This window comes from Pinus tabuliformis, chromosome 1_2 (assembly GCF_031772625.1).
Source record: "Pinus tabuliformis cultivar Carrire ecotype Pingquan chromosome 1_2, CPIR1, whole genome shotgun sequence".
Classification (NCBI taxonomy): domain Eukaryota; kingdom Viridiplantae; phylum Streptophyta; class Pinopsida; order Pinales; family Pinaceae; genus Pinus; species Pinus tabuliformis.
The window spans coordinates 88,856,942-89,145,299 of record NC_142298.1 but is presented as its reverse complement, the minus strand read 5'-3'; the positions used below and the strand labels follow the sequence as shown (position 1 = coordinate 89,145,299).

At 39.4% G+C, this 288,358-nt stretch overlaps 2 protein-coding genes across 2 annotated transcripts; one reads left to right on the top strand and one right to left on the bottom strand.

Annotated features, from left to right (window-relative positions):
* Positions 1 to 101,323: 101,323 nt before the first annotated feature.
* On the bottom strand, positions 101,324 to 252,042 carry LOC149204581 (chloroplast protein FOR GROWTH AND FERTILITY 2-like). Its single transcript, XM_089394758.1, has 2 exons — positions 251,525 to 252,042; positions 101,324 to 102,467 (listed from the first exon to the last, which is right to left on the bottom strand). The coding sequence occupies exons 1-2, from the start codon at positions 251,888 to 251,890 to the stop codon at positions 101,616 to 101,618; spliced, it is 1,218 nt and encodes a 405-aa protein (XP_089250884.1). The 5' UTR covers positions 251,891 to 252,042; the 3' UTR covers positions 101,324 to 101,615.
* Positions 241,302 to 242,331, top strand: LOC149204582 (uncharacterized). Its single transcript, XM_089393318.1, has 3 exons — positions 241,302 to 241,418; positions 241,502 to 241,643; positions 241,748 to 242,331. Exons 1-3 carry the CDS (start codon positions 241,343 to 241,345, stop codon positions 242,229 to 242,231), a joined length of 702 nt encoding a protein of 233 aa, XP_089249444.1. The 5' UTR covers positions 241,302 to 241,342; the 3' UTR covers positions 242,232 to 242,331.
* Positions 252,043 to 288,358: the final 36,316 nt, after the last annotated feature.

Below are 288,358 nucleotides of genomic sequence, written 5' to 3'. Positions count from 1 at the left end.
TGGATATCCCCTCATTTTGGGAAGGCCTTGGTTAGCCACTGCAGATGCCTATATCAGTTGTCGTGCTGGAAATATGACCATCAAAAATGGTCCTATGTCCAAGCAACTTGTCCTATACCCTCCTGCCCAATCCTCTTTAGAGCATGACTTACCACTCTGGTTGGAAGAAGGAGAAGAAGACGAGGTGTATTCAGCACCTCTATGTACCATAGAAACCAATAGAAGAAATCCCCCAACCGAGGATGATTTGATCGAGAACTTGATCCAAAACCCACCTACCAGTGCACTACCTTTAGAAAAATTGGTGGAGGATGCCCAAGCCAGCACCTTAGTGGATCTTTGTACAACCAACCCTGTCACTCCCAGAGTTAAGAATGTGGAGTTCGGCCCTGAGAGAGCATTGAAGATCAGCTCCTCCCTATCTCCTTCCCAGGAGAAGGAGTTGTGTAGCCTATTGTCCAGCCACTTAGATGCCTTTGCTTGGAGCTATAAGGAGATGAAAGGAGTCCATCCCTCGGTCTGTACCCATCATATATACATCAAAGAGGATTGTAAACCAGTTAGGCAACCCCAGAGGAGAATGAATCCAGCCCTTAAGGACATTGTCAAGGAAGAATTGCAAAAACTGTTGGACGCCGGATTCATTTACCCCATCTCAGATAGTGAATGGGTGTCCCCTCTGGTGTTGGTTCCCAAGAAGAATGGGAAGTGGAGGATCTGTGTAGATTACCGGGAGCTGAACAAAGCTACCAAGAAGGACCATTTCCCTCTACCCTTCATAGATCAAGTGTTGGATGGACTAGCAGGAAAGAAGTTCTTCTCTTTCCTGGATGGGTTCAGCGGGTACAATCAAATCCAAATCAGCCCGGAAGACCAAGATAAGACCACCTTCACTTGTCCTTGGGGTACCTTTGCCTACCGAGTCCTTCCCTTTGGGCTATGCAATTCTCCTGCTACTTTTCAGAGAGCTGTCTTGAGCATCTTCTCGGAGTTGGTCCATGATGCAGTGGAAATCTACATGGATGACTTTACCCCTTATGGGGCCAACTTCCAGGAAGCATTGTCCAACTTGGGAAAGGTCCTAACCAAGTGCATCGAGATGAACTTGTCCCTTAGCCCTGAGAAATGTGAATTCCTAATGACTGAAGGGACAGTGCTAGGCCATACCATTTCTTCTCAAGGATTGCAGGTGGATCCTAACAAAATTGCTCTCATCAAGAGGGTTCCACCTCCTCAAAAAGTAAGGGATGTCCGGAGTTTCTTGGGATTAGCAGGATACTACCGGAGGTTCATTAAAGACTTCAGCAAGTTAGCCTCACCGTTGTTTGGTTTGTTGGCAAAAGATGTGGAGTTTAATTGGACTGACGATTGTCAGAAGAGTTTGAATGAATTAAAAGACAAGTTAGTGTCAGCTCCAATCCTAAGAGGTCCAAACTGGGCCCTACCTTTCCACATCCACACTGATGCCTCGAACAAAGCCATAGGTGCAGCCTTAGGACAAGTTGAGCAAAAACTTCCATATGCCATTTACTTCGTTAGCAAAAACTTGTCCAAAGCAGAGCTGAATTACACTGTAACCGAGAAGGAATTCTTAGCTGTGGTTCATGCACTGAACAAGTTCCGACATTACATTACTGGTTACCAGACTTTTGTACATACTGACCATGCTGCTATTAGATACTTGATGAATAAACCAGATGTGAATGCTCGTATTATTAGGTGGTTACTTTTATTGCAGCAGTTTGATCTAACCATTGTTGATAAACCAGGAAAAGAAAATGTTGTTGCTGACTTCTTGTCTAGATTGGATTTGTCTGCAGATGAAGATGGGACGGTGGATGACCAGATGCCTGATGAGCATCTGTTTGCTATCTCAGTACTCTCTCCATGGTTTGCTGACATAGCAAACTACCTTGTTTCAGCTCAGTTTCCTCCGCACCTCTCTTCAAAAGAGAAGAGCAAAATCATCAGAAAGAGTGCCTCATTTACATGGATTGGGGGCAACCTGTTCAAGCTTGGCCCCGATCAGATCTTAAGGCGTTGTGTAAGGGAGGAGGAAGTCTTTGACATTCTCCTCACCTGTCATGATGGGCCTTGTGGAGGACATTTTGCGGCAAAGAGAACTGCCTTCAAGATCCTGCAGGCAGGCTACTATTGGCCCACACTTCATCAAGATGTCAGAAGATATGTTAGCCAGTGTGACCAATGCCAAAGAATGGGGAAACCGACCCAAAGGGATGAGATGCCTCTCCAACCTCAAGTGACTCTCGAGCCATTTGAGAAGTGGGGCATGGACTTTGTGGGCCCAATCAATCCCTCTTCGAGGCAAAGATCCTACATCATAGTGTGTACTGACTACTTGACAAAGTGGGCAGAGACTAAAGCAATCAAAGCAGCAACTGAAGAAAAGGTGGTTGAGTTCTTAAGAGAGAACATCTTCTACAAGTTTGGCTACCCAAGAGAGCTGGTGACCGATCAAGGGAGCCAGTTCACCTCTAACTTGGTTGAAGATCTATTGGCTCATCACAAGATCAAGCATAGGACTTCCACCCCTTATCATCCTCAAGCCAATGGGCAGGTGGAAGTCACCAATAGAGCTCTAGAAGGGATCTTGACCAAAGTGGTAGACAGCAGCAGAAAAGACTGGGCAGATCGCCTAGTTGAAGCCACATGGGCTTACAACACCACTTGGAAGACCACCACCGGTTTCACACCTTATGAGCCGGTCTATGGGAAGAAAGCTTTGCTGTCCATTGAATTTGAGTATAACACTTTGAGGTTGGCAGCTCAGCTGGACCTAGATCTCAGCCATGCACAGCAAGAAAGGCTATTGCAGCTGAATGGACTGGATGAACACCGCATGCAGGCCCTCCTTCACTCAGAGGTGGTTCAACTTCAGAGGAAGGTGTGGCATGACCAACATCTCCATGACAAGCAATTTCAGCCGGGAGATTGGGCTTTGTTGTATGATTCCAGATTCAAAGATTTCAAGGGGAAGTTGAGAACCAGATGGCTAGGACCATATGTGGTGGAACAGTGCCATGACAATGGATCTGTCCTCATTCGAACCATTGATGAGGAATCCATTCCCATGCTTGTAAATGGGCACCGATTGAAGATCTATAGAAGACCTCTCTCAAGACAAGAGTTTATCAGCACTATGGAGAAATCTGTTTTGGTCATAGAGAAGGGTTCTGCATCCACTTTGGGCATACCCTGAAGGATCTAAAACACAAAAAAAAAAAAGGGGGAAAAAATAAAGATCCTTGGGTGAAAACCTCATTGAGGCGCTCCTATTGTCTTTCAAGAAAAAAAGAGGAAAATAAAGATCCTTGGGTGAAAACCTCTCTGAGGCACCCAAGGCAGGCAGTGGGGGTGAAAACCTCATCGAGGCGCTCCTATTGTCTTTCTAAAAAAAAAAAAAAAAGAGAAAAAAGAAAAAAAGAGAAAAAAAACAATCAACACAATAAAAAGGTTTGCATGCAGATGTTCTATGGAGGAGAAGAAGCCTCTCCACTCCAAGCCAGGGGCCTTCATCATGCTAGCAAAGGATGTCATCAGCACCTCCTCCAAGAACAGCAATGTTTTTAAGGTATGTGCAGTTATTATCATGCTTTGGATCTTCTACAGGAGGATACAGTTTTTCTACAGGAACAGACAGTCTTCCTACAGGAAGACGTGGATCTTCTACAGGAAAGTGCCAAATTTCTACAGGAAGCTCTGTGTTCTACAGGAAACTTCCTGTAGAAGGTTACGATGGCCGAAATGTGTTTCAAATGAAAATCTAGCGACTGAGGAGTGGATTGAATGCATGTATGTCAATGATGGCACCCCTGAACATTGCCATTATCGTCCTCCACCACCCTCGTCGCCATGCAACCCAGATCCCTGCAGCAGCACACCAAAGTAATCAGTTCTCGTGAGAAAGCACCTGTCAAAGAGAAACTAAGCACCGAGAACCATACCACATCCATGTTGATACATCAGAAGCGCTGGGATCATGATCGAGAAGCCAGAACCGCCAGCATGCAGCATACACCCGAGAAGAAAGAACGGTGACAAGACCCCTCGCGGGGATCCTGTAACAGTTCGACCTGCTCAAGTGAAGACCGTTCACAGCACCGCCATCTGAGATCAAACACGGGCGCATGAACGCAGATCCATCCACTCCATCGCCAGCATCCTGTAACCACGAGCCTACAGGAATGTGCAGCCATATGCGGCAGGTGGATCCATCGCTAAAAATTCTGGAAATCATGTGCAGCCGCGCGCAGGTAAGTGCTCTAATCCTTCTCTCCATCAAACTGCATGATTATTACTTCGATTTGTTTTGCATGGCATAAAGGTGAATGGTTGAGCGGCCTAAAGGCCAGTGATGGGCCACGTCGGTTAGTAAAGGGATAGTCAGAGGACGAGGTGGCAGCCACGACGAGAGACACACGCAGCAAGCATGTGAAGATCAGTCCCGTCAACCGAGAAGTGAAGTTTAACCGAAAAGGGCGGCGGCAGATCTGTGGGAATGAATGCGGCAACAAACGAATGTGCAGGCGGATGAGGGGTGACGTCACCCAACGGTCCGGCGGGGACAGCTCACCCCCGCGCCACGAGCTGCGCCGATTCAAAATCTAATCGGCTCGATTAAGCGTGTATCTCCATCAACCTCACTTCAAAACTCGAGTAGATCCTCTGCTTACCTCTGCATGTTGACACGCCGAGCTCTCGGCTACCTGAACGCTAGTAAAGCACCTCTCGACCGCCAGCCAGCTAAAAGCTCTTCCCGAAGCCTGCACACTGCTCCTACAGGAACAGTTTCTACAGGAACGCCGTCCTACAGGAAGCAGTTTCTACAGGCACGCGGCTCTACAGGAAGGTGAAGTCTTCACGTAAAAAAAGGTGGCAGAAAGGAGGTAACCCTGCAACTCCTTCCGCAATTGGTTTTTTGAAAGGTGGCAAGGCAATTAGTCACAGTGTGGTCATAAAAAAAAATTTGGTTTGCCGTGCCTATACTATCGCTCCTACAGGATAGCTGTATAATCACACTGTGGTCTGAAAATTCATTGCATGTTCTGTCTTTAAGACCGAATTTCCTGTGTATCCACCACCTCTGGTACAAACACTGTGTTCATCACGCCTGGCGGGTTTATCAGGCGAGAGCCCACTAATTCAAATGCATTAAGGAGAAACCCGGCAGTGGTTGAGCTCTTCACTAGAGCACAATGGATGCCTTTCTGTGATAAACTACAGGGCTACGATGAGGAGGTAGCCGAGGAATTTTTGCAGGCTTTGCAGCCTAAATCACAGACGTTGGCCACGGTAACCTTCAGAGGTCTCAGCCTCAAACTCACCCCCGAGCATATCAGTCGGATTACAGAGTTGCCCCTGGGTCTGCCGTGGGACAAAGAAGAGCGGAAGCAGAGCCAGCAAGCAAAGAAGGAGTTCTTCCCACCGGAAGAGTCATTCACCGAAGACAAAAATGGAGTCAAAAGGGCAAGCCTGTTGCCGCCATGGAACGAAGTCAGTCTACAAATTATGAAATATATCACCTGTGAGGGCCGATATAGCATTGTATATGCGTATCACTTCAGGCTGCTTAACGAACTAAGACACCAGATTGACCTCCCTGCAGCACAGAGGTTGAGCATTCCTTACTTTCTACTACAATCCTTAATGGAGTGTTCCACCAAGCTCAAGGACGGAATTCCGGACCAGATAGCCCACCATGGGCTAGTCAAGCTCCTCGTGGAGGATGCTCTCCGCTCATATAAAGTTCCCCTCGCTTGGGAATCATTTAGGAACTTATCAAGAACGGGGAACATAAAAATGTTGCTTGAAGAAGCGGAATCCTCTAACGGAGAAGAAGACGAGCCGGCAGCCGGGAGTAAGAAAGGAAAAAGCCAAAAAGTTCCGGCTCCAGCACAGAAAAAGGAACGAAAGAAGAAGGAGGAGGGAGAAGATGACAAAGTCAAAGAGGACACCCTCATCCTATCAGCAAGAGAACAGAGGTTGAAGAGCAGGGCAGTCAAAGCTGAGGTGGCCCCTGCCAGCCCAAGCACCTCGTCAGCTTCTGCAGTCAAAGCCAAACGCAAAAGCCACGCAACAAGGCAAGAGAAGGTGGTGAGAATTGCATCTGCAGGAACGCAATCACAGGCTTCTACAGGAAGCCCGAAAACGCAAACTCAGGCTTCTACAGGAAACCCGAAAACAAAGGCAAAGGTTTCTACAGGAAGCCCGAAGATCAGTAAGGAGCAGGCTTCTACAGGAAGCCCAAGAGCAACGACCAAGGCTTCTACAGGAAGCCCGAAAATTGCTGGGAAACAGGCTTCTACAGGAGGCCCAAAGATGGAGATAAAGGCTTCTACAGGAAGCCCGACAGTACAACCACAGGCTTCTACAGGAAGCCCGAAGACAGAGACAGGGGCTCCTACAAGAATCACTAGGCTGGAAAGAGGGGTTCCTACAAGAGGCCCGAAGGTCATTGAAAAACAGCCTCCTCTAGAGGGCCCGAAGACAAAGAAGGAATCTTCTACAGGAGGCCCGAAAGCGGGCAAAGCAGGGTCTTCCACAGGAAGCCTGAAATTTAAAAAGGAGGGACCCTCTACAAGGAGCTCCGAGAAAGCAAAACACAAGAAAGAGAAGGCTGACATCCTCGATAAGGAGGCAGCAGCGGCACTGGCTGTCCTCAGCACTCCTCCAAAACCGAAAGAGAAAAGGGAGAGGGAGACCCCTCTGCCACCTGAAGCCACGAGAAGCAAGAGGATGTCCCCAAGCAAGCCACAGCCTTCACCCAGTGGCCATACCACTTCAGGGGATGCACCTACTTCACCCATTGCAAGAACCCCCTCTAAACAATCAGCTACCCCCGAAAAAGGGAGCCCAAAAATAACTTCCTGGACACGAAAGATAGGCCAGTCGCCTTCTGAAGCCCGACTCAAGGAAATAGAAAAAGGGAAGGAAGCATCACCCTCATCACCATCAGGGGCAGAAAAGGCAGGACCATCAAAAGCAGAAAAGAAACAGCCTGTTCCGGTCCCGAGTCCTCGCCCAAGGACAAGGAGCAGGGGCAAGGTTGCTCAAGGATGAGCAAATGGTTCAGCTGGGGGGTGATGATGAGCCCCAATTTTGGTACAATTTGGGCTCATTTTTGGCCTATTTTGCTTGCTCAAACCATTCATTTTTATTGTTTATGCATACACTTCTTAGTTTATTCATGTTGTTTGTAGGAGAAAGGATAGGCACTTTATCCACGTAGCTAATGCATTGTGATTCCAGGTTTTGGCATTAAAAGGGAGCAAAAGACAACGAAAAGGTGGCAAGGAGACAACGAGTTGGCATTGCTGACATAAGGAGAGGTTGTCCACGGTTTTGGGGGACATTCCTCGTGATCCTCACCAAGAACTCCGAGCCCACTTCAGCCTCCCTCCGAGCTTAATACACGGCCAGCTGTTCTACAGGAACAGCAGTTCAAAACTGCTCTACAGGAAACAGCATTTATGACCATCCTACAGGATCAGCAGTTAAACTATAGATTGAACAGCCGAGCTCCTAGAATCATGGATATCTGTTGGAGCATCGTTTTGTATAAGTATAGAAGCCTTAGCCTTGGTTAGGTTGTTGAAACTCTCGTATTACTATTGTAATTTTGGAGCACAGCTCAAGTTTCGTTCTCTTTTGTAAGCCAATTTGGCATGATATCAGTTATGAATAAAGAAGACAGTTTGTGATCTAGTTCTGAGTTCCTTAAGGAGACTATAGCTCTCAGGTTAGGGCCCAACCTGAGAGCCATAGATCCCCTCTGTTGTAGTGTTATTTCCATTTCATTGCAGCATTGTGAGCTTTCCATTTACACATGCAATTCGAATTACAAGTTGATGAGTTGGTCTTTTTCATGAGTAGATAGGCTTTGCTTATGGTGAGTTTGTTTACAGTCATTTAGTGTAGTAGAGGATAGATAGAGTCCATTGGAGCTCCAACAAAAAGGCTGTTAGGACTCACTGCCATCTTTCGTGAAGATTGGGGTGCAGCCCAAAGCTAGCCACCAAAAACACGCATTTCTTCACTTGATGATTGCTGCGATACAGTCACTGTTACGTTAGATGCTTCCTTGTCATCCACTCATGCACTGCACTTCCTTACCACAGCTTCATGCACGTTCTCTTTCACATTTCGATTGCTGCTCATTGAATTTACAAGCACAAGTAGTTTAGGTTGATGCATTTTTGGTTAAGTAACAGTCATAATCATTTGTTTCACTTACACTGCTCTCCCTCTCTCTCTCGTTCCATCACTTTGTCCTCCATCTTGATCACGCATGCAGACATCTCTTTGACCCCTGCTCCGCTCTGTTACCTCATCAAGTCTTGCATTCCTCACGTGTCTCCATTCTCTCGCCTTTCGTTGACATAGCCCTTCACCTTCCATCCTCTTTCCTACACTCACCTCCCATCCTAATCTTTCGCTTCTAAGGCCATCACCAACCTCATCCCTACCTTCCACATCTCCCCCTACCATTTCACCATCCCTCCATCACTCCAAACATTCACAGTAGGTCATCCTGTAGCCATTTCTCGACATCCTGTAGAAAACAGAGTATCCTGTAGGATTCTCCACAGCCATCCTGTAGGAGGCCACTCTCTCGGTTGCTGAGCATCTGAATGCGAGGAACCTCTGTGGATGGGTGCTAAGGATCCCTAGGGACCTCTCCTAGCCTCCCCAACCTATCCCACGCTTTCCTTCCTTCTCCATCCCATCTGCACAACCAAACCCTAGTTAGCTCAAGATCACCATCATTCCACACACTTAAAGGAAAAACACAAAAACACATTTCTCATGATGCCAGTAGCTTAGACCCATGCATTCATACTTGTTAGAGGCAATGACAGCATTCATAAGAGTTGCACCCACATTCTTTGCATTATAGAGGATAGACTAGTTAAATTAGGGTTTCATAGATTTACATGCTTTAAGTTGCTTTTGATTCAGTTTGTCAAGTAGAGTAGCCTTTCTTTGAAGTTAACTTTCGTCCATCATTGATAAAGCTTCTTCTGTGAGCCTATAGAAGTTGGCTTAAGCCCTAGCGGACTTGTGCCAGCTGACCAAGTGACAGCTGCGACAAGGGCTAGTACTTGTGCATACAGCACCGTCGCTTCCAAGTTTGTACGAACTACCGGGTTGATAAAATTAAGAGACAGGAAGCCCCAGGAGTTGTAGCATTATTGCTACAATACTGGAGCTCACCACTATAACTAGGCATATATGTAAACAAAGTCTTTACCATCCAGAGAAGTTTTAAAATCCTTATTCAGATAATTCACAATAGTTTCTCCTTTTAGTACTATTGTCTTCTCATGGGTGTTGTCAATCTTACTTTTTGCTTCCAATAGCAGAGTCTCATATGATTCCCATGGAAGAAAATTTCCTTGTAAATCCCAGCAAGAGGGAAGCCCAGCTCTAACTCTTTTATCAAACAAAATATTGAACCTGGAAACTGCTTCTTTTATTTCATTCATCTTCTTCTCAATAGTTTTTATGTAGACATTTTTTATAAACATCTTATTGAAATTCATTGCACACAATGTTTTGTCCATAAGCTCATGTTATTTTAGCTCTACATCGGACTTAGAGTTAATAAAATCTATCATTCTTTTTGCAAACTTGGGTCTCTCTAACATTTTTTGTTTATCTTGCATAACCAAACTTTCCATGTCCCTGAAAATTGTTTTCTCAATAGACACAATGACAAGGAATTCCCAGATGTTCCTGATGACGTCGATAATTTCATCCCAAAGAATTTCCCTAGCCTGGATTAAAGATATATTACCTTTCATTCTCTCCTTTAACCTTTTAATCTCCTCTTCAGCCCTTTAGAAGTCTTCCCTGTATTTCTTAGCATTTTCCTTCTCCATTCTAGCTTCCTCTTCACTCAAGTTTAATAGTTTACAAACTGTCTCCATATCCCTCTGTGCTTTTTTCAAATCATGCGCCGACATCTTTAATTATGTACCCAACTGCATCACTTATGCCACTAGATCCTCTTTATTGGTTGGCATCTCTACTGTGCATACATGAGTGTCTACTTGTTTCTGTAGCTTGGCCAATGATTCCTTAAGCACAGAAACCTTTTCAGTCTTTTGCAAAACATCCTATAAAAGCTTCTCCTTTTCATTTTCAACTTTAGCTATCCTTGTAGCAATAGGGTGCTCACTTGTAGGGAGATTCAACTTCTTTCTCAAGATTCCAATTTCAGATTTAGCAGATTGCAATAACTTTTGTATTGCAGGCTGATCATCAAGATTGACTCCTATCCTCACAATAATCTTCTTTAACTCATCCACCTAAGCATTTAGAGCTCTGGAATTAGCTTTATCCAACTTCAATTGCTTGATCACTTTGTGTAACATTTTCTCTGCTTTAATAGCAGCTGCATTTGTTTTATGTAAATCATTGAAAATCAATTGTCCAGGCTGCATGTGCAAATTGATTTTGTCAAGCATGGGGACTTTTTGAGTATCAACTATCAAATTGAGAGTTTTAAAGTTACTAGAGGACCCAACTGACATCTTTGTGGGATGAGAGAGTGCAATTTTAAGTTGGCCCTTTTCTAAATCCATAGCATACAATAACTTGGTTTGCTTGGAAATGATTTGAGATTCAGCCTGAGCCTCCATATTCAACTTTATTTTCTAGTTTCTTTCAGCTATTTGGGTAAACATGCTCCGGATAAGAGGAACTTGCTCATGAACAAGCTCACTAGAGGATGGAGAAACCAGTGCACCCTTTGTTTCTCCTAATTGGATTACTAAACCAGGTTGTGTTGAAGACATTGCATCCAATAGTTTAGTCCTCTTTGTTGTTTTTGACTCTTCTTCATCAAGATCAACAATTTCCTCTTTGGCCCGTTTGGAACCCTTTTCTGAAATACCCGGGGTTTCAATCTCTACTCCTTTGGTGTTCTATGGACCTCCATTTGCCATTTTCTCAACCTCTGGCCTATTTTCATGTACAAAAGTCGAATATCCATTCTCTATCCTTTTTTAGAAACGATTTGATGAGGGTCATAACCCCACTCAACAGCCTGCAAAAGACACATATCACCCAATAATTTCTCAAACTCTTGGGCAACATGTCTTGTGTTCAAAATGAAAGGTCCCACTATTCTATGCAACTTAAATAGAGAACCCTTTTTCATTGGGACAAAATGAACCTAATCCACATTTAAGCTTTGTCCAATAAACTCAAGAGAAAAGAGTCGCATTGGAAAAAAAATTGGTAGTCTATATGGTTTGACTAAGGCCCCATAAAGCCTAATTTCTATGTGCTCTTCAAATATAAACCAGTCTCCACATCTTACATCTTTGCTCAATTGAAGAAATTCTTGAGATTTAGGAAGAAATGTTGGTGACAAGGTCCCATTCAAAATCTTGTAAGCCACTGGAAGAAATAAATAAGTAAACTCAAACAAGCCACTATCTTCTGGATCACCCCTCACCAGGTCTATCCAGAACACCACTGACTGTTTCTTTTTATTTACATCTACAATGTTTAGCCCCAAATTATCAAAATGCTCAACATTCTAGTACAAGAAAAAATAAGAGACAACTGAAGGAAATTTAAATGAACCAGTAAGTGACAGAGTCATGAATTGAGTATTAATGGTGTCCACCCAGAATGCTGGAATATCTAATATCACTTTTGGCTTCATCATCATAGTGAAAAATCCCAAAATTGCTTTATCAACCTGTCTGGAGTCTTCCCTTCCCAGAATTTTAGAAATCACTTGCAAAATTGGTCTTATATCTGCTGCAAAGATATCTAAAGAAAACAATTTTTCATCTAGGGAGAACTGTCAAGTTTGGGAGCTAAGAAGGATAAATCATAAGAGGACTCCTAGGAAGATAGGTTGTCATAATATCAGATTAAAGACTCTTCAGTAAAAGTGACATAGTTTCTAGAGACAAGGTAATTGAAATCTTGGTGAATTAACTTAGGGGTCACCTGGAAGACACTTTCTACTAACTGATTCATCACAAAACACTACTTAGGGTACAAAGACGAGGCTAACCACTGAATGAATTTTGGTAACAAGTGGATTTTTGGGACAAATGTTGCTAAAACGCCTGACCTAACCATTGCCATAAATATAGGGGACTTTTGGGATTCAAAATAATGTCTTGATATAGGGGGAGATGTTTAATTATGCAGAAGGTATCAGAAATATCATGTTCGACATCCATTAACGGGGTATGGATAATAGAGGATGAACTTACTTGTTTGGCCATCACGTCTGAAAATGATAGTTGCTGACTTGGAATCTTGAACTGGAGGTGAGAGTTTGTTTGTTGGAGCTGCTCGTAGCAAGAACGGGTGACTAATACAACATGGTTTATTTCCCTTTTTTTATTTATAAATGAAAGCAAAATGGGGGGAAAAGTAATGAATTAATGAAGTGACGGGGATGAGGTGACAAGGTACGGTGAGTGAGCTGGATAGAAATGAATGGGGGTGGAGGATGAAGTGGTGGATGTGAGGTGGAGCGGGACAATGAGGGGTGGCCTGCTGCGGGGGTAGGGGGTGTACGGGATGTTGATCAAGGTCGAACCCCCACAGTGATCACAGGCCGTTGATCTTCGTCAACCGTGTTGATGTCAGGGTCAACTGCGGGGGTTGAGCTATGAATTATAATCCACGTTAATTGTTCCCCCGCAGAGTGCTCAATTTATCTTCTTTGCCGATATTTGATCACGCTTTGTGGAAATGCTCGGGCTTTAGTAGATGGGTCGGGCCCACCTTCTTAATGCCTTCAATGCCGCCATTAGTGTCATTTAAAATAATATTTCAAATTTTGTAAAATTTCCTTTGTTTTTTCAAAACTTATACATGATATTTCATTTTTTTCGATTTTGAATAATATTAAAAACTAAAATGACAGAGTAAACTACAACAGTCTCCATTGTGTTGAGTTCCTCCATGAGATGAGGAAACTTCTCCTGAACTTGGTCCCTAGTGAGCCATTTTCCTTGGTGTAGGAGCCGGTCAGCTATGAAAACTCGATACAACTCGATCTTATGTTGACGAGTGTTCTTGATATGCATGTCCATGATCTGATCAGTTGATGCTTGTTCCATGCAGACTGGTAATGTGAGCATTGGTGCAGAGCAGAGGCGATGTTTCAACTCTGTGAATGCCTTTTGTTGAGGTTCAGACCAAAAGAATTTTTCTTTCACTCCTCCCTTGGTGACTTGACTCAAGGGCCAAGTGATATGAGAGAACCCCAACATGAACCTGTTGTAGAAATTGGCAAGACCCAGAAAGCTACTGAGCTCTGTCAGAGTGGTTGGGGTTGGCTGATCCCGAATGACTTCAATCTTGGTTGAATCCACATGCACCCCATTCATCAATAATGTATCCCAGATACTGAACCTGGGCCATGCCAAAAGTGCATTTCTCCAAATTGGCACATAACTTGTGTTGCCACAATGTTTGGAGAACCTGTCAGATGTGGTCGAAGTGCTCTTCCCAACTTTAGTTGAAGATCAAGATGTCATCCAAGTATACCACTACAAATGAGTTGGTGAATGGCTACAAGATGTCATCCATCAGCCTCATGAAGGTTTCAAGAACATTCGTCAACCCGAAAGGCATAACCAACCATTCGAAAAGGCCCTCCTTGGCTTTGAAGGTAGTCTTCCACACATCGAAGGGTTCAATTTGAACCTGGTGATATATGAACTTCAAGTTGATCTTGCTGAAATATTTTCCCCCCTTAAATTGGTACACAAGGTCATCAATCCATGGGATTGGGTACCTATTCTAGACTGTGATCTTGTTCAGCACCTGATAGTTAATACAAAGTCTCCAAGTCCCATCTTTATTCTGTACCAACATCATTGGGCTCCCATAGGGCGATGAACTCGACTGGATGTGACCTTTCTGCAACAGATCCTGAATCTTCCTCTTGATTTCATCGTTCTCCAGTACAGAGCGTCATTATATTGGTCCATTGGGCAATGGCACACCTAGGGTTAGATCGATGGAGTGCTTAACCTGACAGTGTAGAGGCACCCCTGCGGGGGAGGTGAAGATGTCCTCGTACTCCTCCATGACCTTGTCCATCTGTTGTTGTCGTGCGGAGGGGCCCTGTCTAGAGGCCTTGGCCACTGTCTTCTTCTTTCCCTAAGGGCATATCATCAGGAAAAAAAATTTCCTGGTTTTGGAAATGAGCGTACTGCATTGCTTTGCAGTAACTAGAGAGATGGCGGTAGGCAGTGCTACCTCTAGTATCCTATACAACTTATTTCTCGAGGTAACAATAACAATGCGAGGCCTTGAATTATACACATCATGTCGCTTCCACAAGCATGGTTGGCCTAATAATACATCAAAAACATCAAGGGGAGAAACGTCACATAATACCTCATCTGTGAATGGCTTGATGTTGTATGGAAGGTGGCACTGTTGGCTCATGTGAAGGTCTCGTCCTTGGTGAAGACACTCGATGGTGTATGGATGTGTGTGCGTTTTGGTCGATAAGCTTAGACACTCACGACCTCTACTACAATGAGGTTCTTTTAGCACTCGTTGTTGACAATGAACTGTAACAGATAATCCTTTACCCACATCTGGGAGTGTAAGAGTCGCTCCTCCTCCTCTGGATCTTCGGGTTCCTCCTTCTGGATATTTGTGGTGGCAATGGTGGCATTGGGCTCCACGTCGATAATTTGCTTCACTTTTTCATTCCCCTTGTCGAATCCTGACTCAAAGTCGAAACATGCATCTGATTCTGAAGCCTTCAGCTCGACCACTAATGATTTCTTGGCCCCAAACTCACTTGTGTTGTGAGTGGAGCTCTTATGAAACTCACGCCACTTTCCCGTGCCCTCCTTCAGCTTCACAGTGTTTTCCTTTGCGTGTGGCTTTGGCAAGTTGTCATCGATCGTCCCGCATTGGCTTTTTCCTTTGTTCTACAATTTGGGGCACCTTTCCATTACTTCGGATTCGTAGATCCAAAGTCTCGCTTCTTCTATTTAAACTTCTACTCAATCTTGACGATGTATCGGTATGTCATGCCAAGCGAGGAAATGTCCAAGAACTCCATCTCATCCTGGATGTATCTATGTAGGCAGTCGCGATACTTGAGTACCAAATGTTTCTTAGAATCCTTGATACCCAACTTCATGCGAAAGGTATGAAAATCATTGGTAAACTCTGGCACATCTTGGCCCCTTCCCTGTCGCAGCATAGCCCACTTTATGTATTTGTCCTCATAGCTCCCAATAGGGTAGTACTGCTCCTTGATGGCATCCCAGAATGAATACCAAGTGGGAGTGGCTGAAAATAGTGAGGTCGTACTTTCATCCTTCTGCTCACAGTAGGTTTCCCACTAGCCTTTGACCTGGGGGGCGGCATTGAGAAGAGAAAAAGTAATCTTTTCCTGGCTGGAAAAATCATAAACACAAAAATATCCTCCTAGCAAATTTAACCATTTATCTACGGAGTTTTCATATATTTGGCCCTCAAATATGGGAATGTCAAAGTTTACTTGTACCTTAAGAGGTGTGGAGCCCCGAGAGTGGTTGCTAGATGTGGATGCGCCACTGGTGGGCAACCATTGAAGGATATGAGAAAAGTTATGCATCATCACGTTCCTTTGTTTCTCAAGGGCCTCCTCAAGCAATATTTTGCTAGGATCTCCTGCTCCCTCGTCTTTCTTTTCTTCGCCCATGGGCAGTCGTCGAGGTTTGTGAGGCTGATCTTGCAAAAGGTTCAACCATATCGAACCCTAACTCCTTATATCCTCACCTCGTTGGGGACATGCAAAGAAAAACAGAGAAAGAGTATATCACTCTGATACCACTGATCCAGATTTAAACAAGAACACAACAAATTACAGATATAACCATAAATACAGAGATGCAAGCAGAAATAACACTTCATTTAATTAATATCGAATACTAAAATGTGCGTACAAACAGAATGAAAATAAGACTAGCTTGGGTGATGGTAGCTTATCTTTGAGAAGAAATGTGGCGGCTACATGCCTCTGAACTAAGTTACAATGAGGCTAAAGGGCCTTTTTATTATTGAACAATAAGAGAAAATCCTAAACAACCAAAACCCTAACTCGAGGAGATGTAACACCAAGAGTTTATGGGCCCCGTTGGGGTTAGTTGGGCAGCCAACTTCTCAGGGTCGTAACTTGGGCATATTATCTTTGTTTGATGCGTATGATACCTCATCAGAAAGATCTCTCTTAAGACTATAGTTGTTGATGTGATTTCACTTGAAATCAGGCATTTTGCCAAAAGAAACGTTGTTCAGGGCCTCAAAACGGTTCTGGAAGTTCAGAACCCAAAAACTGTCAAAAATAGTAAATTGTGTTACAATTAAAAAAAAAAAAACAAACAAACAAACAAACAAACAAACAAACAAACAAAAACAAACAAACAAAAAAACAAAAAACAAAAAACAAACAAAAACAAAAAAACAAAACAAAAACAAACAAACAAAAACACAAAACACAAAACAAAACAAAACAAAAAACAAAAAAACAAAACAAAACAAAAAAACAAAAACAAAAACAAAACAAAACAAACAAACAAACAAACAAAAACAAAAACAAAAAACAAAAAACAAAAAACAAAAAACAAAAAAACAAAAAAACAAAAACAAAAACAAAAAACAAAAAAAAACAACAACAATGATGGTGAGGGTCCAAGTGGAATAGGCAGGTGGCCACTAATATCCACCTAGATCACAAGAAGCAATAATTTTCTCCCATGTTAGGCGCAAGGAAAAATGTATGGAATATTTAATAGCCAATAAAGGGGTAGAAGAGCAAGCTCCTTGTGCTAACATGAATCTAAAATCCCCCCAAATCGCGACCTAGGCCTCCCAATGCTCTGACATAGAAAAGAGAGATATTAGTTCCCTGGATTTGGGTGCTTCATTAATATCTAGTGGAAATGATGACCCTCATGCCATTGTTCCTTAATACATTAAAGGTCAAGAAATGGTGGTGATCCACATCTTCCATTCTTGCAGGCTCCATTCAATGCATAGGACAAGGTGGAAAAATGTCGAGGACCTTGCATTAAATTATGACTTGGGTTATGGAGCTCAATTTTATTCCTTTGGTGGTTGTTCATTCCAACATTTGCAGAGCTCTGCAGATGGATGGTCACTCTAACATTTGCAAAGTTGCAGAGGATATAAATCTTGGAAGTGTCGACGATGGCAATTCTTACCTAACAAATATGATTCATGAACATGGTTGCACCAGTAGAGGAGGGAAAGGAATAGGTCCTCAACCTCCTCCTCCATGGCATGGCCAAGGAGATGACTAGTTCGATGAATACCTTCCTCAGTGGATCAGATGAATGATCACGGAAATGGAAGTAGAGGAGATAAGAAATACTGGTGATAGACACTAGGCGGTTAGGAATCTGCTCAGGTTGAACTTCAGGGACCAGGAACTGGTTATATGTGTTGTGGAGGGAATAATCATTGATCTAGACTTCCATCTGGTTCAATCTCGATTGGTTCTAAGTGTTTCAGCTCGAGCACCAGGAATTTCATTCCCTCCACCCCCACTTTTGGTTTCCTCCAACTCCCCAGACAAATCGGATCCCTTTTCTTCGAGCCCCTTAGACTCGATCTCTTAAGGTGTAAAGCTACTCATTCCAGTGAAGTTGGGGTGTCTCCAAAGGACAAAGAAGAAACATGAAAACCATGTACATCAAGCTATGAGGGGAAGAAGAAAGACATTATCAGCAAGGCATCCATGATAGAACATCCAATTGTTGAAATACTGCGGCAGGATGCCATTATCAGCACTAGAGGGACACCCATTAAATTGTAAATACCACCATGGCTACTGGAGGGACAGAACAATCCCTTCAAGTACTCCACAGCATGACTTGGTTCTCTATCATCTCCAGGAAAGGCCTTCCCAATTTCTATTACTTTGTTGATTTTCTTACACTCTAGTATGGTCTTTTGATGTTAAAAATTGGTCTCGTGACACTGAGGGAGACCATTTGATTTCCCACATAAGGGTAGATGGTCTCTCCCAAGCCCGATCTTAGTTAGAAAGGTTATTTTTGTTTCTTTAACATGCTCAATTTGGACATGGTCTACTAATGTTTTCACAAGATTGTACTGTATGTAAATTTTTGGTAATCTAATGAAATTTTACTTGTTTACCAAAAAAACTTCTGAACACAAAATAATTGCCACTAAAAAAAAATAATTGTGAACACTTGAAAAAAAATACACATTTTGCATATAGATATAATTAAAAAATACACATTTTCGGAACTTCTCGCTCAAACTCGCATGTCAAATGAATCATTTTATTGAAAATTTTGAAAAAGTATTAATGTTATGTCCAAAAATGAAAATGTTTGAATTTTTTTTGAAATAATGATTCACGTGAAATTTTAGGTAAAAATAATGAAATAAAACAATTGTTTAAAAAAAAAAAAAAAAATTGCTTTAACCCCCAAAAAAAACAAAATAACAAAAAAAATTAAAACAAACCAAAAAAAATTAAAACAAAATTCAAAAAAAAAAACAAAAATTAAAACAAAATTTTGAGGAAAAAAATAGTGAAAAAGAGGAGAAAAAAATAAATTAATTAATTAAAAAAAAAAAAAACCATTATAGACGAGTTAAAATCAAAGTTATTAAATAAAATAATTTAAAAAAAAAATAGAACAAGAAAATTATATATATATATATATATATATCCCCAAGAAAAATCGTAATTTTCATTAATAAGTTGAAAATTACATATTATAGATGCTTTGAGAAGCATATGCAGTAAAGTGTGATAGTCTACCTTTAGATGTTCTTATAAAAAAAACCTCGTAGGGAAGTCTAGTAATAATATACGTAATTACAAGTCAGATATAGATATGTACATAAATAAATTAATTAATTAAAAAACAAAAAAAAAATTGTACTAGAAGAAAAAGCATGTCTGTGAATCAAAAAACCATGAAATCAAGGCATGTCTACCCCCTGAATCCTCTGATCAATGTATGGACAATGGAAGTACTGGTAGAAGTATGATCCCCTCTGCTCCTGAATCAACCATAGAGCCCTTAGCTAGATCGAGGCCTCCTTGGATAATCAATCGAAAACCTGATTGCATTCCCTGTAGATGTGATGACAACAAATGGAATCAAAATGTGATTTTAAAAGTAAAACATCAATGAGAATATTCCTGAGTGTGTGCATATGATAGATAGATATGTTGATGAACCAGTTAATCATGATCTTAGAGTCGTCAAAAATATGTATATGCCTACACTCCTTCTCTAATGCAAAGTGTAAAAGGTGTCTGAGGGTGATCAGCTCAGCAAAATTATTTGTTTCGATGCCCAAACCCATCTAAATTTTGAAAAAATGATTATCAGATAGATGTAAAAGGACACCTCCACCACAACCATTCTCTTGGGAAGACCCATCAAAATAAGCCCATGGGAGACTCCTGTCAATGACTTCAGGGATAATAGTTCTCTGAGGTGTAGGTCGGTCATCGTCTGGAATGCTGGTGTATAAAGATATAATTTGTGTTGATGCATGTGACCAGAGAGGTTCAATACCCTTAAAAATATATTTGTTCTGAAGCAGCCAAATAGCCCAGAAAACCAGAAGAGGGAGGTTCCTAATTTTATAAGGTTGAGTATATGTCCACCACAATTTCCAGGCCTCAAGGATGGTGTGCCCCTTCCATCTTTAAGGTAATTGAGAGTGAAGATAGAACCTGAGTCTTGAAAGGTAAAATGGAGGGGCAATGAAGGAAAAGGTGATAAATCGACTCACATGCTTGTCAGCAAACGACGCACCAGGTAGGTCCATGGAAATAACGCCTATTTAATTTTTCTCCTTTAGGGGCTTTATATCAAAGTATAGTCCACATGAATAGTCTAGTACAAGGCAGGGCCTTCAGCTTCCACAATGCACTCCACCACCAGTCAATAACAGGGGGCTTATGAGCAGCATAGATGATTGTATACCCTTCCTTTGGAGTATATTTTCCATGCTGAGCATGAACCAATATGAGTTCATCCTCCCCATCAATAATCCTTACATGAGATTCAGCAAGAGCAATAATGTATTTGAGCTAGTCATGATGCCAAATGTCAGGAATCTCTAATTCTAAAGCAAATTTTCAAGCCTGAGAAAAAATGTTAGTGTTCTTTGGAACTGCCATATGAGTTGGATATGATATACCATCATTAGATAACAAAAAGTATGAGATCAGGAGGAATCTTATAAACATTACTATAGTCGAACCATGGATCTGTACCAATGCGAACTAAGGAGCCAGATATTATTCTCCATGCCAGTCCATCGCGGATGAATTTTATGGAATTTAAAACATCTCGCCAAATGGATAAGATATTGGAGCAGTTCCAAGTAGGAAGTCTGACCTAATCAAGGATGTGAAGAGGCCATATATATTTCTGATAAACCACCTTTTTCCATAAACGTTTTGCAGTGAGGACTTTCTAACCCATCTTGGCAACAAGCGCTTAAGAGAAGGAATCAATATTCTTCAGTCCCCAACCTCCCCATTTCTTGGGTAAAGTAATCAGGTCCCATCTGACCCACGCATAGATGTGGTCATCTTGTTCCCCTTTCCATAGAAATCTACAACACATTTGTTGTATTCTCGTCAAAATACCCTTAGGTATCCATGCCATGGAAATCCAATACACCGGAGTGGCTTCCAATATAGATTTGATTAGAACAAGTCGACTTGACCTGGAAAGATATCTGTGATGCCAAATACTCAATCTCCTTTCAATCTTGGCCACTAGCCAAGTCCAATCAGCAATTTTATAATGGAGGGGTTTGATCTAAAACCCAAGATACTTGAGCCCTTCATCAAAGGGTAGAAGTGCATATGGAAATCTCTAGTGAGCATAATGAATCTCATTTGGTGAGCATTCAGCGGATGAGATAATATAATTCCTATGATTACACTCCATACTAGTGGCTAGACTGAATAATTTCAATATAGAAAAAAATTTTGAAGAATCACTAATACCCCCATTAAGAAAGATTCAAACATCGTCGACAAAAAGGATATGTGAAATAATGAAATTATTGGTGATCTTAATTACTTGGAGATGACCAAGCCTTCATTCTTCATATATGAGCCGGCTCAGACCTTCCATGACAAGTAGAAATAGGAGGGGGGTAGGGGACATCCCTATTAGAGGCCATGCTCATAATGGATTCAGAAAGAGGAGGTCAATCAATTTATAAGAACATTGTATGAGACCTTGGTAATGCATAACATAATCCAGTTGATGAAATCGAGTGGGAAACCCAAATGAGTAAGGATCATTCTCAGATATAACCAACTGGTGCGATCAAAATCCTTTAATAAGTAAATCTTGAGGATCATTCCTTTGAGTCTCTTAATCTTAATGGAGTGTAAGACCTCTTGTAAAGTGCCAATAGCATCATGTGTCTGAGGGTTATTTAGAAAGGCAAATTGTTCAGGTGAAATATAAGTAGACATAATCAGTTTAAAACAATTAGCAATTATCTTGGAAATAATATTATAAATGCAGTTATAGAGGGAGATAGGTCAGAAATCATTGAAGGTATGATGGGAGTCAGTTTTAGGTATAAGAGCAATGAAAGTCGAGTTGAATGCATCATACATTCGACCATTGATTCAACAGTCCTCAATAACTTGTAATAGATCTTTCCCAATTAATTCGAAAAATTCCAAGTAGAATTCAACCGACCATCCATCTAGCCCAGGGCTCTTATCCTTTTTAAACCATTTTAATGTGCCCTCCAATTCCCCCATAGAAACAGGCTATTGATATCTTCGACTGTGTCATGATCAACAAAGCAAGGGAAGAGACCAACCACCCTGATAATCTCGGCTAGGGAGGCTTCCTGAGGGGCCTTGTAAAGCTGACTGAAATGTGATGAGCTGAGTGATGCAAGTTGATTGAAGGTTTGGACTCTCTGGCCTTCCTCATTAGTCATATGCCATATGGTATTGATAACCCGATGACCATTTGCAAATTGATGATAGAACTTCGTATTATCATCCCCTGCTTGTAACCAAATGGCTCGACTCCTGAGTCGCCAAGTTTCTTCTCTGTCTTTTAGAATCCTATTCCTTTCGGCCTCGAGCTCATTGAGGTGGGATTTAGCTTCAACAAATGAGTAACCTCTCCCATCAGCATCTTCCAGACTAGCGAGCTCAAGTTCAATATTGTGAAGTATGAGCTCATCCTTCTTTCTCTTGTCTTTAACCCAATCAGTGGTTAATCTCTTAAGTCTAAGAAGGTTATTGCCAAATCATTCAGTGATAGACCAACCAGAATCAAGGGGGTGATCTTTCCAAAAGTTTGAGACCAATTTGATGTAGTCCATGTCCTTTAACCAGGTAGCATTAAACTTAAAGGGGGCTTTAGGCTTGCGAGCATGACCAATGATCTCAAGGTATATGGGGGATTGGTCAGATAACTCACCTGATCCCACCCATTGTCTGTAGATAGATAGAGACCCAATAAGAGGTTATTTGATAAGAAAATGATCCAGTATTCGAGCCAACATGGCCTCTCCAGTTCTTATATTCCTCCGGTTAGGCTGAGGTTGAGCCATTGGGATGTCTATGAGTCGATGATTTTCCAAGAGTTGTTCCATAGAATCAAATAGGGGATCAATATGAGCATTGTGCCCCCAAGACTCAGCATGGCCAATAGAAAAATTGAGGTCACCTCCCAATATGATATTGTTTTCTTGCAAAAGAGATAAATTGAGGAAGTGGTCCCAAAAAGCAGCCCGATTGTGACAGGGACCATACAAATTGATCAATCTTAGTTCCTTCCCCAATTCTGATGAGAAGATGTATGCGCCAATGAAACCAACTCCTCCCCAAATATTAATAAGCCTGACAGACCGGGGATTGAACCCAAAAGCAATTCCCCCAGATCGCCCTCGAACATCTAGGGCTTGGAATTGCCAACCATGGATAAGGGATTCCAGAGCGGGGATAATTTGGTCAATAAGATCTAGAGTTTCTTGAAGGAATATAACATCCACCAATTCAGTTTCCAAGAGTCTTTTAAAGGCTAGCTTTTTGGCAGGGCTAGCCAGCCCACGACAATTTAGGGATAACCACTTCATTGGGGGGGGAGGGGGTGAAGATAGGGTGTTATGTGCTCTAAGAACCCTGTCAATAGAAAGTTGTATGCCCTCAACCACGTCTATACCAGCTTGATGGATGGCCTTAGAAATGGAGGAATGTCTGCCTCTAGAGATCTTGGTGGGCTTAGGAGGAGGGATGATGCCAATTCCACAGACATCCAAGGAAGAAGATTTGTCCAAGGAGCACAAATTGTAGGAGTGAGAAGGACATGAAGCATATGAAGCCTCAGTCGAAGGGACTGAAGGAGAAGGATCAGGGAAGGATGGAGGCATGTTGGAGAAAATGGGGGGAGGAATAACTGAGGGACAGGTCAGAGGGGGTGATGAGCATGCAGATGACATGTAACACTAAGTCAAGGAGGAAGACAGAAAAGATGTAAAAATAGAGAGAGATGAAACAAAAGTACAGAAGGAAGGGTTACCCGATGAGAGCATTTTTGCGGCCGTTGTAAGAGACTTGGTAAGAGGTAGTGAGGGAGGGAAAACCAGTTCAGTCGCATTCCTTTTCTCCCAGACTTTTTCCTTTGTCTGATTCCCAGGTGCTCTGGGCATCCGCTTGTCCTAAGAACTAGTCTAGTCTGCCAATCTAATGCTTTCTGGTGCATTCTCAAGGGAGGAGGATGATAGAACCTGCGGACATTACTTGTACAACATTTGCATCTAAAGGGCACCCCTTTATAGTCAAGTATCCGGATACGAGTAAAATTCTTCCAAACTAAATTAATTTGCTCCTCCAAACCCTCCCTAGTGTCCAGATGGACCAGAATACAGGCCAGCGACATATTGCTTGAAACAATATATGATTTGTTGTAATCCAAATAGGTACCGAGAGCATTTCCGATGTGGATGAAGATATCTTTAGACCAAAAGTGAAGCGTTAGGCCCAATAAGTGAACCCAGATGGGTCCAGCCCCCAATTGTTCATGTTCTGGGTCAAACATAGGACTCCACCGCTTGAGAAGGACAAGAGCCAATTCAATGTGCCAATATTTTGAGAGCACCCAAGATGTATAATCTGCATGCTAGAAGCGGAGAGCGAACCACCCATGCAAGAGAGTAGTGATCTATGGCAGTTCTGAGAGTACCTACCCCAAAATTTCAATGATCCACTGTCGTAATCTCGTTGTGGAGTAAGTGTGACCACAAACTCTCCCGACCAAAACCCTATCCGTAGTATCAATAACATCCCCCATCTGGAGCCCTTCCCCAAAGCAGAGAGAAATTCCCTTGTTCCTGGCTTTTACACACTTAGACTTCTTCGTGGACTTGGAGGAATTGTCTGCCTAAGGAGCAGAGGAGGGCTGAGGGGGGTATCCTGAACATCATCAACCCTAGGATCAAAACCGCATGTAGACAGGTCAATAAAAGGGCCTTTGAAACAACTAGAAGAGTGGGGACCAGTAACCTAATGGGAAGAGGGTGCATGATGAGATAGAGGAGGTTTGATAGGGGGAATAGAGGAAGGGGAAATATGACCCGACTCCAAAGGAGAGTTGAGAGAGAAGCCAAGAGAGGGTAAAGTAATGACATTTCCTAGAGGATAAGAGGGGGTAGTCGGGTCCAAACAAGTTTCCAAGAAATGTAGGGACGTTGGAGAAGGGGGAGGGTAATCAGAACTTGACTAGGGAATCGAGTTCGCAGGTGAGGAGATGACTGGTCGTGAGGAGCTAGGGCAGGTAAGTTAAGGCGAAAAGTCGGCCCTAGGCTTACCGTCAAAAGTAACTAGGAGAGAAGATGGTGACGCGACCGGCAGGGGAGAAGGAGTAGTCATCCAGATGGGCACAAAATCGTACAGGACTACGTATAGTTTATCGAGTCCTCCTCCATACTCGCCAAAAGAAAGTGATGGGCAGAAGAAAATAGAAACCGAACCCGACGCCAAGTGCCAAAAAAGAAAGCAATTGTGTCCCTGAGTCTCTCACAGAGCGAGGTAGGAGCACGGGTCCAAAGCCCCCTTCAGCAGCTGTAGGTGGAGAAAACCCTAGTCAAATTCCGTGTCTGCAGAGGGAGAGCAGGTGCACCATCCTATATATATATATATATATATATATAACAAAAAATAAACTATACATTTTAAACGCTTCAAAAAAAACTTTATTTAAAAATAAAAATAAAATTTAAATTTAACCAGAAAACAAATTGAAAAATAAATTAAACAAATTAGAAAAACAAAATTGAATATATATATATATATATATATATAAAGTATATTTAAATATAAAATTTTAAAATAATAATAATAAATTAAACAAATCATAAATGAAGTAAAAAAAATGTAAAAAAAACAGAGAAGGGGGTCGACTGTGTGCTGAGGGCTAGATCAATACCCCTACTCAACCTTTCAATTTTTTTCCATTTAAAAAAAAAAACGTTTTTCAAATAATTTTTTATTTTTAAAATTTGTAATATGTTGCCAAACAGGACACCTGTAGAACACATGTCCACAAAGAAAATATGTCAAAAAAGGAAAAGGGAAAAGGCTAAAAAATAAAAGGATGGCAACCTTTTGATCCCTATTTCTCTAAACGGAAGAAGAAGAAGCTACGAAGAACCCTACAAACCAAGAAAAAGAGGATGCTCAGGTTCAGAATGGCAATGCAACCAATGTACAAAAGGGCACCAAATCAAAAGAGATCAAAGCGCTAAAACAATGGAAAATGATGGCACACAACGAAAACGCGATGTGGGGTGCAAAGAGATTTCATGTTTCTCAGAGCTCAAACTCAAACAAAAATATCACACTAAAGACATCAGGAAGTGAATTGGCAATGGTTCCACACCCCAACATTAAGGGCTAGTGTGGCCCAGGCCGAGTGCAATCCTCAAGTGATTTCAACGAGGGTAGATGCCCTTGGATCACAATTTCTCAAGCCAAAAATTAAGCTTATAATCATCTCTAGATGACACAGACAACTTGAAAAACATATATATATAATTTATTCATTTTTTTAATCCATTTTTTCTTTATTTTTATTTTTTGAATTAAGTTTTTTTTTTTCTATTAAAATGTGTTTGTTTATTTTTTCTATTCTAATTTGTTTTATACGTTGTTTTCTAGCTAGATAATGTTTTGTTTTTCATTAGTTTTTTATATTTATTTTATTTTTAATTTGTTTCCTTTTTTTTCCTTTTTTATAATTTTTTATGATTGATTTTTTTTAATACTTATTTTTTTGGAGTTTAAAAATTTGTTGTGCTTGAATTTATTTTTATTTAATTATTTTTGTAGATTTTTTTTATATATGTTTTAATTTTTTCCACTTTTTACAATTAACTTTTTTTTTTCTGTTTTAGTTTTAATTTTTTTTATTTCTTCAAGTTTTAGTTTTGTTTTGTTTTTTCATTTTATTTATTTATTTATTTATTGTAGGGGGTGTGTCGATGTTCTACTAGAAAATTGACCCTAGTGCATCAATTTGATAGTTGACTTTTAAGTTTTTGTTACAATGGATCAAGTCTACCCCCACTGTGTGTCAAATTGATGGTCAATTTTTAAGTTTTCATTGCAATGGGTCATGCCTGCCCCCAATCTGTGCCAATTTGAAGGTTGATTTTAGACTTTTTGTTGCAATGTGTCAAGTTGTCTTAGGCTAAGATTTTAAAAGAGCTACACTTTTAGCATTAAAAAGAAATACTCTTGGTATAATGCCTCTTCGATTTAGGTATTCATTTTTAAAAAAAAAAAATTGTCATGATGTTTGGTCAATAATGCCATGATTGAAATATGTTGAAAATTTAAGGTTTTTTATACTCATAATATTTTGTTTTAATTCCATGGATGAAAATTGTCAAAATTTTAAGTTTTTTTAAATTGTGATGGTTTATCTTTAATGACATGGTTGAAAAATGTCAAAATTTTCAGGTTCTTCAAAGTCATGATATTTATGTTTAATACCATGGTTGAAAATTGTTGAAATTTTTAGGTTTTTTTGGAGTCCTTAAATTTTATTTTTAAAACTATTGAAAATTGAAGGCTTTTTGGAATCATGGTATTCTATTTTTAATGTCGTTCCTACAAAATGTTGGAATTCTATCAAAAAAAACGATGATGTAGCATCAACACTTTTCAACTTGGAATTTTTCATGTTTATTGCAAAAAAATGGTTTTTAATGCTATTGTTTAAAAAAAGAAAACAAAAATGGAATTTTAACTTGAAAGAGGAAACAAAAAATTGTTGATGCAACATTAATCATTTTTGTCTTCAGGTGTTTTTTCATGTTTATTTCCAAAAAAATGGTTTTTAATGTCGTTACTAAGAAAAAATTATAAATATAAAATTTATAAATTATAAAAAATAAAATAAATGTTGATGCAACATCAATACTTTTCATTTTCAGTGTTTTTCCATGTTTATTGCACAAAAAAATTGGTTTTTAATGTCATTGCTAAAAAATTTAGAATTTTAACTCAAGAAAAAACGTTGATGCATCATCAACACTTTTCATTTTTTTGGTTTTCTTTCATATTTTGTGCAAAAATAGGGATATTTTGGGCTAGAATTCTCGTTTTGAGGTTACAATTCTCATTAAGTTGGTAACCTTGTTACGTTTGAGGTAGTTGACTAGGCCCATATATTAGTAAAAAAATCACTACACCAAACAACTGCAGTTCTCTTACAAGCCTGTGTTTGGGTAATATTTCCCTCACCACTATTGATTAATAACACAAGCCCTCCAAACACCAGCAGTTGGTATATATTAGGTAATATTGATTTGTAAATATTTTTAGGTCATATATTTTCCCTAGTTTGAATTTTTTTTCATCATTTTTTGGTTAGTTTAGTACATGCAATCAGTACTACATACCAATGAATACCACCAACCCAAAAAATAGGAGTTAAATTGAGGCCCTAATCGGGTAGTATCTCCCTAGTTTTTAGGTGGAATTTTTCTTCCTGTCAACACGAGTGCACCTCACATCTAGATAATTTGGATATAATGAGTCAATAGTTAAATGTATACTAAACAGGTCAACATGGCATTGGACTCGTTGATTGGGCCAACCAATGGTGTCCCCAACTAACTGGAGTAGTGTGTGGGCTGAGAAAAAAAACAAGATATTTGGGCACACCTAAGGTAATCAAAATTGACTATGTATTTCTCAATCCTGGGAAGTTATTTATACATCGAGAAATATATAGAGAATCTCATGGCTTCGTCTATTAGGTAATCAAATGTGGTGGTACATGAAATTTTTTAGTTAATGTGTGTTATACATTATATGTTAAGCAATGCTCACTTGTGTTTTAGTGTTGTAAAATTTCTTTAGATACTGCCACTTATTAGACTATATAACTAATCACTACAATGCCTTAGCTCTCCAACAATGAATACATGTACTAACATGTTGGTTTTTTAGGGAGATAATATATCAAACAACCCAAAATGGGGAAAACATAATACTAAAGTAAAGAAAAAATAATCATTTTTATCCGACCCCATCACCATTGGGATCTGCAGTGTCTCAAACTATATTTTCTCATATGGAGCCCTGAGAACTTAAATTATATAGATTATTACCCGTCTCTTTTAAAGGTCGCTTCCCTCTAAAGAATATCATAAAACATTTCAAGTCACAAGGTGTGACTTGGCCTTATTACCATAAAAAATTCTTGTAAGTTGTTTATCGAGGAGCTATAAATTTTGATTAAGTTTTAGAATGAAGATAAGATGTTGAAAAATGATATAGATTGAAAATCTACTAGATGTTGTCCCAAAAGAGATGGATCTAGCTAGTTAAAAGGAAATGTTCCATTCTCGGTCAAGAACATGTTGTTGCATCTAATAAAGGAATAAACACATACAAAGATAATCAAAGTGTCCCAATACTCAATAGGGAACCACTCTAACAATAAGCAATGACAAACTAAGATAAACAACAATAAAAGATACAAAAGGTGGGATACCTACACATCCAAGATTAAAATGTAATTGTGATTCCTAATAAATGGAGGAATATATTTCCATGTTGTTAATACTTACGTAAGTAATAAGATTTGGTTTTATTATAATAAATTAGAGTAATGCAAGTGAAAGGGTACACCTCTTTTATAACAATAATGCTAAAAGATAAAGGGAAATTTTCCATTCTCGGTCAAGAACATGTTATTGCATCTAATAGAGTAAACACATACAAAGGTCATCAAAGTGTCCCAATACTCGAAATGGAACCACTCTAACAATAAGCAATGACAAACTAAGATAAACAACAATAAAAGAGACCAAGAGTCGGGGATACCTACACATCCAAGATTAAAATATAATTATGATTCCTAATAAATAGAAGAATATATCTCTATATTATTAATACTTAAGTAAATAATAAGATTTGATTTGATTATAATAAATTAGATTAATACAAGTGAGAGAGAACACCTCTTTTATAACAATAATGCTTATAATAATAATAATAATACAAAAAACAAACAACTTAACCAAACCTTAACTTGTGGTTATCTAAAGTAATTACACTATTCTTTCACTAGTTAATCACTCTTTAAACCACTAATTATATATTTGAGGCCTTATTTAACCCAAAAAAAATGTCATGTACACATATCAAAAGTCTGATCCTACATATAAAATAGCTCAAAAATATATATTTATTTGAATACATTTAGGGACACAGTAGTCAATATAGAAATATAAACTAGTGACCCAAGTAGCATCGAGAGTGAGTCATACAGTGAAGGTGGTTACAAGCCAAGAGCTGAACTTCATTATGTATTATGTCTTAATGCTTTGTGCTTATGCTTTTTAAATATAATTTTCTCTTTTGGATTTGAATATCCTAGTTAAACTCATTTAAAAATGCAAAATTCAATAACAAACTCAAAATTCATATTTAATAAGTAAATTTTTTTTATAGGTTTGATTAGTGAGACATGTCAGGGATTGAACTTTAGATCATTTGGATTCACAAGGGTTTGTCAATGTGCTTTTTTCAAATTGTGCTACTTGTTGTCACACAAAGTGTCTAGGCAGCACGACAATGCTCAAAGTAAGGGTTGTCACTCTAATCCTTACTCACTCTGTTTAGACTCTCTCCTAGACAAGTCAAGGGGGGTAGTCCCTAAGGTGAATGAATGAGAAAAACTTGTGGAATACAAGCTCTAGGACAACTGAAGATGGACAACCTGATGAATTTAGGACAAATCTTGGTCAACTTAGATGAATAGATTAAACACAATACGCGTCCACAGGATAGAAATGATTATAGACCAGTGCCTTCGTATTCGATTAACCATAAACTGAATAGAAACAAGATATCCAAAACGAATTTACGAATGTAATGAATAGTGACAATTATGAGCGATTAAATGTGAATGTTAGAAGTTTTATCATGCAAGAGTTTCTTGCAATTAAATCCCATGATGTTTAAATACTAAGCAATGGTACCAGATTTAAAACGACTTTCATTAATGGCGAGATCTAGAATTAATTAACTTTCTCCTATAGCCAATATAATTTTTAAAACATTAGCCGCACTTGACAATAGATAAATTACTACCACAAAATTTAAAATCTTAAACCTAACACAAAAGACACCAAGGAACTTTAGATTAGAATTTCAATTATCCCTTAGGTAAATTTCTAATGTGCTAAGCTCATGAGGCAATTTTAATGTGGCAAATAAAATAATTAAACTTCAATGTGACCAATAACAAAATCAAAAGGACTTTAATAAATTAAAATTTTTAATGGCCCATAGGCCACATTAAAAATTTTAATGTGAAAGTGCAAATCCTCTTTTAATTTAATTTTTTAGTAATCAAGGAACTTTAGATTAGAATTTTAATTATCCCTTAGGTAAATTTCTAATGTGCTAAGCTCATGAGGCAATTTTAATGTGGCAAATAAAATAATTAAACTTCAATGTGACCAATAACAAAATCAAAAGAACTTTAATAAATTAAAATTTTTAATGGCCCATAGGCCACATTAAAAATTTTAATGTGAAAGTGCAAATCCTCTTTTAATTTAATTTTTTAGTAATCTCAAGTCACAAAAATGAAAAAATTTTATTTATTTTCTTTAGATTTCAAGATTTTTTAATTTTTTAATTTTTAGATTTTTTAAATGTTTCTATTTTATGAGAAAAAAAAAACAAAAATCAAATCAAAAATAAAAAGAAAAAAGAAATAAAAATTAAAAATTAAAAAATCAATAAATCAAATTAAAACAAATCCAAATGAAAAATAAAAATCAAGACAAGGTCGAATTTCAAAAAATGAAGGATACATAAACCCAAACCCCTAACGCAATATACAAATTAAAAAAATGAAATGAAAAATGGACTAACTAACCTAAATAAAAATAATATCTAACCTAACCTAACGCATACATAAAAATAAAAATCGAATGTTTGTTTTGCTGTGTGCAGGTTTGGAGAACTTTGACGGTGACAAGGAGGTCGACAGACTTGTTTGTTTGATGTGAAGGTGGAGCGAAGGAGCAGAGGAAAGTGATGAAGGGAGCCCCAGATGGCAGGTCTAGAGGGAAAGGATGGATGCGGGAGGAGCGATGACGAAGCACAAGTTTGCAGGATCGTGACAGCGACGGAATAGACGTAGATTTGAGGGTTGCGGGCTGGACGAAAGGTTTGCAAACAACTATAGGTAGAGCAACGATAAGATAGAGCAATGGTGGATGGAGAGGAGCGTTGCAGATAAGTCGATGGGAGAAGAAGAGGGAGTTGTAGAGAGGGATGCAGGTTAGGAGAGCAGAACGCGTGGAGGAGGTCTAGATGCAGGAAGAAGGATGCTCAATGGACAGCAAGAATGGAGCTACACAGATTTGCAAATTAGTGACTCGAACAAACTTGTTGGTGAGTGGGGCAGTGAATGATTCAAAATTTTCAATGACAGAGAGAAGATTGCAGCAGAAAACGGAAAGCCCCAGGCAACAAAAATATTTCAAATTTTTTTTTAGAAACCCTCAAAATCCAGACAGTACAACAATTTCAAAATTTTCACAACAAAAATGGAGGATCAATACGACAGCAAACAGAAAAATGGTAGCAACAAATCTAAGAAAGTTTCTGAGAGATTTCTTCTTAAACTGATATATTCCTTTGCTTAAAATTTATCCGTGAAACCCTTGTGAAAACTTTCCAAAAGAAAAAAGAAAAAAATTCAAACCCTTAGACTGCAAAATCTCTGAACAATATCCCTGGAAAATTATGTTGATAAACCCCAGAGATCCAGATCTTACCCTCCAGGGCCTAGATCTGTATTCTGCACAATTTTTCTCTTCAGATTTGTAGCTGCACGACAATAAGAAAACACTCAAACAATATATACAATGATAAAAACTAAAACCCAGGAAAACCCACGTTAGAAAAATAATTACAAAATTTACAAATTGCACGCTTTAATCAACCAGATATGTCATTATACCACACAAAAAAAAAAATTTTTAAATTTATGGAGGTGCTAACTCGAAACCCTTCGTGCATTACCAACAAAAAATCTTACGATAAGCCTAGGATTAAATTTACTGGACTCCTCAGAAAATATGTATCGGGAGTTAGCTGGTCCACCTAAAAACTTCCCCTAACACCCGAGAATCTAACATCAATATTTCCCTGCAAAACTCAATCAAGCGATTAAAAATAGAGTGAAAAAACAATAATAAAACTCAGACAAATAGAGATACCTTCTATTACGTTTAGAATTTACATTATTATTCAAACCCCAGTGAATGAGCAAGATATCTGTACTCAAATCATTCTTCAGAAACTATCATCAATAGTTAAAAAGAAATGTATGCATGAAAACAACACAACTTACAGTATTCCCATGAAGAGTAACACTAGCAAAACTTAACCACACGACTCAAAAGTCAGATCGATCAACTGACAAATGACTTCCTATTTAAAGATAAATCCTTCAACGGTTAGTTCCAGTGATCCTCGTCAAAGAAATCCCGACCATTGATGAGGATTAAAATTTCTTTTAATCACATCTGTCAAAATATTAAATTCTTGAGTAAATTCAAATTTTTCAATTAAATGCATTTTAATTAACTCAAAAATAAAAAAGTAAAAATTGAGTTAATTTCCTCAAAAATTTGACTTTGACTTAACCCTCAAGGACCAAAGGCTTAAAATTTAGCAAAATAATTAATTTACTTTTGTCCCAGGACCTTTTAAAATTTGATTTTTAAGTACCGACAAATTTTGCCTTTGGAGAATTTAAATTTACCTAGGAACTATAATTAATTAAATTTCTAGCTTAGGATTTTACTTAATTTTTGGCCAGTAAATTTAATTAATTAACCTATGAGGGGATAAATTATTTTTCCAGCCCTCAGAGCACTTTACATCATGATTTTCATATTTTTTACACCATAAGGGGGAAACCCATTTGTAATAGACCTTCACAGACTACCCATTTTTGTGACACAAATATAATCCAGCAGATCAAGAAATTTGAAATAAAATAGCCTAACCAAATAGTTAGGATTATTCCAAAATCACTTTTACATAGACTCGATCTAGAACACCAAGACTCGCCTAACATCCCAGTGAAAAAATCTATTTTGGCTTTAGGGTAACACTAAAGGAAAACTTTTCCGATCATTCGAGAATGGATCGGTGAGACAAAAAACCTCTCGGAATGTAGGTTGTCACAGAAAAGTAGGTTTACCTAAATAATTACATACACGACACGGATCTGCTGAGAGTATTTACATTATACACATGCAGAAAGGGTTTACATAACATCTTGGAAGTGAAATTGATTATGATAGTAGTACGGCATGAACACATCGGTCAGGCGCTATCCCTTTTGCGAAAAAAAGGGGGTGTACTGTTATGGGTCATTGACATGTAGTGGTCAACATCCAGCTCTACTTTGGGAATGTGAGAATCTAGAATCTGCATCCAAGCAACACACAACATAATATAAGTAGCGTCCATCCAAAAATCTTCATATAATGTTAAGCACAAGAAAGACATAAGCTCTTCATTTATTAACTATCCTAATAACATGAAAAACATCTACCTACAAAATAAAATACTGAAATAAAACGGTGTAGGGTTAGGAATACAATACAAAGGATGTCCCATGGCATCAGATGCGTTCCATGTAGTGCATGCTAAGCATTTTCCTGCTTACAAGAAAATATGTTGGCTGCTTCTCAGATGTGCCATGACCAATCCTACATACGGTAGGACCTTTTCCTATCCAAAAATCAAGTTGCTCGCGGCCATCAGATGGATCAAATCGATTTCTCATTCTCTTTCTCTTGTGTTTTTTCTTTGTGACAGGTTGTGATGTTGATGATGATGCGGTCGGCGTACAACTTCCTTCTTGATCCAAAAAACACTTGTATGGAAAATTTGGAATGTTCAAGAATTCTGTGACCTACGCTTCTTTATGAACCTGATTTGTTATGATTGGTGGGTCAACCATTTGAGCATCAACGTGATTCTTATTAATTTTAATTTTATCCAGATCACCTTCAATTAGCCACTTTTCAATGGAACAAATGACATCTTCATAATAAGATGGATCTTGCTGCAGCAGACAGGGAGGCTTATGATCTCTTGTCGTTTCCTTGTTTCTTTCTTTCAACACCCGTATTGCTATGGAATCCATCTAGTTAGAGAATTCAACCTTCATAGTATTGATTTCCTTGGCATGGTTTTCCTCCATGGTCAATAACCTATTCTGAAGACATATTTGACCAACTTCCATGCCCTTTATAATTTTATCATTCTTTGCTTTCATGCCCATGAAGTAGTTTTGCATATAGTTTATCTCTTTCTTATGATTTGCTTGAATGGTAGCTAACTGATTATTATAATCGAATCTCATGATGGTCATTTCTTCATCCATAGTTGTCAATATGTTATGAATCGAACTTATTTCTTCTTGATAACTTGATTTCATGGCAGTTACTTGATTTGAATGGTTGAATTCCATGATCGTCATATTTTCCTCTAGGGATAATAACTTGCTTTGCATAGAACTAATTTCCCTGACATGATCAGTTGTTAATGTTGCTTGATTAAGTTCCATAATTTTAATAAGTTGAGCTTGATTAACTTCTGCATTCCTACTTTCTTGAGCTTGATTTAACTGTATGGTTTTAACCATTTGAATTAACTCCTTGAAATCATTTTCAACTTCTATAGTTTTCTTTACTTCAGCTTTTTCTTTGATTTTGTCTTTATCTCCATATTTATCTCCAAAGGCATCAATGATTGATTGTAGAGAATCAAAAGTTTTATTAGGAAAATTAACATACCAATCAAAATCATCTCCAGATAAGGTAAGAATGAAAATTTTCATCTTCACATCTTCATATTTAGAATAAAGGAGAAACGTGGTTATACAGAGGCTAACATTCTGAAGGTGAGTTTCGGTAGTAAAAGCATTGTCACCTTGAAAAGGAGGAAATTCATCGATGGTGTCACCAAAAAAAGGAGGATAGCCATGGGGAGCTCCCTGAATACTAGTAAAATCACAAGGAGAAAATAAGCCATAATCCATGATGACGAGAAAAAGACGGGGCAAATGGATATGAGAGAGAAAGATCCCCGCTCAAGAAAAACATCTACAAGAAGTGAGCTTCTAGCAGAAATTCTTGTAAGAAATGATAGAAGTGTAGTCACCACTTGAGCATGAATATCTCACAAATATTCCAAACGCGAAACTGGAAAGCTAGTGGATGGAGGTAGATGGATATCCAAGGAGGGCTCCTTGTCTGAGATTAAAGTGGAGTCGCCACCCAAACAGGAAACCAATTGGAATGTCCAAGTGTAGAAAGTGAAGATGAAAGGATTATATGAGAGAAATGATGAGAGACAAAGTGATGAAAAGATTAAATGATGCTAGGAAATGGTGTACCACTTGATGAGCAAATGAATGGTGGAAAAGATTAGATGATTAAAACAATGTCGAGGAAACCAAGGACAGAAAAAACTCTATTCCCAGAAATGGCGCCAAAAAATGTTGTCGCACAAAGTATATAATAAATGTGACAATGCTCAGAGTAAGGGTTGTCACTCTAATCCTTACTCACTCCGTTTAGACTCCCTTCTAAACAAGTCAAGGGGGGTATTCCCTAAGGTGAATGAATGAGAAAAACCTGTGGAACACAGACTCTAGGAGACCTAAAGATGGACAACCTGATGAATTTAGGACAAATCTTGGTCAACTGAGATGAATAGATTAAACACAAGATACGTCCACATGATAGAAATGATTATAGACCAGTGCCTTCGTATTTGATTAACAATAGACTGAACAAAAACAACATATACAAAGCAAATTTATGAATGTGATGAATAGTGACAATTATGAACGATTAAATGCAAATGATAGAAGTTTTGTCATGCAAGAGTTTCTAGTAATTAAATCCCATGATATTTAAATACTAGGTAATGATTTCAAATTTAAAATGATTTTCATTAATGACCCATATCTAAAATTAATTAACTTTCTCTTATAGCCAATATAATTTTTAAAACATTAGTTGCACTTGACAATAAAGAAATTACTACCACAAAATTTAAAATCTTAAGACTAACATAAAAAAACACCAAGGAACTTTAGATTAGCATTTTAATTATCCCTTAGGTAAATTTCTAATGTGTTAAGCTCATGAGGCAATTTTAAGGTGGCAAATGAAATAATTAAACTTTAATGTGACCAATAATAAAATCAAAAGGACTTTAATAAATTAAAAATTTTAATGGCCCATAGGCCACATTAAAAATTTTAATGTGAAAACGCAAATCCTCTTTTAATTTAATTTTTTTAGTAATCTCAAGTCACAAAAATGACATTTTTTATTTTTGTTTTTTAGATTTCAAGATTCTTAATTTTTTTTAGATTTTTTAATATTTTTGTTTTATGAAAGAAAAAAATCATAAGTTAAAAATCAAAAATAAAAAAAAGTAAAACAAAAATCAAATCAAAAATTAAAAAAAAAAAGGAAATAAAAATTAAAAATTAAAAATCAAGAAATCAAATTAAAACAAATCCAAATGAAAAATAAAAATCAAGACAAGGTCGAATTTCAAAAAATGAAGGATACAAAAACCCAAACCCCTAACGCAATATACAAATTAAAAAATGAAATGAAAAATGGACTAACTAAACTAAATAAAAATAAGACCTAACCTAACCTAACGCATACATAAAAATAAAAATTGAATGTTTGTTTTGTTGTGCGCAGGTTTGGAGAAGTTTGACAGAGGCAAGGAGGTCAACGGACTTGTTTGTTTGTTGTGCAGGTGGAGCGAAGGAGCAGAGGAAAGCGATAAAGGGAACCATGGATGGCAGGTCGAGAGGGAAAGGATGGTTGTGGGAGGAGCGATGAGGAAGCACGAGTTTGCAAGATGACAACAACGAGGGAATGGACGCAGATTTGAGGCCTGCAGGTTGGATGGAAGGTTTGCAGACAATTGCAAGTCGAGCAGGGAGAAGATAGAGCAATGGTGGATGGAGAGGAGAGTTGCATACAAGCCGACAGGAGAAGAGAGAGTTGCAGAGAGGGATGCGGGTTAGGAGAGAAGAACGCTTGAAGGAGAGCTGGATGCAAGAAGAAGGATGCTCGACGGACAACAAGAATGGAGCTACATCAATTTGCAGGTTAGGGACTCAAACAAACTTGTTGATGAGTGGGGCAATGAATGATTCGAAATTTGAATGGCAGAGAGAAGATTGCAGCAGAAAATGGAAAGCCCCAGGCAGCAAAAATATTTCGAAAAAAATTAGAAACCCTTAAAATGCAGACAGCATAACAATTTCGAAGTTTTCCGCAACAAAAGTGGAGGTTCAATACAGCAACAAACAGAAAAATGGTAGCCAAAAATCTAAGAAAGTTTCTCAGAGGTTTCTGCTTAAAATGATATATTCCTCTGCTTAAAATTTATCAGTGAAACCCTTGTGAAAAAATTATAGATTTAAAAAAAAATCAAACCCTTGGACTGCAAAATGTCTGAACAATATCCCTGGAAAATTATGTTGATAAACCCGAGAGATCGAGACCTTACCGTCCAGGGCCTAGATCTGGATTTTGCGCATTTTTTCTCCTCAGATCTGTAGTTGCACAACAACAAGAAAACACACAAAAGTTATATACAATGATAAAAACTAAAACCTAGAACACCCACAATAGAAAAATAATTACAAAATTTACAAACTTCAGGCTCTAATCATCCAGATCTGTCATTATACTGCACAAAAAATAAATTTTAAATTTTATGGAGGTGCTAACATGAAACCCTTCGTGCATCACCATATTGCATATGACAAATTCATGCACATGAATTATCCATTAAATAATGTTTTTATACACATGGATTTATGGATAAATAATGTTTTTTATACACATGGATTTATGGATAAATAAGGTTTTTTATATGTAATATGATTGTTATAAATAAAAATGAATGCAAGCTTATATTGTCACTAAGATGACAAATTCATATACATGAGTTTCTCTATTAATTAATATTTTCTATATGTAATTTGATTGTTATAATAAATCCCCCTAGCGTTGAAAAATGCAGTAAGAAATTCTCAATTTGATTGTGCCTTGATTAAATTGAAAAAATTTGAATTTCCACATCAGCAGACAACTTGGATGATGTTAACATGTATGACATGGTTTGTGTCACCCAGTTTACTCAGTAAATTCGAGTTGGAGAAGTTAGAGTTCAATTCAGCATGTATGATTCCTAATTTGTAGTAATCAAGGCCAATTATCTCAAGTTGTTTTCAGTTAAACTAGTTCCAACTTTTGGAGGAATGAATGGAAGGTCAGTTAAGCAGTGGGACTTCAGTCAAACTCATGCATCATCCAGTTAACTAATCAATCAACCCAAAATAGCTAGTGCATGCACAAAATTCAAGTTACCCAGTTGAGGTGGAGATTCCAAGGCAGTGTAACATCATTTGTAGACTAGTCTTGAGTGTACAGGTGTTGCATGTAGTCAGATGATCAACCTAAGTGTTATGTACCTAGGGGAGATAATATGGGGTACCAAGGGAGGTACCCAAGGTAATAATGTAATAATGGGATGGGCCATAGTAATTAATAAGGTGGTTAACCCATGTCATGTAAGGGACCACAAGTAGTTAATAATAATGTAATGGGCTCATGGTATTAGTTGATGGTATGAGGAAACCATGGTAATGATGCATGGTATTGTATGTATGAGGCCTATATAAAGGCTAGAGACTCCACATATGAAGAGGAATATGAAGAGAAGTATTCTTGTATGAGCAGGCATATGGCTTGTGGAGTGTTCTCCTTCCTTAAGGAGTGAATGTATGGTGTTGCCCTACCTTAAGGGTTTGATAATAAAGAAGCATTTCTATCTATTTCTATCTTGTTATTTCTTGGGTTTATTTCTATTCTCTTATACTTTTGGGTTAGATCTACAACAATTGGTATCAGAGCTACAACAAGTGGGATCAGAGCAACAACAAGTGGTATCAGAGCTACAACAAGTGGGATCAGAGCTACAACACTAAGGAATTGCGCAATTCAATTTGAGAAATTTCCTAAATAATAGGGGCCTAATTCCTCAAGGAATAACGCAAGTAAATAGGAGTTGAAGCAGAGGAAAATTTTGACTAAGTTTGGGTCAGAGACCTTCAGTGAGCAAAGAGATAGGTTATGCACTTGCAGGGTGTGCTCATTTGAGCAAAGCAATTGTAATACATCTCTATTCCTTTGATTAATGCAAGTAGGCATTGGGGTTTTTAGCAGATTTTTTCCCCATGTAAAAATACTTGTTGCATGCGTGTTATTTTTTCTTGTGTGTCTGAGATTTTTGTTCTAGATTGTGAATTATTTTCTATAGAGCAGTAGAGTAGGTTTGCATCTTGTGATTTTGATTAAAAATTCATGAGAAATTGCAAATATACAGCCTAATTTCTACATGGTATCAGAGTTGGATTCACATTAGAGCAAGAAATTCGAAGTTGTTTCTCAAAGGTTCGAATTCGAAGATCAATGTAGCAGGATTTCTTCAGAGCTGAGAAAATGGCCTTCAATGGACTAAGGCTAGAGTATGACTTATAAGACACCTCAAAATTTGTTGCATGGAAGGACTGCATGGAGGTAGTATTGGATGACAATGGAGTGCTTGAATATGTCAAAACATATATTCCAAGACCACCAACGGCTAATGTCCAAGACCTTGCGCAATGGAAGAAAGATGTAGCCAAGGCGAGGAGAATAATATTGGAGGGAGTACGGGATCATATTGTCTCGAATCTCCAAAAAAAAACAAATAAAACAAACAAACAAATAAGAAAAAAAAAAAAAAAACTTAATTCGCGATGTGGGAAGCACTGAAAGAATTGTTCAAGAATAGTAGTCACCACATGAAGCTAGCTCTCAAGGAAAAACTTCAAAGTATCAAGATGCAGAAGAATGACATTATACCACAGTATTTGAGTAGGTTCACACAATGTCGTGATGAACTGGGTGGGGTCGGTGTTATTGTCCCTAAAGATGAATTGGTAATCCTAGCCTTTCTAAGCCTTCCTAAGAGCTTGCATAGCTATCAAGATTCGGTGAACAAGAGGCAGAAACTACCAAATATGGAGTGCTTATGGTCTGATTTGGTACAAGAGGAAATAAGGCGGAATACTAGAGATGGGACTTCATCCAAGGACGAGCATGAAGAAAAATTTGCATTGGATGGAAAGGAAAAGAAGGTAAAAGGGAAGAAATGTCAATCCAAACTAGAATCCAGTCAAGGGGGAAAGAAGAAATATTTGTCAAAAATTAAATGCTTCCATTGTCATGAATTTGGGCATTATGCCACGAAGTGTCCACACAAGAAGACAAACAAGAAAAAATCAGGAGGAGAAGCAGGTGAAGCTTTGGCTTCATAGTTCGAGCTTGACTTTACCCTCATTGCATGCATGGCCAACACAGTGATGGGGAGTGTGTGGTACTTGGACTCAAATGCATCATTCCACATGACAGGGTGTAGATATTTTTTTAGTGACCTGGAATAAAAATATTTGTATATGCACATTGAGATGGGGGGCGATGGAAGGTATAGCGCGACCAAGATTGGTATAGTCACCTTTCATAGGGAGTCGGGCTCCCCCCTAAGGCTCAAGGATTTCATGATTGTTCTGGGCCTAAACAAAAATCTCGTCTCTGTTGCAATTTTCGAAGACCGTGGTTATGATGTGATCTTTAGCAAAGGAAAGACATTCCTGAGACACATAGCCATGGGATAGGTGAAGTAGATCGGGGTTCATGTGAAGAACATGCACAAACTAGATATGTAGGATTGTGCTGCACTGAGCACAAATGAGGAGAAGTTACAGAGATGCAATGTCAGTTAACTTCCACATAAAAGACTTGTTCATTTGCATCATGATGCTTTGAAGATCATGCAGCAGATAACCATAGGCATCCTCAAAGGAGAACTTGAGCATTACGATGTATGCAAAGGATGTACTTTGGGGAAGTACACAAAATCTACATTCCCTGATCGGGATAGTAAAGCACATGCAGTCTTGGAAAGGATCCACTTTGATGTTTATGGACCTTTCTCGACATCCTCCATTGTCAGGAAAAAATATTTTGTCACTTTTATTAATGACTTCTCACGAAAGTGTTGGATATTATTCAAGTGGAAGAAGGATGAGAAATTCTCTAAGTTTGTAGAATTCAAGGCATTGGTTGAGAAAGAAACAGGAAAGAAGGTAAACGCTTTCAAGAGCGATAATGGAGGTGAGTACGTGTTGAATGAATTTAAAAATGTATATTCAAAAGAAGGCATTCGACAAGAGTTGACAACCCACAACAGAATGGGGTGGCTGAGAGAAAGAATCATAGCATTGTGGGAGTAGCAAGGATGATGTTGCATGATCAAGCCCTACCTTTGCATTTTTGGGCTAATGCATGCAACACATCATTTTGATTCTGGGCATGATTACACCAAAGGAGGATTTCTCGGGGAGAAGGTTGGATGTGTCACACTTAATTATTTTTGGAGCTTTTGTTTATTGCCATGTCTCTGAAGAATCAAGGAAGAAGCTAGAGATGAAAGAAAAATTGGGGGTATTTGTGGGTTACACATAAACTCCCCACACCTACCGTGTGTACTTTCCATCCCTCAAAATGACAGTTGTAAGAATGGATGTAAAATTTGATGAGGAGAAAGTGATGCGGTGCTCTCTTGAGAGGGAGCTTTAGATCCCACCAGAAGAGGATATTTTAGTTCCAAAGGCAGAGCCTCAGGAAGTTGTGGAGAAGAGACAAATTGAGGAGTAGCCAGTCGATACAGTCACTCAAACAGAATCATACAAAGAAGGAAGGAAAAGGACCAAGGAAGCTAACAAACTTATGCAGGATCCGAGGGAGAATGTGGGTGCTCCGTCAAATCAGCACAGGCATAAAAGTGATAGAAAATGTAACTAGGTTCGGTCTTCATTTAATGTATTTGAGTCACCTTGTAATGTACTTTTCAAAAGAATAAAGAAAATAATTATTATTAATATTATTATTATGACATATTAAAGCATGGGTTTCAAGCTTGGGTCATCATGTTTTAGGTCAAAGTCCCCATTGAGTACTTCTAGGATTTATTATGAGTCAATAGAGTCATTGTACTTATAAAGAGACCCTTCTTGGGATTTTGAATCATGTAAAAAGGTTAAGTATTGAGTTAAAAATAAATTATGTTGTCTCCACACCAAACAGGCCTTAAGATGATCAATTTGGCCTTAGGTAGGCTATTTGACCTCACCAAAGGACTATAAAAGTAGTTCGAACTCCATTTGAAGCACTCTCTCTAACAAGCAAGCTCGATATCTCTTGAAGCTAGAAAAGTGTTAATTGGAAGAAAGAGGAAAAGGAAGTGTGAGTTTGGTTTAGGATAAGGAAAGGAATAAAAACAAAAATTTGGTACAACTATCTTTCTCTCTCGTGCCCTGGTTTCAGATCTTTGGTGAAGAAATAAGAAAAAGGCAATCTCAAGCACTTGATCAAGGAACCATTCAAAAAGGTTATTCAAAGGAAAAAGTCTATCATCTTCAAAGACAATGTCTAACACAATCAAGGGAGAGAACAAAATTGAAGGAGCCTCAAACTACAAGTCTTGGAAGAAGAGGATTGACCTCATCCCTGAAAAGAACAAGGTACTAGACTTGGTCAAAGGAAAAGTAAAGAAGCCTACATATGACTTCAGTGATGCTGACAAAGTAAAGTTCAAGGAAATAGAATTGGTGGCCATGACTCTAATGGTAGAAGGAATAAAGGACAACCTTGTCCCATTCATAGTGTGGTGAAGTAAAATTATAAGTGCGGACACGAACGAATTCCTCTATCCCGATAATGGGTCTAGCCACAACATATACATTATATGGAAGATTTCCTTAGGTTAGAATCATCCAAGAGGGCCTACCTTTTGGTCCGCTTATCCTACTTGATGATGCCGTTTCATGCTCGCTCCAACTATCTCTCGCTTCCTTCATCAAGTACCTAAAACAAGTAAACAAGAACAGACAACAAAAATGATAATAGACAAATTGCAATTCAACCTACTTAACAAGTCAAGAAACATTAATCCATGAATATGTAATATTACAAAACATGTAGGAAATCAATCGATAGTTGCATATATTAATATCAAAGAGAGATTACAACCATTTGTCTTGACGTTGCAGTCCTCCTTTGACACGACCATGTCCCACACACTTCTGCTAGCATTCCATGATGGCCTCAATCAACAATAGTTTTAAGACTCTTCCCTTTAGGCTTAACTCCAAACCAAATCACACTTCTCCCTCACACAACTAGATAGCTACAACTAGTAATAGCTTGTTGTCTACTCCAAACCAAAATAGCATAAGCACACCAACATCCACACTAGCTTGTGCTAGGGAAGAAGGGAGGTTTATATAAGAAAAATGGATGGGAGATGGATCCTCTTCTCATGGGAGAAGGGCTTATCTCTTGAGGTAGTTCTATCATTATAGGGGAAAGGAGCCCAAACTGACATCCTCAACTCAATCCAGCCAAACCATTTACCAGAATTCCATTACGAAACTTCTAGAGCTGGAAGCTTCGGCTCCTAATTAAAAAACTTTGCAAAACAGGACTGGCGTGACTGGAACATAGCTCAATCGCTCCGATCGGCGCGAGGAGTAGTGCTAATCTCTGCACATTAGCATGGGGGAGACAAAGGTCATTAGCGTCGGTCTTGTAAACTGGGCAAAACAGAAGTTTAAGGGGAAATTGTGCAAAAAGGAATTTATCTGCTCATGAAGAGGGACACAATGGGAGTTTCTTCATGAAGGCAAAGCATGTGGGGTTCACTGTAGAGGTCCTCCAGGATCAAGGAACGGGGAGTACAGGGACAGTGACAAAATGTTGTGTAACAAATGAGCCCTAAAGCGTGAAGGCCAAGCTGGAGTGAGGATGAAATGCTTTATAAATCAATGTGGGGAACGGTTTGCCATTGGAAAACTCGCGAGCAAGTACATATACATATACATAGACTGAGATCTTTGTCAAATGATACATGAATCGTGGCATGGACACATCCATCCAGAGAATGATCATGTAAATGGATCTAGGTATGGGCACGGCCATCCGTCAAAGAGGATAAGGAAACCACGGTATGGTCGCAACCATCCAACAAATGAGAAGGATCACATATGATAACTCATGGTCTGGTTGCAGCCAGCCATTTGATTGAGACATGCATATTATCAAAACCATGTCACACCACTTCGCAACCTGGACTTTTGTGATCTGAGTCCAAGGTCCTGTGCTCCAACACGACCCGGTCAAAGTACAAATTCTAGCATGTGAATAGATGTGTTGATATCGAACATGCTAGAAAGGCGCTTGATTACTAGTCAATGATGTAAACTGTTAACAAGCATGAAAGAAACCACCAATAATGACAATGGTCCTCAAGGTACTATCAGCACAATCCACGGAATGTGAATAGAGGAACTGAAGTCGAACACCCGTGAAATCACTCGATCGAAAGCCAATGATGTGAACTTGTCGTCGAGTGCGAAGAACTTTCCATTAGGGCATGCAATCTCTAAGGTACCGGAAAGGAGTCTCTCGGTCAACATCCCAGATAATGAGTTGAAGTCGATGGAAAGCGAGCGTGTCGAAGGAGGGCCATAATGAATCCCACATCATCAACGCGAGACGAGAGGATGCAAAATGATTTTGGGTGATACAAAAAATCAAAGGTAAGTGTAACTGTAGAAGGACAAGTCTTGAACATGTCGGCAACACAACTGGAAGTTTGGAAACTTTTGGATCCATAGGATCGGTGGTCATGATGATGTGGAAGAGATCAAATGGAAGGCAAAAATGAATGGCCCAAACCCAGAAAGGTCAATGATACAAAGGAGGATGTCCCATCCCGACACGAAGCAAAGAGTGTCATGTTCAAGAGTGATCTGCTGACACGACTGATAGATTTCAAAATTTCCGCCATCATGTCTAGCAGGTACCCCAATTATTTTGTAATCACAATCTTGAAGGGGATAACATATGCTTGCACTGTAAGTTCATCCTTCAGGAAAATCCAACCTAGTAAGTTTAACGAGCCCTAGGAATGAGAAGCTCATGTTCGTCATGGTGACGAATCCGATGTCATTTAATAGTTTAACAAGTCTGACAAATGTGTAACTTGGTATATTTTTCATTTAGAGAGTTTGAAAAAGACACGTAAAAGAAAACTCCACATGGTCCCTTTTCGTACATTTGTGTCTCTTGAGCCCGAAAAGGTAGAAAACAATACTTGAGAGAACCTCTTGACCATTTCAGTCAAGGAGTACCTTTTTTGTAAATAGTGCCCCCAACCTGAAAAAACGGGGTAAACTTCTACAAGGTTCACGACATTTCGCATATGTTAACGAGTTCGAAAAGACAAGGGCTCGGCTATCTTTTTGCTTTTAAAGGGTCAGAAAAGAGCTGAAAGCAGACCCCCCGTTTTTATTCTTTTTAACGAGTCAAAAAGGGAAAAAATACTCGGCATTCTTTTCATATGATTTTAACGAGTCGAGAAAAGAGCTGAAACGTGGCTCATCATCATCGTCGAAAATCCATCACCTGTCGATGTACAAGTAAGGTAAAGTGTATTATCGAGTTCTTGAGGTAAAATAGGGCAAAATATTTACAAAAACCTGATATTTTTATGAAAAAATGAATAAAAAGGGGAAAAGTAAATATATTTTTACCATTTACCATTTTACCTTTTTTGTGAAGAATTTTTACTCACTTTTGCCCTAATTTTTCCAGAGAAGATTGCGAGAGATCCGGGAGGTCAATCGACGAGCCGCCAATTCCAGGTAACAGTCGAAACCCTGAGCTCCATTTTCATGTTCTTTATTTTTGCTTTTAGCCACTTTTTTAGATTTTTGAGGATGTTTTTGAAAATATTTTTCGCCCTCGGTCGGCGTGATTTCTAGGCACGGAATTGCGCCAGTTGAGGGTGATTAACAAAGCCATCCATGCCGATTGGCACAACTATTTTTAAAACAGGTGCGTCGGCGCTGTGGATAGGGCAAAACCCTATTTTCTCAAAAACTAACCATTTAATTAAAATTTTATGTGCTAAAGATGATTATTGACTCAAATTAGTGAATTTTGCAGGAGATAATTGCTGAAAATGGTGGACTGGAAGGAACAAGAACATGAAGATGTTGACACCCAAACAATGAATGACCCAAATTGCCTGGAAGCTTTGAGGGCCTGCGGGCTCCTCAAATTCTTTCTTATGCTAGGGATGCGGGCCCAGACCGAGTTGCTTTGATACCTTATTAGTCTTTGGGACATTAATCGAGATATTTTTGTCATTTGCAACCAGGAGTTGGAGTTGGAAACTTCAGATATATACTTCATCACTTGACTGTCCCGCAGAGGGGAGCCGGTGAACTTGTATGGGTCACGTCCGATTGGGGCAAGTATATCTTCCTTGCTTGCCGAACACTGCCCTGAGGCCCTAAAATCCAAGAGTGGGAAGATAGAGATTTCCAATGTTCGGGATCTGACACTGAGGGTGCTTCTATTGAGTATCGACAGAGTGGCGAGGTCCCAGGCAGAACATGAGACTAATAAGTCGAAGTTCATTTATGATATTGAATTAATAGCTCCTACAATCTTCAACTAGGCAGAAGCCATGAAGATGAACATCAAGCACCAATTTTCCAAAGCCAAGGTGGGGAATATGAAGCAATTTTTCTTTGGATCTGTACTTGTGACCTTCTTCCTGGAACGAGTACCATTGTTCCAGTATCAACTGACTGAGGTAGATCCTCCTATGCCACGCGATCCGCGGATCGCCCGCTGGAGCCTTTTGATGCCTACGATTATTGGGCGTCAGCATATGTCATACCAACCTGCATTATTTTCATGGCTACGACAACAAAAAATCATCGTGGAGGACTGGCCATACAGTGGCACTGATTTCCGTGGAGATCCGGATATGCCCTTACCAGATGGAGAGGATTTTGACGATGAAAGTAAAAAATCAACTTTTTAATTTTTATATTTTTTAATTGTTTTTGGTATATATGTGCTTATAACATTTCTTTTGTTAATGCAGACGTTGGACCAAAGCGGCTAGCTGGGATGTCCCTGATAGCCAAGCGCGTCCCCTGCCTTATCAATGTTGTTGACCCTTATCAGGAAGGGAGTGACAACAAGGAGGAGATCGCAAGGAACCTTGAGGGGTTAACTTGTGGTATCTTGGAGTATGCTCGGGTAGGAGACATTCCCCGTCAGTACCAGAGACACACAGCGAGAGTCTCGGATTGAATCCATCGATTGCTGACTCGTGTTACATGAGTCGTATCATGCTACCATGATCACCATGTTGATTAGTTCCTAGGTCCAGCACTTACATATTTTTTGAAGCCTCGTGCCACAAATATATGAGGCCTGTGAGCCATCGATGTTATTTTAGACACACATTATTTTTTTGGGTTCTGATGTATCAAACATTCTCACCATATATGTGTGTGTGTGTGTGTGTGTGTGTGTGTTCTATTTTCTTGTCTATTATGGTACAAATAGTTTGTTTTATCTTTTACATGTTTCGTAAATGTCTATCCAACACATAATTAGCTAATGCATCTTTCAATATATTCATGTGTCTAGGAATATGATGATATGTAAAGTAATCAAAATGCCTTTCCAATAGATATATACATTCTCAATATTTGAGGGTTCCTGACATAATATTTCATTTTGAGTTGAAGGACGACAAGCTGTGAATCCAGGTTGACAACCAATTCTTTGATGCCCAGAGCGATGGCTTCTGACAACAGTTCGATGACCGCACTGTATTCAGCAATGTTGTTGGTTGTGCAACCTAGACAAATACCTTGAAGGTCAATCAACTCACCGTTAGGGTCATAAATAGCCCATGCTGTGCATGATAGGCTCCAGGTACTACGGCAAGCACCATTAGTAAAACCAACGTGGGGAGTCGCAAACATCTGCAAAGCAAGAAAATCATAGTAAACAGGAAAGTTGTTTGAAAACCATGAGACAAAACCACGCTGTACAAAAATGAATCACACACTAATGTACATAAGTAACCATGCAAGATGACCTAGGCATAGTACTTCTTGAGGTAGAGCCCGTTTTGGGGCTTATCGAGAGGATTTCCTTCATAATCAATAAGCTCATAGGCTCCTTTCTGCAAAATGCATTTCACGATGTAGGGCCCATGCCACATAGGTTCAAACTTGCCTACCCCCAGCTTATCATTAGCTTGGTCATATAATAAGACCAAATCACCCTCAGAGAATGCGCGAGGGGAGACCGACTGATCGAAATGGGATTTGACCCGTTTCTTTTGTGCTTCGATGACCAAGGTAGCGAGACAGCGAGTCTCGTCCAGTCGTTCTAAGTATAAGAGGTGTTCCTCTTGAGGTGACGTTTCGGGGAGGAGTTCAACTTGAGTGAAGGAATCTCGCATTTAATCAACAATGTTGCTTCTAGACCATAGACCAGCTGGAATGGTGTGAAACTAGTTGCGTCTTTGGTTGAGGTTCGTTAGGCCCATAGAGCTAAAAAAAGCATGAGATGCCAATTTGACTTGTGCATCCCAATAGTACATTGAAGCATTTTGACCAAGACCTTGTTCACGGCTTCAACTTGGTCGTTGACCTGAGGGTAATATGGGGTCGAGCCATCGTGGCGCAAGTCCAATGCAGATGTCAGCTCAACCATCATGTAATCTCTAAAATGGGAGCCATGGTCTATGACAATGGCTTAGGGTACATTGAACTTGGAAATAACATGGTTGAAAAGGAATTGAGTCATCGTCTTACCATCTGCAGAATATGTAGGCATCACTTCAACCCATTTAGTGAAATAATCCACAGCGACGATAATATAGCCATGCCCCCCGGCCGAACAAGGGTTACATGTCATATAATCGATGCCCCATTTGGCAAAGGGACCAACAGTAATGACAGCGTGTAGGTGAGCGAGTGGGGTGTGCATCTTGCGTTGGTAAACTTTGCATTCATGGCGCTTGCGAACAGCAAGAATGTAGTCCTTGAAGATAAACGGCCAGAAATAATCAGCGTGAAGGATTTTTTGAGTTGTAGCGTAACCAGACATATGACCACCACATGCCCCGGAGTGGCAATCATTCAAAACTCATTCAGCTTCCTCGATCGTAAGGCATCGGCGAAGAACTGAATTGACACCGACATGGTATAAAGTATCGCCAATAATACGGTAGGGTTGGGAGTGATGTTGAATCCTTCGGTGATCGTCCTTGGTCAACGCAGACCAAAACATGGATGTCTGGAGATACACGATGATATCAACATACCATGGATCAAGGGAGCTAATCAGGAAAATGTTCTCATCTAGAATTTGTTCATCTGCACCAGCAGGGAGAGCCTTGGAGGGAAGGGAATAAATCAATTCGGCGAAAACAAGTGACTTCTTAGATTTGGTTGTAGTGAAGACCAAATTGAATTCTTGCAGGATGACGATCCATTTAGAATACTTTCCCCCCAACAACTGACGATTCAGGATATAGGTCATAGGGTTGCATTCAGAAATCATTGTAGTCGTGCACGAAAGGATATAGTGTCGAAAGCGTTGAATAGCCTGAATGGAAGCCAAAGCCAACTTCTTGACATGTGCATACTGCATTTTAGTGTCGAGGAGATTCTGACTAAGGTAGTAGATTACATGTTCGTTTCCTTCATCGTTGTCTTGGACCAAGACCATAGCAATGGTGCTAGGGGCCACGGTTAGGTAAAGGAAGTAATCTCGATAATAGTCCGGCTGATGCAATAGAGGAGCATTAACGAGGACAGTCTTGAGATCATCAAAATATTTTTGGGCTACCTCGTCCCATAAAAAGGGCGTTCCTTGTTTGACGGGTATAAAATGACGGAGAAATTTGGCCTTTCCTTGCAGGATTTGGAGTTGGTGCAGTTAGGATGGAGGGGTTAAATTTACAATGGCCTCGAATTTTAGTTGATCCAGACAAATACAGTCCTTGAAAATGATGAAGCCGAGGAGTCATCCTGATTCTACGCAGAAAACACATTTGTACAGGTTTAACCGAATGTTATAGTGTCTGTAGCGTAGAAAAATCTGTCGAAAATGGTTTGGGTGATCTTGGTGCTTACGAGAATGAGTGGGAAGGTCATCCAAGTAAGGCTGGACAATGTTGCGAATATCATGAAACGCATAGGACATTTCTCGTTGAAACTGTTGATGTGGCGAATGTTCGCTATGCCAACAAGGGGAACTAACCCGATCACAGACCCCAATTAGATCCTCTTTCGTTTGGAGTAGCTAATTCCAACGGGTTTTAAAGGATCCCGTAAACTATTATAGGTGTTGAAATATTGCTTCTTGGAGGAAGACTTCAATTAAATCAACAAAAGAAATAGCTAACCTATGTGTATCAAATCCTATCTACACTAATTCTAACTACTTATGCTAGTCCTAACTATTCTAACCTATCCTGCAGCGGCATAACAAAAGGAGGTTAAACATCATATATAGATTCCAAGTCCTAATGAATCAATTACTGGTTCACAAATGAACAAGGTTGTATTAAATCTTAATTGCAACCTAATTACTTATACAGGAATACGCATTCTTTTCCATACAAATAAAACTTGCAACTGATGTTTAACAAGGTCTGGAATCAACAATCGATCATGAATTAACCATGGTTACAAATCATATTTGAATAACCAAGACTAGTCACGAACTGTCTGTTATCAATATGCACAAAAAAAATTCACATTTATATTTATGCCAACAACAACATCCTGATTCTAAACACATGAAAGAAGAGGAAAATGAATCTAAAAAAGCTCTTTCTTGACCAAACAGTCTTCTTTATTAGCACAATAAATCAAAAGTTGTTCTCTCCGAAAAAAAAAAGTCCTCCCTCCATCTCTGGAGGTAATACTTATGCAGGAAGAAACTGACTCTCTATCTCCCCCTGACCCTCCATCTTCCTGGCTTATTCAATATACAAATTAAACATACGAATGTAGAACGGTCCATCCAACTACTAACACCTTGAGGCTACAATTTTGCTGGGCGTTTTATTTTCTGGGGAAAATGAAAGGATGTTGATTAAGAGAGTGTGACTACGTGTCATCTCTCTGCACCTGTATGGAGTGGACGTTATTCCCTATCATTTCTTGAAGGAAACTAAAGACACTGTGCTCATCATCCCACATCTGGCATGTTTTAAGGTGTATCTGGAGGTAATGACATCTTGATGGATCAGCACTGTCATGAGTGCTTCCACTGAACATAGAGCGTGCCTCCATTATGCACTATGGCACTTCATATCCCTTTCTTGCAAAGTATGTTTTTGCAATATTGACATCGCGGTGCAGAGGTGTTGTATTGATATAAATCACCGTTACCGGTCCACTCAAATGCATCTCTTTTCTCTTGGTTCTCGCCTGCCGAAATAGTTCATATTATCTTATGATTAAGAGACATATGACAAGCATGCCTAAAAACACAAATCTTCCTCTCAATAACACTTTTATAAAATCAAAAGGAACAAGTGTGAAAGAATCAGCCCCTGGTTCAGCCAAGGTTGCGATGCAATCGAATCACAATCACACATCGCAGCGGGCAATCATAGGCAACATCCCTCGTCTCGCCAATTGTGATTTGCGATTGGCCGGACCCGAAAATGTACGTATTGCATTTAATAATCCCTGTGGGTCTGCCATATCACATTGCGTTGTGTATTAGAGGAACATCAATTTGCCTTTGAAATCTTTGAGTTTTAATAGATCTGGCGTGTTTCCTTTTATTTCTTAAGTTGTGTTAACAGTGGGTCAGCCCTGGGTTTTTAATTCATGCATTGATTAAGTCCCGCAAGCATAAATCTGATTTACATTGAAAATCGGCGCATAACACAGAACCGGATCTGAAATCCGGACTTGAAATATTATAGATAGGAACCCATACCCTATCGGGTCCGTGAAACACTATCGCATCACATCATTTTAATGGAGAGGAACCGGGCTTATTGAACTGTCGAACTCCGATATTGCGAAGGAAAAAGCAGACCCGAAATCATATTATGTTGCACTTAATAATCTCGACAGGTCCACTAGATCGCGGAGCACCTTATGTATGGGCATTGGGTTCCACCAATTACGATATGCGATAGGCTGGACCTGAAAAAATATATGCGTTGTGGTTAATAATGTCGTCAGGTCCGCCATATGGGATTTTCCTTTAAAAACCCGGACCATAAAATTTTATCGGAATACACGGGAAAACCCGTGGCCGAACCATAAGGCCGGACTTCAAATATTATGCACCCGGGTCTATAGTTATTGTCGGGTCCGCTAATCGCATCGCGCCTTATGTATAAGCCTCAGGCTCCGCCAATTGCGATATGCGACATGCCGCACCCGAAAATATATATGATGCATTTAATAGTTCCATTGGGTCCGCTAGATAGGGGTGCGCCTTATATATAAACCTTGGGTTCCGCTGATTGCAATATGCGATTGGGGAAGCAGACCAGAATATATATGTATTATGCTTGATAATCCTAGCGGGTCCGCCATTCGCAGAACATTGAAGCTTGGGCTTTGGGTCTTAGCAAAGTGCGATTGCGATTTGTGATTGGAGGCCTGATCGCATCGCATTTATTCATGAGAGATAGGCCTTTCCCTTTGATCAATGTGACCTGTGATATACAATAAGGGTATGCAGCGAGGATGTGCGGAGATGTTAAGTCATGTGTGCTTTGCAAAGCATTTCTATTATAAAAGAGTTATAATAGGAATAAAGATGTGATGGAAGGTTTTGAGCGATAAAGAGTGGGGGTGGTTATATGTGTGGGCATAGGGCACCGTGAAGGTTTATGAGGATTGAAAGAGTCCCAATGAAGGATATGAATGAAGGGCTAGACTGGGTTATAAATGAATCATACTGCAGAGATTTATTCAAGGGGGGTCTTAACCATTAAGAATTAAATATTTGACTCGGCACAGAGTTGAAATCCCTGAGATAAAAACAGATCATTCGGAGAAGTGAAAGATCAAACTTCTAGGGGACCCATTCAGATTTGCTACCAGAGCATATTTTAATAGGGTGTTGGTTGTGGCCACAACAAATGGCGAACCGTTGGGCGAACCAGTTATCTATGTTTCCAAATAAACCTTGGATAAATAGAACATCAGGGTGTTAAGATAAACTTGAAATGCAAACTGTATAGATGGACAGGCATGGGTTCCACTTCAACATTACTTACTTGAGGTGGGATAAAGACAAATAGCTTCTACTTACTGATAGGGTTTTGACAGGCATTCTCCAATGGTAGTATTATGGGATTTATTGACCCTCCTTTACCTGTTTTCTACTTTCAAAAACCCTTTCGAGGCCATTACTGGTCTGTCAATACCTGTTTAGGTGTGTACCTCAGCTCTTTATGACTCATCAAACTTGATGTAGATATGTTTATCTGCACTTTATGTAAAAATTTCAATGTTATATTTTTGTATGATTGAATGGGGTGCAGTCATGGATCATGCCATATTTTTAACTGCTTAAGCAAGGTTAAGCTTGTTGTGTCAACCGGTACTTTGAGCCCAACAATAGTCCCTACTCCAACCGACTTCCCAAACAACCTGTCCTTCCAGATTGACACAAGGACTTGACATTTCATTTTCTTTTAAATAATTCCTTCCAATTTCAGGCACAAGGACTAGATTTGCCACAGGGTATATGAAAATGAGCTTAGCCCATGAAAGGAGGTTTACTTGTAGATGACAGGTAGTGGAAAACTTAGTGTGGTGGACATGACTAATGGAGAATAACCGCAAACCTTACAGGTAAGTATAGGCTAGGTTTGAGTGGGATTTTAAAAATGCAGTGTTCCGCCATGCTAGTCCAGCTGTGATTACACATTTTTTCGTTTTATGAAGATGCCCCTACATGCTCCAGGTATCCGAGTTATCAATAGATCCTACTTAGTTCCCAACATATTCTAATGAGTGGCTTCGATTTGAATTCCACCGTTGATTTTCCAGTTCTCATAGGCTCATTGAAAGTTTGTTTGATTTGCAAGGTAACGATGAATTTAGGATCGGCAAACTCATCAGCAGGTTAATGAGGGAGGTAAAAGTTGAAGGTGGAGAATGAGGGCAATCTGAAGAGAGTTATAAAAGGTGAAAATGAGACTGGAGGACCGAAATCAGTTGGCTGAAAAGGACTGAAATTCAAAACATAAGGAAAATAAACTTTGCGGAAAAAAAAAAAAACCAAGAATGGAAGGGACGAAAATATAACTAAGCTAACAGAAAAATAAAATGAATTCTAACCTACTCAGGAGGTAACCACCATGTGGTGGCTACTGGAAGTATCTCTTAATATGTTGGCCATTAACAGGGATTTTTTCAGTTTCTCCCTATAAAGTTTTCAATCTGTAAGTTCCCTGACCAATTTTTTCCTCAACTTGGAACGGGCCCAACCATAAGTGTTGGAATTTCGTGTGTTTACCTTTTGGCTCATTCAGCTTGTCCCATTTCAGGACTAGCTCTCCTACTTGGTAATATTTATCTCCTGCCAGATGGTGATCAAACCATCTCTTCACAATCATTTGGTGATTTCTAAATTTATTTCTAGCTTTATCTCTCAATTCCTCCAACCTCACCAGTTGGTTGATCCTTTTTTGAAGTAAGGTTGAAGGGGTCCCTCTTGAAGCTTGGGAGATTGTAAAGAGAGAAGGGTAACATTGGGAGGCAGGATGGATTCCTGTCCATAGATGAGGAAGTATGGGGAATTTCCAAATGCTACTTTTTGGGTGACCCTATTGGCCCAAAGGGCGTTTGTTAGAGCATTGTGCCAATTCCTATGGTTGTCGGCGACAGATTTATGGATTATGCGGATGAGGTTTTCTTTAAGGACTCTGCAACTCCATTTCCCTGGGGGTAACAGTTTTATGCATACCTTATGTGAATTGATTTATCAATAGCAAATTCAATCAATTTCAGTGATGAAAAGTAAGAAGCATTGTCAAATATGAGAGCATCTGGGATGCCAAACCTACTGATAATAAATTTCTTAATAAATGATATTACCTCGTCTTCATTTACCTTCTGAAGCGGGATGGCTTCGGTCCATCTGGTGAAGTAGTCGGTCACCGTGAGTATATACTTATATTGTTGTGAAGAGTCCGAAGTGATCTCACCTATGACATCTAGGCCCCATTGCTAGAACGGGCGATAAATCATAACGGGCCTGAGGGGAACGGCTGGCTTTCTTTCTCGTCCTGCGGCAGTTTGACATACCTTGCATTTCCAAGCGTAGGCATGCGAGTCTCTAAACACTGTGGGCCAATAATATCCAGCTCTTAATATTTTGTGAGCAGTAGTCTCTCCGCCATAGTGACCACCTGTTGGGCCATCGTGCATTTATTTCAAGATATGATCGGCATCATCCTTTTCCAAACACCTCAGCCAAATTCCATCATAATTTTTTCTGTATAATGTGTCATTGGCCAAGTGATACTGATTAGATTTCAATCTGAGCGCTCTCCTTCATGATGCATCCATGTGTTCAAGACATGATCCTCGTGTTAGATAAAAGCGTATGTCGTAATACCATGACTCAGGATCCAAAAGGACTTCCGACATTTCGCACTTACACATCAGCGTTTCATTAATCCATAGGGGCTCCTCCCTGAATTCTACTTATGCATTCGGTATGCTTTGTGCTTCTGGTTCTTCGAATGCCCCTTCTTTATCCGCCAAAGCTTTTGCCACGAGCTCACACAATCCCTACCCTCGACCTATCTTCGCCAGCTTAATCTCGAGGTCATATTCCTGAAGGGTGGTTATCCAATTCCCTATCTGTTCACCCATTTCTTTCTGCACAAAGAGTATTCTTACAACAGAGTGGGGAACGATTACTTTAGTCCTAGCCTTTAATAAATAATAGCAGAAATGTTTTACGGGTTTAAAAACCACAAAACCTTGTTTCTCCACATCTGGGTAGTTCAGTTCTGCTCCCTGAAGATTAGAGCTCATATAAGAGATAGGGAGTTCATTGCCATCATCATTTTTTTGGGTGAGGATTGTGGCATATGAAACATCAAAAGCGAAAGTGTACAATAAGAATTCCTTGTCGAAATTGGGGCTGACCAACACAGGAGCTTCTGCGATGGCCTCCTTAATTCACTGAAACGATTTCTTAGCTTCATCGCTCCACCTATACACAACGTCTTTCTTCATCATTAGCTACATGGGACGCACTATTTCTGCGAAACCTGAAACGAATTTCCTAACGAAATTAATTTTCCTGAAGAAATATTGCATTTCCTTTTTATTTGTAGGGGGTTGTATTCTCATGATGGTCTCTATTCTTTTGGGATCAATAACAATCCCTTCTTTAGAGAGGATGTGACCTAGTAGTTTCCCTTCTGTAACTGCAAAAACGCTCTTCTTGGGATTCAACGATATTCCATACCTTTGGCATCTTTCGAAAATTTGTTTCAGGTGATAGATATGATCCCTTTTGTGATACGAATACACAGTAATGTCATCCATGTACACTACTAATGATCTATTAATCAATCCTTCGAAAGCTATGTCCATAGCTCTCTAGAATGTGGCGCCCACATTAATAAGTCCAGGAGGCATTTTACGATATGCATAAGTTCCCCATTAAGTGTTGAAGGTTGTCTTGAGCTGATCTCCATTCGCCACCAACACTTGATTATATCCCGAAAAACCATCAAATAGGGACAACATTTCAGACCCAGAAACGCACTAAAGAATGTGTTCCATAGAAGGGACAGGATATTTATATTTCTGCGATGCTTTGTTTAGGTTTTTGAAATAGATACATAACCTGATGTCTCCATTTTTCTTTCTTACTGCCATGAGATTGGCTACCCAAAAGTTGTTCCTGACAGGAAAAATGATTTTGGCATCCAGCATTTTGTTAATTATTTCTTCACCAACGGTTCTAGGCTTGGATGTATCTTGCGAAGCTTTTGTTGGTATGGCCTAACATCCTTCTCCAACGGAATCACATGTTGCATAACGCTGGTATCAAAGGTTTTTAAGTCACCATATGTCCATGCAAAGACATCCTTGTACTCTTTAAATAGCTTAACAAATGTAGCCCTTTCTTGTGGAGAGAATCCTAAGCCCAAATTAACAATTTTTGGGTCTTCTTTGGTTCCAAGGTTGACCGATTCATACTTCATGGATGAGCTATGCGTTTTGCAGTTAGTCAGCTTCTTGAATTTATCATGCAGGTCATACAAGTGCTCCATCTTGACAACTGACTTGGGAATTATATTGGACTGATCTTTTTCCTCATCTTCCCTCTCATTCATAAGCCTATCATGCTCTTTTTCATCAATGACTACATTTTTGAATGTATTCTCATAGTGTAGGAACTCAAGGATTTGCTCGTCATCTTCGAACACCTGCCAATTTGAGATGTTATCAGGCACGGATGGTCTGAAAATCAATTCAACATAATATTTATTCTTGTTTAATCTAAGATCAGGCAAAAATTTTTGAAGCCATACTAGCCATCAGATAGGCATGTTGGTTTTGTCCTCTAGATATGTATGTGATATTAAAAGAATCAAAATTTCCAATTAAGCTCCATACCTCATGTTGGTATCTTACCAGGTGTGGCGAATTGCAATGTATCCTTTTCCTTACCTGGTCAACAATTATTTGTGAGTCACCAAAAACTTTAAGATTTTTCACCTTCATATCAATGGCTTTCTTTAGGCCTTGCAGCAAGCCTTCATATTCTGTCATGTTGTTGGTGCACGCGAACTCCAACCGGTTGGCCATCAGATGTTGGTTCCCTTGCAGGTCAATGAGAATGCTCCCAGCACTTGCACCTTCAAGGCAATTAGAGCCATCAAAATAGAGTGTCCAAAATATAGAATCTAATGTTACATCAATTGCACTGCTTTCTATGAAATTAGTCCTATCATCTACTATAATACAGGATAATTCATTAGTTGGATTGCAAAGGAGAGCTTCCAACTGTGTTTTTGTCACATTTTCTTCAACTGTCTCTGCATGGAATTCTCCGAAACAGGTTTCGATGGCACAAACGTCGAAACTATAATTCCCAAGGATAGAGTTGGTAAACCTTATAGGTTCATTGGGACCATTTAATTCCGTCACCACATACTTCATGTATCTTTCTCGATCAACCCTCAGCATATCACCTTTTCCCTTCTGAGGCAGCAAGAGATGGGACCAATTAGTTGAGAGATATCCATTCAGTTTTGTTGACCAGTCCCTACTAAGCAACATTCCATAAGCCTCGGGTATGTTGACTACCACTGTTTCAGTGACTTGTGTGTACTATGGTTTGGTAGCCATCCGAAACAACACATCTTTCAATTCCCCAATTACTTTCACATTCGTTCTGTCCAATTGCATAATTCGAGTTCCAGTTTTCTTGGGTATCGCATGAAGTCTTTTAGCAATAGCGTAAGGCATAACAGTGGACGAGGCATCGAAATCTACCAAGAAATTGTGTACGTTCATGATGAAGATCTCAAATGTGATAAGGAAAGGTGGAGTCATGGATTTTGATTTCAATCCTATCATGGCCGCACTAACATATCGGGGGGTTCGATTCATTTTTGACAGAGTGGCTTCCATATTTGATGGTGTTTGGGCTATACTAGGGCTACTAACAGGTCTGGAAGCCGACTTCTTGGTTTGGCTGCTCGGAATGGTGGGAGATTTGCAATTCTGTTCATTCATATCTTTCAAAAGTAGATCTCTTTGCTGCATTAATTTTAGCAAATCGAAGTATGTGATATTAGCTCGAGATTTCTTAAGATTATCCACAATGTTGTAATCAATTTTATAAACAGGGTAGGGCAGAGTAGACATACCGGTTTTTCCATTCTTAGGTGGGAGTTTACCATTTTGAGTCGCCTTCGTTGCAGTCGGAGATGTATTATCTTTCTGTGGATAATTCACAACTGGGGTATTCTTGGAATCACCATTAGGTCTACCCTTCTCAACAGAAACTTTAGGAGTAGATGCCTTCAAAGGGCGAACATCTTTCTTTGTTTGGTCTACAGGCTTCATCACGCCTGCAAGTGGCCCCTTACTTCGTGTGTGGATTTCATTAGTGTGGATTTCTGTCATACTATCTCCTTCATCATCATCGTTCTCATTTGTATAGAAATCCCACAGTACATTGATTTGAGATTCTTCATCCAAGGGCTCTTCTACTTGGTATTTTTCCTCATTTTCTTGTTTTGGCTCCAGCTCCACTAGGAGTAGATGCCTTCAAAGGGCGAACATCTTTCTTTGTCTGGTCTACAGGCTTCATCGCGCCCGCAAGTGGCCCCTTACTTCGTGTGTGGATTTAATTAGTGGGATTGCTGTCGTACTATCTCCTTCATCGTCACCGTTCTCATTTGTATAGAAATCCCAGGGCTCTTCTACTTGGTATTCTTCGTCCAAGGGCTCTTCTACTTGGTATTCTTCCTCATTTTCTTGTTTTGGCTCCAGCTCCACTATAGGTTCTTCATTGTTAAGGAGCAATCCCATAAGAGCCAGCTCTTCCATATTTAAATTCCCTTCATTGGGTGGAGCAAGCAGTGCAAGTTGACCATGACCACCTTCTGTCTTCTTACGATAGAAAGGTTTGAAATATTTTATGTTGTTATAATCTCCTCCATTCCCACTTGTACTCTCTCCATAATTCCTTTTCATATTGATGACTGTGTTTGTCAATTTCTTAATGATATGATGCAAACCTTCCACATCTGTGGTATCCTTTTCTTTGATTTCAACCCCTTTGCTATCACTCCCATTATTATTCTTGGATGATTGAGAGGCTTTCTTTTCTTCGGTTGTATGATGACATGCTGTGAGATTGATCATTTCATTCTCGAATTTTAGTACTTCATCGATAGCACCCTGTAAGGTTTGTGCGTTACTACTTTTGACCACATCATAGTAGGGACAGGAAGAGCAGTGATGTAGAATTCCATGAGCACCTCCTTAGTAGGCCTAGCATTAGCCAGGATTCTGTTGAACAAAGTGTTGAACCAGATGTTAAAATCCTTGACCTTTTCTTTGGTTTCCATTTTCAAACGGGATAGTTCTAAAACTAAGGCCGCAAGTGTTTTGTCATCTCCAAACTTGTCTAAAAAGGCCTCTTGAAAGGCGACCCATGAGGTGATCGATCCTATTCTCAAGCTAAAGTATCATGTGGAGGCCGCACAAATCAGAGTAAAAGGGAATAAGCAACATACTACATCTTCATTGGCTACCCCCAACATGCACATGGCCAGGAAGAAAGAGTGAATATGGCTATCAGCAGTGTCTCCCCGCTCAGGGTTGAATTTAGGCAGTACTCTTTCTGCATTCTTGGGTAAGGGATGTTGCTGCCCAGGTACCACTACGGCATCCTGAGTGAGCCAGGGAGGGAGTGCTCCCAGAGGAGGTGGGGGTTGGTTCCCACCCGGTAGAAGTTGATTCCCACCTAGAAGAGGAACGTTAGCCATATTATGGATAGGGAGGTTCTGGTTGAAGGTTTCTTTGAGGCGTTCTTTATTAGGATTTCCCAAATTGGGCCAGGGATTACCTTCAGAGAGTGGATCCTCAGGAATTTCTTCCCAAGGAGTGTCGATACTTTGCAAGGACTCTAGCACAATATCTTCAAGAGAAGGGGCTACAGATGTCTCTTCGTTTATGGGACAGATCCTTGGCTTTCTTTTAGTTGTCGGAGGTAAAGAGTGAAATATGGGGAGTTGAGAGAGGGAACGAGCGTAAGCCCGAGTAAGTACTCTGACTGATTGTTCCTGAGTGACAAGATACTCCCACAGTCTCTCTTCTTTGGGTGACCGAAACACGGGACTTAGAGGGATCTCTGCTTCTTCGAAATGAGACTCTTCCAAATGAGCAGAATGATCTTTTCGACCTTTACGATCCATACATTAACCTTTTTGAATCCATGTATGAAATTTATAGATGAAATCATGAAAAGTTGTGGACGGAGGTTCAGGCCCTCCTTCTAGTGCTAATTTGTTGACGCGATGAATGTTCGCTATGCCAACAAGGGGAGCTAACCCGATCACAGACCCCAATTAGATCTGCTTTCGTTTGGAGTAGCTAATTCCAAAAGGTTTTAAAGGATCCTGTAAACTGTTATAGGTGTTGAAATATTGCTTCTTGGAGGAAGACTTCAATTAAATCAACAAAATAAATAGCTAACCTATGTGTATCAAATCCTATCTACACTAATTCTAACTACTTATGCTAGTCCTAACTATTCTAATCTATCCTATAGGAGCATAACAAAAGGAGGTTAAACATCATATATAGATTCCAAGTCCTAATGAATCAATTACTGGTTCATAGATGAACAAGGTTGTATTAAATTTTAATTGCAATCTAATTGCTTATACAAGAATACACATTCCTTTCCATACAAATAAAACTTGCAACTGATGTTTAACAAGCTCTCGAATCAGCAATCGCTCATGAATTAAGCATGGTAACAAATCATATTTTAATAACCAAGACTAGTCATGAACTATCTGTTGTCAATATGCACAAAAACAAATCACATTTATATTTATGCCAGCAACAACATCTTGATTCTAAACACATGAAAGAAGAGGCAAATGAATCTGAAAAAGGCTCTTTCTCGACCAAACAGTCTTCTTTATTAGCACAATAAATCAAAAGTTGTTCTCTCCAAAAAAAAGTCCTCCCTCCATCTCCGGAGGTAATACTTATGCAGGAAGAAACTGACTCTTTGTCTCCCCCTGACCCTCCATCTTCCCAGCTTATTCAATATACAAATTAAACATACGGATGTAAAACGGTCCATCCAACTGCCGACACCTTGAGGCTACATTTGCTAGGGCATTTTATTTTCTGGGGAAAATGAAAGGATGTCAATTAAGAAGTTGTGACTGCGTGTCATCTCTCTGCACTTGTACGGAGCGGACGTTATTCCTTATCATTTCCTGAAGGAAACTAAAGACAATGCGCTCATCATCCCACATCTGGCATGTTTTAAGGTGTATCTGGAGGTAATGACATCTTGATGGATCAATGCTGTCATGAGTGCTTCCACTGAACATAGAGTGTGCCTCCATTATGCACTATGGCACTTTGTATCCCTTTCTTGCAGAGTATGTTTTTGCAATATTGACATCGGTGGTGCAGAGGTGTCGTATTGATATAAATCGCATTCATCCGTTACCAGTCCACTCAAACGCGCCTCTCTTCTCTTGGTCCTCGCCTGCCGAAATAGTTCATATTAGCTTATGATTAAGAGAAATATGACAAGCATGCCTAAAAACACAAATCTTGCTCTCAATAACACTTTTATAAAATCAAAAGGAACAAGTGTGAAAGAATCGGCCCCTGGTTCAGCCAAGGTTGCGATGCGATCAAGTCGCAATCACACATCGCAGCGGGTAGTCATAGGCAACATCCCCCTCGTCCCGCTGATTGCGATTTGCGATTGGCCGGACCCGAAAATGTATGTATTGCATTTAGTAATCCCTGCGAGTCCGCCATATCGCATCGCACTGTGTATTAGAGGAACATCAGTTTGCCTTTGAAATATTTGAGTTTTAATAGATCTGGCGTTTTTCTATTTCTTAAGTCGTCTTAACAGTGGGTCGGCCCTGGGTTTTTAATTCATGCATTGATTAAGTCCCGCTAGCATAAATCCGACTTACATTGAAAATCAGTGCATAACACAGAACCGAATCCAAAATTGGAACTTGAAATATTATAGACGGGAACCCATACCCTATCGGGTCCGTGAAACACTATCACATCGCATCACTTCAGTGGAAAGGAACGGGGCTTATTGAACTGCCAAACTCCGATATTTCAATGGCGGAAGCGGACCCGAAATCATATTATGTTGTGCTTAATAATCTCGGTAGGTCCACCAAATCGTGGAGCGCCTTATGTATGGGCCTTGGGTTCCGCCGATTGCGATATGCGATAGGCCGGTCCCGAAAAAATATATGCGTGCGGTTAATAATGTCGGCAGGTCCACCATACGGGATTTTCCTTTAAAAACCCAGACCATAACATTTTATCAGAATACACGGGGAAACACAGGAAAACCCGCAGTCGGACCATAAGGCCGGACATCAAATATTATGCACCCAAGTATATAGTTATTGTTGGGTCCGCTAATCGCATCGCGCCTTATGTATAAGCCTCGGGCTCCGCCAATTGCGATATGTAATAGGCCGGACCCGAAAATATATATGTTGTGTTTAATAGTTATGGTGGGTCCACCAGATCGTAGTGCGCCTTATATATAAACCTTGGGTTCCGCCGATTGCGATATGCGATTGGGGAAGCGAAACAGAAAATATATGTATTATGCTTGATAATCCCGGCGGGTCTGCCATTCGCGGAATGTTGAAGCTTGGGCTTTGGGTCTTAGAAAAGTGTGATTGCGATTTGCGATTGGAGGCCTGATCGCATCGCATTTATTCATGAGAGATAGGCCTTGCCCTTTGATCATTGCGACCTACGATATACAATAAAGGTATGCAACAAGGATGTGCAAAGATGTTAAGTCATATGTGCTTTGCAAAGCATTTCTATTATAAAAGTGTTATAATAGGAATAAAGATGCGATGGAAGGTTTTGAGGGGTAAAGAGTGGGGGTGGTTATATGTGTGGGCATAGGGCACCATGAAGGTTTATCAAGATTGAAAGAGTCCCAATGAAGGATATGAATGAAGGGCTAGACTGGGTTATAAATGAATCATGCAACAGAGATTTATTCAAGGGGGGTCTTGACCATTAAGAATTGAAGATTTGACTCGGCACAGAGTTAAAATCCCTGAGATAAAAACAGATCATTTGGAGAAGTGAAAGATCAAACTTCTAGGGGACCCATTCAGATTTGCTACCAGAGCATGTTTTAATAGGGTGGTGGTTGTGGCCACAACAAAAACGTGGCTCCAGCATTTTTAAGGCCGAAAGGAATTTTCTTGTACACAAACGTACCCCATGGGCAGATAAAGGTTGTCTTTTCTTGATCGGCCGGTGCGATGTTGATCTGGTTATAACCAGAAAAACCATCCATAAATGAAAAAATCTCGCTCCCGGCATATTCATCAATGGTTTGATCAATGAAGGGAGTAGGATAGTTGTCTTTAGGAAAGGCACGATTGAGATCACAATAATACACACAAACGCAGATCGTGCCCTGTTTTTGAGTCACCGGAACAATATTGCTCACCCAGTCTGTAAAGGGGGATGGGATAGATGAAACCAGCTTTGAGAAGCTTTTCAAATTCACCCTTAATAGTGGCGGCCTTCCTAGGGTGCACCGGGCAAATCCGTTGGTGAACGGGCTTTGCATGCAGATATGTTGGTATTTCGTACACCACAATTCTAGGATCAATGCCAGGCATTTCTTCGTAGGACCATGCAAACACATCACAGAATTCCTGAAATAGACGAGTATATGTCTTGATCTCATCCGGAGAACAAGATACCCCAATATAAACGTGTTCAACAATACCGGGTTTGATAGAGATGTCAATCGGCATAATTTGGGTAGTATTACCCAGATTTCCTTCTGACCATACTTCATGAGTAATAATCAGTGGGGGAATTAAAGAAGAGGACTCTTCGAAAGTGGCAGACATGACCATCGGGCGAGGCAGGAACGAGGAGCGATGATGAGTATCAATCCATGGTGGTTCCTCGAGAGACATGATTTCCATGATACCTTCATCAGCAAGGAAGGGCTCGGCTAAGGGATCGGGCAATTCCAAAATGCCAATCCAAGGGGATTGAGAGTACGTATCGAGAGAGGTCTTTGACATATGAGAATCAAAGGATGTAGAGTTCAAAGCCGAAACAATCTCCACATAGTTGACTTTGGCGGGACTAAGCGGCATAACCTCGCCCCAAGTATCAACAAGATCTGGTGCAGGTATGACCCAAGGATCATATTTGACCGAGATCATGTTGACAGAGGCAACATGAGGAGGTGGGAGTGGAAAAATTCCCATTAAGGCAGAATCTTTGAAGAGACCTACCCCCACACTCTCATAGGGAGCACCAGTGTGCTTGACGTATGAAACATTTCCATCTGAGGAGGAAGAGGCAAAGAAAGACAGCTGGTCGATGGTGAAAATCTTCCCTTGATGGGGAAAACGGATCACGCGAAATAAAGAGGAGGCCATAGCATGCATGGCATGAGTCCAACTTCGGCCGAGTAGAATATTATAATTGAGATTGGCATCAACAATTTCTACTTTGACTTGCACTGTCTTGCCTTCTAGGGTGATGGCAAGGTTAGGTAAAACACTGAAAGTTCGCGAATCGCGCCCATTGAAAGCTTCCAAAGTGTTCAGAGATTGGTTCAGCCCAAGGGAACCAATAGCCTTCCAACATGTGGTTGACATGATGCAGGTGGAAGCACCTTCATCGATGAAAGTCCAGTGGATGGTATTCTCATTGATGATTACCTGAATAAGAAAAGAAATCTGATGAGGGAGGCATGGAACACAGTTATCTAGATCAAAACATATCAAATTGGAATTGGTGGGATCGATGCCCTCGATAGCTAACAGCAAAGATTTCTGCTGCGATGGGCAGCTTTGGAGTACCTCAAGAGCCGACATGGCCAATGGCACTTGAGCCAGATCCTCAACAATATTGTAGTGCTGAGCAGCTAGGGCGTTGGGATTATACGAGGATTTCCGCAGTACACCTCGAGAGGGTGGCCGCATAGCAGAATCAGGGTTAGGGCTCTCAATATGCAGAGGGCTAGAACTTGGGGTAGAAGAATAAGGTGTAGCTTCTCTCTCTTTCCCAGTTGCCGAAGCAGGATTTTGATAGCCTTTCGATATAGTAGACACATTAATAAGCGTATTCATCATGAACAATTGAGATCCGGAGGAAGCATATTGGGGTTGGTCTACCATTTGGGTCTGCTAAGACGGAAACGACTCTTTGAGGATAGTAGGGGTCCCTTTGAGCAAGCGACTAACTTCAGATCGTCGAGGATAATCTTTGGTGTAGTGATCTTCCTCGCAAATGAGGGAGGGATACTTAGGTTTCCATTGCGAAGATTCACCAACAGACGATTTGGGAGGACCCTATTTCAGGGCATCAACTTTAGCTTTGCATTTACCTTTCTTCTTTCCTTTCAAGGATTTGTCCGCTACAGTAGATTGGATAATGGGGACCTTTGAGGTTTTACCAGGGCCAAGTGGATTCTGTGATGAACTATTAAGTACAGCATTTGAGACCGACTTCTATTTGGAAGAAGTTTTAACAGGGGTCTGGGATGAACCAATAACTCCATCAAGGGGAGGAACAACTGGTGACTTTGATGTTGCAGGATCGAATGATGGTCGCGGAGCATTGGGTAATAACTCGTATAAAGTGCCATACTCATAGTAAACTAGATCCAAGTACTGGGCACGAGTGATGGCCTTCTCTTCAGTGACACATCCACCCATAGCTATATCGCGAGCAATTGGGGCCACGAATGGCTTGGTAAACCATTCAGTGAGCAACTGATCAGCAATCTAGAATTTGATTAGGCAACGCCTACGTCTCCATTCATGGATGTGATCGGAGATATGTGTTGCAGTATCTTTCTTAAGCGATGTGAGCAAATAGGTTCCAGTTTCGCAGCGAACCGACAACTGAAAATGTGTAAGGAAATCCATGGCTAAAGAGTTAAAGTAATGGTAAGTACTTCAAGGTAGTTTGGTGTACCATTTCGCCGCAACACCCGTGAGTGTTCGTTGGAAAAGATGGAGACGAATGGAATCATCCACGTATGAGTTCGACGAGCACCAGAGGTGATATGTCATCACATGGGCCTGAGGATCTTCTTTAGTTTTCCCATCGAACTTTGGGCAATCACTTGGTATTTTGGACGACACCGGACGCCAATACAGCGAATAAAGGATCGGATCATTCATAAGGCGCGATACATCTGGAAACTTGAGTGTAGCCAAGAAAGGTAATTGGGTGTTAAAAGGCATGGGGAGTCGATAAGTGGGCCCATAGGGAGGATCCCATCGCTGCTAGTAAGGATTTTGGCCCCATAGTGGGGGATTTTGGCCATATGGCATCTGAGGTTGCCCCCATTACGGATTACCTTGACCATAGAGAGGATTTTGACCTTGAATACCTTGGAAATGTCCAAAAATAGGTTGTTGATAAGCAACGTACAGGTTAAAGGGTTGTTGAGCCTGTTGACCTTAGACATATGGATATGGGACCTGTTGTCCTTGAACATACAGCTGATGAACCTATTGCCCCTGAACAAGAGGGTTTTGGACTTGCAGTCCTTGGGAATAAGGTTGATACACTTATTTCCCTTGGACGTAGGGGTTTTGTACCTGATGCCCTTGATCGACAGGATTCTGAACCTATTGACCTAGGACATGAGGATTTTGAGCCTGCTGCTACAGGACTTGACCTTGACCCTGCCCCTACAAGGGTTGACATTGTTGATATGTATACAAGGGTTGTTGCTGCCCTGGTTGGTTTTGTTGTTGCAAGGGTTGACCTTGTGGTTGCAAAACTTGTCCCTGGGGTTGTAGAGATTGGCCCTGCGAGGACATGGGTTGAGAGGTGTGCAAATCATATTGCATCTTCTGTTGCACGGCTTGCTACAATTGTTGTAAGGATTGACCTTGTGGTTGTCACAGTTAACCTTGTTGCGGGATAATTTTCCCTTGTTGTTGCGCGGAGAGCCCTTGCTGCAACAAAGGTTGCCCTTGTGGTAACAAAGTTTTCCGTTGTTGTTGTAGAGGTTGTCCTTGACATTGCAAGGGTACTTGAACAGTGCCCAGGAAATTACCGAACTGAATATGGCCATAGCCAGGCTGGATGCACTGCCCAAATTGGAGGGTGTAAGGTTGATTAACCATTCCTTGAGAACCATATGGAACGTAAGGATTTTGGTATTGGACCTGAGCCCCATAGGGCTGCTGATACTGAACATTGCTCAATCCAAACGGACCAACGGGATTCTGAACTTGTTGGTATTGGACATTGGTTGATCTAGTAGGATCAGCAGGGTTATAAATAATACCAGAGGAAGGCTATTTTATAACAAGCATGTAAGCCTGTGATCCGCTCACATTAGTGGCACCTGACACCATAGAGACATTTAAGTTTTGTCCCCCAGGTGCTGGCACAGCCTGGCCACTTACTAGAGGGATGGAGGAATTGACAGAGACAATCTTTGAAACTACCGGTTATGCCTAACAAGTAACTGGGATTAAGGATACAAGAGTATTCGGAATGGTGGGTTGCACCGAGACTAAGGTAATAGCCTGTTGGGAAGTCGTGTTCATAACGAATAGACCTGAAGTAGGCTTGGCACTTGACACCCAAACAGGATTATGGTAAAGTGATGAGGCACTAGGTGTACCTGAAACCAACTACGCCAAAGACGTGTAGTTGGGTGGAAAACTGGCGGGAATACCTTCTAAAAAGGGGAAACCCTCGAGAGGAAACTGCAATTCTTCCCCCTCAACAATGTGTGGAGTAGAAACTTCGGACTCATCCAGAGATGTGACTAGAGCATCGCCTTCGGGTTCCATGTCTGAAAACAAATGACGACGAATGGTCGAACGAGTATGAGGTTATAGTTCCAAAGGAACACCAGGCTGGTTGTACGGACTGTAAGGACGCTGCTTTGATATCACAACAGGGTCAAACAAAGGGTTCGGAGGGTGAATAACCAGTCCAAGTTGACCGTCAGTGGTCGGCGAGTTCTTTGGAGTTTGAACGGGGTTTTCTGAAGATTCCTGGCCAAGATCAGCAAATGACCCAGTATCGAAAGTAGATGGAGGAGAGGAAGAGGAATTGGGTGAACTAGGTGGTTTAGCCATGATTACCTTGTCTTAGTCGACAGAACAATTAACTTAAAGGCTTTAAAATGTTCTTTTAAGGGAAACTCACGATTTGGTCTCAGAAAAAGACTAACAGGGTGTTTTGGATCGTGGGAAATCAATTATTAATATGCATAAAAGACTGATGCTCTTTCATTTTTCAAGAGTCGAGAAAGAAACAAAGATGACTCTATTGCTTTTGATTGGAAATGAGCTCGAAAGGACAAGTGCTTGAATGATCTTTTAAATTTAATGAGTCAAAAAGATCAAATGACTGCTCTAGATGATCTAGGTAAACATGATTACCAGGCAACCGTGAACTGCAGAATACCTCCCGACGAACCAAGAAGTACGAGAAGGAAATCTCCCCGAATGTTGTGTTCGGTGTATCACATTTGCAAGGCAGCCGACTCGACTTCCTAAGGATAAAATGATTGCAACCTAGTGAGGTCTCCCGTTATATACTCGACGATACGAGGAGCACAAATCTGTACTAGCGTTGTCTAATGCCGAATCTAACGACAGCTGCTAGGTTTAAAGATGCCATAACGCGTCTCTAGCCTAGACCTTCTAGATATGATCGTTAATGTCAAATGCACCTTAGGTTAATTGAATTCATTTTGAAGTTGATCTTGAGTTATGTTTCAGTTTTTAGGTCTTAGCAATGCTACTCAAAATGACAATTGCAAGAAGGGATGTAAAATTTGATGAGGAGAAAGTGATACGGTGCTCTCTTGAGAGGGAGCTTCAGATCCCACCAGAAGAGGATATTTTAGTTCAAAGGCAAAGCCTTAGGAAGTTGTGGAGAAGACACAAATTGAGGAGCAGCCAGTGGATATAGTCACTCAAACAGAACCATCCAGAGAAGGAAGGAAAAGGACCAAGGAAGCTAACAAACTTACGCAGGATACAAGGGAGAATGTGGGTGCTCCTTCAAATCAACACAGGCATAGAAGTGATGGAAAATGTAACTAGGTTCGGTCTTCATTTAATGTATTTGAGTCAAAAGAATAAAGAAAATAATAATTATTATTATTATTATTATGACTTATTAAAGCATGGGTTTCATGCTTGGGTCATCATGTTTTAGGTCAAAGTCCCCATTGAGTACTTCTAGGATTTATTCTGAGTCAATAGAGTCATTGTACTTTTAAAGAGACCCTTTTTGGAATTTTGAATCATGTAAAAAGGTTAAGTATTGAGTCAAAAATAAATTATGTTGTCTCCACACCAAGTCGGCCTTAAGATGATCAAGTTGGCCTCAGGTAGGCTATTGGACCTCACCAAAGGACTATAAAAGAAGAAGTTTGAACTCCATTTGAAGCACTCTCTCTCACAAGTAAGTTCGATATCTCTTGAAGCTAGAAAAAGTGTGAATTGGAAGAAATAGGAAAAGGAAGTGCGAGTTTGGTCTGGGATAAGGAAAGGAAGAAAAACAAAAATTTGGTACAACTATCTCTCTCTCTCTCTCATTCCCTAGTTTCAGAGCTTTGGTGAAGAAAGAAGAAAAAGGCAAGCTCAAGCACTTGATCAAGGAACCATTCAAAAAGGTTATTCAAGGAAAAAAGTCTATCATCTTCAAAGACAATGTCTAACACAATCAAGGGAGAGAACAAAATTGAAGGAGCCTCAAACTACAGGTCTTGGAAGAAGAGGATTGACATCATCCTTAAAAAGAACAAGGTACTAGACTTGGTAAAAGGAAAAGTAAAGAAGCCTACATATGACTTCAGTGATGCTGACAAAGTAAAGTTCAAGGAATTAGAATTGGTGGCCATGATTCTAATGGTAGAAGGAATAAAGGACAACCTTGTCCCATTCATAGTGTGGTGAAGTAAAATCGTAAGTGCGGACATGAATGAATTCCTCTAGCCCGATAATGGGTCTAGCCACAACAGATACATTCTATGGAAGATTTCCTTAGGTTAGAATAAATCAAGAGGGCCTACCTCTTGGTCCGCTTATCCTACTTGATGATGTCCTTGCTTTCTCACTCCAGCTATCTCTCACTTCCTTCTTCAAGTACCTAAAACAAGTAAACAAGAACAGACAACAAACATGATAATAGACAAATTGCAATTCAACCTACTTAACAAGTCAAGAAACATTAAGCCATGAATATGTAATATTACAAAACATGTAGGAAATTAATCGATAGTTGCATATGTTAATACCAAAGAGAGATTACAACCATTCATCTTGACGTTGCAGTCCTCCTCTAACAAGACTAGGTTCCCACACACTTATACTAGCATTCCGTGATGGCCTCAATCAACAATAGTTTTAAGGCTCTTCCCTTTAGGCTTCACTTCAAACCAAATCACACAACTAGATAGCTACAACTAGTAATATCTTTTTGTCTACTCCAAATCAAAATAGCATAAGCACACCAACATCCACACTAGTTTGTGCTTGGGAAGAAGGGAGGTTTATATAGGAAAAATGGATGGGAGATGGATCATCTTCTCATGGGAGAAGGGATTATCCCTTGAGGTAGTTCCATCATTACAGGGGAAATGAGCCCAAACTGACATCCTCAACCCCATCCGGCCAAAGCATTTACCAGACTTCCATTATGAAGCTTCTGGAGCTGGAAGCTTCGGCTCCTAATTAAAAAATCTTTCCAAAACAGGACCGGCATGACTGGAATAGCTCAGTCGCTTCGGTCGGCGCAAGGAGTAGTGCTAATCTCTACACATTGGTGCAGGGAAGACAAACGTCATTAGCGTCGGTCTTGTAAACTGGGCAAAACAGAAGTTTCAAGGGAAATGGTGCAATAGGGAATTTATCTGCTCATGAAGAGGGACACAATGGGAGTTTCTTCATGAAGGAAAAGCATGCGGGGTTCACTATAGAGGTCCTCCAGGATCAAGGAACAGGGAGTATAGGGACAGTGACAAAATGTTGTGTAACACATAGCCAACATCAATCATGCTCAGGAAATGTATGAAGCCTTGTCAAAGTTATTCACTATTAAGAACATTGGTGAAGTATCATGTTTGAAGAATGAGCTAAAGACCACAAAGATGACTAAAGAAGACACGGTGGCCTCCTTCTTCGTGAAAATAGCAAGAATTAGGGATGATCTTTTGGCCATTGATGAAATTTTTCCAGGAAAAGAACTCTTGATCACTGCTCTATTAGGATTACCACCTACTTGGGGAGCATTTGCTGTAGGACTTAACAGTTGGAAGGAAGCTCCCACTTTTGAATAACTATGGACTTCCTGCAGACAAGAAGAATTAAGGATATCATTAGTTTCCAATCCTAAAGGAGATTAAAATGCCCACACTACTCAACACAAAGGAAAGAAATCAAAAGTACCAAGGAAGAAAGTAGACATGTCAAAGCTAGCATGTTATCAATGTCATAAAAAGGGTCACTACAGAAGTGACTGTCCCGACAATCCAAGAAATAAGAATAGAGAAATAGATCATGCTAACATTGTTGAAGAAGAAGATCCAAATAAAGCCAAACTTGAGGAATTTGACATAAAAGAATTACACTACTAAGTCCTTTGCTTTTAGTCTTAGATGTCCTATTTTATATTTTTGATGTTTTAGAATTTATAGATTTTAACACATTTTTTGGAAAATACATTCTCTTTTGTTTTTATATGTTTATAGGTATCTCTCAAGATTTGGAGGAAGCCCCCAACATCTCCCAAAGATAAGTATATATTTTCCTTTGAATCTTTGGTTTCATGTACTTATTTAAGCTTTGACTATATTAAATACTAATCATCATTCTCCCTCTGTTGTCTTGATTAGGAAAACATATGCTATATCCTCAAGTAGTTTGAAAAGAGCCACCTAAGATAAGGTTTGTCAAGAAACAAAAGTATGCCTTAAACTACAAAACATTGATTTCTTTATAATAATGTTTATTCATTTGACAATCCATTACTAACATTGTTATGTCTAGCTATATTGAATCATAGTGATTCTTGTTTTTGGTCATTCATCACTGAATAAATCTACCCCACTCATATTCTTAACTATTTTTATAGAACCCTAGACAAGTTCTATGGAAAACCCTAACCTAAGGGTATGCTAATGTGAATTACTGAAACCTTAAACTGCTTAGGGTTATTGAGAAATGCTATTTAAAGTTTTAATTGATGATGTCATGTTTGGGATTTTTGGTATGATCATGAAAACCTAACTTGTTAGGGTTGAATGATAAAGTCTAAAATCTCGAAACTTTGCAGTTCTGGTAATTTTGGGTTTGCTATGTTCTTATATTGAAACCCTAACTCATTAGGGTTTGGAAATGATTTCCTTGGAATGTGTGTTTGTCCAACCAAACCCTATCCCAATCAAGTTTGTTGTTTGTCTAACTCTTACTGATATTTGTGAAATTAGGTCTGACTAACACATGATATGAAATTCCTATGCATGATGTAAAGTCCTAGATGTATGAGTTGATCTGTTTATCGACGATCATGAATCCTAGGGTTTAAGCCCTAGTCAAAGTTTGTTTCTCTAGGATTATAGTATTTGTGAAATTCTAAGGTTTTGGAGTTAAAACTTAGTAGAAGTGAAAATATATGATGTATGATAATGTGATAATTTGAGGTTTGTGTAAGATTGTTAAAATCTGGTTTTCAGTTTGATTGAAAAATCTAGGGTTTGCAACTAACTCTGGTGGAAATTGATCATGTCGATGACTAAGTTGTGATTGATTTTGATTAAATTAACTCTCATGTATAAAATCTAGGATTTGTATGAAACCCTAGTGGAAAGTATAACATATGAATTCTGAAAGTTGTTAGATACCTTGTAGATCTATATGTGTTTGAATTGTTTCTAGGGTTCTTTATATGTTCTAGTAGGGTATGCCATACCTTTGGAAGAAACATTGAAACCCTAGATAAAAAGAAAGTTGTTATGAAGTAGTCTAGGGCTTATGACAAAGTCCCTAACAAGATGTTGAAGAGTATGTGTCTTTTGTTTCTAATTAAGTTTGGGTATCTATAAAGTTGAAATGCTTTCATAATGGCTAACTTCATGCTTCTATAAATTTGGTTGTAATTGTTATCTGAGTTGTGCACTTACACAATCTTCAATATGGTGAAGATGTTCGTTGATAATCATGATATTCATGACAATGATAACTCTGATGAAATGATTTGAAGCCACAAATAATTCTACAATGAATTTGATTTCCTTGGGTTAAGAGGGAGCCTGAGTAAGAAAGATCTCCCTAAGGTTAAGAGGGAGCCTTGATATAGAGAATCTCCCCAGTTGAGAGGGATGGTATAGAATATTTTTTAGTCCAAGATTCGGTTGATAGCCTTACTATGTTGAAAACAGGGAAAATTTTAAGAACCACCCTAAATTTATATGTATAATAAATGGGCTAATCCCCATGATACATAGGAAAAAAGGGAGGCGATTTTATCAATAATATAATATGTATATATAATTTTTTTGGCAAATCTCTCACCAAATTATATTATCTTGTATAGTGATGGAGAATCTTTCACTGAATTATAAAATCTTGTAAGATCTTGGCAAATCTTTTACTTAATAATAAAACATTGTGAAATCTTGGCGAATGTTTTGTTAAAGTATGAAACCATATATGATAATAAGAAAACATATTCATTAAACTGTAATATACTAACATACATGTTTGGAAAAAAGAAACATAATTTTCTCTTCCTACAAACAATGTTCCAAGTTTCAGTGGCCGTGTTTGTCAAGGTTCTTACAATACACTCTTTCATATCCTTCTGTTATTTTTTATAATATTCCACAACAAAGTTCTTGTAGGTGTTGATATTGACAACGAGTTTTGTCAAGGTAGGAGAGATTAATCTTTTCTCTACAACTTTTGTCAAGCTACCACTTTTTTCAAGTTATCAAATTTCTTTCTTATTCCATAGACTCCAACTGCGAGATAAAAATTTAAAAAAAAAAAAAAAAAAAACAAAACACACATCACGTTTGTTTACCCCAACACACCAACAAGTAGCAAGCCCCAACTATATTATATAAGAAATTATTAGGTATCCCAAAGGCTTGAAGGGGATCTAATTGAAAGAGATGACCATTGTGAGAATCCTTCCAATCAATATATGAATATATAAATGTAGATTTATTATTATTTTAATTGGAAATCTTCAATTAAATAATAAAATTTAATTACGTCTCTCCCAATATAAATTGCTTATTAGCATAATTCACTACCCTCATAGGTCTCACATTTTTTAACAGCGTTGTAACATGTAGATTAATTTCCTTTTTGGTGAACAATCTCCACCTTTTAGGAAAATATGGTGCAGTGGCTCCAACCCTTATAGATCATTAGGACAAACTAAGAATAGCACATAAGATGAAAGGTTGTACAAAACAGCGTAAACTAATCCAACATTAGTACCTAAACTTTTTCATGAAGATATCATATTGAGAATGTTTGAAAAATGGTGAGAAATCTTCTGCGAGGGTGATGCGGAAAGAGCGATAAGGTTTCATTGTTTTGATTTTTTTTGTTAAATCAGAAAAAGTTAAAAACCAATATTAATGGAGATATTGGTATTTTTTACTAAATTTTGTGAAGTGACTAAATGTATCTTTAACCATTCACCTTAAGATGTTTTTACAATATAATTTCCTAAGTCTATTTAATATCTTCATTATCATAAAAACCAACCTATATCCATCTTAACTCCACATCTACCACTCTTAGGGGGATGAAATCACCAACCTATATCCATCTTAACTCCACATCTACCACACTTAGGGGGATGAAATCTATATATCCCTCTGAGCACGAATTAAGATGGATCTAAGATGATAGAATTTCCCCTTTAAATAGTCTATGCTCACATGAATACCATGGTATTACCATGGGTCAATACCATGGGTTCTCATAAACCTGGAGCTTAAAAATTACTATTAGTAATTTATAAAAATTAATAATTAATTTTTATTTTATTTTTTATTTTAACAAAGTTAAAATGTTTAACTTACATTAAATTACAACATCCATTTATACTCTTGATCCAACAAGCTGAGAGGGATCAAATATTTTTTCACTGTATGCTAATTTGCATATCACGATATTTGATCCCTGTCGAGGCTTAGTAGATCCAGAGTAAAGATGGATCTATGATGGTTTACTTCCCCCATTTAAATAGGCTACATTCCACGTGAATACCATGGGTCAATACCATGTGCCATTTTTATTTTTATTAATACTAATATTAGGATTAATAATGTTTTTTTTGCATGGTATTAATAATAATCTAGCCCATGGTATTTGGCCCATAGTATTTTGCCCATAGGTTTCACCTAAATATAAGGCATTTTTTAAGTGTTCGTAAATATAAAGTGACTTATGGAGTAAATATAAAAAAATGCTTTATTTGTTTACCATACCTCTCGTTTATTTATATTTTTATTAATTTACCATACCTCTTTTACAAATATGGTATTTGGCCCATAGGATTCACTTAAATAAAACCTCTTTTTTGAGCCTTCATAAATAGAAAGAGGGTTATGGACTAAATATAAAAAGAGATTTTATTTATTTACCGTAAGTCTAGTTTATTTATATTTTTATTTATTTACCATACCTTTTGAGTAAGTATAAAAAGAGGTTTTATTTATTTACCATACCTCCACTTTATTTATATTTTTATTTGTTTACACCCTTGCATGTATATAAGGTGACTTATGGAGTAAATATAAAAAATGTTTTATTTATTTACCATACCTCTCATTTATTTATATTTTTATTAATTTACCATACCTCTTTTATAAATATGGTATTTGGCCCATAGGATTCACTTTAAAATAAAACCCATTCTTGAAAATTAGGGCAAATGGAAGGTTGTAACTCCAATTTCAAGGGCTAAATTTACCTTTTTTACCCTCTCCCTTAAAATAAGGTGTGATATTTGAGGCGATTTGTAAAAATGTACTATGATACAAAATATTCGCCCACTAAAAATTTAAAACCCCTTAATTTCGCCTAAGGGCGAAAATTCGCCCCTAAAATTTTCCATGGTTGAAAAGCAACATTTGTTGTCCGGAACACCCTGAAGGTTTGTATTTGATTATGTACATGTGAAAGTATATTATTGGTTGGGGTTGTGTTTGTACAGCTGAATCTCTCAAAGGATTGATAGCATGTTGGTTTCCAATCAATTTGATTGGGAGAGATTGGTTATCCTTGATTTGCTAGATCAAGGAGTGTTGAGGCTTTGTGAGTAAAGCATTGCCTAGGAGGACATATGGCTGGCACTTTGTGTTTATGTCTAGGTCCCGAAGTTGGAAAGGTGCTATTGGTTATAGAGATCTTTTTTTTTTGTACTCACCCGAATCCCTGAGTTGATGGTTAGCAAGTAAGCCTGATGGTACCTAGAGAGGCTGAAAGCTTGAGTCCATATTATTCCCACATGGATAGATTTCGCTGGTCAGGAATCTAGTCCATGGCATTGCGGTGCCTAACTGTTGAGAGACCAATGGATAGATTGCCCTCGTCAAGAATCTATTCCATGGCATTGTGGTGCCTAAAGTTCTTCATGGTTCATATAATTGAGATCATCCTTGTACTTGTATATGATGAATACCTCCCTAGTTAAAAGGGAGTGTTGAAAAATGTAACTAGGTTCGATCTTCATTTAATGTATTTGAGTCATATTGTAATGTACTTGTCAAAAGAATAAAGAAAATAATTATTATTATTATTATTATTATGACATATTAAATCATGGGTTTCATGCTTGGGTCATCATGTTTTGGGTCAAAGTCCCCATTGAGGACTTCTAGTATTTATTCTAATTCAATAGGGTCATTTTGATTTTAAAGAGACCCTTCTTGGGCTTTTGAATCATGTAAAAAGGTTAAGTATTGAGTTAAAATGAGTTATGTTGTCTTCACACCAAGTTGGCCTTAAGATGATCAAGTCAGCCTCAAGTAGGCTATTCGACCTCACCAAAGGACTATAAGAGAGGAAGTTTGAACTCCATTTGAAGCACTCTCTCTCACAAGCAAGTTCGATATCTCTTGAAGTTAGAAAAAGTGTGAATTGGAAGAAAGAGGAAAAGAAAGTGTGAGTTTGGTTTAGGAGAAGGAAAGGAAGAAAATCAAAACTTTGGTACAACTATATCTCTCTCTCATGCCTTGGTTTGTAAGATCGAATATCTCTTGTTGATGTTGTATCCAGTTGTTGTGTGATGTTGCTACCAGTATAGATCGAAGTATTCCAGTGAACATCGAAGTCTCCAAGGCAAGATAGAAGTTGTTGTGTTGAAGAAAGTGTTGCCACTACTGCTATTGTTGCTAGGTCAAGAAGAATCATTTGCAAGAGAAGAGGAAGGCCAACTTGGTGTGGAGGAAAGTTTGTGTCAAGGTCTAGAGTTGGGGAATATCTCCAGAAAACTACTAAAGGAATAATTACTGATTGGGTTTTCCCCTAGAGAGGGGCTTTTCCCTGACTATGAGCCTATATCTGGTGTCCATTGTTTTATGTGCTTTTGCTTTGTTAATTTCTTGATGAACTAAAAGAAAGAAGATATAAATAAACCTAATAATAAGTTAAGAACATCACACGTAATTATCAAGTATAAAAAAATATTTTTGCCTTTCTAATTTTCTAACAAGAAGGTCACTAGATCGGTACACTGGCTACATGGCTCTAATGACTGAGCTTGTAGAGACTGAGTCATTCTCTTTCGAGGAAGAAGTATAGAAACGTGTATGGGTTGATGCAATGGTGGAGGAATACAAATCCATTGTAAAGAACAGTGTTTGGGAATTGGTCCAGGACCAGCAGACAAATCAGTTGTAGGTTCGAGATGGATCTTCAAGGTAAAGCATGCAGCAGATGGAAACATAAGAAAGTACAAGGCCATATTTGTAGCCAAAGGGTACTCAAAAGTTGAGAGGATTGACTATGAGGAGGCCTTTGTTCTTGTAGCAAGGTACTCATCCATTAGATCAATTATTGCTCTAGCTACGCAGATGGGGTGGAAGATCCACCAAATGGATGTAAAAATAGCATTCCTCAATGGAGTTATTGAGAAGGAGGTGTATATCGAGTAACCATAAGAATTCGAGACTTTTGATCGGGAGTATCATGTGTGCAGAATCAAGTGAGCATTGTACGATATCAAGCAAGCACCTCGTGCTTGGTACACCATGATCGATAACTATCTCGCCAGATTGGGTTTCACCAAAAGTGAAGTAGATGCAAACCTCTATCATATCTTGCTAGAAGGTAAATTGTTGATTATTGTCTTATATGTTGATGATTTTATTTTAACTGGTGATGAGCAGTTGATCAGATCTTGCAAGGAGGACCTTGCAAGAGAGTTTGAAATGAAGGACATGGGTCTCATGCACTACTTCCTCGAATTGGAAATATGACAAGGTGATGGGGAATTGTTTGTCTCTCGGGGAAAGGATGCCAAAGAGGTACTTCAGAGGTTCCACATGCACAGTTGCAAACCCATGGAGACACCTTTACCACCCGACTAGAGGAAAAAGGATGCCACTTCAGGTGAGGAAGTGGAAGCTATTGTTTACAGGTAGTTAGCGAGTTCACTAATGTATCTTGTGAACACACAACCAGATATGTGTTATGCAGTCAACCAGCCGAGCAAAGCTATGGTTAGGCCAACCAAATTATTTTGGAATCCATCTAAGTATGGTCTACGGTACCTCAGAGGCACTACCCATTTTGTACTATAGTACACACTGGCAGAAGGATTGAATTTATGTGGCTTCACAGATGTAAATTGGGCAGGGAGTCCATCAGACCGAAAGAGTACATCAAGTGGAATTTTCAATGTTGGGTCCGCAACTGTTTCTTGGTACAGTAGGAAGAAAAGATTTGTGGCACTTGGCTCGACAGAAGAAAAATACATGGTTGTGAGTCAAGCATCATGTGAGGCGATCTGGATGAGAAAGATACTTGTTGGATTATTTGGTCAGATGATGGATCCAACTGTGATCTACTATGATAATCATAGTTGCATCAAGCTCTCTAAAAATCATGTTTTTCACGATTGATCCAAGCATATAGATATTTGATATCACCATTTAAGGGATTGTGTGTAGAGGCGGATAATGTTGTTAAAGTACATTCTGACAGAGGAACAAGATGTTGACATTTGACAAAGGCCTTGTCAAGAGGGAAGTTTGAGTTCCACAGGTGAAGGATAGGGGTGGTTGATAATCCTTTTCTTGCTAAGACATAGTGTTTAAAAATGCAGCAATAAATTGTCAATTTAATTTTTCCTTGATTAAATTGAGAAAATTCAAATTTCCACTTCAGCAGAAAACTTGGATGATGTTAACTTGTGTGACATGGCTTGTGTCACCCATTTTACTCAGTAAATTCGAGTTGGAGGAGTTAGAGTTCAGTTCAGCATGTGTGATTGTTAATTTGTAGCAATCAAGGTTGGTTATCTTAGGTTGTTTTCAATTATACTAGTTCCAACTTTTGGAGGAACTAGTGGAAGGTCAGTTAAGCAGTGGGACTTCAGTCAAACTCAGTGATCTTCCAATTAGTTGATCAATCAATGCAAAATATCTAGTGCATGCAAAGAATTCTAGTTACCCAGTTGAGGTGGAGATTCCAAGGCAGTGTAACATCAGTTGTAGACTAGTCTTGAGTGTACAGGTATTGCTTGAAGTCAGATGATCAGCCTAAGAAATTACGCAATTCAATTTGAGGAATTTCATAAATAATAGGGGCCTAATTCCTCAAGGAACAGTGCAAGGAAATAGGAGCTCAAGCAGAGGCAAAATTTGACTAAGTCTAGGTCAGAGGCCTTCAGTGAACAGAGAGATAGGTTACGCACTTACAGGACGTGCTCAGTTGAGCAAAGTAATTGTAATACATCTCTATTCATTTGATTAATGTAAGCAGGCATTGGCGTTTTTAGCAAATTTCTTTCCCCCAATAAAAATACTTGTTGCATGTGTGTTATTTCTTCTTGCATTTCTAATATTTTTGTTCTAGATTGTGAATTACTTTCCGCAAAGCAATAGAGTAGGTTTGTGTCTTGTGATTTTGATAAAAACTTCATGAGAAGTTACAAATCTACAGCCTAATTTCTACACCTAGGTGGGCAACTCAATTGGTGATCGTCGTGATATGAATTATTTGTAAAGTGTGTAGTTCAAGGTCTAAATCCCCTTGAAAGCCTTGTGACCTTTGCGTGGGGGCATACATGGGTTCACCTAGAGGCTTAGTGATAGCGTAATAATCAACCATGTGTCACGCGAGTACGAGCCCGACCCAGTTGTTGATTCCTCTAGACACATTAAAAATAATAATAATATAAAAAATAAAATCATTAAATAAAGATTAATGGAAACCTTTAGCATCTCATTATTACATATCTTTACCCTGTGTTTTCTATCTATGTGTTTATTTGTTTTTATTCCTTTCAATTAAGCAATAATGATATTGACAACTTTTATTTACTCGTAAATTGTGGGGAAATAGCTAGTATGTCAACCCCTCCCCTTCCCCAAAATATATGGATGAAGGGAAACACAACCACCAACCACAAAAAAGGTTAGTAACAGTGAGAGATTCAACCTTATTTAGAACAGTAACATATATTCCCCAATAAAAACACACCTTAAGCAAATGGTTTAACCAAATAAGCAAAATGATTAGGCTAATTTACACACTTATGTTTTTACTATCTATTATGAATGTAGTACTCATTTTACAAACTCTAATATAGCAACATAATATTGGTTGTGCACTCATAATGTCAATAACATTATCAATTCCAAAATAAGTTGTAATTAAATTTGAAGAAAAACAAATATTCCACAAAATTAATAATTAAATTCAATATAACAAAATAACAAAATATTTTATTTTAAGGGATCTTCAAGGTACCTTGCATCATGTTTTCTTTTTTCTTCATAAATCAATCCTAAGTATAGATACACCGCATTGATTTCATCCAAAATATCGAAATAAACATGGATGCAATATCTCTATAATATTCTATAAACAATTTTTTATAATTTATATTTCTAAATTAAATTTTTTTTTAAAAACAAAACAAAACAAAAAACATATTTTAATTTCAAATTTAATAAAAACATGGCATATTTGGACGAATATTTAATTTTGGATTTTCCCCATTGCAATTTTTTAAATTTTATTTAATATTTAAATTTTGTAAAAGAGTTTAAAAATTAAACTTTAATTTGATTTTTTTTTTTAAGGGAGGGGTTGGTTCGCAGAAAAAGAAAATTAAATCAAAATTTAATTTGATTTTATGTTTTCTTTTTCAAATTGTAAGTTATTTTTAATAGAAATTCAGTCAATATATATTTTAAAGTGATAAAAAAAATTATCATTTAAAAAAATATATATAAAATGAAAAAAAACAGTGCTTAAAATATCTTATATATAATTAAATTAAACCTTTAAGTTAAGAATATTTATAACAATTATTACCTATATAATCTCTTAACTTATAAAAACAATAAAAATATAAGAAATCTTGTTTTTAATTTTTCCCTACTAAAAACAAAATGTTGTTAAAATTTATTAATATATTTTATAACTTTTTAAGAATGTTGTTAAAATTTATTAATATATTTTATAACTTTTTAAGAGATATAATAAACCAAAATTAACCCATTATCATCCGCAATTAAAAATATAGGAAATCTTGTTTTATCTTGTTTTTAATCCACAATTAAAAAGATAGGAAACCTTGTTTTTTTTTTTCAATCATAAAATATAGAAAACTTGTTTTTAATTTTTTTTTATCATAAAAACAAAACAAAAATGTGGTGGAAGGTTATTAATATATCTTATAATTTTTTAAGAGATATAATAAACCAAAATTAACCCCATTATTTTTTTGCTAAGTAAATCTAATTTATTATTCACAGTAAAAGAGTACAATTACAACAAGCTGAGCATGGTGAACCAACTAGCCTGAGAGTAAGGCCATTTGAGCCAGACATTGTCCAAACCTGAGAAATTGGACGAAATTTCCCACGCAGGGGATCCAGAAGAGCACAAACAACATACACAACAGCAATAACAGACAGACACAATTGAAATTGGAAATTGATCTCGACACAGTAACAGAGACAGAATTTGACACATTGAGCCAAAAAACCTTTATAACTAGGCCGCAAAGACTGGTTGAGCAGCTACACCGCTGGATTACTCGTCAGGTGACTCCTCCACTACCCTGCACCAACCCCCTGCATTCAGGTCCTGGGCTTGGGCCGCTGCATTATCATTCAATTCTGGAGGAGCAGGAGCCGCATTGACCGCGCTGGTCGGCGGAACCATCCCCAGCTGTATACCATCAGTTGGCTTTCGAGTATTGGGATCACCCACATCCTGTTCATCCTCAGTGAGTGGCATTGGGGCATTGGTATCGCCCTCATCTTGGGCTTCCTCTAGAAAGAGGACAGAGACATGAGCCGTGATCCGAGGGCGATTGAGGGAGCAATTAAACGTGAAAATAGCAGAACCAAAGGAGGGTGAATTCGAAGAACCAGGGGAGCTTGGGTCGAGGAATTGACTGGGCCTCAGAATGCCCTCATTTCCACAGCGAGGACGAGGATCCTGATTAATGGCGTCAGACCCCGAGGATGGGCGAGAAGGGTTGCCCTATCCTGAGCCTCTGCGGCTGAGCATTCTCTGGCGAGGCCTCGGCATTGCAGAGGGAATACCACGAACAGTGGAGGGAATGCCACGAACAGCAGAGGGGATGCCACGAACTACAGAGGGAATACCACTAATAGCAGAGGGAGTGCCACGAATAGCAGAAGGAATACCACTACCAGCAGAGGGAATGCTACAGACAGCAGAGGGATTACCACACTCAGATAGCGTTTGTGAGCCTACCACCTGAGGTGCGGGCCACTTAAAAGAACCAAAGCTTGACCCCCACGAAACCCAAGTGCCTGCAGAACCCATAACCATCCAAAACAGCATGAAGCACAATAGCATATAGCCATGGCTGAGGCCGACTATTAAACAATTCCCACCTCCTCGATCCTCTCCCGCCATAACAATGGCATTCATGGGAGCCGAAGACTAATATCCAACTGCGCATGTGAATCGGGACGGCATATTAATTCCAGTCTCAAACATTCCATTGCCATTTATGACATCCACCTGCAAGCTCTTCGCCTCCCACATGGCCTCATGTCCGGTGAACCTGGCTGGCAGGTGGCTTCACCGCTTCGCCCACCCCAGTCCCATCACACTAATTGCTGCTCTAATCACCCGCATCCGGGGGTGCAGCCTCTGTTTGAACCAGCTGATTGCATTCCTGTTTTTGATCATGATTTGGTATTATGTCTAGAGTTCCTGTGAGTAAGGTGTGATTACTTTCTACCCCCACATTGGCTAGGAGGTCGGCAACCTTGTTGCCCTCCCTCTTAACGTGACTGAAGATTATTGCTCTGTTGTTGAGAAGCTCGTGTTCTATGGCTTCCAGTCTGGCCTCCAGTCTCCAACTCATAGCTATTTTCCTGGCATGGGATCCATTGAGGAGTAGCTTAGCCATATTGATAAGGAGCATAGAGTCGCCCTCGACCTCCAGGGGATGGTATTTGTGTTTCCATGCTATGAGGAGACCTTGCCATAAACCTTCCAGTTCCGCCGAGTTATTGGTATCCCAACCAATATTTCCAAAGTAAATCAGAAGTGGCATTCCTGTATGATTTCTGAAAATTCCACCATAGCCTGCTCTTCCCGGGTTGCCCTTTGAGGCTCCGTCAAAGTTGAGCTTGAAAGTGTGCTCTGGAGGAGCTGTCCAGGAGTCTCTTTTTGTATTGATGTTTCTTATAGGGGCATTGTTGAGAGTTTCCTGAGGGAGTTGCATGTTCCAGTTCGCCCATATGGCTTTCTCACTGTCGATAGTGGGAAGGTCCTCCCGAGTCCAAGCACGAAGCAGCAGGGTTTCTTTGAGATTTATACAGAATTTGCTCCAAATGACCTCTAAGGGAGAGCTTTGATCTTTGAATATGCGCTTGTTCCTTTCTTTCCAGATACCCCAGATGAGTAGTCCTGGGATTATCTTCCATATATGGTTAAGGATTTCACTCTTATAGGGTTTCTTTTGCCATTGACGCAGGGTATTTGTGATGTCCTCTGCCACTCTGCATCGTCTTTGACATCTGAAGCTCACTTTCTCCCATAAGTGATTAGCCAAAGTGCAAGAGTCCAGCAAGTGCTGAAGGGTTTCCTCCTGGGCTTTGCAGTTGACACATATTGAGGGGCCATGGTAGTTTCTTCGCCTTAACCTATCCCAGGTGAGGATTTTCTGATGTCCGACTAGCCAAAGGAAGAGAGACACTTTAGGCCAGATACCTGAATCCCAAATTTTCCCCCATATGAGATCGGGGGGAGAGGGGTCGGAACTTATTAATTTGTAAGCTTCTGAAGTAGTGAAGGTTCCTTTAGGCCTGTAACCCCATCTTAGGATATCCTTGCCTTCCGAGTGTCTTATGCGTCGATTTTGGAGCTCCCTTTCCATAACCTCCATGAATGGGCGATCCACATTCCTGATTAGCTCATCACCTTGCTTCCATTGCCTGTATCCCTGCGCAGTCTCCTGTGTCCAGTGCTGCCAAATCGTTTGCTGTTGTTGATCCTCCCCAACATAGTTTGGGAGCGGGTGGAGAATGCTACTGAGTTTTGGCAATTGGTTCCAGGCATCTGTCCAGAATCGGGTTGTTTCACCATTTCTTACTTCCCAAAAACTATGTTGTTGAATCAACAAGTAATGTTGCTTGGCCGCATTCCAAATGAGGGAACCCTTTGCATTGGGTATAAGTCTTATAAGCTCCTCCTGAGGTCTATGATTGGCATATTTGGCTGTCCATATGGCTGCCCATGGCTTGTCAGGGGATGAGAGCCACTGCCACCAGATTTTGGCGCACATTATCGCATTGCTTTGAAAGGGATCCCTCAGTCCTATGCCTCCCTTTTCTTTCGGCAAACAGACAGTAGTCCATTTAACCAGGGCCCATTTGCGGTTGGTTGCTGAGTTCCCCCATAAGAAGTTACGCTGAAGCTCCCTTATTCTTTTGATAACCCATTTGGGCGCTGCAAGGATAGAAAACAAGTAAAGCGGCATTGCCTGAAGCACAGCCTTTATGAGCACCATGCGACTTGCAATGTTTAGAGTTCGGTGCGTCCAAAGGTTGAGACGAGATTCCAGCTTCTCAATTAAGATGCGCCAGGAAGAGTGCTTGATGGCCGAGTCAATGAGGGGGGCTCCGAGATATTTAGAAGGGAGTGAATCAATGGGGAAGCCCAAAATGCGAGCTATTGCTCGCTGCACCACAGGGGAGGTGTGAAAGAAAAAGATCTGAGATTTGGCTTTGTTGACACTAGTGCCCGAAGCCTCAGAGAAGTCGTTGAGCAGAGATTTGAAGAGGGAGGCTTCTTGTACCGAGGGGTAGCCAAACAACATGTTATCATCAACAAACTGCTGATGAGTTATGGCTGGGGAATTGTGGATGGAGAGACCTTTGAGCTGCTGAGAGATGAGGGCATGTTTGATGTGTCTTCCCAAACCTTCAGCCATTAACACAAAAAGGAAGGGGGAGAGAGGGTCGCCCTGCCGAATTCCTCTGGAAGGACTGAAGGTTCGAGAGGGGATGCCATTCACAAGAATGGAGAAGAAGGATGAGGAGATAAGACTCATAATCCAACGCACCCACATGGGTGAGAACCCGAAAGCATTTAACATTTTTTGCATGTATGTCCAACTTAGTTTATCAAATGCTTTTGAGAGATCGAGCTTCAGTATCATACCTGCCTGTTTGTAGTGCTTGAGGGAGTGAATTACTTCATGCGTGAGGATTATGCCATCAAGGATCTGTCGCCCTTCCACATAGCCAGATTGTTCAGGCGAGATAAGCAGAGGCAGAAGAGGCTTTAACCTGTTGGCAATGACTTTGGAGATCACTTTGTAGATGACGTTGCATAAAGCTATAGGGCAGAATTTGTCCGGTGTATTGGAATTCTCTTCCTTTGGTATGAGCGCGATAAAGGTCGAGTTGAGGGAGGGTAAAAGCCAGTGAAGAGCTCTGGATTCCTCCACTACTTGCCACACCTCGTCTTTTATCAGCTCCCAGAATTTATGATAGAAGGTAGTTGAGAAACCATCCGGGCCCGGGGCTTTGCCCTCCTTGAGCTGGTGCATGGCCACGTCCACTTCCTGAGGGAGAATAGGGCGGAGGAGGAGCTCATTGTGTTCCTCAGTGATAATTTTTGGAACTTGTTGGATGATTTTTTCTATGGCTGGATTTCTGTCTGCCAGGGGCTCACTATGCACTTGTTTGAAGTGTCTGAGAAATTCCTCCTCGATTTCTTCATGCTTTTCCACCCTCGCCCCTCCCTGCTTCTGTATGAAGGAGATATTGTTATGCATTCTTCTTTGGACAGTGGTTCGATGGAAAAATTTGGTGTTCCTTTCCCCTTCTTTTAACCATCTTATCCTGGATTTTTGCCTCCATAGAATTTCCTCCTGCTTTCTCCTCTCCTCCAGTTGAGTATTTATGCGCTGCTCCTGTTCTAAGGTCCAATCAGTGTGTCCCTTGGTGATGATTTGTTGCTGGAGATCGGCCATTTCCTTGTTTAGATTTTGTTGCGCATTGAATATATTTCCAAATGTCTCTCGATTCCATCTCTTAATTTGGGATTTTAGATACTTGAGTTTCTGTTGGAACTGAAACATTTTGGATCCTTCAGGCGGACAGAAGGTGCTCCAAACTGTTTTGACGAAGTCCTTGAATGCAGGATGAGTAAGCCAGACCTCTTCGAAGCGAAAGGGTCGCTTGATTGTGTTGCCTGGCCTTTGCCATTGGAGGGAGATGGGCCAATGGTCAGAGCCTGAGTAAGGGAGAATGGCTGCCGCTATATCCCCTCCCAAATGCACCGAATTATCTGTAATGAGAAATCTATCTAGCTTTGAGGCAATTTGATACTTCCCGGCTCTGCGATTGCTCCATGTATGTGTGCCATTACAAAATTGTAGGTCGATGAGAGAATTGTTTTGGATGAAGTCTTTGAAGTGGACATTTTCCTGATCCATCCTGATTCTCCCACCTTTTTTTCCTCCAGCTTGGTGATCATGTTGAAGTCCCCTCCAATGATCCACAGTGGATGCTTTCTATTTAGGCTCAGAGCTTCTATTGTGTTGAGTAAAGCTATTTTATTTCCTGCTTCCTGAGGGAAGTAGACATTAGTGAGGTTGCCATGAATATTGGTTCCTGTAATGTGAAAGGTGGCCTGGATAATATGGTGGGAGGCATGAAAATCTTGGAGAGTGAGCATTTGCGGGTTCCACACTATTGCTAACCCGCCCGATGCTCCTTCTGCATCCACTGCTACTGATCGGCATCCTGGCCATGCTTTGGAAAGGATGCTTCCTAGCGTGCTGCTATTGCATTTTGTTTCTTGAAGAAAACACATTTGCGGTTTCTCCATCTTTATCATGTTTTTTAGAGTTCTGAGTTTCCCTGGGCTGTTGAGCCCTCTTAAATTCCATGAAGTGAGCTTCATGATTCACTATTGATAGAGGGCTTGTAGTACTTCGTCAGTTTTGCATACCTGCCTGAGTCTACCAGGATTTTCCCTACTTCAATTGTTCGCTGGAGATCCGTTCTTCGCCCTCTCTTTTTGAAGTCTCTTGGGGGGAGGCTGCCATCCCAGTAACTGCTTGGTTGGATGCCTAGCTGTTTCTGCTGATAAGCCTTCGAGAGGACTATTTCCAACTTGTTGAGTTGCATCTCTGGGATCTGATCATAGTCCTTCTTTTTACATGCTAGCTCAAGCTCATGAATGTCCAGGCCTTCCATGTCGAAATTTTCTGGATCTTCATCCATCTGCTGCGTTTGACTATTTTCGCCTGTGGCTGCTTCTGAGATTAGGGGATGATTAGGAGAACCATCTACATCCATTTCATTTACTTTTCCTGCACTGTCTTTTTGATTTTCCTTGGGGGTGGCATTTTTATCCTTTGAGAGGAGAGAAGCAGGGGTGGAGCTGGAGGGGTTGGTGAAATCGGAGGCCGAGATGGGTACCGAGCTAAGCTTTGGGTTCAGGGATTGATCTTCTGAGGCTTGGGCCAAAATTTCAAAACTGTTGCTCGTGGAGGGAAAAGATGCAGGGTCTTGCTGGGGTTTTTTTCCGGAGGCATGTTTTTTGTGCGCTCGTCTGCGACTTTGTACTTTGGTAAAGCCTTCTTGGGCCGGCGTTTCAGAGGGGTCAGAAACAGGGGGTTTGGCATTTAGCGGACAGTCCCTGAAGAGGTGCCCATGAGCATGGCACTTGCGGCAACGAAAAGGAACATGTTCATAGTCCAGAGGTTGGATCCATTCATAATCGTCATGAGAGAGACTTACCGAGTCAGGTAGAGCTTTGTCCAGGCGCATGAAGACACAAATGCGGGCGTATGAAGTATATCTTCGCAACTTCGTCTCTTCCGCCGCTTTTATGTATTCCCCCAGTCCATTTCCAATATCCCTTAGCAGTCCTTCGTCCCAGTATTCCTCTGGAAGTGAGTACATTCTGATCCATACCGGAGCCCAGGTGAGGTCTTCCTTGTCCGGGTTGAATCTTGCTACCCATTCTCTCAGATACAATCCTGCTGAGTTGAAGAAATATGGGCCCTGATCTAAGATTTTGTACTTGTCTTCTAAGCATAAGAAAATTACAGTGAAAAACCCCTTCGGTCCTAGCTGCAAAGTGATGTGGCCCTTGGGTTTCCACTTGGCCGCGATCCAACCATACAGGGCTTTTTCTGTTGGCCAGAGTCCTATAAATTTTCCTATGAGTGCATGGTCCGTCATGTACTGTATTCGCTCATTGATCTTCTGACTTGGCAGTTCTATCTTTGGTCTTTCAGCTGCTATTGGCTTGCAGGTTTTCGAAGTGACCTTGTTCTGTTCCTCTGGCTTATCTTTCCCCTCTGGTACTGCATCGTTCTTGTCGGACTGAATGGCTGAGTCCTTGGATTTATTCTGCTGCGATGACGCATCGATGTTCTTATCTGCTTGGATCGATCCAAAGATTAAGGATCCCGTGTGCTCTGGCGGCGCTGAGTTTGACATAGGGGAGGGCTTTGAGACCCTCCCCTGAGGGGGGTCCATGTGCACCGTTAGAAAGCCTGTGGCTCACTGTCAGACCCTGGAGGTCAGACCCTCGAAGGCTGCAGAGCCGTGCCTGACTGCTTTGTTTCAGACGACTACCGAAACCCTAGTTGCAGAGTCATGATAAACTTCATCTTCTCCCAAAATTAACCCCATTATTATCAACAATTATGTGTATAATTATTTTCCAATAAATGTCAAACCTTTTTATCAACAATAATTAAAATATATATAAATTGGTCCTTATACCTAAAGCTTTTTTCCAGTAAATATTTTTAAATAAATTTTTATAATTTTTATATCTTAAAATATTTTATTTTTCATTCGATGAATTTTAAATTGAAAAAAAAAAAAAAAAACCATTATATGCAGTTAAGTTAATTATATTTTTATGTTGAGAAGCACCCTCCAATCCAGTATAAAGAGATGTTGTAATGTTTAACATTTTGACTCTATCAAAATAAAATAAAAATAGAAATAAATTATATATATAATATTTTGTCTCAGTGAAATTACATAAAACTAAAAATAAAAATAAAATAAAATACAAAACCTAAAATTAATGATTATAATTATAATTATAATTAATAATTAAACCAGACTAGATCCATCCTAACTCTGAATCTATCAAACATTGAGAGAGATCAAATCTCTTGAGATGCAAACATCTTTTAGAGTGAAAAGAGATTTGATCCTTCTTTGTGCTTGATGAATCTAGATCAGTCAATGTTATCTATAATGTTGTTATAACATGTGGTTAAATCGTATATAAGTTATTTAATTTTATGTGCAATGTTGTTATAAGCAGCGTACAAGTATTTTTTATTTTATGCAAAATATTCTTGTTTTAAAAAAAAAAAATTAAACAATGGGAAAACCTATCATAACCCGGTTGTCAAACCAACTATAGGAACGACCATCATTGGCCCGGTATAATAATTACATACAGATGCAGATATTATTGATATTGATTCAAAGTGATTTTTTTTATTTAGGGTTTCATTTCTACTATAGCATGTTCTAGTCTCGAGGCCCATCAATGTAAGGCCACATGGATTACAATGGGAGATTATGCTCCATTGTGGGGGAGATCTAGCTGGTGGATTATTCTAACAACATGTTCGAAGGTGAAATGTTTTCGCATCCAAAAGAGGTTCACTCATCCCAATATGTTGTCATTTTGGACACTTGTAGTTGGGAGGTAGCAGATTCACAAGTCTCATTGTTAGGAGGTATCGTCAAGGCAGCTAATCCCTCTAGGGGTGTAAGGAAAAGTTTTCACTTTCCATTCCTTCAAATGGTTCCTCTCTCATGTCTATCCATGCATAGGATTTTGAAGTATTCGATCGATCTAACATCCCTTCAACCTCTAAAGCTCTAGCCGACAGCAGCACATACTATATTGCATAGTGTTTTTTCTAATTTTTTGCATGTCAATGACTTCATCGGGGTTGGATTGGGTTTAGATGAGCTTGTTCACTTTGTTCCACTTGTCAATACTTCTCAGGTCACTTGTCAACCAAAAGGAAAGAAATAATGAAATCGCATAGGAGTGATATCTCATTGGTTGTGGGAAAAGACATAAGTTTCAATCAAATAAGAGATTGGATTGGGAATACAGTTGTTGAAAGGTTTGCAAGCCACCAAGTTAATATGGCCCATTTGTTTAGCTGGTTTTAGGAAAATTGGTCAACAAAGTTCTTATTGGGCATAGCCTTTCCAGAGCTTGGTTAGGGTTTATCTTTAGAAGCAATGAGAATGTTAAAAAAATTGGCAAACAAGTGGTTCTTAAATCGTAATGCATCGTCTCAAACCATGGAATCCGCTTTTCAATGTTAGGATTCTAGTGTGCCAAGTTGGCTTAAGATTTCAAACTTTCCCTTTGGAGTTGTGGAATGAGGTTGGGTTTGAGGCCATTGGAAATGTAATTGGATCATGTATTATAAAGGACCTTGTTTCCCAATATTGTTCCTTAAGGTCAGTTGCGAGAATCCTGGTAGACATCAATGCTAGAAAGGGACTCTTTAAGTCTATCTCAATTTTCTATGGTGTAGATGTGTTTGATGCCATGAAGTGGGTCATGTTTTGGTTGATTACCTAAATCTTTTGTTTAAACATCATTGATAGGTGAAGGGTCGTGATTCAAGACAAATCAACAAAGGTTTTGGAACAAGAGGGGTCTCCTCCCAATAGGGTTCCCATTGTTTCTAGTGGTTGAGAATGTCATGCCATTATAGAGGTGTAACATGCATACCAATCCTTAAGTCTCATCGCATTTCGAGGGATAGCACAGATGAATCTATAGGCATTGAGACTCTTAGGGTAAACTCAATTAAAATCGATGATTTCCCTTGTCATTTGAGGTCAATGCTTCAGGTGTCCTTAATATTTTCGATCGCCAACATGCCTTGGTGGAGGACTTGGAATTGAAAGAATCGCAATGGGATCATCTTAGATCATTGTGGGATTCCACTGCTTGATCGATCATTCACTTGGGTAATGACTCCACTAGTTTCTCTTTTATTGCTAGTTTGACTTGTAGGGGGCTTTGTAGGGGATTTCTCCCTTAAGTCCTAAGGTTTTTGCACAATCTAAATCAAGTATAAGAGGGGACAAGGTGAAGCTTGTCCTACTAAACTCTCCTAAGAAGATATGGCTTTTAGGTCTTTTCTCTTATTAACGAGCTCTCATAAGACTATATCCTCCCTTCTTCGTCCCATGGAAGACATCCTTCTCTTCTCAAGTTGTGTCCATCCACTTAGGGATCTAAGATCTTGGACCTTGATATTCCTAAGTATTTGGGTCATGTGAAGACTCGTATGTCTACAATTTGAATTGTACAAGAAAAGGCCTCGCAATAGATCTCGTAAGGTAGACGACGTGTTATTTTTGGGGTCCTTAGAGCCATGAATACCCCTAAGCCATCTCCATCTTGAAAATTGTATCTATAAATGTTTGTGGATTGGGGGTTAGTCCAAAAAATCCTCCCTAAAGTGCTTGGTGGAGATGGGGAGACCCAATCTTGTAATGTTTTAGGAGACAATGGGAATATGTGACCCATTGATTTGTGAGTTGGAAAGGATCCCTAAATGTTGGGAATTCGTCGAGTCAAACTCGTTCAATTGTTTTGGGGATTTAATCTCTAGTTTTAACGAGTCATGAATGTTTATTAATTCATTTGCAGTTAATTTAGGTCTCATGCTAAAGGTTGTTATTGATGAGTTGGATATGTCCCTTTCCATTCTGAATCTATATGGGCTTTAGCAAGAAAAGAAGTTTTCTAGGATCAACTTACCATTATGTCGTGTATGATATAGGAAGGTCCTATAATAAAGAGAGAATTGAAATTTTCTGTTGGTAGAAGATATTTGGGGGAGGGCCTTGCATGCGAAGATTCTCTATCAGGATTCTTGGTTGAAAAGTTTGAAAGAGTGGGTCCGTATGATTTGGAGCATATTGAATCTGCACCCATGTGGCAAATAATGGCTCAGGGGTGAAGGCAATTGCAAAACTTTGTACTACTTTCTAGCACGCTAGTCTTTGATTTAATCATTGGATCAATATCAATCCTCGACAAGTAAAATATGGGTTTCGTATCATTTTCCTATTTATATTAAATTCGAGAAGGGGCAATAGATATTGAACATTCCTTTCAAATATAATCCTCAATGAAGTGAAGAGGGGGATTTTAGATCTTTTATTTGGGGGTATTGGACTATGTTTCAAGAAAACTCTAGGGTCTCTCCCTGTATGTAATTCACCAACAATATTTATGAGCTCAAGGGGAAGGTGTCTAATTGGGCCCATGGAAAAAGGAATCAAAGAATGTAGAAGCTTAAGGGGGTTGAGGATGAACTCACAAGTTTCAATTTATGTAGTTGTTATCACCTAAAAAGTGATCATGTAGCCATAATTAATTAGGTGGATCGAAATACACCATGTAGTATTGGTTTTACACACTAAAACCCACTTTCACCTAAGGAAATAGCATGAGGAACCACTTTTTCTAAGTTATTTTCGTTAATTAACTTACTCACATGAAAATAACTCATAAATTCATTAATTTTATGTTATTCTCATATATGTACTCGTTAACGTGAAAAATAATTCAAAATATTTTCCCTCCCATTTTCCATTTTCATAAAAATAATCAAAAATTATTCAATGAATCATTTATTTATTGATTATTCCTTAATCATTTAAACATTCTCATAGAAATAATTTATAAGATCAAAATTTCTAAATTATTTTACCATTTTACTTGGAAGAAATTTAAAATAAACTCATTTGTTTATTAATTATTTCTTATCATTTTACCCATTTTTATTAATTAACTCAATAAATCATTATTTTTTGAGTTAGTTATCTAAATAAAGGTTATTGACCATTTCTTTGACCTTTTTCTCTCACAAATAATAAAATACCAAAATTGTTTAGATTTTGATTTGGTCCAATAAATATTTTATTATTTGACCACATCAAATCTAACCTAGCATTTTATTATAAACAGAGGTTTTTTCTTTTCTCCTTCCACATGACCAATATCATCATCCAACCTTTGGTGATGTGACATTTGAGTGTTCTCCACCAGAAGCTCATCTTTTTCCCTTTTTCTTTTGGTGTCTTTGGATCATTAAACCAATTTTAGAGGGAATCACTACAACTGCAAACAAAGGATCATTAAAGAACCCTCCCAAGGAGAAGGCCCCCTTTAGCCATTCTAATAGTGAGCTTCTCAACATGTGCTAATATTTCAATAAAAAGATTTATCTTTGGGCAATGAAGTTTGGTAATTGTTATGTGTTTTAGATCTACTTTTTGCTCCATGGTTTATGTTATTATTATTATGTACAGATCTAATAATTACACGTGAATGGTTACTATTTTTAGTGTTTAATCCCCGTATTTGTTGTTAAACTATAGCCACCGTAGAAAGGCTCTTCTTTGCTAACCCTTGTGCAATAAGACATCTAACAGTAGTAATATATCCCTTCAAAGGCAGTTTTAGTTACATTAACAAAAAGTAGGAGGTTGAAACACTTGTTGGCCCAAGAGAGGAAATGGAGATTGAAAGTTGTGCCATGTTACTAGAGGCAAGGGATAAGAATACTAAGTACTTCCATTCCTTTTCCAATCATCATAAAAATAATAACACAATTTGGGACCTAGTTGATGGCTCGAGGAACAAAGTACAAGGGTTATGTGACTTGGCTCATTTAGGAGTTTCTCACTTTGGGAGCTATTTAAGGCCTCCAATTACAAGGGCTATGTGGCTTGGCTCATTTAGGACTTTCTCACTTTGGGAGCTATTTAAGGCCTTCAATCATGAGAACATTAGGGATATGTTCTTTGTTCTATCTCAATTTCCTAAGCTAGTGGAGGATGATAAAAATGATGATTTATTTCAACTAGTTTTGTCTAAAGAAATCTTAGCAGTAATTAAATCTTTTAGCAAGGCCAAAAGCCCAAGGCTATATAGATGGATTGTTCAATTTTTTGAAGATTTCTTTGAGCTCATTTATAGTGACTCACTTAGGGTGGTTGAACATGTAAGGCAATCAACGTGGAGTCCAAGTTGTTTTAATTCCACTTTAATTGCACTAATCTTGAAGGTTGGTGTGCCTAGAACCTTCAATGATTTCCAACCTATATCACGTTGCCACTACTTGTGCAAAATCATTGCTAACATCATTGTTGTGAGGATAAAGTCTATTTTATCTATAGTTATTTTGCAAGAACAATTAAGATCAACTAATCCATGAGGCCACTAGAGTAGGCCAAGAAAGTGCGCATACAATGAAGATTTCATGTAGTCCCTTTGTCGTTATCAAATTGGACCTTTTGAAAACCTATGATCAGGTCCCTTGGATCTTTCAAAAGCTACTCTTCCTTCGGATTAGGTTTGATCTAAGGATTGTAAATCGGTTAATGTGTTGTGTAATGAAATCATCATTTGCAGTCTTTATTAATGGGGTTAGTTCTGACCTTTTCAAGCCCTCCCAAGGATATCATTAGGGTTGTCTTTTATCGCCATACCTCCTTTTTCTTGTTGTCGAAGGAATAATTCGCTTGATTATCAAAGCCAGACTTTCACATCACATCAACTAGGGGGTTTCTATTGGTTTTAATATTAATCTTTATACATCTATTGTTTGTTGATATTTTTTTTCCCTTTGCAACACTATGGAAAGTGGGCATTATAAAAGAATTATCTCTTGTTCCTGTGGTGCTACATAGATGGAGGTGAATCTAGAAAAAACGGCCATATATTTTTTGAATGATGTGGGAGATGCTAGGACTAAGGTAATTGAGATTTTTGGTTACCAGGATGGTTTTAAATATTTGGGTTATTATATCAAGCCTAGTAAATATGGTCTGTCGGATTGGGAAAGGCTCTTTAAAAAAAATTGAAAAAAATATCAACTTTTGGTGTAATCATTGGATTTCACAAGGAGGGTGGGGTTGACTAATCTTGGTCAATCTTCCTCGAAGCCATTCTGATATATTGGCATTTGTTGGCATTGATTCAAAAAGGAATTCTCAATCAAATTCGAAGAATAGACTTCAATTACTTATGGAAAGCAAAAGTTGAATATTTGGTGTCCCATCTCGTCAGTTTGAATGCTTTGCCTAACGATCAGGGGGTAAGGACCTTAAAAGTCTATCCTATTTTGGTAATGAACTTGCAGGAAAATATTTTTGGGTTTTTATTACAAGGGATAATCTATGGTAACAAATCTTCAAGACTAAATATATTGCTCCATGTACTATATTGGATTGGATATGGTCCCCTCATAAGTCATTCAACAATTCGAGTCATATTTTTGGAGGGCCATCTCTTGGTATTTCTCAGTGATGGGGAATTATCTTGCCTGGAAGTTCCAATAAAGAACTAAGATGCATATTGGCTCTTATGTGATTGTGGGGCGCAGTCAGAATACCTTCCTGCATGATATTATGATAAGTTTCCTACAGGAGATTGATAAATGTACACTCAACCAAATTGTCAATTGGGCTACTACAACTATTTGGTATCAAGGTTGGCTCTCGACAACCGATTTGGTGTTGGAAAAAGAATGGGATTGCCAATGGAACTTGTTTCTTTACGAACTTGTAAAACCTAAATTAAAATTAGGGAAGGTAGTGATGACTTGATCTGGGGTTTTAATCCTACAAGTGGTTATTACACTGCCAAATTGGGTTATTGTTCTTTGCTTGGGAATTATCTAGACAGTGTTGAATGGTTGTTTACAAAAATATGGAAAATTAAGATTCCAGTAAAAGGAAACCTTTTGTTTTCGCTCATATTAAAGAGTTAGATAATAACCTAGGATGAAGCGTTGAAGTTTGGATTCAAGGGTCCTAGAATCCACACTTCATGCCACTCGACCAATGATGACCCCAATCATCTTTTATTATATTGTTAGTTACCAAATTGGTTTGGGCTCATGTTGAATCTCAAGTCAACCTTCTAGATCTCTAGGGAAAAGAAACAATCTTGGAATGCTCTAAACAATATTTTGATGTCTATCCATTAAAAGGATTCAAAGACCTTCCAATAGCCATGTCTTGGGGCATTTGGTTAGCACACAATAAAAGTTTATTTCAAGATAAATTGACCCCTCCAGCTTTGGTCGCTTCACATGCCTTGGAAATTTCAATGGAAATAGTTGTCAACCTAAATCAATTCAGATTAGATCCACATAAGGGCCCCAAATCAACAAAGGGTTAGCTTGGGGTTTCTTTGATGGATCAAGCCAGGATGAAGGTTGATATGACAATCTGGGCTTCTCACTCCACCTCAATAACAATCATTATTTGTTGGGAAAGTCCTATTTGGGTCATGGATCTAATAACTTTGCATAAATGAATGCTTCATGTGCTCTTTAACATATTGCTATTACTCGAGAAGTCCGTCATTTACAAGTTTTCAAAAACTCCATCATTGTCATTAAGTGGATGCAAAATCACAGTCATATAATCAACTTGGGGCTTATTAGCATAACTATGCAGCTAAAGTTCTTATCAATTTCAAGAGATTTCATTTACACATGTATACTAAAACTTTAATGGTTTGGTGGATGCCCTATCTTAGGAGGCGTTGCACTCACATATGGGATTGCTCATAACTGAAAATTTTGAGGTCAATGTCCTTCAAGAACAAAATAAAGGTTCATGCCTCATTGATAATAGTAGTCGGATTCTATTATTGTTTGAGTTTTTGGATGCAATAAGCTTATGAGATCCTGTATTGAAACTTATTTTTGTAACTATATGTCATGAAATTGAAATTTTGAGGTCAATGTCCTTCAAGGACAAAATAAAGGTTCATGCATCATTGATAGTAATAATCGGATTCTATTATTGTTTGAGTTTTTGGATGCAATAAGTTGATGAGATCATGTATTAAAACTTGTTTCTGTAACTATATGTCATGATATGCTCTATCTAGATTAAGTTATCTCACTACATTTGTCCATTGTGATTGTACCTAATGTTTTTCTAGTGCCCTTATGCACCTTTGGATTGTAATTTCAATTTTGTGCCAAAATTAAAGGCATGATTTTTTCTTGGGCATATATATATAGAGAGAGAGAGAGAGACTATTTATATAATTTGTTATTGCTTATATTTTTCCATTAAGTTGTGATATTTTTTCAAAGCAAAAACATTTTATAAGAATATTTGTCCTCTATATATATCATTAAGAATTTGACCTTTGATATGAAAAACGAAATCTATATATTAACAAATATGTTGACTAAACAAAGGGCTCTTATCCAACCACTCTTTAACAGTTGAATGTCATGATCTAGATGTACATGCTCTTGATTTGTATATATAGATATGTAAGCTCAACTACTTTGAAAGAAAAATATTCTCTTAATTCATCCTCAATGAATTCTAGGTTTACATCAAGAAGACAATCAACTTGTCATTTTATGAAAAGCATATCAACAAAAATAAAACTCAATCAAAATCTGTGTCATAATTTGTTACCGTCAATTTCAATGATTAAGGAACAACAACAAAATCCTCCCATCAAAGAATCAAGACCAAGACAATTAAGAATAGCATTTTTTGGCATGCTTGAACAAGTCAAAACAAAAAAAAATTGATACTCACTACCAATAACTCACTTAAGGGGAAATTGATCTGCACACTAGCAATATTTTCAAAAACTAATGGAATGGTAACCACGAGAAGAATTATAGCACCAATATTATCAAAACCCTAATATGGCTTTACCCCAATCTCTTGCATGAATGAAGAAGTCTATCAAAGATAAACCTCTCTCGTGTAATGGAATAATTCACTGATAGTACTTCCAAAGTACTATGTATTAATTAATTTCCAAAAAATGATGTTTTGGAACCGTAATAACTTGTAAGTTAAAAAAATAAATAAATAAATAAAATGAAAAATCATTTAATATGAGCGTGGTGAGCTCTTTGGGATGTAATACCACCATAGATCCATCTTAACCTTGGATCAATTAAGCAATAAGAGAAATCAAATTCATTTACGAGTAAAATTTTGTATCATTTTAAATGGATCTAAGCTGGTTGTAGTTTCCCTCTAACTCCATAGTGCTCAAAAATTAAAACTTATGCAGATATAGATATATAAAAACACAACATTTATTATTGTTAAATATTTATGTTTTCATTGTAGTAATATTTCTATGTAAATATCATATCTATAGTATTTATATTCATAAGTAAATCTGGTATCTCTATTTATATCAATTTTTATATTAGGTGTTTATCAAATATCTCTCATATATATATAAAGGTACTTTTATTTAGGTTTGTATCGATATTTGGCTTATATAATATTACAACTATTATTTGTTATATGTATTATATTTTTTCCCCAATATCTCTCTTTTATATATATAAATATACTTTTATTTATGTTCGTATCGATATTTGGCTTATATAATATTACAACTCTTATATGTTATAGTATTATATTTTTTTCCAAGTCAGAATATGATGAGGTAAACATTATTGACATCACTAGACTGTAAAAATGTCTTTCATGCAATAACTACGTGCTACAGACAACTTATTCCCTCTAAAATAATGGGCACAAAAAAGAATGAAAATAATGAGCTCACAGAGCAGCTCAATTGGCAATCGTCATGTTATGAAGTATTATGTAAACCATGTCATGTTATGAAGTATTATGTAAAACATAAGATTCAAGGTTTAAATGTGCCTAGAATAAAAATAATGAAAAAAAAAAGCTCACGGGGCAGCTGAGCTCAATTGGCGATCGTCATGTTATGAAGTACTATGTAAACCATAAGATTCAAGGTTCAAATTCCCCGTGGGTTAAGCTAGTAAAACAGTTAAAAATGATAGAAAATTTGAATTATTATACATCCACCTGCAAGAAGAGTGTGTGCTGATTCTTTCTTTTTTACCACTTCTCAACCGTCAACTTGCAATGTTAGCCTGTGCGAATTCTGACCAGGGTAGAAGTCTAGCCAGAAATGTGAAGACTAGTTGCAAGTTGAATGTCCCAGTGGACACAACAGCTAGCAACTACTCATATGAAATTGCACGAGAAATGATGTTCAATTGGACACTCCCAACTATGTAAATATGTCAGCTTGCCAATAACAGTGCCGGATTACTATATGATTATTATACTCATATTGCTGATACAACCTAATTTATAAATGATCGTTACACTGCCATTTCTTATGCAACCTCGAAGGAAGCAAAATGCTTTGAATCAAAATTTCTCTTTATCAGATTTTTGTGCCCGTGCAAGAAAGAGATCTACAGTCCTCGGGGATGAAAATGTAGATGGAACTCGTACAAAAAATATTAACCCCCAAAAGCATTGATGTTCAAAGGCATGAGAAAATAAGTTTGTTGCTAGCTAGGAATCCACTAAATTTAAAATAGACTGAAACCAAATAACTGGCTGAGAAGAATAGCGACTCCAAGACTTATTGCTATAATTGACGACACCCACGTAAGTTTCTCCGTTATTCTTGGAACTCTATTTTTCAGTGCTTCACTGCAAGACCCAATAAATACAGTATAACTACCCATTGCAAAAACAGTGCCAAGCAGGAACATACATAGGAAAGCAGCTCCAGACAGACGTGAAGGCAAGGCAAGTGCAGGCAATATCATCATAAGGGCATCTGGCTGCAGTCCATGTACAATTCCTGTAGCAAAGGTTGCAAAACCAATCTTTCTTTTACCACTTGCCAAACTTTGTCCAGGTTCCAAGTCATTGACATCACATTCACCCCCATCTAAAGCTACACATGGGGTTGGCACCTCTGAGGCCTCTTTAATGCCCATGAAACCTATAATAAGTAATGTCATGCCCACAACTCTTGTTCCCCACGTGCGGATAACTTCAATGTGCAATCTATCCTTCAGCAACAGAAACAAGAGGCCAAAAATAAGCTGACCTGCATCATGACCACAACCCCAAAGAGCTCCCACAACAGCACTCTCCATTCTTGTGCGACCAATAGAAAGAGGAGCAAGAGCAGCGAGGTGATCAGGCCCTGACAATGTGTGCAAACATCCTGCAATAAATCCAGTCCAACCACTGCTAAGCAACTCTGTTCGTAAAGCAGTGCCAGATGCCTTCCCTCCAACTGCAGAAGCAGCAGAGCCTCCTGCGTTTGCAACAGTGTTAGCACCAGCAAAGGCAAATGCGGCACGACAGGGATATATGGAAACCACAACTAGCGCTGACAATAAAACAACTGCTCCAACAGAAGTCACCTGAAAATCCCAGAGTTAGTCACATCCTCTAGTTGTGGACTAATAATAATTAAATAAACAAGACGTGGATCAAAACTAACAAATAAGATTTGCCCCAAACTGTCCATTCGTTCAACTTCTACTGTGCCATTGAAGCCTTGATTATACAAAACCAGTATTAACTGCCAGTATGGTCAAGAGCAAATATTCTAGATGGTTACTAATGACTGTCAATATTATCATTAACCGATTTGAATCAGCCACCTTTAACAAATTAAGAGACCTCTTTCTTTCCTTCTGACAGGCACACACTTCTATTCTTATATTACTACACAAATTTGAACTAGCACCCATGTCAACTGTCAAGCCCAAATCCTTTTAACTCCATATAACTTGAGCAATCATCAACTTAAATACCTGAAGGAGAATCCTCTTTATTTCTAAAGCATAGTAGCCTCTGTATAACATCAAGATTCAATTGCCACACCTGGTAACTTGTTAAAATCACCCTAAAAGCGACAGGTCAAACAATAATATTCGATTGCCACAGCTGGTAACTCGTTAAAATTACCCTAAAAGCGACAATTCAAACAGTAATAGTACCAAGAAAATTCTAAACAGTCAAAGAAGAGACCATTTAAGTATACAATTCAAGTACGCCAAGGGGAAAAGAAGGTGTAAGCAAATTGAAATATAATAACATGATTATTAAAAAGCTAACGAAATGAATTCAAGTTAGCATTGGGGCCAAACGCAATCAACAAAATCACTGGGAAGAAAATGCAAGCAATAGGATGTTGCTCAGAGCAGTTGCTGTTCTATTAGAGGGGTGCCTCCTGCCAATAATGGAAAACATCAAACGGAAGGAAGGCTTCCCAGATTTAATTGAAATTACTATCTTAAGTAAATAAGAAATCTTGAAACTTAAGTGAAAAACGTCTATTACTCAGACATGATAACCTCCAATAGGGTAGTGATCCTAACCAATGTTGCATGAAGCGGAGATGAAACAGGGACGTTTTTTGGAAGCGGGGACGCGGAAGCATCATTTTCCAAAAATCTAGGAAGCGAAGTGTCTACGGAAGCATCTGCTATATATATATATATATATATATATATATATATATATATATTGCATTTATACTCAAAACAAACATCCCAAATACCAAATTAGTTGTAGAAGACATGAAAACATGCATATTTTTGCACAAATCAAGATAGATATGGCATCCATGATTCTATTGTAGTTACTAGTGTGTACATCAACCATCTATATTATAGCGATTACAAACATACATCAAATTTTTAAGCATATTATAAAACATAAAACATTTAAACATGTTATAAAACATAAAACATAGAGCATATTATAATTTATCTAGCAAGTGAGCAACTGTCAACATTTGTCATGTCCAAAATTCAAATAATAATGTTTACAAAATATGTCACTTGGTCATCGCCAAGACAAAAAAGGTTCAAAATTCAAATTCACAAGCCTACAAGTCTAATGAGTAATCTATGACAAAAGTAGTAAATTGTGAATATATCTACTAAATTACTAATCTCTCCTCCTTCCACCACGAAGAAAATGTGGCGGCAGGCCTCCACGTGGTGGCAATGAAGAAGATGGTGCCTGAGGAAGTTGTGGCAGTGGCATTGAAATTAATGAAGAAGAACCCCCTACTGTTGGTGTTGAACCATGGAACCTAGGAACCAAGGGACCAGATGGGGGTGAGGGTGGCCTATCAACATGATCATCATCATCCTGGAATCGCTAAAAAAATTAATGCAAAAAAAACACTAATTAACAAAAAAATTAAAAACATGAATTAGAGAAATGCTTTATAAGGAAAATTCATACCACAATGGACATACCTGGATAAAAGCATCCTCTAATTGCTCTAACCGCAACACTCCATCCTCCAAATTGGGCTCCTCTGGATTCTTGTCCCAAATCAACAGGTCTTTATTAGACTTTGCATCTTCACAGTAATGGGACAACAATCGCAAGTTGTAATGAACATAAACCAAGCTCTTTGCCCGGTCTAAACTCAACCTGTTCCTTTTAACACTATGGATGAAAGAATAAGAGCTCCAACACCTCTCTGCAGAAGAAGTGTTTACCACCTGTGATAGCACCCGCAATGCCAAAGTCTGTAGAAGTGGAGTAGCCCCTCCATGCATGTTCCACCACTCAAGAGAAGAAAAAGTCTCTCGATCTCTAATTGCATGCATGCTCCCAAATGGACCAGTATTAAGCGTATAGTTGCTCAACTGTCTCCGTACCAATGCAGCCTCCTCCTCATCAGGGATTAATTCACTCAATACAGCCATATATTTTTTGTGAAACTCTTGATCTTGGTGTGGTTTTCTCCTACTTCCCCCCAGGTGCTGGTGTTGAAAGCCATGATGGATGATAGTATTTAGGTATCAAAACATATACTAATGCATGCAATGGAACATTTAGCATTTCCCATCGGTTTTCCACCTCTGCATGAATATAATTGTACAAGTTGATATCTCTAGGCTCAACAATGTCTTTAATCTACCCCAACAGGCTATCCATTTGCTCATACACCTCCCCAATTACTGGTCAATCTGAATCTCCAAACTTGATCATGTAATAAATTGGTTTGGTGAATTGCAAAACATATTTAACCTGTGACCAAAAGTAAATGTCAAGAACAATGTCCTTGACTGCATTAGCACCATCTCTGTCAGTGTTAATTTCATCCCATGATTCAGCACACACCAAATTAGTTAAAGCTTGTCTCAACTTCACTAGCCACCTAAAGGTGAGGTAATCACTGACAAATCTTGTCTTTGCAAGTTTAAGCAACTGCAACTTGAAGTAAGTGCCATAGAAGTAGTTTACCCTTGTATGCCCTGTGATGAATTTAATGAGTTGCTTCCCTCTCCTGTAAAGCTCAGTAATCCACCCACATTCTTTGTGCTTCACAATATCATGCATCAAAAAGTTCAATGTGTGAACCAGGCAACCAGACCAAAAGATGTGTGGATGAGTACGCTCAATAATTTTTCCTGCTGCCTTACAATTTGCTGCATTATCTATGATCACTTGAACCACATTATTTGGACCAAAATCTTTTGATTGATTGCAATAGGAGATCTGCAATGTTTTGTGCAGATGCACTGATGGAGGAGGAGTCATGACATGTAATAAATACTGCACCACTAGAAGAAACACCAAGAACATTTATCAAATGTTGGTTTCTAATATTTGTCCACCCATCTGATACAATGGATACCCCAGAATCTACCCACTCATTTCTAAAACGTGTCAAAGCTCTTTGAACCTTAGCTTTTTCTCTTTCTAATAACATTGTTCTAGCTTTCTCATAGTTGGGGGCCTTGTATCCTTTTGGGGCTTCATTGATGGCCTTTACCATTTCATGCCAATAGGGAGAGCGAAGCACATTGAATGGTACACCGCAAGCACAAAGAAAACGGACTATCTTTCCATCCACATCATCCCTCCCAGCAACATTAAGGAAATCCCCTATTGTTCTTCTACCTCCAGAGCTTGCAGAAGTACCATGAGGAGATGAGCTACCAAATTTAGAGGTTGCACTTGATTCAGAATGAGTTTTTTGTTTCTTGTTTTTTTGTTGTGCAGCCTCCTCTATTTGGATGTATTTTCTTCTTTGTTCAAATGAAATGTTTGGGCAAATTTGTATCCCCACAGGACCCTTTTTATCATCACTGTCCAGCACCCCACAAAGATGCCTCCTCACACGGGTATATGAACCACTATATGGTTTTCCTCCATGACAACCATGAGGGCACACAAATTTGTAGCTTCCACCACCCTTTCCCCCATCAAGTTTGGTCACATAGTTCCACAAGGGTGTTAATGCAGCTTTCCCCTCTAGTGTTTCAGTTTCCCCTTCAGGTTCAACATCATCCCCTTCCTCTTCAAACCCTTCCTCCTCATCATACATTGGGTCACTCATATTGGGACCATTGTCCTCTTGTGCTTTTTCCCTTCTATTCCTACTCTCCCTTGCCATCATTAAAACCAAGAGTGGAATGATACATAGAAACCAAAAGAACACCATCTTAGAATATGGATATAGATGGTAGACAACCTGCAAGTAAAGGAGCAAGTAGAAACAATGGGAAAGAGTAAGAGAGGGAGGAGAAAAATACAAAAAAAAATGTCAAAAAAAAAGGGAGTTTGGGGTTTGAATTTACCTCTTTAGCTCTTGTAGATGAAGTCCTCCAAGCTCTTGCTCCAAGCTCCTCCTCCTTCTCCTAGCTCCTCCTTCACTCCTCCAAGCTCTCCTCTCTTCTCCTCTCTTCTCTTCTCCTCTCCTCTTTTCTCTTCTCCAACTCTCATAAACTCAAAGTGAGCAAATGAGGAATGAATGGGGGCTTTATTCCCTTCATTCCTCACCCTAACCCAAGGTGGACCCACCCCCAATATGCAAACTCACCTAAAATTAAAAAAAATCGATTTTCTAAACAGCGCGGCGCTTTTTCCGAAAGCGTCTTCAAAACCATACGGGAACCATACGATTCGCCCTCCGGAGCACCGTGCTTCGTACGGCTGAAGCGCCGTACAAAGCGCGCTTCGGAGGGACGCTTCCGGAATTTCCAAGAAGCATCCAAAACAGGCGGAATCGCGTTTCGGAATTTTGGAGTCGCGCTTCTGGGGACTCTTCCTGGACGAATCCGTACGGGACGCGCTTCAGGCATTAGATCGGGGGGGTTTCTTGCAACATTGATCCTAACAATTTAATAGATTTATTAATGTTGTTGCCGAAAAGTCTCTCGAAATATTCAATGCTTTCAAACTCTACCCATCTAATCAGTGTGGGGGTACTTTGTGGCCCCGGTGAACAAACCAAATTTGTTGGGCAAGTTCTCAGTATTTACATCTCTGCAATAAATATTGGGTGGCAGGCACCCCAGGGGGTGGCTACTTTATGGTGACAGTGGACAAACATAAGAAAGGTAATCATGGAGCTTGGGAACAGCAATTAACAATCAATTGCAAATGTATGCCCTGCTTCAAGGAATTAATTTGACAAAAAAACTATCTATTAACTCCCTTATCATAGTGGGTGACTTTAACAATACTATTAGACACCTCAATCTTGGAAAACACCATCAGATTTCAAACTAAATTCCTTCCACAAAATAAGCATGAACAAGCTATCTCTTTTCACTAGCACCAAAGCTAAGCACGTGTTAAGAGACCTCAAAACATTGGCAGATTCTCTGGCAAATCAAGCAATCTGTAATGACCCGAATGAGAAAATTTTGGAACAAGCTCTTCCCATAAAATTTATCATACATTTAACAAAAGATGCCATGTAAAAATAAACAAAACAGAGCATTGCAATCTCATAACACAATGAACAGGAAATCTTCAACTTTATTATATTAGAAGAACTGGGGTTTACATGCAAATAATGGCCTCGGACAGATCTACAATAATGCCGCTATCAGCCTCCAAAACAAACCGAAAAACCAATACATTGCAACTTGTGAACCTTGAATGGATTCACCAAGGGAAGATGGGTGCTCGCCCAATCTCTCTAAATCACCTGAGGGGTTTCATCCTGGGGCTATCAATGGAGTAGAGAACCAGGTTCTCAATCTCTCATACAAGAAACAATACTCAATCCAAGATGTCCTCCAATGGTCTCCTCCTCTTTTATAAATTTGATGGACTCCTCTAGAACCTTCTATTTTATTATTATTTTAATCATGGAGCGCTTTTCCCTCTTTTATTTCAATTAAAATATTTTTTAATGCGGGAAAAGGGTAAATTGGCCACCATGTCTCCTCAGGCCACTAAAACTCATATCTAACCATCCCATCTTGTAGATCTTCCTGTTCTGGTTCAAACAAGCTATTACATTGAGTTGTTCCACCAATTAATCTCCTCAGAATGCCACCTTGAGAAAAAATAATTAAGTTATGCCCAATAATAATGTTGATTTCTGAAAGTTGTCAGAATGCGACGGAATGAAAGGAAAATTGTGCGGATGATGGAATATGCCAAGTGAATGCCATCAAATCCCATAAAAACTCTGCAAAACTCCATCAGAACTCGTGATGCCATAAACCGGCTCCACTGACCTAACCATCTCCTACCCTGGAAATCCACCCTGGTTGCACTATGAAGAAAGATAAAAATGGGGACATGACAGTCCTCCCACCCCAAGAGTGCAAGTCTTCCTGCTTAGGTATGAACTCGTCCTACTTACATCGAAGAGAAGATGATAGTTATCGAGGAAACAACTGGATCTGCTCGATCTCAAACTATAAAGGACGCTGGGCGAGATGCTTCCTCTATCTCTGGTAATGGTGAAACTCTTGCCTCTATGGCTTAAGGATCTAAACTGCTTCAGGCTCTACCACTAATGCTGCTACCTATGTGGGATCAACTGATTCAAGGCCAACGACTGGACTTGGAACTCAATCTCGATTTGCTTCTGGAATGGGATCAAAGTCAAATGGCTCCGGTTGCTTGCCCTCAAGCAATCCAAATATGTGGACCAATCTGGTGGTCCCACGCAACTGAGACCCAATGTCAGGATCCCATACGAACCACTGGGTGACGCTCTGCTCCTGTGTCAACCCACCATGAATGGACTCCTCGATGCCTGGATCCCAGATCAATCTCCGACAGAACCTGTCATCAACAAATCCTCCTGGATCCCAATGCCACCAAGAAGGAGCATCAAGGCTCCACGAGTCCTGTTGCGCTATAACTCTAGCTATGAATGCTACTCCACCTACCGTGTACCAACTCATCACCTCTCTCCAATCCAACCCTTGGCATAGACCAAGGTCAATCTCATCATGTTGAAGCCATGTTGAAATACTAATGAGTGACCAACCTACATCCTGCTGCCAACTGACGCATGCAATATCCCTCACCTTGGAGGGCACCTACAATATAATGCTCCTGACTAAAAATGACACTCCATTAAAAGGATACCAAGTTACCAACTCATGATCTCCCGCCAATCTAAGTCATGGACTCATGTGTAAGGAACGAGTCTACTGTGTTGATGATGATCCATGCTCAACTCATGTTGCCCTATCTGGTTGGTCAGCAATATCCATCAAGAAAGGTCTACCTCTCTCCTTGTAATGGGTACAAGTAGCCAAGTTATGCCACAAGCCCTGTCTACGTACTCCTGGAGAGCGCTGTTGCCCGAAAATGTTGCAGCTCGGCTAGCTGCCACTGCACCTGTTTGCATCTCATCAATGGGTGGACCCAAAGATGGATGCACTGCCATCTCCCTCACCTTATAGGAAACTCCACGCTCCTCCAATCCACCAATCTCCTGCCAAACTGTCTTGTCATACTCCAGCGTCTCCTGAGGACAAGTGTCAGTGAACATTGTCACCCCGCCAGTTGTCTGTACATCTGTCTGCTCCTCATCAATGACTGATCCCAAGGGTGGTTGCTCATCCTCCATCATCACGAGTTCACTATGAACCTCCAACCGGCTCTCCCAAAAAGGCGCCTCATCCTCCTTAGCTGACTCATGCTCCATCATATGTTGCTCACACTGACTCATCACTGGTGACACACTCTCCTAAATGTCTCTCCTAGGACCCACAGACTGCTCATCATATGAATATGCCCTGAAGTCAATGACCCACCATGACTCATGCTCCTCTATGTGCTCTCTATCATGAATCATCAACCACTCATCTGCTCCCTGATCTCTTTCCCATATGTGAACAATCAGCTGCTCCTCATACTCCTCTACCACACAGGGATGCATATCTGGGCTATTGTCATCAACTCCATATGACTACTCGTGCTCCTCTAAGGTATCATTGTATGAACCCATGGACTCGTCCAACAAAGAGCTCTCATCCTAATAAACATGAAGAAGATCTCCCTACTCTACCATTGTCATGTCCTCAGTGTCACTCAAGGATGAGTGGTATGGTCTCCAAGGTCCTTTGCAAATGAAGCAAAGTCCCTTCCTCCTCATCTCATTCTTGTTGCATGAACCCCCAAACCTAAGTTGCTCCTCCCTGGTCAACTATCTCCTGAACAACCCAATGTTCTGCTCAACCAACCTCTCAGCTAGACCATAAGCAACAAGTGAGACCAACTGCTCTCTCCTCCAAACAGACAACAATCGAGACTGCAACTCCTGACAGATGGCATCACGACCTCTCATACATGATGACAAGATGGACTGCATGTGTGCTATGACTCTGTCAGGATGATGTTTCCTAATGCTGAAGAAGCATTGGAACATCTGCAAGATCAAACCATCACACTCTAGATCAAACATGACTTCATAAGTCCTAGTTACAACCATAACTTCTAAAATCTCAAGCTTCTTCCCAAATGTAGGACCCGCACTGTTGTCCAAGTCCTGAAAAGTATCCATTATCAGCTTGAAAACTCTCCTCATAACGTCATCATTGTAAGGAGCTATAGGGGCGGTTAGTCTCATGATGTTACTAAGACAAGATGCAACTAGAAGTCTGACCCCTTCACAAGGTTCCTCCAAGAACTTGCTCTGTATTAAGGCTAGCATGGCTGGTTTCAAAACCCACATCAACTTCTTCCTCTCTAATTGACTCACTTTGGAAAGGAGGGCATCTAGTTCATCAAGTTTGAAGAGAACTTTCCATGTGACCCTCATGTATTTCAAATCAGTTCCAAGGGCAAGGATTTTGTGTCCTATTTCTGGCTTCTTCTACAAATCTCTTGGTTACTCATGGTTAAGAATGGCATGGATCTCTTTTGAGAGAGGTTTACTGGCAAATTTTGTCTTCTGGTCAATATTGCAACCCATTCAGGCACTGTTGTGTTGGTGCATGAGATGTTTTAAATACTCCATTATTAGAAGGCTCATACAAGATGGCTACAGTAATTCAAGACTAGACATTAACAGCAGCTAAGGACATAAATTTATGGGTGACTATGTTAGTGCTAAAATTGTATGCAAGAGATGGAACATAAATCAACACCTATTGGCTCTACGCAGGAATAACATGCAGTTGCCAATCTAAGGAAAATTATGTAGTTCAGTTGTATTATATCAAAATTAGAGAGATGTTTCAAACACAAAGAGAAACCTGGTTACAGTTCAGCCCCTTGAGCAGATGATTTGTAGCAAACCTGGGTGCCAAATAACTCCACGAAATGCAGGCGCGCAGCCATGTAATCAACCCAGAACTCCAGCAGTTATTTCTTTGTCATGAAGTGTGCCCAGCAAGTGATACCACTCAGAACTTCCCACATTCAATGCTTGTGATGAGACTTGCATTCCACAACAAGTGAAATAATCTGAAGATATAAGCAGAATACAGTCAGCCTCAGCTATAGAATGTAAAAGTAAGTAGTAAATGCCTCCAACAAACCACAATATGCGTCCAACAAGAGTGTAGAGATTAGTGGAGATATATTTCACGTTCAGAGGCAATTTTCTTCTATGCTCCACCGCAACCCAGAATTGTTTTCTCCGAGCCTTACGCACAGATCTTCTCTGGCAATCGTGGTCACCAAACTCCCCTTAGATTGATCACAACAGATCAATCAACCAGCATCCCCACCAATCGGATGCCACTGCAGCAAGTTTCACATACAGGTTTATAAACTCTGCACTTTGCTACAGCTTTTCCAAACTTGATTTTGATCAATATAAGAGCCTAGCCCTGTGGGACCAGCCCCTTTTGGCCCACTTGCAATCAATCAATGGCATAGATTTCTATGATAGCTCGGTCTAGCACAAGAGCTTAAATCACAATTAACTTCACCCAGTCCCCTCAATGAGTGCAGTCGACAACTTTTGCTATGCGGAATGATTATCCCAATCTTTCAAAATTGCGGCACGAGCTTGGCTTTGACCACGTACAAAATAAACAGCTGGAAATCATTTTATCACCAACAATCAAATTTGATTGAAAATACGACCAACTCCTGTCAACCTTTGGTGCTTTGACACAGCGGCATATTTGTTCTTAACCAATTACGTAATTAGATTTGGCACCAATCAAACAAATGACACAGCCTCCTGCGAACTAGCGAATTCGGCCTTCATAAAATTATAACATGGCTCGAAAATCGGCTAGCGAATTGGCCAAACCAAAACTTAGTGGAATTTTTCCACTAACCAATTGTTCCCTTACGCAAAACTGCTTGAAAGTGGTCACTTTGCTCGGCGGTTGAGAATCCCTCTCTGCACAGTCGCTCTATTCATGATCCATTAATCCTTGTTTGGAACCAAACTGAACTTCAGGTGCACACGTTGCTCCCAACTACTATCATTATGATCGATACATGATTTCCTCCTACGGTCAACGCAGCATCCACGTGACCGCTTAACATCTCAACCCTTCGTCCCTGCGATTTTAATTGGTTTTGACTGCTGACTCGAGCTCCAGTTCTAGGTAAACTCTGCCAATCGTCACAAGACAGAGGTAAAATTCATCACCAAATACGAGTTGGACCTCCCTACAGCAAATTTATGCAACAATAGTCAAATCGACCCATGCTACAACAGTGGAATCGACCCTCACAAATTCGTCAATCAGCAAAAACAAAAAAAATTGTTTACACAGCAAAGGGTAGGAACAGGGATCTGTATCCGAGAATTAATCCATATCCCCATGCGCACTTTTGAATCTAACTTGTCAGTTACAGGAGTGGCATGAAAGGAATCCAGTCACTGTTTCAATGCTCGATGATGGAAGCCGACACCCCTGTTGTTGTACGTAGTCATTATTTTCGTGTCCCCAGGGTCAGTAATCATCCCCGTGGCTTCTGGTGACTAACTCGGTCCTCTGTTGATTTCCTTACTCCATTGTCGTCGACGCCAGTTACACCACAGTTCAGATTTTACTCTGCGGAAGTGATTGCACAAGCGGTTCAGTCATACCATGTCTTACATGCTGTCAAGACACCCTACAACGTGGGCTTTCAGTCGTCGTCAAGTTATTCCTGGAACTTGGGCTCACTGCAACTTTTTTCACCATGACAAAATTGGTCTACGACAACACTTTTTCACTGGGACTTGCTCTTTGATGGGATCTTTGCTTCCAATAACGATTTGGCCTCGTATTGTTATCACTCAGGTTTTTCCCAAAAGTTGTAAGAAAGGGAATACTGCCGAGGTAACCACAGACCAATCTTTTAGATACAAAATCTAGCCAATCTGTATCTAGAGAAGGCTCTCTCTTTATGATTTAGCTTTGTTTTTTTAAGATATTAGGCTAGTTATGAAGTTCAAGGGTTTTGTTTGAGTTTGGGTGGTGAGATTCAATAGAACAGAGAGGTAAGACATAATAGTTTAGTCCATTGGGCATGATGGAGTCAAAGAAAAAGGCTTTCTGGATTTGGTTTCTTAACAGAGGATGGCTTCATAGAGCAAGGTAGTCAAATAAGGAACAAATAGAGAGTTGAAATCAGGTGGAATGGACTCAAATTGGTGAAGGGCAGTTAAGAATCGTTCAACATAATGAAAGAGGGAAAATAGATGATTATTGATAAGGAGCAGTTAAGAATTCCTTAGCAAATAATCAATATGAAAGAATCAGGAAACAGGAGCAATTAAGATTTCACTGTCTATACTAATCTTGAAGAAAACACAGAGAATAATAAAGACCGAAACAGAGTGCAGCTAAGCAAATTCTGAAATTAACCTTTTTCTTTACCATTCAGATTATGAAACACAGATGATATAGTAAACCAGAAAACTGTAAAACACAAGATATAGAGGACTTATTGATCTGGAGGTTGATTCAAGAATTCCGTGACAAGTGCTCTGCTTCAATTCATCATCCAGTAGGCCAAACAATAGTTTGTTTCCAACAGCTCTTTATTCCAAAAGTTCAATATTTACAGCGAAGTCTAGGAAATCCACACACCACCAACTACCCCCAAACTCTAATGGAAGGGGTATTTATACAACAAAATATTACATCAAATATCTCATTACAGCTGTGAGATAATATCTAGGTTTAACTAATAACAATTTACAAGTAAAATAGAAAAAGCTAACTGATGGTGTGCTAGAGGCAGGCCTTTAGGGTTCGACTTGCAGCAGTCCTCTGTAGTAGCTCTGCGCCAACTGCCTGTCTTAACTGTGCTCTTTAATTCTGATCTGCTACCTTTAATTCTAATCTGATTCATTTAATTCTGCTTTGATACACTTTAACGCTGATCTGATACTCGTTGATTTGTTGTGTACCCTATTTTCTTTGTTCATATCTGTCCAGTGTTTAGCCCAAAATATCCCTGTATATCTTTGTTTCTCTCTTCTGCGAGCTTGGAAATCCCTCGGTGTTTGTTTCGAACTGTATTAAAGAGGAAGAAAATTGCAAAATGGCAGGTTGGCTAAGGCCGCGAGCTCGTTGCTGGAGCTTTTCTGTTCCGGAGGCGGTCTGAAACTAGAATATTTGATTTCGGTCGATTTTATGCCTGGAGCGTGCGGGGCACTGTATGCAAAAACATAACAAAAAAGACCCTTTTCCCTTTTATTTGACAAAATGAAATTTTGGTGGAAATTTACGATTCAAAGAACAGATGACATAAGCATGACGTCAGCGGGAGTACGAGACGGACGACGTGGCGGTGACGTAAGCAGTAGGGAGGATGACATCAGCAAAGGGTGACGTGGCGGGTGACATTAGCGGGGGGCGGTGGTAAGCGGTTTTGCCCGCACCGCCTTTGGGGCTAGGCGGTTTCGGGTGGAGGGCAAGCGATCACAGCGGGAGCGCGACGCGTGGCAGAGTACGGGCGCCAAAACCGCTGGTTCCCCGCGAGTTAAACAACGACGATGAAGGGTGGCGCGAAATGGTTATCAGCCGTCGGATGTGCGGTGGTTGATCGGACGGCAGACGCGCATGAAAAATGGCAGAAAGTTAACACGACGGGCCCAATATAATACACTGTGTTTTTTTAATGGTATCGGGTGGGTTTTCAATGGTTCGAGGCTTGGTTTTAATTAATCCGGGCGGCTAATTAACCCATGGTTGAGTTGGAGGTTATTAACAAGTTCTAGATAAACCTGCTAATCCCTTTTAACAGTGACTACGACTGTATTCAACCGGGGCGGGATATGTAGTGATGCAGGGATTTTTTATGTATTTACATAATACGAGAAGGGAAATGACTTTATGGAATAATAATACATGTTAATTGTTAATATGAATTTTATGAAAATAAAAAGCGCTAAGTATAATGTTAGGAATTTTACATTAAAAACTTAAGCTAAAAGGAAAAAGAGGTTTATACAAGAAATATGGAGAATTTTCCTAAGTAAAAACAGGGTTTTACATTAGGCAATGCTTATGAAATGAGATGAGTGATTTTAGTGATATTAAGCAGATCTTAATACCTTTGGGGGAGTTAGTGAATGATTTAGGGAAAAGTATGAAGGGAAGTTAGTCATGAAACCTTGCCTCGCTTGAGCTGCTTCAAGTGAAATATCAGCCTGTACTTGTGATAGAAGTAAAAGCTAACACACTGAGAGACCTGATCCATCACAAGTGTCATTCTGCAATACCCATCTACCTACCCAGCCTACTTTGCCTGGTATTTTTTCCTTCTTTCTTCGGGTGCACTTAGACTAACAAACCCTCATCAACTTTTCTTTTCTTTTCATGATAAGCCTACCTAAGTCTACACTTATTACTTCCAAGGGCTCAAATTAAACTGTTGAGCTCCTTTGCTTCTCTACCTATCTACTTATCTGCCAAGATTAAACAGTTTGCTCAGATTTTTATTCTCTATCTCTAAAACATGAAATTCAAAACATGAACTAGCCAAGATTAAGCTGTTTGGCCATTCATCAATTGTGGCAAAAGTTTAACAAGTTGCACACAATGCTTTATTACAGAAAATGAAAAAGTAGTGGCATTTTGGACTTGCACACTTTCTTGGTCTTTCTTTGTTTGGGGTTCATTTCTTTCACTTTTTTGACCATTTTATTCTTTTTACCCTTTGATTTTTCTTTTAGGGTATACCCTCTTTACATTTTTTAAATTTTTTTATTTTTTTGATTTTTTGATAATATGGAAAACCTTTGCAGCAAGGAAAGGGATGAACATATTACAGAGCTCATCAAGTCAATCATGAAATATGACACCTATTGGTATAGGAGTATAACAGTGGCTCCACTCGCGGATGACTTTCCCTGGTGGAAAGTCAAGAACAACAGGTCAGATAGCCTTATGAGTAACTTTGACTGTGTTCTGAAATCTCCCTTTGCTGAAACTAGAAACTGTACAAAAGGATCTTGTAAAATATATACACTATTCTTGAGTTGATTCAAACCACTGTACATCTGTTCTGGATAGTCTACTTGGATTATTTGATCATATGATTCCTGCTTCTAAATCTTCTTCTACAATCTGACATTCAATGGCATTTTGGGGCTCTGATAAACTGAAATGAGGCAAAACAAAATGGTAAAGTTCCTTCATTGATTTCAAAATTTTCTGCACTTTCCTCCTTATTCTCATTGCTGCAAAGAACAAGCTGATCACTACTTTGAAGCTGTTGATCCTGAATTTCCTTATTCCCCAAACCAGCTTCTGATTCCTCTAATTCCAAACTGCTGCTTGATTTAAGGATATAGTCAATCGTGTCTCCTCTTTTTTCTCCACTGTATCCAAGTGCTCTGAATACTCTTCATCTTCATCAAATATAACAACATCCAGATCTCTGGACTGTTGTTGCCTTTCATTGCTATTTTCTATTTGAGCAGTTTCAGGGAACTGTATTTCTTCTTTATTCTGATCAGTTTGTAATGTTGCAAGAATTTTTTCCTGTGGGGAAACTTCATGGGTTTCTGAACAACATACATCATCTTTTTCTTTCAGAGGGGAAGATAATTCAAGCTAGGCTTCCACTTTTGAAAAGGTTTCTCTTCTGGCTTCAACTGCAGCAAGTTACTATCCAAACCAAACTGTGACATTATTAAAGATATAATGTACATATAAGAGTCAGAATACATCAAAAAACTAGATCAAAGTAATGTTTCAGCATTCGACCATTCACTGGTCCTTCTTCTGTTTCTGTGCCATCCAGGCTCTTCAGAAAGTAAGTATTGTTCCCTTGCAATGCCTAGATGATAAATGGCCCTTTCCACAGGAAGTCAAACTTCCCATGTTTTCCTTTGTCTTCTCTCCTGGAATCCCACCTTAGAAATTTGTCTCCAATGTAGAAGTTTTCTGCTTTGGTCCTTTCGTCAAAAAATTTCTTGAGTTTTTCTTGCAACACTTGGGATCTTTGGTGCACTTCTTCCCTGGTCTGCTACAAATGGATGGTCTGATTTATTCTCCTTTAAATGTCATTGGGTTCCACCTGAGCTTCTTGCAGTGATTTCATCACAGGAACTCCTAAAAATGAAAGAAACACAGTCTCTATGCCATAAACTAACTCATAAGGGCCGGTTCCAATAGATCTCCTTGTAGTAAGTATGTCTGCCCACAGTGCATTTGTAAGTTTCTTATGCCAATTTTTCTTGTTTTCTTCCAACAATTTCTTAATGATATTAATCAGGCTTTTATTGGAGGACTCAGCTAGACCACTACCTTGAGGGTAATAGGCTGTGGAATGGCCTAAAGTGATATGGTATTTGTTACAGAAATTTATCATTTTCTTGGACTTGAAGGCAACAGCATTATCGGTTATGATCTTTTCAGGACAGCCAAATCTAGACAATATGTTAGTTTCTAGGAATCCTATAATCACTGTATCATTGGCTTGTCTAGAAGGAATGGCTTCTATCCATTTGGTGAAATAGTTTGTGGCAATGAGGATCCATTTATGTTGGCCAGAAGAGGGAGGGTGTATTTCTCCAATAAAGTCTAAACTCCATTGTTGAAAGGGCCTTTCAGTGGAAATTGGTCTCAAGGGTAAGGGTAACAGTTTCCTTTTGCCTTCAAAAATTTGGCATTTGTGGCAAGCAGTGACAAACTTCTTTACATCAACGAACAAGGTTGGCCAGTAAAATCCAGCCCTTAGGATTTTGTATGCAGTTGATTTCCAGTAAAGGTGTCCACCGCAGTCCCCTGCATGAAATTCTTTGAGGACTCTATCAGCGTCTTCCTTTATTAAACAATTCAATAGAATACCTTCATGATTTTTCCAAAAACGAGCATCATCTAAAATATAGAATTTTGAAGCTTTCATCTTTAAAAACCTTTTCTTTGTTCTGGATAACCCTGGAGGAGCCTGCAAGTTTAATAATACATGAGTTATATCAGCATACCAAGGTGATTCTAAGAAGGCCTGGCTGATTTGTGGAGTCGCCATCTCCTATTCATTATCCAGTTCATTAATATCCAGGGCTTGAAAGTTTGTTTCAGTCATGAGTTTAGCCAATCCCTGTCCTTTTATGAGCTTTGTAGGTTTTATTTCAATATCATACTCCAATATAGTAGTTATCCATTTACCTCGTTTGCCTTCAATCCCATCCTAAGTCAGGATGTCTTTGACAACAACATTTGATACATAAGCTATTACATGGGAGTACAATATATAAACTCTGAAGTCTTTAATAGCTTTCACAAGTGCAAAGGCCTGTTTTTCCATGATTTTGTAATTCAGAGGTGCATTTCTAAGTGCTTTACTGAAAAAGGCTATGGGTTTTTCACATCCTTGATCATCTTTTTGCAGTAAAACAGCTGCTATAGTGTGTTCTGATGCAAATGAGAAAATTATGAAGTCTCTGTCGAACTTTGGACTGGTGAGGACTGGCATTTTGGTCAAAGCCATTTTAATTTCTTCAAATGCTGGCTTGGCTTCTGCTGTCCAATTAAACTTTGAATCCTTTTATAACATATTGTTCAACAATCTAATTAATTCAGCCAAATTAGATATGAATCTTCTCAAAAAGTTAATCTTTCCTAGGAAAGCTTGAAGTTCTTTGACATTTCTGGGGTGGGATATTTGTAGAATAGCTTCAATTCTAGCAGGATCAACTCTGATGCCATTTTTGGAGATGATATGGCCTAACAGTTTGCCTTCTTCTAGACCAAACAGACTTTCTAGGATTTAATGAAATACCATACTTTCTGCATTTTAAAAACACTTGTCTCAAATGATCTAAATGTTGCTGATCTGATCTAGAAAACACAGTGAGATCATCTAGGTATACAACCAGGAAATCGTGAATTTCTTTTGCAAAAGCTATGTCCATTGCTCGTTGAAAGGTTGCTCTTACATTCTTAAGTCCGAATGGCATTTTAACATATTTGAATGTACCCCATGGTGTTGTAAATGCAGTTTTTTCCTGGTCATCAGGATGAACCAGAATCTGATTAAAACCTGAAAACCCATCTAAAAGTGAAATCTTAGAAGTCCCTACTACCCTTTGTAAAATATGATCCATTTTGGGTAAAAGGTAATTGTCTTCCAAAGAAACCTTGTTTACATTTCTTAAGTCAACACATAATTTGATCTCTCCTGTTTTCATCCTTGTAGGCACTAAATTAGACACCCACTCTAAAAATCTGATAGGAGCAATTATCCCTGCATCATGCATTTGCTTGATTTCTTTTTCAATTAAAGGAAGCAGTACAGGGTTGATTCTTCTGAGCTTTTGTTTGAATGGTTTTTTATTTTCCTTGAGAGGTATTGTATGTTGAATTACAGAGGTATCATAAGATTTCAGGTCTTCATAACTCCAAGCAAAAACATCCTGGAATTTTTTGATCAGTTCGACATACTTAAGCTTTTGATCACGGGGCAAAGATTTGGACAATTTTACCATTTTTGGATTCTCTTCAACTCCTATGTTGTAGTCTTCAATGTCTGCTTTTGGAGGTCCCATGTGGGGTTCCTTTGGAATATCGTTGAAATCAAAGAGATATTCCAAAGGAGTTAATCCTTTGGGCAAATGATTGTCTTTCAAATTGATAATTTCAGATTCTCCTTCAATAATCTCATCAATGTCTATTTCTTTAAGATCCAATATTTCTTTTTTGGCAAATTTCGTTGGATGAAGCATTTGAGTTACATTTTCTGCTGACATGTCTGTTTCTATCTGATTTGTTGGATCAACCTCACTAACTGTATCTTCATCTGCATTAGTGCAGGAAAATTCTTCTTCTAAGGTTAAAAAATTGTTGATCTAGTTATCACTGTCAAACACTTGCCAGTTCTTTTCATTATCAGGTATTGTTGGCATGTGTCTAATCTCAGCAGTGAATTGATGATTTGGTTCAAATGGTGGTTTATAGGTGCTGACAAACATTGCTAAGCTATGAGCTTGCAAGTTATGTTTTCTCGGGATTTTGGCAAGCTGAGTTCTTGAAATGTATTGAGGATCTCTATGGCTGTTCCCCTATACTCTCTCAATCTGGAATCATTTGTTAAGAACTTCCATTTTATCTATTGAATGATTAAATCAGAATCTCCTAGGACTGACACTCTAGTTGCTCCCAATTTCTTGACCAGTTTAAGACCTAGCAGTAGAGCTTCATATTCAGCCATATTAGTAGTGCACCTAAAGTCTAACATGTAAGCATGACCTTCAACATGATTGTTTTCAAGATTGTGCACCCAGACTCCTGCCCCTGCTCCTAATTTGTTCACCGAACCATCAAATTCTAAGTACCAAAGGATTTCGTGTTCATAATTAGTATCTGGAGTTTCGTGGATCTGTTTGATAGGGAGATCTGGTTTTTCAGTTTCTTCTAGTTTATCTGATGTTTGATGATTTTCAAAAATTTCTTGGATTCGGACACTAGACCTCTCATTTGCAATTTTTTCTGTTTCATCTGCCAAAACTTTTATTTCATGTGGTGGATCAATTTCAGCATTGTAAAGGATAAAAGAATCCATATCTGAATGTACTGAGTAAATAGGGAAATTTTGAGGTTTCTCTTGACTACTTACTACATACTTCATTAAGGTTTCTCTGTATAGTCTCTTGGGTTGACCAAACACTGAAATAGTAGCGTAAGACATGTCTAACTGTAGAGATCCTTGAAGCTTTGCACCCCAAGATCTAGACAATAACATACCATACTTTGGTGGAATATCAGCTACTACTATGTCCATTAAGATGGTTTTGGCTGGATATTGGACAAGTGACACACATAAGTCTTTGATTAATTCCAAACATTTGACCTGACTTGAATCAAAAGAGAAAAGGTCTTTATATGGCCTGGTGATGTCAAGGTCAAGTTTCTCCATTACAGATTTAGGCATTAAGTTATGGGAAGCACCAGAATCAAACATGGCATTATGAAGTATTTTATCATGTATGTTTAAACCCACATAGAAAGGAGGAATTTCTCCCTCTACTGTTTTCCCATTTACTCCAAGGCCAAATATTAATTCAGGCTGGTCATCAAAAACATTTATTGAATCTTCGTTCACAGAAATTTTGAGTGATCTACTAATTTGACTTCTGTAGACATCATGTTTAGCTAATTCTGATAATGGAACAGCTATCTTTAGTTTGCCTAGTTCTGTCTCAAGATTGAAAGGTTTTTCGGCTTGAGATCTTGCATTTCGGACAGCTGGATTTTTTGTGTTTTTTCTTCTTCAGAAGTGGGATCATGCGTTGAAGTAGTTTTTAAATCAAGTTCTAGAGGCTGTTCTTCTTTTCCTTCAGAAGGAATAGAAGTGGAAGGTTGTCTATTAAATGGCTGATTTTCTGATACATCTTCAACAATTGGGCTATTTGGGTTAGGATCTGTTTTAGCAAAAATATGTACAGGGGGGTTATTGAACTTACCTTTGTTAGGCTGCTTGATATCTTTTTATTCACTGGTTTCAGGGACATCTATTCTTCTGCTCCTCAGATTGTATTGTTTGTGGACTTCATAAATGGCTGAATCATATCCCTCCCTGAAGTCAAATGATTCACCTGACTGAATTTGGAATTGTTTAAGGATGTGAGCTTCTTGATCTTCTTGGGTCAAGAAAACTTGTTGTTCAATGTTGAGTCCCATCAAATTAATTTGAGTGTCTTCTGTTGGTTCATCAGAAGTTGAGGCTTCAGCATAATTTTCTTGAATGGGGGCCTGATATTTTGGTCAGGACCTGTCTTTCTAGTGTTAGGATTTTGGTTCTTCCTGAAATTTGGATTCCTCCCAGTATTGCTTAGTTGACCATCCCAAGGGGATTTTCTCTCGATTGTTTCCACTCTATCTCAAAGTCTGTCCATTCCTTTAATAATGGCATCTAATTTTTGTTCAAAGGCAGAGAGTTCTTCTTTGAAAGGTGTCCTCCTTTCAGCTCTGGCTCTAGATCGTTTAGATATCAGGTTGGCCTCAACACTGACAGCTATACTCTGCATCTCTTCTAAGTTTCTAGGAGCTCTTTCCCTAAGTTGGTATGCCATATCAGAATCAAATGCATCAGGGAATTTGATCAAGGCCAAATCTGGAGGAGGTCTGAGATTTTGAGGAATAGCATTGTAGACATTATTGAATCTGGTACAATAATCTTGGACAGTTTCTTGTGTGCCTCTTCTTAGGTTTTCATACTCTGATAAAATGTGGAGAGGATCTTTCTTCTTTTCCCATCTGTTCAAGAAGGTCTGATAAAGAGTTTGTGGGTCATTGATATTGTTTGCAGGGAGGGCTCTAAACCAGGTTCTAACATCTCCAATTAAACTTTGAACAAATACTTTCATTCTAACATCATCATCATCAACCTCATATTTTTCAAAATAGTCGATCATTTTATTGGTATGTTGTTGAGCTGTGTAAGTGCCAGTACCTTCAAAAGAAGGGATTTTACTTTGATAGTCTTGGGGCATGGCCCCTGGATTGGTAGGTAAGTTTAGGAGAGTATATCGGTTTGCCATGGTTGCAGAAATAGATGTGACAACTGAAGGAGTAGGGATAACAATGGGAAGGTGTGTTGTAGATGGAGGAGTGGAAAGGGTAGTTGGAGGTGCTGATGGTGAACTTGGAGAAGTTGTAGTATGGTGTTTTTTCAAAGGTAAGCTCAGATTGAATGGAGTTCTGCAAATGTCTGTCAAGGTGTGAACTAGCAGAATTTTCTTGACTCTCTTGTCTTCTAAGGATCCTAGAAATCAGATTAGGATTTTCAAACACAGGTGGGGGATTAGGATCAAGATTTGATCTGGTGTAATGAATCTTTTCTAAAGCCAGTTTCTAGGTGTGTTTTTGGTTTTTTTCTTGAAATATATTTGACAAAACAACTTTTAACAGTGTCTTCTAGGAGGTTTTTAGATGTGGGAGTTTTGAACTTTCCTAAAGACTTTTTGAAAAAGAGGCACTGATCAAGTATTTGAAACCAACTGTCCAATCTATAAGCTAGACCGGAGATAGACTGAAGTAGCATTCATTTACTTCTGCAATTGCAAAGCAAAAGCATTTCAAAGGCTACCTGGCTAACTTCAGGCTCCATCTATAGCTTATGAAGTAAACAATAGTAACAAACAATTATTCAGTTCCCCAGTTGAGTCGCCAATGATGTTATCACTCAGGTTTTTCCCAAAAGTTGTAAGAAAGGGAATATTGCCGAGGTAACCACAGACCAATCTTTTAGATACAGAATCTAGCCAATCTGTATCCAGAGAGGGCTCTCTCTTTATGATTTAGCTTTTTTTTTAAGATATTAAGCTAGTTATGAAGTTCAAGGGTTTTGTTTGAGTTTGGGTGGTGAGATTCAATAGAACAAAGAGGTAAGACAGAATAGTTCAGTCCATTGGGCATGATGGAGTCAAAGAAAAAGGCTTTCTGGATTTGGTTTCTTAACAGAGAATGGCTTCACAGAGCAAGGTAGTCAAACAGGGAACAAATACAGAGTTGAAACCAGGTGGAATTGACTCAAATAGGTGAAGGGCAGTTAAGAATCCTTCAACATATTGAAAGAGGGAAGATGAATAATTATTGATAAGGAGCAGTCAAGAATTCCTTAGCAAATAATCAATATGAAAGAATCAGGAAATAGGAGCAATTAAGATTTCACTGTCTATACTAATTCTGAAGAAAACACAGAGAATAATAAAGACCGAAACAGAGTGCAGTTAAGCAAATTCTAAAATTAACCTTTTTCTTTACCATTCAGATTATGAAACACAAATGATATAGTAAATCAGAAAACTGTAAAACACAAGATATAGGGGACTTATTGATCCAGAGGTTGATTCAAGAATTCTGTGACAAGTCCTCTGCTTCAATTCATCATCCAGTAGGCCAGACAACAGTTTGTTTCCAACAGCGCTTTATTCCAAAAGTTCAGTGTTTACAGCAAAGTCTAGGAAATCCACACACCACCAACTACCCCCAAACTCTAATGGAGGGGGTATTTATACAACAAAATATGTACATCAAATATCTCATTACAGCTGTGAGATAATATCTAGGTTTAACTAATAACAATTTACAAGTAAAATAGAAACAGCTGACTGATGTTGTGCTGGAAGCAAGCCTTTAGGGTTCGACTTGCAACTGTCCTCTATAGTAGCTCTGCGCCGACTGTCTGTCTTAACTGTGCTCTTTAATTCTGATCTGCTGCCTTTAATTCTGATCTGCTTCATTTAATTCTGCTTTGATACACTTTAATGCTGATCTGATATTCTTTGACTTATTGTGTACCCTATTTTCTTTGTTCATATCTGTCCGATGTTTAGCCCAAAATATCCCTGCATATCTCTGTTTCTCTCTTCTGCGAACTTGGAAATCCCTCGGTGTTTGTTTCGAAATGTATTAAAGAGGAAGAAAACTACAAAATGGCAGGTTGGCTAAGGCCACAAGCTCGTTGCTGGAGCTTTTCTGGTCCGGAGGCAGTCTGAAACTAGAATATCTGATTTCGACTGATTTTATGCCTCGAGCGCACTGGGTGTTGTATGCAAAAACATAGCAAAAAAGACCCTTTTCCCTTTTATTTGACAAAATGAAATTTCGGTGGAAATTTACGATTTAAAGGACGGATGACGTAAGCATGACGTCAGCGGGAGTACGGGACGGACGACGTGGCGGTGATGTAAGCAGTAGGGAGGATGACGTCAGCAAAGGGTGACGTGGCGGGTGACATCAGTGGGGGGCGGTGGTAAGCGGTTTTGCCCACACCGCTTTTGGGGTTGGGCGGTTTCGGGCAGAAGGCAAGCGATCACAGCGGGAGCGCGACGCGTGGCAGAGTACAGGCGCCAAAACCGCCGATTCCCCGCGAGTTAAACAACGACGATGAAGGGTGGCGCGAAATGGTTATCAACCGTCGGATGTGCGGTGGTTGATCGGATGGCGGACGCACATGAAAAATGGCAGAAAGTTAACACTGCGGGCCCAATATAATATATTGTGTTTTTTTAATGGTATCGGGAGGGTTTTCAGTGGTTCGAGGCTTGGTTTTAATTAACTCGGGCGGCTAATTAACCCATGGTTGCGCGCAGAGGTTATTAGCAAGTTCCAGATAAACCTGTTAATCCCTTTTAACAGTGACTACGGCTGTATTCAACCGGGGCGGGATATGTAGTGATGCGGGGATTTTTTATGTATTTACATAATACGAGAAGGGAAATGACTTTATGGGATAATAATACATGTTAATTGTTAATATGAATTTTATGAAAATAAAAAGCGCTAAGTATAATGTTAGGAATTTTACATTAAAAACTTAGGCTAAAAGAAAAAAGGGGTTTATACAAAAAATATGGAGAATTTTCCCAAGTAAAAACAGGGTTTTACATTAGGCAATGCTTATGAAATGAGATGAGTGATTTTAATGATATTAAGCAGATCTTAATACCTTTGGGGGAGTTAGTGAATGATTTAGGAAAAAGTATGAAGGGTAGTTAGTCATGAAACCTTGCCTTGCTTGAGCTACTTCAAGTGAAATATCAGCCTGTACTTGTGATAGAAGTAAAAGCTAACACATTGAGAGACCTGATCCATCACAATTGTCATTCTGCAACACCCATCTACCTACCCAACCTACTTTGCCTAGTATTTTTTCCTTCTTTCTTTGGGTGCACTTAGACTAACAAACCCTCATCAACTTTTCTTTTCTTTTCATGATAAGCCTACCTAAGTCTGCACTTATTACTTCCAAGGGCTCAGATTAAACTGTTGAGCTCCTTTGCTTCTCTACCTATCTACTTATCTGCCAAGATTAAACAGTTTGCTCAGATTTTTATTCTCTATCTCTAAAACATGAAATTCAAAACAAGAAGTAACCAAGATTAAGTTATTTGGCCATTCATCAATTGTGGCAAAAGTTTAACAAGCTGCACACAATGCTTTATTACAGAAAATGAAAAAGTAGTGGCATTCTGGATTTGCACACTTTACTGGTCTTTCTTTGTTTGGGGTTCATTTCTTTCACTTTTTTGACCATTTTATTCTTTTTACCCTTTGTTTTTTCTTTTAGGGTATACCCTCTTTACATTTTTTAAATTTTTTTATTTTTTTGATTTTTTGATAATATGGAAAACTTTTGCAGCAAGGAAAGGGATGAACACATTATAGAGCTCATCAAGTCAATCATGAAATATGACACCTATTGGTATAGGAGTATAACAGGTACACTGCCTTACGTCCAAAACAATTTTTTTCTTCATTCGTTGACTAAGGCGATGCCCTCGGACTTTAAGGAGTTCCGACAATTGGAAAATTTTAATAGACGCGGCCAGAAAAACGAAAACCCAACACAGATTTTAAAAAAGAAAAAATGAGAAACTTCAGTGTCCACAAAACTGTTAGTCAAAAACAATATTTGATAACGTGGATCCCAACTTGTTCACGGTTCACGATTTAGCCCAAATTCGATGGCCACCCTTCAATGATTATCCTTGGCCCTTCTAGTTCCATTAGAACTTTCAGGCCAAAATAAATCTTGATAACTGTGGCTTCTCTAGATGGTCTTATATGTCCTTTAATCTTCGAGCCTCTCCATACTAACAGTGCTCAAGCGTCTAGCAATTTAACAATATTTTGGCCCCTTTGAGCGTACCTTTGGCCTTCTCGGAATTTGACTCCAACCAAATAACTCGATCTACCTAAAACCCTCAGGCTGAGCCAAGACCAAGGCTTTGATACCACAATAATGACCCGAATGAGAAAATTTTGAAACAAGCTCTTCACATAAAATTTATCATACATTTAATAGAAGATTGCCATGTAAAAATAAACAAAACAGAGCATTGCAATCTCATAACACAATCAACAGGAAATCTTCAGCTTTATTATATTATAGGCACTGGGGTTTACATGCAAATACAACCCATATAGCTGAGATCAATGGCCTTGGACAGATCTACAATAATGTCGCTATCAGCCTCCAAAACAAACTAAAAAACCAATACACTACAACCTGTAAACCCTAAATAGATTCACCAAAGGAAGATGGGTGCTCGCCCAATCTCTCTAAATCACCCGAGGGGTTTCGTCCTGGGTCTACCAATGGGGTAGAGAACCGAGTTCTCAATCTCTCATACAAGAAACAATACTCAATCCAAGATGTCCTCCAATGGTATCCTCCTCCTCTTTTATAAATTTGATGGACTCCTCTAGAACCTTCTATTTTATTATTATTTTAATCATGGAGCATGTTTCCCTCTTTATTTCAATTTAAATATTCTTTTAATGCGGGAAAAGGGTAAATTGGCCACCATGTCTCCCCAGGCCACTAAAACTCATATCTAACCATCCCATCCTATAGATCTTCCTGTTCCGGTTCCAACGAGCTATTACACTGAGGTGTTCCACCAATTAATCTCCTCGGAATGCCACCTCGAGCATAATTAATTAAGTTATGCCTAATAATAATGTTGATTTCTGAAAGTTTTCGGAATGAAATGGAACGAAAGGCAAACTGTGCGGATGATGCAATATGCCAAGCAAATGCCATCAAATCCCAGAAAAACTCTACAAAACTCCATCGGAACCCCTGATGCCATAAACCGGCACCACTGACTTGGCCATCTCCTGCCCTGGAAATCCACCCTGGTTGCACTATGAAGAAGGATAAAAATGGGGACATGACACAATCACCCAACTCCTTGCACAATGAAAGTAAACAAAACCATGGAGGAGGTTCTGGTTCCTTAAATATTTAAATAATGATCAAAGTAAAGGGTGGCAACTCCATCGTAAATCCCACATGCAAAAGAAACATGATTGGGAGAGGGCATCAAAGATTACAAGGCTCATCAAGATCAAGGGGCAACCCTTTAGCATTCAACGATGATCCACACAGGGGGAGGCATGGAGCCTACGTGATGTTGAGGGGGACATCAAAGATAGAACTGGTGGAATTCGTGCAAGGGAGAAGGGATGCAATCATGGCAACTGCAGTTCGACTCTCCCTCGTGCAAAATAGCGATGGATGGAGATTGAGCAAGACGTGGGATAACGAAAGATTTACGTGGGATAGCAGGTGCAATAAACTCAAAATCATTTAGCTGGCATGTCTTCCCATTGTCATAGGCTCCAAAGGCGACATTGCAGAGGAGAATCACAGACCCACTCAATGGAAAATTATAAGGCCCATTGAATGGACGACTCTAACACAACTGCACAAATTTAGAATGCTCTATTTCTTTCGAGACATAGAGGCTAAGTGCAAGAGACACTGTGCCTTTGCTCGATTTAGAAAACCACTTGCAGTAGTTGTCAACTTTATTCCAATCAAAGCAATGGTTGGAAGGAGAAGCAAAAGATGGGACACTGGTGCATAAGCCAATAGAATGGAAGCATCAACCCAAACAGAAATGCTATTCTGAGCAAGAGAGTTGATGGTCTCTCAAGTCAATAGGACTCCCTAATGGGCATTTTGACAACTCAGAGGAATAAATCCATGACCTAAGACTAGAAATAAGAGGATTAAAGCAACAATTGGAGGATATGTAGGCAGTGCAATAGGGACCTCAACGCATTGGCCGGTTTTCTGGCAAATCAAGCAATCACCCTAATTCCTGGCACAATGAAAGTAAACAAAACCATGGAGGAGGTTTTGGTTCCTTAAATATTAAAATAATGATCAAAGTAAAAGGTGGCAACTCCATGGTTAATCCTACATGCAAAAGAAACATGATTGGGGAAAGATCACAAGGCTCATCAACATCAAGTGACAACCCTTCAGTGTTCAATGACGATCCACACAGGTGGAAGCATGGAGCCTACATAATGTTGAGGGCGACATCAAAGATGGAACTGGTGGAATTCGTGTGAGGGAGACAAGATGCAATCATGGCAACTGTAGTTCGATGCTCCCTCATGCGAAATAGCAATGGATGGAGATTGAACAAGATGTGGGATAGAAAAAGATTTAGGTGGGATAGCAAGTGCAATAAACTCAAAATCATTAACCTTGTATGTTTTTCCATTGTCATAGGCTCCAAAGCCAGCATCACAGAGGAGAATCACAAGCCGACTCAATGGAAAATTATAAGGCCCATCGAATAGATGACCCTAACACAATTGCACAAAGTTAGAATGCCCTATTTATTTTGAGTCACTAAGGGCAAGTGCAAGAGAGATTGTGCCTTCCCTCAATTTAGCAAACCACTTGTAGCAACTATCAACCTTATTCCAATCATAGCAATGTGTAATATCCCTCTTGTTGGAGAATCAATTAGGGCAATGATTAAAACAATTCTCCTTTCCTTAATAATACTTGTGAACTTATGTTCGCTTCTTCTTATTCTTTATCAGATTCTTTTCATCAAACAATTATCAAGATCATAAACCATGAAGATCACAAAAGACAATGGACATAAAATATACGCTGCAAGCCAGGGCAAAACCCCTCCAAAGGGGGAAACCAAGAAAGAATTTCTTCTCTTCTTATAGAATCTGATCAATGAGAAATCCAAGACCCAAATACCAAGACCAAGTCCGCTAACAAGACCCAAGTCAGCTCTCCTTCCAAGCTTTCCCAACAAGTCAAAGTCTCCTCAAGTCAACGATAGTCAAACCCTTCCAACGTTGGTCAAACTTCAGACTTCGACCCCTTGCAATTCTTAAATTTTCACATGTGTCGGAGTTTTAAGGACATATTTTCTTCTCCTTTGACCTAGCTTTCTCTCTCCTTTGACCTATTTTCTCTCTCCTTGACTTAGACTCCCTTGTGTATCTCTTTGATTTTCTTCCTTTCCTTCCAAGTGATCGAACTTGCTTTTTGTCTATGTCAAATGAGGTCGAGCTGCTCTTATATATACACATTTGAGAAGGTCGAATTACCCCAAACTGGGCCAACTTGAAGTGGCAGGGACGACTTGCTCTTGTAGGGATAAAAATGACATTTTGACTCAAAATAATTTTTTCTTTATATTTCTTTTCAAAGTCCAAATGGGACTTGACTTCAAGACTTATGACAAATACTCTTTTGACTTGACAAACCCTAGAAGCATGAAGAACATGCTTGACCTAGAAGACAAATCAACTTGAGCATGAAACCCATGCTTAAAATAATAATTATTTTTCTTCTTTTTACAAAAATATACAATGTCATAAGTACAAAGGTAATTATGAAGACTGAATCTAGTTACATTCTCCAACACTCCCTCTTAACTAGGGAGGTATTCATAATTACATAACCGGTACAAGGATTCTCTCAAACTGAAATATTCTCATAAGAAGAGTTAGTGTTGAGTATGTTGTCATTGATGTCAAAGCAAGTGCAGGATGTCGAGCAAGTGAAGCAGGAATAGGCAAATGCAAGATGTAGAATGAGTGTAGATATCGTCATTGATGTCAGGGTTTGGAGTTCATTGATGTGATGATATCCAACTTGATGGTGCAGTGGTGAAACCCTAGCCCTAGGGTTTGGATTTCCTGGACAAAGGATAACCCCACACTTGCTAGAGATTTTGATGATGCAAATCAATGATTTTGCCTAGGAGACCCTAGCCCAGTGTTGCTTGGGAACGAGAGCGAAAGCGAGGAGCGGAATCGAAAATGGGTGCGGGAGCGACATTTTCAAAAGCTCTCGATTTGGGAGCAAATCTCGGAGCGTTTTTTTATATAATATACATATTTCATATTTTTATATTTTGATACATATATGTCAACAAAAACATGTAGAATGATGAATTAGATATAAAAACCATAAAAAAACATAGATTGAACCATATAACAACAATCATCTAGAAGTTATAATCTTCATCAACCACGTCCACAAGTTAGTAACATAGTAACATACAACATATTGAGTCTCATGATTCATCAATCTTAAAGTTTCAAGCTTTCAAAATTCAATATATAACATCTATCATCATTGATCACCAAAGTTGTACTTGTAAGCTAAGTGTAACCATTACAACAAATAACATCTAACATGAAATAAAATGTTATAAAATGAAATGAAACAACTTTCAACTTTCATGAAGGATCATATTCATAATTCATTACTAATGAGTTATAATTGCCAACTTCAAACTTAAATTGTCATATATTGTTTAAAAAAATATCATAATAAATATGAAAGAGTCAATAGTTATAAAAACCACTAGAATCTAGAAAAGACAAGTAAATCTATTATCTATTGCTTATGCTTGGGCCTCTTGCCACCACGAGAAATGTCTAATTTTTTAGTCTTGTTGGAAAATCAAGATCTTTGTCATTAATATCACCCTATAAGCATTAATATCCAGAGGTATCTTTGTCATTAGCTCTGTATAGGGATCTTTGTCATTAATATCACCCTCTAAGTATTAACATAAGATAGAAAAAGCATAGCATGTCAAGTCAAGATTTTGTTTGAGTGATGCGTACATTTTTAGGAGGGTCATGATAGAGGAGTTCGACAACCAATGTCACTAACATAAAGGTACATAGAGGGATTGGTGCTCTTGATTAAATATGAGTTCCATACCCTAATACATGACAAAATTCAATGGAAACGTTACAATCCTGAAATCCTGAAAAACTGATAAGTTTGTTGGATTTTGAATGAAATCTAAAATTCTACTTTCTCCATATGAAATCCAATGAGGTCGGAACCACTCTCAAACATCCTGAATCATTTCATGGCAATGTTAAAAATTTAAGTAAAAGTGACATTCTCCTTGATCTTCATTTTCATTGACATTCTCCTTAATCTTCATTTTCATCTAATCTTCATTTTCATTGACATTCTCCTTAATCTTCATTTTCATCCTTTTACTTTCAGATTAAGGAGAATGTCAATGAAAATGACGATTAAGGAGAATGTCACTTTTATTTTAAGAATTTAACATTACCATGAATCACATATCAATAGTAGGGCCATAGACTTGATCATTAAGCTGCCCCACTCAAAACTTATTTGTTTCTTTGAAAAAAAATTGCATTTGGAACATCATTGCAAAAAAAAAATTGCAAAAAAGGCAAAACACTCCCGAAAAGGCAAGGAGCGTTTTTTTTTAGGAAGCGCACTCACAAAATCGTTCCCTTTTTGAGGGCGATTTCGGGAGCGCGCTCCCGAGTCGCTCCCACTCGGAGCGCGGATTGGGAGCAGGATCGGGGGGAGGGGCGCTCCCCCGCAACACTGCCCTAGCCATTGGATTCTCCTCGTCGAGTCGATTCGGGTGGTATATAGAGCATCTCAAGCGGCCTCACAGTTTGATAGAAATGCTCAGCCAAAGTTGCAAGCCCCAACCAGTGGTCCAAAACCCCGAAGTGTTGTTGAGGTGGCACCATATTATTAATTTGAATGATGTGGCAAAGAAAAAGTTGATGATGACATGGCATCACAATGGTATGGCAAAGAAGAAAGCCCTATCAAATCAATGATGTGGCGAACTATCATAGAAGCAAAGGTTGAATTAAAATAATTGAAGGGGGTCAAAATTAAAGTCCAAATTTTAATTTGAAAATGGACCAAAAGGATTTGGTGGTAATTTTATTTTTCTTAAATAATTCCCTTCCTTACCTAGTTGACTTGCCATCAAAAAAAAAAGAAAAAAAGGGACTTTATCTCCTAAAACCCTATGACGGCTAACCTAAGATCCACATTCATTATCTATATAAATAAAGGGCGTATGGAACCTTTTAGGCATCGAATTAATTGAGCTTCTCACTAAAATTAATTCACTCTTTCATCCGCGGCCAATCAAAGATTCAAAGTTCTGTATAAGGTTTTTTTTCGCTTGGGTAAAGGTTATTCCTCCTCAGCTAAGGGTTTTGCTAGTCTCTTTTGTGTAGGTGATCCTCATTAGAATAGTTCTGCGCAGTGATGCAGGAATCGCCCCCCCCCCCCCGCCGGATCCAAACCCGGAACCGCGGATCGGAGCGAAGCGTCCCGGAATCCAAGTTGGAAGCGCGGATCGGAGGAGGAGGTGGCGCGGATCCGTTTAAAAAATGCGATTCCTGGCATTTTGGGTTGCGGCCGCCCGGAACCGCGGATCGGAGGGCGGTTCGGGCACGGGGTGGCGCCACGCTTCCGGCCCGGAACCGCACGCCACCCGCACGCCACCCAGGCGCTTCCGGATGCAACCCCGCGGCAGCGGATTTTTAATTTATTTTTTTTAAATTTGTTTTAACATGTAACTTAACTAGCATGAGGGGGTGGGTTAGGTGAGTTTAGGGTGAGTCTAGGGTGACTTTAGAAAAGAATAAAGCCCCCATTCTCTTCTCATTTTCTCACTTTGAGTTTATGAGAGTTGGAGAAGAGAAGAGAGGAGAGGAGAAGAGAAGAGAGGAAAGGAGAGGAGAAGAGAGGAGAGCTTGGAGGAGTGAAGAAGGAGGAGCTAGGAGAAGGAGGAGGAGCTAGGAGAAGGAGGAGGAGCTTGGAGCAAGAGCTTGGAGGACTTCATCTACAAGAGCTAAAGAGGTAAGTTCAAACCCCAAACTCCCTTGTTTTTTTGAAAAAAAAATTGTATTTTTCTCCTCCCTCTCCTACTCTTTCCCATTGTTTCTACTTGCTCCTTTATTTACAGGTTGTCCACCACCTATATCCATATTCCAAGATGGTGTTCTTTTGGCTTCTATGTATCATTCCACTCTTGGTTTTAATGATGGCAAGGGTGAGGAATAGAGGGGAAGAGGAAGGGGATGAACTTGGTCCTAATAGTAGTGACCCAATGTATGATGAGGAGGAAGGGTTTGAAGAGGAAGGGGATGAACTTGAAGAGGACACTGAAGCACAAGATGGGAAAGGTACATCAAATCCCTTGTGGACCTTTGTGACCAAACTTGAAGGGGGAAAGGGTGGTGGATCTTACAAATGGATGTGCCCTCATGGTTGTCATGGAGGAAAACCATATACGGGTTCATATACCCGTCTGAGGAGGCATCTTTGTGGGGTGCTAGACAGTGATGAAAAAAAGGGTTCCGTGGGGGTAACCATTTGCCCAAACATTTCAAGTGAACAAAGACAAAAATACATCAAATTAGAGATGGCTGCACAAGGAAAAAACAAGAAACAAAAAACTCATTCTGAATCAAGTGCAACCTCTAAATTTGGTAGTTGCCCATCTCCTCATGGTACTTTTGCAACCTCTGGAGGTAGAAAAACAATAGGGGATTTCCTTAATGTTACTGGGAGGGATGATGTGGATGGAAAGATAGTCCGTTTTCTTTGTGCTTGCGGTGTACCATTCAATGTGCTTCGCTCTCCCTATTGGCATGAAATGGTAAAGGCCATCAATGAAGCCCCAAAAGGATACAAGGCCCCCAACTATGAGAAAGCTAGAACAGTGTTATTAGAAAGAGAAAAAGCTAAGGTTCAAAGAGCTTTGACACGTTTTACACATGAGTGGGTGGATTCTGGGGTATCCATTGTATCAGATGGGTGGACAAATATTAGAAACCAACATTTGATAAATGTTCTTGGTGTTTCTTCTAGTGGTGCAGTATTTATTGCATCTCATGACTCCTCCTCCATCAGTGCAACTGCACCAAACATTGCAGATCTCCTATTGAAATCAATCAAAGATGTTGGTCCGAATAATGTGGTTCAAGTGATCACAGATAATGCAGCAAATTGTAAGTTAGCAGGAAAAATTATTGAGCGTACTCATCCACACATCTTTTGGTCTGGGTGCCTGGTTCACACATTGAACCTTTTGATGCATGATATTGTGAAACACAAAGAATGTGGGTGGATTGCTGAGGTTTACAGGAAAGGGAAGCAGCTCATTAAATTCATCACAGGGCATACAAGGGTAAACTACTTCTATGGCACTTACTCCAAGTTGCAATTGCTTAAAATTGCAAAGACAAGATTTGCTAGTTATTACCTCACCTTTAGGCGGCTAGTGAAGGTGAGACAAGCTTTAACTAATCTGGTGTGTGCTGAAACATGGGATGAAATTAACAATGACACAGATGGTGCTAATGAAGTCAAGGACACTGTTCTTGACAGTTACTTTTGGTCACAGGTTAAATATGTTTTGCAATTCACCAAACCAATTTATTACATGATCAAGTTTGCAGATTCAGATCGACCAGTAATTGGGGAGGTGTATGAGCAAATGGATAGCATGTTGGGGCAGATTAAAGACATTGTTGAGCCTAGAGATACCACCTTGTACAATTATATTCGTGAAGAGGTGGTAAAACGATGGGATATGCTAAATGTTCCATTGCATGCATTAGCATATGTTTTGACACCTAAATACTATCATCCATCATGGCTTTCAAAACCAGCACCTGGGGGGGGAGTCAGGAGAAAACCACACCAAGATAAAGAGGTTCACGAAAAATATATGGCTGCATTGAGTAGATTAATCCCTGATGAGGAGGAGGCTGCATTGGTACGGAGACACGTGAGCAACTATACGAGCAGCACTGGTCCATTTTCGAGCATGCATGCAATTCAAGATCGAGAGAATTTTTCTGCTCTTGAGTGGTGGAACATGCATGGAGGGCCTACTCCACTTCTACAGAGTTTGGCATTGCGGGTGCTATCACAGGTGGTAAACACTTCTTCTGCAGAGAGGTGTTGGAGCTCTTATTCTTTCATCCACAGTGTTAAAAGGAACAGGTTGAATTTAGACCGGGCAGAGAGCTTGGTTTATGTTCATTACAACTTGCGATTGTTGTCCCATTACTGTGAAGATGCAAAGTCTAATAAAGACTTGTTGACTTGGGACAAGAATCCAGAGGAGCCCAATTTGGAGGATGGAGTGTTGCGACTAGAGCAATTAGAGGATTCTCTTATCCAGGTATGTCCATTGTGGTATGAATTTTCCAATTTTCCCTTATAAAGAATTCATGTTTTTAATTTTTTTGTTAACTAGTGTTTTTTTTTTGCATGAATTTTTTGAGCGATTCTAGGATGATGACACGGGTGTTGATATGCCACCACCCCCACCCCCATCTGGTCCCTTGGTTTCTACTAGAGGAGGTTCTTCTTCATCAGTTCCAGTGCCACGACTTACACAGGGACCATCTTCTTCATTGCCACCACGTGGAGGCCCGCCATCACGTTCTATTCGTCGTGGAAGGAGGAGAGATTAGTAGATATATTCACAATCTACTTCTTTTTGTCATAGATTACTCATTAGACTTGTAGACTTGTGAATTTGAATTTTGAACCTTTTTGGCTTGGCGGTGACCAAGTGACATATTTTGTAAACATTATTATTTGAATTTTGGACATGACAAATGTTGACAGTTGCTCACTTGCTAGATAAATCATAATATGCTCTATGTTTTATGTTTTATAATATGCTTAAATGTTTTATGTTTTATAATATGCTTAAAAATTTGATGTATGTTTGTAATAGCTAGAATATAGATGATTGTTGTACATACTAGTAACTACAATGGAATCATGGATGCCATATCTATCTTGATTTATGCAAAAATATGCATGTTTTCATGTCTTCTACAATTAATTTGGTATTTGGGATGTTTGTTTTGAGTATAAATGCAAAAAAATATAAAAAAATATATATATATAGCAGACGCTTCCGCGGACGCTTCGCTCCCTAGATTTTTGGAAAATGACGCTTCCGCGCTCCGCGCTTCCGCTTCGCGCTTCCGCTTCGCTCCCGCTTCGTGCAACATTGGAACTTCTGCGACCAAGGGTTTTTGAGCCATCTTTGCTATTGGAATTTCGTTGTTCTTTTGTTTGGGTTATGTGGGCCTTGTTGAAGTCTGAGACATTGCTGGCGCTTCTCTTATATTAATCACATCACTTACCTTGATGACTCACTAGGTCTGTAATAAAAGACCTGGAACGCTGACCTGAAGCCATACATCCTGTATCAAAACAATAAGTGATTTTCAGATTGGTTGAAGCAGCCTGTGGTTCATGAATTAATTCTTCGAATGCTCTTGTAGTCATGAAAAATTCTAAGTATACTTCCAAATCACGACTGCAAACCTGTAGAACGATGATCCAAGCACCAACCTTCAAGCAAACCATTAGTATATAAAACATTTATCAATATGTTAACTCTCTACCCTATGCCTAAAATAATGTCTGGACTGTTTGGTTGTAAAAGTTCATCATTGGGGATAACCAGTCACTCTTTGATGTATGGATGTAAAACCTGTGTATAACACCCCTGGTCGTTTGAAAATCTGGGATGACAACTTTGGATGCTGGAGAGGAGTTTGCAAGTATGGAGACTTTGTACAAGTGTTGATATTTGTCTATAAAACCAAGCCTTATACAAATTGATATAAGCAATGTTTGTTGCTACTTTTGGATTGGCTAGCTAGCTGAGGCAGATATTAAAGGAGCAAGAACAGTGGTGACAATACTACAATTACAACAGTGGACATATTGAAGACATGATGACTTCTAGTTGCAGATGCTTAAACCATGGTGACAGTGCATTGACACCACCAGATTCTAAGACTAGAAGCCAAGCATAGAGGTGTGGAAGTGACCCAAAGGAAACCTGATATATGACAGTGTGACAGTGACTCCCATTTTGGCAGTGCCACTATTACAATAACCCTAATTCATAACAGCAAGGCAGTGACTTGAGAACTATGGCAGTGATTTGATGTATGACCTAGCTGACAGTAAGATAATAATCGATTACAGAAACCTTAACAGTGTTCTTGTTGACTATAGTAACCTTGATGACGTGGAGGCAGCATAATTATAGTTGTGGTTACAAGATTATGTATATATCAAATTATTAGTATCCTATCCAGAAAAGCAGACACTTGCTGAAGATCACAAGGTCTTGCAAGACTGAGAATTGGACAATAACCTTGGAGACAGTAAGACATGTATGACAAATAGTAAAAGCAGAGACTTATATATGACATGACTTGACTATAAGAATACTTGATATATCAGCAACTTGGAGACTTCCATATGATAGTAATTCATTTGACAGTGACGTTGATCTGCCTTATAGCAGAGTTCTGTTGCTTTCTCTGAGGTGTGCAGCAGTGATCCTTGTGTATGTTGAGGGGTCAAAATCTTGGTACAATATATGTATATGACAGCATTAGAGTGACTTTGACCTTGATATAAACTTAGTATTGTGAACCTTGTATTGATCCTTTGTATGACAGTGATCTTGGTTTGAGTAAGCTAGACAGTCTTGTACGGAAGTTTGATAGCATGAGTGATATTGGACAGTAGTAGTAGGGTATGAAGACCGTAAGTGCAACAGTAGTAAGTAGCAGCAGAGGTAGCATTGGACAGGTGAGTTGGTCGTGATAGTAACAGCAGTGAGCAGCAGTGGTGATGGCAGCAGTGATGGTAGCAGCAGCAGAGAGTGGACAGCAGCAGTAGCAGTTGTGGTAGCAGCAGCAGTGGTGATGGCAGGAGTGGCAGTAGCAGAGAGTGGATAGCAGCAGTAGCAGTGGTGGGCAGCAGTAGTAGCAGAGGACAGCAGTAGAGGCTGATTGCACTTGGGCCATTATCCCTGGTATGGGAGCCTAACCATTTAGGGAGCATATGCTTTCTTCCAGCTTGCTGGTAAAACCTTGGGGAGTCTTGCACTTCATTCCAGATTTATCTAGTAAACTTGTATGTAACCCATACATAACCTGAGCTTGTTAAGCAACATATCTTGTCTACTGTCCATTGATGTGATAATGCCTTTTGTTCATGTTAATGCTCTGAATGTTTAAGAAAGAAAACTAACCAATTGTGAAAATTGAAGGGAAATACTGATTCACCCCCCTCTCAGTATTTCCAACAATCAGATCGATAAGCCATCTTTAAGCATCATCATTGTAACCAACATTGTCAACATAGCAAGGCCTTGACTAACAAGCTCTATCTCTCCACTAGATCAGAGCACAATGTTGGGAGGCTTTATGTGAGATACCACACTACCTCTTCAAGGCACATACCCCATCTGGATGTTCATCGGGCATGTCCTTATAGGACCATTCTTATCTTGAATTCCTAATCCTCAAAGAATATCGGTCATCTTCGACCACTCTTGTCTTGAATACCTTGTTCAACCCTCAAAGAATGTTGGTACAAAGGATTACTTCCTTTCTTGGATTTTCCAACCCTCAAGGAGTACCAATCCTAGAAGCTTATCCAATCCCCCATTTTCCATTCTCCATTCATGGCCTTCACTAGGTGTACGGTTGTTAGTCCTGGCCTAGTGCATGACACATGAAGAAGAGAAAAATTGTCCATCATCACTCCATCTCAACCAAAGAGGAGATCCTCATTCCCTCTTGATCAGGGAATAGATCCTAACTCCTCAAACATTAAGAAGATTACTTATTCCCTCTTAAGCTTAGAAAAGATACCTCGCTTCCTTTTAACTAGGAAGACATAACCATAAGCTCTTTAGCTTGTCTCAAACTTTATCAATACATCAGCTACTAGTTCTTTCATGGAGATCTTCAAGTAGCTACATGGCTCCTCCTTTCCTTTGCATCTCATCATATTGATCTTTTATCTTTCAGAATGTTATGGAGCCAAACTCTTTCTTCAATCTGTGACAGGGTTCAAGCCATCAACCTTTCATATCACTTTCCTCTAGTCATCATCAACAAAGGCATTATATTGAGCCAATCAAAGTAGAGCTAGTCATAGCTCCCTCTAATCATGAAAGTGATCTTCATTGTCATTGAAACATAAACATCAGGTTATCTTTTTGTACTGCTACCTTTCAATCCCAAGATGATGTAGACATCTTGGCCATATAATCCTCCAAGGATTACCAAAGCCATCCACTCAATCCATGTATTCTTTGAATTGATTTCAAAACAAACAGTTGCCTCAGCTGCGATTATGCATTTTTGCAACATTCTTTCAGGTAGCAAAACCATATACCAACCAGATAACCAATACCAAAACATCAATATCATAATTACCTCATCATGATGGCCTCTTGTCAAGATATCAGATTCTGCTTACTTGTTTTGAGATCAACATCCTTCGCATGGTCCATCTTCATATTGTACCAAGATCTTTCTCTGTGATATCAATCATCAATCAAAATGTCCATGGAACAAACTAATCAGCAAGCTACAATAGCTTCTTCCTTGGAGTTGTCATTGTCAACTCTCTTTCTTTCTTCAGGAGACCATATTTGATGTTGATCAATATCATCATGTCTAAGCCATGCTACCTTATGGAAGAGTCTTGATCTTTAGCCATTTCAAGACATACAGAACTCCTTCCAAGCATCGAGTAATCACATGGAAGTCCTTTCATGCTTATGTTACCGATCACATTCTTATGACCAACTCTTTTTGCAAGATTCCTGTAGACATGAATTCTACCTTCTAGAGAAGAGTTATGTTTTAAAATTTGATCAAGCCAATTCAGAATCGACCGAGTCGGACACCTACCCGGGCCGGCTCCATACAAAAAACCGGGCCAAAGGCCGGTCTGTTACCGAACCGGCCAAGCCGGTCACCAACTCGACCGGTTCGATAGCAGGTCGGTTGGCTCGAGCGAGTCTGACTTCAACTACCCGGGCCAATTAAACCCAGTCAGCGGCGGAAATTGGACAGAAAGCGGACTCCAAACCTAGTTTTTTTTTGTTTTAGGCTTTTTGCTTGTCCATCTAACCTCTCCCAAGCCTATAAAAGCTACCCAACCCCCTCACATTTCCTCCCAACTTTCTCATTGCATTTGTGTGAGCATTTGTGAGAAGTTTGTGAAAAGTTGTGGAGTTGGTTTTCGGAGCAGAAGTGAGGAGTCTTGGTCAATCATTGAAGCAGTAGTGAGTAACTTCTTGGGCAGTCATTGGAGTAGCATTGAGGAGACTAGAGCCTAGAGGTATTTTTTCTTTTCACTTCTAAAATCTACCTTTGCTTGTGCTTTTTTTTTGCAAATCTAGAAATTGAAAAGAGTAATTTTTGTAAAAGAAATGAACATTGAAGAGTTTTTCTTTTCAATTTCAGATTTGTTTCCTTTCATTTCCAAGTCCAAATATTAGAAAATGGCTCCTAGAATGAAAGATGTTGCTTGCGTATATGCTGAGATGATTGATAATCAAATGCATTGAAAATTTTGTCATAGAAAAATTAAGGGAAGTGGAGGGGGCATTCATAGGTTGAAACAACACTTCGCTGGTATTAGAGGCCAAACTGATCCATGTGCAGCACCAGCAGAACAAATTGGGGATACTAGGAAGCAGTTGGTAGAAAAATTTGAGAAGTTTGAGGAAAAAATCTAGGCAAAAAGAAATAGAGGTTGAAATTGGGAGGAAGAGGAGTAAAAAACACATGATGGTTGCCAACCCCAAATTTGGTTATGAGGGTTCTTCATCTATCCCTTGCACTGATGCATCCAAGATTCCAACCCCTTTCGCTATGTTCCTCCCTCTTTGGAGTCTATTCAAGAAAATGGTAAGGGTAAAATTCAAAAGAATGGTGACATCAAAAGTTATTTCACATCATCCTCTCCCTCTGATAGTGGACATGATCCTCAAGCTAATAGAGGTCAAATGTAGCCCACTTTAGATGACCATTGGAAGAAAGAATTGAGAGAAATTGCCTTTGAAGTTTGATTACATAGCTAGATGGTGGTATGATGCCGATATCCCCTTCAATGCTTCTCATTCACCATATTATGAACCTATGTTTGATGCCATATTTGAGGAGGAAAAGGGCTTCAAAGACCCTACTATGTGTGAGTTAAGGGGATCTCTTTTGCAAAAAGAGGTTTTGTCCATTGATGAATATGTGAAAGATTTCAAAAGCTCATGGGAAAAAACAAGATGTACCATCATGTCAGATGGATGGACTGATTAAAGGAACAATACCATCAAAAACTTTCTTATCTTTTGCCCACATGGAACCATGTTTCTAAAATTAGTTGATGCCTCTGATAAGGTGAAATATGCACACTTGGTCTTTCAGCTTTTGGATGAGGTTGTTGAAGAGGTGGAGGTCCTAATGTTGTTCAAATCATCACAGATAATGCCTCTATATTCTTGTTGGTAAAATGTTAGAGGAAAAACACAAAACCATCTTTTGGACCCCATGTGTTGCACATTGCATAGACATGCTTGAGGATATTGGTAAAATAGATTGGATCAACAACATTGTAGAGCATGCCAAAAGCATAACAAAATATATCTACAATCACTCCTGGATTTTGAACCTGATGAGAAAACACACAGGGGGCAAGGATATTGTTAGGCCTACCATCACTAGATTTGCAACTCAATTTTTGACATTGTAATCTATGCTTTCCCAACATAGAAACTTGCAAAGGGTGTTTTCCAATGATGAATGGAACGAATGTCAATGATCTCGCAAACAGGATGGCAAAGATGTGAGAAAGAAAGTTAATGGAGAAATATTTTGGAAAAAGACGGCAGAGATTGTGAAGGTTGTTGAGCCACTGGTTAAGGTGTTGCGGTTGGTGGATGGGGAAAGATTGGCTATGGGCTTCATTTATGAGGCTATGGATCAAGCAAAGGAGCAAATAAAGGCAACATAAGAGGATAGAGTGGCTAAGTTTGGGCCCATTTGGGAAATAATTGATCAAATATGGAACAATCAACTCCATCGCCCTATACATGCAGTTGGGTATTTTCTGAACCCAATATATCATTATAAATCTCTAGAGGCAGAAGCTTTGACTAGGGAGGTTAGAGATGGATTGATTGACTGCATTGACCACATGGTCCCAGTTACCCACAGAAATTTTTCTCCATGATGAGCCTCAGCAAGGAGCCCCTTGATGCCTCCTACTATCTCGTTGTGACATTTCTCTGCCAACTGAGCCAGCCATGTAGTCCCTCACCCACTTGTATTGATTGTATGTTTGAAAGTGGACCTCCTGAATCTAAAGGTATGTCTTGTCATTTGGTAATTGAGTATTGGGTTTACTTATCATGGATACTTTTGGGTATGGATTGATGGGGAGATTTGGCAGAAAGAGTGGGCTTAGTTCGTGCTCCTATCCCCTTGATCTCTTTTGGTTTTTACCCTTGGATCTTAGACCCGTGGGATCTCCTTTATTGACCATTTGGTTCTAGGGTGGTACTACTTGGGAAGCCCCGACTTTGGGTGCATGGTCCCGCTCCTTTACCCGCACATATTACTCCCTTTTCACTCGTTATACCCCCATTAATCTTTTCTCCCACTTGGGTCCACATAGGGCTAGCCTCCCTATCCCCTTGCCCCCACCTTAGGTCAAACCTAGAATGATGCCCCAGACGTTGATGTTGCTTTAGGGTAGCATTGAATGTGCTCTAGCCACGAAAATTGGTGGAGAGGCTAAGGCACATGAGATCTCCAATACCCAGAAATGGTTTGGGCAGATTCTAAATAGTTCGAGAAATATTAAAATAATTAATATTTTTAATGGAGTCCCTAAGTAAAATAAAATATTAATGTGAATTAATATAAAACTATGTTAGGACGATCCAAAAGTCATGGATCAAGCCTCATTTAATCTTAGTTGTTGATTAGGGACTTAATCTCGTTCGTTGAATTGTTAACGAGAAAAGTATAAGAGGAGGGTTGAGGGTCAAGTGGAGAACACGCCAAGAGATCAAGATCTCAACTTTCTGAGACTAGGTTTGCTGAGAAAGTTGAGAGAGTGATCAGAGTTGCAGCTGAGGGTCAGTGAATGCAGAAGCAGAGAGGCAAAAATAGCACCAGGAGGATCAGCACAGTAGCCGGAGAGAGGGATGCAGAAGCAACCAAGGGTTCACACAGAGCTAGCCAAGGCTCACGCAGAGGGAGCCAAGAGTTGCGCAGTGCCTCAGAGGGCCAGTGTGGGTGATGCAGAGGACCAAAGGACTGACGCAGTGCCTCAGAGGGCCAGCGTGGGTGATGCAGAGGGCCAGAGGACTAACGCAATGCCTCCAAAGGCTGATGTAGGCCAAGTGAAAGTGATGTTGAGCTAATGTTGGGCCAGAGAGAGGCTGACGCAGTCCCTAGAGGCTAACGTTGGGGTATCGTGGGGCAGATTGGAGTTGTGGAGCTGCCAGAGTGTTTATCTAGGGTTTCAGCCAAAATATCTACTTCCAAGTAGAGAGGTGCTACTGCCAAGATTTTTCTCTGTTGGGTGAGCCGGATTTGGCACCTAGATTGCATTCTGAAACTGCTTAATAAATCAAACCCTCATATAGCTACACCGGTTTTCCCGCGTTGGGTTTTTCGGGGACATTAGTCCAAAAACAACGGTGTCACTTGTGTGCTTGTTTCTATTTCCTTCAGTTGATGATCTGCAATGTGTTGAGCATGTACTTGTATTTATTTCCAGTATTTACATGGTAAATAACTTGTTAATTAACAGAACAAATAGGTAGGAATAAATCAGTAAAGTGCATGAAGGGTTTCTAACATGTCAGACTTAGAAATTCCAACATGGTATTAGAGCGTGGTTGTAGATCACAGGAGAACTGAGGACATCAGCCGAGCAAAGCAGCAACAGCAGAAAACAGTTGTCCTGAGTGACAGAAATTGTTCTTAGTAGAGTAGCAACAAGGAAGGGGTGACGCAGTGCTCGCGTCATCAAGATTTAGCCAGGAATAGGCAGCCCAGAGGCTGAGGGAGGCAAAGACAGGCTCACGTAAAGCCAAGCAGAGGCCAGGAGGGCTGACACAGTTGGTTGAGGAAGCTGAATTGTCTGTGTCGGGATTGTGTAGAGACTAGGAGCTCTAACCTTCAATTTGCTGGGGTTTTAGGAGGCTGTGAGTAAGTTGCAGAGTGGAGCTGGTGGGGTACTGTAGTCAAAACAATACCTAACAGGGCAAGGCCAAGGAGGAGGGAGTTGCTACCGAGGATTTCTAGCCGAGAAATCTGAATCAGTGGTGCAGTTGCATTAGCGATCAGAGTGGGGGCATCTCGACATTAGCAGAAAAGGGTTTCCAGGAGGCAAACCGAGGCTCAGAGGGAGTCACACCAAGAACTTCCAGGAGGGAAGCAGAGGAGCAGCGAGATGGCAGTGAACGGGGCAAGAGACCAGGACAGACTGGACAGAGCCTCAAACTTCGTAGTCTGGAAGGCCAGAATCCTATCTGTTCTAGACAAGAATCGTGTCAAGCACTTCACCATGAGGACGATAGCTATCCCAGTTGACCCAACTGATAACGACAAGTACGAGGAGGAAATGGTGAAGGCCAAGAGCATCATTCTTGACACGGTCAAGGACCATGTAGTACCACATATTACCGAAAATGAAACGGCAAATGAGATGTGGGAGGCCCTAAAGAAATTATACGAGCATACTTTTGTGTAGAGAATGATGTTACTAGAAAATCAGTTGTGATCATACCAAATGCAGAAGGGAGAACAGATCGACCCATTCCTCGGTCGATTGAAGGAGATCCGGGATCAGCTGACTTCCATAGGGGCAACACCGAATCCAGAATTGATGGTGAGAACAGCCCTGAACGCAGTCTCAGAAGACTGGGAGGTGTTTGTCCAGAGTATACTGGGCAAGGCGACCCTTCCAGATTGGGAAGAAATGTGGGTTGCTCTTCGCCAAGAAGAGATTAGAAGGCTGAGCAAGGCGGGAAGCAGCAACAAGGGGATCAAAATCAAAAAGGAGGAGGTGGATGCTACCCTAGCATCTGAGAGAAAGCAGGAGAAACGGGAGAAGAAGGACCTCTCCAAGGTCAAATGCTTCCACTGTGGAGAGTTGGGTCATTATGCGACCCAGTGTCCAAGGAAGAAGAGCAAGGGAGAGGCCTCCGAGACCAAGGCAGCACCAGCGAGGGTAGAGAAGGAAGTGGAGACAGACGATAACTATGCCATGAGTGCACACACACCACTTGAGCGGAAGTGGGTAGACATCGAGCTGTAGTCAGACGGAGTACAGGCGATGAGGGGCAAGATCCTCAAGGTACCCAGCATGTTGGATTAGACCTTGCTACGGGAGCCCCGAAGAAGAGTAGCAGTATTGGCGATGTCAGTAGAGACAGATGCAGATGGAACGACAGAGGGAGCTACAGTGTAGGATTCTCGGGACAGCGTGAGACAGCAATGCGAGAAGCACGGGAGTGTTGCACCAGTGCATGATGGCACAGAGAGGTGTGCAACAGTGCGAGATGCATGGAGTTGTTGCGGCAGCACAGAGGTCAGAGAGGGAGCACTTGTCAACGACAGAGGGAGTTTCAGCATCGAGGGTGTCTCTAGCCTGACAGAGATGTCAGAGTTGGGAGATCAGGTACTTACTTCTCAGTGACTGAGTTGCAGTGCAACAATTAGCAGTGGTAGTGCTATGGGTAGCACGATGCAGCATGATGAGAGGGTTGCAGTGCAAATGCAACAATGGCAGTGGCAAGACCATGGATAGCAGCATAAACGCAGAGGGAATTGCAATACACATGCAGCAGTGGCAGTGGCAGGGATATGGGTAGCAATACAGGATGTAGCAGTGCAGAAGATGATAGGCAACAGGCCTAGCATCAGCACAGGGACCGATGTTGGATGATCAAGGTGATACTCAGTGACGAGTATTATTAGAGCACAGTCCTCGCTAAGAGGGAGTGTTGATTTGGGGTAGCATCGGATGTGCTCTAGCCACGAAAATTGGTGGAGAGGCTAAGGCACATGAGATCTCCAATACCCATAAATGGTTTGGGCAGATTCTAAACAGTTTGGGAGATATTAAAATAATTAATTTTTTTAATGAATTCCCTAAGTCTAAACTTAGGGAAAATATTATATTAATGTGAATTAATATAAAACTGTGTTGAAGGGTCCAAAAGTCATGGATCAAGCCAGATCTAATCTTAGTTGTTCATTAGGGACTTAATCTCAGTCGTTGAATTGTCAACGAGAAAAATATAAGAGGAGGCTTGAGGGTCACTTGGAAAACACACCAAGAGATCAAGATTTTGACTTTCTGGGGCTGGGTTTGCTGAGAAAGTTGAGAGAGTGATCAGAGTTGCAGTTGAGGGGCAGTGAATGTAGAAGCAGAGAGGCAAAGATAGTACCAATAGGATCAGCGCAGTAGCCGGACAGAGGGACGCAGAAGCAACCAAGGGTTCACGTAGAGCCAGCCAAGGCTCACGCAGAGCCAGCCAAGAGCTGCGCAGTGCCTCAAAGGGTCAGCGTGGGTGATGCAGAGGGCTAGAGAACTGACGCAGTGCCTCCAGAGGCTGACGCAGTCCAAGCCAGAGTGATTCTAGGCTAACGCTAGGCCAGAGAGAGGCTGACGCAGTCCCTAGAGGCTAACGTTGGGGTTTCGTGGGGCGGATTGGAGTTGTGGAGCTGTCAAAGTGTTTATCCAAGGTTTCAGCCGGAACATCTGCTTCCAAGTAGAGAGGTGCTACTACCGAGATTTTTCTTTGTTGGGTGTGCCGGATTTGGCACCCAAATTATATTCTGAAACTGCTTAATAAATCAAACCCTTAGATAGCTGCACCAGTTTTCCCGCATTAGGTTTTTCTGGGGACATTAGTCCAAAAACAACAGTGTCACTTGTATGCTTGTTTCTATTTCCTTCAGTTGATGATCTGTAATGTGTTGAGCATGTACTTGTATTTATTTCCAATATTTACATGGTAAATAACTTGTTAATTAACAGAACAAGTAGGTAGGAATAAATCAGTAAAGTGCATGAAGGGTTACTAACATGTCAGACTTAGAAATTCCAACAGTTGAAGCAATTAGAAGAAAAAGAGAAAAGCATAATTGGCCACATTTAACAGGAAATTGTACCACAAAATGAAAAAGATGGTCGAGACAAAAATAATCAGCACATGGGCAAAAGCCATTACATGAGCTCTGCCCCAATAATTGGCCATCACCCTGGTTCTATAGGCCCTAGATGAGCCTCCTCTATCATCCAGGAACCCATGATTGTCCCAACCCTGGAAAGCAATGAACTACCCTACCTGAGAGGGGGTAATCACTGCTATATCTTACACATCATGCTCGTCCTTTGAGCCTCGAGCAATTAATTAAAGAAATTCATAAAAGGCAAAAGGTATATGAAGAACGGTGGAAAAATAAAGGTTGGGGCACCTCATGTACCACGACGGCTCCCCCCTATATATTATATACCCAGGTGCAAGCTTCCCTTTATCTAGCTACCCCTACGCCCCACTATGTGGCCCAGTGTTGCCCCTCTCATTCCCTATTCCACCTCACTTATTTGTCACCTGCCACCCGCATTAGAGGGATGTACCTTGGACATACTACCTCCTTTAAGGGCTTAAACCACCTAATAAGGTACTTGGCTAACCCCCTTTAGAGCATGGAGACACTAGCACATGCCAAATCCCACTACGGAAAGGCATGCCATTATGAAGTGCCCACTTTGTTATCCATGATTTGTAAGCTCTCTTACCCGATTATTCTAATGACTGGTTGTACTAGAAGCCAGGGGATGCATTGGATCTTATGCAGGATTACATGTGGTTTTCATTTGGGTTTGGTTTCCCTATATGGGATCCTGACCCCCAGAGGTCCACATTGGCAAATGTAGGGTGTGCATAGAGATCCATGGGCCTCCACAACAACAGACAACACTCCACAGATCTTCATGGATGTTCAGAGACTACTAGCGATCCACTTTTGGGACAATGGTGACATGATTAGTACACTATGACCAGCAGGCCCCCACAGGAACCCCACACTCTTGGCAGGTGTCCCAACACTTGTATGATGTCATGGCAGCATACATTCCACCACCTGGACCATTGCAAAGGATCTCTGATTCATACGGAAACCCATGGGGTCATTGATGTGCCCTCAGACCCACTTAGAGCATCACAAGTCTACTACTTGGAGAACAAGGGACCACCCCCTTGTCCATCATATTTTGAGGAATTTATTCCTCAATATGTCACTTTAGGATGTTATTAAACCTTTGGAGGGCCCTACAACATGCATACATCATTATTTGGCCCCTTGTGAGGCTTGTTTCTACATTATGAGCTAGTATGGTGGGCTTGTCACCATTAGGGGTTATTATTTGCACATTATTGTATCATTAGGGGCCCATAGGCTTATTCGAACTCCTTAGGAGGCTATATATTGATGTTAGATACATTCATTTGTATCATCATTTGACTTGGGATCTCTCTAATCATAGAGAATTTTCGCACTATTTCCTTGGTGGATATTTTTGGAGATGGATGAATTTTGATGTATTGATTTGGGCTATTTCTCTTGTCTTGGAGCTTCATTGAGCAAACGAAACGCTAGTTGGATATACTCTATAACGTTTTAAGTAAATTTTGATGATATTATTCTTGTTGTTGCATACTGCTAAAATTAGGTCTAGTTGTTGCATTGTCGAAATTTGGAATTGAGCATGTTTTAGCTAATTTGATGTGTGGGCCAATGTTATATGAATGAAATGTCCTAGAGATTTATTTATCTTGAGAAGCTTGCATCATTTGCTTTGAAGTATTCATGCTTGAAGGTCACTTTTCTTTTCTTTCTCTCAACATTGGACAAAGTTGACTTTCTGGGCCTCCTTAATCAAGAAACCAAGTTCTTACTCATAATTATCCTTACCTCCATATCCTCAAGTGATCTAGGCATTGATCCCTCAAAAAGGGTGATCATTTCAACCCTCTTTTAACCATTTCCCCCTTTTTTCCCAAGTCTAGCCACAGTAGTGTTGATTTCCGGTAGCATCAGATGTGCTCTAAGTCTCAAAATTTGCAGGGAGGCTTAGACACATGCATTCTCCAATACCCAGAAATCGTTTTGGGAAATTCCAGCCAGAGACAGTTTTATTAAAATAATTAATTATTTTTAATGGGACCCTAAGTCTAAACTTAGCAAATTAAAATAATTAATGGGTATTAATCTAAATTTTGGGTGTAATTGTTAGAAGAAGACGAGGATCAAGCCAAAATGATCTAAGCCATTGAGTAGAAGTCAATTTGGGTCGTTGGTTGTCCAATAGAAAGATATAAGAAGAGGCTTGAGGGGCACTTGGATAACATACAAAAAGAGTTCAGAAGATCGAATTTCTGAAGCAGAGCAGCTGCCGGTGAGAAATTCGAAGTGAGCTTTTGTAGTGAGGGGCAGGGATAGTTCCGGTTGGAGATTTCTCCTGATCCGGGAATACTCAGCAGAGGAGGCAGAGAGAGATCCGGGAGAGGCGGCAGTAAGCCAGAAGAGGCTGACGCAGAGCTACTCAAAGCCACGTAGAGGCAGCGTAGGCTGACACAGAGGCAGTGTAAAAGCCTTGAGGGAGTCCGAAATTTGCTGGAGGGTTTGATTTCTATAGCTGGAAGCCGAGGTGTGAGACCGGGAGAGCAAAAGTTTGAATCTCAGAGCAAATAGATCAGCCGAGAAGAGTGATGCAGGTCCTAGACAGTGTGACGCAAGGCTAACGCAAACACTACACAAAGGTAGCGCAGAGGCAGTCAGGGGTTGTTCATTCAAGGGCTGGATTAGCGAAGGCTTCCAGTGATAATGTGAGGTACTCTCACAAATCTCTCTGTTAGTGATATTCTTTGTAACTGGATTGCCGAGAAGGCATCCAGAATTTGTATTCAAAAAGTACTACTGCATAATAGTAAAACCCTCAGAGTTATTGCACCGGTTTTCCCACATTAGGGTTTTCCAGGGACATTTGTCCAAAAATAACTGTGTCATTGTGTTGTATCTTTTTCCTGTTTAGTTTCTTGTTTCGGCATATTATTTTAAATAGTGAATGTTGCAGTTGTATTTACTTCGATATTTACCGTAGAACACAGTAAATAACTTGTATGGATTAACAAGTAGGAGAAGTAACATCAATTTGCTACAGTAGGGATTCCGGGTTTAGGAATTTTCACATGGTATTAGAGCTGCAGGTGAAGCAAGAAGAATAGAGCCGGAAGACCCAGCACTGAAGGAAGAAGGGAATTCGAAATTCCTACAGAGGCAGCAATTCGAATCCCCAGAGGGTTTGCGCAGTTCAGGCCAAGAGGGCTAGATTTTCGTGGTAAATCTCTCTCTGAGTGAGTCGACAGAGAGGTAAGATTTCCAGATCGAAATCTGTCAGCGGCAAAGGGAGCAGTGCAGCAGAAGCTTCAACGAAGAGGGATTTTCTAGTGGGATGCAGTTTTCTGTAGAAGGTTGCTAGCCAGAAGAAAATCAGAGAGAAGAGAGACACACAGTTGAGGGAATTCTTCCTAAGAGGACTTCCAGCCAAGGAGTCTGAATTCTTATTAGCTAAGCAGCAGCGGAGAGGGGCAGATCTACAAGTTCCAGAAGGGAGGGCGTAGGCCAGTGCAGTGTTGCATAGAGGAGAGAGAAGGCTATTCGACATTTCTATTTGGCAGAGATGGCAACCAGTGGACTGAGAGATTAGGACAGGTTGGATGGGGCATCCATCTATGTGAACTAGAAGGGAAGGATGTCATGCCTTCTGGATGAGCATTTTCTCAAAGTCTACGTCGACAGCGTGGTAGCTTAGCCCGTGGATCTAGATCCGCTCAAGAAGTACAAGGGAGATATGGCGAAGACAAAAAGAATGATCCTCGATGGAGTGAAGGATCATATAGTCTATCACATAGCTGGCAGAAACACTGCTAAGGAGATGTACTTGGAGTAGAAGACGAGATCTACGCAGATGCAGAAGGGGGAACGCAATGATCCGTTCCTCACAAAGCTTTAGGAGATCCAAGATGAATTGTCAGTTGTGGGGTCAACACCTCAAGGTTCCGAGATGGTTAGACTGGCCCTCAACTCAGTCTCAAAGGAGTGGCAAGTCTTTGTTCATAGCATCCTAGGCAGGGCGACTTTGCCAAACTGGGATGAGATGTGGGCAGCTCTTAAACAAGAGGAGTTGAGGAGGGACTTGGGCAAGTGTAAACTTAATGGAAGCAGCAACAATGGGTCGAAGCCCAAGGAGGAGGAAGAGAATGCAGCCCTCGCATCCAAGGGGCAGTGGGAGCAACGGAGGCGGAAAAAGGACATCTCAAAGATTAAATGCTTCAAGTGTGGTGAACTCGGTCACTACGCAACGCAGTGTCCTCTCAGGAAGAAGGACAAAGATGACAAGTATGATCCAAAGGTTGCAGCTGCGAAGATCGAGGAGAATGAGTTTTCCATGACAACCAAGATACATCCAGGAGGGAGGTGGGTTGATTTAGAGTTCCAGTTCGAAAGAACTGCAGATGGGAAGGATCCTTGAGGAGCCCACCTCTCAGATAAATTCCTCGCTACGAGAGCCCAGATCAGAAGTAGCAGGATGGGCCAATGTCAGTTGGTGCAGAGGAGTGTCGGAGTGACAGTTGCAGTGGCTAGGAGCGCCAGAGACTGAGCAGCACAAAGTAGAGTTGACAGCAGTGCAGATGGCACAGAGCAGAGGTCAGCGACAGCGCAGAGGCTTCAGAGGGTCAGCGCAGAGGCTTCAGAGGGTCAGCGCAGAGACTAGCAGTAGCCAGACTCCAGCAGGGAGATGCATCATACTAAACACCAGTTCAGTAATTTGGGATGCTTTTTCGTTGCTGATGCAGTAGCAGCAGCAATTGGAGAAAGTTGCAGTGCAGATGCAGTTGGCAATGCCAGTGCCAGCAGCAGCACGAATGTAGAATTGAGAGGGAGTTGCAGTACGGATGCAGTGTTGACAGTGGCAGGGTCAGCAGCAGTACAAATGCAGCATTTGCGCAGTAGTTGGTGGACAGGATGTCAGACATCAGCAACGCAGAAGGAGATGTTACAGAACAGAGTGATGCTTTAGAAAGTTGCATTGTTAGAGCACATTCCTCGCTAAGAGGGAGTGTTGATTTCTGGTAGCATTGGATGTGTTCTAAGTCGCAAAATTTGCAGGGAGGCTTAGATGCATGCATTCTCCAATACCCAGAAATCGTTTTGGGAAATTCCACCCAGAGACAGTTTTATTAAAATAATTAATTATTTTTAATGGGACCCTAAGTCTAAACATAGGAAATTAAAATAATTAATGGGTATTAATCTAAACTGTGGATGTAACTTCTAGAAGAAGACAAGGATCAAGCCAAAATGATCTAAGCCATTGATTAGAAGTTAATCTGGGCCGTTGGTTGTCCAACAGAAAGATATAAAAAGAGCCTTGAAGGGCACTTGGAGAACACACACACAGAGTTTAGAAGATCGAATTTCTGAAGCAGACCAGCTGCCGGTGAGACATTCGAAGTGAGTTTTTGCAGTGAGGGGTAGGGATAGTCCCGGTTGGAGATTTCTCCTGATCCGGGAATACTCAGCAGAGGAGGCAAAGAGAGATCTAAGAGATGCAGCGTTGAGCCAGAAGAGGTTGACGCAGAGCTACACAGGGCCACACAGAGGCAACGCAAAAGCCTTGAGGGAGTCCGAAATTTGTTGGAGGGTTCGATTTCTGTAGCTCGAAGTCGAGGTGTGAGACCAGGAGAGCAAAAGTCGGAATCTCAGAGGCAAATCGATCAGTCGGGAAGAGTAACGCAAGTCCTAGACAGTGTCACGTTGGGCTGACGCAAACACAGTGCAAAGGAAGCCAGGGGCTATTCATTCAAGGGCTGGATCAGCCAGGACTTCCAGTGATAGTGTGAGGTAATCTCATAAATCTTTCTGTCAGTGATATTCTCTGTAACTGGATTGTCAAGAAGGTATCCGGAAGTTGTATTCAAAAATTACTATTGCATAAGAATAAAACCCTCAAAGTTGTTGCACCGATTTTCCCGCATTGGGTTTTTCCAGGGACATTTGTCCAAAAATAACTGTCATTGTGTTGTATCTTTTTCCTGTTCAATTTCTTGTTTTGCATATTATTTAAAATAGTGAATGTTGCAGTTGTATTTACTTCAATATTTATCGTAGAACACAGTAAATAACTTGTATGGATTAACAAGTAGGATTAGTAACAACAGTTTGATGCAGTAGGGATTCCGGATTTAGGAATTTTCATAGTTAGGTCACCTAGGGCATCAATTTCCCGGGAATTGGCCCAAGGAAAAAATTCGATCTCCTATAGGCTATTGCGTTGGTGGGTCCTCTCCCTCTCCTCCAAATTTGAGGCAATTCTAACAGTGGAATCTTCAGGAATCTCAAGCCCTAGCTCTAGGATCGAATTGTGCCTATGCATCCCCATGGCTAGCCCTCAATAGGATCAATTCAACCTATTGAAGAAAGTACTCTTGTTTGGTCCTTTCCCCTCACCTTGCCCAGGATAGGAACATCATTGGTTGCTATATTCCATCCCCAAACCTGGGTTGGGTCCACTTGGCCCGTGTGGTCCCACTTCCCAATAAAGACTATTCGTCAAGGACAATTTGGGAATCTAAGTTTCCCAAGGATTATAGGGATTGAGAAACTTGTCATAAGCCTATCCTTTCTCCCTCAACCCTCCAATCCTCACCCCTTATCCCTGGTGGACAAGGTCGCTTGCTTAAAAAGCAAGCAAACTCCTTTTCTTCACCCCATCCTTGGGAAAGGGTTTTCGGGGTCACTTCTCACCTATCCATTGACATATACTTTACAAGTGATTCCCTACACTACCGGGACTCCTCCCATCGGTGAAAGTCCGTAAAGAGCAGGGAGACTTAGTTGTGGTGATAGTGGGTTAAGCCTCCACAGTTGCCCTTAACCTAGCAGTTGCCCTCTTAGGAACCGCTTTAGGTCCCCTGCTGGTTTGAGTGGTAACAGTCCTTAAGGAGAGTGACCAGCTAAGAGATACACCAATAGATCACTTGTTTCAGCAGAGCCATAGGTACCTTTGGCAAGAACCTAACAAGGATCACAAGAGAAGCAGATGAGCCACGTAAACAAACAATTTCAATTTTCAAACTCTTATTTTGTTAAATTGTTTATAATTTGAAAGTTAGATATAATTTGTTGAGCTAACCCATTACAGAACTATTTTTTTGCAGCACAATGGTGGGGGGAGGCATTTGGTAGCCATTGTCCTCAATTGCAGAAGTTTGCAATTCGTATTTTTAGTCAAACTTGCAATGTTATTGGACGTGATCGCAATTGGTTTGTCTTTGAGAGGATTCACACAAAGAGAAACTGTTTGGAACAAAAACAGTTAAATGATCTAGTCTATGTCCAATACAACCTCCGGCTAAGACGCAACCAATTGCTGAACAAAAGACCTAATACAGATCCCATTGTGTTGGAAGATATTGATCCAACATCAGATTGGGTAGTGGAGAGTCATCCAGCAGAGTTTGATTATGATGAGGATATTGAAATTGATTTGGATATACAAATAGAGGCAGTAGTTAAACATCATGTTCAGTTAAATGCAGATCCACTAGTACCAGGCCCAACCCCAAGTCCTCCAATTGCAGGCACTTCCTCTACTCAGCCACGACGCAAGTGCATAGCTCGTCTATCTCAGTATGCAGTTGTTGCGCCTGCTAGTGCTACTACTTCTACAGTTGCAGTTGGAGATCGTGATGAGGAGGAGCCATGGGTTTCCCTGTCTAACTCTGATTCAGAGTCTGAGCCAGATGATGTTGGCTTCTCTAGTAGTAGCCAGTAGTGACTAGTGACTAGTGATGTTTTACTTTTGTTGTAGAGTCCATTTAGAGCCTCCTTGGTTATGTGTTTTTGTTCTGATCTCTATATCATGTATGTATTGGACAGTGCACTCAGTGCCATTCTGATATAATAATGGATATATTCATGAGCCTACTTTGATCATATGTTGTCTTCTCTCTATATTCTAATGCTTTGTGTTTGGAAACATGAATGAAAAACTTTAAAATTATGTTTTTCATAAAAAAATATTCTATGTATTTTTTACAATGACCAAGTCATTGAAATCAACTAGGTCGAGTCGATACCGAGTCGAAGTCGACCCTTAGTCGGTTCCGAACCCAAGTCGGAGTTTTAAAACATTGCAGTGAAAACATGCATACCTTTTCTTCCATACATAAATCTAGCCATCCTTTCTTTGAATGAGCTTGCTTTTATCCTTATTAAAGATAAGTTTCCCTTCATAAGAGGAGAAAGACTTCACTTCTGCCTTTCAAACCACAACTTAATCATCATCATCCCTTCATCCTTCAATATTCTTGTTTCCATACTAAGTGGAATATATATCAGTCATAATGCTTCTTCTAAATATTAAAGAACCTCTCCTAAATGGTGGTTCTTATTGGAGAATTGTCAATTTTATATAACAATGGTATGTTCTATGCTTAAGCACAATTTACTTCAATGTTCCTTTAACAGCCCAATGACAATTTCAAACTATATCCAGTAGCAATCACATTAACTTATAAACATTGACAATAAATGCAGATAGAACATAAAATCATATGAAGACAAGCCAAGACAAGAGGACACAAGATGTGGCGGATGCCAGGGACAAACCCCAATGTGGGGAAACCCTTTGATCAAATCTTCTTATTATTCTTCAATAGTTCAGCAGAGAGAGAGAGTACAAATATCATAAATACAAGCCCAAAACAGATCTGCCAAATCAGCAATCAATGCAGCCCTAACCAGAAAGTCAACGGTGGTCAAAGTTGCCCCAAATCATCCTCTAATCAGCTCAGTCAACAGCAGAAAATGCGGCCTCCAAAGAGGGTCAAAGTCAACCCAAAACAGCTCGGTCAACCCAAACAAACCTTGCTGTAATTTCTGCGGTCAAACCAGAAAGTCAACGCTGCAATCAACATGGTCAACCGTCAAACAATCCCCAATCACCTCAAATTTTGTGCCAAAGAATGTGGCCTGAAAAGATCGAAATTCTACCCCCAAAACAGTCAAAATGCCCAAGTCAACGCTGGTCAACACTGCCCTGATCTCAGAAATTTCGGCCTCCAAAACCAGTCCATAAATCTGCCTTCCTTCCACACGTGCGAAGAAGAGAGAGCCTCCAAGAGTACGAACCAATCAAGAGAGGAGAGAAAAGATGATGTGATGAGATGAGTGATGTCCAAATGAGAGAAGGGTCGCTCCTATTTATACAATTCGTTGAGGGTGAGGAGACACATCCATTGGGCTTCATGAGCCAACATTTGGTTGAGGCCGACCTTGACAATTTGTCCATGAGAAGGAATAAATTCAAAATTCTGTTTCTGCTTGTCAAAATGAGATGATCTTTATATCAAAATTGTACCTCTCGGAAAGAGGAATCCAATGCAACAATCATCTCCATCATATGAGTTGTCCTAATAAGGTGGAAGTTGGCCCTAGTTGCCAATTTTAACACTTGGTGATCCTTTCTGCGAAATGACTTCCTCTAACATTATGTTAGAAAATACTTGAATGAACTGTGATGTGCAAGATGGTTCAAATCTTCTCATTCTTGTCAACTAGATGACTCTACCAAATCAATTTGATCATGTAGACTCTAAATCTTCTACTATCATATGCTTTCTTCTATGATGTCATGCTTCAAAAAAACTGAGACTCCTCTAGAGAATGCAACGACACATGCTACTCTAACAGCTATTTTTCTATCAAAAGAAAGACAAACAACAAATAAACCTGATAGAGGTGGAGCTCTTTCAATAATATAGATCCTTGGGATCTTCACTTTTCAGCTTCTTCTCAAGTTATTCTTTCTCTTCAGCTATGTGGGCTCCACTCCTTTCCTTCACTTTGTTGTTTTCCTTGTTCGGACAATCCCTCTTAAAATGCCCATATTCATTGCATCCATAGCATTGTATCTTGGACATATCTTGTTTTCTTTTGGACTTTCCAACCTTCCCCTTCTTCTTTTTGGATTTTACAACAAAGGCTTGAGACTTTTCATTTGATTCGGTGTCATCCTTTGCTTGCAATCTAGTTTCTTCCAAGATACATTGAGCCCATAGTTCATCAAAGGGAGTAGTATCCTTTCTTGAGTGGACACTAGTTGCAAAACCATTCAGGTGGCAAAGCATTTAGTACACAAGTAGTCATTTTTTAATCAGAGATGACTTCCCCAAGCTCTTGCAACTAGTCCCTCAATTGTGAGATCTTCATAAGATATGTGGTCATATCTTCAATCTTTGATATCCTTGGTTTATATAGTTGATTCTCCAGGATATTTTCTAACCTGAGGTACGTATAGAGTACAAATTCACCAACTTATCATAGAATGCTTTAGATGTACTCAAATCAGCAACAAAGGAAATGAAATGATCCTTTATGGATTCAATAAGAATCCTTTGTGCCCTCACTTCTCCCTTCTTGTATCTTGCTAATCCTTGAGTCTTCTCTTTGTTGAAATAGGTAACTAGGTTCGGTTTTCATAATATCTAATGTAATCATGATTTTATGTATTTGATGTAAAGAGAAAAAAAGAAATTTTTATTATTGTTATTTTGTAGCAAGGGTTTCATGCTCAAGATCATTTTATGTATAGGTCAAGCACCCATTGAGTGCTTCTAGGGCTTTTTCATAAAAGTCTAAGAGTCAAAGAAGTCACTGTCAAATGTAAAGACCCTACTGGGCATGTTGTATCATGTAAAAGAAACTTTTGTAAGTCATAAAAGTGTCATAAGACCTCCATCAAGACCAAGTCGGCCTGCATAAGAGAAGTCAGCCTACAAGTAGTGAATTCGGCCTCATGAACAGCTATTCGACCACCATGAAAAAGCCTATATATAAGAGCTCCACCTCATTTGAATAGGGATCCAATCAAGTTCGATTACCAAGAAGAAGAAGACCTAGAAGGTGAGCAAAAAAGAGGGCAAAAAGGAGAGAAAGAAACCGAATTTTGAAGGATTGTTTTGGGCTATATTTTCCCACACATGCGAGATCTAGGGCATCATCATTGTTGCAGCAAGACCAGATTTCAGACCTGCCAAAGTGAAGCCGAAGTTTGGAGCCAAAGAATCAAGGAAAGAAGTCGAGTTGCTAAGGAAGTGGAAGCACCCCAAGCAAAGGAGAAAAAGGTTCAAATTCTTCCCTAAAACAGAGACGCGTGAAATTACAATGAGTGCAGAAGGGCCGAAAATTGCAGACTTGATGCAGTTACCGAAATCCTGAAGTGAGGCTGAAATCAGAAGGGTTGAAGCAGCGTTGACTTGGGTTGACTTTGTGAAGATCAAGCTCATCAAAAGGAGAAGTTGACTTGGTCTTAGAGGGGTCTTCGTCAAGGGTCATAGGTCTTGGAATTCATCATTTGAATATTCTATAAGAAGAGAAAAAATCTTGTGGGTTTTCCTCTCAAGAGAGGTTTTGGCCCTGGGCAAGAACCTACATTTTGTGTCCTCTTGTCTCTTTGATCTTCATAGTTTGGTAGTTGTTTGATGATAAGAACACAATAATAATCTAGTGAAATAAGAAGCTAACATCATATACATCAAGTTAAGTAAAAGGATATCACAAGCAGTTATCAAAGTAGGAGAAATCACCTAATCTAGCTGCCCCTAGATTTCTCAACACGGTATCAGAGCAAAGGTGACAACAACAAGAACGCAACTTGAAGATCACTCCATTGAAGAAGGATACACTTGGGCTGAGCATAAGAAGAGCATCAAAGGAATCAAGATATCAAGAAGGACTATCCATCACATCACAAGGACAAGGATCACATCATCACAAGAAGAAGAAGATCTCAAAGACCCTACCTACATTCAAAGAAGGACTCTACATTTGAAGCATCTTGGGAAGCCTCCACATTCTACCTTCTACATTATACATCCAAAGGAAGCAAGAAGAATCAAACAAATCAAGGTGATCTCCCTCTCATTGAAGAAAGGATCTCATCTCAAGCATACTTGAAGAAAGGTCATCAAGGAAGCAATCATCATCAAGAAGGCATCATCAATTGTCTACACCATCAAGAAAGCATCAAGTTGAGGATATCAACATCAAAGAAGCATCTTCACTTGACAAGTAAGAATTCTATATTTGTCTGAATCTACAAACCAAATGACTTCATTCTACAAGGAGAACAATAAATTGGTTGGGACCTCGAACTACCTTGCATGGAAGAAGAGAATTGATTTAATTCTCATGGAGAATGAAGTTATTGAATATGTAAAGGGCTCCATCACCAAACCATCTCAAGAGCAATCTCAAGCACTATCAAAGTACATGAAAGGAGAGATAAGGGCACAAAGGATCCTCATAGAGTCAATCAAGGATTCTCTCATCCCTTATGTTGCAAAGTTGAAGACAGCGAAAGAGATCTATGACAAATTGGTGGAGTTGTTTTCTGTGAGCACTACAAGAGAAATCATATCTTTAAGAATCGAACTATACAAGATGAAAATCTCAAGGGAAGAAGGGATAGCTTCATATTTCATGAAGGTATCTCAGATTAAAGATCAATTACAAGAACTTGGAGAAGTAATGTTTGATCATGAGATGACCACCATTGTGCTCAATGCACTACCTAATGAATGGGGCAACTTTGTATCAATCATCTATGGAAAAAAATAAAACCACTCCATTCAGCGATCTGTGGTCATTATGCAAAATTGAAGAATCTAGATTAAAAGTGAAGAACGATATTGGATCAACTGAACCAACTCAAGCATATGAAGGAACGTCAAGGAAGAAAGGAAAATTTGGGAAGTTTGCGCCTCGAAAAAAAATTAAAAAGAAAATTGATATGTCAAAGATCCAAAGCTATGAATGTAATAAATATGGGCATTTCATAAGGAATTGTCCTAAACTCAAGAAGGACAACAAGAAGATAAAGGAGAGAAATAAAGCCCATATCAGCGAAGAAGTAGAAGAACCTTAAAACAAGAAATCAAAGGAGGAAGTGAAAGACCTTTATTATGACTGGAAAAACCTCCTTCACTTAGTTTATAGAAGATAGTAGTCATGATGGAAAGCATCACAAGTATGATAGGATACATTATAGCTGAGATAGAGATGACATCGTTATAGAAGCATGGAAGGTTAGCTGAAGTAGAAGTTCATATAGTTGAATCTGTCATCATAGAGAGAAAGTAGCTCGTGGCATCTTCATTGGAAGAATATAAGGACAACTTTAGTAGCAATCTATATGGTTGGAGAAAGTCATCTAGCAAGATAGAAGATAAATAGATCATCATACATTATCATCATTAAGCATTTGCAGAATGAGGTTCATCAAGGTCCTCCATTGGAATCTCCATCAGAAGGTTCACCTCTACTTAGAAGAAGCAAGTGTCTCGCAAAAAGTCTACATTCCACCTTGTGTGGGATCCACTGGTTAAAAGGATGAAGGTATGGTGACAAAGAAGTGCAGCATGTCAAGTTGGTTGAAGTACTTTCATCTTCAAGCAAGGAAAGGAAGTTGCTAGAAGAAAGTCTAGATGACCAAAAGAAGGAAGAAGTATGTATATATTCAGATAAAGTCATCATATGGTTGCAGATAGAAAGGCTAAAATGTTCTATCTCATGAGCATGATTGAAGATGAAGAAACTCTTCCATTAAAATGATGCATGAAGGCATGTAGACAATGTGCCTTGAATTCTTCTACATAATGACGTGATGAAATCAACATAATATGACCTCATGAAGAATATGGGGTGGTTGGCAACTATGGTTCCCATAATGAAGGAACTGTGTATAGACGATTATGAGAAAGCAATATGTGAAGAAAGATGAAAGAAGATTTTGTGAGAAGATGCATCTACTAAGATAAGATAAGTGATCAACTTCTGATAACTAGAGGATTAGCTAAGACATCGCCATGGAGAAAGATATCAAGACCCTGATATGTTGGAAAAAGAAAACCTTGGTAATGTATGACTTGGAGATGGATTCATACAATATGTGAAAGGATGTTGAAGAAAGCAGATGTCATGATTCATGACAAGGCCATCATAAAAAGGTAGCTTTGATTTGATGTTCATTTTGATTTTTGAAAACATCTGGTTGGGTCGAAATAGGACTACCGGAAGAAGGTTGTAGAAGTCACCTACAACTAGTATTCATGAGAATGGATGGAAGATCCTGAAAGAAATGTGACTTGGAAGAGGTAGTTGTATGAAGATAGCCAAACAATGACTAGAAGATCACTTTCTAATGAAGAGAAGGATGAGATGACTATTGGTTCTACACAATGTTTCGTTGAAGGGAAGTGATGAAGAAGATAGTCGATGCCTTACAAAGAAGAAGGCGACTCCACGATGAAGAAGTTGAAGTTCACGACATGATGTTGAAAGGAGGAGCCCTACAAGCAGCTGATAGTACCATGATCTCCACTGAAGAGAGTTGTTGTTGGTAACAAGTTCCTTGTTAAGAGGAAGCTTGGGTATATTCCTTTTATAGGAATGAGTAGATCCTCCCTAGTTGAGAGGGAGAAATAGAGACATCATTCCTGTCTTCATGTGATGAAGAAAGAATGGAGGATTGGATAAGCATTTGAGATTGATTCTGATACTCTTTGAGGATGAGGTAGGGCATCCAATAGGTAAGAGTAGTCGAAGAGGAAATTCCATGAGGATGTGTTAATCCAAGATGAGAATGGTCCTAGAAGGACGTACCTTGTGAACATCTGAATGGGATATGTGCCTTGAGAGACAATGATGAAGGTGTCTATTAGTCATTTCTCCCCAACATTGTGCTCTATTCTTGTGGAGAGATAGAAATGTTAGTCAAGGCCTTACTTTATGACAATGCTGGTTGATATGATGAGATGCACAGATATAAGCTAATAAGATAGCTTATGAGATAGCTTATCGATCCAACTCTTTTTATGAGAATTCTTCAGTATGAGAATTTCCAAGTACCTTGTATGGATTATGAATACCTCCCTAGTTAAGAGGGATTATTGAGATAGGTAACTACATTCGGTCTTCATAATATCTAATGTAATCATGATTTTTTGTATTTGATGTAAAGAAACAAAGAAATTATTATTATTATTATTATTATTATTATTATTGTAGCATGGGTTTCCTGCTCAAGATCATTTTATTTATATATCAAGCACCCATTGAGTGCTTCTAGGGCTTTGTCATAAAATTCTAGGAGTCAAAGAAGTCATTGTCATAGGTAAAGACTCTATTGGGCATGTTGTATCATGTAAACGAAATTTTTGTAAGTCATAAAAGTGTCATAACACCTTCAAGACCAAGTCAGCTTGCATAAGAGAATTCGGCCTACAAACAATGAAGTTGGCCTCATGAATAGCTATTCGACCACCATGAAAATTCTTATATATAAGAGCTCAACCTCATCTGAAGAGGGATCCAATCAAGTTCGATTACCAAGAAGAAAAAGACCTAGAAGGTGAGCAAAAAAGAGGACAAAAAGGAGAGAGAAACTGAATTTTGAAGGACTATTTTGGGCTATATTTTCCCACACGTACGAGATCTAAGGGACAAATCAGATGCATAGGCACCTGCATAAGTGATAAGTCCCCTATGTTGCATGGTGCTCCACTCACGCAACTCTACCTGGTCAGTCAACAATATCCATCGAGAAAACCTTGCCTCTCTCCCTGTAATGGGTACAAGTGGCCAAACTGCGATGCAAGCACTGTCCATGTACTCTTGGAGAGGGTTGCTCCTGAAAGTACCGCAGCTCTACCAACTACCTGTGCAAGCACATGCACCTCATTAGTGGGTCGGCCCAAAGATGGATGCACCACCATATCAAAAAGATCCACCCTCATCTTACTCGAAACTCCATGCTCCTCAAGTCTACCAACCTCATGCAAAGTTATCCCATCAAGCCCTCGCACCTCCTGAGGATGTGTCTACAAATACTGCCACCCTACGAGTTGTTTGTATATCTACCTGCTCCTCATCGATGGCTTGCCCCAAGGATAGCAGCTCATCATCCTCCATCATGGGCCCATCATGCATACTATGCATATCATCCTCCTTAGCTGACTCACGCTCCACCATATGTTGCTCCTGTTGAATCATCATTAGTGACTCATCATCCTGAATGTCTCCCATAGGGTCCATTGACCACTCACCATACACACTGGAATATAGATCTGGCCTATTGTCAACAACTCCACATGACTGCTCATGCTCCCTAGAGGCACCCTTGTATGACCCCATGGACTCATCCAAAGAAGAGTCCTCATCTTGAAAGGTAGAAGGAATATCCTCCTGCTCTACCTCTACCATCTCCTCTGCATCTCTCAAGCATGAGTGGTCAGGTCCCCAAGGTTCCTTGCAGATGAAGCAAAGACCCTTCCTCCTCAGCTCATTCTTGTTGCATGGTTGGTCACCATAAATCCTCCGCAACTCCTCCTGGGTCAACCGTCTCCTGAACAGTCCAATGTTCTGCTCAACTAACCTTTCGGCTAGTTTATAGGCAGCAGGTGAAACCAACTATTCTCTCCTCCAAATGGCCAACAATCTAGACTGCAACCTCCTGCAAATGGCATCATGACCTCCCATACATGAGGACAAAATGGACTACATGTGTGTTATGGCTGTGTCAGGATGATGTTTCCTAATGTTGAAGAAGCATTGGAACATCTACAGGATCAAGTCATCACACTCCAGCTCAAACATGAGGTCATAAGATCTAACCAAGGCCATGACTTCTAGGATCTCTAGCCTCTTCCCAAAGGTAGGGCCCTCACTGTTATCCAAATCCTGAAAGGTCTCCACTATCAGTCTGAAGACTCTCCTCATAAGGCCATCACTGTAAGGAGGTATAGGTGCGGTCAACATCATGATACTACTAAGACAAGAAGCAACTGGAAGTTTGACCCCTACACAAGGATGCTCCAAAAATTTGTGTTGTGTGAGAGCAAGCATGGCTGGTTTTAGAGCCCAAATCAAGCTCTTCCCATCTGACTGATGCACCTTGGAGAGGAGTGAAGCAAGTTCTTCTAGTTTGAGAAGGGCTTTTGCTGTAACCCCCATGCATCTCAAATCTGTCCCAAGTGTAAAGATTTTGTATCCCAATTCATGCTCTTTCTGCGGCTGCCCTTGTTGTAGCATAGTAAGTATCCCCTTGGAAAGGGTTCTGTTAATTTCTGCTGCAAATTTAATAAGGGCAGTTTTAAAGGTCTTATCCATGTTTTAGTTTAATGGCGACAAGTACATTAAGATGTTTTATGCATGACTTGACTAACAAACTTTCCAAATCATCATTTACAAGATCCTGCAATGATAATGGCAACTCATGACCACAAACAACTTAAGACTGCTTTGAATCAACTGATATTATGTCTCAACTCAGGAATGGCCTTGACCCCACAATATCTATATTCAACTTTGGCTCTCAAATATTTTGACATGTATCATCCCTACACCAAGTCCTTAGACAATCACTGCCAGACACATATGACATTCCATACATCACTTAATAGTTCAAGGCACATGACGATTAAACCACATTACCAAGCTTGGGTTGATGTACTGCCGTAAGACCACAGTCTCATGAGTTTGGCCACTCACTGCTGGAGGTGTCTTTTCACAATTGTAGTGATAATTTTTTCTAATGATTCATATAGATATATGTCTGATATGTTTTATTCAATGGTTCCATTGATCAACATTTCACATCAAAATGAAACCTCCCTTTAGTCAAATCTAGTGTACCAACAAGCATGCGCAAACTGATATACAAGGCTACAAGCTATGATTTTAATCTGGAAATAGAAAAAACTAAAAATCAGTTTACCAACATATAAGGTAAGAAGAACCTGGCACAATGCTTCCCATAGAAGTATGGAAACTCTATATCTAGTAACACCTCCTTGGAAGTAGTTTACACATAGGATAATGACCTCGCATTGATAACTGATCTCTAAAGTTCTGCATATCCAGCATATGAATTCTCGTCTAAAACCAGGGGTTTGATTTCCAAGTATAGAGACTCGATACCTTCAAAAATATGGTCGTCATCTTTAATGACTTCGGCCCTTCAACAGATAATTTTTCCCTAAAAATTTGGTATAATAAATCACTGGAGAATGCTGCTACATGTGAGTCTGATCACACGTTGCAGATTTGCAAGGACCTGAACGATCCGTCTCACACAGTCGTAGATTGCTCCGTTGTACATTTGGTGTCACAGTCAAACTTCTGAGAGCAAAACAACATTGTCTATCTCCAGCCTGTTGTGCGATCAATTTACATGGACCGACAACAGTATCGGTCCTCACTCTGCGTCCTTAGTATCAAAACCCGATTCCTTCAGCCATGTTATTCTACACCATCCATGGATAGGCATAAGACCGTATTTGTTTAACGGGCACAAGTTAATGCCTGACGCACCAACAACACCATGCCGTATCAACACGTTTACTGGATCAATTCAACATCGAATCAATGAATATGATAAATTCACCAGCATTCAATCTTCAGTCAATCGACGCACAGGAAAGCAACCTCAATTCCACGTAACTTCCTCTAGCTCAATCGATCTCCTTCAAATTTGTGGCAGCTGCACCAAAATCAAAAAAAAATCGATCTGGACTTCTAACAACCTGCATAGGGGGCCTTGCTCAACTTCCACGTAGTTGTATTCACACACTCTTTGTCGTCAGCAAATCAATTCTCCCAATCTCATGCTCAGCCAAGAGTCATGCTCCCACAACTACGATTCGCTGATTGTCCGTTATATTGGTTGCTCACGTAGAGAATCGGATCCGCAGATGGGAGTTGTGCCTCACCTTTCCAAGCTAATGACTCGGGTTCCTACCAAATCGACCCTTCTCTGGTCACCAAATATTTTGTTTGAATGACTCGGCCCCTACAAGAAATCACGGTCTCCAATAAAATTTTATCGCTGCTCCAAAATTAATTTGGTGATCTCGGCCTTCACCTTGTACTCAATGACGACCAATGAATTCAACCACAAGAATTGTGATTCAACTTTTGGATTTCTTATAAACTTGGTGCCTGGAAGAAAACCTTTAAAATACACTCCATCCCTGCAAAAATATGAAGGTTGGCCTTTTAAAAGATAATGCGGCCAATCTACATGTTTGGTTACGGCCCCAAAAAAAATTTGGCTCCAATTGCACGACGATTTTGGCTTCTACATAAACAAAATTGGCCCCTATTCATTCTTCTATTTTGGCACAATAAATTTGGCCCCAAAACATCTCCAATGATAGTATTGGAAGACCTAGACATTTCTGGCTTGATGGGAATAATCTTTAAAACCCTCACTCTGGCAGGGAAACCAACTCTGATACAACGATAGTATCCTTTTCGGAATATTTTGCAGATTTTGCAGAAACTAATTTAACCAAAAATTCTCCATAAAATTACCATTCAATTTACAGAAGATTGCCATGTAAAATAGAACAAGAGAATGCATGCAATTCAATCATACAATGAACAAAAATAATCTCAGCTTTTATTATAATATATAAACTGGGGTTTTACATGTGGTAGTAACAAAATAGTTGATATCGCTGAGATAGAACTTGCCTCAAGGATCTGCGCCAATGACGCATGGGCCCTCCACCAAAACTGAACTGAATTGCCACTACTAAGCTCTCCTGTGAATTCTGGATGAATTCACCAAGGGTAGATGGGTACTCGCCCACTCTCACTAGATCACCTGAGGGTTTTCGTCCTAGGGCTACCAAGGAGGTAGAGAACCGGGTTCCCAACCTCTCATACAAGAAGAAATATCAAATCAAAGATGTCCTCTGATGGCCTCCTCCTCCTATTTTTATAGATTTGATGGACCCCTCTAGAAGCTCCTGTTTTATTATTATTTTAATCATTGAGCACATTTCCCTTAATTAAAATATTCTTTTTAATGTGGGAAAATGGTAAATTGGCCACCATGCTTCCTCAAGCCACCAAAAATCACTTCTAGCCATCCCATCCTATAGATATTCTCATTTTGATTCCAACGAGCTATTATACTAAGGTGTTATGCCAAGTATTCCTCCCGAAATTCCACCTTAAGCGAAATTAATGGAGTCAAGCCCATTAATAACTCAGTTTTTTGAAAGTTGTCGGAATGCAACGGAATGAAAGGCAAACTATGCGGATGATGGAATATACCAAGCGAATGCCATCAGACCTCATAAAAACTCCTCAAAACCCCATGAAGCACCTCTTGAAGCCTCTGGGCCCGCTGATGAAGTAAACCTGCACCTGTGACCTCTCTGCCCCAGCCCTGAAAGTCCATCCAAACCATGCCATGAGGAATACAAAAAAAGGAACATTACAGGAACCCCCTTCATTCTAAATAAAGAGCATGCCTACCCTACTTATGTGGTCAAGCGAAGACCAATCCCATATTACAAGACCTGTGAGACTGAGTAGCTTTCTCCTGTTCTCCCTTCACAAGAAGTTTGTATTCTCAAGCGACCAAGTCACAAAGCAAAAAAAAAGTGGAAGCCTAAAAAAGAATACATGATTGGGGATGTTGTCTTGGTAGATAAAAACCCAATACCTGTCAAGATTCATGGGAAGGTTGGGGAAGATTATTATTACATTGCGAAACTCAACGACGAACTTTGGTCGCAACCGGTCAAGTTGAGTCATATCACCCCTTTCCTTGACACTTGACATTGTACTATATGCATGTTAGGGTAGGATGCATTGCATGCTGATTTTCTCATTAGAACTAACATCATATGATATTATCATAATAGATTAGTTGCATTTAGATTTAACTTGCATTGAAAATTACTTTTCTTTCTTGTTGATTTTTATGGCCTAGTACTAAGCATGGGTGATCATACGACACCAAAAAAATATGTTGCCCCATGTGCTTGGTCTTTGATATGTGTAGGTAACAGGTCTGTGATACCAAGAGATTGCTAGTGTTCTCATGACCACCTCCTGTTCGAGTACCTTTGCACAGCGTTCCAAAATTCGTGTCCCACTTGGAGCCAGATGTTACCCACCACCTGTGGGTAGTGTATATAGGAGAAAAATTTTCTCCTAAATGGTCCTCAGCTAGCAGCCAGCAACCCCTTGCAGCCACCAAATAGCTCGATGTGCCATTTTCTCTGCCAACTGAGCCAGCCATGTGGTCCATTGCCCATCTATTATGAATGTATGTTTGAAGGTGGGCCTTCAGAGCCCAAAGGTATGACTTTCATTGGTTTAGTTAAGTAATTTTGTTTACTTTCATGGACACTTTTGGGCATGGATTGGTGAGGGGATTCGGGGAATAGAATGGGCTAGGTTTGTGCTCTTGTCTCCTCTGTCTAATTTTGGCGTTTAGCCTTGTATCCTAGTCCCCTTGGATCTCTTTTACTGGCCACTAGCTTTAGGGTTGGCACTACATGGGAAATCTCAATAATGGTTGCATGGTCCTGTTTCCTGACACCTTATACATCACCCCCTTTCGCTCATTTTGAACCCATTCATCATTTTTCCCATCCGGGTCCACATGTGTCCACTAGGTCCACATAGGGTTAGCCTCCCCCTCCCCTTGTCCACACCTTGGGTCGGGCCTAGAACGATGCTCGAAGGTTGATGCAGCTAAAAAGAAAAGAAAACGCATAGTTTGGCCACTTTCAACAGGAAATGTACCACAAAATGCAAAAGATGGTCGAGACATACAAATTTAGCACGTGTGCAAAAGCCAAAACATGAGCTCTACCCCTTTCCATGGCCATCACCTTGGTTCCTATGGGCCCTAGATGAGCTCCCCCTCCATCATTAAGGAACACATGATTGTCCCAACCCCTGGTGGGCCATGAACTGCCCCACCTTAAGGGGGGTATCCACTGCTATATATTACACAACATGCTCTCATCCCCTAGAGCCCCAAGCAGTGATGAAGAAAAAGCAATCAAAGGCAAAAGGCATATGAAGAAGGGTGGAAAAACAAATGTCGGGGTAACTCATGTACCATGATTTTCTCCCTCCTACACTCATATACGCTAGTGTGGACTTCCCTTATTATAGCTAGCCTTGTACCATAACATTTGATCTGGATGATTCCCCTTATCCCCACTCTGTTCTATCACTTTATAATTTGCCACCTACCACCTGAAGGACGTACCATGAACATGTCACCGCCTTAAAAGGATGAAACCACCTAATAGGATCCTTGGCTAACCCCCCCTTATTGAGCTTGGAGACATTTGTACATGCCAAGCCCCCTATGGAAGGGGATGCACCCATGAAATACCCCATTGATTCCATGATTTGTAAACTCTTTTACTTGATTATGCTAATGATTTATTATATTGGAGGGCAAGGGGACGCATTGTATCTTATGCAGGATTAAAGGTGGGTCTCCATTTGGGGCTTGATCTCCTTATACAGGGGCCTAGCCCTCAAGAGGCCACATGGGTACTTGTAGGGTGAGCGTTAAGAGCCATGGGCCTCCACCATAGAAGAGATTACTTCATGGATCCCCAGCACCGCCCATTGATTACTCGTGTTCCACCTTTTGGATGAAGATGATGCAGCTAGTTCACTATGCCCGATCGGCTCCACACTTGCAGCATACACTTGGCAGATGTTCCAGGATCTAGAGGATGCCTCCCGTTGCAGAGGGAAGGCTTATATCATCATCCTAGCCCTTACAGATAGTCTACATGCATTTTCAATCCACCTGGAGACCCATGAGGATGTCCTTGTGCCCCCACACCCACTTGGGAGCACCACAGGTTCTTGCTTGGAAAACAAGGGGCCAACCCCTTGTCCATTATGTTGGGAGTCCAGTTTCACATCATGGCACCCTTTGGACTTCATTAGGCCTCCTCAAAGGCCCAACGACTCACTTTATTGATCATTCGACCCTCTTGAGAGGCTTATTATTGTATTATTGAGCTATCTTGGTGGGCTTGTCACCAAGGGATGTTATTATTGCACATTATTTTATTATTTGGGGCTCAATTAGGCCATATTAGGCAAATTGAACTCCTTAGTGATTGTATAAATAGAAGTGAGATGATTCATTTTGATCATCATCACTTGGATTGGGTTATTAGCTCTTGTGAGATTTTCACTATCCCTTTTGGAGGACGAGTTTGGATGATATGGATGAATTTTGATGTTTGGATCTCTCTCTCTCTTGTCTTGGAGCTTCATTATTGGCATAATTTGATGATTGGATATACTCTTTTGTACATGTAAGTGCTCTTTTCATGCTTATTCTTGTTATTTACTTTGGTCACATGAATGTTGCTGGGATTTTCGCCATACAAGTCTGAAATATATTGCTTTTCTACACGAAATGGTGGAAATTGTGATCTTTTATAGTGTTACATCATGTCATGGGCCATGTATGAAGGGGTGAATGTTCCTAGAGATAATTTGTTTTAAATACATCTCGATAAGTCATCAATTATTGCAAATCAAAGTATAAAGCCCTTGAAGTAGCTGCTCTCATGCCCTAATGCCATGCGAAGTTGTTTGAAGGCCTCCTTGAAAGGGTGAATTGTTTCTGAACATTAAAATCTCCTTGACTCCATCTCTCCCAAAGGACAAGGCACTAATCCTCCATAGGTGGTCACTTTCAAAGCTTATTTCTCTCACCTCTCCTTCTCTCTCTAGGCCTAGCCTCCATAGGTCACCTAGGAAATCAATTATCTCACGTTCTATCCATCAAAAGACTTTGATCTCTTGTCCTCTACTGTGCTAGGGTTTTCTCTAGAGGCTCTCCAAATTTCACGAAATTTCGACGGTGGGATCTCAAGATATTGCAAGCCCTAGCCCAAGAATCGTCTCTTGCCCTAGGTTTCCCTTGGCTAGTGACCTCATTTGGATCATTGCATTCTATTCTAAGAAGATTTGTCCATTGATCCTCTTCTCTTCCACAATTAGGTCAAGCCCCTCCTTGAGTGATCAATTCCACCTCCTTGACCTAATTTTGGGTCCACTTGGTCCCGTGTGGTCCTGCAACTTTAAAACTCCAACTCCACAAAGATCACACAAAGACCAAGTCTCCATAAGGGTTTCTAGGCTTAGGAATCATCTTTTCAAGATACATTCCCAAACCCTAGCCTTAAGAATCCTTCTAGCCCTTCCTAGAGAGCCTATCACCTTGCTTCCTAAGCAAGAAAGCCATACAATTGAGTCTCTCTTGTCAATAGGCCTTGGGAATCAGTCCTCATCCTCTTACTAACCTATTCATCTAGTGATTCCTCTTCATACCGGGTCCCCTCCCTTCGGTGAAAGTTCGTAAATAGCAAGGAGCCTTAGTTGAGGTGACAATGGGAAATTGCTCCATTGCTGCCCTTGACCTAGTAGTTACCCTTTACAATCCCTGTAATATTCCTAATTAGCCATGGCTAATTGGAATATTCGATTTTACTCAATTTTGCCTTCTATAGTTATTTATAAATAAAACGGTGAGGGAAAGGGGACATAACTCACTTTTAGAATAAAGTCACTCCCTAGTAGCACAATGTTGTGACTTAAAGGGGAGCCAAGGGGGGCCAAAGGGGCACGCAGAGATGGAGCCCACGCAGACACTTGGAAGGACTGCGCAGAAGGAAAGAAACACATGGCAAGAGAAGGAATTACGTTGGAAGAGGTGGGCTTGGGATTGAGAGAGGCAAACACTATAAAGGAGAGAGGAGCCTCCTCATTTTGGCATTCGATTATGAGCATTTAAGCTAGTCACTTCGACTTGGAGCACGCTCGTTGTTTAGCCTGTCTGCAGCACTGTTTAGTGCACTGAGTGTCTCCGTTCGGAGATCTCACCCTTAGCCCCGGGGGACTTCGAGTGCCTACTCGGGCAAGGTAGTTTCAGCAGTCTTTTTGCAGTAGTATTGATCTTTGGCATTGAGGAGGAGCTGAGCATTGGAGGACTGCGCAGTCTTGAGAGAGAGGGACGCAGTTCTTCTGGAGGTAGTTCCGGATTGGGGGTTGTGGAGGATTTGAGCTGGGAGATTGAGCAAGGGATCAGCCCTTGCATATTGGAGGATTTTGGCTGAGTTTCAGGCAGAGTTTTGGTGGGTTTTATTCAGTGGCAGCGCAGAGCCTTGAGGGATTGCGTGGGTCCTCAAGGGGGCGATTTTCGGGGGTCGGCCATTTCAGAAAAGCTTTCTGGGTTTTTCTGGGTTTCTTGAGTAGAGTCTGATTCCAGAGTTTCAGCATTTTCTAAGGAGGGGAACAACCCCAAATCCTCATTTGATTTCCAGCAGCACGGCAGTTCTCCAACAGCTTGGACGCAGTTCAGAGAGAGTCCATTCCTTTGCTATTCTGAGTGTATTTCTTCACTTGCCTTGTGCAAGTCGAGGTGCCATCTTTCTAATCACCTCCTGTACTCAGTATAATAAAATGGCTTAGCATTTCTCTTTGCATTTCTTGAGTATCTGCTTATATTTCATGTTTATATTATTATATGTTGCACCATTGTTATTTCCATCACTTTGAGCTTCCCGATTATTATATCATTTTTACGTATTTGGTTGGAGTTTACTGGGGTTTGGGGAATATCTCTGAAACGGGATATTATAGTGGTATCGAGCATAGATCTGGCTCAGCTTGTGGAGCTAGCAATTTATGACACCGGGGGAAAAGCCCTACATCTGTTACAGAGGTAGGAGATACAGAGACACTGGACGTAGGTTGGAGAACACCTACGGGGAGGGAGACTGTGTTCCTGTGGTGGACGCAGAACAGGAGGAGCCTGTGGTGGACGCAAAACAGAAGGAGCCTGTGGTGGACACAGAGCAGGAGGATCCGATGGCAGATGAGGACGGGAAGAGATTTGCGAACATGCTCCTCAAATCAGTGTAGGATCTGTCGAGGCAGATCGAGGTGATGGGGCAGAGATTCACTGCAGTGGAGGGTAGACAGCGTGAGAACCCACGGGTTTTTCAGGTTGGTGAGGGATCGGGTACATCCCACCATTTCCCAAAGCAGGGTGCTGCTCAGCGTGATATTACTCCGCAAATGACCTCACATGCCCCTACACGCTCTACCATGCCCACTTTCCTAGGAGCAGACACGGGGGCCGGAGCCCAGCAAGAGGCAGAGCAGGGTCATATGAGCGATTACTTTGCAGAGTACCAGGCCTATGGGCAGGAGTTCAAGGATGCTCTCTCATTCAGAGACTTTATTCAGCTCCAGCGGGATAGTAGACCCAGCAACCATCACAGAGGACACCGGCATTATCACGATGGAGACACCCACCGCACAGCAAGTAGATTCCACTTGGCTACATTTGATGGTCATCAAACAGTTCGGCAAGGTCTTGGGTGGAGAAGCTGGACATCTATTTCCAGCTTAACCAGATGTCAAAGGCAGAGGCCATCAAGGTGGCGACATTACATTTGGATGGTGAGGCCCAGGATTGGTGGTTCCATGGGATGGTTACACTCGGACACTCCTCAATGACGACATATGCCGAGTTCACCAGGAGATTGATGAAGAGGTTTGACCGGAGGGATCCGAAACAACACTTTGTTGAGCTGACGAGGCTCAAACAAACAAGGAGCCCAAAGACCTACATTGCAGACTTCCTGAGGATTTCAGTGATGGTGCCAGATCTATCCACGGCACAGAGGATCTACATGTTTGTTGAGGGGTTAGCAAAGCCACTTCGGGGTCTAGTCAGGTCCACTAGACCAGCCACACTCCAGGATGCTATCAGCAGGACTCGAGACTTACAGGATGCCTTACCCAAGACCCGAACACCTTACCCACAAAGACAGGCTTTCCAGCCTAAGGGGAAGGATGTGAGGATTCTGCCTCCGAAGGGGAATCCAGGATGAGCACAGATTGATGATGATGCCAGGAGGGAGTTGAAGAAGAAGCGGTTGTGCTTTACCTGTCAGGAGCCGTGGGCACCAGGACATAGATGTGCTGTTGGCAAAGCACATTTTATTGAGGTCTTCTCCGAGAGCAGCGGGGAAGAGGATGAGGAGGATGATGTGGAGGCAGGAGATAGTCATGCCGTGCAGGGTCCCTTGCCGCCTCCACCACCAGCAGTAGGTGGTGCAGCTTTTGCACCTACCGGAGGAGCCCTTGCAACATTGCGAGGAGTTCCCAAGTATTTGACGTTGCGCGTACCGGGGGCAGTACGTGGCCAGCGAGTGTCAGTTTTGGTTGACAGTGGGGCCACCCACAACTTCATCGATGCACAGATCGTTGAGCGGAGAGGTATACCGATAGAGAGCTTCGATGGATTTTCAGTTTTGGTCCCAGGAGATCAGACCATGGTGTGTGCTCGTTATGTTCCAAAGTTATCAGTGACGATGGGCACCTACACACTGACTGACCACTTCTTCGTGGTCAATATTCCGAACACCAACATAGTACTGGGTGTCCAGTGGCTTATCACTCTTGGGAAGGTCACGACAGATTTGAAGGCCCTAGAGATGGAGTGGGATGATGAGAAGACAGGGAGGCATGAGAAGATACGGGGACAGCACACATACCCGCCTCAGACTGTTTCAGCTCATCGGATGGAGGCAGTCTTCTGGAAGGGAGACGTAGAGTAGGCAGTGGAGCTACGTGCATCAGAGGCAGGGACTACAGGGCAGACAGTGCACCCAGAGATACAGTCCATCCTTGACCGGTAAGCCACAGTATTTGGGGCGATTCTGCCGGGACAGCCACCAGACCGGGGGTTTGAGCACACCATCGAGCTTGAGCAGGGCATACAGACAGTGATTACTACCCCCTATAGGCATCCCAAGGCTTATCGGGATGAGATTGAGTGGACCATTCAGGAGTTGCTGGCTCTTGGGCACATTCGGCCGAGCACGAGTCCTTTTGCTTCTTCTGTGGTGTTGGTGAAGAAGAAGGACAGCACATTGAGGATGTGCATTGACTACAGGGCCCTGAATAAGAAGACACTGAAGAACAGGTACCCCATACCCAGGATCGACGAGTTGATGGATGAGTTGAGAGGAGCGCGGTTCTTCTCAAAGATTGATTTGAGATTTGGGTACCATCAGATTCGCGTGAGGGAGCAAGACATTCCCAAGACCACCTTCAGGTGTCACTACAGGCACTTTGAGTTTTTGGTGATGCCCTTCAGGCTAACCAACGCCTCAACTACATTCTAGTCTTGCATGAATCACATCTTCCGTAGTCACTTAAGGAAGTTTGTGTTGGTATTCTTTGATGATATCCTCATTTACAGCAGGACTTGGGAGAAGCATCTCCAGCACATTGAGACAGTATTGCGCATCTTGGAGGAGCAGCAGTTCTATGCCAAGCTCTCCAAGTGTGAGTTTGGGTTGACGGAGATGTTATGCTTGGGACACATTATAGGGGTGGATGGAGTGAGGGTCCACAAGGAGAAGATCAGGGCCATCAGAGATTGGCCGGAGCCGAGGAACGTGACAGAACTCCGAGGATTCATTAGCATTTGTACTTACTACCAGAAGTCCATCAAGAGTTTCTCACAGCTTGTTGCACCCCTGACAGATCTGACGAGGAAGGGGGCATTCAGTTGGTCGGATACAGCACAGGGAGCCTTTGACAGGCTTAAGGAGGTTATGAGCAACTGCCCAGTACTTGCATTGCCGGATTTTACGCAGCCATTTGTTTTGGAGTGTGATGCGTCGGGAGAGGGGATCGGCGCAATATTGATGCAGGGAGGTCACCCTATAGCCTTTGAGAGCCGAAAGCTCCTTCCGCACGAGAGGTTGTATTCTATATACGACAAGGAGATGCTGGCCATCATGCATGCATTGGCCAAATTCCGGCAGTATTTAGTGGGTAACAGGTTCAGGGTGAGGACTAATCACAACAGCCTCAGTGTCTTTTTGGAGCAGAAGCAGCTACAGGAGAGGCAGCAGAAGTGGATCAGTAAGATCCAAGCATATGACTTCAACATTGAGTATGTCAAGGGTAGGAACAACGTGGTAGCAGATGCCCTTTCACGTAGACCAGCCATGTTGTCTCTTATGAGCTTGGACGCAGACTGGAGGGTTGGACTCTTAGTTGAGTACTCCAAGGACAGATTTGCATGTGAGGTTCTGGATGGGCAAGTGGCAGATGACAGGTACAGGGTGGTCGATGAGATCATCTACTACAGGGACCAGATCTTCTTGACTGAGGGGTCTCAGCTCAAGAAGAAGATACTTCAGGCATCACATGATTCACCATTGGCCGACCATCAGGGGTTTACCAAAACTTACAGGGCCATTAGAGAGAGGTTCTCATGGAAGGGCCTCAAGGAGGACGTACTCCAGCATGTCCGAGAGTGCGATGTTTGCCAAAGGAACAAGGGGGAGACGAACCATCCGGCAGGGTTATTGCAGCCTCTTCCCATTCCGAAGGAGAAATGGGAGTGTATTTCAATGGACTTCATCACAGGGTTGCCCATGGTACAGGGCAAGGATTGCGTCTTTGTCGTTGTTGATCGACTGACAAAGTACTCACACTTATTCGCCATATCCGCACACTACAGAGCAGCACAGGTGGCCAAGCTGTTCTTTAGAGAGATCTTCGGGTTACACGGTCTTCCCAAGACCATCACCAGTGACAAGGACAGTCGTTTCATGGGCAGATTTCGGCAGGAGCTTTTCTGGTTGGTGGGGACGAAGTTGACACCGAGTACCAGTTATCACCCACAGATGGACGGGCAAACAGAGATAGTTAACAAGTGGCTGGAGGGCTACTTGCGTAACTATGTCAGTAGGCAACAGCGAGCATGGCTGAAGTGGTTGCATCTGGGAGAGTATTGCTACAACACTACGCATCACATGTCCATTGGTATGTCACCATTCTATGCTTTGTATGGATATCATCCTTTATCTTTTGCTGACGTGATGTTTGGTGCTAGCAAGGCTCTGAGAGCCAAGATTTGGGTCCAAGAGAGTCAAGATATTCTCCGAGCTCTCAAGGATAATATGGCTACAGCGCAGAACCAACAGAAGTTGTATGCTGACAGGGGTCAAGTGGAGAGACAGTTTGAGGTAGGGGACTTGGTCTACCTACGATTACAGCCATACCGACAATCGTCACTAAAGCAGAAGGGGGCTGAGAAGCTCAAGCCCCGTTTTTATGGGCCATATAGGGTGATACGTAGGATTGGACAGGTTGCATATGAGTTGGAGCTGCCCCAAGGCAACAAGATTCAAAATCTATTTCATGTATCATGCCTGAAAAAGGCGTTGGGACAGCATGTGACAGTGACAGATGAGCTACCACCCACGGATGATGAGGGGCATTTGGTGTTGCAGCCAGAGGCTATTATTGATACCAGGGAGAGGCAGCTACGGAGCAGGACGGTCTGAGAATTCTTGGTGAGGTGGAAGAATTTACCGGATGAGGATGCCACTTGGGAGAGAGAAAATTTTGCAGCATCCATCACTTCAGTTGCTTAAAGACAAGCAACATTTTGCCGGGGGAGACTGTAATATTCCTAATTAGCCATGGCTAATTGGAATATTCGATTTTGCTCAATTTTGCCTTCTATAATTATTTATAAATAAAAAGGTGAGGGAAAGGGGACATAACTCACTTTTAGAATAAAGTCACTCCCTAGTAGCACAACGTTGTGACTTAAAGGGGAGCCAAGGGGGCCAAAGGGGCACGCAGAGATGGAGCCCACGCAGACACTTGGAGGGACTGCACAGAAGGAAAGAAACACGTGGCAAGAGAGGAATTACGTTGGAGGAGGTGGGCCTTGGGATTGAGAGAGGCAAACGCTATAAAGGAGAGAGGAGCCTCCTCATTTTGGCATTCGATTATGAGCATTTGAGCTAGTCACTTTGACTTGGAGCACACTAGCTGTTTAGCCTGTCTGCAGCACTGTTTAGTGCACTGAGTGTCTCCGTTCAGAGATCTCACCCTTAGCCCCGGGGGACTTCGAGTGCCTACTTGGGCAAGGTAGTTTCAACAGTCTTTTTGCAGTAGTATTGATCTTTGGCATTGAGAAGGAGCTGAGCATTGCTTCAGAGAGAGGGACGCAGTTCTTCTGGAGGTAGTTCCGAATTGGCAGTTGTGCAGGATTGGAGCTGGGAGATTGAGCAAGGCATCAACCCTTGCATATTGGAGGATTTTGGCTGAGTTTCAGGCAAAGTTTTGGTGGGTTTTATTTAGTGGCAGAGCAGAGCCTTGAGGGATTGCGTGGGTCCTCAAAGGGACGATTTTCGGGGGTTAGCCATTTCAGAAAAGCTTTCTGGGTTTTTCTGGGTTTCTTGAGTAGAGTCTGATTCCAGAGTTTCAACATTTTCTGAGGAGGGGAACAGCCCCAAATCCTCATTTGATTTCCAGTAGCAGCAACAGCGCGGCAGTTCTCCAGCAACAGCACGGCAATTCTGAGAGAGGCCATTCCTTTGCTATTCTGAGTGTATTTCTTCACTTGCCTTGTGCAAGTCGAGGTGCCATCTTTCTGATCACCTCCTGTACTCATTCTATTACTCAGTATAATAAAATGGCTTAGCATTTCTCTCTGCATTTCTTGAGTATCTACTTATATTTCATGTTTATATTATTATATGTTGCACCATTGTTATTTCCATCACTTTGAGCTTCCCGGTTATTATATCATTTGTACGTATTTGGTTGGAGTTTACTGGGGTTTGGGGAATATCTCTGAAACGGAATATTACAATCCCCTCCTTGGACCCCTGTTAGTTTTAGCGGTAACATGCCCCAATTTAATTTTTATTATCTAATGTTACCTAAGTAACAATAAATTATAATTCCCCCTTTTGAAATGCCTATAGCCTATAGGGTTAGATAAGCTACTACATCCTTCCTTGGGCAATTAATTCGAAGAGGACATTACACAATGGTGGGAAGGGGAAGCAGAAGATGGGACACAAGTGCAAAAGTTGATACAATGGAAGCATCAACCCAGACGGAAATTGTTATTCCAAGCAGGAGAGTCAACAGTCTCTCAAGTCAAGAGGACTCCCTAATGGGCATTGTTGCCACAAAATCTAGTAGGGCCCTAGAAGGGGAACCTAAGGGACAATAACTAGACCAAATGACAACAATGGTACAGAGACCCACTGCCACTTCAATCAATGTCCCGTGCTCTTTACGGACTTTCACCGATGGGAGGAGTCTCGGTAGGATAAGAATCACTTAAGAAAGGAAGAATCAATGATCTATGTGTAAAGTGATTCCACTAAGCCCATTCAAGGAGAAGCTCAATTAATGCTCAATGCTTCCAAGAAGCTAAAGGTTCTCCAAGAAAGACCTGCGATGGAAAACAAGAGCTAGGGCTCACAATTCGCACTAAGGATAGGTATGCCCAAAGTCAAGATTCGAAAGGTAATATAGGACCTCTCAAGAAACGTTGTAAGATTATTAATTTATTTGTCACCAGAAATAGGGTTTTTGCTTCACGTAAAAGACCTAGAAATATCATACGCTAGACCTAAGGTTTAGGAATAAACATGGGAGGATATCCTCCAAGGTGCTCACTAGGTCAAGGTAGGAGAGGGGAAGGGCCTTGTGTGATTTATTCCATCGAATACTAGGCTCATATGACCCTTAGGAAGACCACCTTATCCAAAGAAAACTAACTAGGTTTCCCTTCTAGGAAATGCCTAGGGCATTAAGATTTCTCGAGAATTAACTGTGAGAATTCCACCAAAATTTGAGGTCTCCAAGAGGAAACACTAAGGAAGAGTTCTATCCAAGCAGAATCTCAAAATTCCTCCTCTAATGGATTTTGTTGGATGCCCTAGGTAGCCATCTAGGAAAAGGGGCCAAAATTTTTGGAGAGAAGAAAAGAGGGGGAAGGAAAGGTTGATCACCAATTTTGCTTGGACCAGTGCCTAATCCTTGGGCTATGGAGTCTATGATGATTCAAGATTTGCCAAATTTGTCTTCAAGGAGGCCAAAGGGTGATGCCCTAGCAACCACTCTTCAACAATTACCTACTCAATATCTATGGCTTTTCATGGAGGAACAAAATCCCATCCACTAGGAACATTCATCTATTGTCATGCAATGAGTAACATGTGCAATTTACAACCAACTAACCTTTTACAATAATATTCAATAAATTAGGGCACAAGAGAATTAACTAGTTGCAATAATTCCACACATTAGACATTATTCCAATAAAATTTTCAACAAGATAGCACTTACAAGATGACAAAAGATATATACAACCATAGAAATGTAGCTCCAAGAGAGATCAAAATTTAGCTTTCAAAGATATTGAAATGCATCAAAAGTCTCCACTAGCATCCAAGAGAAAAGTGTGAAATTCTTGTACAAGAGAGAAGATCCAGGTGATGATGATGATCTCTAACAATGAGAGTCATCTCTATTTATATGAGACCTTTAAGAGGTTGAATTCCTATTCTAAGCCCCTAACATTTTTTAATGTGAAAAATAACAAGGCCTTGGTGACAAGCACACCAAGCAGTTAAATAAAGCATCCAAAAGTAGGCCGAAAATGATGACGTCGTCATAAGATGAGGTCGTTGGAAGACCGAGTCGAGTCCTCTAAGCGCCAAGACAAAGGAGAGGGCTCCATAAATGATGCATAAGGGGATGGCCCCTTAATGTCCATGTAAGTCTTCATGTGGTGCTCCAAGTTGCTTTGGGGCACAAGTACTGGTGTCATGGGTCTCCGGATGAAAAATAAGCCCGTAGACTGCTCCAAATGAGAGCTCTTAAGATGGTGCATGCCCTCCCATGTCTCAAGAGTGAGACAAACCTCCTCTGCACCTCGAATCCATGTGTACACTGCTAAGCCAATTAGGGGCAATGTTGGTCCAAGTGCATCATCTCATGAATAATGTGGGGCAATGAACAAGCTACTATAGGTGCTTAGGGTGCCCACGAGATGAGATAATGCTCTATCACATGACGAAGTCCCAAGGCTCACAACGCATCCCCTCCAAGTGTCGATATGATTCTCTAGTGGGCTTGGACCCCAGTTAAGTTGCCTAGCCCATGATGAAACCACTTGCCAATTACGCATAAGATCCAATGTGTCTCCTCACCTACAAGTACAATAATTCATTAGTGCATCTAAGTGAACCAAGCTTGTCAGTCAAGAACATAAATGAGATTTCATAGTGGGCTTCCCTTCCACATTTGGGGCTTTGAACATGTAATAGTGTTACTTCCTTAGGTAGAAGTGGCTAATAAACAACCCTAGTAGGTGTTCCCAACCCCTAATGGGAAAGACATGTCCAAGGTACATCCTTCAAGTGATAGGGGCCATGTGGATAATGATGAGGTGGATTGGGGCATAGGGGTCTCAAGATCAAATGCCACGGGTTCAAGGGTGGTAATGATAAGGGTTGTCCACACATTTGGGTGTATAGTTGTAGGAGAGAGAAATCGTGGTACATGAGTTACCCCGGCCTTTCTTTTTCCACCCTTCTTTATTTGCCTTTTGCCTTTTCTTGATTTTCTTTTTATTATACTGCTCAAGGCTTCAAGGAATGAGAGCATGTTATGTATGATATAAGCAGTGATTCCCCTTAAGGTGGCACAGTTCATCGCCCACCAGGGGTTGGTTGGGACATGCATGGGTTCCACAATGATGTAGGGAGCACTCATGAGGCCCTAAGAACTAGGGTGATGGCCATAATGAAGGGGTAGAGCTCATGTTTGGCTTTTGCCCACATGCTAATAAAATGTCCCGACCATCTTTTGCATTTTGTGATATCATTTTCTTTTGTATGTGGTCATGATATGCTTTTAATCTTTTTTTTAGCTGCATCAACCACTGGGGAAATGTTCCAAGCCCAACCCAAACATGTGGACAAGGGGAGGTGGAGTACCAAAGCCTTGTGGACTCGGTGATCATGTGGACATGATGAAATTGGGCATGTGTGTGTGGAGGGGAGTGAAAAATATGAGGCGGGAAAACAAGACCGCACTACCAAAATCGGGGTTTCCAAAGTAGGGCCCATCCTAAAGTTATAAGCCAATAGGGGAGATCCCGCAGGACTAGGGTTGAGGATTAACCCCCCATTTAAAGTGAGGGAACATGACTACAACCAAAACCCTTCCTCCTTCCAAGTCACCCAATAATCCATACCCATTGTGCCCAAGGAAAAACAAGCACAAGCACCCAATTGCACAATGAAAGACATACCTTTAAGGATTGGATGGGCCACCTTCAAACATGCGCTCTCTACAGATAGGTGAGAGGACATATGACTAACTCAGAGAGCGGAGATCAACTGGCACAATATATTGGCTATACTAGTGGTTGTCAGGGGTTGTTGGCTGCCAGCGAAAGACAAATCTAGGAGAAAAAAGTTTCCTATGGGGTCACCTACTAGTGGTGGGTAACATCTGGCTCCAACTAGGACATGAGCTCTCCGTAGAGTACGTGAACCATGTTCTCGAATGGGGAGGTCATGAGAACACCAACGATCCTCTGGGAACATAGACCTGTATCCTACACATCACAAACAATTGTTGGAAGCATTTGTCATGGGCGTCCTTTTATCAACCATGTTTTCATCAAATAATAAAACCATACAAAAAATAAAATCTATTCTATGATGCAAGTCTAATCTAAATGCATCTATTCTAGCATGAGAACATGACATGATGATGTTAGTTATGCAAAATCAATATGTGATGCATCTTACTTTAACATGTACGCTACTTTATGTAAATGCTAAGTACAGTCATATATCCAATGTAACCAGCATATCATCAAATCAATATTATATGTACTGTTGACCACTACGTGTCAACTTCCCAGCAGTACACCCCCTTTATTCGCAAAAGGGATAACGCTTGATCGACATGTCCGTGCCATTCGACAGTCATCGTCGACTTGATCGCATTATGTTGTAAACCCAGTCTGCATGTATGAATTGTAAATAATCTTAGCAGATATGAGTCATGCATGTAAATTGCCTAGGTGGACCTAACTTTCTAGTGATAATCTACGTTCCGGAAGGTTTTTTGTCTCACCGATCCATAATCGGCAGAGTTTTCCTTCGGCCTAACCCCAAAGCCGAAATGGATTTTGTCATTAGAATCTTAGGAGAATCCTAATGTGTTAATCTGCTAGATTATAGTTGTGTCGCAGAACTGGGTGGTTTATGAGGGTATATGTCAAAAGGGTTCTCCCCCTTGAGATGTAAAGTTGTAAAGGTCATGATGTAAAGTGTCTTGAGGGTTAGAAATTGTTCTAATCCCCTCATAAAAGTCCTAAGTCCTAGGTCCTAGGTGATTTTTCCAAAGGCTAGGTTCGAGGATCCATTTAAAAAAAAAAAAAACTAAAAAAAAAAAATTAAAAAAATAATAATAATAATAATAAAATAAATTTAAAAAATAAATAAAAATTTAAAAAAAAATAAAATAATAAAATAAAAAATAATAAAATAATAATATTTTGAGTAAATAAATGCAGAATTTCAATTTTTTATTGCATTAAAAATTCGACGGATGAGATTAAGAGATATCTTGATCCTCATCGGCGGTCGAGATCGTTTTGACATGGATCACTCGAACTAGCCGTTGGGAATTTTTCCTTTAAATAGGGTGCTAGGGGTCATTTGAGAGGGATGAGATCTAAGAGTCTGGTGCTAAAGAAAGCTCTCTTGTAGTCATTTTTTGTGCAATAAAGAAAGACTTTGGGGTTAAAAATCTTGTTGGTGTTACTCTTCTGGAAATGCTGTAAGATATTTTATTCTTTCTGCATAATTCTATTTTCAGCGATTGATTTTAGCTTGATGAAGATTGATTCAGGCACAGGTATCTTGTCTGATCTCTAGGGTTTGAATGATAGTTTAGATTCTGAAATATAATGGCAGGTATCTCCATTTGATCTGGATTTCACTATCGTTTTTTCCCTCTATGTTAATGGTTGATTGTAAGCTGTGCAGGAAATCTTAGTTTTGAGTTTACCGGGCGTTAGGGGAAGTTCTCGGCTGAACCAGCCAACTCCCGGGTTGTGTTTTCTGAAAGAGCCCAGCCAGTTCTTGATCCCGGGCTTATCATTCGAAATATTTTTTATGAATGCATGCAGGGTTTTCTGAAGTATCTCGCATTAAAATTAAATTCTGATAATATTACTGTGATTATTGACAAATCTGGCTGCTTAAGAGTCGAAAATCTGTAAATGCTGTAATTATTTAGCTGATTTAGGGTTTTCAGTTCTGTTTCCTGCACATATTATTTTTTGGATGTTCCATTTTTTGCCATTACAGGTTGCAGGTACAGGTTTTAAGAAAATTTTCAGGGTTCCCATTATGCAATCTGAAGGAGGAAGGGTTTAAACGGTTTCAGTTTCTATGCTGCTCGAGGCTTCAATTTTATTGCAGGAATTTTCGAAAAAAAAAAATTGCAGGCTGGGTAGAGTTTCTCACGCTGCTACTCATTTTTCTGCAGCTTAGAGCCTGCATTCTTCATGCAGTCATAAGGCACCCAGTTTCTCTCTCTGCTCCATACACAGGCTTTTGCTCTTTTTCTACACGCAGCATCATTCTGGCAGCTTCAGTGTTCCACTTCTCACCGCAGCCCCTTCATCTTATCTGCAACAAGCCTCTGTGTATTTCCTTAGCCTTCGATTGCTCAGTGATCTGCAACCCTTCCTCTCTCTTTGCTGCTGTGTATTCATCGCTCCACCTGCATATTCCCATTTACATCCCTCAGCCCACACGCTAGCTGTAGAGCCTGCATTTTCTCTTCAAAAAAAAAATCACACAATCTTCACGCTACCACTTTCCCGCAGCATCAATCACACTCCCCACAAACCAGCGCATAAGAAAACAATAACCAACGATTTCAATCTGTCTGCGTTTTGATTTATGGAAGCTAGGTTAATGTGTATGGTTTTGTTTTGAATGGAATCGTAAATACGCAGCTCTTCCAGCAACCTTCGCCCTTCATTCGTGGACTTCTCCGCCATCGAAAACCAACGCGCTGCCCTTCCGTTCCGCTCTCTGCCTGCAAAACAAACCCTGCACACGTCCATGCATTCCGCAGAAGAGATTGAAAGGTGTATGCGTTGGTAAGATTTGGGGTTTTCTCATATGCGTTGAATACTTTTAAGATAGGTCTGTTTAATTTGAATTTAGATATGAGTTCTTTTATTTGAGGTTTAAGAATTAGTCATTAGCTTGTTTGTTTTATTCGAATTCTTTTTTTTTTGAAGTCACGCTTTAGTTTTTAGCACTACATGTATATTAGATTATATTTGGTTTTTTTATTTTAGTTTTGTGCTTTAGAATTTTATAATCATATAACAAATCAAAAAATCAAAAAATTATAAAAATCAAAAATAAAAAATAAAAAAGTCTCTTTAGATTAGTTTAGACTAGTTTCTTTGATTTTAGATACTTTAGACTTTAGATTTGCTCTATATTTGATTTTAAATCTAGAATTTTAAAATCATATAAAAAAAATAATAATAATAATAATAAATAAAAAATTAAAGTTTCTTTTTTTTAATTTTTAGACTTTAGTTTAGACTAGATCTTAATTTAGGATTTTAATTTTATTCTATTTTGATGTTTTAGCTTAGAATTTTATAAAAAGTATAAAAATTACAAAAAAATTAAAAAAATCAAAAAACATAAAAAGTTTTAGTCCTTAGTTTTTACTTTTGATTTTATTTAGTTTAGAATTTAGTGTTTTAGATTAGATTTTAATCATTTCAAGCTTTGTTTACTTTAGTTTCAAGTTCTTCTTTTAAATATAACAATAAAAATTTGTTAAAAAAAAAAAATTATAAAACTATAAAAAAGGGAGTTTCTTTTCTTTTAAAGTGTAGATTTAGATTTTTTAGTTTTAATTTTTGTTTTAAAATTTTTGTCTGAAAATATAAAAATATTTTGCCAGTTTGTCTTAGCTCAGGAATCCGTTACTTTTTATCTCTTCTGCTGAGGCTAAAATTTTGATGTGGAAAAAATGTTTATCATTTTTATGTGATTTAGTATGCTTGAATGATCATGAATGAGATATCTGGTTAGCATTTAAAATTGGATGGTTGTGTATCGAAGCTTTATCTTTCGATGTTTTAAATTGCTGGAGTATCATTTAAGCATTTTCTCGCATTTGATCAAATTTAATCTTTGATTGAGTTATCTGATGATAAATGATTGCTCTACATGGTTTACATTTCTGCAACATTTAATAAGTAATCATTTAAACATTAACCCCATAAGGCACTGGTCCATTAAATTAATAAAATCTATTTAGTGTTGATTTCCATTCGTGTCTCCCAAACCAACTGGTCCCCAGTTGGTCATCCATTATCCCATAGGGTCTACCCCCCTTAGCTGCGGGAGACAGGCTTAAACGGAGAGATCGGGGATCAGAGTGACAGCCCCCGGTCTGAGTGTTGTCGTGTCAATCTGTGCGACAACATTTTTTGGCGTCGTTGTCGGGGAGAGAGTTTTTCTGTCCCTGGTGTTTCAGCGACATTCATCATTCTTTCATCTTTCTAATCTCTCATTAGAGCTGGCAAATTCAACATTTTTGGGCATTATTTGGATCTTTTCATCACCTTATCTTTCGTCATATCAGCAACTTCTCTTTGGTTTGTTTCTTGTTTGGGTGGCGACTCCATTTTCTTATTTTTCCCATACAAGAAGCCTCTCTCATATCTGCTTGTTGGTTGATTTTTGGATCCTAGAATTAGATTCATTGTTCAAGTGGCGACTCCATTTCTTTAATTTATTAATTTTCTTGAACAGAGATCTCTTTCTATCATCCATTTGATCCCTTATTATTCATCATGGATTATTCGTTTAAACCATGTCATTTCACTAGTGTTCGCCATGATATTCCGGAGGTGGCCATTTCTAAATTACCTGTGTTCTCGGGTGGTGATTCAGTCGCTGTTAAAAAGCATCTAGGCTGGTTTACTCGTATAATGATTATGTATTGTAGATCTCCTCAATATAATCATGAAGATGTCAAAATGCGTCTATTTGTCCTTTCTCTAGAAGATGATGCTTTGAATTGGTTTAATAGTTGTCCTGAAGATTCCTTCACTTCTTTGCAAGACATTGTCGGTGCTTTTAAAGATAGATATGGTGATCCAGATAGCTCGCCTTGTGCCCCTAAAATTGTGCAACAAAATGAAAATAATCTTATGAAAGGTCCAACTGTCGATGAAAGATTTCAAGACAATGCTTCATATCAGAATTTTCCATCCACTTGTACCATTGCAAATCATAGTGGAAATGTAGAAACAAATTGTAAAAACAGTGTTGACAATGAAAAGGAAGATCATAAGCAAATTATACAAGAACTAATGCTGCTGGTAAAAAATATGGAGATCAATCAAACTAATTACGCCAATGATGTGAGAATTTTATGCACCCACCTGAAAAAGCGTAATAGGGAGATAGAAGTCATGCAAAATCAGCGTACTAAGGAAATTGAGGCCATGAAGACTAATCATGACACAGAAATTAGTTTTATGCAAAGCAAGTTATCAGGCTTAGAGGAAAAAATGATGACCATGCAAGCAAATTATAAGGAAGAGATAAACTCTATGCAGCATTGCTTAATGACCATAAAGGAAAAAGACGATAAAGTAATAAAAGATATGGAAGCTAATCAGATATGTCTTCTGAAAAAGTTATTGACCATGGAAGAAGATCATGCCAGGGAAATCAATTGTATGAAAGTTGAACATTCTAGCCAGATAAATGCCATTACAATACAGGTACATAAATTTAAACAACGGATTAAGGATGAGAGAAACCAGGAAACATCAATAGATCAGGGGCCTTCTCATTTGTTGCAACAAGCTCCATCTTATTATGAGGAGGTCATTAGTTCGATTGAAAGGTGGTTAATTGAAGGTGATCCAGATAAACTTAAAAACGATAAAGATCAGATGCAAGATGAAGAAAGACATGTCACACATATCTTACATACTTCATCTAAGAACTTTGAAACAGAAAGTTCCACGTCATTAGTAATACAGCCTGCCACAAAGAAAAAGCGCAAGAGAAACAAAATGAGAAGAAGATTTGATGCATCAGACGGCCGCGAGCAGCTTGATTTTCGGATAGAAAAAAGTCCTACCATATGTAGAATTGGACATGGCACATCCGACAAGCAGCCGACAGATTTGCCTGAAAGCAGGGAAATGCTCAGTATACACTATATTGAACACATCTGATTCCATGGGGCATCCTTTGTATTGTATTTCTAACCTTACCCCTTGTTTTTTCAGCATTTTCATTTCTGTTTTAGGATTAGATTTACTTTTCATGTTACTAGATAGTGATGAAGAGATTATATCTTTCATATGCTTAATGTTATATGATGATTTTTTGGACGGACACTACTTATGTTTTGTTGTGTGTTGCATGGATGCAGATTCTGGATTCTCACATTCCTACAGTGCAGCAACGTGTCCCCAAGTGGAGCCAGATGTTGACCACTACGTGTCAACTTCCCAGCAGTACACCCCCTTTTTTTCGCAAAAGGGATAGCGCTTGATCGACATGTCCGTGCCATTCGACAGTCATCGTCGACTTGATCGCATTATGTTGTAAACCCAGTCTGCATGTATAAATTGTAAATAATCTTAGCAGATGAGTCATGTATGTAAATTGCCTAGGTGGACCTAACTTTCTAGTGATAATCTACGTTCCGGAAGGTTTTTTGTCTCACCGATCCATGATCGGCAGAGTTTTCCTTCAGCCTAACCCCAAAGCCGAAATGGATTTTGTCATTAGAATCTTAGGAAAATCCTAGTGTGTTAATCTGCTAGATTATAGTTGTGTCGCAGAACTGGGTGGTTTATGAGGGTCTATGTCAAATGGGTTCTCCCCCTTGAGATGTAAAGTTGTAAAAGTCATGATGTAAAATGTCTCGAGGGTTAGAAATTGTTCTAATCCCCTCATAAAAGTCCTAAGTCCTAGGTCCTAGGTGATTTTTCCAAAGGCTAGGTTCGAGGATCCATTTAAAAATAATAATAATAATAATAAAATTAAAAAAAAAAAAAAAAAATTAAAAAAATGAAATAAAATAATAAAATAATTTAAAAAATAATAAAATAATAATATTTTGAGTAAATAAATGCAGAATTTCAATTTTTTAATGCATTAAAAATTCGACGGATGAGATTAAGAGATATCTTGAATCTTGATCCTCATCGGCAGTCGAGATCGTTTTGACATGGATTATTCGAACTAGCCGTTAGGAATTTTTCCTTTAAATACGGTGCTAGGGGTCATTTGAGAGGAATGAGATCTGAGAGTCTAGTGCTAAAGAAAGCTCTCTTGTAGTCATTTTTTGTGCAATAAAGAAAGACTTTGGGGTTAAAAATCTTGCTGGTATTACTCTTCTGGAAATGGTGTAAGATCTTTTATTCTTTCTGCATAATTCTATTTTCAGCTATTGATTTTAGCTTGATGAAGATTGATTCAGGCACAGGTATCTTGTCTGATCTCTAGGGTTTGAATGATAGTTTGGATTCTGAAATATAATGGCAGGTATCTCCATTTGATCTGGATTTCACTATCGTTTTTTCCCTCTATGTTAATGGTTGATTGTAAGCTGTGCGGGAAATCTTAGTTTTGAGTTTATCGGGCGTTAGGGGAAGTTCTCGGCTGAACCAGCCAACTCCCGGGTTGTGTTTTCTGAAAGAGCCCAGCCAGTTCCTAATCCCGGGCTCATCATTCGAAATATTTTTTATGAATGCATGCAGGGTTTTCTGAAGTATCTCGCATTAAAATTAAATTCTGATAATATTACTATGATTATTGACAAATCTGGCTGCTTAAGAGTCGAAAATCTATAAATGCTGTAATTATTTAGCGGATTTAGGGTTTTCAGTTCTGTTTCCTGCACATATTATTTTTTGGATGTTCCATTTTTTGCCATTACAGGTTGCAGGTACAGGTTTTAAGAAAATTTTCAGGGTTCCCATTATGTAATCTGAAGCAGGAAGGGTTTAAACGGTTTCAGTTTCTATGCTGCTCGAGGCTTCAATTTTATTGCAGGAATTTTCGAAAAAAAAAAATTTGCAGGCTGGGTAGAGTTTCTCACGCTGCTACTCATTTTTCTGCAGCTCAGAGCCTGCATTCTTCATGCAGTCATAAGGCACCCAGTTTCTCTCTCTGCTCCATACACAGGCTTTTGCTCTTTTTCTACACGCAGCATCATTCTGGCAGCTTCAGTTTTCCACTTCTCACCGCAGCCCCTTCATCTTATCTGCAACAAGCCTCTGTGTATTTCCTTAGCCTTCGATTGCTCAACGATCTGCAACCCTTCCTCTCTCTTCGCTATTGTGTATTCATTGCTCCACCTGCATATTCCCATTTACATCCCTCAGCCCACACGCTAGCTGCAGAGCCTGCGTTTTCTCTTCAAAAAAAAAATCACACAATCTTCACGCTACCACTTTCCCGCAGCATCAATCACACTCCCCACAAACCAGCGCATAAGAAAACAATAACCAACGATTTCAATCTGTCTGCGTTTTGATTTATGGAAGCTAGGGTAATGTGTATGGTTTTGTTTTGAATGGAATCGTAAATACGCAGCTCTTCCAGCAACCTTCGCCCTTCATTCGTGGACTTCTCCGCCATCGAAAACCAGCACGCTGCCCTTCCGTTCCGCTCTCTGCCTGCAAAACAAACCCTGCACACGTCCATGCATTCCGCAGAAGAGATTGAAAGGTGTATGCGTTGGTAAGATTTGGGGTTTTCTCATATGCGTTGAATACTTTTAAGATAGGTCTGTTTAATTTGAATTTAGATATGAGTTCTTTTATTTGAGGTTTAAGAGTTAGTCATTAGCTTGTTTGTTTTATTCGAATTCTTTTTTTTTTGAAGTCACGCTTTAGTTTTTAGCATTACATGTATATTAGATTATATTTAGTTTTGTGCTTTAGAATTTTATAATCATATAACAAATAAAAAAATTATAAAATTATAAAAATATAAAATATAAAAGTCTCTTTAGATTAGTTTAGACTAGTTTCTTTGATTTTAGATACTTTAGACTTTAGATTTGCTCTATATTTGATTTTAAATCTAGAATTTTAAAATCATATAAAAAAAAAAATAATAATAATAATAAAATAAAAAAATTAAAGTTTCTTTTTTTTAATTTTTAGACTTTAGTTTAGACTAGATCTTAATTTAGGATTTTAATTTTATTCTATTTTGATGTTTTAGCTTAGAATTTTATAAAAAGTATAAAAATTACAAAAAAAAAATTAAAAAAATCAAAAAACATAAAAAGTTTTAGTCCTTAGTTTTTACTTTTGATTTTATTTAGTTTAGAATTTAGTGTTTTAGATTAGATTTTAATCATTTCAAGCTTTGTTTACTTTAGTTTCAAGTTATTCTTTTAAATATAACAATAAAAATTTGTAAAAAAAAAAAGAAATTATAAAAAAATTATAAAATTATAAAAAAGGGAGTTTCTTTTCTTTTAAAGTGTAGATTTAGATTTTTTAGTTTTAATTTTTGTTTTAAAATTTGTCTGAAAATATAAAAATATTTTGGAAATATTTTGCCAGTTTGAGTCTTAGCTCAAGAATCCGTTACTTTTTATCTCTTCTGCTGAGGCTAAAATTTTGATGTGGAAAAAATGTTTATCATTTTTATGTGATTTAGTATGCTTGAGTGATCATGAATGAGATATCTGGTTAGCATTTAAAATTGGATGGTTGTGTATCGAAGCTTTATCTTTCGAAGTTTTAAATTGCTAGAGTATCATTTAAGCATTTTCTCGCATTTGATAAAATTTAATCTTTGATTGAGTTCTCTGATGATAAATGATTGCCCTACATGGTTTACATTTCTGCAACATTTAATAAGTAATGATTTAAACATTAACCCCATAAGGCACCGGTCCATTAAATTAATAAAATCTATTTAGTGTTGGTTTCCATTCGTGTCTCCCAAACCAACTGGTCCCCAGTTGATCATCCATTATCCCATAGGGTCTACCCCCCTTAGCCGCGGGAGACAGGCTTAAACGGAGAGATCGGGGATCAGAGTGACAGCCCCCGGTTTGAGTGTTGTCGTGTCAATCTGTGCGACAACATGTACTATTCCTATGAGCAATAAACATTTGAAAATGAACATGATAGTCATGACACTCACATGCCAAGTCACAAGGGCGAGAGGTGGGAAAATAAGAGAGCCACATAGAAAGGAGTTATGGATGAAGGGAAAGAAACCTGCTTGTAGAATTGAATCCTTTCTTGTAAACAAAGAATGGAGGATTGGATGACCAGGCTCATGAATTCCCTATCACGAGCCATCTCAGTGATGTTGTGCTTTAAGGTTGCCTCAAGGTCATGATGGGAAGGAAAAGGAGATTGTTGACATGGAGGATCACAACAAGTAGGTTGCTCAATGTAAGGATCATACTGAAAAGGGGCAACCACTGCGTGCTCATTATTTCCAAAACATGGCTAGGAAATATCAACAATCATCTCATTGTGATGATATGAGAAACAAGGCAAAACAAAGGTCCTATGGGTATCATGATTGGTATCATAAATAGGGTCTTTGTCAAAGTGACAAATGATCACCTCCCACCATCCTTCCAAGAGGGGAATATGATCACTTCCTTTTCGAGGTTATCGATAGGTACATCATTAGAAGTAACACCCCTAGAAAAGGGAACGCTAACCTTAACCTCGTCTTCTTCATCAGTATCATAGATAGGGTGATTGTTGAAATGATGGCTACTTGTATCCTATTTTCTCTCTCGTATACGCATGAAATCACAAATGTCACCCTTCGAGGATTCAATGGGATCATCCTTTTCGAGGCTCTCAAAATACGCTTCATCATTTATAGCATCCTTGAAAAAGACTACCCAAAATCAGCTTTACTTTCCAAAGACCCATTTTCATCATACTATTTCTCATCCTTTGTGTTATCATGGTTAATTCCCCAATTGGCAGCCCAAAACTCACTCATATATTCCTCATCAACTTGACTACCCGGAGTTTCATGATGTCTTCAAGTTGTAGCTTCTTCAGAATCGTCCCACTCCTCCTTTGGCTCATCTTCAACTTTCTTCTCCAATGGGTGCTCTTCATTAAGATCCTTATGGTGCTCCCTTTCCGAATCATCACCTTCATTATCTATTTCATGTCGATTAGGTAGAAAAGGCTTCTCTTCCTTCTCTTTTTCTTGAACAACATCACACAAGGTATTTACTACATAGTTCTAGTAATAAAGTTCCAGGAGAAGGGGGCCTTTATAGGATTATCTTCATACTCATGTCACATCTCATAGAGTTTTCCTCCTTGTTCACAAAAACAGAATAGGAAATCCTTGCCTTCACATTCTTCTATTAGTTGTCCGCAATATTTCCTATACTCATCCATTCTCCAGCAGCTTTTGGAGGCTTTTGAGATCTAGAACCTCATCATTATCCTGGGAAGAAACACTTTGTAGCTTATAACATTTTTCTGGAGTATAGCCCTCAAAGTTTCATCAATGCTCTCATCCCGATGGTCCAAAGGGGAGTCTAGGTCAACTTGTTCATCTTCAACCTTACTTGCACACTCAATGAGCTCTTCTTATTGGAGGGCTACATCCAAGCTTTGGCATGTTTCTTCAATGGTTTGAAAACTTGGTCCTTTATGCAAAAGGAAATATAAAGCCAACATAGAAAAAGAGGAAATGCTTCTATCCTCCCATGACCTCAACCAATCATCATCAGCAACCATAAATAGAATAAATAAGTAAATATTGTCAATAGGTTGGGTAATGTTGAGTCTAGAAGTATACCTCATGAATCTTACAACATGCTGAAAGTGGATCCCCATCGAACATTGGCATGTTCTTTATGTACTCTGATTTGGGACACTGCGGGGTCCAGTTATATCCAAGGTGGGAATATGCTCGATCAACATGTTGCTTGTCTTTGTAAATTAATGGCATGGGAGTCACCAAGGTAAATGAGAATTGCCTAAAGAAATGTTTGCTTCACCCTACAAGCATTGAATCTTTGAAAGTTAATGAAGAACAAGGGCTTCGTTCTTCTAATGGAGTTGCCATAAGAGGGTTTATATTGTTGTTAAAGGAATCACCTCTTCAAAGTTTTGACCAAGGAGGTTGACTTGCTCCCACACCAGCAACGGCACCAAAAATGTTGCCACACAATCTAACAGGGCCCTAGGAAGGAAACTTATGGTACAACAACTAGACCAAATGACAACAATGGGACAAAGACCCATTGTCACCTCAGTCAATGTCCCCTGCTCTTTACGGACTTTCACTGATGGGAGGAGTTCCAATAGGATAGGGATCACTCGAGCAAGGAAAGATCAATGATCTATGTGTAACGTGATTCCACTAACCCCATTCAAGGAGAAGCTCAATTAATGCTCAATGCATCCAAGAAACTAAAGGTCCTCCAAGAAAGACCTACGATGGAAAACAAGACCTAGGGGTCAAGATTCGCACAAAGGATAGGTATGCTTAGAGTCTAGATTCCAAATGTAATATAGGACCTTTAGAGGCCAACGTCTTGTTAGTTTTTGTAGCATCGGATGTGTTCTACCCACGAGATTTGTTGGAGAGGCTAGAATACATGTATTCTCCAATACCCAGAAATTGTTTCTGGAAATTCCACCTAGAGACGACTTAATTAGATTTACTAATCAGTTTTTAATATTTCCTAAGTCTAAACTTAGGAAATATGATTAATTTATCAAAATTAATTAAGTCATGGTGTGAATGTTCTAGAAACTCACACGGATTGACAAGGAAATAATCTGGGCCGTCGATTATGTTTTAATATTGGTCGTTGGTGCTCCAACAAAAGATTATAAGAAGTCGATAGGTAGATGGAGAACACACCAGTGTAGATACTCAATTGCCCAGGTAGATTGATTGTCGCAGTGGTTGTGATTCAGCTGAGGAGATAGAGTCAAAGGGTGAGTAGCAGGTAAGAGAGAGAGGGTAGCAACAGGAGTCCAGAAGGGAGATTTCCGAATTCGGGAAGAGGCAGCGTGAGGGAGAGCGTATTCCACGAGAGCATTACGCAGAGAGTGACGTAGAGGCACCAGCGTATGGACAGAGGGTCCATCTTGGGGTCAGGAAGTTGCTATGGAGAGTGAGAAATTTCTTTAAAAAATTCTCTTAGTATTTTTTCTCTATCTAGATTGCCAGAATTCTTGTACTCAAATTTGCTGCTGAAAATTAATAAGAAAACCCTCATCTACTGCACCGGTTTTCCCACATTGGGTTTTTCCTGGGACAATTGTCCAAAAATAGCTGTGTTAATATTTTCTATGTGTGTGCTAGAATTTTTTTGTTTCCAGCATTTCATTTTTTTGTAGTAATTTATTGTGAAAAATGCAGTAGTAAACTTATTCGATATTTGTCGTAGCAAATAAACTACATAATCAATTTGATAGTTAGAAGAATAATTTTTCAGTTATTGCAATAGATGAAATTTTCTCATGGTATCGGAGCCGATATGATCAACCAGAGAGTTCAGTAGCAGAGAAAGAAAGAGATTTGTTGCTAAGCGTGAGCAGCGATTCGAATCCCCAGAGGGCAATGCAGTCTCTTGGCCAGGAAGCCGTAATTCCCGAGGAAAATCAGCTTTTTCTAAGAGAGCGACAAAAAAACTTGATTTCTCCCGATCAAGAAAGTCCAGAGGCAGAGGGAGCAGCCCCATATTTTTTTGCAGAGCAGATCTCTAGCTGGACATAGTTATTTTTGTAGCAATTTGCTGAACAGATTGAACGTAGGGAGGAAAGAGAAATAACACAGAAAATTACAGACATAATTAACAGTTAGGATGATTCAGATTTATCTTCCAGGTTGGAGGATGAATTTGTGTGCCTATCAAGATCGGCTTCACCTGGTGTCTGGTATGTAGATAGTGGGGCTTCAGCTCATATGACAGGAGTTAGAGAATATTTCTCTAGCTATCAAGAAGAGCAGATGGACTTCCAGATCACTATGGGCAACAGAACTAAATGTACTCTTGTAGGGAGAGGCACCATAGAGTTTCAAAGGGAGTCAGGGGCCAACACAAGCGCTACTAATGTATTGCATGTCCCTAGATTGGGTATGAACCTAATTTCAGTGCCCAGTTGCGGGACAATGGGTTTGATGTACACTTCGTAGGGAAGAAAGTGTATGTCAAACACTCAAGCTGGAAGAAGGTGAAACAAATTGGAGCTTGAAGCAATAGGTTATACAGGTTGCAGCTCGATTCTCTAATGGCACTAATAGGCAGTGACAGTAGCAGTGGAAAGGAGTTGAACAAATTGTGGCACAGGAGGATGGGACATTTACACCATGTAGCACTCAAAATGCTCAGAGACACTGTAACAGGAGTTCTAGTTCTTAGTACAGAGCACAATGATGTATGTAGAGGCTGCGTACTTTGGAAGTACACGAAGGCAGCATTCCTGAGAAGTGACAGCAGAGCAAATGGTGTGTTAGGATTGATACACTCAGATATTTGTGGCCCTATGTCCACTAGAGCTCTTAGTGGTGGCGAATACTTCGTCACCTTTATTGATGACCATTCCAGAAAGACCTGGATCTATTTCTTAAAGACCAAAGATGAGGTCTTTGATCGGTTCAAAGAGTTTAAGGCACTCATAGAGAACGCGACAGTAAGAAGATCAAGGTGCTTCGCTCAGATAATGGTGGAGAATACATTGATAAATATTTCACAGATTTTTGCGCTAAGGAAGGCATCAAAAGAGAATGGACAACTCCATATAACCCTCAGCAGAATGGAGTAGTGGAGCGGAAAAACAGAACGATAATTGGGGCTGCAAAGGCTATGTTGTATGATCAGGATCTGCCCAGATTTCTATGGGCAGAGGCATGTAACACAACAGTGTACATTCAGAACAAAACTCCTCATAGAGCATTGGGGAAGAAAACACCAAAGGGAGTCTTCACAGGAAAGAAGCCTGAAGTAAGTCACTTGAGGATTTTTGGGAGTGCAGCTTACTGCCACATGCCAGATGAAAAACACAGTAAATTGGATCAGACTGCAGAGAAGGGGTTCCTCGTCGAGTATAGCGAGACCTCAAAGGCATACAAGATCTACATTCCTAGCAGTAGGAAGATTGTAGTGAGACGAGATGTAAAGTTCATGGAGGACAGAGCTTTTAGGAGATCTCGAGAGATGCTTGCAAATGATCAAAATCAATCAGGAGTAGTTTCGTTAGTCCAACAGCAAGGACAGCTAGTGGGATCAACAGGAGGACAGTCACAGGGATCAAGTACAGTGACCAGTACCAATATTTCCTCAGGGGTAGGAGATCCAAGGAGTTCTCAGCAAACAAAGCAGCAGGAACAGGAGGAGGAACTGATTGAACCTCCCACCACCAGTGGTAGAACCAGCAAGGAAGTTCGTCAAACATTGAGAGACGCAGAGGAGTTTATCAAAACTTCTAGGACGGACAAGACACAGCACAGGCAGCCTAATAGATATCAAGCCTTGGTAGCTCAGGTTGCAGAACCCTCCAACTTTCAGAAAGCCGCACAACAACAAGTGTGGGTGGATGCCATGGTAGAAAAGTATAGTTATATCATGACAAATGATGTTTGGAAGGTAGTGTCAACGCGAAAAACAAATCAGTTGTAGGATCCAGATGGATCTACAAGATCAAGTACGTTGCAGATGGCAATGTAGAGAAGTACAAGGCTAGGTTTGTGGCAAAGGGGTATGCACAGAAAGAAAGAATAGGCTATGAGGAGACCTTCGCCCCAGTCGCCAAATATACCTCTATCAAATCTGTTATATCCCTAACAGCTCAGATCGGATGGGAGATTCACCAAATGGACGTCAAGACAGCATTCTTGAAAGGGGTGATAGAAGAAGAGGTGTATATAGAACAACCTGAAGGCTTCGAAACTCATGATAAGCGCACTCATGTGCGCAGTTTGAAGAAAGCCCTTTACGGGCTCAAGCAGGCACCCAAGGCGTGGTATGGTCGGATTGACAATTACTTGCAACAGTTAGGATTCATCAAGAGTGATGCATATCCCAACCTCTACTATTTAATGGTAGAGGACGAGCCACTCATTCTGGTTTTGTATGTGGATGATCTATTTTTGCCAGGATCATTAGGGCTCATAAAAGACTGCAAGAGGAACCTTGCAGTATAATTTGACATGAAGGATATGGGGTTGATGCACTATTTTCCTTGGGCAAGGGAGATATGCTACAGATATTTTGAAGAGGTTCGGGATGCAGGATTGTCAGCCCATGACTACGCCCATGATCACCAATTGGAAGAAGATAGATGAATCAGGGGACAAGGAAGTCGACCCCACCTTGTATAGGCAACTCATTGGGTCTCTCATGTATCTGGTCAACACTAGGCTAGACATTTGATTCATTTTCAATACCCTTAGTCAGTTCATGGTTGATCCGAAAAGGGTACATTGGGCAGTAGCAAGGCACATTCTGAGGTATGTGTGCGACATAATTGGGTATGGGTTGAAATATACTCAAGGAGAAGATGTCAGATTATGTGGATTCACAGACACAGATTGGGCAGGCAGTTCAGTGGACAAAAAAAGTACCTTCAGGCACTACTTCAGCATTGGATCAGGGACGATTTCTTGGTGTAGCAGGAAGCAGAAGTCAATAGCACTTAAAACAGGAAAAGTGGGCCCTGCACGCCTAGACACAAGGTCTGTGCAGAAGTACATGCCTAAGCTACAAACTTCAACAATTATTTTACGATGCAAAATTTCCTTATCATAGTTTAGAAAATTTTATGTATTAAATGCTCCAATGAATAGAAAATAAAGTATAGATTTCATTAACAATGATGCAAAATATGCATCTCTCTCAAGGTAATTATCACTCGTTACAACATATAACACCCTAAGTTGGTTATGATTAGAAGTTCTAATGGACATTGGCTAGGGTTCGAAGGTTTAGAGGACTATCCAGCCCGCACTTGGTAAGTCTGGTGTGGCGTAGGGGGTTTCTCTCTATGCGGTGGCATTACGTTCAGGGAGGTGAAGATTTCTTTGTGGTGGTTGCTTGTTCTCTTCAATGTTTTAGAACCAGTGTATACATACTTTGGTCAGTTTTCCTTTTCTAGGTACTCACTGGTGGAGGTTCACAGTGGATTGTTGATCTGGCACTCTTATCGTGGTGGAAGTATAAAGGACCTGGAGTTTGATGACTATGACACAGTGAGCCCATTTAGGGGGGCTATTTTTGTCTCTTATGGTGGTTTAGTCTCATTCGTGGAGGGTTGTAGTTCTTTTCTTGGAAATGTTTAAGGGGGCTTGTTTCCAACCGATGGGCTTAATTGGACCAAGAACCAACTGTTTCCTGGAGATTCCCTACTCTCCACCACCATGTGTCTGTGGATTTCGCCGATGGTATCACAAGTAAATCTTTTCACCCCATCTGGTGATTTTTCACACGCTATAAATGTGGGGGGGTTTTCCACTCTCTTATGGTGGTTTAGTCTCCTTCGTGGAGGGTTGTAGTTCTTTTCTTGGAAATGTTTAAGGGGGCTTGTTTCCAACCGATGGGCTTAATTGGACCAAGAACCAACTGTTTCCTGGAGATTCCCTACTCTCCACCACCATGTGTCTAGGGATTTCGCCGATGGTATCACAAGTAAATCTTTTCACCCCATCTGGTGATTTTTCACACGCTATAAATGTGGGGGGGTTTTCCACATCAAACCCCCCATATCTGGTAATGGTTTGTTAAGGTTTTCAGGATCTTTCTCGATGGGTTTCCTAGATTCAAGCTTTCTATTTCCCTCAAGCAATGGTGGGATTTCATCATTTCTATTTTCCTTGTAATTTGGTAGTCTTCCGGTGGTTACAAAGCCTTTTTCTGAGGCCCCCTTGTCAGTTGTTGAGATCCCCTTTTTTGAAGTCATCCTTCCACAGGTTTCAGCGATATAGAAGGCTACAGTTCCTTGTCTGAATGGGTCTAGTCCGGTGGTTTTTTGAGGAGAAGGTTAGGAACCCTCATATGCAGGATTCAAGTGGTAGGGGGAGTCCTTCAAAAAGGAAGAAGAATGGGGTTTTGAAAAGCGAACAATCATTGGCTCCTTACAATATTTGCTTGGGGGATGATGTGGAGATGGCACAAGCAATGGAACTCGCTGAGAAATCATTGGTGGGTAGAGCCAAAGGCGGCAAGTTTTGTTTAAAGACTCTAGTTGAATGGAGAAACCAGAAGTTAAACCCGTTGGTTACTAATACCCCAGATATCTTCCTTCTAGCCAAGGGCTAGATACAATTAAATTTCAAGTCTCATGAGGAAGCAGAAAATGTTGCAAAATAGGTATGGGCTATTAATTCTACCCCTATTATTTTCAAGTTTTAGACACCTTTATTCGATGCTAGTAGGGAACGGCTTGATGTGGTGTCAGTTTGGATTCAATTTCCTGGCTTGCCATCCCATATGTGAAACCCGCAAATCTTTGAAAATTTGAAGAATAACCTGGGGAGGTTCTTGGATGCATATTACCCCTTCAAAGAAACAAAAGACACATTAGTGGCTCGGGGTTCTGGTAAGTTTAAACCTTCAGAAAAACTTCATGAAACTATGAATATTGGGAAAGGCACAGACAAATCACAAGTTCTAGACTACAAAGGACTTTCGTTCAGATGCCGAAGGTGCCATAAATATAGTTATATGGTAAATAATTGCAGTCTTCCTTTTAAAAACCCTCATCATCGAGTAAAGCCACCAATAAACAAAAGACTGCAGGATTGGCCCTGGATGACTATGAGGGTTTACAGATAGGGGTTTGTATGGGGTCAAAGGCTCAAATGTCAATTGATTATATTGTGCCTAGTTCTTTGATGGTCTCTCCAAAGGTGTTTCAGATGGAAGCTACAGCGACAAATCATCTAGCCATCGTCAACCAGTCTTGGTTGGACCTTCAATCCCCGGTAATTTTGTTTCCCTTCCCCCTGTCACTTTACTTGTAAGTTCCTTTTATGATTTAGAGAAAGATTGGGGTGAAACTTCTTTAGGAATGGATCTTGTGATCTCTTAGGAGTTGTTCATTTCCCTTTCCCATGTGAAATCCTCTTGTCTTATCCCATTTGGGTTGTTGGGTTACTCCTCACTGAGAGCGTCTCTCTCTTCGGGGTGCTCTGGAGACTTTGGATGAGAGTGATTGTTGGATTTCCATGACCTTGGTGTTTGGGATAGAATCTTAAATCACGGACGCTACCAAACCAAGAATCACAACAAAACTACTTTGCACAGCGGAATATAAACAGCAATAAATCTACTGGTGCACAAAATATAGACAACTTTTTACAATTTTCAACCCAGCTTCGTTATATTAATCAAACTGAATAATACAAGAGTCTAGGGATCCCGCACCAGGGATAATGGCCCTCAAATATCCACCAGTACAAGAATACAAAACTAGAGCTTGGTGTCAATCCATCGACAACCAATGTACCCTCAACAAGATACTTTAACCATTTGGCTGTCGCATGCTCTCTCAACTCGTCTAGGTCATACCCTGTACCTGCCTAGTCCTTCAGCTCCCAATTTGCAGCACTGCCTCTATCAACAATCCAAGTCCATCTGGTCACTGAACCTCGACTATCCAATCTACTCACTAGTTGTGCCTTAGTCCATCAAGAGCACAACACATCAAGACTCTTGTTGAGTTGTTCATAATTCGGTTTGTGAACAACTCCCAATCTACCCACTCCAGCTCCTCAGCTACTTAGGGACTTCAACCCACTATGGTCTTCCTACACTGCTCCAATGAAGACCAACATAGGGCACGGAGGGCTACCACCTATCACTGCAAGATGTCCATCTCCCACAATGAACACGGGCTAGGAGGACTGCCCATCATCTGTTGTAGAATTCCTTCTCCACACACAAGTCTAGGGCTGCTCAATTGCTCCTCTGGTTGATCAAACCTTGAGCTCAACTTTTGCCACTCTAGAAACCACGTAAGTCCATGAAGATGGTGTACATCGGGCTCCAACTTGGGCACTATCACGATGTCCTCTAGCAGACCATAGATGCCCAATCCACTGTCCACACTTGGCCCACTTTCACCCTGCCCTCCAACAGACCACAATTGACCAATCCTGTTGTAGCATCTGCCCCTAGTTAGGGCATTCAAACATCTAGGAAACCCTCCTCTTGGCTGCCAATGAACTTCTAAACATGTCCTCTCCTAGGACACCCATCCACCTGCAAATCTCATCAACAAGAGAGCACAACCTCCAACATATTGTTGGTCCACTCTTGTCCTTGGGATCTGTGCTACCTGAGCTCTGGTTAGTGTTGAATTCACACTACTACAGCACCTAAGAAATGCTCCAATCACTGTGTTTTCCCTTTCAACTGACTATCCTTCATTGTTGTCCCTTGTTAGGCCTCTTCCACACACTGTTTTGCCTTGGAATCCTTCTCAAAGCACCCTACAACTTGCAGTCAAGCTACAGCAAGAAGCCTGCTCACTGTTAAAGGGTTAACACCCTCTGTTTAGGTTGTGGTGGCTACTTAGAGGTTGCGGATAGGTGAGAGGACCCTTACTCAGCATCTCGGCCCTTCAACAAGTCTCCATATATGTTATTGCAACTACAGCCCACCTGTGGCCCAAACAAAAGTCCAATACACAATATAACAAGCACAAAAGTAGCCCTTACCTCTCCTCAAGCCTGCAGCTTAGTCCTGCAAGAAGTCTGCACCCTAAAACAGAGAGAAACTCCTCCCAAACTCGTCCTTCTTGCTCCACGCTAGCCTCAAATCTTCGTTGTAAATTTCAAAGGTATTTTCTTGAAGAGATTTCTCTTGGATATTAATTATGTCTCACACTTGACCTATAGTTATATGTATTAAGTGGCTCCAACAAATTTGTCTTTGGGCACCACTTTGACCTCAAGCTGACTTGCCCAACTAGACAAATTCAAAAATTCATATCTCCACTTTGACAACTCGGAATTCAATGATTCTTAATGCGTTGGATTCGTCTCAACATCCTCTATCATCTACATCCAGAACATGTCAAAGTCTCATCCCGGTTTTGGCCCAAACATCGATGGGTGCAAAACCCCAAGCTTGGGTTTCAAGCACACAAGGCCACTTGTCGGGCTCCTTCCTCCAAACCCTCGATCTGCAAGGCTTGGAGTACCTCCCAAGCTACAAAAATTAACAGTGATATCCTATACAATTTGAGGTTGAGACTAGTCCTCTCAATGTCTAATGGTCTTCAAGGTGGCCTCGATCAGTGCTCCATTTCTGGCCATTCTGTGAAGGGTATGGGGAGAAAATCCATATGACACTGGCAAAAGCTCAAGCCCATGAGCAGATGGCTAGGGGCGAGCAAACTTCCATAGATGGGGCTCTTAGAGCATTGATATCCCACCATGGGGTGACTCAATAAAAGTTCTTTCTTTCATTTGTAGAGAGTTAGCAAGTAACCCCAAAAAACTTGCCTTTAGGAGATTGTTTCAGGTGGAGCAACCTGATGTTATTTTTCTTCAAGAAACTCTTTTGGAGGGTGACAACATTACAAAATTCTTAGAATCCGTTCTATCCTTCTAGAAATTTATTGCTCAATATGTCCGTGATAGATTGGGTGGCTTAGCTCTAGGGTGGGATTCCCAGAAAATTCAAGTTCATAATACCTAGAGTATCACCTCAGGCCTAGGTTTGGTAGGTTTTTCAGTGGAATTGGATAATATCTTTACTTTCATTAACCTTTATGGACCAAATGAGGATCGGGTTCCAATTTGGAATGAATTCTTCAAAAGTCTTTTCTGTGTGATGAGAATTTCATAATTGGTGGCGATTTAAATTTTTCTCTGGGTGTTGCTGAATCTTGGGGACCCCATGCCAGAATTGATTCTCTTATAGACTACTTTTCACAAAGAATTGCCTCTAAGTGCTTGATAGACCTTGATCTGATCTGGTTAAAACCCACATGGAGGAACCTACGAGTGGGGGAGGGTCATGTGGAAAAAAGGCTTGACAAGTTTCTTGTGGCATACTCCATGGTACTCAAGTTTCCTCTTCTATGTCAATGGGTGCTGGAAGTGAATCAGATCACTCTCAAATCCTATTAGAATTAAAAGGATAAATCCATAAGCCTGCTAGTCCATTTAAGATTAACTCTAGTTGGATAAAAGATGAGAGTTTTTTAGTGTTGGTTAGAGACAATTGGCGTCCTTTTGATGCTCGGTCGAGCTTGTCTGCGACCAGTGAATTTAAGACCAATTTACAACATATTAAGCATTTGACGAAGGAATGGGCAATTTCTATTTGCAAAAAGGAGGAAAACCTAGTGGAATTTGAACAAAAAATCGAGGCTTTTTTAGAGTCTAGAGTTGAGAATTATCGTTCACAGGAATCTATGGAGGAATTGTACAGACTAGAATCAAGAAGAAAGGAGATTCTTGCTAAGAAGGAAGCATCTTGACACCTTAAAAGCAGAGCAATTTGGTTGGACAATGTTAACGAGAACATAAAGTCCTTTCATGCATGCAAAAGGCAGAAAACTTACCAACATTATTTGGCAAATGGAGGATCATGAGGGATGAGAGGTCTCAAATTTTGAAGGCCTCACTTCACTGGGTAGGGCCCACTTCCAAAACATCTTCAAGGAATCTAAGGGGGTCAATATTGCAGAGGTTATCATAGTGGCTCAGTTTTTTCCAAGATTTGTGGAGTATGAAGAAAATAGATCCCTGATGGAGGAAGTGTCCGAGGTTGAATTAAAGGTGGTTCTTCCCAATTTTCAAAAAGACAAGACCCCGGGGCCTGATGGATGGGCTATAGAATTTTTCTTGGGTTTTTTATACTATAGGTAAAGATCTATTAAGAGTTGTCAATGAATCTAGAAGCGAAGGAAGTGTACCGCTAGCTTTCAACTCTACTTTCATAACCCTTATCCCTAAGGTGGACAACCCTATGTCTTTTGTGTTGAAAATGTAGTAAGCAAGGTCGTTTAGCTTGTGCCTTAGCCAGTGAAGACCTCAAATTGTCCTTCTCCTAGTATGAGTGTGAGCTCATGAGTTAAGACTTTAGTTAGGATGAGTTATTTTCAATTTAATGGAATAATCATCAAATTAGCATGCACAGAGTTGGAGCTTTAGTTAAGTGGAGTCTTCATCAGTTTGACTACAGAACAAGGTGGCAATTACTAGTTCAATTAGAGTGAGTTATTCTTGAGTCTTGATTGAAGGAAGGATGAGTTAATAACTCAAGTGTTGATTGGAAAGAGAAAGAGTATCACTCTCAGTTAACTCGTCAACCATAACTCGAGTTCTAAATTTGAACTGGGTCTCCTTGCATGCTCAAATTGTTAGCCTCACTCTCATGTGATAAAAACATTTCCAAGTCCAAAATAATTAAATTAATTAAAATCATGAAAGTTGGATTTAATCCTACTTTTCTAGATTGGGTTTATTCCTCATAGATAGGTGTCAGTTTAGGTCTAGTTGGTTGAGAGATTCTCTCCAACTAGTTAGGCTCCTAGATTAGTGTATGGTTGAGATATTTGCTCAACCAAAGTGTCCAAGATAGACGCACTATCTTGAGACAAATATCCTCTTGTATTTATATTTGTATTATACACATTATTTTAAAATGAGAATGAGACGAATGCAGTGAGGCTCTCAAGCCTTTTCCACCATGCCTACGTTGTGTATGTCTCTGATCAATTATCTGTGTTTATTTGAATATCCTTCACAAATTGGGTCTATAAAGAGGAGGACAAATGCACAAGAAATCATAAGATTTGTGCACAACGTTTGTGAGACAAGATAGTTCACGAGTTGGTGAGAGTCTTTGATTGTGGAGAGCACAGATTTTGTGTCCTAAGAAATAGGAGATCACAAGTGCGCTAGAATTTAGGAGATTGGTTGTGCGGGTTTTGAGGAGTTGGGGTCCTAAGAAATAGGAGGCAGAAAGTGCACAAGGAAATAGGAGGAATTGCGCTAGGATTCAGAGGCCTCTTGTGCACTAGGAAATAGGGACCTAGTGTGCAAGGATTTAGGAGGCTTCTAGTGCACAGAAGAGAGCAGGTTTTGCAGAGCAAGTCAAGGATGCAACAGAGGAACAATTGCATGGTAGAGGTTCGTGATCAAGCAATGATCAAGGCAAGCCGAGATCAATTGTATCAGCGGAAATTTGTGAGAAGAAGCAGAACACTTACTCAAAGAGACAAATTGCTTTGTAATAGAACCAATTGCTCAAGAACAATCAATAAAATTCCACATCAAGGAAGTAGGTTTTCCCTGTTGGGTTTCCTAAAAAAACAAGTGTGTCAATTTGTGTGATGTGTTTTTATATCTCTGGTGTTTTTATTTCGCTGCTTATGAATTGTTAAGAAACTTTGTATCTCGGTGAAAGTAAACAAGTTTACAATTTTCAGTTATTCATCTAAGTAGTTGCAGAGTTTCATGGAAATTTAACGTGGTATCAAAGCAGAGATCAGTGTAAAGACGAGCACCAGATTGACCAATTTCTGAACAATGCAGATCAAGCAGAAGGCTTGCGCTAGAGTTTGAAGAGCAGAGCAGTTCTTTGGATAACATTATGGCATTCCAAAGGCTAAGGTCAGATTACAGCTTGGAGGGAGCCTCAAATTTCTGCTCATGGAAGGAGCGGATCTCAGTAGTGTTGGAAGATAATGGAGTGCTCGAGTATGTGAAGCAAGCAATAGCTCCACCTCAAGATGCCCAACAGTTGATCCAGCATAACAAGAATGACACCAAGGCGAGGAGGATCATTCTTGAGGGGATCAGAGATCATATTATCCCTCATCTCCATGAGAAGAAGACAACATATGAGATGTTTAAAGCCATCTTAGATCTGTATCAAGGTTCCAGTGATGCCAGGAAGCTTGCTCTCAAGGAGAAGCTAAGAAGTATCCAAATGAGCAAAGGAGAGCCCATCATCACATATCTTTCTAAGTTCACTCAGGTTCGGGATGAGCTAGGTGGGGTAAGTGTGACAGTAGCAAACAGTGACCTTGTGAGCCTTGCGCTACTAGGACTTCATAAGTCATGGGAGAATTTCCAAGATGCAATCAGTGGCAAAGAAAATCTACTAGGATGGGAGAGGTTATGGAGTGACTGCATCCAAGAAGAAATCTGGAAAGGGACGAGAGCTAGGGGATCAACTCCGATAGAGGATGAGGAGCCAGGGAAAAGGTAGCAAAGCCAAGGGCAAGAAGGGCTAAGGAGAGGTCGGTTCCAGTAATAAAGGCAAGAAGAAGAAGAAGGATATGAGCAAGATCAAGTGCTTCCATTGCCATGTGTACAGGCACTATGCCACTAAGTGTCCTAATTAGAAGGAGGAGTCTAGTAAGGATCATGTAGCTGCATCAACTGAGGTAGATGTGTTTCCCTCTTAGTTCAAGAAAGATTTATCATTGATAGCTTGCATGGCAAGCTCAACATATAGCAATGTATGGTATATTGATTCGGGAGCATCCTTCCACATGATCGGGAACAAGGAATATTTTAGCCACCTGAAGGAGAAGGACATGCAGTTTCAAATCGAGCTATGAGATGATGGCAAGTACGCAACTAGGGGAGTTGGTATAGTCAATTTTGAGAGGGAGTCAGGTAACTCTCTCCATCTCAAAGATGTCCTCTATGTTCCAGGGCTAAAGAAGAATCGTGTTTCAATAGCTCTTCTTGAGGACAAGGGTTATGATGTCATCTTTAGCAGAGGTAAGGCTTACCTCAATCACTTAGCTTCTGGATGTAAGAAGCAGATAGGTGTGAGGATGGAGAATCTATACCAATTATAGGTTGAAACAGGCATAGCCTTGAGTAGCAAGGTAAGAAGTGTGCAAAGCGAAGCTCTGAGGGAGCATCAACTAGTATCACAAGTTGAGTCTCGGCTAGTTGGCAAGAGGACTGACCAGCAGGATGATGAGGAGAAGAGACCAGGGCAAGTGCAAGCAACCACTCAGTCAGTGACTCCCAATACAGGAAGATTTCAAGCCAAGTGGGCAGACAATTGTTTAGGGGGGGATCAAAAGAGAGTTAGATCTCCCAATGCACATTCAGGCAGAGTAATGAGCCATAGAGATACACAAGGTGTATGGCACTTATGACTCAGGTGATAGACTCGGATCATAGGAACATGGTTGGAAGGAACAAGTCTTCGTATTAGATTTTGCAGCAAGAAGAAGGGAAGTCTTCTAGTTCAGAGGGAGTAGCTACAACAACGAATAACGAGGTGGTGTTGAAGACAGATCCAGGTGGACAAGATTCTTCTAGATGTACCTTCCACGCTAAGAGGGGGTGTTGAAAATGTAGCGAGCAAGGTCTTCTGGCTTGGGCCTTAGCCAGTGAAGACCTCGAACCTTCTCCCAATATGAGTGTGAGCTCATGAGTTAGACTTTAGTTAGGATGAGTTATTTCCAATTTACTGGAATAATCATCAAATTAGCATGCGTAGAGTTGGAGCTTCAGTTAAGTGGAGTCTTCATCAATTTGACTACAGAATGAGGTGGTAGTTACAAGTTCAGTTAGAGCGAGTTAGTCTTCAGTCTTGATTGAAGGAAGGACGAGTTAAGAACTCTAGTGTTGATTAGAGAGAGAAAGAGTGTCACTCTCAGTTAACTCGCCAATCAGAGCTCGAGTTCTAATTTTGAATTGGATCTCCTTGCACGCTTGAATTGGGTCTATAAAGAGGAGGATAAAGGCACAGGAAATCATAAGTTTTGTGCACAAGGTTCTTGAGACAAGACAGCTCACGAGTTGGTGAGTGTCTTTGATTTTGGAGAGCATAGATCTTGTGTCCTAAGAAATAGGAGATCACAAGTGCGCTAGAATTTAGGAGATTGGTTGTGCACAAGTTTTGAGGAGGTGGGGTCCTAAGAAATAGGAGGCAAAAAGAGCGCAAGGAAATAGGAGGAATTGCGCTAGGATTTAGAGGCCTCCTGTGTGCTAGGAAATAGGGACCTAGTGCGCAAGGATTTAGGAGGCTTCTAATGCATAGAAGAGAGCAGGTTTTGCAGAGAAAGTCAAGGATATTGAGAATTCAGTAGGGCAATGAGTATGTTAATTCTCTTTAACTAGATAATTGTTTGTGTTACCTTTTCCTTATTAGCTTTGTTCCTTATTATTAGTGCGAGATACATCAAACAACTACCAAAACAATAAGAACAGTGACATAGTATATAGGCTGCAAGACAAGGCCAAAACCCCTCCTCTTGAGGGGAAAACCCTTAAATCCCTTCTCTTCTTATAGATCCTTCAATTGATAAATACCATGACCTAATGACTCAGACAAACACCCTCCAAGATCAAGATCAACTCTGGTTCCTACTGCAGATCCGAAATTCTATCTTCCGGTAACTACTGCTCCTCTTGAAGACTTTGATCTTCTTCGTATGGCCTTCTCTTCCCTTCACTTGCCTTTCCTTGAGACTTGGCGCTAGTGAGACACCCTAAGTGACCTTCACTTGACTTATTTTTTCTCTTTCCTCCAAGATCGAACCAAAGATAACCCCAGTGCAGAAACCCTAGCTTCTACTTTCACATGGGAGAGAGAGAACTAGCCCAAGCACTTTGACTTCCTTTGACTTCTTCTTCATCCTTCTTTGACGCTTCTTAGTCCTCTTCTTCACATAGAATGAGATGAGTGAGTGTGTTTGATGGAGGATGAGTTTCTCTCTCTATATAGGCTTCTTCAAGGGTAGATGTGGCTCTTCATGTAGGCCGACTTGACAACATCTAGGCCGACTTGATCTTGGAGGTATTTCGACACTTGAAAGATAAACCAGGTTTTTCTTTACAAGATACAATGTGTCCATAGGGTCTTCAATATATGATAATCTCTTAAACCTAGGACAAACCCTAGAAGCACTCAATGGGTGCTTGACCTATAAAATAAAAGAACTTGAGCATGAAACCCATTCTCCAATAATAGTAATTTCTTTTCATTTTATAATTTACAAGAATACATTTCATACTTATGAAGACCAAACCTAGTTACACATTTTTCAACACTCCCTCTTAACTAAGGAGGTGTTGTCGCGCGGATTGACACGACAACCCTCAGAACGGGGGCTGTCACTCTGATCCCCGATCCCTCCGTTTAAGCCTGTCTCCCGCAGCTAAGGGGGGTAGTCCCTGTGAGATGATGAGGCCAACTGTTGACCAGTTGGTTGGGAGACACGAGACACGATAAGATAAGCACTAAAATGATTTGATTAATTTAGCAGACCAGTGCCTTAAAAGATTGTTATTACAATGATTACTTGTTAAATGATATAGAAACATAAACCGTGAACAGCAATCATTTGTCATCAGCTAAATCACATGACCAAAACAATATCCGGCAACTGAAAATTTTGAAGAGATAAATGCCTTAAACCACCACGAGAATCATGAATTATTAACCAGACATCGTATTCGTATCTCGACTTGAAAATTTTAGATCTCAGCATGAAAGATATAACGAGACAATAACTGAATCTAGCAAACAAGAGAATTTTCCATAAAAAAATTTATACTTTTTCAAATATTTATTTATTTATTTATTTTTTTTTTTATTTTTTTTTTTTGCATTAAACAAAAGTTAAAAAATGAAATGTAACAACTAATCTAAAAACTAAACTATATTGGAAATAAAGCATAAAGCTAAAATTTATATATATATATATATTTTTTATTGTAAAAATGAAAATTAAAAATCTATAAAACCATAAAAAACTTTAATCTATTCTAAACATAAAATTAAATTAAACACTAAAATCTAAAATCTAATTAAAACCTAGCTCTAAACCAAAACACCAACTAACATTAACCTACAACGTAACCACTAAAAAAAAATCTATGAATTTAAAACAATGTGCTGATAAAACATTACGCGAAAAAAAACAAAAAAAAAATCGTAACCATGCTCAGACGTAAAAATGAACGCATGCCCAAGACAACCTGCAACTATACACAGTCGAAAGGCGGCTTGAAGGTTACCTGACTGATCCTAGCGAGGAAATGCGGTGATGAATCGATTGTTACTTGCGGTTTCCAGTTCCGAACGGCGGATGATCATACGCACGCCTATCTACAATCTGGGTGCATCGAAAAACTGCTTGGTTTGCGATTTAGCTGGCACATGGGTCGAATGAGGGCTCAGGCAAACCCGCTGGCAGAAAACACCAGATCAAATGCAGTGATACGCTTCACCCTCAGCACAATCGAAAATACACAGTATGATACCACGCAGAAGGCAGGACGCGTTCACACAATCTTTAAAATCCAAAATTGCAAGAAAAAAAAGGTTTTCATCTGCAAACGTATGAGTTCAAACAACCTTACCTGACACCCACCATAAAATCCCAGATTCTTACCTCGCTGAGAAAATTTCGTTGAATAAACCTGGGCTCACGGATTTGGGTATGGTGAAAAGCACAGCCGCAAGGATTGACAGATACGCTTTACCTTCAGCGCTTTGAAAGAAATTGAACTTACGTTGAGCGTATCTGGAGTCCACGGCAGAAAGATCTGGTCACTTGTGTGTGCGCAGGTTGACGGCGGGGATTTTTGAGAGGCATGCGGGTCCACGGATTTGCCGATTTATTGATCCACAGGTTTCTCAGTCTCATATCAGTACTTTGGCAGCCTCGTTTTCAAACATCTGGTGCTGAGATTTGCAACAGCGATTTTATAAAACGCATCAACATTTTTCTTTCTTCATTAGCCAGATAATAATAGATCAGCACAATATGAAATGCCCTAGGGCATCTGAAACCTCGAGCTTAGTGCGGAAGGACTGCTGGCGTAACAAGATCACCCAAGGAAAAAATACACCTAAAACCAAAAACTGGAAAACCCTAATTAAACCTGATAAAAGCAAAACTCAAAGCCCTAGATCAGCTTATTTAATTTACAGATTTTGGCCCCTTAACAGCCAGATTCAGCAATAAGTACAGAAATATTTTAAAGAAATAAAGATTTCAGGTTTTTCACTGTGAAGGACTTCAGAAAATCTCCCATGCAAATTAGAAAATAAAACTGAATGATAGACCCAGGATCAAATCCAACTGGGCTCAACAAAAATTGCTTGCGGGAGTTGGCTGGTTCAGCCGAGAACTTCCCCTAACGCCCACCAAATCTTCTTTAGTAAGAGTTTTCCTGCACAGCTCACTTCAACCATCAGTAAAGAGGGCAAAAATGCAGCTAGGTCTCAAAAAGTAATGGAGATACCTGCCATTACTCCAGAAACTCTAACAGCACTCAAACCCTAGCAAGTGAACAAGATACCTGTGCTCACACTACTCTACAATAAGCTATTATTAATGGCTGAAAATAAAATATGCAGAAACTTAAACAATCTCACAGCATTTCAAGAGAGTAACACCAACAGGATTTGGACCCCAAAGTCTTCTTTTATTAACCAGAAATCAGATTACAAGAGAGAGCTTTTTCAGTACAGACTCACAGATCCCATGATCTGAAATGACCCCTAGCACCCTATATAAAGGAAATGATCCCAACGGCTAGTTTCGAGTGATCCATGCTGAAATGATCTCGACCGTTGATGAAGATCAAGACATTTCTTGATCTCATCCGTCGATTTATTAAAAATAATATTTTGCATTCATTCACTTAAAATATTATTATTTTATTAGTTAGGGTTTTTGCTCTATTTTTTAAATTTTTTTGTTTTATTATTTTTTCATTTTTTAAATTTTTATTTGTTTTATTATTTTATTATTTTTTTTTTAATTCATTTTAAAATGGATCATCGAACTAAGCCTTCGGAAACATCACCTAGGACCTAGGACTTAGGACACATGAGGGGATTTAAAACATTTTCAACCCTCAAGACACATTTCATGATGACTTTTTACAATTTACATCTTAAGGGGACAAACCCACTTAACATAGACCCTCATAAACCACCCAGTTCTGCGACACAACTATAATCTCGCAGATCAACACACTAGGATTCTCCTAAAGTTCTAATGACAAAATCCATCCCGGCTTTGGGGTCAAGTTTGAAGGAAAACTCTGCCGATCCATGGATTGGTGAGACGAAAAACCTTCCGGGACGTAGATTACCACTAGAAAGTTAGGTCCACCTAGGCAATTCACATACACAACTCATGTCTGCTAAGATTATTTACAATTCATACATGCAGACTGGGTTTACAATCAAAATGATTAAGCTGCTGATGACTGCAGGATGGCACGGACACGTTGATCAGGTGTTGCCCCTTTTTGCAAAGAAAAAGGGGGGTGTACTGCATGGGTAGTTGACCGGTAGTGGTCAACATCTGGCTCTACTTGGGGACACATTGCTGCTTGCAGGAATGTGAGAATCCAAAATCTGCATCCATACAACACAAAAATAAGTAGCGTCCATCCAAAAAAATCAGAATATACATTAAGCACAGGAAAGATAAAAGCTCTTCATTTATTAACTATCTAAAGCAGAAATAAAAATGCGGAAAAAACAAGGAGTAGGGTTAGAAATACGATACAAAGGATGCCCTACGGCATCAGATGTGTTCAATATAGTGCATACTGAGCATTTGCCTGCTTTCAAGCAAATCTGTCGGCTGCTTGTCGGATGTGCCATGTCCAATTCTGCATATGGTAGGACTTTTTCCTATCCGAAAATCAAGCTGCTCACGGCCGTCTGATGCATGAAATCTTCTTCTCATTCTCTTTCTCTTGCGCTTTTTCTTTCTGGCAGGTCGAATTACTGATGACCTGGAACTTTTTGTTTCGAAACTATCAGATGAAGTGTGTAAGATATGCATGCTAAGTCTTTTTGTGTCTTGCATCTGATTTTTATCGTTTTTAAGCTTATCTGGATCACCTTCAATTAACCACCTAATGACCTCCTCATAATAAGATGGAACTTGTTGCGGCAAATGAGAAGGCTCCTGGTTTCTCTTATCATCTGACCATTGTTGAATCTTTTGAACTTGTATTCTAATGGCATCCATCTCACTAGAGCATTCATCCCGTATAGCACTGATTTGTATGGCATGGTGTTCTTGCATGTGTTTTATTACTTTATCATTCTTTTCCTTTATGTCCATCAAGCAATGTTGCATGAAATTTATTTCTTCTTTATGATTCGCTTGCATGTCAGCCAACTGATGATCCATAATTAATAACTTGTTTTGCATAGAATCAATTTCCCTATCATGATCAGCTTTCATGGTCACCATATTTTCTTCTAAGACTGACATCTTGCTTTGCATGCTTCTAATTTTTGTTTCATATTTAGTTTTCATGGCCTCAATTTCCTTAGCATGCTGATTTTGTGTGACCTCCAACTCCCTATTACGTTTTTCCAGGTGGGTGCATAAAGTTTTAACATCATTGATAAGACTAGTTTGATTGCTTTCCATATTTCTTACCAGCATCATTAGATCTTGTATAATTTGCTTTTGTTCTTCCCTTTCACTATCATTTGTCCCTGATTTTTCACTATCATGAACTTGGTCTGCGATATTTCCGGTGGATGACACATTCTGATCTTGAAAACTTTCTTCAACAGCTGGATTTTTTATAAGATTACTTTCTTTCTTTTGCACAATTTTAGAGGTAGAAGGCAAGCTGTTTGGACTATCATATCTATCTTTAAAAGCATTGAGAATGTCTTGTAAAGAAGTGAAAAAATCATTAGGAAAATTATTAAACCAATTCAAGGCATCACCCTCTAAAGAATGGACAAATAGACGCATCTTGAAATCTTCATGATTATACTGAGGAAGTCTACAATATATGATCATTACACAAGTAAACATGTTTAAATGCTTTCTAACAGCGACCGAATCACCACCCGAGAACTTAAATAATTTAGAAATGGCCTCTTTCGGAAGATCATGGAGATTATCAGTAAAATGACATGGTTTAAATGAATAATCCATGATGAACAATAAGGGATCAAATGGATGATAGAAAGAGATTTCTGCTCAAGAAAATTAAGAGATGAAAGAAGTGGAGTCGTCACTTGAACAATGAATCTGATTCTAGGATCCAAAAAGTAACCACAAGCAGATATGAGGAAAGCTTCTTGTCTGGGAAGAATGAGAAAGTGGAGTCGCCACCCAAACAAGAAACAAACCGAAGAGATGCTACTGATATGGCGAAAAATAAGGCAATAAAAGATCCAAATGATAACCCAAAAGGTTGAATTTGCCAGCTCAAAATGAGAGATGAGAAAGATGAGAAGGTGAATGTCGATGAAACACCGAGAACAAAGTGTCCCCGGCAACGGCGCCAAAAAATGTTGTCGCGCGGATTGACACGACAACCCTCAGACCGGGGGCTGTCACTCTGATCCCCGATCCCTTCGTTTAAGCCTGTCTCCCGCGACTAAGGGGGGTAGTCCCTGTGAGATGATGAGGCCAACTGTTGACCAGTTGGTTGGGAGACACGAGACACGATAAGATAAGCACTAAAATGATTTGATTAATTTAGCAGACCAGTGCCTTAAAAGATTGTTATTACAATGATTACTTGTTAAATGATATAGAAACATAAACCGTGAACAGCAATCATTTGTCATCAGCTAAATCACATGACCAAAACAATATCCGGCAACTGAAAATTTTGAAGAGATAAATGCCTTAAACCACCACGAGAATCATGAATTATTAACCAGACATCGTATTCGTATCTCGACTTGAAAATTTTAGATCTCAGCATGAAAGATATAACGAGACAATAACTGGATCTGGCAAACAAGATAATTTTCCATAAAAAAATTTATACTTTTTCAAATATTTATTTTTTTATTTTTTTTATTTTTTTTTTGCATTAAACAAAAGTTAAAAAATGAAATGTAACAACTAATCTAAAAACTAAACTATATTGGAAATAAAGCATAAAGCTAAAATTTATATTTTTTATTTTTTATTTTTATATTGTAAAAATGAAAATTAAAAATCTATAAAACCATAAAAAACTTTAATCTATTCTAAACATAAAATTAAATTAAACACTAAAATCTAAAATCTAATTAAAACCTAGCTCTAAACCAAAACAACAACTAACATTAACCTACAACGTAACCACTAAAAAAAAATCTATGAATTTAAAACAATGTGCTGATAAAACATTACGCCAAAAAAAACAAAAAAAAAATCGTAACCATGCTCAGAGGTAAAAATGAACGCATGCCCAAGACAACCTGCAACTATACACAGTCGAAAGGCGGCTTGAAGGTTACCTGACTGATCCTAGCGAGGAAATGCGGTGATGAATCGATTGTTACCTGCGGTTTCCAGTTCCGGACGGCGGATGATCATACGCACGCCTATCTACAATCTGGGTGCATCGAAAAACTGCTTGGTTTGCGATTTAGCTGGCACACGGGTCGAATGAGGGCTCAGGCAAACCGGCTGGCAGAAAACACCAGATCAAATGCAGTGATACGCTTCACCCTCAGCACAATCGAAAATACACAGTATGATACCACGCAGAAGGCAGGACGCGTTCACACAATCTTTAAAATCCAAAATTGCAAGAAAAAAAAGGTTTTCATCTGCAAACGTATGAGTTCAAACAACCTTACCTGACACCCACCATAAAATCCCAGATTCTTACCTCGCTGAGAAAATTTCGTTGAATAAACCTGGGCTCACGGATTTGGGTATGGTGAAAAGCACAGCCGCAAGGATTGACAGATACGCTTTACCTTCAGCGCTTTGAAAGAAATTGAACTTACGTTGAGCGTATCTGGAGTCCATGGCAGAAAGATCTGGTCATTTGTGTGTGCGCAGGTTGACGGCGGGGATTTTTGAGAGGCATGCGGGTCCACGGATTTGCCGATTTATTGATCCACAGGTTTCTCAGTCTCATATCAGTACTTTGGCAGCCTCGTTTTCAAACATCTGGTGCTGAGATTTGCAACAGCGATTTTATAAAACGCATCAACATTTTCTTTCTTCATTAGCCAGATAATAATAGATCAACACAATATGAAATGCCCTAGGGCATCTGAAACCTCGAGCATAGTGCGGAAGGACTGCTGGCGTAACAAGATCACCCAAGGAAAAAATACACCTGAAACCAAAAATTGGAAAACCCTAATTAAACCTGATAAAAGCAAAACTCAAAGCCCTAGATCAGCTTATTTAATTTACAGATTTTGGCCCCTTAACAGCCAGATTCAGCAATAAGTACAGAAATATTTTAAAGAAATAAAGATTTCAGGTTTTTCACTGTGAAGGACTTCAGAAAATCTCCCATGCAAATTAGAAAATAAAACTGAATGATAGACCCAGGATCAAATCCAACTGGGCTCAACAAAAAATGCTTGCGGGAGTTGGCTGGTTCAGCCAAGAACTTCCCCTAACGCCCACCAAATCTTCTTTAGTAAGAGTTTTCCTGCACAGCTCACTTCAACCATCAGTAAAGAGGGCAAAAATGCAGCTAGGTCTCAAAAAGTAATGGAGATACCTACCATTACTCCAGAAACTCCAACAGCACTCAAACCCTAGCAAGTGAACAAGATACCTGTGCTCACACTACTCTACAATAAGCTATTATTAATGGCTGAAAATAAAATATGCAGAAACTTAAACAATCTCACAGCATTTCAAGAGAGTAACACCAGCAGGATTTGGACCCCAAAGTCTTCTTTTATTAACCAGAAATCAGATTACAAGAGAGAGCTTTTTCAGTACAGACTCACAGATCCCATGATCTGAAATGACCCCTAGCACCCTATATAAAGGAAATGATCCCAACGGCTAGTTTCGAGTGATCCATGTTGAAATGATCTCGACCGTTGATGAGGATCAAGACATCTCTTGATCTCATCCGTCGATTTATTAAAAATAATATTTTGCATTCATTCACTTAAAATATTATTATTTTATTAGTTAGGGTTTTTGCTCTATTTTTTTAAAAAAAAAAATATTATTTTTTCATTTTTTATATTTTTATTTGTTTTATTATTTTATGATTATTATTTTTTTATTTTTTTTTTTTTTTTTTTAATTCATTTTAAAATGGATCACCGAACTAAGCCTTCGGAAACATCACCTAGGACCTAGGACTTAGGACACATGAGGGGATTTAAAACATTTTCAACCCTCAAGACACATTTCATGATGACTTTTTACAATTTACATCTTAAGGGGACAAACCCACTTAACATAGACCCTCATAAACCACCCAGTTCTGCGACACAACTATAATCTAGCAGATCAACACACTAGGATTCTCCTAAAGTTCTAATGACAAAATCCATCCCGGCTTTGGGGTCAGGTTTGAAGGAAAACTCTGCCGATCCATGGATCGGTGAGACGAAAAACCTTCCGGGACGTAGATTACCACTAGAAAGTTAGGTCCACCTAGGCAATTCACATACACGACTCATGTCTGCTAAGATTATTTACAATTCATACATGCAGACTGGGTTTACAATCAAAATGATTAAGCTGCTGATGACTGCAGGATGGCACGGACACGCTGATCAGGTGCTGCCCCTTTTTGCAAAGAAAAAGGGGGGTGTACTGCATGGGTAGTTGACCGGTAGTGGTCAACAGGAGGTATTCATAAGAGGTACATGATCATTCTCAATCTGAAGAGATCTCGTAAAAAAGAGTCGAATTGGTAACCCATCTATCTAGCATCAGATTTAACCAACATTTTCACATAGCAAGGCCTTGACTAACAGCTCTATCTCTCCACAATATCAGAGCACAATGTTGGCGAGACCAATGATTTATAGACACCATCATCATTGTCTCTCAAGGTACATACTCCACTCGGGTGTTCACTGAGTATGACCTTCCTTTGGACTATCCTTATCTTGGATAGCTAGTCCTCAAAGAATATCGATCCATGACTACTCTTGTCTTGAATGCCCTACCACATTCTCAAAGAGTATCAAATGCCAGATGGTTACCCAATCATCCATTCTCTCTTCCCAACTGAAGACAAGAATGCAGTGTCTATCTCTCTCTCTCAATAAGGGAGGATACATCAACCAAACCAAGCTTGTCTCTCAAGTACACAAGTTTCTTGTTTGGAAGTGACTTTGTCAATATGTCAACTACCTGCTCATCAGTGGAGATATACTGTAGTTGTAGCACACCATTTTGCACTAGCTCTCGAATATAGTGATACTTGTTGTTTATATGCTTTGTTTTTCCATGAAACACTGGATCTTTAGACAAACGTATACCACTGGTTGTTAATTTTGGCAACTAGGGCCAAACTTCACCTTGGACAGCTCATATGAGGCAACTCATATTTTTATTGGATTCCTCTCTCCGAGAGGTGTAGGATTGATCTAAAGATCATCCCATTCTGACATGTACAAATGGAATTATGAATTTATTTTGATTATCGACAAATTGTGAAGGTCGGCTAGCAAACTCATGTAGGCTCAAAAGCCCAACAATCAAGTCTATTCATCCTCAACGTTTTCATATAAATACAAGGTGCCTCCTCCTCATTTGGACACTTCACTCGCTACACGCATCCCTCTCTTCTTGATTGGGTACAAATTTCTGAGGCTTCTCTCTCTCCACACGTGCGAAGAAGGGACTATTCTTTTGTTGTCCATGCGTTGACTAGGGTTGACCGAAAATTGCAAAAGGATGTTTTGACCATCTTTGACTGAGGTTTTGTGTGGGGTATTTCTGTTTGGGTAGGCTGCAGTTTTGGGCACAAAATCCGAGGTTGTTTGACCAGTGTTGACTATGCTAGGGTTTGCTGCAGCATTGACTTTTTTTGACCAGATTTGACTGGACTTTTTCGGACTGTTTTTGGGCTGATTTGACTTACTGTTGGAGGTTGAGTTGACCGAGCTGTTTTGGAGGTCAAAATCTGCCTTATTGACCAGCATTGACTTTCTGGTTAGGGCTTTCTGTTTCTGTTGTTTGACTGCTCAAATTTCACTGTAACTGAACAAGTGAATATTGTATATTGTACTCTCTCTGCTGAACTTTTGAAGAATTATAAGAAGAATTGGTCAAGGGTTTCCCCACATTGGGGTTTGTCCCTAGCTGGTGCCATATCTTGTGTCTTCTTGTCTTGGCTTGTCTTCTACTATTATTGTTTATGTTAAATTTGTGTTTTACTATCAAGTTGATGTGATTGCTAAACTGGATATTGACATTGGGCGAATAAAGAAATTGAAGTAAAATTGCTCTAAGCATAGAACATACCCCTGTTATCTAAAATTAACGTGGTATCAGAGTGTTGATCAATGGTTGTCATTGATGTCAACCCAAGCAGCACCAGGGGCTACCCCGATCTTGCATGGGAAGTTTGACTTGACAACTTACTCTATTCTGAGTCAAGGATCTTCTATATGGATTCTATTCGTCGAAATGTTTTCGTTGATATATGGCACGCCATGTAATTCTTCACGGTTTGAGAGATATTCGTGTTTGAAGTTAGTAATCCCAGTTAGTGGGCTAAAACCCTATGGGGTTGTGGCATGGCATTCATAATTGGTTATGGTCATTGAATAGTCAATAATTAATAATGTTTTTTTCACTCCTAAAATCCCTCCAACGTTCACTTGTTGAGGACCCTCTCAACTCAAGACATTCATATAAATAGTGACCCTCATATTCTCCTCTAGTAGGGATTTTGTGGCTTCAAACAGGTTATTGTGGCATTTTCGCTATAACTTTTTTTCTACGAAGCTTTAGAAGCTGAAATTAAAACCCATTTGAGCCGAAATCTTGGTGAACCTCGCGCCTGAATTTTAGATCTTGGTTTGCTATATCTTCGGAGATATGATCTGAGGAAGTTAGGGTTTTTGCAGGCTCCCGAATTCCATGTCAAACAGGGACATTGGGAAAATCGCCATAACTTTAGCTCTGAGCAATGGTTTCAAATTTCATTAATAGTCACAGAAAGAGTACGAACTGTAGTTTGTTGAATAGCATTTTCAGGGCCGAAGGTCGCAACAGTGACACGTGGCACTTTGTACAAGTTCGCTCTACTGAACCAGTCTATAATCAGGTCATCGTGAGAGATTGGGCATAACTCTTTCTTGAAGAATCCAATCTTGATCAAACTTATGGGGTTGGAAAGAGGACACGAAGGGCTACCACAGGATGAAATTTCAGACCCTGCAGATCCGAAATTACATAGATACAACAGATTCAATATCGAGCTCCTAGAAGGCAATAAAAAACATGCATTCAAGGATCACTGCAGTAAGGACCACACATCAACAGTCAAGGGTAAGTCTCCTACAGCAAGGTATGTATAATTAGTGTTTACATTTGAAATATGAGTATCATCTCTAACATATGTTTTTGCAGGACAACGTAAGTACATACAGGGTCTCGATTATATCTCTATGTCTCTATATGTCACAATTAGTTTTGATACCACATTTCGGATGTCCTATTCTTGATACTACACATTTGATGCTACATATTCTTGATGCTACAGCAAGCGTGCTAAATCTATATGATGTTGTAAGTTCATGTTACTTGTCTTGTCATAGTTGATAGAATGGTCTTTGTTGTTCTACTTAGAACTTGGTCCATCACAAGTCTAGGGTTTGTCATCAGTTTTTATTGTATATATCTTTAGGTCAGTTTTGGATATAGTCTTACATAGAGTCCAGGCCTATATCAAGAGTGGGAGTCTTTGTCTACTGTTGCAACAGGTCAACAACAAAAGCGACAAGCACCATTCAGGTAAGCATTGTAATTTTAATTTGTATTTATTCATCATTATGCACTTACATGTGTTTTGCAGACAGAGGTAAGTTGAAGGGTATTTTGTTTTGTTTTGGGATTGGTTTCGCAGGGCAAATTTTGCATGCAAGTAGAAGAAGATTCAAGTACGACTTCAAGCAAGAATTCAAGAGCAGAAGTATCAAATCAAAGGAAGCATTGCAGCAAGACATCCTTTGAAGACATGATAGCCATCTGTATATTGTGAAGAAGTGTCAAGGCCAAGAGTTATCATCGTAAAGTTGTAAAAGTGTCATCATTGGAAGAGTCATTATTGTAAAAGAGTCAATCTGCCTAGAGTCGAAAAGGCATTATTGGGAGGTATTGGAGTCTCTGTTGGGATGATGTCATGGTTGAGTTGCAGGTCATAGTGTGATTGGGTGTTCGGTCAAAATTATTGTAAATCATATTGTATCATGGATCGTTGTCCCTGGTACGGGAATTCACACTCTTGTCTCATTTCAGTGATTATAAGGTGGTAGGGAGGTGCTAGGCTGGTGCATGAAATCGCCTATAGGTTGGAGCCTATGAACACTTCAGGGTGGTAGGTTGGTCTAGGATGTTGGGGCATCCATTAAGTTGACTATTGAATAAACCAGGGCATTGGGGCGTCCTTCCAGTGGGAGCTGGAGAAGAATGTTTTTCTAAAATTCTAGGAAGTTGTTGCTTTCATTTCAGTTGGGGCTGAAGATTAAAGAATTTATTAGAAAAGCGTTCGGTGGTTTTTGACCCGGAGGGGGTTTTCCACCTAAAATTCTTGTGTGTATTGTGTTCTTTTTTTATTGTTATTACTGCATAAACATTAACAATAATTGAAGATTAACTAATGCTTTGAAAAGATTTAAAAGTGCTAATTGCTAAGGAATATTGATTCACCCCCCCTCTCGGTATTTCCAACAATTGGTATTAGAGCCCAGTTACTTCAATAACAGTCTAACAACTGGAAGGAGATCATGGAGTAAACTAAGAATAGAGTTCCTTTGTTCAATGGAAATAACTATGCATTTTGGAGTGGAAGAATGCAAGTTCATTTGTTGGCGCAAGGATACGAAGTATGGGAAATCGTTGACAAAGGCTTCACACCAACCCAGGATGAACAGGGTAAGAAAAATATGGTATATGATGCAAAAGCTAAAGATCTTATTATCAGTGGGCTTATCGAATCTGTTTATCTTAAGGTATTGAGTTGCAAAACTGCTAAAAAGGTATGGGGCAAGCTTGAAAATATATATGCAGGTGACTCAAAGGTGAAAGAAGCAAAGCTTCAAATTTTCAGGGCAAAATTTGAGCAACTCAAAATGAGGGAAGATGAAGATATTGTTGCATACTTTCAGCGTGTTGATGAAACAACAAATACATTGGAAGGTTTGGGAGAACCTGTTGAAACGAAAAATTGTTGTTCGAAAGATCCTCAGAACCTTGCCAGCAAGATTTAACCCTAAGGTATCTGTCTTGGAAGATAGATCGAATATGACCAATCTCAGCATAAATGAATTGCATGGAATTCTTACGGCATATGAAATGAGGATTGAAGAAGAGGATGGCACATCTCACTTAGAAACAACATTTGCCACATCCAAGAAGAATAGTAAGGACAAGCAGACTTAGAAAGCAAAAACTTGCAGTTGTAAGGATGAAGAAAAGGAAGAAGAGGAAGAAGAACTCTTAGATAAAGAATTCGCCTACTTCACGCGGAAAATGAGAACAGGTACAGGAAAATTCAAAGGTAAACTTCCATTAATATGTTTTGATTGTGGTGAGGTTGGGCATTTTGCAGCCAAATGTCCTCACAAAAATGAGGTTGTTACGAATGGAAAGAAAGGTCCTAGGAAGTTCAACAAGCAAGGCAAGAAGAAATGGTTTAAGAAAAGTTTCTTCACCAAAGAAGATAGTTCCTCATCCGAAGAAGACAGTGATAACGAAGAAGAATTCAACGGAAGAGTATTGTTTATGGCCAAGCACAATAAGCAAGAGGCACCTGACGAAGAAGGAGACAAAGAAGAAGAAATGATTGAGGTTGAATTTCAAAACGAAGTGATCAGGGTTATCAAAGAGCTCAAAGTCGAGAAGAAGCATGTCAACACTCTTGAAGATGAATTGAAGACAGAAAGAGAACATGTCCTCAACCTTAAAATCAAGGTTGAAGAATACAAGCGAATTGAAGAATCTCTCAAGAAAGAATTAAAGGAAAACAACAAGGAAAGAGAAGCATTGGAAGCTGAAATAGTTGCTCTACAAAAGGAAGTAAAAAATGGAAAAACTTTTCAAAACTACGCCAACAGTTCAAAGACTTTGGACGAACTCATCAGCAACCAACAATCATATAGCGACAAGACTAGTCTTGGTTACAAAGAAAAATTCAAAAAGAAGTCGAGTCCTTCTATGACAATTAAAGAAGATGGATATGAAAAATCTACCAAGCAAATAGATCTCTCAGCTAAATCAAGAGATCAAGACTCGCAGGAAGAACCTTGGAAGACAATTCCTCGAAGAAGATTTCCTCCCAAATACCAACCTATCTTTTATGGTCATTGTTATTCATGTGGAAGGTTTGGACATAGAGTTGCAGAATGTTGCATGTATGTTTGGAATGAATATAATTCCAGGAGATCCTTCAGAAATGGATATTCCAGAACTCAGCATAATATCAACAAATTTGATCATTTGAGAGATGATGTCAAATGTTACAAATGTAACAATTTTGGACATAAGGCTACGGATTGTGAAGTTCCAAACAGGTACAACTATTATCAGCAAAACCCTAGAAGAAAATTTGCAGGATCACGAGATAGACACCAAACAAAATCTTCTATGAATAACATTGAATGTTACAAATGTCATAACTATGGAAACATAGCTCGTAATTGTAGGTACAAGATGGAATCAACCATGAATGAAAGGCTTGACGACAAGAATAAGAAGGTTTGGAAAGGAAAACAGGTACACGATGAACAAGTACAAGATGAGCAAGAAAAGCAAGAAGGCAATAAGGTCCCAACAGTTATGCTTTCACAATTCGTAACAGATTGTGAGGAATCAGCAGCTGCTTCGGTTAATGACTCGAGTCAAGATGGCCCATTAGGTGACTCACTATTTTGAACAATCTGGCTTGTTGACTCCTTAATGTTTGTAGAGGAGGAGTCTATGTAGCAGTATATGGCACAAGTCTACGATTGACAGGAAGGTAGTTTGAACAAGATGGCAGTTTCATTACAGGTTCAGGGGGAGCAAAACAGTTGAAGGATTATAGGTTACCAGGAACAAGGCAAGATTAGTATGCAAAGGATATGCACAGGTTGAAGGAATCGATTTTGAAGAAACATTTGCTCCCGTTGCCAGAATGGAAGCTATCAGGATGTTTCTCGCTTATGCTTGCTCGAGAAAAATCAAGGTCTACCAAATGGATGTTAAGTTAGCTTTTCTAAATGGTGAATTTGAGGAAGAAGTCTACATTGAACAACCTGAAGGTTTTCTTCTCTCTGACAAAGAAGACTACGTATGCAGATTAAAGAAGGCTCTATATGGTCTCAAGCAAGCTCATAAGGCTTGGTATGCTTGTCTTGACGGATATCTACATCAACAAGGATTCAAGAAAGGAAGCGCTGACAGCAATCTTTATGTGAAAGTGGATCAAGATAACCTAACAATTATCGAAGTATATGTGGATGATATAATCTTTGGAAGCAGTGATGACAGATTAAGTAAAGACTTTGCCACAAAAATGCAAAGTGAGTTTGAAATGTCTATAATTGGTGAACTGAAATACTTTTTAGGGCTTTATATTTCTCAGCAGGATAAAGGAATATTCATATATCAAACCAAGTACATCAAAGAAATGTTCAAGAAATTCCAGATGGAAGATTGCAAGCCAGTCCTTACCCCCATGGTAACATGTTGCAAGTTAAGCTTAGAAAATTCGTCAAAGAATGTGGACCAAAGGTTGTATAAATCCATGATTGGCAGTCTCTTATATGTGACAGCCTCCCGACCTGATGTGATGTAGGCAGTTGGACAAATAGCAAGATTCCAAGCAGCACCAAAAGAATCTCATATTATTATCGTCAAAAGAATTCTTCGGTATCTTAAGGGCACAGCGGAATATGGTCTATGGTATCCCAAAGGAAATGATCTGGTCATCCAAGCTTATACAAATACAGATTGGGCAGGAAGTGTTGATGATCGTAGGAGTACCAATGGAGCAGCATTCGATCTAGGTGGTTGTCTTGTTTCATGGTTAAGTAAAAAGCAGTCTTCAATCTCGTTATCCACAGCAGAAGCAGCATATGTCGCAGCAGCAGCTTTTTGTACTCATGTTCTTTGGATGAAGCAAACTTTGCAAGATCTTCAAGTCAAGTTTGATGAGCCTATTCCCATCTTTTGTGATAACACCAATGCCATCAGTATCTCCAAGAATCCTGTGATGCATTCCAAAACGAAGCACATTCTAACTAAATATCATTTCGTTAGAGAGCGGGTCGCTAAAAAGAATATCAAGCTTGAATATGTTGGCACAAGGGAACAAATTGTTGACATCTTTACCAAACCATTACCTCGTGAAGCATTTGAGTATCTTCACCAAAAGCTTGGGATTCTCCAAAGTTTTCATTAGACTCTTTCTCTTATCCAGTTGAGTATAAAGGGGGAGTGGAGGTGTGTACAGGTCCGCAGGATGGTTGTTTTTCAGGGGGAGTTACCCTTTGTCATTGATGACAAAGGGGGAGAGAAGGTAGTAGGAAGAGGTGTCATGATCGCAAGGGGAGTACTTGTGTTGCCATCAATGCCAAAGGGGAGATTGTTGATCAATGATTGTCATTGATGTCAATCCAAGCAGCACCAAGGGCTACCCCAATCTTGCATGGGAATTTTGACTTGACAACTTACTCTATTCTGAGTCAAGGATCTTCTAGATGGATTCTACTCGTCGAGATGTTTCCATTGATATATGGCACGCCACGTAATTCTTCACAGTTTGAGAGATATTCGTGTTTGAAGTTAGTAACCCCAGTTAGTGGGCTAAAACCCTATGGGGTTGTGGCATGGCACTCATAATTGGTTGTGGTCATTGAATAGTCAATAATTAATAATGTTTTTTTTGCTCCTAAAATCCCTCCAACATTCACTTGTTGAGGACCCTCTCAACTCAAGACATTCATATAAATAGTGACCCTCATATCCTCCTCTAGTAGGGATTTTGTGGCTTCAAACAGGTCATTGTGGAATTTTCGCTATAACCTTTTTTTCTGCGAAGCTTCAGAAGCTGAAATTAAAGCCCATTTGAGCTGAAATCTTAACGAACCTCGTGACCGAATTTCAGATCTTGGTTCGCTATATTTTCGGAGATATGATCTGAGGAAGTTAGGGTTTCTGCAGGCTCTCGAATTCCATGTCAAACAAGTGGCATTGGGAAAATCGTCATAATTTTCTCTCTAAGCATTGGATTCAAATTTCGTAAATAGTCACAGAAAGAGTATGGACTGTAGTTTGTTGAGTACTGTTTTCAGGGCCGAAGGTCACAACAATGACACATGGCACTTCGTACAAGTTCGCGCTACTGAACCAGTCTATAATCAGGTCATCAAGGGAGATTGGGCATAACTCTTTCTTGAAGAATCCAATATTGATCAGACCTATGGGGTTGGAAAGAGGACACGAAGGGCTACCACAAGATGAAATTTCTGACCCTGGAGATCTGAAATTACATAGATACAACAGATTCAATATCAGGCTCCTAGAAGGCAAGAAAAAGCATGCATTCAAGGATCACTACAGTAAAGACCACACATCAATAGTCAAGCGTAAGTCTCCTACAGCAAGGTATGTATGATTAGTGTTTACATTTGAAATATGAGTATCATCTCTGACATATGTTTTTGTAGGACAACATAAGTACATACAGGGTCTCGATTATATCTCTATGTCTCTATATGTCACGGTTAGTTTTGATACCACATTTCGGATGTCCTATTCTTGATACTACACATTTGATGCTACATATTCTTGATGTTATACCAAGTGTGCTAAATCTATATGATGTTGTAAGTTCATGTTACTTGTCTTGTCATAATTGATAGAATAGTCTCTGTTGTTGTATTTAGAAATTGGTCCATCACAAGTCTAGGGTTTGTCATCTGTTTTTATTGTATATATCTTTACGTCAGTTTTGGATATAGTCTTGCATAGAGTCTAGCCCTATATCAAGAGTGGGAGACTTTGTCTACTGCTGCAACAAGTCAACAACAAAAGTGACAAGCACACTTCAGGTACGCATTGTAATTTTAATTTGTATTTATTCATTATTATGCACTTACATGTGTTTTGCAGGCAGAGGTAAGTTGAAGGGTATTTTGTTTTGTTTTGGGATTGGTTTCATCGGGCAAATTTTGCATGCAGTTAGAAGAAGATTCAAGTACAACTTCAAGCAAGAATTCAAGAGCAGAAGTATCAAATCAAAGGAAGCATTGCAGTGGGACATCCTTTGAAGACATGACAACCATCTGTATATTGTGAAGAAGTGTCAAGGCCAAGAATCATCATTGTAAAGTTGTGAAAGAGTCATTTGTAAAAGTGTCATCATTGGAAGAGTCATTATTGTAAAAGTGTCAACTTGCATAGAGTCGAAAAGGCATTATTGTGAGGTATAGGAGTCTCTGTTGGGATGATGTCATGGTTGGGTTGCAAGTCATAGTGTGATTGGGTGTTGGTCAAAATCATTGTAAATCATATTCTATCGTGGATCGTTGTCCTTGGTATGGGAATCCACACTTTTGTTTCATTTCAGTCATTATAGGGTGGCAGGGAGGTGCTAGGTTGGTGCATGAAATCGCCTACAGGTTGGAGCCTGTGAACAATTCAGGATGGTAGGTTGGTCTAGGATGTTGGGGCATCCATTTAGTTGACTACTGAAGAAACCAAGGCATTGGGGCGTCCTTCCAGTGGGAGCTGAAGAAGATTAAAGAATTTATTAAAAAAGCGTTCGGTGGTTTTCGACCCAGAGGGGGTTTTCCACCTAAAATTCTTGTGTGTACTGTGTTCTTTTATTTACTGTTATTACTGCATAAACATTAGCAATAATTGAAGATTAACTAATGCTCTGAAAAGATTTAAAAGTGCTAATTGCTAAGCAACACTGATTCACCCCCCCCCCCAAGTGTTTCCAACACAGAGTTGAGGTAAAGACAAAGCCCAAGCAAGAGTAAGAGGAGAAATCACTGATCAAGGACAAGATTCAATGGCCTCCACATCCTACTTCAAGCCTGATGATAAGCTTCATGATAAGTTTGATTATCATGCATGGAAGATGTCTCTTGATTTAACATTAGAAGAGCAAGATGTTATGGATTATGTGAAGGGAAAGATTTCGGAACCTCCTTCAAATGCAACAGCTACCACTAAGACAAAGTACAAGAAAGCTGAAGTCAAAGCCAAGAAAATGATTAGGGATTCTATTCATAAGCATTTAGTTGCTTACATCTCCGATTTGAACACATCAAAAGAGATATATGACAAGTTGGTTGGCATGTTCAAATCTAGCAATGCAAACCAAATTCTTTTCCTCAAGAACAAGCTGAAGGATATCAAGAAGGGAAGAAATGAAGATATTCAATCCTACTTCATGAGGATTACTAAGATCAAAAATGATCTTCTTTCAATTGGAGAAGCTATTGCTAATAGGGAGCTTACTATCATTGCCATTGGAGGACTCCCTCGTGAATGGTACGTGTTCAACACTACTATTCTTAACAATGACAGGATTCCAAGTTTTGAAGAATTGTTGACTAGATGTTCTCAAGAAGAAACAAGGATGATGGAACTAGATATGCCTTCAAATAGGAATGATCTTACTGCATTCTCTGCTCATGCTAAAAAGAAGAACAATGCGGGTTCAAAGAAGCAATGTCAAGGAAGGTCGGGTTTCAAAAATGGAAGTAAGGGAAGATGCTTCATTTGCAACAAGTTTGGCCACTACGCTAGGGAGTGTCCTAATAGAAGAGATACACCTCATGATGATGACAACCACATCAACAACAATTTCAGGGGCAACAACAATCAAAGGAATGGAAGATTCAACAACCGAGGAAAAAGGAATGCTCCCACTCCTCATCAAGGAAATGGTCGCCCTCCCAAGAGATAAAGAAACACCAGGTATGATGAATCTAATGTTGTTGATAACAAGCAAAAAGAATTTTATCTTATATCTTCCCTCTCCACTGCATCTCCTCCAGACACTTTGGGAAACAGGTTGATTGATAGTGGTGCCGCAAGGCACTTCACTAGGTATAAGGAAGCTCTTTCAAATTTGATTGAAAATAATACAAATTTGGAAATTATCCTTGGAGACAATGCCACCTATCCCGTGAAGAGAGTGCGGAATGTTACTCTTCAATTAAATCAAGGTAACACCATTCATCTACAAGAAGTACTATATGTACCCGATCTAAAGAAGAACTTGGTATCTATCTCGGCGATGGAGGACAAAGAATTCAAGGTGGCATTCGTCGATGGAAAGGTACATGTGTGGAATAAAAATTTCAAAGATGCATTTACACTTGGATTCAGCGTTGATAGCCTATATCAAGTTGGAGGAAGTCCATTGGGAGCTATGTCTTGCGACACATCACTTCAATACAAATTATGGCACCAGACGTTTGCTCATCTACATTATAAGGCTCTACCCAATGTGAGGAAGATGGTGACAAGTATGCCCGAATTTAAAGTAGAACACGAAGGTGTTTGTCAGGGGTGTGCCGAAGGAAAGCATACACGGGAACCATTCCCCTCAAGTGATAGCAAGACTACTGACATATTACAATTGATTCATTCCGATCTATCTGGTGCGATGCCCATGAACTCATTCAGAGGATATTTATATTATGCTATCTTTATGGATGATTTCTCTCGCAAGGCTTGGATATATTTCTTGAAGAAGAAGAACGAAGTATTCTCATGGTTCCATTCTTTCAAATATTTGGTCGAAAATCAAACTGGGAAGAAGATCAAAATATTGAGGACCTATAATGGAACCGAATATGAATCAAATGAGTTCAAAAATTATTGTAGAGAAGTTGGCATTAAGAGGGAGACTACTACTGCATATACTCCTGAGCAAAATGGTGTTGCTAAAAGAAAGAACCATTCCATAGTAGAAGCCACTCGTGCCATGCTTCATGATCAAAGTCTTCCGAAGTTCTTATGGGTCGAAGCTACAAACATCGTCGTGTATGTTCAAAATGGATGCCCTCATCAAGCGTTGGACTCCAAAACTCTCGAAGAAGTTTTCACCAGTAAGAAACCTGATGTTTCTCACTTTAGAATTTTTGGTAACCCGTATATTTTCATGTGCCGAAAGAAAGAGAAGCAAGTTGGATGCTTCTGGGAAGAAAGGAACATTTGTGGGCTATAGTGAAACTTCTAAGGCATATAGAATCTATGTGCCTAGTCAAAGAGAAGTGGAGATAAGTCATGATGTCATCTTCGATGAGGATACTGCCCTTGAAAAGATTAGTAACCTTCGTCTTCCAAGGAAGGACAAAAAAGCAAATTCAGGAAAGTAAGGAGAACCGCAGGATGAGCCAATGCCCAATGTTGAAGAACCAATGGATCCCACCGATCCACCCCCACATGAGCCCTCCTCCTCAAAAAGGAGACCCTCATGGCTTAGGGGGACTCTCAAAGATGTCGAGAGACATGTTGCACCTAGGCGGGCATTTCGTGAAAGGAAGAAGCCGAATAGGTACCAAGGGTACTTAACTGCAATGAGCACCATTGTTCAATCTAAGCCTTGCACATTCAAAGAAGTTGCAAAGCACCAAGTTTGGAAGGATGAGATGAATGAATAGTATGAGTCGATTATGAAGAATGATGTCTAGGATGTGGTCCCTAGACCCAAGGACAAATCCATTGTCAACTCGAAATGGCTCTACAAGATCAAGCATGGAGCTGATGGAAGTGTTGAAAAGTTCAAGGCCAGATTCGTTGCTTGAGGCTTCTCTCAAAAGGAAGGTGTAGATTACGATGAGATATTTGCACTGGTTGCCCGCTACACCAACATCCGTTCGATCATTGGCCTTGTTGCCTCGCAAGGATGGAATCTACACCAAATGGATGTCAAGACTGCCTTCTTGCATGCTTCACTTAAGGAGGAAGTCTTTAATCGAACAACCTGAGGGGTTCGAAGTTCAAGATCGTCAAACACATGTATGCAGGTTGAAGAAAGCCCTCTATGGGTTGAAGCCAGCACCGCGGATTTGGTATGAGAGGATCGATAACTATCTAATGAAGTTGAGATTTACAAGAAGTAAAGCTAATCTGAACCTTTACTTTAAGGTTGAGAATGATAGACCTCTCATCTTAGTACTCTATGTGGATGATCTCTTTCTAACAGGTGCAGACCCTCTTATTCATCAATGTAAGAGGGAGTTGGCTTCTGAATTCGAGATGAAGGACCTAGGATTGATGCATTACTTCCTAGGGTTGGAGGTCTGGCAAAAGCTAGGTGAGATTTTCATTTCTCAAGGAAAATATATTGTGAAGATACTTGAAAGATTTGGGATGGTGGACTACAAGTCTGTGACTACTTCGATGGAACTTAACTTCAAGAAGTTATGCGGAAGTGTTGTTGGGCCTGATTTGGGAAATCCTTCTAAGTATCGTCAACTCGTGGGGGCCCTGATGTTCTTGGTGAACTCCCGTCTGGACATATGTTTTGCAGTGAACACATTGAGTCAATTTATGGTCAAGCCTCATCACATACACTGGATTGCTGCTAAGAATCTCTTGAGATATCTTCAGGGCACAATCACCTATGCATTGAGATACACTGCCAGGAATGTGAGGCTCCATGGTTATTCTAATGTTGACTGGGTTCGCAATGTGGTGGATCGCAAAAGAACATCTGGAAGTTTCTTCTCTCTAGGTTCTGCTTCGATATCATGGATGAGTAGGAAGCAGAAGTTGGTTGCCTTGAGCACCACTGAGGCCGAATACATTGCTGCTAGTTTGGTCTCCTGTGAAGCTGTTTGGTTGAGGAAGCTCTTTAGTGAGTTGTTTAGACATGTGTTGGATACCACCATGATCTTTTGCGACAACCAGAGTGGGGTTCGTCTTTCTGAGAATCCTGTATTTCATGACTGCTCCAAGCATATTGATATCAGGTACCACTTTATCCAGGATATGGTACAACGGGGAGCAATAAGGCTCCAACACATTGGGACTGATGATTAGGTCGTCGATATTCTTACGAAGCCCCTAGGTAAGGTCAAATTATTAACCTTTCGTGAACGACTTGGAGTCGTGGAGAGACCCTCTTATGAGGGTCCCGTATGAGATGGATGTTGAGCTCTGGGAGCTCCGGGGGGCTTGGGGTACTTCTTGGAGCAATGAGTGACCATAGGGTGAGTGGTTCACCTTCCCCTAATGGTGCACGATGTACAGGGTGAGTGGTTCACCTTCCCCTGTGATACCCCATGGTGACATGTGCATAGGTTGAGTAGTTCACCTTCTCCTATGGCATATGAGCAAGATGAGTGGTTCACCTTCTCCTGTCGGCACATCCTACCCATGCAGTCCGAGACTCATGGGAAGTACCTCTCATCTGGCCAATGAGTAGGGAAATGAGGATAGGGACCATAGTACTACCAATGGACGCATCGTGTACTACCGTACTCCCTATGCTAGGATGTTGATATTGATCTAGGATCAATGGAAACTAACTTCGAGTCGGTTAAGAGTGGTATGACACACTCTCTATTATTGGAGACTGACTTCGGGTCAATGGAGAATGGTATGATACATTCTCGATCATTTCTTCTTTCTTCATGGTTCAGCAGAGTAGAGACAGTGATGGTACAGATTGTCAGACAATTTGGCAAGTGAAGTTCTCCCTAGTTGAGAGGGAGTGTTAATTTTGGCAACTAGGGCCAAACTTCACCTTGGACAGCTCATATGAGGCAACTCATATTTTTATTGGATTCCTCTCTCCAAGAGGTGTAGGATTGATCTAAAGATCATCTCATTCTGACATGTTCAAATGGAATTATGAATTTATTATGATTATGGACAAATTGTCAAGGTCGGCCAGCAAACTCATGTAGGCTCAAAAGCCCAACAGTCACATCTATTCATCCTCAAAGTTTGCATATAAATACAAGGTGCCTCCTCCACATTTGGACACTTCATTCACTACACACATATCTCTCTTCTTAATTGGGTATGGATTTCTGAGGCTTCTCTCTCTCCACACGTGCGAAGAAGGGATTGTTCTTTTGTTGTCCTTGCATTGACCAAGGTTGATCGAAAATTGCAGAAGGTTGTTTTGACCAACGTTGACCAGCCTTGACCATCTTGGAATGTGGTTTTGTGTGGGGTATTTCTGGTTGGGCGGGCCGCAGTTTTGGGCAAGAAATCCAAGGTTGTTTGACCTATGTTTGACCAGTGTTGACTATGTTAGGGTTTGTTGCAGCGTTGACTTTTGTTGACCATATTTGACTGGATTTTTTCAAACTGTTTTTGGGCTTATTTGACTTACTGTTGGAGGCTGAGTTGACCGAGTTTGACCAAGCTGTTTTGGAGGTCAAAATCTGCCCTGTTGACCAGCGTTGACTTTTTGGTTAGGGCTTTCTGTTTCTGTTGTTTGACTGATCAGATTTCACTATGATTGAGCAAGTTAAAATTGTATATTGTACTCTCTCTCTCTCTGTTGAACTTTTGAAGAATTATAAGAAGAATTGATCAAGGGTTTCCCCACATTGGGGTTTGTCCCTGGCTGGTGCCATATCTTGTGTCCTCTTGTCTTGGCTTGTCTTCTACTGTTATTGTTTATGTTCTATCTGCATTTTACTATCAAGTTGATGTGATTGCTAAACTGGATATTGATATTGGGCTAATAAAGAAATTGAAGTAAAATTGCTCTAAGCATAGAACCTACCATTGTTATCTAATATTAACACTGGTGTTATCACAAAGTATCACTATAGGGTTCGTCGGTCCTTCAAATAGGTCGGATGGCAGCTTCCTCAACCATATTGATTATCTGGTTACTTCACAGGCCACAACATATTCAGCCTCAGCACTACTCAAAGCAACTATGTCTTGCTTTCTACTCATCCATGAGACCATGGAGGATCCCAAACTGAAACATCCTCCCGCAATGCTCCTTCCATCTTGTTCAATGCCTCCCCGGCCGAAATCTGTATATCCAATCAGTTGGACATCATTTCTTCTATCATACTTCAGACAGTAGTGGATGATTCCTCGCAGATATCTCAGAATATGTTTTGTTTCTACCTAATGATCATGCTTCGGCTCCACTTGGAATTGACTGAGAACATTTACTAGAAAGCATAGGTTTGGTCAAGTATTCACCAAGTCATCAATGAGCCAATAAGTTGCCTATACTCCATCATGTCAAACCTTTTCAGCGTCTTGATAATGTACTTTCCTTGACCCAAATAAACTTCCTCAGGCCCTTACCAGACTTTTTAGTCCCAAATAGTAATGCATCAGCCCAAGATCCTTCATATCAAATTATGTTGCTAGTTGCTTCTTACATTCTTCAATTCGACCTTCTACACCAGTCAAGAGAAGATCATCTACATACAGAAGAATGATTATACGTTAACCATCTACAACCTTAATATAAAGGTTCAAATCAACAGAACTTTTTGTGAAGCCTATTCTTTGTAGGTATGCATCCATTCTAGCATGCCATGCCCTTGGTGTTTGCTTGAGGCCATATAATGCTTTCTTCAATCTGCAAACATATGCCTTCCTATCTTTAACTTTGAATCCCAAGGGTTTCTCTATATAGACTTCTTCATCTATTGTGCCATTCAAAAACACAGCCTTGACATCCATTTGATGGATGTTCCATCCCATCAATGCTATTAGAGAGACTAATGATCGAATCGTTGGATATCTTCTTGTTGGAGCAAATGTCTCTTCATAGTCGTGCCTTCAAATTGAGAGAAGCCCCTAGCCACAAATCTTGCTTTATACTTATCTATACTTCCATCAGCCGCATGTTTGATCTTATAGATCCACTTGGAAGTAACCACAGATTTGTCTTCGGGCCTAGGTACGATCTCCCAGACTCCATTCTTCATTATAGATTGATACTCTTCATTCATGGCATATTTCCATTCTTGATTATTTATAGCCTCTTCAAAAGTGGATGGTTCTGCTTCTATTAGTTTTATCATGTATGCAGCATACCCAGAATATCTCTTGGGTTTCTTGCTTTCTCTAAAAAAGCCTTTCGTTGCCTCATGACCTTTTGCATCGAGTAGAGTAGATTTCAACCAATTAGGCCATTTTCTTGTTTTAGGGATGACCACAAGTTGAACAAGCTCAGTGGGACCTTCTTCTTCATGGTGTGATTCTTCTTCCGCCTTGTCAACTTCCTCTTCAAATATCAGAAGTTCTTCATCATCAAAATCTATGGAAAGTTCCTTTGATTTCTTGAATGCTATGTTGTCATCAAATATGACATCACAACTAACTCTATGTGATGTCCATCTTGCATGTAGATCCTATAAGCTTTTGATGAGCTGCTATACCCAACAAATGTTCCCTTCATGCTGGAAGGATCCAGATTCTTTCTTTTGTCCTTTGGTATATGGATATATACAGGACACCCAAAGATCTGGAGATGATCTACAGATGGCTTCTTTCCAGTGAACACTTCTTCCAGAGTTTTATTGTCTAGATATCTGTGGGGACTTCGATTCTGAATGTAGACAGTTGTCTTCGTGGCTTCCCCCCACAAAAACTTAGGTAGATCCTGATCGTGTAACATTGCTTTTACACTTTCTTCAATGGATCTATTCTTCTGTTCTGCAACTCCATTTTGTTCAGGATTGTATGGGACTATCAGCTCCCTCTTAATCCTAGACTCCTTACAGAATGTTATAATCTCTTTGGATGTATATTCTCCTCCATTATCAGATCTTAGTATCTTGGTTCTTCTTTCTGTAAGGTTCTCCACTTTAGCTTTGAATTATTGAAATTTTGTAAATACTTCGTCCTTGGTTTTCATCAGTGTGGAAAAAGTCCCGAAAAAATCGGGATTTATTCCTAAAAACGCCATTTTTTCAGCGAAAGGATTAAATCGGCCGATTTTTTGGCGATTTTTTCATACTCCCGATTAAATCGCGAGTCGATCGAAAAATCGGCGTGGAAATTTTTTCGCTGATAAAATGCCGCAAATGGTTATAACTCGGTTTAGCTTTTGCGATTTGGTTTGTGCGTTTTTCATTGCGTTTGGAGAACCGAGAGAACAAGGGTTTGCATCGTGCAAGCGTGGAGAGGAGCCGGATTGAATCATTGATAGCATTCCAACTTCCAGTTCAACTGTCAACATTGCCGGTAGCGTAGATCCTCATCCAATGTTACAGTTAAATAATAAATCTTTCCTGTTTAATATTGAATATTTATTGCTTTTGATTTCTCACGGTTCACCATAAAATTTACGTCATACATTCCCTTGCATGATCAACCCACCAATCTGTCGTCTTCTGCTCACGATGCACCTGTGCAAATACCCTAAGGTTACCAAGTCTACCACAAAGATTTATGTCTCCACTCGTAGGGTCGCGGCTCTCTCTTTTGCATAAGTATAAGGAACTCTTCGGTTGGCTCATAATACTAAGAAGAGAAATAAGGAACTCTTCCATGATCTGCGAAAAATGACAAAGTGATACCTATGATATTCACAACTTGTAACGCTAATGTCTATGTCACACAGAACTTTCAGCTCATGAACATATGCTGCATAATGTAAAGTTGTTTGAACTTTGTACAGGGAAGGACTAGCTTTATTTGAAAATTATGGTTTAGTGTTGTCGGCCTTTGTTTTATTTCTGTGTCAAGCCTGTGATGTAATGGCAGAAAGTGGTGGCAAGTGATAAATAAGCTGCAGCTTGAGAAAATCAAAAAAAAATTATTGAATGAACTGTTTGAGTTGTCTGCTTCATCTACAAACATGAAAAACCTCTAGAAGTCCTTGGCTCTCAAACATGATGTGTACAATGATAATACTAAATAGTATTATAGTAGTGTTCACTGTTTATCTGTTTAATAATTAATTAGACAGAACTGATCATGGCAGTTAAATAACCAGTTTTGAACCCACAACTAATTGAAAAAGTACTAGAAGCCTGAAATGGAAGTATTTAAAAAAAAAGTTAAAACACAGTTGGATTATTGTCAATGGGTTCATAGATGCCTAGCCCATTGTGGTGAAGATAGTGGCATGTCAAACAGTCAAAGTTAATAACCTCAAAAAAAAATTAAAAATTGCAAAAAAATTAAAAAACATTACAGTAGCAGAGGGTAGCCTTAGAAGGCTTGTGGCTTCATAGAGAGACTAGGAAAGGTCTGCAGCCCTCAAAAATTCCCAAAAAAAATTGATAACTTAGGCCACCAAGGAGGAGGAGGGCTTGCCCTTTAAAAAATTAATTTGTTTCTCTTCTTATGAGGCCATATCCACCTGTAAAAACTTGTTTAAGAGATCTACGCCCTACCCTTCAAATCTGCAAGCAAACAGTGAAGTAAAATCCCAAATATATATTCACAAAATATTAAAATAAATAAAAAATATATACACAAGGGCTGAAAATTGAAATCACAGTGACAGTACCACTTTCATGCATTCTTTCCATTCAAAGAAAATGGGAAAACAGTGAAGTAAAATCCCAAATATATATTCACAAAATAAATAAAAAATATATACACAAGGGCTGAAAATTGAAATCACAGTGACAGTACCACTTTCTTTGCATTCTTTTCATTGCTAATTTGCTACTATTTTAATTTTTGATGGATCATTGCTAATTGAAGTTGTTTCAATTTTTTTTGTGCCCAGGTTTAAACTTTAAATTCCGGCTCAAAGTTTAAAACAAAATGCCGAGGATTTTGGATTCTATGTGGGAGTTTGGTGAGCCTGATGCTACACCCGAAACTGGGGGGGTCAATAGAATGTATTTGACTTGCAAGTTGTGTGGCAAGCATATGTCAGGAGGCATCAACAGATTAAAATTCCATTTGGGGCAAATTCCGGGGCAAAATGTTGAACTTTGCAAAAACACAACTCCAGAAATCATCCGACGGGCCATTCAATCATTGATGGATAAAGAGGAGGGAAAAGAGACCAGGGCAGCAATAACAAAACAACTTGTAGGGGGCTCAAGAGTGGGGGGAATTGAGAGTGGCAGTGCTTCTACAGCAGCATCACCTTCCTCACCCATGGGTACTCATCCTTCTATCTCATCTTTTTTTGTTCCTAGAACAACAACTGGTTCACAACCTGGGATCAGATCATCAATGAAAAGAAAGGAAAAGGCAGAAGCTGACAAGTTGGTCAGTAGGTGTCTTCTATGGAGTGATGTTCTTTTCAACATTGCCAAGACAAACCCATTCTACCAGCCTATGTTTGATGTTGTTGCTGTCGTTGGCCCGGGGTACAAAGCCCCCACCTTTACAGAATTGAGAAGGCCTCTTCTTCAAGATGAAAAGACTGAGTGCACTGCTAGATTGGCAGAGTTTAGGGCATCATGGGAGCACACTGGATGCACAGTCATGTCAGATGGTTGGACTGACCAGAAGGGTAGGACCCTTCTTAACTTCTTGGTTAGTTGTCCCAAGGGGACAATGTTTATAAAATCTGTTGATGCATCTGACCACATTAAAGATGCACGTTTATTATGTGAGTTGTTGGACCTCTTCATTCAGGAAGTAGGCCCAAGCAATGTTGTCCAAGTCATAACGGACAACGCTGCAAATTATGGTTGCCGCTGGCAAGATGCTTATGGAGAGGTATCCTAACTCGTTTTGGACACCTTGTGCTGCTCATTGCATTGACTTGATGTTGGAGGATATAGGTAAAATTCCTACTGTGAGGGATATTGTTGAATCAGCCAAGAGCATAATAAAATTTATTTATAATCATTCATTTGTGCTTAGCTTGATGAGAAAATTCACCAACAACAAAGAGTTGGTGCGGCCTGCCATTACACGATTTGCCACTACTTTCATATCTCTTCAGTCTCTGTTGAATTCTATGTGGGAGGTGAAGAGCATGTTTCTCTCAGCGGATTGGCGTTCTTTATCTATTAGCCGCAAACCGGAGGGAGAGGGCATATGCAGACTAGTTTCATATGATCAGAGCTTTTGGGCAGGAGTAGAGGAGGTGTGTGTCATTTCAGAACCTTTGGTAAAGGTTCTTCGGTTGGTTGATGGAGAGAAGCCCGCAATGGGCTACTTGTATGAGGCCATGGATAGGGCCAAAGAAGCCATCCGTGCTTATTATGCAGATAAGGGAGATGAGGGGTTAGAGAAACAACAGGTCATATGGAGAGTGATTGATCAGCGATGGAACAATACCCTCCATCGCCCCATTCATGTTGCAGGTGTCTACCTCAACCCTGCATTTTCTTATGCTTGTGGTTTCAGATTTGATGCCGAGGTGATGGATGGATTCTTCACTTGTGTCAAGAGGATGGTGTCATCTGAGCAAGAACGTGAGGAGATTTCTAAAGAAATGGAGGTCTATAGGGTGGGAGGTGGCACATTTGGTTTTAACATGGCTATTAAGAATAGGACGACCAAAATGCCAGGTAAGCTTCAGTTTGTTTCAAACTTTCAAGTTTAGAATTTCAATGTTTTTTTTTATGTTTCTCATTTTTCTTTTAACTTGTAGATGCTTGGTGGACAAGCTATGGTGCCAGAGTACCCCATCTCCAAAAGCTTGCCATTCGAGTGCTCAGCCAAACATGCAGTTCCTCTGGGTGTGAGCGCAATTGGAGTGTATTTGACAAAATACACTCCAAAAAGCGCAACAGGTAAAAACTGAAAAGATTTCAAATTAAATTTTTTGAATTCGTTTGATTAATTTTAATGTTTAAATTTTCTAAGTACTAATTTACAATCTATGACCCTAATACAGATTGGAGTCCCAACGCCTCAATGACATGGTCTATGTCTACTACAATCTTCGATTGTGGGTGAGACAGCTTCAGAAACCTACTGATGTGGAAGCCATCTCATTGGACAATATTGATACCACCGCTGCATGGAGAGTCGAGACTGAGAGGCCGATCTTGGACACGATCCCGGATTGGTTAGGTGTGGATCTAGAGGATGTAGCAGTTGCAGAGGAGGGAGAGCCAGAGATAGAGGAGGAGGAGGCGGAGCAACATCAGGATCAGGAGGCAGTAGCAGAGTTGGATGAGGATGCTGAGGAGGAGGTGACACCATCTAGGGTGGGCAGCAGCAGCGGCAGCGTAGCACAGAGGCCACCTCTTCCATCGGCTTCTAGAGGACGATTGAGTCCATTTCATTTTGTATCCCCAGGGGCAGGGTCTTCTTCCTCTAGAGGAAAAGGCAAAGCCATTCCCTATTCCCGTAAAAGGGGAAGAGGATCTCAGTGACTGATTACTATTAGTGATTACTTGATGACTTTTAGATGACTCATGATGTACATTTATTATATTTTTTGTTGATATTTTGACTCTTGAGAGTTGAGACTCAGACAGGACTCAAGATTCAGGAGTTGATTCACTATTTTGATATGTGATGTAGCACTAGACTTCATATACATATTATATATTAGCTTTCTTTACATGTTTATGTGGAAATGCATTTATTTGATGTTGTGGATACTCTAGATGTTAAAAAAAATTAAAAAAAATGAATAATTTTGTGTTTTTCTAATTTTGCCGACTTTTTCGAAAAACTCCCGACTTTGCCGAGTTTTTCAACTTTTGGACCCTTGCCGAATTAATCCCGACTTCGACTTTTTCCACATTGGTTTTCATTAAGAAAACCCAGGTCTTTCTCAAATGATCATCTATAAATGTGACATAATATAGATGACCTCCAAGAGATTTAGGAGTCATAGGGCCGCATACATTGGAGTGAATGAGGTCTAACATTTCTTTTGACCATGAAGCATTGCTTCCAAATGGTTGCTTGGTATTCTTACCCAATGCACATCCCTTACAAACTCCTTCATGATCTTCCTTCAGATCAGGAATTCCATCTACTATGGAACTTAGAGTTGGAAGGATTTTGAAATGTAGATGACCAAATCTTCTATGCCAAAGTTCACATGGGCTAATTTCAATGTGAACTAGGACTTGGGCCACAGGAGATATCAATTTGTAGAGTCTTCCTTCTCGAATGCCAATGACTTTAGCTTGATCTATACTTGAGTCTTTACCCCATACAACGACCTTTCCATCAATGAAGGCTACTCTATCACCCTTATCTTCTAGACTTGAAATTGAAAGTAAGTTCTTGTGCAAACCTGGAACAAATAGAATGTTGTTGAGGTGAATGTTGCTTCTATCTTCCAACTTTATGGAGGTTGATCCAATACCTTTCACGGGATAGCTCTTGTTATCTCCAAGTTCCACTGAATAAGTGGATTTTCCTTTTGATAAGGTCTTCAATCGATTGGAATGGCCAATCATGTGCCTTGATGCACCATTGTCAATTACCCAAATGTCTTCATCTTGGAATGTGCCAGAGAGAGCCGAGAAGAGACCTTCATTCGTTTCTTTGACTAATACCTTCTTTGAAGAAGATAAGAAACTCCATGCTTCCTTGATACCTTTCTTGAGATGGCTTGCAATCTTCTTGATGAACTTCTTCACTGTAGAGGAGATCTTCATGATGCCCTTAGATAACCTTAGCTCCGATACCATGTTGAGAATTCAGTAGGGCAGTGAATATGTTAATTCTCTTTAACTTGATAACTATTTGTGTTACCTTTTTCCTTATTAGCTTTGTTCCTTATTATTATAGTGTAAGATACATCAAACAACTATAGTATATAAGTTGTAAGCCAGGGCCAAAACCCCTCCTCTTGAGGGGAAAACCCTTAAATCTCTTCTCTTCTTATAGATCCTTCAATTGACGAATACCATGACCTAATGACTCAGACAAATACCCTCCAAGATCAAGATCAACTCGGCCTCCTACTGCAAGAACTTCGACCTCCTACTGCAGATCCAAAATTTTGTCTTTCGGCAACTGTTGTTGCTCCTCTTAAAGACTTTGATCTTCTTCGTATGGCCTTCTCTTCCCTTCGCTTGCCTTTCCTTGAGACTTAGGGCTAGTGAGACACCCTAAGTGACCTTCGCTTGACTTCCTTTTTCTCTTTCCTCCAAGATTGAACCAAAGATAACCCCAGCGCAAAAACCCTAGCTTCGACTTTCACATGGGAAAGAGAGAACTAGCCAAATCACTTCGACTTCCTTTGACTTCTTCTTCGTCCTTCTTCTTCGACCCTTCTTAGTCCTCTTCTTTGTTGAAGAAAGTGTAACTAGGTTCGGTCTTCATAATGACATGATCTTTGTATTTGATGTAATAAAAGAGAATAAATTATTTTAGTAATCTTGCTACATGGGTTTCATGAGCAAGAAGTGTCTCTTGTTAAAAGACTTCTTGATGTCTTTAGGATTTATTTTATCTGTCAAAGAGTCATGTCATTTATGTAGATACTCTTTATGGGTTCATGCAAATATGTACAAGTCTTCTAAGTTGTCTAACAGCCCTCCAAGACCAAGATCTATGCCTCAAACAAGCCTTCCGAAGTCTGCAAGCAAAGCAATAAGGAAATACATCATGTCGGCTTTAATGAATAAATTAAATATATATTTAAATGACATGTCGACTTCAATGAATAAATTAAATATATATTTAAATGACATGTCGGCTTAACTCAAGGTCAAGTCAGTTCAAGAGGTTCACGTCGACTTGGATATATGACACAACCACTATAAATACCCCGTTGGGGTATCCGCAAAGAGGCAAAACTGAACTCGTATAGAGGAGCCGCAGTCAAGGGTTGTAACCACAGAAGTAGCAGTCATGAGGTAACTGCAGTGAGATGGAGCCGCAGGCATAGAAGAGGAGCCCCAGTAGATGGTAGCCATAGTGAAGAGCTGCAGTCACATGGAAGAGCCGCAGTCATAGCCGCAGTAGCTGCAGTCAAGTGAGATAGCTGCAGTCACGCATGAAGGAGTCGCAGTCAAGATATCAAAGGTCTATCTACACCTCAGATGGGTTTAAGGGCAGACAGACTAGATCTTGAATGGCTAGAAAGAGCAACTCATGACCTGATCTCAGAGAACGTAGCATTGTCATACGTTCTAGGCTAAATATCTCGGCATACCTGAAGAAGAATATATATTTAATCATGCATATAGATCTCAGATGAACGAAGAGGATTGTGCATTTATTGCAGTCTCGGCTTCATGTTTGATCTCGGCATACTGATATATATGTATATCACATCCTCGGTGAACCTGTTTCATGACAAAGGATGTATTTATGTGATGGAAAGAACCTCGAATTCTGACTGTCCTCATATGGCCTCAGTATCATTGTCTCAAAACTTCTGTGCTAACATATACTCCTTGCTATTCACAATCAACCCTCATGATGATATCTCCAGCTAAGGTTCAGTAATGATTCAAGTATGGTATAATAGCAATAATGCCCTCGGTACATTGATCAAGGGAGATCACAGTGAAGATCTTAATGGAGACAAGATATCTTTGAAATATAGAGGCTATGATGAAGATCTCAGTGATACAACAAAGATGACTTCAGCAATGCAGCAGTCTTGATGATCTTAGCTAGGAAGAGGATAAGATGTCTTGGTCTTGGAGAGGCTAGCTATGTCAAGGGTCATGGTCTTGGTATTCATCAATGGAATCTCTATAAGAAGAATTTACGCATGGGTTTTCCTCTCCAAGAGGGAGAGGTTTTGGCCCTGGCAGAAAGCCAAGTCATTTGTGTTCTTGTCTCTTTTGTTTTGATAGAAGTTTGATGAAGTTAACATATACATGCGAATAATGAAGTAAACATCAAGTTAAGAAAATTGTTTAAATACTTCACAAATTGTTATCATGTATCGAAAAATCATTGTAATTATGCATGCCGTAGATTCTTCAACATTCTTCGCATAGAATGAGATGAGTGAGTGTGTTTAATGGAGGACGAGTTCCTCTCTATATATAGGCTTCTTCAAGGGTGGACGTGGCTCTTCATGTAGGCCGACTTGACAACTTCTAAGCCAACTTGATATTGGAGGTATTTCGACACTTTAAAGAGAAAACAAATTTTCCTTTACAAGATACAATGTACCCATAGGGTCTTCAATATATGATAATGACTCTTAAACCTAGGAAAAACCCTAGGAGCACTCAATGGGTGCTTGACCTATAAAATAAAAGAACTTGAGCATGAAACTCATGCTACAATAATAATAATTTCTTTTCATTTTATAATTTACAAGAATACATTTCATACTTATGAATACCGAACCTAGTTACACATTTTTCAACAAAGGAGGTAGTAGAGGAATAGCTACATGCTAGAGGGTCAAGATCAAGCAGTGATCAAGGCAAGCCAAGATCAATTGTATCGGTTGAGATTTGTGAGAAGAAGCAGAAAATTTTCTCAGAGAGACAAATTGCTTTGTAATAGATCCAATTGCTCAAGAATAATCAATAAAATTTGACATCAATGAAACGGGTTTTCACTATTGGGTTACCTGAGAAAACAAGTGTGTCAATTTGTGTGATGTGTTTTTATATCTTTGGTGTTTTTATTTCGTTGCTTATGAATTGTTAAGAAACTTTGTATCCTGCTGAAAGTAAACTAGTTTTCAGTTTTTAGTTATTCATCTAAGTAGTTGCAGAGTTTCACGTAAATTTAACATTTTGAGGTCTTCAGGCCTATCTCCCTATGCAATTATGTGTATAAGGTCATTTCAACGGTGACTGCTAGAAGGATTAAGCCTATACTTTCAAAGACCATTTCAAAGGAGTAATTCAGTTTTCTTGAGGGGAGACAGATCCATGAAGTCATTGGAGTCGCTCAAGAAAGGCTACATAGCTTAAAAACTCAGAAGGCTAAAGGTGTTGTATTCAAGATAGATCTCTCAAAGGCATATGATCAAGTTAATTGGATGTTCATTAGACTTCTTCTTACTCATGTGGGTTTTGAGGTCTCGTTTATCAATTGGATCATGAGTTGTTTGATGTTTGTTTCTTTCGTTGTTTTGATAAATGGATCTGGTTCTCCTTTCTTTCACATACAAAGAGGTTTGAGACAAGGTCGTTCTTTGTCTCTACTTTTTGTCTACTTGTCGCAAAAGGCCTTAACTGCATGCTAGAGGAGGCAAAGCGAAGAGGTGAGTTTAAAGGTGTGGTTATAGCTCATGCTCTAGCAATTACTCATTTGGTTTTTGTAGATGATATACTTATCTTTTGTAATGGCTCGACTAGAGATATCCAAAAATTGCATGAGATTTTGTTTTTGTTCTGGAAAGCTACATGTATAGTCATCAATTAAAGAAAATCTACCATATCTTTTCACAATTTGGAAGAGCATGAGATCTTTCATATCAGATTAGTCTTTCCTTTTGAGTTAATTGAATTGGAAGATGTCTTAAAGTATATTGGTTTCCATCTAAAACCAAATTGTTACAAAAAAGAAGATTGGTTGTGGTTGATAGCTAAGTTAGAGAAAAGACTCACTTGTTGGAGTTTCAAGTGGTTGTCTAGAGCAGGCAGGTTAGTCTTAGTAAAATCGGTTCTTGAAGTGGTTCCAGTTTACTGGATGTCATTGGCTTGGATTCCAAAGGGTGTTCTGGAGAAAGCTAGGAGAATCTGTTTTAAGTTCTCGAGGGAAGGATCCCAAGATCATTTTTTCCTCCCCTGGGTCAAGTGGAATCGTCTTGATGTGCCAAAGCTACTGGGTAGGTGGGGGCTAAAAAATATTTTTATGTTCTCAAAAGCCCTTGCAGCAAAGTGTGGGTGGAGGCTTCTCGCTACTCAAAGTCTCTAGACGATGATGGTCTACCAAAAATATATTGCCCCATATTCCCCCGTAGACTGGGTGCGGCTTCAGAACAAGTCGAAACAAAATATTCAGTGGTATGGAGGGTTGTTCTAAATTCATTTGGTCTGATTGCTTCGAGTATGGCATGGAAGTTTGAGAATGGAAACAAAGTTAGGCTGGGTTCAAATCCTTGGTTGAGGAGTGGTGACAGACTCAAATTGCCACAAGCTCTCATTGATACTCTAAGAGATCAAGGATATTCCATAATTTTTCATATTAATAATCCTGCTCAGACTACCCTTTGGCATCAAGGATGGTTGACAATTGCAAATTTAAATCTTCAGGGGGTTTTTTGGGAGGAATGGTCTAGGTACTTGGAAGCTTTGCTTTCAAGTCACATTCAAATAAATCAGAGGGAGGATGAGTTGGTTTGGGCACTTGCTCTACATGACATATATACACCTAAGTTGGGTTATATTCATTTAAATGTTCTAGCACAAAACGTGGAGATTATCTGGTGGTAGACAGTACTCTGGAAGTCGAAATGTCCGTTAAAGTCCCATTTACCGGTCTGGTGTGAAAAAATTCCTACATGGGACGTAATGCAACAAAGACATAATATTGGTCCTGGATTATGTGCAATGTGTAAAAGTAGTGAGGAGACCATTGATCACCTGTTTGCACATTGATCCTTCACAGAACAAGTCTAGTGGCCTTGTAGTACACTTATATGCCAGGATTGCAAATGGGAGGGTATCTTATTTGAAGAGATCTGGAAAGCTTGGGTTGAGAGCAGTGCCACAAAACCTTTTAGAGCCCTTCCCCTCATTATATGTTGGGGCATTTGGTTGGCCAGGAACAAGGAAATATTTCAAAATAAATCATCTTATATAAAAAAGATTGTCGCTGAGGGTTTAGCTATTCTTTCACATTACCCCCAGTCAAAGGTGCCAACTTTTGGCAAAACTGTGCTAAGTGAAAATCCAGATGTCAATTATCCCTTCAAATCCCCTCAAGCAGAAAATAAACATTAGAAAACAACATATCTCTAGTACTTTCCCCAACAAGCTTCTTGAAATGATGTTAGACATCACCTCTTAATGATTTTTAGAATGGTGCTTTGAATTACCATCATTTCCTATATTCAATGGCTAGGGGATGGTCTTGAGTTTGTTCTTGAATCTTTTCTCTGTTGGCATTGTACACCTACTACTCAATTTCTCCTACTTCTCAAATCTTTTGGGGCTAATTATGAGACACAACACTTGTACTCACCTCTTCCTTTTTTTGAGGGGATTTATCCTCTTTGATAATAACAAAATCCTATTTGATTTCACTATGAATTGTGCCCTGAGCTTCATTTATCTATTGGTTAACCCTTGTTCTAAAACAATCATAGATTTGACAATCTGTAGCCTAACATGTAAAGCATGCATGTGGATAATTTAGGTAGTAAACCCTCTACATTACAATTGCAACATATTTTACATGTATCTATTGGTTAACCCTTGTTCTAAAACAATCATAGATTTGACAATCTGTAGCCTAACATGCAAAGCATGCATGTGGATAATTTAGGTAGTAAACCCTCTACATTACAATTGCAACATATTTTACCTTATGAGGGAACTTCCTACTATGGTTAGTGTCCACACAAATTTCAAGATCGACTTCCTTTTTCAAACAGGAGATTTGACAAATCTCTCTACATTTGTATTCAAGCAAGTTCTCACCTACTTCAACATTCTAGTGAATTCAATCAAGAGGGGCTACTATGATTTATTGACATTTTCAAGGCCAAGATCCTCCCTACAAAATTGTACCTAAGCTAATAATCCAAAAAAATATCATGTGCTATACTGTAGACAATTTTGGTTGCTTATTGCTTATTGCACCTAAATAACAAATAGAAACTCATGAGGAAATACCTCCATGTGATTATGAAATCCAAACTCTTGCATTCAACATGACCTCAAACCATTTCACTACTTTAGACTTTGATGAAATCTTTTGAATAAAATAAAGAATGACCTATCATGTTCCATTATTTGTAGGATCATCCACAATGCCAAAAAAACAAATTATCATCTATTAGCTTAGGATTCATCTTTTTAACTTAACCCTTAGCTCTTTCTATTCTTAGAACATTCCAATGTTTATTTACCCCTCCCACCTTAATAAGCCTCATTTTAATAGATCAGAGAGGTAACCTCTATAATTTAAGCCCACCCCCTATAAGTTACTTACCCAATCCTCCTAATAATCTCATATATAATGGATATAGAGAAATAATGAGATGTGGCAAAAAGGCATTATGCTTGACAAACAACGAGATATATCCGTGTCGCCATGGGATGGGAGGGGATAGTGATCACCTACCGCGTAGGGCGCATGACCCTACTCATTAACAAAAGTCCCATTGGATTCCTCTTGCATAAATTTCAATTTGTCATTTCACGCCTCCATTCTTTTATTCTTTCAATAAATACCTAGAGGTTTTGAGATCAAACCTGAGATTTTAGACTTTATGTGAAAGATTCAAATCACCTACAACGGGAAAAAAGTTTTGAGAAATCTCAAAAGAAATATTTTCAATAGGTCCCATTAAATCTTCCTCCGACTCAATCCAAATCATGTAGTCATTTTCACACCATATGGCTGATCCATGTTCATCAAGAATTGCTTTGTGGGAGAAAGTCATCTAGATCAGATTTGTTACCAACTTTTTGGGTCAATGCCACCGTGAGTGCTCAATCATCATCTATCCTCGTCGATTAGAGTTTGTGTTTAGTTTTATAGTTGTTGCTTTTTATTTTTTTAGATATGTACGCCCAACCTATATCGCTTCTTTGAAGCTCAATCCTATTGTTCCAACAGCAAACCTTGTGGAACATTGACTCACTTTGCTCTCATGTGCTTCGTGCATAGTTCCTAAAGCATTCTCTCTTAAGGAAAGAAGGGTAACAAAAGGCCATGGGTTCACCTTACATGTCATGGGGCTGGAACATTAGGCTCTTAGTTGTTGTATTGACTTCACACTTCTGCAAATTTTGGCATAATTCAGTTTCTCATTATTATATGTCTTGATCTATTTGAATGACTGACAAGAGGACTGCCATATAAATTGTAACGAATCATATGGTTGTATTTTTAGTCAACATGAGCCACTTGCCTAACCACATTCCTATATATACCTTTCTATACATAAGTTCAATGAGTTATGTTATTTGTTCATCCTACAATTCTACACAAAATATTATTGCAGTTCATGTATGTCACTCATCCTACACCTCTAGCCACAAAATATTATTGCAATTCATGTTAAGAAGTGAGTGAGGGGAATAGATGGGTGAATAGGAGTTTTTATGTCAAACATAGCAACCTACCCTACACAACACATTCTAAGGAGGACAAGAAAAAGGCAAGTAAGCACACATCCAACAACTACTCAGCCATTATATATATATGAGGGCCACTATGTCTCTAGTATAAGGATCATCGTATGTTGGGACTTTATGTAGGCAAGTAAGCACACATCCAACAACTACTCAGCCATTATATATATATGAGGGCCACTATGTCTCTAGTATAAGGATCATCGTATGTTGGGACTTTATGTTGCAGCAAACCAGACCTCACTACCAGTATGAGATAAATTAACATGATTCCTGCCTGCTGCAAAGAGCCCTGCCTACTGCAAAGGCCCTGTTGAGTTGATGGGTTTAAGATTGCTTGGCTTTGAACCCACCCCAAGAACCCCATTACAATACCAAGAAAAGCAAATTCTAGGACACTAGTCAACATGGAGAACAAACTAAGGGCATACAAGCAGCAGAATAGACAATTGGGAATGAAAAGAGCATACCATGTTTTTGAAAGAAACACCATTCTGTCCATCTTGGTTGCAAGGAGTGCAGTCAGTCAGAGTGTAAGCAGATTGTAGAATGTGATTGGGGGGAGGAGGATCTTTGAGGCCGCATCGCGGGAAAACGTTTTGGCGGCTTCGCTGGTGTTGGTGGTTGAGCGAAAGCAGGGAGGGCTTCTGCTTCTGCCCTGCATGGAGAACAAAAGCTCCTCCACCTAAAGAGTAGTAATTGAAACCAACTCTTCCGCAGCCTCTGCTTAGGCCTCCGCCATCGCCATCGCCATCACCACCACCTCCGCCTCCTCCTGCTAGGGATTGTGTGATGGAGAAAGACGACTGGATAAGTCTGTTGGTGAGCATCGCCATGAACCCCCTAGCGGTGGTGGTGCTTCTGCCGCTGCCGCTGCTTCTTCTGCAGTCGTCGCAGATGCAATGATAAACCTTAAATGAGCCAAATCCAAACCACACTTCTCAGGAGAATTAACACACAGCCAACAGACGCATATAGTTTATAAAATTAGTTTGTTCACCCTGTGTGTATACATATTTTATTTTTTTATTTTTATGTATCTATTATTTATTTAGTACATGGGAATCTGTCGTAGAAAGCGACATATATATATTTGTTTATTTATTTCATGTTAATTTTATATATATTTTTGGAGTTCTCGTACTTGGAATAGATTTGTGGCAATTAGTTTTTATGGAACTATATTGTGACAAATTTTCTTTCTCCGCAGCCTTGCTCCTATGATCCTAGGAGCTGGTAGTGTAAGAGGATACAAGCAATATGAAAGCAAGTCTCATCACCAAATCCTAGGAGCTCGTAGTGTAAGAGGATACAAGCAATATGAAAGCAAGTCTTATTACCAAGTCCAGCCTTTGGAGTTTTGGTGTTTGGAATCGATTTGCATAGTTCGAACGGTATAACAAATTCTAAATGTTTCATTAATATATATATATATATATATATATATATATATAATTTTATAATTAAATTTCAATCTTATACTATTTTGTAATTAAATTATTTGTAATTATGTGTTTTTTCATAAATTTCTTCAAATTTCTAAAATTAATTAGGGGTTTTTTGAGTTTGAAAAGCACTATTTAAATCAAATTTTGCTTTTTATAATCTTGACTTTTTAGTTGGTTTTGAGTATTTCACTTGTATCTATATCTAAAGGGATATTGGCAATGATATATAGCAAAGATTAAAAGAAATTTGAACACGCGGTGCAACATATGGCTAACTATTAGTGGTCACTCGGTTCTTGTAAAATCATCATTGAGGTCATCCTGAATTATTTGATGCCTCTAGCTTTGATTCCAAAAGGTCTTAGACAATCACTAGTCATGTTACCAATTTATTTGGACAAAACCAAGAGAAAAGGGGAATGTCATTAGTCTCATGGAGAAACCTAGCCATCCCTAAAAGCCAAGGGAGCTAGGGTCCCAAAGATTTGTTTATTTTCTTCAAATCCCTATCATCCAAGAATGATTTAAGGCTTATCTAGGGACAAAGATATTAGCACAAGTCATTAAAGATAAGTACATTAACCTTATTTCAAATTAAATATTGGATTAGATATCCAAACAAAAAAGTTCGATCTTCTTCTATCATATGAAAGCCACAATCACTACTTTTCTTTTAATTGGAAATTTGTTAATATGGAGGGTTGGAAAAGGATATAAGATCTAAATTGGCCTCAACCCTTCGATCAAAAACAAAGACTTGCATTGACTACCCATCCCATTAATCCTTGATCTTGTATCAAAGGGTTTCCATACCCTTCATCAAATTGTAATAGGGAAAGCATTGAACTCTAGACAATAGCAATGGCTTGCCCAAAAAGACTTAGATCTCAACAAGGAATATGTTTACGACATGGACCTCTTATATGGACCATCTTAGAAAATGCAATGTTTTCATCAATGAAGAGGAGGACAAACTCTTTGGCCATTGAAGGCACTTGTTAGCAATGGGAATCACTTTGGAAATACAAATGCCCAATCAAAGGCAAAATTTTGATGTGGTTATTACTCAATAATAGAACGTTAACCTGGGATGTGCTTCAAAAAAGAAGCTACACGGGCCAAAAAAGTTATAGCTTATGTGAATCAGATCAGGGAACAAACATACTTCTCATCCTCCATTGTCCATTCACTAAGCAATGGATCAAAATCAAAGGACTTATAGGGTTGAAATCAAAATCGTAAGGGGACTCCATTGAAACTTCATTGAGTAATTGGCATAAGGACAAATAAACAAAAGTTTATATATCATTGCCCCTTACTAGAGACTGGGGAGTCTGGATTGCAAGAATGGCAAAAATATTTGAAAACAAAGAAACTCTACCCTTCAAATATGTATCCAAAATTTTGAATATAAAAAATGTCTTTCCATAATTTTCATAACTACCTTAGCATGCTCAAAACTCTAACTTAATCATTGACACTCAATCTCCATGGACATTTTCAATAGAGTCTCTCAAGGAGCACCACCCAGAGGACAAGCAGGGGGAATAATCTCCCTCTCTCATAATCATACCCTCAGTTTCAAAGTTAGCATTATTCATACATCAAACAAATAAAGTGAACTTACAACCCCAAAATTGGTCCTTCTACTTATTATTGAAAAAGGAATTACTCATCCGCAAGTCTGAATGGAGTCCCTCCTTGTGATATGATGGGTGAATGACAATGTTGAACTAAGAATCTTTTTGTTATAGCCCCTCTATCAAGACATCAAACAACTACAATCCTCCTTCATTCACATTAATTTTGCCCATGTGTACAAGGAAAATAACAAGGGAACTAATAGGCTATCAATGGATAGCCTCGAACTACAAGAAGGCATTTGGGAGATCAAAGAGTCCTAAACACTAACATATTTTTGCTTATTTTCAGAGATACTAGCTTCGAGATTTTGTTTGTCTTTAAAATGAATTTCAAAAAAAAAAACAACAACAACGACAACAAACAAACAAACAAACTCTCTTACTATGATAATTCATCACTTTTTGAAATACTTCAAGAAGAGAATGTTGGATTATGAAGTCCCTTTTTTGTTCAACAATGGTGTTGATATTTACTAGATTATGAATGCCGAAAGGGTGGCATGTAACCCCTTATTATGTAATTATTTCATGTAATTAATGTTGTTTCACGGCTTCTTGCTAATATTATTATCAGTATTCTAGACTTGGACCTTTCATTATTTTTCAAATTTTGACCAGCATGGATGATGGAAATACCCTTTGTGGTATTTTGTTCATACAATTTTGTTAACCTCTAATAAATTTATTCGTTCTTTTCCTCCAACAAAAAAAAATATATAAAATCCATCCTTGTGAAAAGGATAAGTTAGAATTTTGGAATTTGAAGAGAAAACAAGAAGAGGAATTGGAATGTCCACGAGGTCTTAGATAGACGATGATTGGGTGCATTGTTTAGGCACTCCTAGATGTTAAGTCATCGGTTCAATTCCCCGCCCTATTCGAGTGTTATTCTTGGATATGACCATGATGTAGTCTCAACAATGTTTAACTTACCAAAAAAAGGGTTGGAATATTGCAAAGAAGAGGAAACCCAAACTGTTCCATTTGTCAGACCACTGTATTTGTTTTGTTTAACCTCAACCTTGAGCGGCTTTAAAGCACAAACTTAAAGCAAAATTAAAATTTCAACTTATGGGATCATTGGGTTGGTATGTACCTATAACTTCCATCTTTTTTTATATATTTTTTATCCAAAATATTAAATGTTATATATTGATATTATTGTGTTGTATTTATGAGATCTATTATTATTGTTCATCTCACTTTTAACATGACTAAACATTGTATCTATCCCAAATTAATTAAAAAAAAAACATAGATTTTTAATTATATAACCAAACAATCCACTATAAAAACTTATTTATCAAACCAAACAATCCATTGTAAAAAAAAAATTATTATTAAAAAAATTCAATACTCATCTAATATTCTATTTTCCACTATGTAAATATTTATTATTAAAAAAATTCAATACTCATCTAATTTTCTATTTTCCACTATGTAAATATTTTCTATAGAAAAAACACCATTCATATAATTAACCTTCAAACCTAACACTTCAATTTATGTAAAATTTTAAAAAATTAGAATAACAAAATTTATTATCATAATTATCTTTTAACAATTCAATAGGTATAATGTGTTATATAATTACATATAAATAATAATTTTTAACAGGTTAATATTACAACATTTTCCTACTTTAAAAAATATTACTTAATTAAAATAAAATTTATTTTAATAAACATCGTTACATTTTTCGTTTCTCTTACTCCACTACCACCACCTCCTTTCTCTTTTATATGTAAGTGTGGATTATATTTTCTTTCATTTTCTCCATGCACTTTTTAGTTTGCTATTATTTAAGTTGCTTGTTTAGGGCAAAGCTCAATAGCCCTTCAGTTCAGACTTGTTGGTAGTGGGTTCCAAAATCTTTAAGGAATGGCTTACATGTCCCACTTTTATTGGATTCCTACTTTTATAAAAATGATTCTCTTTTGGTTTCCATCTTCAAAACCAAATTCTAATTTCATATCTTTCTTTTTCTCTCCTTTCTAAATGTGCTTTTGCTTTTCCCAATGCCTTTTGTTCATATTTCCTTCCCCACATGTTACTTTTGGGAATGCATTAATAGTTTTCCTTTGTTTTACTTTCTTATTTGATGCTCTAGCCTTTTTCATAACTAAGCTTAGCTGCTATTTCTTTTTTATTAAGTATAATCACCCTTTTTTTCCTTTTATTTTTTTAGAATCAAGGAATGGCTTTACACGTCCCACTTTTATGGGATGGCTTCTACTTGCCACTCTTACAGATGATTCTTCAAGTGCCTTTGTCTTCCTCTACTCCGTTTGGTTCATATTTCCTTTGCAAGATATTACTTTTGGGAAGTGGATTAATATTTTTCCTTTGCTTTTTTTGTTTGTTTGTTGCTTTTGTTTTTATTACTAAGTTGGGTTGATATTGATATTTATTTTCTAAAGTGTTACTTTTTAAAAATGTTCTTATTATATTTTATTGCTTTGTGTTACTTTAAAAGTGTTTTTAATATCTTTGTAGGGTATGCGTTGAATTTTTAATTAGGTGTTATTTGATAAAAATAAAAAATAAACCCCCCATTTGTAATGTTATAAATTATTTTTATTATTTTTTTCCTACGGTGTTACTTTTAAAAATGTTCTTATTATATTTTATTTTTTTAATTTAAAAATGATTTTATTTTATTTTTTATTATTTTATTTTTCGAAAGTGTTACTTTTAAAAACGCTATTATTATATTTTTTTGTGTTAATTTAAAATTTTTCTTTTTATGAGTGTTAGATTTATATTTTATTTTTTTTGTGTTAATTTAAAATTGTTTTTTTTATAAGTGTTGATTTTTTAATTATTTGTTATTTGATAAAAAATTAAATGCTTCATTTGTAATGTTAACTTTACAAATAAAATTAATTTTTTATTATTATTATTTTATTTTATTTTTTAAATAATGATTCATTAAGGGAACTTTGGTCTTATTGAATCATCATTATCCCCCAGTATGAGCTCGTACGGAAAGCCCTATTTCCAACCCCATAACAAAGTAAATGCGCCCTGACATGGGCCCGATATAACACGATATAACACGTCGCGCGGTGATGAGAGAGAAAAAAAAATAGCGGCGTGTTATATCGTGTTATATCGGGCGCATGTCAGGGCGCATTTACTTTGTTATGGGATTGGAAATAGGGCTTTCCGTACTGTTATGGGCTTAGTGTACAATCCACATGGGCACACGACAAGCCTTATTTACTATGCCACAGAGCCATAAATGCGATGGGGCAGTATATGTCAACCATTGGATAATATATTTGTTTCCATCCAACAGTAGACATATATTGCCCCCGCACATTTATGACTCAATAGCATAATAAATAAGACTTCTGTGTACGATACCCACCAGCTAAAAAGTTGTGAAAACCACAATCAACAATAGGCATCAAAAAAAATCATCTAACCTCTAACGATGAACATAAGCGCAAAGGCTCCACCAACCTCCCACATTCGTTGGACTATAAATTCAGCCCATGACATGAGTGCATGGTTGAACGGCGGGGCTGCCGGCTTATTCACGCCCCGCCCTGTTTCGATTCACTATCGTGATGCTGCTCTGCAGCCATTTGTATGATCGCAGTGCATATTGATTGATGTGATGTTTATCTGCCTGGATTCATGTAAATATATTGTACATATGGCCTAATAAATGCTTCTTCAGGGGACTAGCCACCCCCATTTTAAAAATATCTAATCCTAGTCACTATTAATATTATTAAAACCGTATAAAAAGTTTGTCCTTACATATTTGTCTATATATAATATTTGTAATAAATAATACAAGTTTTTGAAGTGCTTATAGAATAATATTATTAAAATTGTATAAAAGTTTGTACTTTCATATTTGTCTATATATAATATTTGTGATTCTCTATATATAATATTTCTGATAAATAATACAAGTTTTTGGAGTGCTTATATCAAGTGTTGCTGGAATGAAAATTTTCATAGTATTTTTATATCCTATTTTATTACATTATATAATTATTATAAAAATATAAGTTTTTGAAATTGCAGATATTAATAATGATAATTATGATTAATATTATTTAAGATTAAATTAATTTATTAATTATTAATTAATTAAAATTAAAATATTATTAATAAAATTAAGTTATTTATAATTAAAAAAAATTAATTAAGTTTATTATTAAAGTTGTATGTTGAGTAAATTTAGGTTAAGGATAAATGTAAGCTGGATTCTTTCTAAACTATAGAGATTTATGTTTATCAATAATAAAAAAATTGGGTGTGGATCAATTTATATATAATTTAGGTTATAATATTAATATGGTGTGTTAATGTTATTTCTATTATTAAATCAAAGTTATATTTTAAAATAAAAATAACATTTATATTTTAAAAATCATGAAATATTATATATAAAAAATTCATTTTAATAAAAGAATATTATTATGTTATTTAACTAATTAATTAAATTTTTGATATTATAATTTCATTTTTTTCCAATTTTAACATAGATATCCAATTATTTTGAAAGAAATTATTTTCCATTCATAAACAAAATACAAAATTAAAAAATCACATATTTATATTGTAATGCATCTTCATTAATGATTTAGACTATAGTTTTAGGTATACCATTAAAAGTTAACTTTGATAGTAGATAGCGAATTTTATGTTATCACCTTTTTAATAATATAATCTTGCTACTTTCAGATTTTGATATATAATAATTTTTTAATAATTATGAAGGAAGCTCTTTCAAACACAAAATAAAAGGGTTACATATTCATATTGTAATACATTTTTGTTTATGGTTAATGCACAAATTATATCATAATTTTGGGCGAATAAAGAGAACTTGAATTTCATGGTGGGTAGTTGATTTCAAATTATCATTGTTATCAAAATGATTTTAATGAGAAACATGTTTGACATCTAAAGACTTATACTTTTTACTTATAGATGTTTAATAATATTAAAGGCAACTATTTTCAACTTAGAAACAAAATTATTAGATACTCATATTGTATTGCATCTTCATTTATGATTAGTTTATGAATTAAAGACCATGATTTTTGGTATACCATGGGAATTTGTCTTTCATGGTGGATAGTTGATTTTAGATACTCATTGTTGTTAAAATTATTTAAAAGATTGTAATGGAGTTATTTACAATACAATATCTAACTCTTATTTGATTGTTTTTTTTTTATTGTACAATAGGATTTATAAATACAATTTCCTTAAAATGTTCACAACATTTGGGTCCATAAGTCAACTCCCAAATACATGAAAGTCCATAAATCATTTTAGAAAGATGCATAAAAAACATATATATGCATAATAAATACATCAAAATATATGACAATATCCATAAATTAATAGTAAGAAAAGATTTGAATCTAAATGCATATTCTAGCTTAATGTGCTAAAAATATAAGTTCACTACAATATATCATTTAATATAAATTCACTAAAATGTATTATTTATCAAAAAACTTTTTAGAACATTGTCCTGTGTAATTTATCTTCAATATTGACTAGTATAACAAACCATCTTTGCTGGAAACTTTTTGTTGACAACTAAAATACTTTGGTACCTTAAACACTACACATTTGTCTTTTTCCATGAGAGTGTTTTTAGAAGGTAGTTGTACCTTTTTGTCTAATAAAATATAAATTTTCCATAAAAATATAGACACATAATATATTACAATGAACAAATATGGTATTAAAGTTTATAAAAAAAATCATCCACAAATGGAGTTCTTATAATCTCTGCTTAGTGAGAGATAATGCAATCATGAATTATCTTGCTATGAATTAATATAAAGTTATATGTCTTTATTGTTTTTCACTCTATTTTAACTATATTTAAACTAAATAAGAGTAGCTACTTTGTAGCCCTTGTTATGTTTTCAACATTGGCTATATTGCTCTTTAGTGATCAAGATCACCTAAAATCCCACACACGCTTTCACCACCTAAAAAAATGAAGCCTACCATCTTACTTCTCCTTTGCATCCATTGGCCTAAGTATACAATTTTTTTTCTCCTCGATAATAACAAACACACTTAAAAGGCTTAATCAAATATGGAACTTGGTTCATACCTTTCAAAGTTCAATAATTAAACTAATCGGTAGAGAACGCTAGCTATGTTGCCTTATTTTTTGTATTAATTTGGGAATAGTTGTATCACTATTTTAATAATTATTTATTTAATATTTAATGAAATTATTTAATTTGATATTTAAAATTAATTAGTAAATTTAATTTTTGGTTTGTAGTTTTTACTATTAAGTATTAGGTCCAATTTACGAGAAGAAAAAGAAAACAATTGTGTGACGAGATATGGCAATCTCACACTGTTTGCTACACGTAAATTTGTTTAAGAAGGAAAGGAGATAGCTAGCATGGTTGAGAATTTTGAAATTTTTATAGAAAATGAAGAGAGCACAATTAAGAAAAAGTTGTTGCATTTAGTATATTATGAGTTTGTAGTTAATTTGTTCGTAAAGCAATAATTTGTTATTGATATATATTGAATATGCTTGCAATTGTGTTGAAGAAATAAGAGTTTGAATGAAATGATTTACTACTTAAAATGCATTGTAATTGTTTGATTTTTTATTGGATGAAGAGCAAATGATGAAGATTTGAGAGAAACGAGCTATACACATTTGGAAAGGTGATAATGGTCAACCTCTACATATTAAGAACCTTTTTCTTTTATTATATTAGTGTTTAGTTTAGATGATTTTTATAATTATAATGAGAAAACAGATATTTACTTCTATTTGTAAAAGAGATCATGAGCTTATTATAAGAACATATGAAGGTTATAATTAGATGTAGAAATGCAAACAATATTATTTTAAACAAAATTTGGATAATTTATATTAATAAAAAATTTGTGGTTGGAGCACGCAACTAAGATACATTGGTGAGAATGATATAAGGAGTGTCTACTTCAGATATTTTTGAAAAGAAAGGACATCAAAACAAAAAAATAATCCCCATCCTATTGAAATGATAAAGGGGAGACATCCAACACTAAACCTTTTATAACTTGATCTGTTGAATTTTGTAGCTATGGTTAGTCTTCATAATTCATATTTAACCCTCAAAATTATATGAGAAATAATAAACATAAATATGGTTTTTCATGTCGCATATAAAAGAGGGAAATGCGAATTTTCAAAAATTAAAGTTTTGGCTCCAAAAAATCAAGTCGGCCCTCCTAATGATCAAGGTGGCTTGACCCTTTAGTGACACCAATTTGGGATCCTTGAATGACTATATAAAGTCATTTCATCCTCCTCTTCCAACAAGCAATTCAAATCACTCTTAAACATACTTACTCTTTTGTTCAAGTGAAGGAAAAGAAAGATAGCAAGTTGAGTTTATGGTTAGACCATCATATGGGCAGAATGAAACATCTTTTGGATAGAACAAAAGTTTACGGCAGACCATCTTTGGCAGACCGAATTTGTGAGACTATTTACCTTTGTTTGACCAGGATTGACCTAAATTGTCTATGGTCAGTTTGATCTTGTTTTTAGACTGAAAAGATTAAATATATCTCTTGTTGAACTGAATAATTTCTCTAAGGAAAATGGTTGTTGGGTTTTTCCCCCAAGTGGGTTTTCCCTGGGTAAAATATTTGTGTCTCTTGTTTGGTTGTCTCTTTATGATCCTACTATCATAAATATTTCTATTTTTGATGTCTTTTGTGTAATTGCTTAATGATGAATAAGAATACGAAAATGATTAAATCATTAGAAGTAACTATCAGTTAAGAATACCTTTGAAAATCAACATGATATCAGAGCAATTTTGAAGGGCAACTTGATCAGAAGAATGAGCAACAATTTGTCTTTACAAGTTTGGTGGTCAAATCCAAAAAGCTTTGTGGTGGAAGCAAATAAAGATCGTTACTTTAGTTATAGCAGAGATCAGCACGAGATCTTGAACTATAGCATTGGCGAAGACTAACCATTCGTTCAATAGCGTTGTTGGGATCATATCTATATAGTTAAGGTTGGGCCATATTTAACTGGTGTGACATAAGACTGAAACTTGGGATTCTAGTTGTAGTTTGGTTGCAAAGACATATCCGTAATTCTAGTATGTAGTTCCATTGTTGAGACATATTGTAGTCCTAGTTCATTATGATCACATGTTTAGTTTTGATTGCATGTTTTGGCGAGTTTTTCTTTTGTTCTATGATTTGGTTTTGAGTTCAAACCATGATGAGAGGATTCTAACATTGGCGTGAGTTTTGTTTCAACTTGTTAAAAACTTCGCAGAATGTTTAGGGCCATTGCGCACTATTAAATTTAATAAGTTCAAATAGTGAGTATGTTTAGGCTGCTCTATTGTAGGTGATCCAATAGTGTGATGAAAATTGGTTGGAATTGTATTCGAAAATTTTGTGAAGTTTTTTGCTTCGTCTAACAGTACAATTCAGTTATGTTGTTGAACACATGAGTTGTAATGCCATGATGGCATACATGTGGCACATTATGTTGCAATAATAGAATAAGGTTGTGGATATTATGTATGCAAAGTCGAGAAACCAAGTCACATAAATACATTGGTTTAAATCTCATGTAGTGTTCGTGTTGAGGAAAGCATAGTATCGCTTGAGTCCTCCCCTCTCTTCAAGGCATAACGAACTTATTACTTGTGTCTAGAAAGAAGCACTTTTAGAAATAAGAAAGAAGTATTGTGAGCCCTATTTATCAATAAGTTGAAGAACCTCATTAGAATGGGCATTGTCATGATGCAGATCTCGGGCTCTTCGTTCACCGATGATACGTACTAGGCAAGCTTTTTAGTCATTTCAATAAGACGACAAACTCCCCTTATCATAAATGTGCAATGGGAAGGGGGATCCCGACTAAGACCTAACTCAGACTTTCGACCAATGAATGGCGAGAGGGAGAAGGAAAACACTTGTCTCCGACATGATAGATGGAGTTGGAGTTTGACCAACTCTAGTCACTCCAGGAAAAGAACTACATCGATGATGGAAGGGTCTAAGAGTAAGCGATTATGAATAAATCTCATGCTTAGGAAGCGTGTGAGAGGGAGTGGCCAAACTTATTTTATTGCGAGGGGGTCGTCATCAAGGTTGATTTGATTGACTGAAAGAGTGATCATTTATTAGTCAGTTTGGGTGGATAATAATGTGTCTTGTAGCATGGTATTGAATTATGGGAAGAGTAATCTTGTGTTTATCAACCAGAACTTTGAATCAACCTAACCCTAAATTGAGATTTAAAGGGAATGGGCTAATCCAAACATGGAATTGCTACCCCCTTTATATGGAAGGAAAACTCATCATCACATATTTAACATGGTGAATCGCAGTAAATTTAATCGGGGCATCAAGGATCAAAATCCCCACTCGATGATCTAATAACAAGTATGATTTGATAGCATTTGTGGGTGGTATGTATTGAAATACTCATGTACTATAGGAAAATTTTGCAAGGTTACTACTTCTCAATCATGAAGACTCAGTAGAATATCAAGTGGGATGCTTTTGAGTATGTGTTTGTATAGTATATGGCAGAGTTTTGATCAATGTGATTTATTTCAAGAAAGGAGTTGAAAAGAAGAGTCATAACACTTGTGCTATGAGACCCTCTTGGAAAATATGATAGTCCTAGGGTTTGTAAATACTAGGTAATCTTGAAAAATATGATTAAGTGCAACACCCTCCTCCCACATCCACCCAAGTAACCATGCGAACCGGGGTAAACATGAGACGAGAGGCTACTATGATCAAATTCGACCTCCTATGTGACCTTAAGGAAGTGGAATCAATGGAAACATCACACACAATCATCCAACATCAGCTTTAGGATCCTCTGGAGACATGTCAGCCACTCAGACAGCATGTCCCTGGGTCTCACTGTTGTTATGGATCTCTTAAGCCACAGCTGCTCTCATGCTATGGGCAAGGGAGCGACTAGAGACCCAAAGTCGCTCTCACAGGCTTGCCTGCCAGCGATCAGAGACCAAAGTTGCCAGTACTGTGTCAGCAACCCTGGGATTTAAGCCACTTTTTCAAGCCCAAAGGCCAGGGTACTGCCCAGAATGGAGTGATAGCTTAGAATCAGTAAAAATACAGGGAAAAAATGATGCAAAATCAATAAGTTGAACAAGACCTTAATTAGACCCTTACTGGCATTTCGTCAAACATATCATCAACATGTAACCTAAAGGTGTAAGCAACAGAATTAAGAGTAGAGATCTCGTACTTATCTGAGAATCGTTATGAACCATTTTTCCCTGATGTCATTTGTTGCATTATCATCTATTATGCCATAGACACATTATACATTCATTTACAAGTAAAAACATGTTGAGATTCATACATAGTTGTTGTCATAAAACATACATATAACCAGCATAATAGGAACAAAAATACCATAAACCTATCATCCATCAAAATCCACATATACATCAATACATTTACACATGAAAATCAAGGGAATGAATTTATAATTAATGAATGAAATAAACCAACCGGAGATGGGACTACCACGTTCCACCCAACCATAGAATGGCTGAGCCAAATATCTCTTCATCCATTCACCCCCGTGCCATATTCCAAGCATGAATGTGGAACTCAAACCAAAAGAACCAACCAGGGCATACCGAGGCTAAACCACCTCACCCTCATCAACAGAAACCATGCTTTACCGTAATCCATCCCGGATCACTAGGCCAATACAATGAACACATCATAACAGGCTTTACCGTGATCTCCACCCGATCACTAGACCAAACAAGCATAGATGCCACCGGATTTCTCCACCTACAACATGAGGAATTTTCTTGTCTCCTAGTCTCTCAGTCTTTACCGCAATCCAAACCTGGATCACTAGGCCCTAAATCAAGACCCACTCTCCAGGATTTACCGCATATCCCAAACTCGAGATTACTAGGCCCAACGAAGAGAAAACTACCTCTTGGCTTTACGTATATCCTGCCATTCACTGGTAAGGATTCCTAGGCCATCCAAAGCAACACAAGATCTAGCTTTACCGCAACCCACAATCTGACTCAGGGGTTACTAGGCCACATGTTCTATCATTTCAGAGATCCACCTCACTCAGTTTCGAATCCATCTGGCAATCGAGCTCAACCAAAACATGAGAACCGCATCACACCATGGCTATTTGGAAATGGCAAGGCTAGGCTGAAAGCACTATTACACTTAGCAAAACCCATGCCATGATAGAAAAGAACGATATGCAATCTCATGCATGCCAAATCTAGTAAGGAAAATACACATGAAAGTCGATACTTGCAATGAAGCTTGCTGTAACTGCTTGATCTTTGCTTCCTCTTGCCTTATTTTCCCTTCTTGCTTCCATGCCAAAATGCTCCAAGATAACTCTAAGTGTCCAAGAGTATGAGAGAGAGAGAGAGATAGAGAGAATAATGGGAGAGCTCCAAAACTCAACTGGAAAAAGGTTACCAATTGATCCTCAGAAGCCATTTTACGAATGAGGCCTCTATTTTCTTCCTTTTCCATTATTTTCCTTCAATTTCCTCCTCACATGCAACCTGTGACCTTTCACCTCCCTTTTCTCCTAATTTCCATAATTATCATAAATAAATGTGCCAAAAAAATTCCATTTTACCTTTCCAAAGCCTTAGCCATTTCCTTTTCCAATTTCCTTATCCATAAACAATCAAATGAACACCCACTAGGATGTCTTGCCCAACATTCAACTTGGAATAAGTGTCCCATCAATCGTGGTTATTATTTTTTCCTTTATTAAATTTTATTACATGGAATTTTCACCAGGGCTGTTACAGAACCCTCCCTTTTGGGGAACATCGTCCTCAATGTTAGACAACAGCAAGACCTCAGCGAAACAGCTGAAAAGCAAACATACTACCCATGGAGCTTTATAACATAGCTTGATGCAGAATTTACAATGATCACCCTGCTAAAAGCAAACCAACATAACAACATAATAGCATGACATCATAATGACATAACACCCATACCACTTATTGGAGATTTATAAATTAGCTCATGGCAGTATTTACATCCATATACATATGTACATATAGCAAAATCATCAAAACATATACCAAGCCAAAATTGCTTTACCTCAATTGGCAAACAAGGAAGGATACATAGCTCGCATCTGATCCTCATCTCCCATGTAGCTTCATCGGGCCCAAAGTGCTTCCACTGCACTTTAGCTTGCTTGATTGCTCGGTTCCGGAGCATGAGCATTTTTTTCTGCAATATAGACTAAGGCTCCGACTGGAATTCTCCATCTGGTTGCACTTGCAATACAAATCAGTCAATCACATGATCAACATCCTTAACATACTTCTTAAGCAAATATACATGGAAAACATCATGGAATTTCATTATCGAAGGCAGTGCCAGTCGATAGGCTACTGGCCCAATCCTCTCAATGATACTGAAGGGTCCAAAAAATCATGGTGCCAGCTTGGCACATGATCCAATCCATAAAGAACTCTTCTTCGGTTTGATGTGCAAGTACACCTGTCCCCAACCTGGAACTCCTTGAACAACTTGTTTTGGTCTACATAGATTTTATGCCTATCCTATGATGCCTTCATATTTTTCTTTATAACCTGCATTTGTTGTTCTGTGTCTGCCAACATCTCTGGTCCAATCAATGAATTGTTAACTGGATCACTCCAACTGATAGGAATGTTACAACTCTGCTGTTATGAAACCAACTCACAAAAAGATAGAAAAGATAGATCAACGCCTTAGAATTCAGCCTCTTCGAGGGGGTAACCTCCTTTACATTACACAAATGAATGATTCTTTGATGATACAAATGAAAAGACCTCATTTCTATATATAGGAGTCTAAGGGGTCATAATATAATCAGAGCCGACATAACAATAATAATGTAAGGGCACAATAATAACATAGTGGGCTTCTATGGGGCACAATAGTAACAATATGGGCACTACATGGGTACATCAATATAATAAGGGGGTTGTACTAATAACAATAAGGGGTTACACTAGTAGTATAGGGTCCTAACATGCCCCTCTCCTTCAAAAAGTGTTGTCCTCAACTCTTGAGTAGTTCTTGATGCTTCTGTATAAAATTCTTGTCCTCCCATGTGGAATCTTCAGCGGGTAAGTTCTTCCACTTGACGAGATACTCTGAAATTGGTCGATTTCGTAGTTGTCGGGTTCTTGTTTCTGTGACTGCTCTAGGTTCCAATATGATTTTTCCTTCCTCTTCAATTTCTGGCAATATTGTTTGAATTGGGATCTTTTGCAACTTTTGAATAAGTGGCCATACTTCTTCGTCCTTCTTCCATTCATCCCTTGCTTCGTTTATCGAATCTGGTTGGATAATAGAAATAGCACAAAACAATGCTTCCACATCCTCATCCTTTCTTGAGAGTGCATCTGCAACAAAATTTTGCTTCCATTTTCTATAGATGATGTCAAAGTCATAACCCAACATATTTGTGACACATTTTTTCTGTTCTTCTAAAGATAATAGTTGTTCTAAAATGTATTTAAGACTATCATGATCCATTTTTACCTTGAAGTGTCTTCCCATTCGGTAAGGTCGCCATTTCTTAAGTGCATGTAGTATTGCCAACATTTCCTTCTCATAAATAGCTTACTTGAGATGTAGCAGTAAAAATACCCAATCACCTACATCAAAACATTTTTCCACTTTAACTTGCTTGATTGCTCAGTTCCGGAGCATGAGAATTTTTTTCTGCAATATAAACTAAGGCTCTGATTGGAATTCTCCATCTGGTTGCACTTGCAATACAGATCAATCAATCACATGATCAACATCCTTAACATACTTCTTAAGCAAATATACATGGAAAACATCATGGACTTTCACTATCGAAGGCAGTGCAAGTCGATAGGCTACTGGCCCAATCCTCTCAATGATACTGAAGGGTCCAAAAAATCATGGTGCCAGCTTGGCACATGATCCAATCCATAAAGAACTCTTCTTCGGTTTGATGTGCATGTACAGCTATCCCCAACCTGGAACTCCTTGAACAACTTGTTTTGGTCTACATAGATTTTATGCCTATCATGTGATGCCTTCATATTTTTCTTTATAACATGCATTTGTTGTTTCGTGTCTGCCAACATCTCTGGTCCAATCAATGCATTGTTAACTGGATCACTCCAACTGATAGGAATGTTACAACTCTGCCCGTACAATAACTCAAAAGGACTCATCCTTAATGACTCCTGATACCCGTTGTTGTATGCGAACTCTACCAAGGGGATATAATCTTCCCACTTCCATTGTTGATGCATCACATACATCCTCAACATTTCCTCCAATATCCTGCTGACCCTCTCTGTCTGTCCATCTGTCCGTGGATGATAAGTTGTACTGAAGGCCAACTCTATGCCCAAACTTGCAAATAACTCCTTCCAAAACTTGGAAGTGAACTTTGCATCCTTATCTGAAACAATATTCTTTGGAACACCGTGTAGTCTAGCCACATCTCGGATGAATACCTGTGCTACATCACTGGTTGAGAATGTAGACTTCACTGGAATGAAATGTGCAACCTTTGTCAACTTGTCCATGATAACCATGATGGAATCATGTTGTTTCACTATCTTTGACAAACCTTTAATGAAGTCCATGGAAATGACCTCCCATTTCCACTCTAGAAAGGCGATTGGCTGTAACAGTCCACCTGAATGTTTGCACTCTGCCTTCACTCACTGTCAATCAAAACACCTAGCCACAAACTCTGCTACAACCCTCTTCAGATTCAACTAATAATAAGATTTCTTCACTATAGTCAATGTCTTTTGATAACCCGGGGTACCTAAATAAGGTTTCACATGAAACTCTCTCAAGATCACCATCTTGAGCTTGTTGTTATCCAGCACATATATCCTGTCTCTGAATCTGACCAATCCATTCGCTGTAACATAATAATCCATACCCTGTGCACTTGCACCTGTACTTGTACATGTGTCTGTACATGTAATACCACCTGTACATGTACCTATATTACCACATGTACCTGTACTAGTACCCTCCTACAACTTGTGCACAATCTCCATATACCTGACATCCTGTTGACTTTCCTGTAAGATCATATGATGTAGATTTGTCCCATAGGAGCTCATAGCTGCCAAGTGATTTATGTGTACCCACATGCTGAGAGCATCTACCACCCTATTTTCTTTACCTTTGATGTACCTGATCTCGAAGTCAAACTCACTGATCGTGGCCAACCATCTAGCCTGCCTGGCATTCATATTCGGCTGGTCAAACAAATACCTCAACCCAATATGATCACTCATCAATACAAACCTTCTTCCAAGAAGATATTGTCTCCACATCTTCAATGCATGTATGATCACTGCCATCTCAAGATCATGTGTCGAGTAGTTCTACTAGTGCTCATTTAATTTTTGCGACTCATAGCATACCACCTATCCATCTTGCATAAGGAATCCACTAAGCCCTCTCTTGCAAGCATCTGTGCATATTACAAACTCTTTGTCCAGATCTGCAATCTGTAGCACTGGTGCATGTGTCAATAACTGCTTAAGCTACTCAAAGCTAGCCTCACACTCTTCTATCCATTCAAACTTCTTACCTTTCCTCTGCAATGATGTGATATGATAAGTAATCTATGAGAAGTTCCTGATAAACCTCCTATAATATCTTGCCAATCCCATGAAAGATCTCACCTCATCCACATTCTTAGGAGCTACCCGCTCCATGATGACCCTTATATTCTCTAGATCTACTGCAATGCCCTCCTTGGAGACCACATGCCCCAAGTAATGTACCTCAGTCTGAAAGAAACTACACTTGGCGAGCTTAACATTCAACTGATGCTCCCTCAACAACCTCAACACTGCTACTAAATGCTCGGCATGCTCTTCCTCATTTTTAGAATATAGTAGTATATTGTCAATGAACACAATAAAAAAATTATCCAAATATGGACGCAACACACTATTCATCAAGCACATAAATGTAGCTAGAGCATTAGTTAAGCCAAATGGAACTACAACAAACTCACAATGCCCATACCTGGTTTTAAACTCAATCTTGTAAATGTCCTCCTCTTTGATGCGTACTTGATGGTATCCAGATCTCAAGTCAATATTTGAGAACACTTTTTCTCCCTTCAGTCGATTGAACAATTCATCAATCCTCGGCAAAGGGTACCTATTCTTGATAGTCACTTTGTTCAACTGCCTATAGTCAATGCATAATCTAAGGGTTTCATCTTTCTTCTTCACAAACAAAATTGGTGCACCCTAAGGTGATACACTTGGCCTAATGTATCACTTGTCCAACATTTCCTTCAATTGTAGCTTTAACTCAGCGAACTCACATGTTCTCATCCTATAATGTGCATTTGATGTTGGAGTTGCCCTTGACACTAACTGAATCGAAAATTCTACCTCCCTGTGCGGTGGCAACTTTGTAATGTTCTCAAGAAATGCATCCTGAAACTGCTACAAAACTGGGTACCTGCTCAACACATATGCATCCTTAACTGCCTTACCCTTATCACTAGAAATGTGTACTACAAACAGCATACACCCTTTCCCGCGGCTACGCTTCGCTTGCATAATTGTTACCATCCTAACTGATGTGGCTTTCTTCTTACCCTGCAAGACTCTTGGTTCTCTATTGTCATTAACACACGATTCTATGAAGATACAACCAATCCATGCCCAACAACATATTGTATGATCCCAATGGCAGTACATTTAGATGTGTTGCGGTAGGCATACCATTCAAATCAAATGCACAAACTCTTACCCAATGATGAACTTTCTTCTTTGTACCTATAGCCGAATGCACTAACCAAGACTTTGCATGTAATTCCTTACTCAAACCACACTTATCCACCAAGCCAGGTGTAGAGCCTCTACTTTGCACTTGATTATCCAACATTTACCTACAGTTTTCCCTCACTCATCTCTCTCTTTTGCCTCATTTTCCTTGCAAACCAACCCAGATCATTACATTATATGACTTTAAGCATGATTAAGGATCTTTGCTAATGTGTGACTGTTTTGTTTAGATTTTGACATATTTACAGGAATTCCGCAGCCATCTGATGATTCCGCAGCCTTTTTGTTAATCTTAAGGTTCCACGTGTCATTTTGCCAAACGAGCCACATGGGCACTTAGGAATCAAGGTGCTCGAGGTTCATGTGCTATTGGTTCAGCCAGCCACGTCATCTGTACCTCCGGTCAACGAGGGTCAAGTTACGGTCAACAAAGGCAGCTTAACGGTGATACGTAAGCTGTTGGGTCACGTCAGTTCAAACGGTGATTTGTCCGTGTTATGCAGGTTGTGGGGGACATAATCCAACTCTGGATTCAATGCCCATAACGACCAGAACCTCCAGCTCATCCACGAGGCTTATGACGTGTTATTGAACCTTAATTACGCATGACAGTTAGTTTATTTTTCAAGTTTTAGCTGTACGCATTAGGCCATCTTTCAGATGCCTATAAAAACTAGCGTTTGCATACGCTTAATGTTACTTTTAGTTGCTGTGTTTTATGAACTTGTTATAATTTTAGTGCGTTTTAAGACTCTGTTTTGATAGTGCTGTTCTAGCACTCTTGACTGTAATTTTCTGCACATGGAGTAATAGAAGCAGCGCTGTTCTGAAGTTTTCAATTCCTTGATTCTTCTTTGGGTATTATGAATGGAGGGCCCCTGTTCATGACTGCCCTTGTATAGTATTTCATGTTGATATTCTTGCTATTTCTTTATTTTCCATTCAACAATTCCTTTTCTTGAAACATGTACAGCTTAATTCACTTTCATTGTTATTTCATTTGCAGCATTCATTTTGACTGATCAGATTTGTTTTTCTGCAGGTTTTTAAACCCGGGATTGTGTGTGTGTTTGTGTATTTGCTTTATATCTAGTGGTAGTTTCAGTTGATAGATTCTAAGTTGCTGCCTTTACTTTATTTTCATAGCTGATTTTTAGTTTACTTTCTCAAAGTTGTCTGCTAACATATGAATGATCTCTTTATCACAAATTGTCTATCTTTTAGAGATCAGAATACTAATAACTTACAGCTGGCTTTGAGTACTTTTTAGACTAATCCTTAACTACTTTCTAATCGTGCTTTACACAGTACTATGTGTTAGAAGCAGAGAGTTAGAAAGAGCAAAACATTATAACTAGTCTTTAAAGTAGATTTTTCTCATTTTTGATCACTTTTCTAACTCATCTTTAGCTACTTCCTAATCGTGTTTTACACAATACTATGTGTTAGAAGCAGAGAGTTAGGAAGAGATAAACATTATCATTGGTTTTTAAAGTGATTTTCTTACCTTTTATTTGCAGCAGCATGAATGGTGTCTAATGCCATTAGAAAGTGGTTCTTTGCTTTCAAGTCATTTCAAGTTATTTATTTCTTTCAAGCTTTTCCTTTTCAGCAAGCAGTTAGAAACCACTAATCACACACTCTCACTCATCTAGAACTCACCTTACACACACTATCACTCATCTGTTTATAAATCACCACTCCATGTTAGGAAGATAAATTAACCACAAACAACACCCCAAACGACAAAAAGCTCTAAGAGGTTGCTTAAGTACATATAGTACACCTTCACTTCATCAGCTTACGAGCCTCGGGTTGACAATTAATGACATCAATTTAGGAACACTAAATTGACTAAACATTTTGGCGCCGTTGCCGGGGAAGTGAAATTAAGTAGCCATATTCTTAGAAAAAAAAACATAAAAATTCAAGGAAAGAAGTTGATAACCTATCAAAGTATGCTCTCCTCTTGCACTGCAGGGTGATCTGGAGGATCAGAAAAGAGAAAGTTATTGATTTGGTAGTTTCTTGACTATGCTCTCTTCTTGCACCTAGAGTGAACTGGAAGATCAGAAAAAGAACTATTAACTTGACTTGAAGAAAAATAATAAAAAATGACATGCATAGAGCTAGAGATTCTAGAGGAAGGTTTTTAGCTAGAGCTCGAAGTTCAATTTTTACAAGTCCATCTGCTTCAAGGGATAGACAAGAGACACCCCCCTTATCTCCAACCGAAACTCCTAGTCCTAGAATTCCTGGAATTCAAGAGCCAAGAGTTGACTCTCCTACACCTTCTATTGAATTTGAACCAGGAAGAGACTCTTCTCTTTCTCCTACAGAAAGACCAATTGTAATTGAGGAAGTGGAATCATCTGAAGAAGAAGGAGAAATCTCTTCTCATTCACCTTTTGTAGAGGAACCAGAAGATTTTGAAATCCCTAGGAGAATCATCATGGCAGAGGAAGAAGGAGGTGGTAGGGGTAGAGGTAGAGGTAGAGGAGGAGGAGGAAACAACAATAACAATAATGGAGGAAGAGGTCCCCTTGGAGGAGGAAATAGAGATGGGGATAATTCATTTGGTTTCCCATTGTTAATGAGGATTCTCGAGCCACCATGAAAAACATATCACCATCTGTCCTCCCTAACTTCCATGGGTTAAGGACTGAGGACCCTGAAACATTCTTATTTGAGTTTGAAGTGGTGTGTCGAACTTATGACTACCTGGATGACTCCCAGAAACTCAAATTGTTCCCTTCAACACTGAAGGATCAAGCCTTGAAATGGTTCATGGGGTTACTCACTCAATCCATTAGGACTTGGGATGAAATGAAACAGACATTTTTGGATAGGTATTTGGACTATTGTATGCCTACTAATCACAAGGACGAGGTTTTTAAAATGATACAAAAAGAAGATGAGAGCTTAGAAGATTTACTTGAGAGATTTCAATATAACTTGAAAAGAGCAAAAATGAGTACCTTGGATGAAGAGACCTTAAAAGCCCTCTTATTAAAAGCCATTAGGGATGAATGGATAGACATCTTAAACATGATGGGGAAAGGGGATATTTCTCAACTTTCACTCAATGATATAGCAGAACTCTGTATCCATCTCTCAAGGGGCAAATCAAAAACTCAAAAAGGGCCTAGAGATCCTTCTCTCCTTAGGGCAAATAAATCTGCAACAGGATCAGTGAGTAGGGCTGAAATCGGCAGTATGCTTGATGAATTTAAAACTGACATCTTAGGGAGTCTTAGTGAACAACTTGATACCCTTAAGATTCACAATAAACAAAAAGCAGAAGCTGAGGCTTTGGCTATCTTTTGCCCGAAGTGTAGAAAGAAACATGCTTTAAGGGAATGTCCCTTAGATGCACACGTTGTAGAAACATGTGTAATTTGCTCAGAAACTCATGAGACCAAGGATTGTCCTTCAATTCCTGGCCTCAAAGCAGTCTTTCAAGAGGATCCAGATACACTTGAATCTCTCTGTTTTATTGCAAGGAGACCTTGGCAAGGACAACAGAATCAAGGGTTTAACAACTCTATGAATTCTCAATCCCAACCAAATTGGAATCCTTGGCAACAACCTTGGCCTCAACCTCAAAATGCTTTTCAAGCATGGATGCAAAGCATGCAAAATCCTTATAGGAGATTTGCTCAATTCTATCAATATCCTCCATCATTTCAGAATCAGCAAGCTCCACAACTTCCAAACCAAGGTCAACAACTATCATTGCCATACCCTCAACAACAACAACCTCCTCCACAAAATCAAAATTCTCAACTATCACTTCAATCCCAGCAGAAATCAAATCAGCTTCCCTCTCAGCCATTACCAAATCCAAATAATAGGAACCCTCAAAATGCTTACATGATGGAAGGTCAACCATTCCCTACCTATATGGTTGTTCCTCTCAATGAAGTACAACTCAGATCAGGTAGAATCTTAGATCAACCTTCTACAAGTGTTCAACAACCAAGCATTTCTGAGGAAGAATCTCTCAAAGTCAATAAAGGTTCTGAAGTATCACTTCAAAACCAAAATATCCAAAAAGAAAAAGAAAAAGAATCAACCTCTACAACTCCCATAGTTGAGCAACCTACACCTTTAGCTACACCTCCTTTTCCTGAAAGATTGCAAATTGACAAAGGAGTGGAAAAGCAGATATGGGTGCCTGACTATAATTTCCTAGATGAATTTCTGTATCAAGATCCCCTTGTTACAAGCCATTAAAGAAATTCCCATTCTAGCGAAGACAATAAAGGAGTTGAGTTTGAAGAAAACAGGAAAAAAAACCAGAGATACTAAAAGGATACATCTAGTTGGAAAAATTGCAGACATAATGATGGGTAAGATTACCATGCAAAAATATGTGGATCCCGGTAGCCCTATTGTCAAAACTCATATTAATGGGGTTGAAATCCCAAATACTTTGATTGACTTAGGAGCCGCGATCAACATCATGAGTAGACAGACCATGGATCAGTTAAAGCTTCCTAACCTTCTCTTTACACCTACTTTACTGCAACTTGCAGATAGATCAATCATTAAACCTGATGGTGTATTGGAAGATATTCCAGTCTCTCTAGATTCTTGGGAATATCCAGTTGATTTTATGATTTTAACTCCCAAGAACAATCTAGGAGGACATCCTCTTATTTTAGGAAGACCTTGGCTGGCCACAGCTGATGCTTTCATAAGTTGTAGGTCTGGGGACATGTATATATCGGATGGTAATTCCACCAAGAAATTCAACTTGTATCCTCCAGCAAAGGCAATAACAGAAATAGGAGAAGATGAGTGGGTTGATGATGAGGATACTATTCAACCTGTTCGAACCATCTCTGAAATCAGTGAGGATAGTCAAATTCTAAATACATTAGAAAATTTTGAAATACCTTTAGAATATGACTCTACACAGTTTCAGTTAGATGCAGACATTGAATATCTCTCCTCTAGACAGATGTCTCTCTTCTCAATGGAAGAGTTTGGTAGTTCTACAGTTGAAATCCTTCCAGGAAAAACATTGAACATTAACAAAAACTTGGGAAGACCACAGCAAGAAGAATTAACCAAACTGTTGCAAAAACATTCCACTGCCTTTGCATGGGAATACACTGACATGAAAGGAATCGATCCTAAGACTTGTATTCATCACATCTATATTGAAGAAATAGCAGACCCATTAGGCAACCACAAAGAAGGATGAATCCAAACCTTAGGGAAATCGTGAAAGAAGAACTCCAGAAATTGCTCAAGGTAAACTTCATTTACCCCATTTCAGATAGCCAATGGGTTTCTCCCTTGGTTATAGTGCCAAAAAAGAATGGTAAATGGAGAGTTTGCATTGATTATCGAGAATTGAACAAGGCAACCTTAAAGGATCATTTCCCTCTACCTTTTATTGATCAGGTACTAGACACTTTAGCAGGTAAAAAGTATTTCTCATTCTTGGATGGTTTTAGTGGGTATAATCAAATTCAGGTAGCACCTGAAGATCAAGACAAAACCACATTCACTTGTCCTTGGGGAACTTTTGCCTACCGAGTACTCCCTTTTGGATTGTGCAATGCACCCGCTACATTTCAAAGGGTTGTACTAGGAATCTTTTCAGATCTGATTCATGATTGTGTAGAGGTATACATGGACGATTTCACAGTTTATGGTAATACATTTGAAGAAGCTTTGGAAAATTTGGAAAAAGTACTGGTAAGATGTAAGGAAACAAATCTTTCTTTAAGTCATGAAAAGTGTTTTATGATGTTTACTGAAGGGATTGTTTTAGGACATCATATTTCAGGAGATGGGATTAAGGTTGATAGATCCAAAGTTGAAGTCATCTCTAAGTTACCTGTTCCAAATTGCCAAAAGGATGTTAGGAGTTTTCTTGGGTTTACTGGGTATTACAGAAGATTTATTGAAAACTTCACTAAGATAGCATCCCCTCTTTTCAAATTGCTTACCAAGGACTGTGAGTTCAAATGGGATCCTGAGTGTCAATCTGCCTTTGAAGCTTTAAAGACTAGAATATCTGAAGCACCCATCTTAAGGGGGCCAAATTGGAAACTCCCTTTCCACATTTCTACTGATGCTTCAGATACAGCTCTAGGAGCTGTTTTGGGACAAAAGGATTTGATCCCTTATGCCATTTATTACACAAGTAAGAATTTGACTCCCACTGAGTTAAATTATACTGTTACAGAAAAAGAGTTCTTAGCTGTGGTACATGCAATCAACAAGTTTAGACACTACATAACCGGCTATGAAACCTTTGTCCATACTGATCACTCTGCCATAAGATATTTAATGAACAAACCTGTCACTAATGGTAGAGTTACAAGATGGCTTTTACTCTTACAAGAATTCAACATTACTGTGTTAGATAGACCTGGAAAACAAAACACAGTAGCTGATTTCTTGTCTAGAATCCAAAACACTAATGAAGATTCTCCAGTAGAAGACAAGTTTCCAGATGAATACTTGTTTGCAGTGACTACCAAGACTCCTTGGTATGCAGATATGGCTAATTATCTAGTTACAGGGAAGCTTCCTCTACACTTATTTCCTAATGAGAAAAGGAAAATCATTCAGGAGAGTGCACATTATTCTTGGATTTCTAATGAATTGTTCAAAACAGGGCCAGATTGTATAATCAGAAGGTGTGTTCGGGAAGATGAAATGCCTGACATCCTTAAGGCATGTCATGATGAACCATGCGGCGGGCACTTTGCTGACAAGAGGACAGCCTATAAAATCCTTTCTCTAGGATATTATTGGCCTTCTCTCTTTAAAGATGCAAAGCAGTATGTTAGAAGGTGTGACAGCTGCCAAAGAGTTGGGAAACCAACTCCTTCAAATGAAATGCCTCTACAGCCTCAGGTATGCATCGAACCCTTTGAGAAATGGGCTCTAGATTTCGTTGGACCAATTAATCCACCATCAAAGCAAAAGAAGTATATACTGGTTTGTACTGATTATGTTACTAAGTGGGTAGAAGCAAAAGCATTGCCTTCTGCCACTGAAAATTCAGTTGTTCAATTTCTTTTTGAGGATATTTTCACTCGTTTTGGTGTCCCAAGGGAAATTGTAACAGATCAGGGCAGCCAATTTACATCTAAATTGATGGAGAAGCTGATGGAGGAATATAAGATCAAGCACAAAACATCCACTCCCTACCATCATCCGCAATCCAATGGCCAAGTGGAATCTACCAATAAAGTTCTTGAAGGCATTATCACCAAGACTGTTCATCTTCATAGAAGAGATTGGGCGGAAAGGCTCCCTGAAGCCTTATGGGCTTATAGGACTACATGGAAGAACACAATAGGACATTCTCCCTATGAACTTGTTTATGGGAAGGAAGTCCTGCTCCCCATTGAGTTCCAAATCAAGACCTTCAAGATGGCAGTCCAATTGGGAATGAGCCTCTCAGAAGCTCAAAGACACAGAATGGACCAGCTAAATGAGCTAGATGAAATAAGACAAGATGCAATTCTAAGGATCGATCTAGTTCAGCACCAAAGATCTAAATGGCATGATCGTCATATCAAAGAAAGAAAGTTTCAGAAAGGAGATTGGGCTCTATTGTTTGATTCAAAGTTCAAAGACTTCAAAGGAAAGTTTCAAACTCATTGGCTTGGGCCATATGAGATTGATGAAGTCTTTAGCAATGGAGCAGTTCGAGTGAAAACTATTGATGAATTTCATACTCCTCTTATTGTGAATGGCCATCGCTTGAAAATCTACCAAAAGCCATTCTCAAAAGAAGAGTTTGTCAAGTTGTTTAAATAAGATTCTGCAATCAGGTTGGTGGAGAAGAATTCTTCTCCTCCATCAGCCTAATCTTTGGTTTTTTTGAAAAAAAAAAAAGAAAAAAAAAAAAGAAAAAAAGAAAAAAGAAAAAATAAATGTATAAGCCTGAAAACCAATCTCTGATTGGCAGTCTTATGCAGAAAACCTGAGGTGAAAATCAGGGTCACCTGACACCTCATGTTTTCCAAAAATAAAAATAAAAAATCTCTCTCTCTCTTCCATCTCATTTCGCCATTTCATCCATTTCATTCACCATCTCATTTATTTAATCACTCTCACTCCACCTCATTTCTTTCCATCCATCCATCCATTCATTACATTTCATTCCATCAATAAAGTCATTTTTTTAGATAACTGAAGTTGTTTTGTGCAGCCGGAGGGTATCACTGCAGTTTCCGCAGCTGTTTGGCAATTCTGCAGCCATCTAACGATTCCGCAGCTCTCTGCACCTGCATAAAAAAAAAAAAACATAGTCTGTTTGAAAAGAAATTTACAGTTCAGAAGTCATCAACAATAAGTGGAGAAGAGTCATGCAACAGCAATAAAACAATGAAGGGTTAGTGGAAATTGATCAAAGGCAATCCAAGCGCGGATCTGAGGTATGATCTAAATCTTAAACTTACGGTTATCTCATTTTGCAAAGTTTCCGGGGTTATGTTTCTTGCCATTTAATGTAATGATTACCAGTTTTTCCCATCATACGACCAAAAATCCACGTATCCCCCACACTTATCGGTCATGATCCTCACGATTTTGAAACTCAATTGCGGCTGCTCCTCCATTAAGATTTTCGTACCTAAGTGACGTAGACTACTGTACTACGTCTCTCTAAGTCATAATTCCCGCAGCCAAGTGTAAACCCATGACCGAAACCTAAGGACCTAACCGTTTCTACCCATCATTTCATAACCCTCATACTCTCGTATCATTCCATTCACGCTGTTTCATTTCCACAGTTCCCTTATTCCGCTATGCTCACTACGCTGCTACCTCAGCCATACTCTGTTTTACTTCTTCCTCTCTGCTAATTCTGGGTATCAGTGAACGTATGTTACGGCTGTTACAGTAGAGCCGTAAATTTACTGTGTTAGGGCCACTGTTGAAGCCGTGTAACTTTTTTTTCCAAAAGTCTTAGAACAGAGCCGTAGAGCCAATGGGTAAACTCTTAAGAGTAGAACCAGAGGGTTCAAAATTTCTGGAGGGATATCCTCAAGTTAAAGAAGCTTTGCAGAAAGCAAACTGGCTCCAATGCATCCAGAAATTCAGAGGTTACCACAAAGAGGTTACGAAGGCCTTTGCACGTTCCTTCAGAGACAAAGACAATCAAGTGGAGATAGGGGACCTGAAGTTTACAGTCACTGAGAGCAGTATAGCACAGGCCACTTCACTCCCACAAACTGGAGAAAGATGGTTTAAAAATAGATCAGTACAAGACCAACAGTGGAAGCAAATCTTAAAGAATCCAGGTATGGATACCAGAGACAAAGACAATCAAGTGGAGATAGGGGACCTGAAGTTTACAGTCACTGAGAGCAGTATAGCACAGGCCACTTCACTCCCACAAACTGGAGAAAGATGGTTTAAAAATAGATCAGTACAAGACCAACAGTGGAAGAAAATCTTAAAGAATCTAGGTATGGATACCAGCATTTTTACAAAAGGGATTCCTGTTACTTATGTCAAGGAAGAATGGACAACTTTACTTTTATTAGTGCAAAAATTCTTTACTTGTGAGGGAAGGTTTGGAGTTTTATATGTTTACCATGCCAAAGTCATGATGCATTTCTTAGGAGATGATATTAACCTTCCATATTTTCTACTCTCAAGTCTTAGAAAAATGTGTTCAATTGTCCAAAGGAACCCAAGAAACATTGAATCACATCTGTATCATCATGGTCTTGTTAAGATGCTAGTTGAGGAACAGTTGAAAGCAAAAAGAGATACCTGGGAGAGATTTCTTGTGAGAAACCATTTTGAAGAAACAGGAGAAACCTCTGTGCCTAGAAAGAGTAGAAGAAAAAGAAAAGAGGCTACCCCTGAAACTGTTGTCCAAGAGGAAATTGTCCAAGAACAGATTGAAGAAGAAACTGATGTACATCATTCTGAACATGAAATTGATCCTGAGCCTGCTGTGGACATTGATCAAACAGCTCAAAGAATCATCACAGAAACCCTTTCAGAACTTGCCCAAGAAGTTGCTCAAAAGAGAAAAGAGAGTAGGAAGAAACAAAAGAAAGATAAAGGCAAAGCTGTAGCCCAAGAAACTTACGCTACTCCTGAGAACTCTAGTGAAGAAGATACTCAGCCCTTAGCACAAAGAATGGCCAAACTCCATGAAACTGCCCTTTCCAAGAAGGTGGAAAAACAAAAGCAAAAGGCACAAAAAGAAAAACAGAACATCACCACCATGAGAAGAAGCAGCAGGTTACAAAGAAAAGTGGGGGCCACAAAGGATAAAAAGTCACTCATCATTGACTTGAGCACACCTGAAAAGGTTGCTACAAGTCCTGACTTTGAGAAAAGCCCTCCACACGCTGAGTATGTTGAGACCAGTCCTCCACGTGAGGAAAGTCCTTTTGAGCATGAACCTGAACATGAACATGGATCCGAATTTCAGTATGAGCCCAGTCCTAAGAAGTCACCTGAGGTTGATCCGGATCAGCAGAAAGTTTATAATTACCTGGAGACGTTAGAACAAGCAGCTGCTGGTCCCAGTACTGTTCAACCTTTGGAGCAGCAAGTTCAATCACTGAAGCAGGAAATATTTGAGCTGGAGGTACTAAATCGCCACATCCAACAAGAAAATGAAAAACTGAAGGTACAGAGCAATGTGGACAAGATGGTCCAAGATAACACCATGCTTCATATGGGCCTGTGGCAAAAGGAAAACAAAAAGCTCAAGAAGAGATGCAGGAAGTTAAATAGAGCTTTGATCAATCTAAAATTCAGGTGTTTGATGAAAAGACCAAGAGTCAATATAGCCACACAGAGAAAGAAGAGAAGGCTGGATGTCTTAGCAGAGGCATCCCAGCAGGTGGACTGAACAATGTTCTGATTGCATGAGGACATGCAATGCCCTCGTAGTGGGGGTATGTAGAGCCTCTACTTTGCACTTGATTATCCATCATTTACCTACAGTTTTCCCTCACTCATCTCTCTCTTTTGCCTCATTTTCCTTGCAAACCAACCCAGATCATTACATTATATGACTTTAAGCATGATTAAGGATCTTTGCTAATGTGTGACTGTTTTGTTTAGATTTTGACATATTTACAGGAATTCCGCAGCCATCTGATGATTCCGCAGCCTTTTTGTTAATCTTAAGGTTCCACGTGTCATTTTGCCAAACGAGCCACATGGGCACTTAGGAATCAAGGTGCTCGAGGTTCCTGTGCTATTGGTTCAGCCAGCCACGTCATCTGTACCTCCGGTCAACGAGGGTCAAGTTACGGTCAACAAAGGCAGCTTAACGGTGATACGTAAGCTGTTGGGTCACGTCAGTTCAAACGGTGATTTGTCCGTGTTACGCAGGTTGTGGGGGACATAATCCAACTCTGGATTCAATGCCCATAACGACCAGAACCTCCAGCTCATCCACGAGGCTTATGACGTGTTATTGAACCTTAATTACGCATGACAGTTAGTTTATTTTTCAAGTTTTAGCTGTACGCATTAGGCCATCTTTCAGATGCCTATAAAAACTAGCGTTTGCATACGCTTAATGTTACTTTTAGTTGCTGTGTTTTATGAACTTGTTATAATTTTAGTGCGTTTTAAGACTCTGTTTTGATAGTGCTGTTCTAGCACTCTTGACTGTAATTTTCTGCACATGGAGTAATAGAAGCAGCGCTGTTCTGAAGTTTTCAATTCCTTGAGTCTTCTTTGGGTATTATGAATGGAGGGCCCCTGTTCATGACTGCCCTTGTATAGTATTTCATGTTTATATTCTTGCTATTTCTTTATTTTCCATTCAGCAATTCCTTTTCTTGAAACATGTACAGCGTAATTCACTTTCATTGTTATTTCATTTGCAGCATTCATTTTGACTGATCAGATTTGCTTTTCTGCAGGTTTTTAAACCCGGGATTGTGTGTGTGTTTGTGTATTTGCTTTATATCTAGTGGTAGTTTCAGTTGACAGATTCTAAGTTGCTGCCTTTACTTTATTTTCATAGCTGATTTTTAGTTTACTTTCTCAAAGTTGTCTGCTAACATATGAATGATCTCTTTATCACAAATTGTCTATCTTTTAGAGATCAGAATACTAATAACTTACAGCTGGCTTTGAGTACTTTTTAGACTAATCCTTAACTACTTTCTAATTGTGCTTTACACAGTACTATGTGTTAGAAGCAGAGAGTTAGAAAGAGCAAAACATTATAACTAGTCTTTAAAGTAGATTTTTCTCATTTTTGATCACTTTTCTAACTCATCTTTAGCTACTTCCTAATCGTGTTTTTCACAGTACTATGTGTTAGAAGCAGAGAGTTAGGAAGAGATAAACATTATCATTGGTTTTTAAAGTGATTTTCTTACCTTTTATTTGCAGCAGCATGAATGGTGTCTAATGCCATTAGAAAGTGGTTCTTTGCTTTCAAGTCATTTCAAGTTATTTATTTCTTTCAAGCTTTTCCTTTTCAGCAAGCAGTTAGAAACCACTAATCACACACTCTCACTCATCTAGAACTCACCTTACACACACTATCACTCATCTGTTTATAAATCACCACTCCATGTTAGGAAGATAAATTAACCACAAACAACACCCCAAACGACAAAAAGCTCTAAGAGGTTGCTTAAGTACATATAGTACACCTTCACTTCATCAGCTTACGAGCCCCGGGTTGACAATTAATGACATCAATTTAGGAACACTAAATTGACTAAACACCAGGGCTAACATAACTATAATTAGATCCAGGGTCAATCAAAATAGGAATAACTTGATCACAAAGCTTACCATCCATCTCAATGATATATGCATGATGTTTTGTCTACTTGTTTTCCATTGTTGCATAGATACGAGGAATGATCTGCCCTACATCCCTAATAGTTTTCACCTCCTGTTCACTTTATATCTGAGGCCTACCATCCTGATTCTGTGGAAAATATCTCTTAAGGTGTTCCTTGCCACATGCTCAACACTCCAACCGACTAGTACCAAAACCTCTATGTTGCTGCAGCAATTGATGTCCATGTCGAGCTGCATTAAATCTATTTTGCGGTGCCACATTCTCTTTCTCATCTGCATGCTGAGGCCTTGTCCTCTTAGGATGCCATTTACCTTTACCTTTGTCTTTTACCTTCCATCCTTGTTGAGATTCATTCTTACACTTTGATTGTTCATAGCAATGCTTCAATTTCCCAATAACTTCCTCAAGTGATTGAGGCTCATCATACTCAATCTGATCTCTAAATGCTAATGGAAAACCACTGAAAAATCTCTGAACTTTAGCCTTCTCATCAGTTAGATATGGTGCATACCTCAATAGCTCCAAAAACTTGGTCGAGTAGTCTTTAGCTCATAGAATTCTTTAGCCTTAGTATCGTAGTACGTTTCTGACAAGTACTTCTTCCTAAAAATCCTCTTGAACTCCCACCAACTCAATTCATCTATCATGATGTCTCTAACCCGCTTAACATCTTCCCACCAAATGTCTACTTTACCTTACAAGTTGAAGATTGCTACTCTGGCCTTCATGTTATCTGTGTAATTATGCAACTCAAAGAATTTTTTTATCCCAAGTATCCAAGCTTCTGCATCTTTCAGTTTCTTCACATCTCCATAAAAAGTATGTGGCTTCGCTTTATTAAACTCATCTGGTAAGTATCCCTTATCAATCCTCTTGTAAGGATGATAACGATGACGATCATGATGTCTATTAGAACCAGAACTAGAAGAGTACATGTATCCGTCCCTCTCTTACCCAGAGTATCCAACAACCTGCCATCTCTCACTGTATCAGATATATTCTACTTGTATCTACGAGGAGACCTAATGCCATATGCCCCATTAGTTTTATCCTCATGTCCATGGTTGATCTGAAGTGGCCCTTGTCGCTGCAAGTCTGACAAACTCTGAAGAAGTATAGCATTAACCTATGCTTCTTTCTCTTGTGCATGTATGATCCGGTCATTATCTGCCTTACAACTCCTTATTTCTTCCTACAATCTTCTCAGTATGTCTGCCAAATCAGAAGAGTGCCCCACACCATGTTTCTCATCTGATGCATAGGGAGATTTTATGTAGTCTACCGCCGTGCTAGCCATTTGATCTCTTTCTTGCAATGCATAATATCTCAGATAAACCAAATGACAATAAATCAATGTACCTTAGTATAATTTGGGGAGGATACATTGTCTGAAAGATCATCAAATCAGCGTGATACATGTATAACATAATCATAACAACATATATACACATATCGAATAAGTGTATCAATGCATAAACATCATTCTAATTAGGGTCCAGTCATCAATTCAAGGTCATATCAACAATGCATCCTATGGCCTCATGCATGACAACAACCATTACTACATTGCACACATTTCCACATGCAACTATCAACATGCATAAACAATGCCTAATCAACTACACATATGCATGAACACATGTAGTCGTGCATAAGTGATCAATTCTTGTAATCAACCTACAAGACTAATACATGTAATCAAAACATTCAAGAATGCACCTGACCTACAAGGATGTAGTCAAGCGACATATAATCAACATGTAAGTGACACATAACCATATGCAACTAGTCACATACTCATGACAATGCATTCCACAAAATCAACATCAAATTAAACATGGAAACTGTTATCACAAAATCGTGTACTAAGGGCTGCTACTTAGCAAGATCTCATGCAACTATTTCAAACCAGGCTTTAGACTAAGGCTTAGCCTCCTTAGTCAGAGAGGGCTCTCTCACAGATTTTTTGATATGCATTAAGGACAAGAAAAGATGGCTAACTCTTTAAACAGTAGGTGAATTTTAAGCTGGTTGGAACAACAAAATTAGACTTCTTCCATTGGGCTCATGGAGTCATACACTTCTGCAGTAAACTATTAGCTACTCAATCATGGAAGCCAAGGCATATAATGTCTAAACACTCAGAACATTTCTCAAGAAGAACCTCAACTCAAAAAACATACACAGGAAGTCTGAGCACTAGGTGAATTCAGAGTGATTGCATATTTAGTGAGCTGTAAAACAAGAAGAATAAATACCAAACCACATATACTCTGAGCATTTGAAACACAAGATGAATCTTGGGAAGAAAAAGTACTCTTTCTATTACTGTCAAAGTCTTTTACATAAGCCAATATGAAAACTCTGTTTTTATAAAAATCTCCAACCCCTTTTACATCAGAGTTTTTCCTATATATAGGAAAACAAAACTACTACTACTTGAGACTCCTCCTCCAGCATGAGGGGAGCTCGAAATCCTATCATTAATTGCCTTATCTATATCTAAACAAACTTATTAAATACAAAGGTATTGCGCTGTGAATACATAGAGTCCCATTCCTATTGAAACTCTAATTCTATCTCCTCGTGTGCATTGATGCTTTCTTGAACTTTGACACCTGTACCATTTCTGTAGTGGCCAAGACATGCTGGAGAAACATTCACTGAACGAGCAGCTTCGGATACTTGCTGTGTGGATGACTCATTAGTTGATGAGGATATGTGCCCTGTTTTCACGGTTCCTGCCTTCCATTAGTCTTCATGTACTAAAAGACTATGCTCCAAGCCATTTAATACCTTTAATAACCACGCATAATCCAATATGCCTCATGATCTGGACGCTTTGTGAACTGAACAGGTGTACCACCCAAAATTTCGGTAACCCTACCAGAACCCTAACAATTCGGTCATAAAGTAACTTTAGGAAGACTTTTAGCAAAAAACAAAAAGTTTCACCTTTTTCTTCAACACTCACACCTGTCACCCTTTGAATACCTGGATAGCTTTATATAGTCTCCTTACTGGCCTCGAGTCATCCTTTTCAAGATTTGCTGACCTCAGCATCAATTTCATTTTTTCTCATAAAACAGTCATCTACAGCAGTTTCGTAGCGCCTACGAAACTGCTGTAGATAATCAAAACAGAACATATGAATCTTAAAGCACTGTTGACTTAACTTCATGATTTCTTCAGCTACTTTGTACAGGTGTTAGGGATCCAAAAAGGTTACAAAATGATGGAAATCAAAATTTACCAAAACTTGAAAAACAACTTTCTCCTTGGATCAATGAGCTAGTTTACCTAGCTTCTTCTTCAAACTACTAACCTCTTTCTTCAAAGCCTTGTTTTCTGCTCTTAGGCTTGTGTTCAGCTTTCTCACGATCTTTGCTTGCTTAAGGGCTGGTACTGTCCACAAATAAGCATCAGACACTGAATCTTTTGTTTTCAATTCTAGTTTGAGATTGAATTATTTAGCTCCAGTTGCTACGAAACTGTTGTTCTGCCTGAAAAATGGGTCTTGGGACAGAGCTCATATCTTCTCACAAAAAACGTATTTGGAAAAACTAAAGGAGGTTTCTGTAAACCAATCCGTGTTTAACAAAAACCTCTTTTGGTTTTTTAAAAAACTTCTCCAGCTGCCCAGAATCTGTCTTTGAAAAAGAGGTGTAACACAGGAAATTAAAAAACTGCACCTACAACAGTTTCGTAGCGCAACTTTAGTCACTCGATTCTCCCAGCTCATAATCAATCTGAAGAAAATGAAAGAGGTTTTTCTAGTTCAGTATGTTAGGAATAAAAACCTCTTTCCGTTTTCGAAAATATTCTTTCAGCCGCGCTAAATACCTCCTGGAAGCTAACTGCTTAAAACAGAGAAGTATGCCTGTAACAAACATCACCTACAGCAGTTGTAGCCAGTGTACCAGTATGGAGATCTCTCATTTTGAACCACACCACCTGAAGGTGGTCCTGTAATCAATGGATTACCATCCCCATCACCATTGCTCCTTCTATGCCCGGTTCATGCAATTCAACACAATTCCACAAGCCTGGGCTTTACTCTGGGCTAAATCATCAAGGCTTCCCGTCTCTAGAAATAAACCCAAGTGTGTTGCCCGCAAAAACCATTTTCTTTGACTGGAATCAATAGGCTGGCCCTTCCATAAAGAAAAGCAAGCTGGATCGTTTTCAAGATTGAGAAGTTCAAATGACAAATATGATGACTGTATAAAAATCAATCTTTCAACATGAAGTCTTGCTCTTGTGAAGCAGTTATCAACAATTTTGCAAATGTCTTGATCTAGCTTTGCTACATCTACCGGAATTGCATCAGAAGCAACTAGCACTTCAACATCTCCTGCTCTAAATGCATCCAACGCTTTACTTCGTGAATATTGATGTTGTAGGCTTGAATACTCAATCATCCTTAAGACCAGCCCTTCGAAACAGTTCAATAAAGTACATAACCTCTGGGTAGAAACAACAGAAGATGTGAAAACAATGGTCTGTTCCCCTTGCACTTGCAACAGTGCCAAAATAAATGATGTGATATCCATAGTCTGATCCCTTGTTT

Excerpts from the sequence above, each read along its gene's own strand:
- LOC149204582 (XM_089393318.1), top strand. The coding sequence starts at position 241,343 with ATGGAGGTCTATAGGGTGGGAGGTGGCACATTTGGTTTTAACATGGCT. Across the intron at positions 241,419-241,501 it reads TAGGACGACCAAAATGCCAG|ATGCTTGGTGGACAAGCTAT; the intron begins GTAAGCTTCAGT and ends TTTAACTTGTAG. Across the intron at positions 241,644-241,747 it reads CACTCCAAAAAGCGCAACAG|ATTGGAGTCCCAACGCCTCA; the intron begins GTAAAAACTGAA and ends ACCCTAATACAG.
- LOC149204581 (XM_089394758.1), bottom strand. The coding sequence starts at position 251,890 with ATGGCGATGCTCACCAACAGACTTATCCAGTCGTCTTTCTCCATCACA. Across the intron at positions 102,468-251,524 it reads GTGTTTCTTTCAAAAACATG|GTGACTTCTGTTGGAGCAGT; the intron begins GTATGCTCTTTT and ends TGGGATTTTCAG.